The sequence below is a fragment of the Podarcis pityusensis genome (assembly GCF_964106645.2).
Source record: "Podarcis pityusensis genome assembly, chromosome: 8".
NCBI lineage: Eukaryota > Metazoa > Chordata > Lepidosauria > Squamata > Lacertidae > Podarcis > Podarcis pityusensis.
In genome coordinates, this window is record NC_138033.1 from 23,401,323 (window position 1) to 23,687,314 (window position 285,992).

General features: G+C 46.8%; 5 protein-coding genes and 1 long non-coding RNA gene across 11 annotated transcripts in view; 5 read left to right on the forward strand and 1 right to left on the reverse strand.

Moving 5' to 3' along the window:
• Window positions 1-60,886: 60,886 nt before the first annotated feature.
• Window positions 60,887-63,960, forward strand: ID3 (inhibitor of DNA binding 3). The gene is made up of 3 exons (XM_081015583.1): window positions 60,887-61,378; window positions 62,301-62,370; window positions 63,117-63,960. The coding sequence occupies exons 1-2, from the start codon at window positions 61,052-61,054 to the stop codon at window positions 62,355-62,357; spliced, it is 384 nt and encodes a 127-aa protein (XP_080871709.1). The 5' UTR covers window positions 60,887-61,051; the 3' UTR covers window positions 62,358-62,370; window positions 63,117-63,960.
• A 1,651-nt stretch (window positions 63,961-65,611) lies between these two features.
• Window positions 65,612-104,399, reverse strand: LOC308482583. 3 transcript variants are annotated; one of them, XR_013989337.1, is made up of 5 exons: window positions 104,125-104,399; window positions 88,916-88,987; window positions 79,389-79,486; window positions 71,371-71,406; window positions 65,612-66,006 (listed from the first exon to the last, which is right to left on the reverse strand). It is a non-coding gene; the product is annotated as an uncharacterized lncRNA (long non-coding RNA). The 3 variants fall into 3 exon arrangements; XR_013989338.1 differs by lacking the exon at window positions 65,612-66,006 and adding an exon at window positions 67,885-68,783 and having other exon boundaries at window positions 71,228-71,406; XR_013989339.1 differs by lacking the exons at window positions 65,612-66,006; window positions 71,371-71,406 and adding an exon at window positions 76,157-79,272.
• A 46-nt stretch (window positions 104,400-104,445) lies between these two features.
• On the forward strand, window positions 104,446-139,134 carry CATSPER4 (cation channel sperm associated 4). 3 transcript variants are annotated; one of them, XM_081015757.1, is made up of 17 exons: window positions 104,446-104,592; window positions 106,677-106,757; window positions 110,933-111,076; window positions 113,493-113,594; window positions 114,944-115,041; window positions 117,130-117,250; window positions 117,630-117,763; window positions 120,422-120,614; window positions 122,135-122,349; window positions 122,904-123,066; window positions 124,476-124,553; window positions 126,238-126,288; window positions 128,245-128,289; window positions 130,044-130,088; window positions 132,085-132,195; window positions 136,232-136,276; window positions 138,232-139,134. In XM_081015757.1, the coding sequence occupies exons 1-17, from the start codon at window positions 104,566-104,568 to the stop codon at window positions 138,256-138,258; spliced, it is 1,680 nt and encodes a 559-aa protein (XP_080871883.1). In that variant the 5' UTR covers window positions 104,446-104,565; the 3' UTR covers window positions 138,259-139,134. The 3 variants fall into 3 exon arrangements, with proteins under 3 accessions (XP_080871883.1, XP_080871884.1, XP_080871885.1); XM_081015758.1 differs by lacking the exon at window positions 128,245-128,289 and having other exon boundaries at window positions 104,447-104,592; XM_081015759.1 differs by lacking the exons at window positions 104,446-104,592; window positions 106,677-106,757; window positions 110,933-111,076 and adding an exon at window positions 111,976-112,087.
• Window positions 139,135-141,176: 2,042 nt separating this feature from the next.
• On the forward strand, window positions 141,177-177,290 carry E2F2 (E2F transcription factor 2). Its single transcript, XM_081015777.1, has 7 exons — window positions 141,177-142,479; window positions 165,049-165,154; window positions 166,584-166,803; window positions 167,744-167,902; window positions 168,657-168,771; window positions 170,720-170,867; window positions 172,387-177,290. The coding sequence occupies exons 1-7, from the start codon at window positions 142,195-142,197 to the stop codon at window positions 172,632-172,634; spliced, it is 1,281 nt and encodes a 426-aa protein (XP_080871903.1). The 5' UTR covers window positions 141,177-142,194; the 3' UTR covers window positions 172,635-177,290.
• A 19,438-nt stretch (window positions 177,291-196,728) lies between these two features.
• Window positions 196,729-267,219, forward strand: ASAP3 (ArfGAP with SH3 domain, ankyrin repeat and PH domain 3). 2 transcript variants are annotated; one of them, XM_081015731.1, is made up of 26 exons: window positions 196,729-197,228; window positions 216,310-216,382; window positions 219,089-219,234; window positions 228,870-228,944; window positions 235,122-235,171; window positions 236,513-236,639; window positions 241,622-241,707; window positions 241,910-241,985; window positions 242,782-242,868; window positions 243,968-244,077; window positions 244,944-245,013; window positions 246,900-246,987; window positions 249,018-249,066; window positions 250,044-250,231; window positions 251,070-251,203; window positions 252,630-252,724; window positions 252,843-253,023; window positions 253,774-253,859; window positions 255,285-255,400; window positions 256,135-256,202; window positions 257,268-257,375; window positions 258,555-258,798; window positions 259,697-259,970; window positions 260,742-260,913; window positions 262,053-262,175; window positions 262,909-267,219. In XM_081015731.1, exons 1-26 carry the CDS (start codon window positions 197,103-197,105, stop codon window positions 262,981-262,983), a joined length of 3,027 nt encoding a protein of 1,008 aa, XP_080871857.1. In that variant the 5' UTR covers window positions 196,729-197,102; the 3' UTR covers window positions 262,984-267,219. The 2 variants fall into 2 exon arrangements, with proteins under 2 accessions (XP_080871857.1, XP_080871858.1); XM_081015732.1 differs by lacking the exon at window positions 196,729-197,228 and adding an exon at window positions 211,965-212,015.
• A 2,370-nt stretch (window positions 267,220-269,589) lies between these two features.
• Window positions 269,590-285,992, forward strand: part of TCEA3 (transcription elongation factor A3) — a 23,476-nt gene continuing 7,073 nt past the window's right edge. The window contains exons 1-7 of the mRNA XM_081015779.1: window positions 269,590-269,916; window positions 275,828-275,890; window positions 277,494-277,599; window positions 281,115-281,247; window positions 283,736-283,795; window positions 284,820-284,897; window positions 285,465-285,542. Coding sequence (XP_080871905.1) covers window positions 269,848-269,916; window positions 275,828-275,890; window positions 277,494-277,599; window positions 281,115-281,247; window positions 283,736-283,795; window positions 284,820-284,897; window positions 285,465-285,542 — 587 coding nt within the window. The 5' untranslated portion in view covers window positions 269,590-269,847. The remainder of the gene's footprint in view (window positions 269,917-275,827; window positions 275,891-277,493; window positions 277,600-281,114; window positions 281,248-283,735; window positions 283,796-284,819; window positions 284,898-285,464; window positions 285,543-285,992) is intronic.

Sequence of the window (285,992 nt, forward strand, 5' to 3'; positions counted from 1 at the left end):
AGGAAGGGAGATAGTAGTAATGGGGGACTTCAATTACCCGGATATTTGTTGGATGTCAAACTCAGCCAAGAGCATAAGGTCAAACAGATTCCTCACTGGCCTTGCAGACAACTTCATTGTCCAGAAAGTGGGAGAAGCAACAAGAGGAACAGCCATTTTAGATCTGGTCCTAACCAATGTTGATGACCTGGTTAGTGGGGTAGAAGTGGAAGGATCATTAGGCGCGAGTGATCATGCTCTTCTGAAGTTTACTATACAGCGGAAAGGAGCAGCCAAGCATACTAGGACTCAATTTCTTGACTTTAAGAAAGCCGACTTCATAAAACTTAGGGAAGTGCTGGGTGAGATCCCATGGACAGTAATACTAAAAGGAAAGGGAGTTCATGATGGCTGGGAGTTTGTTAAGAGGGAGATAGTAAAAGCACAACTTCAGGCAATACCAATGAGACGGAAACATGGAAGGTGCCTAAAGAAGCCAGGGTGGCTATCTAAGGAACTTTTAACTGACTTAAGATTAAAAAAGGATGTGTACAAAAAATGGAAAAGGGGGGAAACCACCAAAGAGGAATTCAAACAAATAGCCAGCATGTGTAGACACAAAGTCAGAAAAGCTAAAGCACAGAATGAACTCAGGCTTGCTAGAGAGGTTAAAAGCAACAAAAAAGGCTTTTATGGGTATGTTCGTAGCAAAAGGAAGAACAAAGAAACAGTGGGGTCACTCAGAGAAGAAGATGGTGAAATGCAAACAGGGGACACAGAAAGGGCTGAACTCCTCAATGCCTTCTTTGCCTCAGTCTTCTCCGATAAAGAAAACAATGCCCGACCTGAAGAATTTGGAGCAAATGATTCAGCAGAGGAAACACAGCCCAGAATAACTAAGGAGATAGTACAAGAATACTTGGCTAGTTTAGATGTATTCAAGTCTCCAGGGCCAGATGAACTGTATCCAAGACACAGATAGGTAGCCGTGTTGGTCTGCCATAGTCAAAATAAAAAAAATCCTTCCAGTAGCACCTTAAAGACCAACTAAGTTAGTTCTTGGTATGAGCTTTCGTGTGCAAGCACACTTCTTCAGATACACTGAAACAGAAGTTGCCAGATCCTTCTATATAGTGAGAAGGTGGGGAGGGGTATTACTCAGAAGGGTGGTGGGAATGGGAGATTGGCAGATAGCTGAGATGAGCCTGCTGACGACTCTTAACGACTGTAATAGGTCTTACAGGAAAAGGCAAGGGGTGAGAAGGTGAGAAATGGCTTAGTCATGTATAATGGGATAAGAATCCAATGTCTTTGTTCAAACCAGGTCTCTCCATGGTTTTAAGTTTGGTAATGAGTTGCAATTCAGCAGCTTCTCTTTCCAGTCTATTTCTGAAATTCCTTTGTAGTAAAACAGCTACTTTGAGATCTTTTATAGAATGTCCTGGGAGATTGAAGTGTTCTCCTACTGGTTTCTCTGTTTTGTGATTCTTGATGTCAGATTTATGTCCATTTATTCTTTGGCGTAAGGTTTGGCCTGTTTGTCCAATATAGAGAGCTGAAGGACACTGTTGGCATTTGATGCCATACACAATGTTAGATGATGAGCAATTGAATAGTCCCGAGATGGTATGTGTGATGTTGTTGGGGCCAGTAATGGTGTTGTCCGGGTGTATGTGGCAGCAAAGTTGGCATCTGGGTTTATTGCAGGCTCTGGTGCCAGTGTCCGTGTTAAGTCTGGTTGTAGTATTATTGTGGGTTAGGAGTTGTTTAAGATTGGGTGGCTGTCTGTAGGCAATGAAAGGTCTTCCTCCCAGAGCTTGAGAAAGAGAACTGTCATTGTCCAGGAGAGGTTGTAGATCTCTGATGATGCGTTGTACTGTTTTAACTTGGGAGCTGTATGTGATGACTAGAGGTGTTCTGTTATTTTCTTTTTTGGGTCTGTCTTGCAGCAAGTTCTCTCTGGGTATAAGTCTGGCTCTGTTGATCTGTTGTCTAACTTCATCTGCTGGGTATTTTAGTTCTGAAAAGGTTTGCTGTAGATCTCTTAGGTGAGAGTCTCTGTCTGTAGAATTGGAACAGATGCGGCTGTAACGTAGTGCCTGGCTATATACAATGGACTGTTTGGTATGTTTGGGATGGTAGCTGGAGGCATGTAGATATGTTTGTCGGTCAGTTGGTTTACGGTATAAGGTGGTGTCTATGCGCCCATCCTGTATTTTTATAGTAGTGTCCAAAAAATGTGTTTCTTGCATAGATTGATTCATTGTAAGGTTGATTGTGGGGTGAAAATCATTAAATTTCTGGTGAAAGGTGTCCAGGGTCTGTTGACCATGTGTCCAGATGATAAAAATATCGTCAATGTATCGCAGGTACAAGAGAGGTTTGAGTGGGTAGGAGTTTAGGAAACGTTGTTCTAAATCTGCCATGAAGATGTTGGCATACTGTGGGGCCATGCGGGTGCCCATTGCTGTGCCGCTGATCTGAAGGAACAGGTCATCACCGAATTTGAAGTTGTTGTGGGTAAGGACAAATTGGCAGAGTTTGGTGGCAAGGTCCGCTGTGGTTTTATCTGAAATGGTGTTCCTTATAGCTTGTAAACCATCGTTGTGTGGGATGTTGGTATACAGAGATTCCACATCCATAGTAGCTAGTATAGTATTGTTGGGAAGATTATTTAAAGATTGTATTTTCCTCAGAAAATCTGTGGTGTCACGTACATAGCTGGGAGCACTGATGGCATATGGTTTCAGAACAGAGTCCATATAACCGGAGACACCCACTGTAATAGTGCCAATACCTGAAATGATGGGGCGTCCTGGATTTCCTGGTTTGTGTATTTTAGGTAGAAGATAGAAAGTTCCTGGTCGAGGTTCTGTTGGTGTGTTGGTGAGGATCTGTTCTTGGATGTGTGGGGGTAGCTCCTTAACAATCTTGTTCAGTTCTTTCTTGTATTCTTGTGTGGGGTCTGAGTCCAATTTTGTGTAAAAGGCGGTATTGGAAAGTTGTCTGTGAGCCTCCTGAATGTAGTCAGTTTTGTTCATGATGACGACAGCTCCACCTTTGTCTGCTTCTTTAATTATAATGTCTGGGTTGTTTCTGAGATTATCTATGGCTCTCCTTTCAGCATGGTTTAGATTTTGTTGTAAGCGATGGTGTTTTCTGGTCACATCTGTTTGGATTCTGTGGCGGAAGCAGTCAATGTACAAGTCCAGTGTGGTATTGCGTCCATCAGGAGGGGTCCATGTGGAGTCCCTTTTTGTGTAACACTTTTTTGGAGGTAGTTGGTGGTCAGTGTTCTGTTGGGAGGGTGGTTGTTGTTCTCCAGTGGGTTGAGAGGTGTTGTGTTGTGAAGTTGTTGTTTGTTCTGATTTGTCTTGTTGTTGTGTGTGTTGAAAATACTCCTTCAGGCGTAAACGGCGGAAAAATGCTTCTAAGTCCCCGTAGAACTGAATCATGTGTGGGGATTTGGCAGGGCAGAATGACAGTCCACGTGAAAGGACTGATTCCTTGGCTGGGCTGAGTGCTTGCTGTGAGAGATTGACAATATTGTTGTCATCCAAGAGTATTAAAAGAACTGGCAGATGTGATCTCAGAACCACTGGCAGTCATCTTTGAGAATTCCTGGAGAACAGGCGAAGTCCCGGCAGACTGGAGGAGGGCAAATGTTGTCCCTATTTTCAAAAAGGGGAAAAGAGAGGACCCAAATAATTACCGCCCAGTCAGTCTGACATCAATACCAGGGAAGATTCTGGAGCAGATCATTAAGCAAACAGTCTGTGAGCACCTAGAAAGGAACCAATAGTCAGCATGGATTTCTGAAAAATAAGTCATGTCAGACTAACCTGATCTCGTTTTTTGACAGAATTACAAGCCTGGTAGATGAAGGGAACGCAGTGGATGTAGCCTACCTTGATTTCAGCAAGGCATTTGACAAGGTGCCCCATGATATTCTTGTAAAGAAGCTGGTAAAATGCGGTCTTGACTATGCTACCACTCAGTGGATTTGTAACTGGCTGACTGACCGAACCCAAATGGTGCTCATCAATGGTTCCTCTTCATCCTGGAGAAGAGTGACTAGTGGGGTGCCACAGGGTTCTGTCTTGGGCCCGGTCTTATTCAACATCTTTATCAACGACTTGGATGATGGACTCAAGGGCATCCTGATCAAATTTGCAGATGACACCAAACTGGGAGGGGTGGCTAACACCCCAGAGGACAGGATCACACTTCAAAACGACCTTGACAGATTAGAAAACTGGGCCAAAACAAACAAGATGAATTTTAACAGGGAGAAATGTAAAGTATTGCACTTGGGCAAAAAAAATGAGAGGCACAAATACAAGATGGGTGACACCTGGCTTGAGAGCAGTACATGTGAAAAGGATCTAGGAGTCTTGGCTGACCACAAACTTGACATGAGCCAACAGTGTGACGCGGCAGCTAAAAAAGCCAATGCAATTCTGGGCTGCATCAATAGGAGTATAGCATCTAGATCAAGGGAAGTAATAGTGCCACTGTATTCTGCTCTGGTCAGACCTCACCTGGAGTACTGTGTCCAGTTCTGGGCACCACAGTTCAAGAAGGACACTGACAAACTGGAACGTGTCCAGAGGAGGGCAACCAAAATGGTCAAAGGCCTGGAAACGATGCCTTATGAGGAACGGCTAAGGGAGCTGGCCATGTTTAGCCTGGAGAAGAGGAGGTTAAGGCCATGATAGCCATGTTCAAATATATAAAAGGATGTCACATAGAGGAGGGAGAAAGGTTGTTTTCTGCTGCTCCAGAGAAGCGGACACGGAGCAATGGATCCAAACTACAAGAAAGAAGATTCCACCTAAACATTAGGAAGAACTTCCTGACAGTAAGAGCTGTTCGACAGTGGAATTTGCTGCCAAGGAGTGTGGTGGAGTCTCCTTCTTTTGAGTTCTTTAAGCAGAGGCTTGACAACCATATGTCAGGAGTGCTCTGATGGTGTTTCCTGCTTGGCAGGGGGTTGGACTCGATGGCCCTTGTGGTCTCTTCCAACTCTATGATTCTATGATTCAATCTGTGGCAGGCAGCCCTCATTGGAACTACTAGAGTAAAAGCCAGGTGGCCAATAGGAGGTGGAACCAGAGCCTATGACAGGTAAAGTGACCCCCCCAACTAGTTGTGTGCGCTAGATATTTAGAACACTATTAGACACAAAGTGTGAAGTTGGAAGAAAATTGTGCTATTGGAAAGCTGATAATGTGCAGTTTGAAAAATGAGGTGGGGGAATTAGACATGTTAAGTTATGTGCTTATTAAGCACTTAAATGACAGGTGGTGTCTGGGACAGGATGTACACAAATTAATATGCGACCCCCAAGCTCAGGAAGTTTTAAATGTTTGATGTTTTACTATGTTTTTATATATGCTGTAAGCTGCCCAGAGTGGCTGGGGAAACCCAATCAGATAGGTGGGGTATAAATAATAAAATTGTTGTTGTTGTTGTTGGGCAAAACACACTCAGTTCTCATATTTAAAACATACCACTGAAATCATATTAAAACACTTTTTTTCTTTTTGGTGAGAACTTCCTCTTCTTCATCTTCACCCCCAGGCAGGTAACACTTCATCACATCCCAATAAAAGCCCTTAAACTATTTCTTTTCTCTATGTGTGTTTCTGTTAGTTACTGAACTAAGGCAGGTGCAGAAACGAATCATTGCTGTATAGTAGGTTTCCTGTGGAGAAACCTCCATTGATGCAGGGGGTAGACCAACTACATAGATTGAAAAGACACAAGACACACATTTTAAATATATGATCCCCGCCCAAAAAAAAATCCTGGGAATTGTAGTTTCCCCATAACAGTGCAACAGTTCTCAGTACCTTTTACAAACTACAGTTCACAGGATTATCGGGGGGGGGGGGATAGGAATCATGTGCTTTAACTGTATGGTGTGGATCTGCCCATACAGTCAAAATGGTGGGTCCCAATTGAGAATCAGCGTTGTAAACGATTGCTTTATTTCTCTTCAAGGCATGCTGCCCATCGTAGGAGACAGACAGGTCCTTCCAGGCCACTTCTAGTTATCCAGTTTGTCCAAATGTCTGATTGCACTGGACTGTATCGTCGACTTTCCACTAGAGGCCTCCCTAATAACAGCATTTGGAATTTGGGAACCTTTGCTGCACAGGGAGCAGGAAAGAACACAGTGTGGGTAATCAGCTTCCACTGACATGCAGAGGATCTGGGGCAGCACAGTGAAATCTAAAGAAGATCCAAGGGGAGGTTATCCAGACCACCTGCCAGATTTCAAACGATCTGGAGAAGTTTTACCTTGCTTACACATGCAATTGAGGCATTTTGTACAAGGTTTCCTAGGACTGCTGTCAGTGAAATGTTATGTTTACAAATGTGCTTCAGAGGTCACATTCATACCCTACATTTAAAGCACTGTGATGCTACTTTAAATAGTCATGGCTTCCCCCAAAGAATTCTGGGAGCTGTAGTTTGTTCAGGGGGATGTGAGTTGTTATGATGCCCCTATTTCCCTCACAGAGCTACAATTCTCAAGAGTGGTTTAACCATCAATCCTTCTGAGAAGGGAACAGAGACCTCCTCACAACGCTCAGCCCCACTAACAAACTGTTGCTGCCGGCATCCGTCTGTCTTGGGAGATAATGGAAGAATGGGAGCAAAGTCAGACCGTTGGAGAGTTACAGCGCCTGCTGTGGCTGTAGAGACCAATCTAGGAAAGACATGTTTTGTTGCAGCTGGGGCAGATGAAGGTGTCTGGTTGTGCTGCTGTAGATGCACCACGGCATTACTTCTCTCTGCGCTCCTCCCAAATGTCATTCCTCCTCTGGCCACTGCTGTGTTTATACAACCTGACTGATTGTCTTCAGGCACTGTAGTCATCTGCAAAGGATTCCCACATGGTGTGGTTGAGGTAGCCAGCCTTCATGAAACATTTGCAGACATCTCTGTAATGCAGAGTTGGTCTACCAATGGGCCTGGTGATGCCTGAAGCCAGCTCCCTTGGGGATCCTGCCATCTACCATTCTGTGGACATGGCCAAATCAGCATAGATGTCTCTGAGACAGCATTGCGAACATGCTGGGAATGTGAAATTGGGAGAGCACATCTTTGTTTGAGACTCTGTCCTGCCATGCGATGCCCAATATCTTCCTGACGCGGCAGATGTGGAAGGTGTTGAGGGGTCAGTCCTGGCTTGCCTCTCCGAAAGGAGAGCATGGTGCTAACAACCAATAACAAGATGAAGGTCTAACAGGAATGCATGTTGAACACACTGCTTTGTGGTAGTGAATTGTGGGCAATTTATACCCTAACAAACAACAACTCCTAGGATTTTCGCAGGGAAGGCAAACAGCAGTTGCTGTGTCATTGGATTTCCTGAGATTTAAAAAATTGTTATTATTGTTACATATATTCAGTGCTTTTTGGGGGGGTATCCAGGGCTTTTGGGGGGGGCATACCCCTAAACATTTTGTGAATCTTTGTACTTTCGTCCATTTACTGTATTTATTTTTCCTGATTTGAACTATAACATGGTGATTTTCTTGAGTCAAAATGGGAGTACCTCTAAACATTTTTTTAGGGGGGAAAAGCACTGCATATACAGTTGTACCTTGGATCCTGAACACCTTGCGAGTCGAAAGTTTTGGCTCCTGAACGCCGCAAACCCGGAAGTGGGTGTTCCAGTTTGCAAACGTTCTTTGGAGCCCGAACGCCTGATGCGACTTCTGTGGTTTCTCATTAGCTGCAGGAACTTCCTGCAGCCAATCGGAAGCCATGCCTTGGTTTCCAAATGTTTTGGAAGTCGAACAGACTTCCGGAATGGATTCCGTTCAACTTCCGTGGTACTGCTGTACTGCCTTGTGAACCTACAGATAATATAAATCAGAAATATAATTTCATAGCTAAGCTGTAAGACAGGCAACTGTATAATGATGATCCATGACTGCTCACTTATACCACTGATTTCCGTGTGGATGCCTGACTTGCCCAGTGACCTATGTCTAGGCAAGCTCAAACAGCTGCGTGATTCAGTATGACATTGGCTTTCATTCCGGTTCCAGCTTTAATGCCAAACAGTTATATGTATATTCTTGTGACGGACATCCCCTTCTTTGCTCTGAAATACCTTGTCTTGGGTGGGGGGAAGTGTCTTTAAAAAGCCTCTAGTTGAGGCTTGCTCTTTCTCCATCCATCCGCCCAGTGCTTTGGATTGGGGCAGGAGATTGTTTGCAGACTGAGCAGGGCACAGCCCCCTTTCGAAGGGTGACATTCCAGCGGGAGCCTTTGGCTGTCTTTGATATGGGTTCCAGATGGCAGAACAGACTTGCTGGAGTCAGGCGGATGCCAAAGTGTTACAGTCAGTTGAGCTGCTCTCTTCCAGGTGGAAGTTCTCAAACTCCCCTTGCCCTTAAATAAACCTTTCCTAAGCTGCTTTGCAAAATTGCAAGCTATCAGTTTGGATTGTTGTCAAACAAAAGACTTTATCACCCACTCCCCAGTGTGTCGATGTGGGCTATTTGTAGGAAGATGTGGGTCCCAGCAGCAACTAGAATAAAGGGTTTGCAACACCTGATCTTCCTTTTTCCATTTGGCTGCAGGGAGAATGCAAGAATTCATTCTCTCTCTCTCTCTCTCTCTCTCTCTCTCTCTCTCTCTCTCTCTCATATTCTCTCTTCTACAAGGAACTCTGCATGTGCTCTGAAACCCAAGGCACTGTTGAAGCTGGCTCTAACAGAGGAACAGATGGGACTGCAGGGCCTCTCCATCAGCTGCACAGAGAAACCAGAAACTTTTGGCTCTCCTTCTCCTTGAAGCATTTCCAATCCAGCTGCTCATGATAAGAACTTTGTACCAAAAACTGATGTCTGAATTTGCTTCCCCCACCAAAACCCCCCCACAACCCTCCATACACATTGCCTTTTTATTTATTTTATTTAGAAAAGAAGTAGAAATGATTCAATAAAATAAATAAAATATCCAAGCAGTGTAATGAAATGATACAAAAGAATGATCTGTAATATGCAGATAAAATCAGCAAATGTTAAACAAATACCGAATAGGCTTGCTGAAATAAAGCAATTGTTAAAGGCAGGTTTCTACAATGGCAAAGAGAAGGCGAAAGGAAAACTTGTTTCTTTCCGTGGTGTGTGTCTTCATCTGAGTCTACAGCCCATGCACACTGAGGTCTTGGTTTGTTTGTCTTCTACCCAGTCCACACACAAACTGGACCTATTGCCAATTTTATCACCTCAAAAAGTGCTTTTCCCTCCCCTGCAAACTTTGTTCTGTTCTGAAAAAAATGAAAAGCCCGTGCAGGTTCGTTCTGCATCCTTTGCACCACTGGAATTGTCCTAAATTGTCCTAAATGGGCTACTAATGGCCCATTGCTCCCTGGGGCCATGGGTTCAATGACCCCATTGGCTGAGAGAAACCCAAAACTTATTCCTGTTGTCCCATGGCAAATGATCAGGGTGATCTCCTTGTCGCATCATAAAAAGCCCCATTTCTCTTTAGGCTTATCAGCATAAGAATGCGTGAAGAGGGGATGGGCTGTGTGATGCCAGCTGGTCCATTGAGGCAAATGAGACACTATCCCACTGCCAACCTCCAAGCCCACCTCCCTTCTTACTTGCACCCAGTCCAGCGGGTGACACTGCTTGCCATCTCCCACCTTCATAGGCCAGATACTCGCTTGGCTAGTTTGGAAAGCAGCATGGCCACAATCTCTACCTAGCCTGGTCATTTCCCGGGAAATGCTGAATTTTCAAAAGAGCATCTCTATTGAATTCTTAAATAAAATATACAAACATAATAAAATAATAAAGCAGACAAGGACAAACATAGACTGGGTATGCACCCACAAACTATGACATGACCACGAAAGTGAGAGAGTTGGAAATCGTTTTACATAGTCAAGTATAAAAATTAGCAGCACTGTATACCGGTAAGCCTCGTGAGCTGATTTCATCTCAGCACCTGTAGTTTTAAGCAAGCAACCAATAATGCATGGGAATTGCATTCAGCCACATAGAATTTTTTGGTGGCAGGTGGAAGAATCTGAACTAGTGGTTGGGTCAACTAAGTTGGGCAGTATCCATGGACTATTGGTGTGACTTCCCTTAAGCAGCTGGTGTGTAGGGCCGTAGCTAGGGGGTGGCAAGGTGGGCCCCCACCAGGGGCGCAGGCAATGGGGGGGCGCAAAATCAGCTAAAAATATGTCCATAATATAAATATCAATCAATCATAAGAAAGGTTTTTAATAGAGGGTGAATTGAATGGGTGGAGGGGGATTGGAGGAGAGGTGGAAAGAAGAGCTAATTTGTCCGTGGCTAGGGGGCGCAATCTGGATGGTTCTGCCAGGGGCGCAAGATCACCTAGCTACGGCTCTGTCCATCCATCGCCCCGCAACATTGACTTTTCCACTACAGCCCACCCCCAAAACTTTGTTCCACCAACCTATGAAAGAAAATCGCATATGGTATCTCCAATGATGCACATTTTGCAAATGGGCTGCTCCTAGCTGGAAAAGAAGAAGAATTAATTGCTTGTCAGTTATATTCTGCAAAAGGAAGTTCTGCATTTTGAAATGTCGGGGTTGCCCTTGTAGAGCTCAACAGGGAGAAGGGAGGAGGGCAAGCAACAGAAGTGTACTCTGCCTGTCATTGGCTCTGGCTCCACCTACTGCTGGTCTCCCTGCTTTTGCCCCACTGGGCCCAACAAGCACCAACCACCACTCTCTCTCTCTCTCTCTCTCTCTCTCTCTCTCTCTCTGTGTGTGTGTGTGTGTGTGTGTAAATCATCATCATAATCAAACCTTTTATTGGCATCACATGCAAACATCCAAGTGTGTGGAAATCATCATCATCATCAAACCCTTTATTGGCATCACATACAAACATCCAAAACAAATCAATACAGAATTACCACTTCCCCAGTGGCACAAAACATTTGCTAAAAGAAAGGAGGCAAAGCAGTCTATCGTCACATCTCTAGGTCTCCAGGGAGATCAGACGTCTGCAGTGTATTCCGACAACAAAAAACCAAATAGAGATATTTAGCCACTAACTTGGCGAGCTCCTGATCATTCCCCAGTAATAGAAAATGTATGACCTCCGACTCTGGTTTCCATTTGGGGATACAGAGTTGATCTAGAAATTGCTGACGGAGATCAGCATATAGTTTACAATTGAGAACCATATGTGTAAGGCTTTCCACCAGGTGGTCTTCACATGGGCAAGTTCTTTCTCCTTCCACCCTGCCTGAGAACCTTCCCCAAAGGAGGTTTGATGGATTTGAATTAAACCTAGCCAGCAAAAACGCCCTTCTTTCTTGAGGGTTAAACAGAAATTCAAGGTAATTGTGGTTAGTTTCATGTGCCCAAGAAAGTTGAAAATAAAGAGGGGAACATGTTTTCTCCGCTGCTACTGTTAGTTCTTGGCGTTCGATATATCCCATGTGTGGAAATGGCTAATAATGGACGCTGCCTGTCCTGTATGACCATTTGATCTGAAATGTCACCTAAGCTGCTGACCTCACACAAGAAGATCCCATCCAGACGTAGGGTCAACCCAAGAAATTTGACTGCCTGAGCATGGAGCAACAAAACAACAGCCCCTCAATGGTACAGAGTACCCAGGGATGATCAAGTTATTCTGACAGCTGAGGCAGAAAACCCCCCAAATGCCTCTTCCCCTTCCTGGCAGTAAATAGATGATGACAACAACAAATTAAAATAGCCAATAGTTCCCTACCCTTTTGTGACACCAGGCAGCTGCCTCGCCTTGTCTAATGATAGGACCGGCACTGCACAGGCCCTCAGGTTCCTGCCATTGCATTCTGATTCAAACATCACCTCTGCACGGGTGGAGGATTGTGGCATACTCCTGATATTCTGCTTTCCACCTGAGTATCCAATTCAGGGTTGTTCATAGAGCAGGAGAGGAGACCCTCAGGCCTGGTAGTCAAATGTGGTTTCCGAGCCTCTCTGTACACCCCTCTGAATGTTCCATAGGCAACATATGCTTCCCAGGCCACCCTCCACACTGGACTGACTCCATGTCCTCCTCAGGTGCTTTTGCCTGGCTGGAACATGTCCTTGTATAGAACAGGAGTGAGGAAAGCTTTTCCACTTGGCCACATTCTCTCCTGTGCAACCTTCCAAGGTCCACATGGACATTGGCAAAAGCAAGTGGAGTGATGAATGCAAATTTAATCTTTGTATGTAGGCTAGTTTCTATGCATGCACATGCCCTCCCTAGCTTCCAGCCAGAGAAGCATTATCAAAGTTTAAGGACACATTCCAGCCAGGTACAACCGCTCAGTACTGGCCAGTAGGGGTACTGGCTCAGATGGGCCAGTAGGGTTGTGTGGCCAGAGGTGTGGCCTAAGGAGAGTCTCAAGGGAGACTTGGAAGTAGATGGCTGAGAAATTTGATTTGGGTTTCACTGAAAGCCAAATCTATCAAATCTGCACTTGCAGAAATAATGTAGGAACTGGGACACAGCTATCTGTCAAAATTTGCACTTGCCTGAATTTTGTGGTGCAGTTCTCCAACCAAATATAGTTTACCAAACTGCATCTATTGGGGAAACGTCTGCATAAAAATTAATGTTTTCATAAAAACAATATTACACAAATGCTTTCTTTTAGGGGAGATTCCTTGAAAAAAAAAAAAAGGGTACATGTGTCAAGACTGCATACAAAAGTGTGTTTATTAGAAGAGATTGCATTTAAAAAATTGTGAATTGCTGCTGAAATGTAGAGAAATGCATTTAATTTTGGAAAACTATGACACTAAGAGGACCAAAATTGAAAGGTATTTCCATCGCTACTTGCAGGGAGGCAGGTGCAGTGTGAGATAATTGTGTGTGCATTCACTCCTGTTTAAAGTGGTACCGTCCGCTCAACCACTTCATGATTCTACCACTGCACAGACTTGGGTCCAGCTCTATGGGCAGATCAACACTATCATTTTCCCTCTCACAGAGCTACAATTCCCAGCATCCTTAGCAAACTACCATCTCCAGGATTGGGGGGGGGGGGAGTCATGTGCTTGAAATGCATGGTGTGACTCTGCCCTGCCTGCTACTGCAAAGAACTACTTCTCAGGGTCTCAGCCACCAGTTTGCATCTGCCAGAAGGCTTCTGCAGCTAGTACAGGGTGCCTCCAGTGAAGCCACAGCTGCACTGTCTCAGGTCTAGATTAAACTCTGATGGCACTTCTGCATTTTTTTTCCATCTTCCTCTTCCTCTGTTGTAGAGCATCACAGGTGCAACGCAGTGAAGGGTAGCGACGGAGATGCAGGTTGTAGCTGTTAAAAGGCACATGCTGCTGAATTCTTTTGCAGGGCCACAGATAGTGGCCTCAGCAGCAATCTGTAGAGCAAGACTGATTTGCATTGGCCGAGGCTCTTCCCCATGGCTGTTACAGCTGCAAGGCAGTCGCACCTCTAGCAATGAGCCACAGATGTTCTATGCCAAGGGCCTAACATGGATCATATCCCCCATGCCTGTGGCACCATGCGCCATTGCTTTAATTTGTGCATGCTGTGTGTGGTTGCACAGTCGCATCTCAGCTCTGCCTCATGCTACTGTTCAAGCTCCTCTTCACATGGTATAGGGCGGTGGCAGGTGTTGCAGCCCATGCAGATGAGCCAGGCACCCCATGCTGTCACCCACTGTACAGAGGCAAGGCTATAAATAGGTCCATAGGTCAGGTCAGGAGCATCCCAGACCCTGAGGCCACTGTAGAGGCAGCCTTGGGAGGGCAGATCCAGCCTCCAAGGAGCTCAAACCTCCAATAGCCCACACCTGAGACCTAAGGGAGGCCCCATGTGATGTCATGGAGATGGGCCCTGGAGATGGAGGCTAATTGGGAGAAGGGAGGAGGGCAGACAGCCTCAGAGTGTCTATGCTATTATTTTCAGCCGGCTTCTGCTGGGCTAAAGCTTGCAAGCTGCGTGCACAGTCTTCTTCCTCTTCCTCTTCTTCTTCTTCTTCTTGCCCACCTGGAGATTCAAGCCACCTGGAGAGGACCAGGCAAACCGGGAGACTTCAGGTCAGACCTGGAGGTCTGGCAAACCTAACAGCTATCAATGACTATATAAAGGCTATATGCTATCTCCAGACAGGGCCGGTCCACTCATGAGGCAAGTTGAGGCAACTGCCTTGGTTAGCAGGATCCACAGGGTCAGCACATCTGGCCTCCAATGAATGAATGACCTGTTGCTGCTGCCATGATGGCAGTGAGAGCTGCTGTGAGTTCCTTGTAGGCTGGATCTGCCCTCCCAAGGCTGCCTCTACAATGGCCTCTTGGAGAATAAGAGGCACTGCTGGTCTCCTCCCAACCTGGTTCTCCATGTAGATATTTATTCCCCTCTGGTTTCTAATGTAAACAGGGTGCCAACTAGAATAAAATGTTGAGAGAGGCACTGTCACAGTTCAAGGAGACATTCCCAGCCAGGAAAAAACTCTTGAGGAGAGTGCAGAATTCCAACGGGGAAAGAGAGAGGTCTGGGGGGGGGGTCACTGTCTGTCTGTCTGTCTGTCTGTCTGTCTGTCTGTCTGTCTCTTTCTCTCTCTCCCCATTACTGTATATGATTGCAATAAATGAATGATAGTATCTGCCACCTGCCCTCCACAAAAGTACCAAATGGTATAGATCACATGAAAATAGTTCACATATACATAAAGCTCTAGGGGTTTGGACCTGCACTGCAAGAGGATGGAGGCAATAGCAAAACCCCCACGCACATGCAGACGCAGATTACCTTCACCTGCCACCTGTTCTTGGGTGGATGGAAAACTATATTTCAGGAAGGAAATTGTGTCACAGAGGCCAGCATCATCTGCACCTCTCTCAGAGCATGCGCCGGAGGTCTCCTTACAGCCTTGGAGAGGCTGTCAAGAATCAAGAGAGGATGGGGTTTCAGCACCTTGAATGGTGGTTCGGAAGAGGAAGCCTGGGCAGGTGTCAGTGCTTGCAAAAGGGGCTTCCTGCTCTCTTGCGTTTGGCCCTTTGACAGATCACTGGAAGGAAAGGAAGCAGTTCCTGAGGAATCGTTATCAAAGCAGCACATATGCTGGATGGGAGAGAGGTTGCTTGCCCCCCACTCTGTGCCGCTGCCTCAGAGCTTGCAAATCCCATGCCCTGCCAAGCGAGCTATGGGGAGCAGATGGCTGTGGCCTGTGCATGGGGTGGCAATGCAGCCCACAGGGGTCTGATGCAAGTTGTTTCCAGGAAGGGGGCAGAGGTGAGAAAAGTGTCAACTGACAACACTTCCTTTTCTAAACTGCAATTTTAAAAACTCAGAATGTGGTGGTCTCATAGAGAGCATAAGACCCAAGAGCAGCTCTGCTGGATCAGGCCAAAGGCCCATTTAGTCCAGTATCCTGGTATTGCAGTGGTGGGCCAGAAGCCTATGGGATGCCTAGAAGCAGGACCTCAAATACCTGGATATCAGCTTATCTTGGTGACTTCTCATCTTTTAAGTTGTTTCCTTCCTCCAAATGAAATGGTCTCAAAATAGATCACAACACAGAAAGGGAACACAGCAGTGGTGAGCAAACAGTAATCAATAAAAAAGTGTTGTTGGGTTCTGAGATGGATGGGGAAGCAATGGACCCACAAATGTTGTTGGACTGCAACTCCCATCATCTCAGACAATTGGCCATAATGGCTGGGTCTGATGGGAAATGGTGCACAACAGCATCTGAAGACACCAAATTGGCTGCTCCTACTTTAAACCTTCAGGTCTGGGCATTTGAATCTTGAACATGTGGAAGTAGGCCTTCATCTGTCAGAGACAAGGAACTTGTGGCCTTCTAGATGTTGTTGGACTATGACTCTCATCATCCCTGACCACTGGCTATGTTAGCTGTGGCTGATGGGTATTGGGGTCCAACATCATCTAGAGGACCGAAGGTTGAGGAAGGTTGCTTTATGGTATGGGGAGAGGGTTAGCTGTGGTCCTCTGGAAGTTGCTCATCATCCCCAACCATTGGCCATGCTGGTTGGGGCAGCTGGGAGTGGAAGTTCAACAATATCTTGTTCCTCATCCTAAAAGATAGAAGAGTTGGTGCAAACGACTATTCTTGGGCAGAATATTCAACAAACGACACATCACACCCAAAGAAAGGTCCTATCTCTGGTCATCACCAAGAGCCCCAGAATCAGCCCTCTCCTCAGCATCTCCAGACAAGGGTGGGGAAGACTTCTGTCTCAAAAACCTGGAGAGCTGGCCAGTAGACAATACTGAGCTGGTCAGTTCAATTGCCTGAGTTGAATTTCACTGGAGGTTCTGAGAAAGGAGTAGCCCACAATGTGTTTAGAGACTCCCATTCTCTGAGGGCTAGTTTTACATTAATACAGTAGGCCTGCTTTTAGATTTATCCAGAACAAGGCAGGCCTTTATTTGAACAATCAGGTTTCACTTGTTGAGTCCGGAGTGTTGGGATTGGATCATCATCCTTTGATGTAGACCAGAGGTTCTAAAAGTATGTTTTCTGGGCCACTGGTGGTCTACAAGTTCCATTCACATGGTTTAGGGAAAGTTTGAGGAACTGCCGTGAAGATCTGTACTTGGTCCTGCACTTGATTTGTTTTGTTTGATGATGGAGAATGAGGTTGTTTGGACCAGGGCAGAATGATCAAACAGCTTAACAAAACCCTGGTATAGGGCCAATTATTGCCCTACCATGACATTGGGGCGGTCTCCTCATCCCCTCCACAAATATACCAGTCAAAATGGCTATACTCAGCTGCTTGGCTTACAGTTCATGAATTTCATAACACAGTGCTTGATACCAGTCATTGTAGCAACAGGTGCTATTTCATCATTATTCATCAATCACATTTGAAGGACAAGACTGTGCTTAAACATTATGTATATTATTTAATTATATATAGATGGGACACAGGTGGTGCTGTGGTCTAAACCACAGAGCCTAAGGCTTGCTGATCAGTAGGTCGGCAGTTCAAATCCCCGCAACGGGGTGAACTCCCGTTGTTTGGTCCCTGCTCCTGCCAACCTAGCAGTTCGAAAGCACATCAAGTGCAAGTAGATAAATAGGTACCACTCCAGTGGGAAGGTAAACGGCATTTCCATGCACTGCTCTGGCTCACCAGAAGTGGCTTAGTCATGCTGGCCACATGACCCGGAAGCTGTACGCCGGCTCCCTCGGCCAGTAAAGCGAGATGAGCGCCGCAACCCCAGAGTTGTCCACGACTGGAACTTAGATATATAGTGATTTGTGAAACATTTTTTAATTACCAAGTGGTCAGTTGAGACCCCAAGAATTATTATTATTTTCTTAAGGTTTGAGAACCAGTGAGTGTATGATAGAATTTGGTTAGTCTCTCCTGGTAGACTTGATATGGCATGGTAGACTTAACACCTGAATTGGTGAATTAGAAGGTAAAAGTTGGACCTTATACCTCAATTTTGTTCAAGAGCAACAATCTGCATGGACACTCACATTTTAATATATTTTTCAGTGAACTGTGACACTCACTTTTTCTGGTTCTGTACTTTCTTATAGTTGCTTATATTTGTGAACTGCTTTGAGCACATATGAATTTCTGGGAAGTGCAGTATACCAGCAAACTGGTTACCTGTCTGCAATTGCCAGCCCCTTTTTATTCCTTTGGGGCTCAAGCAGAAGAACATCCTGTTTGGCTTTTGCACTTTGGATGAGTAAAACTGTGGCTTCTGCACTTTCTCAAAATGTGCGAAGCTTCCGCTCCGATCACTTCTGGACACTGCTTTGGTGCAAGCCATGGGCAGGAAACCAGGAGGCAACTACGTGCAGATGAGAGTGGAAACAAAAATAGTTCTTTTGAGATGGCTTGTGCCTCCTATCTAAAAATAAAAGTAGGTTATTAGAAGCTGATAAAGACTGAGATAAAGCTGGCACATTCTACAACCAGGGCTGCAAGATATGCAAAGCTAGCATTTGAGTGATGCTTGTGCCGTATCCTGAGTGCTAGAGGTGGGCAGAGCAGAGAGGCAAAGGGGAGAGTCCCCTGACATATTGATTCATATTGCCGAAAACTAATGTGTGGGATGTGGGGAAGTTGTGCCTGCCCAAACATTCCACCTTTGATCTTCAGGGCAATGGCTTACAGCACAATCCCAACCATGTCTCCTCAGAAGTAAGTCCCCTTTAACAGGGAGCTTACTCCCAGGTAGCGGGGTAAGGATAGGGTTGCAAGGCCTCCAGGGCTGAGCTAAAGTCTCCAGGTTTGCCTTGCCCACAGGGAGAGGGGCTGAATCTCCTGGTGAGCTAGAATACCTTTTATAAAAACACTTAAAAAATAATAATAGGAGGCCATACATGCAGCTTGCAGCTTTCAAGCTTCAGCCCAGCACAGCCAGCTGCAAATTATTGCATAGATTCTCTGAGGGAGTCTGCCCGCCTCCTCTCTCCCAATTAACCTCCGTCTCCAGGGCTCAGTAGTGAGCCCTAGGGAGTCACGTAGGAAGTCATCTATTTGTATGTTAAAAGAAAATTTTAAAAAACCCCTTTTTAAGAAAGCACCTTAGCTCTGCCCCCCTGAATTGTTTGGGGGATAGATTTGTGGTGCAATGGGTGACCTCTAGAGCATCACAAGGCAAATAGGCCTGATCCGAGGGATGCAGATTGGGACCACAGGGCAGATCGGAGCAGCAGGAGACAATGATGGAGCAACAGCTACCACAGGAGATACAGAAGCTGGAGGTAAGATCTCGTGATCCAGCAGCTACTTGGAATAATCTCCACAGGCTGTTAAGGGATGCTGATAGGCTGAAGGGGCCACCTCTAAAGACAGTGGTTATGCCTTACATCCCGTGATTGCTCTGGCTTGACCGTTTCCAACACAATTGCATGTTTCTTTCAAGGGGCCACAGGACAGAGAGCATTGTGTGCCCTGTGTGTGCTGCCTTGCTCAAGCTGGAAACAGAGCAATTGGGATAGGATTTAATCCCTTTCTTTAAAAATTAACATTCTCCTTATTTATCTGGGTCAAATACCTCAACTACTTGAAAGCTGCCTGATCTCTTTAATTCTCCCTGGAATGTAATACTTCCCCCTTCCTCTCTCTCTTAAAAAAAAACACCCCACTATGTATTAGCTACGCTTTTGTTTCTTTTTAAATTGGTTGAACTAAGTCTGATGTTGGTACCCAGTACCTGCAGCTGCCAGGCTCCAAGTGCCCCGGGAAGGTTCAGTGGTGGCAATACCTGCCTTGAGCTTTCCCAGCAGAAGTCAAAGGTCTCCACAAGGCTTCAGCTTGCCTGGCCTGCTCTGAATGCCACATTAAACTATGGTTTGAAGAAACCCTAGTGGGTAAACCATGGCTTAGCATGACATCTGAATCCAGCACAGTGCCTTAGCTATGGTTTGTGAAAACAAACCATGGTTTGTTGTTGGTTTCCTGGCCTTAACTGCAGCTTAGCAATACGTGCAAATGCAGGCACCGTCTTAACTATGGTTTAAATGTGGCTTGTTTCATCACCGTGCCCAAATCAGCAGCTGGGGGGAAACGAAGCCACTATGGTTTAATGTGACGTGCAAACTGGTGCATTTGAAGAGGTGCCCATTCTTCAAAGCAATAATCACCCATTGGAATGAGTGCAATTGACAAGCGCTTCACTTTGGCTGCATTGTTCCTTAAGAGACCAGCTGCCAGAGAAAGAGAACACTTTTTCCACCACGGTGTGCCTGTAGAAAGCACAGGTATGCCCTACAGCCAGCTGCCCATTGTTCTAATCTCTGTTAAAATCGAAAGACATTCTCCCCTGAGTGCTCACTGCCCACACAGGTGTGTGTTTGTGGTCTGGAGTAGCAAAGCATGAAGAGGGAGCAGTCAGCTAGATCTAGTCAAGAGGTTCCCTGTTGCCACGGACACCAGCTCTCCTCTTTTGAGAGATCCTCGTCCTTCAAAGCTCTGCCATAACTTTAAAAAGGAGAAAAGTAGCGACGGCAGTCAGTTACAGTATCAATGGTGCTTATATGTTTGTGCTTGATTGCGGCTGATATTCTCAGAAGCTGCAGAAACCAAACACATAAGCAGCCCTCCAAGCCAGTGTTATGAGGTTGGCCTGGGATGTGAGTCTGGATGATACCCTGGCTCACCTTCCAAACCTGGAATCCGGTAAGTGGGATAGAATCTATAGGAGTTCCTTTGTTAAGGTGATGGTTTTGGCTGGCTAAAGAACCACATTTTCCAAATCCAACGAAGTTGCTCTGTGCCATGGAACAAATACACCCTCCCCAGAGAGCGGCTGGGGAAACCCAACCTGATGGGTGTGGTATTATTATTATTATTATTATTATTATTATTATTATTAAAGAGGCAGTTGTGCATGAGTGAGCTGGAAGCGGGATGGAAGCTGGAGACACAGAGACATGTTTGCTCTGTGCTGGACATTGAGGACTCCTCTGGAAACGTAAGGGGAAGTAAGATCTACGGGGGCGTTAATGCTGTGAGCCCCTCCATCCAATGCTCTGGTTGTATATATGTGCAAATAAAGCCATATGTGCTCAAGTCACCAGAGCCTCCACTGACCTTCATCCCAAGGAAACCAAACTCTGGCTAACGTGCTTGGAACCCCCAAAGTCTCTCACTACTGAGAGATTGGGGCGGCATGTAGCAATAGAACAGCATCACTGCATTCATATACAGTGGTACCTCGGGTTAAGTACTTAATTTGTTCCGGAGGTCCGTTCTTAACCTGAGACTGTTCTTAACCTTAAGCACCACTTTAGCTAATGGGGCCTCCTGCTGCCGCTGCTGCACGATTTCTGTTCTCATCCTGAAGCAAAGTTCTTAACCCGAGGTACTATTTCTGGGTTAGCGGAGTCTGTAACCTGAAGCGTATGTAACCCGAGGTACCACTATACAGCAAAAAGGCTTCTGTCTCATTGAGGTAGTCATGCAGGGATAGGGAGCCTGTTGCCTTCCAGGTGTAGCTGGGCTACAGCTCACATCACTCCTGGCCCTTGGTCCTGATGGCTGGTTCTGATGCCAGCTGGAGTCCAACAACACGGTTTTATTTATTACATTTTAATACCCCCCCTTTATCTTCTAAGGATCTCAAGGTGGTGTGCATGGTTTTCCTCCTCCTCCTCCCCTATTTCATCCTCACAACAACCCTGTGAGGTAGGTTAGGCCAAGACAGGGTTTCCCAAACTTGGGTCTCCAGCTGTTTCTGGACTACAATACCCATCATCCCTGACCACTGGTCCTGCTATGTTGAATGCACTCTAAATGTATGTGGATCAAGCTGAAGATGGGCTCCCATCAACAATGCACCCAGATGCTCTTATAGGCATTACAACAACAACAACAATAACAACAACAACATTAGTAGTGGGGGGAGGGCAGGAGACTGAGTGCCTGCAAAACACTGGGGGCTTGATTCCCCCTGCCCTCTGCACTGACCACCCCCTAACAATGCCCCTGATCTCTTTGCCTGCAGCCTCTGTGTGAGGTCGCTGTTGCTGCTGCTGTCGCTGGCTTTTGAATCGGTGGTTGCTGGTCCCTGAGAGAGGATATCGTAGGAGGGAGGGAGGGGACGGCGCATTCTGCTGCGCCTGCTGCCACTCAGTCGGTTACTTTCTTCTGAGTCACCCATGGGCCAGCACCTGTGCGTGACCTCAGGCGAAGATCTGGAAATAGACTCGCTGAGGCTAACAGGCAAACACCTGCAGGGCGCTTGGTATTTTCTCACTCTGCTGACACCAAAACCAATTAAAGAAAAATAGAAAAATAGAGGGCTCTTTTTCCCTCTGCTCCCCCTCTCCCTTTGCAGCAAAATCCATCTCCTGTCTTTGACCTTATTCACCCAACTGCATTCTCAGGTACAGTCGGGGAGATCTGGGCCTGTAGAGCCACAGGCATGGGCGCAGTCTCTTTGCATTCCCTTTGTATTCTGCCCTTCTCCCGCAGCTATCAGGGCACCACACAGAGGACTAGCCTCTTCTCACAACAGTCCTGTGAGGTAGCACAGCCTGAATGACAGCAAGCTTCATGGTGGAGCAGCGATTTCGACCTCAGTCTCCCCAGTCCAAGTCTAACACACCGTTCCCTAACAACTAGATTTACTAGTAAGGCCATTTTGAAGAAGGATGGCAGGCTGCGTAACCCCCACTTGGTAAGTTCCCTTGGCTAGAACTACTGTGTTCCCTACATGCACACAAGCACACACACTTTTCCTCTGAGTTGGCTGCTGGATCGACCAATTGGCATAATTCAAGGGCAATATTTGGCCTTGGGCCTGCCATTTGCTAAACCTGACACTATGACACACTGAGTGTCTTATTTTCAGGCGTCAGCACTTTTGCTCATTTGTCTCACCTGCTTGGGTAGGTGTGGTACATGCCTTTGGCACAATCAAATGCACCTTCACAACCCACTTCTAAGAAAGAGGATAAGTTGCAATGTTGCACTATAGTGCTTTTGTGCAACAAATCTTCTCTTCCCACCCCCAAGCAAATTGACTTTTTTGCGGTAAGAAAAGTGATGGAGGAAAATGTCAAATAGCTACCACCAGAGCACAACATTGCATAACCTCTGTGCAAATTTTGTGCAAAGAAATCAGGATTGGGGCTGAATAGGTCATCTGGGAGGGACTAAATGCAATGTTATTGCATTATTTGAATGGGGGGGGGGTACTTATATGCTTCTTGTGACATTCTGCATAAAGGCAGGGTAGAAATTAAATGAACAGACAGTTCTTTACCTGTGTTCCAAGCTCTCTCTCTTTCTAATTATCTGTTTCTGCACAGCTGGTACTTCATCTACAGCTCTATTTATTATCTTTATATTTTGAAGTTTTGGAACAGGCTTTATCCAAAGTACATTAGGGTGTGGGAAGAATCTTCAAGGTCTGCACTTACACAAAGCACACACACACCCCACCCCTGCTGCTTTACACACACACACACACACACACACACACACACGGTCTAGAACTGTACTGGCAAAGAAATCTGAATTCCTGATAGCGAAGGCAATATTTTCATATCTCTATTTATTTACAGTATTTTTATATAGCTTTTCAGGCAGATTTCACCAAGCGGTTTATGTAAGATTACTGCATCAGGATTTTTAACAGTAAAATGGAAAAGAAAACTTGCTTCTTTAGAAGAGGCTGTTGCAGCTGCTGCTTCTCACTCGCCTGCACGACAAGATAGTTCTGCAGAAGCCCCTGTACTGACAGCTGAGGGAGGAAGCAGTCCACTGTGGTAGATGGATGATGGCAATCACCTCCCAAGTTTCTTTCCACTCTCCTCTAGGCAAGATGGTCCTTCAGGCATCCCTGTGGTAGCAGCGGAAGAGTGGCCATTCGATGAAGGACAGTCCACCTCCTTCTGAGATGGTCCATTCCACTATTAACAGCTCTTACAGTCACAAACGTCTTCCTAATGTTTAGTCTAAATCTCCTTTATAATGTGAATCAATTGGTTCAGGTCCTACTCTCTGCAGAAGTAGAAACCAAGCTTGCTCCATCTTCCATGGGACAGCCCTTCAGATATTTGAAGATGGCTATTGTTTCACCATGGGACACGGGTGGCGCTGTGGGTAAAACCTCAGCGCCTAGGACTTGCCGATCGTCAGGTTGGCGGTTCGAATCCCCGCGGCGGGGTGCGCTCCCGTTGCTCGGTCCCAGCGCCTGCCAACCTAGCAGTTCGAAAGCACCCCCGGGTGCAAGTAGATAAATAGGGACCGCTTACTAGTGGGAAGGTAAACGGCGTTTCCGTGTGCTACGCTGGCTCGCCAGATGCAGCTTGTCACGCTGGCCACGTGAACCGGAAGTGTCTGCGGACAGCGCTGGCTCCCGGCCTGTAGAGTGAGATGAGCGCACAACCCTAGAGTCTGTCAAGACTGGCCCGTATGGGCAGGGGTACCTTTACCTTTACCTTTATTGTATCACCTCCCACTCTTCTCTTCTCTAGGATGAACATACCCAAGTCCCTCAACTGTGCTTCATAAGGCTTAGTTTCCAGACCCTTAATCATCTTGGTTGCCCTCCTCTGCACACACTCCAGCTTGTCAACATACTTCTTTAATTGTGGTGCCCAGAACTGGACACAGTATTCCAAATGTGGTCTGACTAAGGCAGAATAGAGTGGTACTATTACTTCCCTTGATCTGGACACTACACTTCTGTTGATGCAGCCTAGAATAGCGTTAGCTTTTTTTGCTGCTGCACAACACTGTTCTCATGTTAAGCGCTGCTTCACACCCTCCTTGAGTGCTTTTGCCTGGCTGGAATGTGCCCTTGAACTGTTGCAACATCTCTTGATTGGATGGAGCAGGGAGAAAGAGAGAGAGGTGTGTGGTCATAAGTGCAGAAAGAAAGTCGCCTGCTATACAGAGGGACGAGTCACATCTGTCACTCTGCCTGCTTATCACTCCGGCCCTTCCCACCACTGCCATGCGGCCCCCGGAAGATTTCCCATGAGGGACTGCATCCCTTGGGCTGACAAGAGATTCCCTCTGCCCTGCCCTGCTAAGGCGCCTTAACAAACAGCACAAGATCCCCTGAGATGTTCACATGTGAACATAGCCAAGATTTACAGCAGCAACATTCCGTCATGTGCTAAACGGCATCGCCCATTCAGGGGGATATAAATATATGTGCCCATGCTGCGTTGGGACGGCGGGTCAGGAAGATGGCAGAGACGGAGAGAGAGAGCAAAGAGTCATGGGGAAAAAAGAGGGCTGTTTTGCTTTGCGGTTTTCTGGGCTGCTCCAAATGCAGTTCGTTTTGAGGAGTCCAGCTGTCCCTCCGGCGGGTCGTGAGAAAGAAGGCGCAGGCCAGAGTCCCGGTGCAGGAAACAGACTGCTCAGGAGGCAGAGGGGCTGTGGAGCAGGGGGGGCGGTGCGCTGGTACCACATCCTTCAAGATGAGCACATGAGATAGCAGGGCTGCAGGAAGCAGCTGTTAGGGTGTCCCAACAACGGACGCTGGGAAAATTGGCCACCAGCTGCTAACATTTGCTTAGCCCTCTCTCCTCCTCCCCACCCACTCCCCAACCTCTCCCTCCTATTCTTTTTTTTTTTTAACCAGGAAGAAAAAAAAATGTGTCTGTGTGCGCAGAAAATAAATAAATAACATTTGTATCTGCTTCTGCATTCCCTGATGGGCCCATCTGTTTATTAGTTGCATGTGATATATATATATAAAATCATCCCTCTTTTGAGTCCTAGGCCAACAGATCTCGGCCTTGAGATGCAGGCCTGCGCATTAAGATGCTGTGAATCACCTCCCTGGCGCCAGCGATCTGCAGGGCTGAGCGTTTCACATCCTGCCCGTTCTGACACCTTGCTGGCCTTCCCGGATTTAAAAATGGTAACACTCCGTCTCAGGCCAGTCCAGAGTTTGGTTATGACGATTGTCCCACAAGCTGCCTTCAGGCCTTCTTCTTCCCATCCTTTATCCATTGTCAGGCCTAGAAAAGAGCTGCCTAGAAAAGCCAGTTTGGGTGCCCAGCTCTCTCGGAGGGCTGGTTGTCTAACTCCAGAAGCCCTTCCATTGGGCGAGCCTCCCGGAATAATGTCTTGAGTGGGCCTTCCTCCAAGGAGGTGGCTGCTTCTTCACACTGAAAGCTGTTCTATACATGGTGCAGAACAAGGTTTCTGGACTATTCCACTTCAGACCGCTGGTGGAGGGGAGCTGGGTTGTCGTATTTCTCTGGATATTCCCCCCCTCCTCCCACCACCTTGTAAAAAATTTGCCATGCATGTAGAAAATCAGCACATCAAGGAGATGACCATATGAAGAGCCTGCTGGATCAGGCCACTGGCCCATTGAGTCCAGCATCTTGTTTTCACAGAGGCCAGACAGACGCCAGTTGGAAATCCACAAGCAGAACCCAGGCACCAGAGCAGGCTCCCCTCGTGTTGTTTCCAGCAACTGGTATTCAGAAGCATTGCTGCCTACAACTGTGGAGGCAGAGCAGAACCATCATGGCTCCTCCATAGGTTAATAATAATAATAATAATAATAATAATAATAATAATAATAATTTATTTGTATCCTGTCCATCTGGCTGGGTTTCCCTAGCCACTCTGGGAGGCTACTAATAATAATAATAATAATAATAATAATAATAATAAACAATAAAACATCAAACATTAAAAACTTCCCTAAACAGGGCTGCCTTCAGATGTCTTCTAAACATCAGATAGTTGTTTATTTATTTGACATCTGATGGAAGGGTGTTCCACAGGGTGGGTGCTGCTACCAAGAAGGCCCTCTGCCTGGTTCCCTGTAACTTCGCTTCTTGCAGTGAAGGAACCGCCAGAAGGCCCTTGGAGCTGGACGTCAGTGTCCAGGCAGAACAATGGGGGTGGAGACATTCCTTCAGGTATACTGGGACGAGGCTGTTTGTCCAGTCCTTTTTTGAAGTCATCCAAGTTGGTGGCCATCTTCATTGACACTTCATCCCCTTCATCATATCGATGGCCCTTTTCTGAACTTTTCCAACTCTACAATGTCCTTTTTGAGAGGAGGCAACCAGAACTACACACAGTACAGTCGTACACTGGAAGTCAAACAGAATCTGTTCTGGAAGTCCGTTCGACTTCCAAAACATTTGGAAACCAAAGCACGGCTTCTGATTGGCTACAGGAAGTTCCTGCAGCCAATTGGAAGCTGCGGAAGCCCCGTCGGATGTTCAGCTTCCAAAAATAGTTCACAAACTGGAATAGTCAGCAGCGTTCGGGAGCCAGAATGTTCAAGAACTAAGCTGTTCGAAAACCAAGGTATGACTGTACAGTGGTACCTCTGGCTAAGTACTTAATTTGTTCCGGAGGTCCGTTCTTAACCTGAAACTGTTCTTAACCTGAAGCACCACTTTAGCTAATGGGGCCTCCTGCTGCCGCTGCGCCGCCGGAGCACGATTTCTGTTCTTATCCTGAAGCAAAGTTCTTAACCTGAGGTACTATTTCTGGGTTAGCGGAGTCTGTAACCTGAAGCGTATGGAACCTGAGGTACCACTGTACTCAAACACAGTTGCAGCATGGATTTTGTATAAAGGCATTAAGATATTGGCAGTTTTATTTTCAGCTCCTTTCCTGCTGCTGCGCTCTCAGTCGACATTTTCATCAAGCTATCTACTAATGTGAAACTTTTCTACCTGATATAAGTTTGCTACATACAAGCACCTCTGAATGGGGGAAATACCTGATTTCTCCCTACCTGCAGTCTGTAGTGGAGCAGTCCTTTCCAGCTGCTTAGGACTCTACCACTTCTCCCCATCTTATTCTGCTGCAAGAGTAGCTCCAGCCTCAGAGCTGCCTCATGCCATGCAAGCCACAGGTGACTGCAAATAATGAAAAGGGGGGGAAGCACCCTATGGCAAGTCCTCCCTCTCCCGAGCATATTTATCATATGACTCAGTGTTATCAAACTGTGAATTTCCCTATCCACCCCTTGCAGTGTCAAGTGTGGGTGGTGTGGGTGGAGCATGTTACAATGAGCTGTCTCTATGTTACATGGTCTTCTTCTTCTTTGGTGATCACTCGTAGCCAAGTAAGATTGTCTTCCATAAACACCATTTTAACAATGAATCCGTAAGTGACTGTGGGGGCCAATTCTGGATCCACATGTCCTTCCACAGTGGGGACATTGGTTTCCGGGCGGGAGTTGATCATGGTGTGGATTTGCCAAGCGTGCCTTCCTCTTAGCACGTTTCTCCCTTGCATCCTGAGTCCGAGTGTCTTCAAAGTCCATGATGGAAAGCTCTTCAATCTGAGCAGGCTGAAAGCAGAGTAAGGTTACTGTAACTTCCATCATAGAACTTCAGTATGCTGATGACAACGTAGTGTGCGCACGCTCAGAGGATGACCTCCAAACCATCCTAAATATCTTCGCAGAAGCTTACGAAAAGCTTGGCCTGTCGCTCAACATCCAAAAAACCAAAGTGCTGCACCTACAAATACAAAATAACCCCTCTGCAGCAGCACAAATCCAACTCAATGGTGTAACATTGGAAAATGTCAATCACTTCTCCTACCTAGGCAGTTATCTTTCCACAAGGGTCAACAATGATGCCGAAATCCAGCATCACCTGAGCTCTGCGAGTGCAGCTTTCTTCCAACTGAAGTGCAGAGTGTTTGAGGACCGGGACATTTGCAGGGAAACCAAAATGCTTGTTTACAGCACTATTGTACTACCAACCTTACTGTTACATGGTAAGTATTCCTAGGTCATACGCATACCATACCTTGAAAGCACTCTAATACCACTTTAACCAGATGTGGGGGAACCTGTGGCCATCCAGATGTTGCCAAACTACAACCCTCACCAGCCCCAGCGAACATGGCCAATGGCAGGAGGGCCAACGCTTTTTCACACCTGACTTTTTAAGTGGAAAGGCAAAACCTGGGAACTGCAGTTTGCTAAGGGTGCTTGGAATTGCAGGTCTGTGAAGTCAGCACCTTGAACAGCACCTAGGAGGTTTTTTTTTGGGGGGGGGAGCCATGACTGTGGCATAAGAATGTTTCAAACATATATATTTATTTATTTCATAAAAATTATACATCGCTTGTTTAAAAAAGACTCTCCTTTACAAAAGGATAAAACCAGGCAAAATTTACAATACATTACAACACGCAAGAAGTTCAAATACTAAAACAGATTAAAATTACTTCAGGTTTTTAAGCTTCTGGGTAGTCTTGCCTAAACAAGAACATTTTTAGCAGAGGCCAGGAAGAATACAGCGAAGGCGCCTGCTTGATCTCAATAGGCAGGGAGTTCCAAAGTGTAGATAAACGATTGAGTTCTGTGGGCACCTGTGGTGTGTGACCAGGTAAGCTGGTCACAAGTTATTAAGGGCTTTGTGTACTAATAGCAACACTTTGAACCTGGCCTGGCAGCAGATCAGCAACCAGTGCAGATCTCTGAGCATGGGTGTTATATGCTGGCAGTGCCTTGCTCCTGTCAGCAATTGTGCTGCAGCATTCTGCACTAATTGTAACTTCCGGATCAAGCATAAGGGAAGCCACACATAGAGCCAGTGTGGTGTAGTGGTTAAGAGCGGCAGTCTTGTAATCTGGTGAACCGGGTTCGCGTCTCCGCTCCTCCACATGCAGCTGCTGGGTGACCTTGGGCCAGTCACACTTCTTTGAAGTCTCTCAGCCCCACTCACCTCACAGAGTGTTTATTGTGGGGGAGGAAGGGAAAGGAGAATGTTAGCCGCTTTGAGACTCCTTAAAGGGAGTGAAAGGTGGGATATCAAATCCAAACTCTTCTTCTTCTTCTTCTTCTTCTTCTACCCAATGCATGAACTACTGTGGCAATAACTTTCTGGTCCTGGAATGGCTGTAGCTGTTGAACCAACCACAATTGGTAAGAAGCACATGTAGCCACTGAGGATGCCTCGACCTCCAGGGTCAGAGATGGATGCAGAAGCACCCCGCAAACTGCAAACCTGCTCCTTCAGGGAGAGCGCAACTCCATCCAGAGTAGGCAACTGGCCATTTTCTCAGACACGGGTGCTACTCACCCACAGTGCCCCTGTCTTGCCAGAATTCAAACTCAGCTCAGCTTGAATCCTCATCCATGTCATCACTGTGTCCAGACAGTGACCCAGGGACTGTGTGGCCTCTCCTGATTCAGATGGTATGCAGAAAAACAGCTGAGCATCATCAACATACCAATGGCACCTTGCCCTGAAGCCCCTAATGATTGCTTCCAATGGCTTCATGGTGATATTAAATAGCGCTGGAGATAAGACAGTCCCCTGCAGCACCAAAAAGCACTCTCCCCATGCTACTCCCTGGACTTGTTTCGGAAGGTAGGATTGGAACCACTGTAATACACTGCCCCCAATTCCCATTCCCTTGAGCCGGTCCAGGAAGATACCATGGTCAATGCTATCAAAAGCCGACGAGAGATCAAGAAGCAGGAGCAAGGACACACTCTGTCTCCGGCTGTCTGCAGATGTCATCCATCAGGGCGGCCAAGGCCAGCTCAGTTCTGTGCCCAGGCCTGAACCTAGATTGGAAGGGATCTAGATAATTTGTGTCCTCCGAAAATGCTTGCAGCTGCCCCACCATGGGGCCCTCTCCACCACCTTCCCCCAAAAGGGGGCATTGGCAACTGGTCGATGGTTGTTCCAGTCCAAAGGGGCCAGAGTTGGTTTCTTTGGGAGTGGTTTCTTCAGGTGCTGATGCGACCCTAGATCAAGTGTGGGGAACCTTTGTTCCTGTAGATCAGGTTTTCCCAAACTTGGGTCTCCAGCTGTTGTTGGACTACAACTCCCATCATTCTGAGCTAGCAGGAACAGTGGTCAGGGATGATAGGAATTGCAGTCCAAAAGCACCTGGAGACCCAAGTTTGGAAAACCCTGCTCTAGATGTTACTGAACAACAACTCCCATCATCCCTACCCATTGGCCATTCTTACTGGCGCCCATGGAAGTTGTAGTTTGGCAACATCCAGAGGGACACCTTTGCCTCCACATTTATTTTAATGCTACCCATGGTTTTTTTGCATGGTAACCAATGCTGAGACTATGAATTGATGAAGGGCAGGGCAGGAATGGACATAATAAATAGATAAACCACTGTCGACCTGCACGAAGCCTGCAGAGTAAGAACAATTGCATATATGTATAAATAAGAAACTGTCAGGGTTGGCCCATGGAGGTGAGCTAGGAACCAGACGCCATGAGCCTGAACCTGCAGTCAAGACTGAAGGGCAAATTAGGAGTCAGGGGCAAGGGGCAAGGGGCAAGGGGCAAGGGGCAAGGGGCAAGGGGCAAAGGGCAAAGGCAGCAGAGATGAACAAGGAGCAAGTAAAGTCAGAAGTCAGAACCCAAGGGTCCACTGGGGACGGGCTGTAGCTAAAGAGCAGAGATCTCCTGTGCAAAGGCCCAGGAGAGGCCCCTTGTCTGGAAACCCTGGAGAGCTGCTGCCAGTCAGTGCAGGCAATACTGAACTAGGTGGACCAACGCTATAAGACACTATGAGCTCATTCAAACTTCCTCTTTTCCTGTGGCTTTCTCCCAGGGAAACCCACTCTTTAACACTCAGTTGGAGCAAACAGCCATTTGGGTTTTCTCTGGATAGATGTTTGCTCCAACTTAGCACCAAAGAATGGGTTTTCCCTGGTAAAGGAGATGGGTGAGGGGGAAACTGCTCAGACTCATGCTTTATAGACATGGGACAAGCGATAGTGTGACTGAGCCCCATGTTCTTAAGAAGTCAGAACCAAAGGACAAGGCAGTGGACCAGAACAAGCATATTGTAGTGAACAGACTAGGATCTCCAGGTTTTTGAGCCACAGTGCTCTGGTTCATTTTGTATTCTGTTTTGACCTTCTGCCTGCTTCCCCCTCTACCTTTTATTCCTAATAAAGTTTCTTAATTTGACTGCTGAGCGTGTGCCAACCTCAGGACTCCAGAATCCCCTCGTGTCTAGACGCTTGAAGTTCATGCTACTAAAAGTTTCGGAGCAGAGTTGTAAGAGACCAGCACATTCTTCTGAGTATCGGTAAAGATGTGGGGATTGTGGGCTACGATTCTCAACATGGCTTAACAATCAATCTCCCCTCCAAAGGAACTTTGGAAACTGGGATGGGGACAGGGGTCTTCTAAGAACTCCCACCACCCTTAACAAAACTACTGCTCTCAGAATTCTTTGGGGAAGCCATGACTGTTTAACATGGTATCACAGTGCTTTAAAAGTATAGTGTGAATGTGATCTGAATACATGACTATCCATTTAAACACAGTGAGATGAAAATTGATTTTCTACATAGAATAAGAAACCGAAGGGTGAGAGATTTTGGAGCATTATAAAAATGTCTCAGTAAGTTACAATTTATTTTTATTTACCATCCAGGGCTTTCTGTTGGACCCTGGATGGGTGTGATACAACTTCACAGGTCCTAGGCTCCAGGAGCCCCCTGTCTCAAATCCTGTATCTCACCAAGGTCATATCTCAATGGTAGAGCAGAGGACATGCTGGTGACCAGGAGGTCCCAGAATCCTTCCAGGCTGCTGCTATTTTCAGGTGGGATTCAAGCAGAGTCTGGGAAAATCAAGTTGTGCAATTAAAGTCGATTATTTGATGTTCCTGCACAACAAGCTGGCTTCCCCCTCAAAACCAAACTTTTTGCAGGTTATGGGGCAACGCACTGGAAAGTGTGGCATTGATGCAGCAGCATCCGACCTCTCTGCAACCAAATCAGAATGGATCCTCATTAAACACCCAAGCATCGTCAATTATCCCTGAGTAATTGGTACTCAGACCCAGGGTCATAGCCATCACCCCCAAACTCAAAGTTGTCCAGTTTGCTCCAGACCAGTGCAGTTTGACAACAGTTTTGAAGGGAAGTTATAGATGTTGGCTTTGGCTGCTGGGAGGTTAGGCAGCCTTAAGTCAAAGCAAGCCTTGTCCCACACTTCCCCGTGTGTTTCCCCATCACTTTCCTTACTGCAAAAGGTTTAGGGTAGGGAACCGGTTTGCTGCGTAACAGCACAAAACCAACTTCTATTGTGCGATCTGAATTTGTCGGCATGTGATGGAATCGCCCGACAACAGCGACAGCCCAGAAGCACCCTTAGAGGGGAGAAATCCTCTGAAAAGTTTGCCCCAACCACTCCCTCTGACGTGATGTCACAAACTGGGCTGGGACGAAGGGCCATGTCCTGTCCCTGGAAGGAGCCTGGGGCTCCTGGGCTGGACCGCCATGCCTGAGAAAGAGCTGGCCCCTTTCCATCGACATTCTATTTTCAGAGTTCCACGGCTAACGGATTTCCCTCCGGCATGCCTGGGCTCTGGGCGGCCTCCGTCAGACACTGATGCATTCCTGGAATGGGATTTGGGGAGGCGGGGGTGGTGGGACTAGGCCCCCTCCCTAAGCACATCAAGGTAGGACAAACACACACAGCACACATCTGTTCATGTGAGGTTGGCTAAGCCCCAAAGCATCAATGGAGCAGTTTTACACCCCTCACCCTTAACACACACATACACACACACACACACACACACACACACACACTTCCTAAGCTTCTACATCTCTGGCAATATGGCTATTAAAACGACATTCCTTCTATTCCGCCCCCCACCCCAAATACATAGGGCAGTCTCAAAGGCTCCCCAGACACTCGTGACGCTGCCTCTGAACCCCGCTCCTTCTACTCTTGGCCAGAGTGCCTCCCCCTCCCCAAAATCGCCAGCCCCTCCTTAATGCCTGAAAAGAGATGCTATTTTTTCACTCTCCTCTTTAATCTGTTGTTACCAAATAATGCTTCTTTTGTTTGGGGGGGGGGGGAGAAAGAGAGAGAGAGGGTTGGAGGGGAAGGATGGGGAGAGCAAAAAGCTTCTGTGAAAGCAGCCGAGGGGTCCTGATTGCTAATTATGCATGGTGAATGTTGATAGCTTGATTGTGTGTCCTGCAGCTGCATAGACGGCGAAAGGGCGGGGAGGGAGGGAGGCAGACTAGCTGACGCCAGCCTTAAAACTCTCCCACCCATTCGCCAGAGCTTCTGGTATTGTTTTCAATGGCCTTGCCCCAGCACCTGGGTTCAGCTTGCAAGCCCAGCAGGGACGGTGCTGGAATCTAAGTTGGGGGGGAACAAACAGAATTTCTGTGCAGGGCGGGGGGGGGTGGAGAGAGAAGCAAACCTCTCTGGATTAAAGCTGTTAACCTTTTGCTTTGGAAAGAGAGCCGGGGAAGAGGGGCAGGGGCTCCTCCGGGCAACAGAGGCTGTTGCTGCCGCCGCTGCACCCTGGGCCCGGCATACCTTGAGAGGCGTTGGGACAATGGACAATAGCTGCGATTGTGCCAAGAAAGAGATCCACAAAAGTCTTAAGCACCTAGGTCGCTGTTTAAAGATGCTGGACCTAATGGTCTCATGCCCCCGCTTGTTTAAAGAGCGAGCAACATCATTTCACTTAGGGACCCTCTAGAATGGTGGGCTCCCCTTGGAGGTGTATTCTGCAAAGTTTTCCCCCAGCATAATACTAGGACATCCGAGGAAGCTGGAAGATTCAGGGCAGATAAAAGAAACCTATTCACACAATGCATGATTAAGCTATGGGACTCGCTCAAACAAGAAGCAGTGATGGGCACCCACCTACATAGGCTTTCAAAGAGGATTAGACAAATTCCTGGAGGAGAGGGCTATTGATGAGCCAGTGTGGCCTAGTGGTTGGAGTGTTGGACTAGGACTTGGGAGACCAGGGTTCATAATCCCCACTCAGCCATGATGCTCACTGGGTGACCTTGGGCCCAACCTCACAGGGTTGTTGTGGGGGTTAAATGAGGAGGAGAACCACGGAAGCCACCATGAGCTCTTGCTAAATTCTGCAACTTTCCGTACCAGGATTTGGTGGGGATTTTTTTTGTTCTGCTATAGTGCAAGGGTATCCCTCCAGACAGCAACAGTGCGGTAAGGTTTGGGCAGCATTGCAGGACAAGTAATACAGTGGTACCTTGGTTCTCAAATGCCTTGGTACTCAAAAACTTGGAACCCAAACACTGCAAACCCAGAAGTAAGTGTTCCGGTTTGTGAACTTTTTTTGAAAGCCAAACATGCTCTGTTTTGAGTGCCACGCTTCTGATTTGAGTGCCACACTTCCGTTTTGAGTGTTACGCTGAAGTCTGTGTTTTTGCAATTTATTTTGCGTTTTTGTTTTTGCGGGGTTTTTTTAGTTTTTGTGACAGTGTGGAACCCAGTTCAGCTATTGATTGATTGATTGTGCGACTGCAGTACATTGTTTATTGCTTTCATTTTATGGATCTCGTTAGATAGTAAAATTCATTGTTAAATTGCTGTTTTAGGGGTTGTTTTTAAAAGTCTGGATCAGATTAATCCAATTTTAATTACTTTCGATGGGAAAGCGTGCCTTGGGTTTGGAACGCTTTGGTTTTGGAACAGAGTTCCGGAACGGATTAAGTTTGAGAACCAAGGTACCACTGTATAGGGCAATGATGTGTGGACAGTCAAGTACAAATCACTAGTGCAGAGGTGTCCCTACCTGGAGATCCCATGGATTGAACCTGCGGCCGTCTTCATGCAAGAGATGCCCTGCCTCTGAGTTATGGCCCTTCACTGAAACACAGAAAGCTTCCTCATACCAAGTCAGTTCATGGGTCTGTCTAGTTTAGTATTGTCTACCTGACTGGCAATGGCTCTCCAGAATTTCAGGCAGAAGTCTTTCCCATCCCTACCTGGAGGTGCTTGGGATGGAACTCTACCACTGAGCTACAGTCCTTTGAAGCTCATGAGGACATTGATCTTGGGACATCAGTCCCAGGTTCAATCTCTGGTATTTCCAGTTATTTAGCTAGTAGTTAAAATGTATATCCCATTCTCTCCAGATGCAATGCAGCTAGCAGCTAAATGCATAGCAGCTAATTCAAAACAAGCAATGCAAGAACAAACCCAAGAATTGCAATCTAAGAAAGATCAGGAAGTGGTCAGTGGGAAAGACCTCTTCCTTAGACTCTGGAGCGCTGTTGCTAATTAGAGTAGGGCATGGACAAGGAACATCTTCCACCCCATTCCCTTCTGAGGGCTACATGTGAATGGTGGCCAGGGCCAGAGGCAAAAGGGGGCAGTGCAACAAAATGAATTTTGCCACTGTACAGTTGGCTACATTTGACACCCACAGCCCTCTGTCCTCCATCCAAGCAAGTGAGAAACATTATTCATAGGTTAAGGACATAGTCCAGCCAAGCAAGAACCACCAAGGAAGGTGGAAAGTAGAGCTAGGGTGGGATGTGGCCTGGGGAAAACCCCAAGGGCCAGATTGGGAGGCTTGCAGGGCCGCATGTGGTGCCCAGGACTGAGGTTCCTCTTCCCTGGAGTAGACGGACAAAATTGGCAAGGTGGCCATAAAAAAAGGAGGCAAGGCATCACCAAAAATGAGGACATACACATGCATAAATAAAGTGCCTATCCTAATTTATGCATTCTGATGCAATACATCTCACTGTAGTGGAGAAGACTCTGACCAGGTGATGTGCATGTCTGCTCAGCCTGTTGTCAAGAGGCTATCTGTAGATGGGCAGTGTCAAGGCCCCTTGTTGCTCTCCCTTCATAGGGGTCTTGATCTTTAAACCTGACCGGGACCAGAGAGCCCTGGCAGTGGAGGGTGGCTGTGCTAGCCAACACCGTCCAGCTCTAAGGAAATGAGAAACTGAGTGCAGTTGTACCTCGGGTTACATACGCTTCAGGTTACATACACCTCAGGTTACAGACTCCACTAACCCAGAAATAGTACCTCGGGTTAAGAACTTTGCTTCAGGATGAGAACAGAAATCATGCTCCAGCAGTGTAGCAGCAGCAGGAGGCCCCATTAGCTAAAGTGGTGCTTCAGGTTAAGAACAGTTTCAGGTTAAGAACAGACCTCCGGAACTAAAGTACTTAACCCAAGGTACCACTGTACTAGGCTCTGTTGGCCAAAATAGCGGTAACAATCTCAAATTGGGTACAGCTTGTGGAAAGAGTGTGCACACTTGCCATCATGGACCCAGATGATTCTGGCGTCGTTAGAAGCATGCCGGAGCAAACCGGTGAGAAGCAGACATTGCTGAACTTTAAATTTTGTGTAATAAAACTGGTTACAAATCTGAAAGAAAAAAAAGAAACAGAGGGCAAACCTTCAAAGAGAGGACTGTCCTCTGTAAAGTAAGGCACATGACCACAAATACTGAATATATTAGAGCTGCTAGGTCAGGAGCATCCCAGAGCCTGAGACGATGGTAGTCAGACTTGGAGAAGACCAAAAATGAACCCAGAAAGCTGCTCATATCTGGCTAGAGCACTGGTCCATGGGGTTGCCAGACCTCCAAGTCTGACCTGAAGTCTCCAGGTTTGCCTAGTCCCCTCCAGGTTGCAGGCTGGGGGCTTGAATCTCCAAGTGGGAAGAATTCTAGGGCTAATAATAATAATAATAATAATAATAATAACGGAGACTGTGCATGCAGTTTGCAAGCAGGTCTGGCAACCTTAGACTAGATGGGCTAATACTCTACCCGGGTGTACACAGCTTTCTGTGTTCATATTTGGTCTTCGCCAGGCCTGACTACTGTCATCTCTGCCTTGGTGACCTTGAGATTAGACGACTGCGATGTGCTGTACAAGAGGCAGTCTCCAACACAAACCAGGTTCTCTGATACAGAGAGTGACACTTCGCCCACCAGAAACAAGGTCACGAGAACATTATCAGTAGCAGAAGACAGTGTGATTGTTTTAAATTGTTCAGTTCCAGCTCCACGCTGCAGCCTGACGGATTCCTGACCAGCGCAAGGAGATAGGGCAGACAGTATCTTTGAGAAGATACGGGACAATCGAATTCAGCAAAAGGTTTTAATGCCAAAACACTTGAATGCTGGGGAAAGAGGGAGATAGAGATAGAAATGATGCAAACGTAAACAGTGATCCTTCATTGTACTCAGGGAGAAACAAGGTCAAGCCCAGGCAACCCCAACTACTTTTCCCCTCTCTACCCACCTCAGCTTCAAGTCACTAGTAAGAGGTGTACCTTTGTCTGGCATGAGCTGGGTGTCAGGAGGAACCTGAGGATGTGGGCAGCTGTGCCCCTCTCTAAGTCTAGGGGATATGGAGAAGCTCCAAGTACTGTAATGTAGAATCTGAAGCACAGACAGCACTGCATTGCTGGAAGCAGTAGTTGGCCACTAGGCTCTAGGTCTAGCCAATCCGAAGGCTTCATACTGCGGTGGCTCCCAGTTGTATCCTCCTTCTCATCCATCCTGCTCCAATGTTTTGAGACAGGGGTTGGGAACTTCTGGCTCACAAGCCAAATTAGACTCAGCACAGGTCCCAGTTTTGGCCCACGAGGCAGAGGGAGTTTGTAGAAGCGGTTTGGCTCCCAATGGTGCCTGCAAACAGACTTCAAGAGGATCGCTGTGGACTCAAATAGGCTCCTTTGATGTTGTTCCTGATGTCATGATGATGTCAGCTGATTGACAAGTAGGTGGCCCACTCATCAGCCAGGGTTGCCTCACAGTGAGGTGTAGTTGGAGTGGGTAATGAAAGAACCTGGCCCACTTACTGGATCCACTCCCCCAGACTTGCTTTAAGAGTAGGACCCATTCTGGGATTTGTGTGTGAGGGGTCTTCTTTGGATCCCTGTAACATGGAATAAGTGAGGCATGCAGTCCTTTTAACACCAGCCTTCCATGAGGGCCTCCTTGACTGGTCTTAGCAAGTGACCGAGAGTGACCAAGTGACCGAGAGTCTGCTTCCAATGTTGCCACAGCTTTTCCACTCCCCCAGCCCAACCTGCAATATATTGACCAACCTTGCAGGGTTCTTGTAAGAATGGCAAATGCTACTCTGCATCTGGGCTGGAGAACATCTGGCCTGCCAGATGTTGGTAGATGACAACTCCTATCAACCCCAAACATTGCCCATGCCGACCAAAGCTGTTGGGTGTTGAGGGCTCCCCAATATATGGAGGGACACAAGGTCTATGAGAAATGCATCAAGCACTTGAAAATTCCATTTATAGTGGTACCTTGGGTTACATACACTTCAGGTTACATACACTTCAGGTTACAGACTCCGCTAACCCAGAAATAGTGCTTCAGGTTAAGAACTTTGTTTCAGGATAAGAACAGAAATCGTGCTCCAGGAGGCCCCATTAGCTAAAGTGGTGCTTCAGGTTAAGAACAGTTTCAGGTTAAAAACGGACCTCCGGAACGGATTAAGTACTTAACCCGAGGTACCACTGTACTTCTTTACTCAGGCTGCGCACACTATACCTTTAAAACACATTCCAAGTACACACACCCAAAGAATTCTGGGAACTGTAGTTTGTTAAGGGTTACTGGGAATTGTAACTCTGGGAGGGGTAAACTCAGAATTCTTCAAAGGGCAAAATGTGCTTTAAAGGCATAGCACGTACACCCCCAGTGTCTCCTTTGACCCACATTTTTTGAGCTGTTGTCTAAGTTGCTGATATGTATCATCACACAATGTATTAGATAAGCTTTTGGTGGGTTTTTTCTCCCAAGGTCTGCAGCACTTCTGAGTCATGCAACCTAGCTGAGGACCTCAAATGCTGAAGGTTCAATTCCTGCCCTTTATCTGCCCAGCTCTGCTGCCAGGATGCAGGACAGCCTCTCAGGTTGCGCCAAAGCCTTGACCTTCTAAAGGGGTTTGGACTAGAACCCTTGAAAACTTGTCATACATACAGACAGTCAATAACAGTGACATCTTATTTCTAACTGGCAGCCATGGGGAATCTCCAGCCCATGGGGCAAGGCTGTTTTCCCCTCCCCCAGCCAGCCCTGCCTTCCCCCACATCGGACATTGGTTTGGAGGGCTACTGCCCATCAGGCCAGAGAGTGTTAGATCATATTAACTAATATTCTGACCTAGTGTAAGGCAACTTTATACTGAGGCTGTGCTACTGTATTGCTCTCTGTGTGGGGCTGCCCTTGGAAGCGCCAGCTGGTGCAGAATGCAGCAGCAGCCAGACTGCTGATGGAAGCTTCTGGTCAAGAACATGCAACACCATTGCTAAAACAGCTGCACTAGCTGCCCATCTGCTAGGTTCCAAGTCCTTGTATTAATTGGAGGCCCTGAACAACTTTGGTCCAGGGTTCCCCGGGGATCACCTTAACTCTTCTACCCCAGCTCAGTCTCTGAGATCATCTGCAGGAGCATCGTCGGCCATCCCTGAGTTGGCGAGCTTCCTTCGACAACAACAAGAAACCGAGACTTGAGTGTCCTTGGCCAAGTCCTCTGGAACACTCTGCCAATAGAGATTCAGCAGGCAGCTTCTGTGCCAACTTTTAAACACCCGGTGAAAACTTTCCTATTCCGCCCGGCCTACACAGGCAATTAAGGACACATCCTACCGCAATTTGTTTATTTATTCATTACATCTATAAAACACCTTTTTCTCCCAAGGATCTCAAGGTTGTGTACATTGTTCCCCTCCTCCTCCTCCCCAGTTCATCCTCACAACACCCCTGTGAGGTAGGTGACTGGCCCAAGGTCACCCCATGAGCTTCATGGATGAGTGAGGGATACAAACCCTGGTTTCCCTAGTCACAGTCCAACACAGTTTTTTTAAAAAAATATTTTATTGCTGTTGGGGTTTTTTGTTTGTTTGTTTTAAGGACATAGCAGTTTATAAAATATTTTTGTAAATAAATAAGGAAAGTTTACCCATTCACTGCGTCCACCTAATTCACCAGGTTGAAGATCCCACATTCAATCATCTCTAGGTAGGGCTGGGACAGTCTGAAACCATGAGAAGCCACTGCCCATCAGTGGAGACAAGGCTGAGCTAAATGGACCAATGGCTCTGCCTCAGTGTAAGGCAGCTTCCTATGTTCCTGGGTTTAGGGTCAAGGACAGTAGCTCAGTGGTAGGGAATCTAAACCACTGAGCCTCTTGGGCTTGCTGACCAGAAGGTCAGTGGTTCGAATCCCACAACGGGGTGATCTCCCGTTGCTCGGTCCCAGCTCCTGCCAACCTAGCAGCTTGAAAGCACGCCAGTGCAAGTAGATAAATAGGTACCGCTGTGGCGGGAAAGTAAACAGCGTTTCCATGCGCTCTGGCTTCTGTCGTGGTGTTCCGTTGCACCAGAAGCGGTTTAGTCATGCTGGCCACATGATCCTGAAAGCTGTCTGTGGACAAACGCCAGCTTCCTTGGCCTGAAAGCGAGATGAACGCCATAACCTCATAGTCGCCTTTGACTGGACTTTACCGTCCAGGGGTCCTTTACCTTTTACCTGCATGCCAAAGTTCCTGGGAACTTTTTTCATGCAAAGCAAAATACTCCAGTACTTTTTTCATGCAAAGCAAAATGCTCCCGGTTCCTCAGCTTCTACCACTTCTCAGTACAACAGGATGGATGGGAGAGGGAGGAGGAGAAAAATAGCTCACTCAAGAGAACACGAGACTCAGGGTTATGGGTTTCTGCCCCACATTGGGCAAAGGTTTCTTGCATTATAGGGGGTTGGCATAGATGACCCTTGTGGTCCCTTCCACTTACTATTTCTATAAGTGTAAACCACAGGCCAAAGAACTAGCTGGGTGCAGCAATGAGCATGAGAACAGACTGGGCACACGTGAGCCTTGCATTTAAAGGAGCGTACAGACTCCGAGAGGAGATGGCCTTCAGAACATGTCTCCCCAGATCCGAGGCCAGCACTGCCTTTCTTGTCCAGATCACACCGGCCAGAGGAACTGCCCTCGACTCTGCTTCAATCAAAGCGACCCACTGATCCCGGGGGGCAGTGGCAGTGGTGGTGGGGAGAAGCAAGGAGAGCCAGAGTGCTGCCGCATTTGTGCCTCCCCGCCCGCCCTCGCGCTGCCCCGACATTTCCACAAGTGTTTTGTGAAGGGTTAATCCCCTCTTCAAACAAGCTGCCTCAAAACTCTCCCTGGGAAAAGATTTGACATTCCCCAAGGCTGGCTCCGGGTTTCCCAGAGACGGGCAGCCTTGGCCATCTTCTGGGCCCAGGGGAGATAATAACAAGAGTGGATGCAGCTGTGTGACATGGATGGGAATCGGTGGAGCCCATCACAAAGAGTGCTGGACCTAATGAGAGAGAGAGAGAGAGAGAGAGAGAGAGAGAGAGAGAGAGAGCTCTGGATCACTGCCGGGGCGGTCTTTGGATTCAGCAACATTTGCCAGCTAGGAGCAGCTCTTGATGGGAATCCGACTCCCAGATCTCCCTTCTCATCATTTACAGGAAGAGAAGGGAAGTTGCTCAAACCGACCAAAGCAGGCCAGAGGAAGATAAGAGCTGCAGCCAGGGCTGGCGTCGACGGTAGGAATGGTTGGGCACCTGCCAAGGGTCCACCTCCCAGATGGGGTCCCACAGAGAAAGGCCACCTGAACTGGCTGCTCCTCTCTGCCACTGCAGCCTCTGCGGTCACTTGCCTCTCCTTCTGGCCCAGAGGGGATGGAGGAGCCAACACAGTGGGGGTGAGAAGCAGCGGCTCTGGCTCAGGGCCAGGTAGAGATCTTTCGAGGCCCTCGGCACTGCAAAGGTTATGGTGCCCCGCTCCCCGATGTGTAATTAAATAAACCCACAAAAACACAATACTAAACCATAAAATGCAAAAATTATCTTTCGAAATGACACAAAGCAGACATGTATGGTGGAATCAAAATAGCTTCTTTGCAGATTGCAAAATTCTGGGTAAGTTTTAGCTGACTCAACAAAGCTGCCATACACAGTAGGGAAAGTGAGCCAAGTCTGTCCCCACAGAGGTCATATATATATATATTCAACATACATTGGTACCTCGGTTCTCGAACGTAATCTATTCCGGAAGACCGTTCAAGTTCCAAAACGTTTGAAAACCAAGGCGGAAAGCGCTGTCTGCAAATTCAATTGAAAAAATTGAAAAACACGCAGCGGAAGCCGTTCAACTTCCGAGGCACGTTCAAAAATGGAAGGATTTACTTCCAGGTTTTCAGTGTTTGGGTTCTGCAACGGAGATGTTCAAGAACCGAGGAACCACTGTATCAATAACAAAACATGAATTTATTGCCATACATGCCATACATGATTTCCTCACATTATTTCAATCTATGTTAGTAGCACTTCCTCTGGTTTCAGTGGGATAAGTAATGAGAAGAGAACTGAGAAAATGAGGGTGGAATGTGGAGTGCAAGGAAATCAAACAAAGTTCTGACTTTTCCTACGATTACTTCACTGTTTTTTTCTGAAATATAAAATTCTTTCTGGTGAAAATTCTCTTTTTTTTTTTCTTTTGGTGTGTTTGCACCACTGTGACATTCCCCCCCCCCCATTTCCCATAGATAGCTTGAAGATCACTGAGAGTCTTGTAAAATGATTAGATCTGCTGTGCTAGATGCTGTAATGATTTTAAATTGCATTTTTATTGTTCCTTTTCATCCTTATATATTGTATTTTATTGAATTATGGTCTGAATTCTATAGAACAATCTGAAAAACAAAAGAAACTTTAAAACATGCAGTTCAAAATCAACGTGAATATTGAATGCAATTGATGTGCCATCTCCCATCTTCAACCATATTCCAGTCATACAGTAGAGTACCTCACCGAAGCCCATGGACCAGAGTTTGATCCTTTCCCAATGGTTGGTTGGTTTGTTAGTTTATACCCTGCCTTTTCGCCCTGATTGGACTCAAGGCAGCTTACAGATGAGAAAGAACTGCTAAAAACATAAGGAAAAAACATTATTAAAAAGCAATTAAGCATTGATAAACTTAAAACTCTCTCTCTCTCTCCCCTCTGTGTTTAATCTATTAAAAACATACAAATAATTACAATAAAACAGCATGGCAACAGTCCTTTCATTAAAAGCAGTCAGTTCCCCAAAGTCTGTTGAAGCCTGAGAAGAAAGTCTTCACCTGCTGCTAGAAGGACAACAAACACAGAACCACATGCATGGAGCATGAGACTCTTAATCTCAGGGTTGTGAGTTTGAGTCCCACATTGGGCAAAAGATTCCTGCAGTGCAGGGGGGTTGGACTTGATGACCCCCATGGTCCCAACTCTACGGTTCTATGATACAGAAGCAAGGACCAGTCTTGTATCTCTAGGGAGTTCCAAAGTCTGGGAGCAGCCACTGAGAAGGCCCTCTCCTGCATCACTACCACGTATGCCTGTGAGGGTAGTGGAACCAAGAGAAGGGCTTTCCCTGAGGATCTCAGAGCCTGGGTAGAAGGAATACAGCTTTTCAGATAGCCTGGACCTAAGCCATGTAGGGCTTTGTAGGTCATAGCCAGCCCAGAAACAGACTAGAAGCCAGTGGAGCTGTTATAACTGTCAGCATCGCCCTAGAGCCAGTGCGCCAACTGGACTCATGCACCTCAACCCCGACTGGGCTAGGCGAGCTGGGTAGCACCGCCAGAGACCTCCTTTTCCCACAGGAACAGGTCACAGTGCTGTGGACTCACAGCTTAGAGCTGAGAGCACCGGATTCACTGTCTCAATAATACAGTCGTTGCGCAGCAGAGTTTTGCAGAGTCTTGCAGAGTATAAACCACTCGGAGAGCAGCTCTGTAGAATATCTTCCTTTTATTCTATAACTACAACTATGATACAAAACTATATACAGAGCTGAATATTCTAAGCATAAATCAATGCTACACTGAGAGTCTGCAGCTGCTCTTAGCAGCAACCTTATCTTTAGGATCTCTAACACTCTCACTCTCTCCGATACACTGACTGACTGACTCTCTCTCACACACACAGAGATGTTGCTGGGCAGAATAAGTAGATAGGCAGGACACGCCTCCTCTTCTCTCTGGAGAGTCAGCAGAGACCATCAGGAGATGATCAGGAGATTCTTGGGTATGGGAGGGGTGAAATCTCCTCAATAACCAAGGAGTACTATAACCAGCCTTGGTCAACAATCTGGCTTCAGCCCTTTGAGCCAGCCAAAGTTCCTGAGCCCTTTTCAAAGGCAGCTCCACTCGGAGAGCATTACAGTAATCCAAACTGGATGCAACTTAAGGCATGTGTCAATGAGGTTAAGTGATGTCTGTTTTAACTTTTTATGGCTTTATTGAATGGTTTTATGGTTTCATAGAATCATAGAATCATAGAGTTGGAAGAGACCACAAGGGCCATCGAGTCCAACACCCTGCCAAGCAGGAAACACCATCAGAGCATTCCTGACATTTCATTGCTGTAAAGTGCTTTGATATACATTTTTATGGCACAGCGGCATACAACTATTTTTATAAATAAAATACAGTCTAACGGGGGAACCTGCAAGAAATGACCGAAGGCCAGGCCTTACGCTGTTGACGGTGGAACCCAGGACCATGGAACGACGCAACAGAAGTCAATAACGTGACTGTTGTTTCCTGGTTCTGTTTGAATGAAGCTGTCAAATATTATCCTACTGGCACACCCATTATTTTCTGTCTTTGAAATCATCCGGACTCTTTGGGTCTGCTTCTTCTCGGGCCTCCGCTGGCAGATATCCACCCATGTTTGCCTTGCCTTTCCTGCTTTGTACCAGCCTGACCAGAAAGGGGACTGGGGCCCTTTTGTTCCTCCTCGAGATTTATGATCCTTCACTAAGCCCTTCCCGTCTTCTCCTCTGTCACCACTCTTGATGACTGAACCACCTGCCTATCTCAGCTTCCTTGTCCTCAATGCCTTGACTTCAGGAGGAAGCCCATTAGCAAACAAGAGAGATACCTGAGACAATGGGACTGGGATAAAAATAAAAAGCTTGATAAAACCTGGTGGCAAACTGTTTCCCTGAGCCTCTACCTGTTGTAATGCAAACACTCCCTGGCACCAGGAATGTTTGCCTGTCTGAGTGACTGGTAACAGGATGAGCCTGAAGTGGAACAGCTTTTGAGCTAGTTTGCACTTGGCTTAAAGGTATTATTGGTCACCAAAGGAGACTGTTGTGGTGGTACTGCACCCCTGAGAGGCAGTAGGATTACCTAGAGGGGTGCTAAGACTTAAGGGGGTGGCAGTGGGGGAGAGCGCTGGAGGTGTAGATGACCATCAGGCTTTGAAAAGCTGGTACCACTGGAACAAGTTCACCAGCATTTTTGAATTAAATGAAATAGTTTGAAATGGATTTTGAATAAATTGCTACTGTTTTGAATTCTATTGTGTTATTATGTTCCTTAGTGGGCCGTGCAAACCACTATTCTGAATATATATATATATATTTTAATAGGGTAGAGTAGAGGGTGCTAGGAATAAGTTCATGGAACCAAGAAGGCAGTGGTCCAAAAAAGTTTGGGAATCACTGCTCTACAATTCTTAGAGAAGAAAGGCACACTTTAAATCCTCTGGATGACCTGCTTATTTAGCATTCATCCCCATTTCCTTGCACAGTGCTCACACTGACGTTTGCTTATAAATAGTCTTTACCAAGCATTTGTTCTGACTTGTTCGTGAGGAGGTTATACGACAGCGAGCTTTTGGCGTGATTTCCTTGCAGAGTGTTTATAGGTCATCCCGTGAATCATTTGTTCATTGTTCACTTTTCAGTGCATTCCCTGGTCCCTTTCCAGACTGCAAAAAGTCCGTTTTTTAGAGTGGGTATGTTGTCCTACTAGCGGTGATGACTATGTTCTACCTACGTTGTCAGAGGCAGTGGTGCTTCTGGAAACCAGTTTCTAGAAACCAAAGGGTGGGGAGAGTGTTCTTGTGCTCAGGTCCTGCTTCTGGGCTTCCCATGGGCATCTGGTTGGCCTCTGAGAACAGGATGCGGAACTCGTTGGGCCATGGGCCTGGTTCAGCAGCGTTCTTCTAGTCTTAAGGCAATGGCCCAGTCCTCAACAAGGTGCAAAACCTTGGTCTGTACTATGCAAAATTGTAGCTGGGAACTCCCATGGTGGAATGCTGTCTCTCTCTCTCTCTCTCTCTCTCTCTCTCTCTCTCACACACACACACACACACTTCCTTATTATTTTCATTATCTATTCATCATCATATACAGTGGTACCTCAGGTTAAGAACTTAATTCGTTCTGGAGGTCTGTTCTTAACCTGAAACTGTTCTTAACCTGAGGTACCACTTTAGCTAATGGGGCTAAATGCGCGATTTCTGTTCTCATCCTGAAGCAAAGTTCTTAACCTGAAGCGTCTGTAACCCGAGGTACTGCTGTAACAAGGTTGCTCTCTGGGCAGCTCACAGAATAAAAAAAAATTGAAAAATACAACCATACAATACAATACAATACAATACAATACAATACAATACAGTAAATACAATACTTTTTTTTTTCTTCCAAAAAAACTAGTAGCAGCCATTAGCTCTGGGATAGCTCAGATGGTAGAGCACAAGACTCTTAATCTCACGGTTGTTGTGGGTTCAAGCCCCACGTTGGGCAAAAGATTCCTGCATTGCAGAAGGTTCTCAACTTGTGAGTCCACAGATGTTGTTGGACTACAACTCCCATCATCCCTGAGCTCTGGCCTTGCTAGTTACGGGTGATGGGAGTTTTAGATCAACAACATCTGGGGACCCACAGGTTAAGAAAGGCTGGGTCACTAGATGATCCTAGTGGTCCTTCCAACTCTATGTTTATGTGATCATTTTGTTTCCCACAGTGCCCCAGAGCGATGCTATGTTAGCAATGCCCCATTATCAAAGTTCAGTGAGAGATTATGGCCAGGCAAAAACATTGGGGGTGCAAAACAGGGCCGGGGAGGGGTGCTGTGACCAGGGGAGAGTTCTGAGGGCTATATAGGGAGGCCTGAAGAGCCACATATGACCCTCTGGGCATGACATCCCCCCCCCCAACTCTAGATCAGTGTTTCCCAAACTTGGGTCGCCAAATGTTTCTGGACTACAGTTCCCATCATCCCTGACCACTGGTCCTGCTAGTTTGGGATGATGGGATTTGTAGTCCAACAACAGCTGGAGACCCTGATCTAGATTATGGGAACTGCCTTTTCCCTTGGAATTATGGGAGAGGAAGCAGAACACCACAGTCGTATCTCCCCATTTTCTTGGGGGGGGGGTGAGGAGATCAGTGTCCTAAATAATGTATAAAATAATATAAAGGCGTCCCTGCATTTTCCAGGGATGTCCCTGATTTGCGCCTTTCTATTTTTATTTTATTTTAATTTTTTTGTTAAAAAAGCTTCTCTCTGTGTCCCTTATTCTCCTTCCTAAGTCCATGGCTCAGCAGCTGCCCTTCAAATCAGTTTGAATTCTTTGGAATTTGCTCACAGCTGTGTCTAGATAGAGACCATTGTAATGACCATGGAGGTCACAGTGAAGAGGGTCTTCTTCACTCAGCTGCCTTGCCTGCTCAGATGCAAGCCAAGGAGCAGGACTGGGAGAAATAGCATGACTAGTCCAAAAGCACAATGGTTGCATTAGCCTGGTCTGGACAGTGCAAGACTCTGTATCACTCAGCCATCATTTTATTTAGTGTGAAGCAACCAGCCATCTCCTTCGCTAATACTGCACCATTGTGTCCCTTGATTCAAGGTCAGTCTTCTCTGATCCCAGCCCCTTTTGACAGCTTTTGTTCCTCATTTGTAGAGTCAAAGTTTGAGAGTCATGAAGCACAGGCAAGGGAGTGCACTGTGTTGTTGCTTGCAGGGAGGTTACTTGTTGCTTGCAGGGAGACTACTCCAAAAACAAACTAGGCAATGCAAAAACTGCAAGCAGATTCTCAGGGCTTTCTCAGAACATTGTTGTTGTTGTTGTTGTTGTTGTTGTTGTTGTTGTTGTTGTTGTTATATTTGTACCCTGCCCATCTGACTGGGTTGCCCCAGCCACTCCGGGTGCCTTCCAACATGTTTTTTTGTTTGACTTATTAGTTACTTAAAGTAAAGGGACCCCTGACCATTAGGTCCAGTCGTGGCTGACTCTGGGGTTGCAGCGCTCATCTCGCTTTACTGGCCGAGAGAGCTTTCGCGTCATGTGGCCAGCATGACTAAGCCACTTCTGGCGAACCAGAGCAGCGCACGGAAATGCCGTTTACCTTCCCACCAGAGTGGTACCTATCTATCTACTTGCACTTTGTGCTTTCGAACTGCTAGGTTGGCAGGATCAGGGACCGAGCAACAGGAGCTCACCCTATTGCGGGGATTCGAACTGCCGACCTTCTGATCAGCAAGTCCTAGGCTCTGTGGTTTAACCCACAGCACCACCCGCGTCCCAGTTACTTACTACAGTACTGCCAAAAAATATGTCTAGGAGGAGGAGGAGGAGGAGGAGGAGGAGGAGAAGAAGAAGAAGAAGAAGAAGAAGAAGAAGAAGAAGAAGAAGAAGAGTTTGGATTTGATATCCCGCCTTTCACTCCCCTTCAAGAGTCTCAAAGCGGCTAACATTCTCCTTTCCCTTCCTCCCCCACAACAAACACTCTGTGAGGTGAGTGGGGCTGAGAGACTTCAAAGAAGTGTGACTGGCCCAAGGTCACCCAGCAGCTGCATGTGGAGGAGCGGAGACGTGAACCCGGTTCCCCAGATTACGAGACTACCACTCTTAACCACTACACCACACTGGCTCTCCAATCCAAAGAGCAATCCAAACCACCCTGGAGTATGTGTGTGCTTTGTGCAGAGGTGTTCTTCCTGCCGGCTGCCTCTTAACAGGCCATCCATAACTCCTCAGACTACTGAATGTAGCTCTACAATGTGAATTTTCAAAGCCCAGGAAATCTCTGAATTTAAGGAAGAGAAAGGGTAGGACGGCAGTAGTTCGAGGAGGAGAAGCCTTCATGGATGAGGGGGTTAACAGTCTGCATTAAGCTGAGATCTGAACAGGCCCAGAATGACACAAATGACTGCCCACCAAACATGCAGGCGTGGGCAGTGGTACTGGTGCCCGCTGGGGCAGGTAAAGCAGAAAGCAGGGAGCTGGACAGGAGTCAATGACAGGCAGGGCCCATCCTCCTCCCTGCTGAGTTCTGCCAGGGCAAACCTGAGGGGGAACTCAATTGTTGTTAAGCCACCCATTGTTACCGTAAGTAAGAAGGCAGGCATGCAGGGTTGGTTGAGGGCAGATTGAGGTTGATGGGGCAATGCACTGTTCACCCTAGCAGACCAGCGTCCTCTGGGCATGTGGAAATGCTGCTGGTGGGTTTCCTATGCCCACTGATCAGCAAAAAGCCCCAGAATAGGGCATTCAAGAGGAGAAGGTGGGAAAAGAGGCCGAGCCAGGCCAGGGTCCACTGGATCCCAAACCTCTTGCACTGCTCTCATGGGACAGCCTCACCCTGTCCTAGCTGGGACCTTGATTGCAGGGGACAGGAACACTCCAGATAACTAAGACTACCATGGGCACAGACAGCAGCAAAGTCAAAGGCCAGCCAAGGGTCGCACAAGAAAGTCCCTATTTTCATCTGAGAGAGGTTGGGATGGATGAAATTGGGAGCAAATAATGCACTCTCTTTATTTAGTAACTACAGGGCATCCAGGCAGCGCTCTGCTCCCAGCACACTCCTTGCGGGGAAGAGTTTCTTCTAACACAAAGCGGTGATATTGTTGTAAAATTTGAAGTTTTGGGCCAGGAGAAAGCTTAGTCATTTATTTGCAGAAGTATTTGCCTAACATCAGGGTGATGTACCAACAACAGAAAAACAATTAAAGCAATACCAAGCAATCATGATAATGACTGGCTACTCGAGAGAGATTTTAACCAATTGCATAGGCCTTAATTGGTACCCAGCACCTCCTGGAACAGGGAGTGGGATAGACACTTCCTGCCACCCCAGCTAATCTAGGTATCTGTGTGTGAAGCAAAAACTGTAGTTAGACACTGGAACTTTAAGAGCATCTTAGGAAACTGCCTGCAGAGCTCAGACACAGGATCAATGGGTCTTGGCTATGTGTTGGGTTCAGCCGGGCATATTTATAAATTTTGCAAAGAATTTATTTATTGAGTTACTCTTTGCATTTGCTACCTCCCAACAGAAGTCGGCCAGGTGGTGAACCATAATTAAACCTAGAACAAAATGAAAACATAGCATAGGTAACAATAAACATATTTGACACTGAAATCCCAGAACCAGCACAGAAACTTAAAATAGAATAACACCAATGCATGCCAATAAGGCTGCAGTCCTAGCCATGTCTACTCAGGGGTAAGTCAACAGGATTTACTCCCAAGTGAGTGGAGTCAAGATTGCAGTCTTAGCCCAGGCTTCCTCAACCTCAGCCCTCCAGATGTTTTAAGACTACAATTCCCATCATCCCTGACCACTGGTCCTGCTAGCTAGGGACCATGGGAATTGTAGGCCAAAAACATCTGGAGGGCCGAGGTTGAGGAAGCCTGTCTTAGCCTCTAGCAACCTCCTTCCAAAGGAAATCAAACCTGGACAAGAATTTCTCACTGCCCAGAGAAGTGGGATAAGGTAATATCTTGTTCTGGGGAAATTATCTATTCTTTCCTCTCCACACAGTGTTACAAAAATAAAAGCTACTGTACTGTCATATTTAGATTATCACCACTATTAGACCACAGTGGTCTCCTGAAGTTTGTTTTTAATTATTTTGGTTTTAACTTGCTTTTAACTTGTTACGACTTTTACTGTTTGGTTTTATATTGCTGTAAACCACCGTGATATATATTTTATGGCACAGCGGTAGAGAAATATTTTCATAAATAAATAAAATAAATTGGTTAGCACCACTGGCTGCCAATTAGCTAGCGGGCTCAGTTCAAGGTTCTGATTCTGGTGTATGAAGCCCTATACAGCTTGAGACCAAGGTACGTAAAGAATCGTCTGACCACTTGCATACCTCGTCGGTCGCTGTACCTTGAGGGAGAGAGCCCTCAGATCAGGAGGTCCACTCAGCACCATACAGGAATTGGGCCTTTAGTGCTGTCCTTTGGAACTCCACCCCCCCCCCCTTGAATCTCTGCATTGTGGGGGGTTGGGTTGTGGGGTCCCTTCCACAGAACTCTACAGTTCTGTGTTTCTATGCAGTGCTTTTTTTCTGGGGGGATGCAGGGGCCCGCATACCCCTAAACATTTTGTGAATCTAAGTTTGGCCTCCTTGAGGGACCGTATATCAATATGAGTAGGAAAATGAGAGTACCCCTTAACATTTTTTAAAGGCAAAAAGCACTGATTCTAGGTACACTTGGGTTGCAAACACACTGCAAACACTTACTGGATGGTGCTAGCTGGATAGTGAGCACAATTGACAGTTTTCTGCAGGACCGTGCCGGACGTTTATCCAGTGTTTCCCCACCACCACCATTCTCAATAAATTAGTGAGAAAATAATTTACATACGAAAAAATCAAAAGTGTTGTTACCATTTTGTTGTTGTTGTCCTCATGGTTGTTATCTGGGCTTTCATCATGGTAGCCTTGCTTTTGAGGTGGCCAAGGGCTGTCTGCAAATATTCCTTTCATTCCAGGTCCAGTGCAAGAAGACATTTTGGCACCTGAGGCAAACTGCAAAATGGCGTCCCCCTGCCACTGCCAGGGAAGAAGGGGTGAGTGAACTTCCCTTTCGGTCGATTTCACCCCAATCAACTGCAATTTATACTTCCCAAGCCCAATTCCTGAAATGCCAGGGGAATCTCTGCAGTACAAGTCTATTTGTAAACACTCAAAAGTTCAACGGCGCCTACTCTCTGGTGGAGAGGTTGTGGGTATGAGAGTGAGAGGGTAAAGTTAGCCAGGTTTTTAAAAAAAGTTTGTGTGGTTTCTCTTTTTATAAAAGCAAATGATACAATACATTGGGCAAAACGACCTTTCCTTGAAGCAAAGCTGTTTGCACCATACCCATTAATTACACGGGGATTGGATAGTCCACGATAACGGATTTGCGGAAGGACCACACAAAGAAAAGTACTATTGGGGTATATTTTATGCTAGGACTGTTGCAAAGTCCTGTGCTGCCTTTTAGGATGTATTAAAAATAGCCAAATTCTTCTGATATTGCTAAAATGTTCATCCTTAAGCTCAGACAACCAAACATCAACTGTATTTAATTTATGCAAATCAAGGGAATCCGTGTTTTGGGCAATTTTTCAATGCAGCGCTGTCAACAACAATAAATATAATAAGGGACTTGATGGGAAAACACCATCGTGTGAGGTTCATAGTGTTCCATTTTAACTGTGATGGTTACAGCCGAACGTGGTTTAGGTGCAGCCCAGCATTGAATGGGAATTCTCTGAAAAGAAAATGACATGAGATAAATTGGCCAAAGAGGTTTTATGTGTCCCCCCCCCAACCATTCTTTCCCTCTGGGTTTGGAAAAATAAGTAAAATTTGGCCTGCCAGAAGTCGACAGATCCTCTGAAAGCCAGGCACTTTTTTTTTTCCAAGAGAGAAAGTTAATCCAGATGACTATGGAGGAAGAAGTTCCCTATTTAGAGTTTGCCAGGGCTGGAACCATTTCTCACTTGTATTTAGCATCATTTCCTTGGTTGCAAAACTGCCAGGAATCTTCAGTTTCTTGGAGCACTGCGAACAAGAACTCCCCCCCCCCCCCGCAACCGCCAGAGCAGGCATCCCTTTCCAAGAAGTTGAGGTTAGACTGGTATGATCAGCATCTGCTGAAGATATGTACTCCCACTTTGCTGCCCTCTCTTATTGTCTTCTGCTTTCCACTCCAAACCTGCCAGTCAAAACCTTCTGAAAGAGGGGGGCGGGAGGGATTGTTGGAAGGGGGTGAAAAATCCATGATTGCATTTGGAATCCAACTGTCTCAAATGTGTTCATATCCTGCCCCCTCCATACTTTTTGCTTTTAAACATTTTAGGAGGCTCTTAAAAGTCCGCTTGTAATACAAGGCCCAGCTGGTCACTTTCTAGTAACATTTGAAAAGGGGGGGGGAGGATTCCTATTGAGAGGCAATTTTCAGAGACATAGGTGACTCGGTGAGGGTAAAGAATGGGCGGCAAATGGACTAGGGCAGTTAGTTTTAAGGTTTGGAAAGGGGACGGGGTCAGCGTTAAAATATATATAGGGTGGAGAAAGGGCTGGACAACAAGACAGTCAGCTGCAGGCTAGAAAGCTCTTCAGAGAATGGAGCTGGGCAAGAGGGGAAGGAGTAGATGCAGATTGTGCTAAAGAAGGCTGCACTTATGTATACAGTATATGTATTTTAGCTAGTGGAGGGTCTTGATCAAAATTGCTTTCAGGACAAATCGCAGTTCTGCAAGCAATAAAGACTCGTCTCCTTGCGAGCCAGCCTCGCTGTTCAGTCATTGCACCCTAGAGCCTTGGAGGCAAAAGCGGGGCTATCAGCATCACTCCGGAAGCCAAGAAAGCGAAGTTCACGCTTTGCCAAACTGACCTAAATTTGCGTGTGGTAAATGATTAAAACTCATAATTCTGGAATACTGTATATACAAATAGATGCCTATGCTATCTGCCGGGTGAAAGAGATGCTCTCAAGGAGAAGGGAAAATAAAGCCTCAAAAAATGAAATGGTTTTTACGGCCCCAACAGACTGTCTAGCTTTTTTCCTTTATAAAAAAGAAAAGAATTAAAAGCTTTTAAGAAGAAAGGCGCAAGCCATCTGCGAGAAAACCTCCCTCGATTTATTCCCGGCCACGCCTCTCCCGTTCTGCTGCTCCAATTTCCTCCCCCCGCCCCCGGGAAGCCCCGCCCCCTCTAGCCCCGCCCCGGCCTCTCCTCATTGGCCCTCGCGGCGAGGTTCCAGTTCGGTGCCTATGGCGGCGGCGAGGTTGCCTTGGCCACGCATCCCTGTGTGAACGCATGACGTTCGCAAGGCTGGCGCCAGGCTGTCTGGAGCTGCGAGTTAGATCAACACAGCTGGAGGGACAGGGACACAGCTGGGCAAAGGGAGCGGATTCCTCAACAAAAAATAGGATTGTGAGAAAAGTACTTAAACAAAAACAGTTCAAACAAAAGCCTTAATGACATCCTTTCATAAAAAAAGAGAAAGAAAGAAAGAGAGGGAGGGAGGGAGGGAAGGGGGAAACGCTTGCAGGACTGGGGGAAAAGGGAGCTGGCAGTGGGAACAGGGAGTTCAGATGCACTGGGAAGCAGCCTTGCTAAACAGCCAAACAAGTGCGCTCACACACACACTCTTCGGAGCGAAAACTTGGGTTTGGTGCCATCAGCCCTGGGGAGATATTTCAATCTGATCACCCACAAAATTAGAAACGAGTTTTATAAAATATTTAAGGCCTCGATCCTATGCACACAGTGCAAGCCCCCTTGCACATAGTGGAATCTTGCCTCCCAGTAAACATACACGGGGTGGGCTGTGATAAAAATAATAATAATAGGAGCATTGTGTGAAACCCCATGGGATTCCTGTCAAGCTGCATTTGTAGGGCTGTTCAAGGCTTATGGATGAATTGCATTTGTATGCCACCTTTTTCTCCCGAGGAGCTCAAGGTAAAGCACATGGTTCACCCTCTCCTCATTTAATCCACATGACAACCCTGTTAGGTAGGTTAGGCCCGAGGTTACCCTGCGAGCTTAATGGCCAAGCGGGGATTCGAACCCTGGTCTCCCAAGGTCCAAGTCCGACACTATTAACCGCTACACCAAAGCAGCTGTGTGGAATGGGGTGGGTAGTCTTAAGGGTTTCAAGGAACAATGGACAGTAATGTGGGTGGGATAAACCCACATATAAAAATATGTAAATATGTAGCAAGTAATTGTATGCCTGGGTTTAGGAACTGACTTGATTCGAAAAGCTGCAGGGCTGTAATCCTACGTCTGAGGAGCAATTTCCACTGAAATCGACAGGACTTCCAAGTAATCATGAACAGGGTTGTTATAAAATCCTTGTCCTCACAAGCGGAAGAAAGCGCTAGATTATAGTTTCGAAAGGTAACAAACAATGCAAGAGCATACAGAACTGGAAGTTGTGATTTCCACTTGGAGACAATGAAGGACCTCTAGAAATCAAAACTAAAATAAAATTGCCTCTTTGGTTAGGAGTTAAACAAAAAACAAAAACTGGCAGGATCTAAGGAAAAGAATGGAAGAAAGAGGGATCTGTTGGGTTCCCCCAAACCCATTCATTGCTTTGGACAGCAAGTTTGCATGCTAAACATTCTTTTTAAAGTTTTTCAGCAACACAGACTCAGTCATTTAGGAGGAAGAGTTTCTCTCTCCCCCTCCCCACTGCACCAAAGCACCCACCAAGCAAAACATGATTTTTTTAAATTGCAAAATGTAAACAAGGTAAAAAATATAGAAATTGACCACGATTAATTGTATACACAATGTGGTCTGTGTGTGAGTGTGAGAGAGAGAGAAAGAGTGCAAGCCTGGCTAAAAGAGGAATTGAATCCAAAAAAGAAAAAAAGGGGGAAACTTTGGTTTGTTCCTTTTTTTAAAAAAGCCAGCTGTGGGATGGGATAGGAGAGCATTTGGGAAATTAAATTTGAGTTTAGGTATTCTGGTGAATGCTCTACTAGTGGGCAGGCATAATTTATTCCAGGTGCCTTTTCCTTCTTGACTCTAAAACAACATTTTCAAAAGTTGTCTTCAGCCAGAGGTGACTACCCTGTGTCTCTAATCCTGGACTACAACTCCCATCAGCCCCCGGCCAGCATGACCAGCGGTCAGGAATGAGGGGAACTCTAGTGCAACATCTGGAGGGTCTCTGGTTTAAGCTTCTTAAATTTCCAGATGCCTGATTTGTATTTATAGCCAGTCATGGTGGTACGGCACAGATGCATATTAATTATACCCAAGAGGCAAATGGCCTTTGGACACTATCCCTTAGTCTGTGATCTAGGATCGGTTCCTATATGCACTCTGGAGACCAGAGGCCTCCCTTAATTACATCCACATGTTCTGGAAGTCTCTACCTACCAGCAGCACTGGCTGTCACTGCCCTTGAGACATTGACACCCCCCTCCCACGGCTTATTATAATATCTACCCACCTCCTCCAGCTGTCATTTGGATGCCCAGAACCTGCAGGCTTCTCCTGCCAATGCACAGGAAAAACCAGCAGGAACTAAGGAACCCATGGACTTGTAGTTTGTGGGAAAGGACAGAGCTAGGGAACCTGAGATCTGGGGGCCAAATGTGATCCTTCGGGCCTCTCTGCCCGGTCCTTATTTTATTTATTTAGAGCTCTTTGACCAATATGGTGGCACCTCAGTTTTCGAATGTAATCCATTCAGGAAGACCATTCGAGTTCCGAAACGTACAAAAACTGAAAACTCAGTACAGAAGCCTCAAAACGGAAGGAAAACTTAATACGGAAGCCATGTTTCCGGTTCAACTTCCGAGGTGCATTTGAAAACCGAAGCATTTATTTCCAGGTTGACGGCGTTCGAAAACTGAAATGTTCGTCAACGGAGATCTTTGAAAACCGAGGTACCACTGGAAAGTTTTCCAAAGTGCCTTACATGAAATCAAAACAAGACGCTCCCTACCCACAAGTTTGCATTCTAATTAACTAACTATGGTAACTAACTAGCAAGCAAGCAAGCAAGCAAGGGACAAGGGACAAGGGGGAAGAGGAAAAATAAAACTCAAAATGCAGGCACTGATTTCTATACAGTTGTTCCATATAAACCAGCTGGCAAAGTTCAGAGGCAGGAGGTTCCTGATGGGCTGCGGCAAAGCGGATGCAATGAACCCTGCTTCCTATCTCTCACACTGAGGCAGCCTGATGAAAATGGCTGCCCCAGGTGACAGTTGAGGGGAGAGGAGGCCTGGTGGAGCCTAGCCTGGCTCTGCTCTCCAGCTTCTCAGTGCTTACACTTCAGTACCAAGGATGCTGCTGCTCTGTTCAGTTAGGATTAAGCAGTGTCAGCCACAAAGAGGCAAACACAAAATCCAAACCCATGACTCCAGGCCGCCCCTCTCTTCTGCTACATCCACTTCCCCCAGACCAAACCCCATCACCAGCCTTGCTTCACTTCCCCTGGAGTGTTTTTGCCTGGCTGGAACGTGTCCTTGACTCAGATGATGACTGTTTCTTGCCTGGATAAAACATTTGGGGAAACTAGCCTACTGTATAAAGTTAAAATTTGCTATCGTGGCTCCCTGGACTTTTGCCTCCCCTGCCATGTGGCCTTCCCAAAAGCGGATGTGCCCCTCAGGCTGTAAAAATGTTCCTGATTCCTAATGTAGGGAGTTTCTCTTCTCACTATCTCCCAAGTGACAAATCTTGGCATTTACGGCATCTATTGTTTAGGCCACTTTTCTGGGCGAATGCCCATCCTTGATGTGGGATCTGCTCATTGTTCAAAATGTGTATCTGAGTCCACCTACCATTAGGTATGGTGAGGTGGTGGCCTCAGGTAGCTGCTCTTGGGTGTCAAGACAGGTAAACTATTGTTGTTGTACAGGCAACTCCCCATTTGTGTGAGGGTTGCATCGTCCGGGTCATTTGTGTGCATCAGCAGTCACACGTAAGCTCGTTCCACCCCACCTGGTTCTGCCCCCTTCTGGGGCCAAAAGCAACATGTGCATCAGCAGTTGCACGTTAATTGGACATGTGCAAAATGGTTGCCGCCTGTATTTTTATCCCATGGAAGGTGTTTTGAGGGGTTTAGGAACATGAGAAGAGCCCGACGGATCAGCACCTGGTTCTCACAGTGGCCAACCAGATGCCTATGGAAAGCCTAAAAGCAGGATCTGAGCACAGCAGCCCACATTCCGGGGAAGACCATCTCTGATAGTGAAAGAATAATGTAGTTGTCATGGCTAGTAGCATCCTCCTCCATGAATTTATCTAATTCTCTTTGATGGCTATCCAAGTTGGTGGCCATCACTGCTTCCTGCGGAAGTGAGTTCCATAGTTTAGCAATGCACTGTGAGAATTGCTTTCTTCTTGTCTCTGCTGGATCCTCCCAATTTTCAGCTTTAAGTTTTTCTCCCTCAACCTGGCTAGCCTTGTACCCTTATGAGAGTGGAGAGATGCAAACAGAACAGGGATATTGCATCTTTTAACCATTGCGATTTCAGCAGGTCACGCTTGTAAATGAACAACACCTACTAAAATTCCCCATTGCAAGTACAGTCATACCTCGGGTTACAGGCGCTTCAGGTTGTGAGTTTTCGGGTTGCGTGCTGCACCAAACCCAGAAGTACCGGAATGGGTTACTTCCAGGTTTCGGCGCTCACGCATGTGCGGAAACACTAAATTGTGCTTTGCACATGCGCAGAAGTGCCAAATTGTGACCCGCATGTGCGCAGACGTGGCGCTGCAGGTTGCAAATGCTGCGGGTTGTGAACGTGCCTCCTGCACGGATCACATTTGCAACCTCAGCGTCCACTGTAAATGTTAGAAGGTGCCTGGTCTGCCCTAGCTGCTGTGTATCTCAGCTTCGGGGGTGGCATCATTTGCTGATCTGCCCTACATGGCCCGCACTGTCTGTCCCAATGCTGCTTCTGAAGAAAGGGCAATACGTTTGTATCAACATCCTCAAGCAGGATCTTCAAGATAGTTGGGGGGGGGCGGGACTTGTGGCCCTCCAATTGTTATTGGACTCCAACACTCATCAGACCCAGTCACCATGGCCAATGGTCAGGGCTAATGGTCTGAGAGTCGGTAAGGGTTCCCCATCCTTAATTCCTTGCAATAGTGGGCTTTCAAGTGAAGCTGCATTGACCCCATGCATTTAAAGCAGTGTGGAACCACTTAGAATCATAGAATTGTAAAAGTGGATGGTAAAGGTGGATGGGGCCTCCAAGGGTCTTCTAGTCTAGCCCCCTGCAATGCGGGAATCTCAGCAAAAGCATCTAAAGCATGTTAATGCTTTAATCTCAGCAAAAGCATCTAAAGCATGTTAAGTCATGGCTTCCCCCTAAGAATTTTGGGAGCTGTACTTTGTTAAGGGCACCGAATGTTGCTAAGAGCCCCTTATTCTCTTCCCAGAGCCACAGTTCCCTGAGTGGTTTAACAATGAATTCCTCTTCTCAGGGAATCGTAGGTCTGTGAGGGGAATAGGGTGCTGGAGTTGTAGCTCCATGCGGTATAAACTACAATTCCCAGTATAAAAAAAATGGGGGGGGGGAAGCTTTCAATGTATGGTGTGTACATCTTAATTTGACTCACTTGGGTACCTGGTGAAAAGATTTGCATGAGCTTGTGCAAGGTGGAACAGCTATTGCTGCAGATTCCCACATAATGGCCAGTTGGACCTGCTTGTTCTGTTGGAAACTCATGATGGCCATCTGTTATGGATGCTTTAGCTGAGATTCCTGCATTACAGGGGGGTTGGACTAGATCACCCTTGGGACCCCCTTTCAACCCTACAATTCTATGATTATGTGAGTCTCAAATTCATTGTGACCTAAGTCCCACTGACTGGATACAACCCAATATATTTATTTTATTTAACAGAAGCTATATACCACTTGATTGTACACAGAAGCTCTACGCGGTCAACAAGAGAGTTAAAATAGTCAATAAAGAAAAAGTTTAAAACATGTATTTAAAAATATGATTAAAATCAACAGTTAAAATGAAGAGCAGATTTAAAAGCACCTCTATATATATATACCTGTCTACTTGGAAATAAGCCCCTATGAGATTTACTTCCATGCAAATGTGCACAGGATTACAGCCTATTTAATGGGTTCCCAAACACATTTACTGTTCAGGTATGTAGGACAGGGAATTCAGATGAGCCAAAGTTCCTCTTTCCAGCCCACTTTTTCTTTTCAGTCAGAAAAATAATCCTGTTGTCCTAAAATATCTTAGCAATGTCTTGCCTGGATTTTTGTGTGCCTGTTTATTTGTTTACCAAGTAAATTATGACTTGTAAGTAATTTCCCCATAATCTCCTCCGCCACCCCCCCTTCCCTCACACACGTTTCACTACCATTATTGCTGGCTCAAATCTGCTTTCTCCATCGTAGCCTCAGCTTTCCCGCAATTAATTTTTTTTTTTAACTTGGTCACAAGATAATTCCTGACGCCAGAAAGTCTGGAGGTCATATGAGTAGCAAATTGAGGAACAAGGCGGCACTAAGTCCTTACAAGATTCCCTCCCCCAAACCCTGAAGAGGAGGAGGAGGAGGAGGAGGGGAAAAAATCTAAAACCTTGGGAAATTTCTCTGCCGTGATGGGATTTATGGCTCCTGAACGTTTTAAGGGCTGGGTGAAGGCAGAAAAGCAGTAATAGAAAAATGTGCCCTTTTCTTCTCAGCACAATAGCTCTCCCTCCCTCCCCCTTTATAAGACTAATAATCATACCCAAATATAAGAATTAAATCGGACAAGGCGAATGGCACACATTTCGAATTTAACTCTGTTTAATTGAATGGAATAGAGAGAGCGAAAGGGGGAGGGAAGGAAGGAAGCGCTTTTGATAGCTGGCCCCTCCTTCTTTGTAATCAGAGCTTCCTCATTCCTTTGATGTCCTCTGCTATTCGGTGTCAGCCGAAGCCAATAGAAACCTGTTTTGCAGTTTAACCATCTTGTAAACGTTCCATTCCAACATTTTCGCTGTCATCAGAGCGAAGGGGAGTGGGAGGGGGAACGCGGTGGCTCATTTGCATCAGCGGGCGGGCTTGAGCGCTCAAGCTCAGCTATAAAAGCAGAGTGGGGTGACAGCCCTTGCTTTTTTGCAAAGAAGCATCTTCTGTGTGCGCACAATAGAGAATTAACCAGGCCGGCAAGCAAGCGGCAGTATCGATCGATCGATCGCTTCTCCGCCTTAAGGAAGGAAACCTTGCTCTTCTGCAAATCCCTCTCTCCTCCTTTGCTGCCATGAAAGCCATCAGCCCCGTCAGATCGGTCAGGAGCTGCTACGAAGCCGTGTGCTGCCTCTCGGATCAGAGCCTCGCCATCACCCGGGGAACGAACAACAAGAGCCCGGCTCTGGAGGAGCCCATGAACCTCCTTTACGACATGAACGACTGCTATTCCAAGCTGCGGGAGCTGGTGCCGGGGATCCCGCAAGGCACCAAAGTCAGCCAAGTGGAAATCTTGCAGCACGTCATCGACTACATCTTTGACCTGCAGATCGTGCTGGAGGAGCAGGCGAAGAAGGGGCAAGATCCGTCCGCAGCCGAGACTTCCCTACTCTCTTTAAAAGTAAGGAGATTTCCCTTAGAAGGAAGAGGTGGCGAAAACCCAGGGAGCCTTCGTGGGCGCACACAAGGTTGAGGGGCGGGGGGGGGGGGAGCCAGGGAAAATGCTGTTGCTATAGACGCGCCATGTAGGCTAATTTGGGTTATGAGTTAAAGTAATGATCTAACGGGCGCCAGCGGGAGCCGCGTCCTGCCTGCGCTCCGCAGAGCGCTGTAAGGCAAATTGCAGTGGGTCGCGAGATAATCCGTCCTTTGCGCTATCCAGCCTTGAGCAAACTGTGTGCGCCTCTAAGGCTGTGGAGTCCTATCGCAAACGGGCTGCGGGAGTACTTTGCTTGCTCGGGAATAGGCGCACAGTTTGCACTCTTCTCTGCCATATGCGTTGGGAGGGAGGGATTTATGGGCACTTTTGGTTCCACTGACAGCTGCGCCTTCAGCAGGGTCTAAACTGCGGTCCTAAACGTTTTACCTCCAAAAGAAGATCTGCTGTATTTATTTGTTGGGGGGGGGGGTGTTTTTTAATCTTAATAATCTTTTTAATCTTAATAAAGTGCTTGGGATCCCAGGTTCAGTGGGACTACTTGAGCAGGATCTAAGATAACAATCTTGGGTTCTGATCCTAAGGACCCCATGCTAAACACATTTGATGTAAATTGAATTGGCACTGCTGTCCATTCAGGCTGCAATCCGTGGCATTTTCCTGGGAGTAAACCCTGTTGAATGTAGTGGGACTTCTGGCTAGGCTTGCATTGTCAGTCAATAGGTGTTGCTCAGCAGAAATCCCACTGAAAAGTCAATAGGATCATGGTCCTGTGTGCAGCAAACCCATTCTCACTGTTCCCGATCTTTATTTTTTTGTATCATGTGGCGTATATTAAACTGTGAACTCAGTATCTCCTTAACGCTTCTCTCCCCTTCTCCCATAGGCTGCAGAGCTGGCATCAGAACTTTGCTCAAAAGAGGAGAGGAATCTCTGCCACTAACCTCTTAAAACAGGTAACAGTCAAGAAATACCCAAATTATTTTTTGCCCCATCCCCGATCTCAACCAGCAAGACACCTCAAGCAGGTTTTTTATTAAAAAACAACCACCAAAATATTTTTAAAAAACCCTACAGTCAGTCTAGAAATCTAGATTTGCACCCCAATGTTTACTCCAGAGTAGTCCTACTTGACTGCCCTCCCTGGAACAGATTGTGGTCTTTAGAGCCCCTTGTCACTGCTTGGCAATAAGGCAGCAGCCTCAGATGCCTCCATGCTTTTGCCTGTAAATGGAGTCATTATTTTTACAATGTCATTCTTTTTATAGCTTTAAGTCTCTGCAGCTGCTTAAACAGCCCTGTTGAAATCAGTGAATCAAGAGGCACTCTTCTTCTTTCTCTCTCCCTCTCTTCTCTTCTCCCCCCTCTTCTTTCTTTTCTTTTCTTTTTTTAAAGTCGAGAAGACACCACTGAAGAGTTTGTCCCCTCCCTCAGAATCTGTAATTTTAGATACATCTGCAGAAAGTTAGAAAACAGAAGGGTCCATTTCATTCCACCCTCTGCTGCCCCGCCTGCTTTAGATTTTTGGTGCCAATTAGCAAACCTCCAGCTTTGAGTGTTGGCTCCTGATTCCTTATCAGCTGGAGGTAAATAGAAGCTTCCTCCCTGGCGCCAGGATGTCTGCAGACCTGCCTCTGATCTGTTGCTGAAACTGACATGTCTTTCTCTCCCGCCTCCTCCCCCTTCCTCCCCCTTTTTTCAGACTGCAGGTGTGGGATCCTGACACTTGGTTCTCTCCAGTGAGACAGAAGATAGAAGAAGAGGAGAGAGAAAAAAGATCTTGAGTGGGGAAAGGATCTGACATTTTAACCCCGTGCATCCAGTAATGGAGAGACCTCCATCATTATCTTCCAGATAAACTGTGGAACATGGGTCTTGCCTGGCAGTTTCAGATGCCTTGACTGGTCTTCCAGAAACAACTTTCTGCCCTCAATCTGTTGTTCTCTTCCAACTGCCTGAAAACAAAATTTGCAGGCCAGAGGAGGGGGGCGGGCGGGTTGAAAGCAAGCCCACCTTTTAATCCACTCTCAGATTTAACTATCGGATTGCTGTATTGCACAAGAAGAAACTTTGTGGGGTTTGAGTGTGTGTGTCGGGACGGTTTTTTTTTAAAAAAAGCTCTGAGCCATCAGATTTTTCGCGTTGATCCTGGTCGGGAGATTTCTTAGTGAAATCGCACACTTCCAACATTGCAACAACTTGTGACAAATGTGGACCGATCTATTGTTTGCTCAGAAAAAAGGGCAACAACAAAAAAAAAACTTTGCAGATATGCAGCTTGTATGTATATTTTGGATTATAGTTTTTTAACATCATTTTTTGGGGGGGTGGAAGGGGACTTTCAAGAACATGAAAACTGAGGTGTCTTGGGGCTGTTTCGCCTCATGGTTTTTATTGTTGAACTCTATAATAGAGAGAACACATGTACCTTTTTTTCGCAGGAAGGTTAATTTCTGCATCCATGAATTGTACTTCCTTTGGTTAAAAAAAAACTTTTTATAAAAGTTTCTTACATAATAAATTTTAAGCTGTTTTTTTAAAAAAAACATATCTGAAAACTTTTTGGGAGGGGGAAAAAACTTCTTAGACCAGACCACCACATCGCCTTTCACACCCCTTATAAACACTTGAGGTATTCTGAGCCAGTCCTGGCCCAACCTGGTGGCCTCCAGATTTTTTGGACTACAATTCCCATCAGCTCTGGCCAGTATGGTTGTGTTGGCTGGGGCTGATGGGATCTGTAGTCCCCAAAATGGGACTCCCACCAGGTTGGTGATGGCTGATCTGAAGAGCCTACAGATTATAATCCCCTTAAAACTTGGAAACTCTTGTCTTGCAGCAACTGCAGTTTCCTAAAATAGGTGCAATGGCTGCTGCCTCGTTTTGACAACGCCAGTAGCCTTTAACCACCACCAACAAAAAAAGAAGGCAAATGTTGATGAGTGTTGAAGCCTTGGAGGAAAGCATCCAGTTATCTCCTAGGTGGCACCAGCTATAAACAATATTGCAAATGTTATTGGTGGTGTTAAAACAACTTGTGTGCACTGTAGGCAGCAACTGAAGGTGTTCTCCACTGAAACTGTTTAGGAAGCTGCTGAGGCAGCTGGTGCTCAACAGAGATGCCATTCTAATGGAGTTGTGTGGAAATGGGACGAACACAGGGCTGTACCAGCTGCACGAACCACCCACATAGTTGCTTACGGCACCAATATTTTTGGGGTGCAGTTGGGAAGCACAATTAACACAGCTCTCCAAGGGATCCTGGGATGGGTATTATAGAGTCGTGGCTTGTGGAAGCAACATATAAACAACTCTACAATTAATTCATATTTAATCCAGAACTCTTGATGGGTGAGTTAAACAGTGAGAAGTGTTAACAAGCAAGCATAAAAAGAAGGCACTCTTTGAGCTGGTGTTGGGTGATGAAAAAAGAAGCTGTTAAGTCCCTGGTTTGAATCTCTGAACTCACTAGGTAATCTTAAGACAACAATTGGGTCTCTGCCTCAGTCCTTGCATCTGCAGCATGGACATAATACTAAGTGGTTGCATTTGATCACTTGCACATGCACTCCAGACGTCAACATTGTATTTCTTTGCTTCTGTCCTCTGCCTATGCACGGGTAAAACTTGATAATACAGCCTCTGTAAAGGAAAGTAATTTCTCTTGGGGGTGTAAGGGTGAATTTCACTGTGCCCCCCCCCCACAAAAAAACCTAGTTTGAACTAGTAAATTATTCTCCCATGCTCAAATGGCAAAGCTGAGCAAGATCCCAAGGTAGCTGCCAGTTGCAGGCTGGGAATTTACGCCTAGTTGAAAGTTGGCAAAGCAACCGGCAGTTACTGATCTATTGCAGCTCTTCAACTGCGCATCTGCCAGTCTTAGCCTGATTGTCTTGCTGGCACAGGCCAATGCAAAGCATACCTCTCTGCCTTTGCAACACTTTAGGTCATTGGAAGTCAAAGCGCTTTTTCACTGCTCTATGTGGTACACGATTGCTTAAGGTGGGGTGGTTGTTGTTTTTTTTAATTAAAAAAATACAGTGTCATCCAACCAGTACTTGTACTTGATATGCTTGTGATTCTCTGGAATCACAGTATATTCTGAAGGCACGATGGTCAGTTGTGCAAATAGATCTTTGTTCCAACCTCTGCTTAGCTAACATTCAGTGATTAGTGCTGAGCAGGTCACTCCAGTTTCAGTAAGGATTGTATATATCAGGGACGTTCAACCTGTTGATCGCAATCTACCGGTTGATCTCTGGGTGATCCTGTTCGATCACGTGCTCCTGATTGATCCCCTCCGCCCAAAAAGCTCAACAACTTTGGTCAATCCAATGGGTAGATCACTGCCAGTTTTTTTTATAGTGAGAGTAGATGGCAGTCTCTTGGGAGTTGGACATGCCTGGTATATATCAAGTGGGTAGACTGGGATCTACTGGTAGACTTCTCTGATTTACAGGGAATCTGCTTAAATTTATTACTCTTGACAGGTTGAACAATAGGGCCTTGTTTTGTTTTGTTTTGTTTTGTTTTAAATTAAATTTCTGGGATGGCTGACGTTCTGCTAATCACTTAGCCTTGGTGTTGCTCACCTGTAAAATGGGAGATATTGCAGCGCATTAGGATTACTCAGAAGTCCTATTGAATTTACTTCCAGGTAAGTGCATTAACTAAATAACATTAAGTGCAGTGAGGTAAGTGTTGCAGCCTTAACCAGTGGCCTTTCAGTTAGGCCTTGCACAGTTTTAAAGAGTTTTGAGGTGGAATACCTGATCCGCAGTAACTTAAGATGTAGATACACACTTAATGTGTGCAGCTTATGCGATGTGGAAGGAAAGTAGCTCTGCCCTATTTGCATTTGGTTCCACCTTCATAGCCACTGTTTTCACACCTGGATGTAGTTGGTGGACCTTGGTGTTGCTAGTGAAAACAGCAAAGCAGATTCTGTAGGCTGGTAAAGGAGACTCTCTGGGCCAATACAAAGGTGGTCACCAGCTAGACAACAAGTTAGTGCTTATTGACATGATATGGCCCCTGGGTTTAAAGCAGACTGCCCAGGTGGCCTTTTCAGTAGAGAGGGATACATGGTTAATGATGTGTTGGAATGCTGTTTCTCTGCGGCATAAAAGCTGCAGGACTTCAGAGAGTGAATAATAATAATAAATAGGACCCTGTTCACATTTGTCTAGAGCAGGAGTCAGCTCTAGACAGTCAGGGTCTACTGTCCCTCAGACCTTGTGGGGGGCCGGACTATATTTTGGGGGAAAAAATGAACAAATTCCTATGCCCCACAAATAAACCAGAGATGCATTTTACATAAAAGAGCACATTCTACTCATGTAAAAACGTGCTGATTCCTGGACCGTCTGTGGGCTGGATTTAGAAGGTGTTTGGGCTGGATCTGGCCCCTGGGCCTTAGTTTGCCTACCCCTGATCTAGAGCCTCTCCCACCCACTTCTATTCTTTACCAACTGAAGAACATAAGAAGAGTCTGCTGAATCAGGCCAGTGGCCCATCTAGTTCCGCATCCTGTTCTCACAGTGATCAACTGGATCCCTATGGGAAGCCCATAAGTGGAACCCAAGCACAACAGCTCTCTCCGCGCATGGGATTGCCAACAGCTGGTATTCCAAGGCAGACTGCCTTCCAACAGTAGAGGAAAAACAGAGCCATCAGCATTAGTAGCCATTGATAGTCTTTGTCTGAAGCCAGCGACATGCCTGCTATGTTATTTATACTCCAATGCAATTGGATTTAGATGGCATTCATGATAATTTTGCAACAGCCCTCATGCCACTCAGCTGGGGGCAAGAGCAATGGGTAGAAACAGACATAGCTCATCCCCCTTTATCTTATGTGTTCAGTGAGGGTTGATGAGATTTTGGCCGGTTCCTTCTATCTTTTGGTATAAGGTTTGCAGTTCAATCCTACACATGCCCATAATCGGAAATAAGTCACACTGCATTCTTGGATAATTAATCCCAGATAAAACAGGATTGCAGCACCCTTTCTCTCCCTCTTTTTGATGTGCCCTCATCTCTTCTGACACCCCTGAACATAAGCAGAGTGTCCCCCCCTCCCTCTTTCCATTGCTTTATCCATTTCACCTTATTTCTCCTCTCCCTTTCTGGGCTTCCCCATCCCACATAAAATTAGTTCGAGGTCTCCAGTTGCCCCACCCAAAGTGTTGCTTTATTTTGTGTAAGCTATTTGTCTGCCATCCTTCATAAAATCTTATCCCAGGGTAGTACATTTTTTTTATTTTTATTTTTAAAAAATCAAAATAAAATATACAATAAACTTCAGGAAATGGTAAAATGCTTTTTCTGAAAAACTAGTTATGTGCAGAGACACAACCTCCCTGCTTCTTTTATTTTTTGGGAGGGGGATTAGACAGCAATGTTGGGAGGGGAAAAAAATGGAACAGAAATACAACACGGAGACTAGTTGCTTAATCCTTTACCCTCCACTCCAAACCCTCCCGCTAGCTGCTTTTCCCTTACAGCAGTGGTGTCCAAACTTTTTTTCAAAGAGGGCCAAATTTGATGAAGCTTTTCTTATGATTTTACCCCACAGTTGTTGAACTTACATAAAATTAGTTCGAGGTCTCCAGTTGCCCTTCTTTCTGGGAAGAAAAGTAACCCACAAGTGGGTAATTTTGAACAGAGAAGTTGTGAGTGGAGAAGTTAAGCTCCTTCTTGCTGTTGCTTCTCTACTGCAAACTTCCTCCCCAGGCTGCTTTTCTTCAACATTTTGTAGATAATGAGCACAACTGATACGGCTGCATCTCTGCTTTGCACCCCGTTTTGCATGAACAGTTACCTGCAGCTCCACTCCTTGTTGGCAAAGGCCTCTTGAGAAAACCACCTTCACTGCGTTTCAGGAGCTCGTTGTTTTTCAAACCTGGAGCTATTAAAAAAATGATCAGCCAATGGAGGGACAAACCGTAATCCTGATACCTCTTTTCTACCTGGCTTTCAGGATTCTTTTTCTCTCTCTCGCTGTCATAATGTCCCAATCCATGACAAGTGGGGAAGTTCTTGCCAGCTGTTTATTCTATAGTTAAGCACATGGAATTCGCCCGCGCAAGAAACAGGCACCAACCTGGACGGCTTCAAAAGAGGATTAGGCAAATTCATGGGAGAGAAGTCTATCATGGAATCAGTGTGTGCCTCTGAATACAGTTCTCTTGGAAAAGCTGCTGTTGTGCTGAGGTTCTGCTTCTGGGCTTCCCATGTGCATCTGGTTGGCCACTGTGATAACAGGATGTTGGCTTGTGACAGGCATTTGGTGAAGGGTCCTTCTCCTGTTCTGACAATCCAGCACCAAACAGGATAGGAATATCACCTGCTTCCTTTCCCAACTCTTCCTAATGACGAAGAAAGTTTAGGCGAACAGTGTACAAAATGGTACTGAAATCCAAGCAGCAACTTCTGCTTTGACACTCGTCACTTTGTTCTGTGGTCACATTCACACCAGGGATTTAAAGCACTTGGCTTCTTCCACTGAACTGTAATCTTACCCCTCACAGAATTGCAGATCCGGAAGGGACCATGAGGGTCATCTAGTCCAACCCCCTGCAGTGCAGGAATTTTTCACCCAACATGAGACTCGAACCCACAAACCTGCGGTTAAGGGTCTCATGCTCTACGAACTGAGCTATCCCTCCCTTAACACACTACAGAGCCAGTGTGGTGAAGTGGTTAAGAGCGGTAGACTCGTAATCTGGGGAACCGGGTTCGCGTCTCTGCTCCTCCACATGCAGCTGCTGGGTGACCTTGGGCTAGTCACACTTCTCTGAAGTCTCTCAGCCTCACTCACCTCACAGAGTGTTTGTTGTGGGGGAGGAAGGGAAAGGAGAATGTTAGCCTCTTTGAGACTCCTTCGGGTAGTGATAAAGAAGGATATCAAATCCAAACTCTTCTACAGTTCCCAGGATTCTTGGGCAGAGGCCATTTTGTGCTTTAAATGGACATTCAAGATATAGTATGCATGTGGTCTATAAATGGGCAGGACAGAGAGCATGCAGAGAACTAGCAGAGGAACCACAACAGAGCTCACCTCAGTATGAGCAAATGCACCTATTTTCCCCCATCCATATTTATCTATTTTAAAGTATTATTACCTTAAACATTATCCCGCCTTTCCCCGCTTAGCTGTCCAAGACAGCTAACGACAATAAAGCACACACAGTTACAATAAAAATGAAACCTATTAAAAACCAGCAGAAGGAAACAGTAGCCAACATACAAATCACACGTGACAAACAATAGATTCGTGCAACGTATCACAAACTGATGAAATTTGCTATTGCAAGAAGTGGTGACGCCTGCTGGCTTAAATGGTTTAAAAAAGAGATTAGCGTAATTCGTGGGGGAGGAGATGTCTATAATTCACGCTGTTTCCAATGTTCAGGTGTGAGTGCCAGTGCCAATGGAGCCAAAATGGAACCACACACACACACACAGAGGAGATTTTGGCATGTTTGGGGAAACCCTGAGGTTTGCAGAATACTGGAGGCGGGCAGGGAAGTTAGGAAAAAAGTCTTAAAATGAGGATTACAATAAAAACAACAACGGACCAGCAAGGACTGTCAGTGCTCAGTGGCAACAAGATCATGACTTGAGTCTTGGAGGGGAAATGGAAAACTGGAAGCGGGTGGTGGAATGGAGTATCACAGGAGGGGATGGCTGGCTGGAACTCTGGGCAAGAGCATTTCACACTTGAACATTCTGCTGCCAGTCCCCCTAGGAGGTAGGTTAGGCTGACAGATGGTGACTGGCCAAGGATCACCCAGTGAACTTCATGGTTAAGCAGGACTCGAACCCAGGCCGCTCAGACCTGGGTTCGAGTCCTGACTCAACCATGAAGTTCACTGGGTGATCCTGGGCAAGTCACCGTCTCTCAGCCTAACCTACCTCACAGGGTCATTGGTGAGGATCACATGGAGAGGGAAGGGAGAACCTGAAGGTATGACACCTTCAGTTCCCTGGAGGGAAGGTGGGATAGAAATACAATAAAATAATAAGCTCCCAAAATATTAATGCTCTGGTTATCTCCCGCTTGGACTACTGCAATGCGCTCTACGTGGGGCTACCTTTGAAGGTGACTCGGAAACTACAACTAATCCAGAATGCGGCAGCTAGACTGGTGACTGGGAGCAGCCGCCGAGACCATATAACACCGGTCTTGAAAGACCTACACTGGCTCTCAGTACGTTTCTGAGCACAATTAAAAGTGTTGGTGCTGACCTTTAAAGCCCTAAACGGCCTCGGCCCAGTATACCTGAAGGAGCGTCTCCACCCCCATCGTTCTGCCCGGAAACTGAGGTCCAGCACCGAGGGCCTTCTGGCGGTTCCCTCATTGCGAGAAGCAAAGCTACAGGGAACCAGGCAGAGGGCCTTCTCGGTAGTGGCGCCCGCCCTGTGAAACGCCCTCCCATCAGATGTCAAAGCAGTAAATAACTACCTGACATTTAGAAGACATCTTAAGGCAGCCCTGTTCAGGGAAGTTTTTAATCTGTGATATTTTACTGTATTTTTGGTTTCTATGGAAGCCGCCCAGAGTGGCTGGGGAAACCCAGCCAGATGGGCAGGGTACAAATAATAAATTATTATTATTATTATTATTATTATTATTATTATTATTATTAGAAGGCAACAGTGCGGGGAGAGGGCTACTTTTGTGCCACACTGGGTGGGCTTCCCAGAGGCACCTGATTGTCCATTGTAAGAGACAAGATGTTGGAGTGGATGGACCACTGCCCAGATCCAGCAAAGCCCTCCTGATGTTTGTCTCTGTCGAGGGACCCACCTGGCAACAGAGCCTGCAGGGAAAGAAAACTGGTTCAAATTAAAGCAGCTCTCTCACTTTGGAGCGGAGAGACTGTCTGTTCCACCCACACTTTCCCCCAAACGTAGGCATGAAAGCTTCTTCCCGGGCGCAGATGTTGGTACCTTTGAACTCTTGTCTTCCTGTCATCAGCTGGATGCCTGGCGGGGTGGAAAAAAGGAACATTAGCCTTAAATCTCTCCTCAAACAGGTGAATGGAGAAAACCTCTGTCTCTATAGACCTCTCCACAACAGGGGTCCTTCCTAGCAGATGAAGGACCTGCCACTGCCAGGATTTTGCCTTCTTCCGCTCCATCTTGGCAGTGAGGGTGGGGGGGTGGGGGGTGGGGGGGTGTAACTCCCCCTGTGAATTTTCTGCAACTTACATAGATCCTACATTTATATGTATTGTCACCAGATAAAAGGGGGGCGGGTGGTATATGGAACCAGAAGTGATGTGCCTATTTTGCCTCTTCCTCACCCTGACCTAAGAGCTATATTTCACAAGGGGTTTGCTTCAGAGCAGGCCAGTGTGTTACAGATGAGCAAGCAAAGGAGACACGTCATTGCCACATATTCACATGTAAGAATAAGCCAGGGTCATGATTATGCCATTTCACTAAACGTTTAATTGCCTGATGATATCAATTGTTCAATCACTAGTGGTTAAATGTTTGTTTATTTTGAGTATTTCTACCCTGCGGTTCATATTTAAAAGGCTCCTTCAGTGGCTGACATACAATCAGTTGAAACAAGGCAGCCCGTGCTCACAGGTTTACAGTCTAAGGATATGTAGACATTAGTGGCTGGCTTACGACACAGCAAGGTCGTTGTTCCCTCCTGCTGCATTTCAAGTCTTGTTGCACACATCAGAGACTGGGGTGGGGTGTCTACACTCGATTCACATTACCCAATTTGTTTCTGCAAGCCTGCAACTGCCCTGAGCTCCAATTCAAGGGAGTCGAAATCTGAGCATACACTTTCATCTGCACATGTGCAATGGCTGTCTGAACTGTATACACCTTGGCTTAACCTGGACCTGGTGTTTTCAAATCAAATGGAAGCTGGTTTAATAGGAAACACATCAAACAGCAGTATTTCTCAGGAAACGACAGGATGCATTATGGATTGTGGCTGGCATCATGTATAAAGGTAAAGGGACCCCTGGCCATTAGGTCCAGTCGCGGATTACTCTGGGGTTGCAGCGCTCATCTCGCTTTATTGGCCAAGGGAGCCAGCATACAGCTTCCAGGTCATGTGGCCAGCATGACTAAGCCGCTTCTGGCGAACCAGAGCAGCGGACGGAAACACCGCTTACATTCCCGCCAGAGCGGTACCTATTTATCTACTTGCACTTTGACGTGCTTTCAAACTGCTAGGTTGGCAGGAGCAGGGACCAAGCAATGGGAGCTCACCCCGTCACGGGGATTCGAACTGCCGACCTTCAGATCGGCAAGCCCTAGGCTCTGTGGTTTAACCCACAGCGCCACCCGCGTCCCGGCATCATGTATACTTGACTGCAAATGCCAGCGGTTGGGAGTGCACTGGAGCTGAAGGAAACGGGAATGTGTACATAGCTGAACAGACATGAAAGGAAAAGGTGACAGGGAGGGAGGAGGAGAAGCGGTTTTCATTATTTACCGTTCTGTTACTGGTTTATCAAAACTGTGCTTTCTTTTTTATTGCTACTTTCTGTTTAAACTTTATATAAAATTAAATAATAATAATAATAGGCGAAGGCATTCTCCCAAAGCAAAATAGGAACAATGATTAATCAGGGACAGATAGAAGAAAATAGGGGCTTTCCCTGTTTAGTAAGGTAAATTGGGAGGGATGAAGATAACAACCCTTGTGGGTGAGATTCACAAATCAAATGTTGCACTTTACAGGAAGGAGCATGACTCAACTTTGCTTCTGCTTTGTACACAGCAGTTCCCAGAAACCCAGGTCCAGAGATACACAGCTGAACAGAGCAAACGCCTCAGAAATCAGCAGGGGAGGACTGCCACAATCCTGAGGGTCAGAGTTTAGTGGCTTAATTGTCAGTGGCTGCTGCTTCAGGGATCGTGTGTCCAGAGGAAGATGGCATAAGGGCATTTCCAGACTCTTGTTATTTTCCAGTGGGATTAAATAACATCCTGGCAAATCCAGGTTGCACCATCAGAGATGGAGTGTTTTGTGCACACACACAACCCCCCCCCAAAAAAACCCATACCTTTGCACATTATTAATAATGATCCCTCTCCATTCTGTCCTCACTGCAAACCTGTGAGGTAGATTAAGCTGAGAGACTGTGACCAGTCCAAAGTCACCCAATGAGTTTCATGGTGGACTAGTAGGGACTTGAACCCTGGTCTGCCAGCTCTTGGTCTACACTCCAGTTGCTGCACCACACTGGTTTATGATCTCTTCTATCTATTATCACACCTTTTAATGTTTGTCCAGGTCTTTTCTGAGCTGGATCCCACCCTGCCACTTGATTGACTAATTGATGGGACATTGCAAGTTTAATAAGGAGAGAGTCAACCATGAAAAATTGACAATTGAGAACTGATTAACATGTTCATCTGGAAATGTGGTGCAGACCTCCACTGGACTGTACCCCCTTTGCAATACAGAGGAACTGTGAGTGTGTGGGTGTGGGTGGATGTTAAGTACCATTGCCACCTTTCCCAAACTCAGTCAAACCTTTCCTGCAAACTTATAAGGAACACTAGTGCTATAACTCTTCCCTGGAGCAGGGAGGTCAACAGTACGTAGAGCCAGAGCCAATGTCAAGTCAAACTGACTAATTCTAGGTTTGTCCCATTCTACTCCTTGCTGAGTTCTACAAGGGCAAACTGGGAAGGAAGCTAAAAGGCAGGGCCACCCGCTGGACAGGTGATATCATAAGTTTATAAAAACTATGCATGGCATGGAGAAAGCAGATAGAGAAGTTTTCTTTTCTTTTCTTTTTCTTATAACACTAGAACTCACGAGCAACCAGTGAAGCTGAATGTTGAAAGGATAATCAGGAAATTAAGGATTTATACAATTTTGCAACATGCAGAGAATAGCATTCATAGAGAAATCAAAGATTGGAACTGAGGGAAGTCGGGGGGGGTATGGGAGGGTGGGGGGAGGGAGGAAAATGGGGGGAAATTAAGGATATTATGTTTTCAGATATAATGTTATGTTTAAGTTTCTAATAAAATTTATAAAAAAGAAAAAAAGAAAGAAGAAGAGGAGGAGGAGGAGGAGGATAATCAGGACAGATAACAAAAGAAAGAATTATCTTCCTGCGGTGCATTGTTAAACTATGGAACTCTCTCCCACTAGAGGCAGTGACGGCCACCCATTTAGTTGATTGGACAAATTCATGGAGGGCCCAGGGGTATCAATAGCTACTGGCCATGAGAGCTATGCTCTGCCTCCACAGCTGGAAACACCTTCTGAAGACCACTTGCTTGAAGCCACGGGAGGGGAGAGCATAGCTGTCAACATACAGATTTGAAAATAAGGGACCAGCAGCCTCTAAAATAAGGGATCGACAGCCAAAATAAGGGATTTTAGTCAATCAGCAGCCAAATGAAGCCTCAAGTGGTGGTTCCCATAGCGCTGCAACCCAGCAAAGGGGATGCAGCAAGGAAAACCACTGTCACCTCTCCGCTGGGAAGCGCTGAGCAAAGGCAAGTCCCCAGGCAACGCGGCAGATTTGATCGGCACAAGGCATGCAAGCTCCACCCCCCAGTCATCCTTAGACTCCTTATTGGGTGAGCAACGCAGCCAAACAACACAGCTGGAGCCTCCCTCCTCCCTGACCGGCAGGGAAGGAGGGAGAGGAGCTGCTTCCTTTGAAACCCGGGAAATTTAAGGGACATCAATAAGGGACAGCAGCGGGACATGGCGCTGGGATAAGGGACTGTCCCACCAAATAAGGTTGACAGCTATGGGGGAGAGTGCTCTGGTGCTGAAATCCTGCTCATGGATTCCCCTGGTCGGTCCCTGTGAGGATAGGATGCTGGACTAAATGTGCCACTGGCTAATCCAGCAGGCCCTCCTGCTGCTTTTATGTTGTAAGAAGGGAGGCAAGTAGGAGCTGACTGAGGCAGGCTTGAGGCTTATGGGGCAGTGCCCTGCAATGGACTTGTCCCATGTCCCCCTTTGTGTCCAAGCAATTGCTTCACAAAATAAAAAATCCTGCTGTCGTTTGACTCTTGCAGTGTCCCTGATGCTCCTAGTATCAGATAAGGCTAGAAAGGAAGTCACCCCAACTGCTCCTTTTGCCTGCTCCCTCCTCGCAGCCTTATGGTTTGGTCCTCACAGAAGGGGGGAAGCAGTGAGAAGGACCTCTGTTGTAACTCGAAAGCTGACTCCTCCTGGAGAATGTGGTTCAGGAGGCAGGACGTCACGACAGTGCTTGCTTTGTGTAACTTTAGCTTCTGGGCTTAAGTGACTTAGTCAAAGTGAGTCAGGTGCCCAGCTGGGACTAGAACCTCGAAGTCTTGGCTGGTCTCCTGCAAGAACCTGAATGGCTGGTCCCGAAACTGCCCCTCCTCCCACATAATAACCTGCCATGAGCCAAGCGACTGAATCCACCCACTGTGGCTTTGAGAAGCACCTGCCTCTCTCTGTTTCTGCATGGCGGGGGGGGGGTGAAGGGGAAGCTAGGTGCACACAGCCATCTCTTCAGCCTCACTGGGATCTCTCTCTCTCTCCCCCCCCCCCTTTCTTACAGCAGAGGGAAACTGTGCCCAGAGAGGAAGCAAGGTGACGAGGTGCGTGGGATGGCACACGCATCAGGCACAAGCGCCGCTGACGCAAGAAAGGTATCCACGTTCCCCTCGTTGTGCTTGTGGTGGGGGGCGTGGGATGAGACAGGAACAGGGGTCCCCTTGATCTCAGTGCTCTGAGGCAGCCTGGAAACCAGAGTTAAACAGTAAATTGTTTGCGCTGAAAGCTGGGCAGGATGCGGCGATGTGAGAAGGGGGTCTGTGTGAAGTACATTGTTCTGATTTCTTATGTGTTTATCCCACCCTGCCTCTAACGTCACTTCCATAGGATCATAGAATTGTGCTGATATAAGTAAAGTCCAACCCCCTGCAATCTGGGAATTACAGATAAAGAATCCCTGCCATCCAATTTCTGTCTAAAAACATCCATTGAAAGAGAGTCCACCACTTTCCAAATCCATTTGATAATAGAGAGAAGAATCTGTCCATTTCATTTCTCTCATTTTTTCCAGTTTCCAGTTACTCAGATTTCTGCAGTTAATTCGGAATCTTTAAAAAACAGCAACCAACCACACAACCCCACCATGAAAATTCTTTAGCATTCTAGTGTGGATTTCAACTAATTAAACACATTTTTGTATGCAGTTTTGACTAATGCACACATTTTGCCTAGCCGTTTCTCCTACTATAATTCCTTTTTGTGTGTTATTTGCAAAGGCAGGTCTCTCTGCACAGCCAATGGACAAGCCCAGCTTCCTGGGCCATGGCTCAGTGTTGGGGCCTGCAGAAGGTCCCTAGGTCAGTCCCCCAACAACTGTATTCACAGCTGGGAAAAACATCTGCCTGAGACCCTGAAGAGCCACTCAGCATAGGTGATACTGAGCAAGATGGACCAATGGTCTGACCTGGTATCCTATGTTCCTGGTGATGGGACTGGAGAAGGTTGTGTCTGGCTGTTTGGATGGTGGGTTTATGGCAGTGATGGGGAAGCTCAGAGCAGTGGACCATCAGGCATCTCTACTGGGCCCAAGAGGCCACCTTGGGCAAATTTCCAAGCCAAAAGGCATTCCATCCTACTCAGTCTTGGTCCTTTTTGCTTTGGTGCATTGATCAGCTGAGTCCCTGAATAAGTTAGCTGGCCTGCATTCCCATTGGAATGAATGGGACTTAAGCTGTGATTAAGTAGATTCAGTGATTTCTGTGGGACCTAAGCTGTTCAGCTAAGTCTGGAGCCAACTAAAGGACATTTATGGGTACATTCCTCAACACTGGCACACATCTCTCTGTGTTTTAAGGTATCTCCTCTCTGTGCTACCCCAGGAGAGGTTAAAAGGCATTTTGTCTGCATATCAGACAACAGGAGCACCTCCTAGTATCCTGAGTATTTAAATCAGGGGCTGCTAACCTGTTGTTGACCAACAACTCCCATCATCCCTGACCGTTGGCCATGCTGGCTGGGGATGTTGGGGCTTGGAGTCCAGCAAACATCCAGAGAGCTGCAAGTTAAGGCCACCCTTGTTTGAAACGAAGCACTCGTGTGACGATCTGCCCTTGTACTTTAGAAGGCCTGAGTTCAAATTTCAGTCCAACAGCAAACACTCCAGGCAGCCTTGTGTGCAAACTGCTGCCTCTTAATCTCTCCTGTCTGTCTGTCGCATGGAACTCTCTTTTTTTGGGGGGGGGGGGAAAGTTTTATTAAAAGGTTTTCTTGGGTAACAATAGAACATTCAGAGTCTCTGTTTTCAAGTCACAGAATCATTCAAACAAATCAGTCATATTCAGAGTGAGACATTACTGTTACAGGGGTTGAGGGAAAAGAAAAATAGGAAGGGAGAAGGAAGCAAAGGGCAAGACAGTAAAAAATCATTCTTCTACATAGTATATGAGCAAAGCTTTTGTGTCAGTGTCATATAAACAGTTACCTTCTTCTTGGTGGTGGTGCAAGAGACCAGAGGGCCCAGGGCATGTTTGGTTGAGAGTTGGTTGCAGCATGTTTTGTCTGTGTGTGAGAGGGGTGTGTGTTGTTGGGTGGGTCAAGTTAACCATATTGATTTGTATGCTGTCTAGGGGTGGGGTTGGTTTATTGTCTTTCTGGCTTGCATATGTAATAAAGGGGTGCCACATCGGGGTAAAAGTATCCTCCTGTGTTTGTCCCCATGTAAATAAAAAGATCAGTAAATAAAAAGATTAAACGAACAGAATGTCTTACCAGTTGGATTCTTTAATAATCACAGTGAAAGATAAAAGAACACGTCTACCTAGAAATGGTGGTGCTCCCAATTAAGGCGCACCCCCCGTCCCTATTAATCTACATCACTCCTATGTCTTGTAATCTGAGCTTGTTCCCTCTGCGCTTTCTGTTCTAACACTTTCTGAGCTCTCCGTGTCTTTGGAGAAGGGGGATGAATGCTGTCCAGAGACTGTGAGTCTGTTTACTCTCTCTCTTCTAGTATTTCTTCTGCCAGCTATTTCCTATCCAGTATTTCCCAGCTTCTGCCTTCTGAACCATGCCCCTCTGCAAACCACTGTTCCAAATGTATACTGTCCTCCTGCTCCTGGGAAGATTCAGGATCAGGATCAGGGCAAGGGGGTGGCTCCCACCATTCTTCCTCAGTGCAGCCCTCCTCAGCATGGTCTCTGACAGTTTGGTACCAGTGGTCCATGTTCACTCCCAACAGATCCCTCCCGTGTCTAGTTATGACACTCCTAGCAGCTGAGAGTAAGTGGTTTGTGACTTCTTTGTCATGTGAGTGCACATAATTGTCTTGGAAGATATTGAGTAGGACTAGTTCTGGAATTGTTTCTATTACCTGTTTTGTTATTTTGCAAATTTATTGTAAGACTAATATCCGAAAGGATCAGATTTGGGGGCATTCCCACCACACAGGGAGGAATGTGCCCATGGAGGAACAACCTCTCCAGTACCTAGGTGAAGTTCCTGGATGTATCAGTACTAGCTTTCATTATGTTAGGTACCATCTATAAATAAGTTTCAAAGCGAGTTCCCTTCTTTTGGCTGAGATATATTTAAAGTGTGACTTAGGCCAAAGTTCTGACCATCGGGTTGAGTTTTTTTGTGTCCTGTGTCACGTTCCCATTGGTCTTTGATTGTGGTGAAGGGGCTTGTAGTGGCGTGGATCAGTATTTTTGTGTATTGCAGATACCATTCCTCTGTTGCCAGAAGGGGTTTACCAAAGTTAGCCAGTGGCCTGGTAGCTGCCGCCTTGGCTACTCGGTTGTTTAAAAGGCCATGTAGTTGGTGATGGGTCAGCCAGGGTATTTGGGTGTCTCCTAGTTTCACATGGAACTCTTGACCTACCTCGGAGGACAGAAAGAAAAAGATAAGGGAGCCCTATGTAATTAACGTAAGCCTTATTCCCAGAAGGGAGCAGGGAGCAGGAGGGAAATGAGCCACCTACGCACACACGCACCCAGCTGCACAGCTGTCTTGCTCTTGTTGTGAAACAACTCTTGATCGATGTCACAAGTCAGCCTGGAGCATCTTGAGACCGGGCAGTCATTTGCAATGCTTTAAAAAAAAAAAAAAAAAAGAGGGATAGGAACATCAGAGCAATTTCTCCATAGAAAGGATTGCCGGTCTAATCAGCAGCAAATGGAATTCATGTTAGCATATATATGAAAGTGCTGTTCCTTCTGCCTTTGCAGTAGTAGCATATCTATCTATATATGTATATTATGCACACATGCACATGCACACAATCTAGGCAGGTGACAGATTGCTGTTCTTAAAATCACAGATCTTCTGAATCTATAGTTATACTAGAGCTGCAACAGTTTAATCCCGTGGTTCCCAAACTACCCCCCCCACCGCCACAGACCACTTGAAGATCGCTGAGGATCTTGGTGGACCACTTAATGGCTTTTCTGCTTGCTGTAGCAATTGCAATTGCAATGTGCTGTGTGCTAAATGCCATATGATCTTTAATTGCATTTTTTATTCTTTCTTTCTTATATATTATATTCTACTGTATTAGGAGTTAAACCACATGGAATTTAAATGACAACACAACGGAACACAGTATAAGAAATAGAAGAAGCAATAAAAATACAACTGAAAACCAGTTACGGATATTTAACATCGGTGCATTTTTCTCTGGGGGGGGGGGGACACAGGTGTATGCATACCCCTAAATATTTTGTGAATCTAAGTTTGGCCTCATTGAGGGGCAGTATTTCAATATGAGTAGGAAAATGAGAGTACCCCTAAACATTTTTTTTTAGAAAAAAAGCACTGTTTAACATGATGGGCGTCATGTCTTGTGTCTTCAACCACAAATCCACAGACCCACTGCTGCGGACCACTTCAGTGAAGCTCACAGACTACAGTTTGGTTTAACTGATTAACAAATTGTAGCTTGACTCTCTCCATTCTCCTCTCTGTTGAGTCTTACAAGGGGAGAACTGAGAGGAAGAAGCTGGCAGGCATTGCCACCTCCTTGTCTGGATGGACATAGAAGGAAGGAAGATGGGGATTGGCTGAAGGCTGGCTGAGATTCTTGGGGCAGTGCCTCACTTGCCCTAGAGAACGAACTTCAGCTGGGGAAGGCACCTTCTGAGTCTAAAGATGACATGGCCACATGGTCATAAAAAACCCCACGTTCAGAAGGTGTTCTATGATTCATCCTCATCCCCTTTCAGTTCTACAAGGCCAACCCTGAGACTAAGGAGGAAGTAGGCAACCCCTGCACCCCTTAGACTGGTCACAAGGAGGAGGCAAGCAGGCAGGGGCTGGCTAAGGACAAGCTGAGCTTGGTGGGGCAGGGCACCATTTGCCCTCCTGGACCAGCCCTTCTCAGCTCTCTTGGAGAGAGCTACAGTTTGCTATCACCTTCCGCCGAACCTGTGTGGAGGTTAGGGTGGTTTGATGGAAAGGATGCCAGAGTTCCCGAGCCGTGTTATGAATAATAATTTTATTACTTATATGCGCCCATCCGACTCCTTTCCCTCTCTCCCTTCAGGCCATCTCCAGCTTCAAAGCAGCTCCCTGTGTAAATACAACAGGAAGTGCCCACGGGGATTCTCGTAGATCATCACCCTCTCTTAGCTCATGGCAGTGATGTATGTGTACAGGTGTCTCTTTCTAAACCCCTATATAGCCAGTGGAAGAAGAGTCTGGCTCAGCATAACATGTGGGAGATATTAAGTGGGGATGAGGGGGGAAGAGGGCTCGATGGGGGGTGCCTGACGTACTGGCTGGGAAAACTCAAGGAAAGCAAGAGCCCCCACCCCACCCTGATTTCTCCCAGGCAGGCAGGCAGGCAGGAGCTGCTCCTGCTCCTGTGTACATAATCACTGGCTATGAAAGGCTCGTGATTGATGGCAAACAGCGTGGAAACACTCCCTCAAGAGCACCTGGCTTGAGGCAGACAGCTTCCAAGCATGTTTGGTAAAAGCTGTGAGGCAGTCGGATGCAGGCCGGCATAACTTCCGGGAGAGGAAGAAGAAGCAGGGGTCTCCCAGGAGGAATGTTGGGTCCCTGGGCTTTCTGAACTTGAGTCGCCATCAGGGATAAAAGGATCCTGCTGAAGATGAACAGACGACGTTCCTGAAAATGGGCCTCATCACTGCTCCTTGCTACAGTGGTACCTCGGGTTACAAACACTTCAGGTTACAGACTCCACTAACCTGGAAGTAGTACCTCAGGTTAAGAAATTTACCTCAGGATGAGAACAGAAATCGTGTGGTGGCAGCGGGAGGCCCCATTAGCCAAAGTGGTACCTCAGGTTAAGAACGGTTTCAGGTTAAGAACGGACCTCCAGAACAAATTAAGTTCGTAACCAGAGGTACCACTGTAATTGAATTTAACACAAGGGTGGTCACTTATGCATGGTGGAAAACAAGGACACAGACTTTCCTGATCCGTGTGGCAAGGTTGGGGTGGAGCAGGCATGCACCCCACACAATCTCTTCAGAACATCTACTGTGTGAGGTGGAATTGGTGGGCCTTTAACAACATACCTTCCAACATTTCTCCGATGAAAATAGGGATGTTGTTGTTGTTGTTGTTGTTGTTGTTCCACCCATTTGACTGGGTTGCCCCAGCCACTCTGGGCAGCTTCCAGCATATATAAAAACCATAATAAAACATTTAGAAAACTTCCCTATACAGGGCTGCCTTCAGATGTCTTCTAAAGATTGTATAGTTACTTATCTCCATGGCTTGTGGGTCATGTAACTCCATACCATGCAACATTTCTCCAATGGAAATAGGGGCGCCCTAAGTAAAAACCAGACATTTTGGGATCAAATCAGAAACTGGGACGCCTTTTGTAAATCTGGGACTCTCCTTGGAAAACAGGGACACTTGGAGGGTCTGTAAAAAGCCATGGCTGGTGCCCATTGAGACTTGTGGGGCATATGAGAAGTAGCCCAACAGTAGGTGGAGCCAGATCCAGACAGAGGCAACTAATTCTGGTTGTCCCTATCCTTCTCTCTGCTGAGTTGAGCATTATTTAATATTTATATGTTGCTTTTCAGCCCTCAGTGAGACTCCCAATGCTGTACATGAGCATGATCAAACCAGAACAACCCTTGTGCATTCATGATCGGGGCAGTTATATGCAATCCCACTTTCAATACCGTATCATCTACAAAAGTTTTGGGACGGACATGATGCTCTGTTTCCATTGGGACTTGTCCCATAGCATCCTAGTGAGATTCTATACCTTTTCAGGCCACAAATCTTCCTGTGTGTGTGTGTGTGTTGTCCTGCTTTTGCTGCATTACAGTGCCCAAGTGCCCTTGTGGACAGCAATAATGCAGTAGCACTGAGAAAGCAATGCAAAACAACTAATAAAGTGGGACGATGTGTGGGTAGTCCAATATTAATCCACTGCTAAAGCATTATTATTGCATCAATGACATGTTGCAGAAGATGCCTGCAAACAACAACAACAACCTATCAATCTGGATTGCTCCGAAAGCTCAACTATACTCTACTTGCCATCTTTCCTGGGTTGTATTCAACTAACTTTTACTCACGAGTAAGTCTACTGAAATCAATGGCCATGATGACTAACTTTGGCCCATCATTAATGTCAGTATATCTGCTCTGAGTAAAGTTAGTTGAAAGCATCCCCAGTGTGTCAATATTGTTGTTGCTGTCTCCCTGGATTGGGGCCACTGCAAAGATATATTGAGTCACAGGGAACTAGTTTTCATTTTGGGTTTCTGTCTTTTAAGCTGTCTCTTGAGGATGGCAAGAGAGGATTTGGTTTTGGGTGACTCACATATTGTGACCAGCATATCCTGTTGGCGTTCTAAAGTATGGAATGAGGCTACAAGACGCATGCAAACCAAGCACAATAATCTTCCCACCCCCCACCCCAGTTGTAGTAAATGGGATGCCACAACTTGTGACTCTTCTCTAACACGCTTGCACAATGGGGCAGGGTTCCAAATGGCAGCGCTGTTTATCATCCATTGAAGGCATCCAGCTCACCAAAAAAAAACAAAAAACAAAAAACCCCAACAAACCTCTGAATGCAGATCGTTATTTCCTGCATTATTGAGCTGGGAAACTGGATCCAGGCCCCAGCCAAGAATGGTTCACTAACCCGTAACATTATGCAGGGAGACAATGATCCTCCGGGAATGACGCATGAGGCTTTAGTAGTTCCCTGTCCTCTACTGTTACAGTGGAGACATCCATAAGGGCACTCACTGGCTCCTCTTCATGAGAACCAATTTCAGTCGATTGGCAGAAATTCAATTTTGTTTGCTTTTCCATGAGAAACTTGAATCAGAACGTGAACCCAAACACCTCCAAGTTCACACGTCCCTGAATTTGGCAACATGGTTCTCCAACCTGGCTACGTGTACCAAAAATGAGTGTATTAGGGGGAAGTGTGTTTTAAATGCATGTTAGTGAAAATATCATACAAAGATTCATAATACATGGGGAAATAGTAAGTACATTGGTCAATACTGCATATAAAAATCTGCTCATTAGAAGAAATTTGTAGTGAAATACTAACAGCTGTTTTGAAGGGGGGAGGAATCTGTAGTAAGGTGCAAAACTGAGATTAAGATTGGAAAACTGAGAAACTGGGTCAACAAAAGCTGACAGATTTGCCGATCCCTAACCATGGTATAGGGACGCGGGTGGCACTGTGGGTTAAACCACAGAGCCTAGGATCTGCCAATCAGAAGGTTGGCGGTTCGAATCCCCGCAACGGGGTGAGCTCCCATTGCTCGGTCTCTGCTCCTGCCAACCTAGCAGTTCAAAAGCACGTCAAAGTACAAGTAGATAAATAGGTACCGCTCCGGCGGGAAGGTAAATGGTGTTCCTGTGCACTCCTCTGGTTCACCAGAAGCGGCTTAGTCATGCTGACCACATGACCTGGAAGCTGTACGCCAGCTCCCTCGGCCAATAAAGCGAGATGAGCGCTGCAATCCCAGAGTCGGTCACAACTGGACCTCATGGTCAGGGGTCCCTTTACCTTTACCTTTAACCATGGTATAACCTTATATTTTGAGGGCTGAAACAAGTGTAGGGACAGCAGAGGTGGCCAAGGTTCGTCAACCATGCATGGCATTTTGAAATCACAAGACGTACAGTCAACATGTGGATATACATCAATCTGCAGTGCAATTTTAAGATTTGGGTTGGGAAGGCTGGATTCCAATTTCTGGTCAACCTTGAATCTCACTGGGTGGCCTTAGGTCAAGTACTTTCTCTGTGCCTAACCTACCACACAGGGTTGTGGTGACCACAATCCCCATGTAAACTTCCCTTGGGGAAAAGGCAGGATACGACCGCGAGAAACAAATCAAGAAAAGAACCATACATTTAATGTTCAGGAATGATTCTGCTAAGTGGCTAGAGGGACATTGGTTTGAAGATGTGGTAAGCCCTGCAGCCACATCCTATGGGTGCCTTCTAAGATTTGCCACATCAGCAATGGCAGGAGTCAGCATTGCATTCCTGGTCAGCATCCTGTGCTTAATTTTGGGCTGTGAGCTTTTATGTTTGGTTCTATGAGACTCAATATGCACTTTTTTTCGCTCACAACATTGAATGGGCTTAAAGGCACAGCTCAGCTTGATATATTGCCATACTGCAAAGGATTCTGGGGCATGTGCTAGAATGCACCCTGGATGGAAGGCATTGCTGTTCCCAGTTGCTCTCACCCTGGCTCCAATGTCAACCAAGACTGCACTCTGTACTGTGCCTGATATTTTTGTACAGCTTCCTAAAATCCTAGAATTGTAGAGTTGGAAGGGAGCATAAGGGTCCAACCCCCTGCAATGGAGGAATTTTTTGCCCAATGTGGGGTTCAAACCCCCAACCCTGAGATTAAGGAGTTTTGCACTCTACTGACTGAATTTCAAATGCAGAGGAAGATTGGGAGCGGTGGCCAATGCTCCCACACCACTTCAGATTGCAGAGCAGGATCAGAATGGCAGTGCAACCATTCTCAAAGGGCAAGCATTCTCTGCGACTCTGCAAGGCATGGACGCTAGCCCTGGTTGCAATCCCATCAGTTGCAAGCAACATTCCCATGCAAATCTGAATTGTGGGGCAAGAGCAGTCACAGGGAGTGCTGTGGAACACTCCCAAGGACTCTTGAGAACTATATCAGAAGGCAGCCCTAAAACTCTTTTGTAGGGCAAGAGTGATAGGGATGCACAAGAGAAGGCCAGGAATTTTGGGCAACACTCCCTTAACCCCTTCAGATTCCCAAGGATTAGGGAAGATTTGCACACCCATGTCTGAACCTCAGAACACGAAAGAACGCCTGATAAACACTCAGTAACGGACCCCTGCTCCCCTCCCCAAAACACAGCTTGGAAACCACCACACAACATCTAAAGAAGAAAGATAGTCAAAAGTCCGATTTTATTATTACACAATTGGTAGCAGCAGTCTCTGCTTTCATATTCAGAGGCGGGAGTGACTTCAGGTTCAAGGGCACCTGGGCAAAGCAAATATTTGTAAGCCTCTCTGGATTCACCTGGGAGAAGCAGCCACAGCATTGCAAACAAGCCACACTGGGTGGCTGCGCCAGGCAGCCATTTTAATTGCCCATAATGCCCTGGAACAATGCTGTCCTAGAGCACTGTGGGAAATCTGACATGGCCGCTCCACCCAGCCAACCAGTGTTGTTCAGAAGGCTATGGTGAAGAGGTGTGTGTGTGTGTGTGTGTGTGTGTGTGTGAGAGAGAGAGAGAGAGAGAGAGAGAGAGAGAGAGAAATTAAAAGGGGTGGGCAGGGCTGGTATCAGCAGTGGGCCCTGCTACAGTGCTGGCAGCCCAAGGCTGCTGGGCACCAACCCCAGCCCTGCTCTTCGGCAAACCTAACCCTGCTCTGATCCACTGCACTGCAAGGGCACAAGAAAGGGCAGGAACCTACTGGTTGGAGTGGGGGGGGGCGCTCAGATCGATAACCCCCAAGCTGATCCGGCTTGGCTTTTATTCGTTCAGCCAGTGAGACTCTTACTCTGAAGCCTCCCCCCACCTGTTTCCCTCCCCCTCCCTTTTTGTGCTGAAAGGGGGGGGGGGAATTAATGCAAAGTTGCTTTAAATTAGAAAAGAAAAAAAATCCTGACACAGAGAACAACTCTGGCCGGCTGCTGGCTGGTGGGTCTTGGCAGGCTTTGGAAACTGATGCAATCAGCCGTGATTAACAGTGGGGAGAGGCCTGGCTTGACAGCACTCCCCCACCTGCGTTTGCCATTGTGTTCCTGTTAGCTGCTCGCAGGTGTTTGCTGGCGCCAGGCTGTCTGAGCTCCCAGCCTCGGCTCCTTCCCCCGCCCCTCCCTGCCGGCTGATCTCTGCCTCTCCGCTTCCAAGTCCATTCAATGCGCCTCTCTCTCTCTCTCTCTCTCTCTCTCTCTCTCTCTCTCGCTCATTCACACGTCTGCAAACAAGGCCCCACATAGAAAAGGCCCAGCCGCTTGCTCTCGCGCTTAATAGCCTCTTTCCAAAAAAGAAAAAAAGCACCATCCATTGCTTTCGAAACGCCAAAAATCCTGCACAAATTCCTGCCTTAATTTCTCTGCGAGTCTCTTCCCCCCCCCCCCCGCGGCCTTCCTCGCGCGTGGTGGTACGGGGAATACTCAGAAGTCTTCTCTTTGGTCCTCCATTCCCCCCCCCCCTCCCAGCCCTTTCCCCCTGTTTATTACTCGCTCTCGATCGGGCCAAAGGGGGCTTTTGACCGCGAAATAATTGAAAGAATTTCATTCCTCTCATCTCTCTCTCCTCCCCCCCCCCCGCCCGTCTTTCCTTTCTCTTCCCACCCGACCTTTATAAGAGAGGAAGAGAAACCTAGAGGCCGCTTCCAGTTTTCCTCGTGCATTGAGATCTGTTTAATCGCTCCTGGAAACCGGGTAGTTGGGGGCGGGGGGGGAGAGAAATGTGCCGAGCCTTGCCCTTAAGTGATTTAAAATCATTTCCAAGAGGGGGGGGCGGTATGTAAAACAGGGTTGCTAATAATATTGCTGTTGTTCCCTTGGCAGGGCTCCTGTGCCTTTTAACAGCTGCTCAAGCTGAACTCCCCACAGGTAGCATTTTCCCCTAGGTTTGCATGTGCTGGGCAGGGAGCGAGGTTAGGGGTTCACTTGTTGAGCTTGTGCTGGGAGTTGGGGTGGCACCGGCCACCCTCCGTCAACACGAGTGTGCAGTGGCATTTGGGTGTAGAGGAATGTAAGCTGCGGCTCAGGCATCTGATCCTTCTCCCCTCCAGCTCAGCATTTTCCACACTGAATGGCAGTGGCTTTGCAGGGCTTTTAGACCTGGGACACCCCCAGTCCTATCCAGAGATGCCAGGGGTGAAACCAGGGGCCCTTCCACCGACCTATAGCTTTTCCCCTCGGAGGAGGCCTGCCTGTGAATCACCTGTGAACCTGTGGCTCTCTAGATGTCTTTGGACTCCAACTCCCATCAGCCCCAGCCAGTCTGGCCAAAGCTCAGGTATGATGGGAGTTGGAGTCCAGCCACATCTGGAGGCCCACAGGTCCCCCAGCCCTGGTCTGTTCTGACCGGTAGCAGCTTTCCAGGCTGAGGTTGTTCCCAGTCTCTGCTCCCTGGCTGTTTTAATTTTCTATGCCAAGGATTGAACTTGGGACCTTCATGTTCTCTGCCACTGAGCTGTGGTTCCTGCCCTTGAAAGCCCTGCTAAAGAGAGAAAACATGGGATATCAACCCATCAGTCAAGCTCTCCTCTTCCTCCTCCTCCTCCTCCAAAATGCTGTGGAGTGAAGAATCTATGGATCTCCAGATGTTGCTGGACTCCAACTCCCATTATTCATGACTATTGACCACGCGGGCCAATGGGAGCTGCAGTCCAACCACATCTGGATGGCACCAGGGTCCCCACCCTAGCTGCAGCAGTTACCAGCATGCTGCCATTACATGCTGTAGCTTACTCTATACTTCAGACTTCTCTGTCATTGCAGAAGGATCAACACAAAACAAGAGGATATGGTGTTTGTGTGTGTTGTGTGTATGAACACACTTAAGAACTTTGTAAAATTTCCCAAACATAAAACAGATCTGAAGGAGGTCTTCAAAACAGAAGAGTAGACGCCCAAACAAATCATTCACATCTTTTACTTACACTCACTGCCAGCTTTTGGAATCAGGCATGGCCAATGGTGAGGGGAGGATGGGAGTTGGAAGTCCAAGAACCCCTGGAGAACACCGTATTGGTTCCCCTCGATTTGGAACATCTTCTCCAGGATCACTGATTTGGCTTGCACCACAGCTTGAGCCTTCTGGTGTGGCTGGTGTGCACCATCCCAATCAGGTTAAGGCCAGATCTGGGGGTTGGGGTGGTTGAACAGCCTAAGAAAACTGCATGCATACATAGCACTGAAAGTGAAAGATGTCTAGAAGAGGCCCAGATCTTTTATAAGGCACTCACCACTTTTCTCCACTTCTACAATCTCATCCACCACTCCGCCTACCTCCACCCCCGGCATTCCCTCCTTCTCACCGAACTGCAGAGTCTTAGATAACTTCTGCTCTCCAGGCCTTTTCCCCCTTCTTAAAGGTTGCCAGATGTTCACTGTCAATAGGAAATGGACATGATTTCAAAAACACCTATGAAACAGCCAGCTCTATCCTTATCTCAGTAGAGACCTGTAACAGACAGACACGCACATGCCTCCACAACGGACAGGCCTCCGTAAAAGGGAGACACCCTCCCCCCACCTTCGATTCTTCCAAAGCATGGATGGGCAATTTGTTTGATGCTGGAAAAGCAACCATGACCACAAGGACTCCAAGCAATTTGATGCCTGTATGATTGACATAGTTTTCACAAAGCTGGCGTGTTCAAGCCGAAAGCTGATGAACACATAGCATTTCCTCTGTGCACTTACTTGTGCCATTTTTAAACTAGCCTGCACATACGCACTCTCACAAAAAGACCTGAATTTGTTCTTTGGAAAAATCATCAGCTCAGATCCTGATTTATACTTAAGACGCAGTAACGGGAATCCTTCCTGGCAAATAAAAGATAGCTTTGGTTTTGGGAAACTGCAAGCCTGAATAGCTTTAGGAAACGGGTTTTGTTTACATTAGGAAACGTGATGACTCTCACCAGCTTCAATCTCCCAGCCAGCTGAGATAAGCAGGAGTTGCGGAATTGCTTAACCCTGAACCTCAAAGAACCTCCTGGGTCAAAACAAATATGTAAGGTTGGGGTCTGTATGCCAGTGGTGGGTGGGGCCATGGCTACATCATCATAATTATCATCATCATTTGTTAAATTTACATTTGGTCCATGCAAAACCCAGAGGTTTCTGCACACGCAGTAGACACAAATGCCTCTCCATCAAAAATCACCTCTCCAAGAAGCATTCTGGTTACATCAACACCTTCCAACTAAAGCACATTTATGCCACTTTTACTGTTATGGCTTCCCCTTAAGAATATTGGGTACTGTAGTTTATCTCCTCATTGAGCTACAATTCCCAGCGCCCTTGACAAACCAGGGTTCTTTGAGGGAAGCCATGTGGTTCAATGCACAGGGAGGACGCGACCTATGACAATTAAAAGGCGCATACCAGCCAGGCAAAAAGCACTGAAGAAGGGAATATAACAGGGCCAGTGAGGATATGTGGTTGAAGAAGAGCCCCAAAGGTCAGCGAGATAGGCTTGGTGGGCGGCTCATATACACCCTTAGCATATGTCATGAACTGGCAGGATGACAGGGAAGAGGAAGAGGATCCTGCCGAGAGGTGTAGCTGGGACCGGGAAAACACCGGGGCAAGCAGGGGATGGGGAAGGAAGTACTCACAGGGTGATGAAGCATGACAAGGGGATGCGGGTCAGTGCACAGGAACCAGAGAATTAGGACCCATCACCAGAAACAGAGGGGCCCCTGTTTCCACAGACACACAAGGGGCACTCTAGAAGGCTGAGGCAGGCAAGGGCCCACAACCCAGCACACTAGCTGGCTAGGTGGGGCTTGCTAGCTCTGGGAAGAGGTGTGATTCCTCAGCTGCTGTAGGCTTGGAACAGGTGAAAGGCACCTGCCTCCTCAAGCCCAGATGCTGCAATCAGCATGCAAAGTACCAAAGGGAAGCAGAGCCGAGGTGCTGTGTTTGCTCAACTGCCCATGTTGATGGACCTTGTTTTGGATGCTCCTGGACTTTCATAGGACTGTACTTTGGGTTTGACTCTGGACTGTATCCTGACTGCTGGACTTCAGCCTTGGCTACTTGGATTGACCCTGGCCATTTCCTGACCTTTGGACTTGGGGTTTTGGACTTTGCTTGTGTGGGTTGATCCTTGCACTTTGAACTTTTGACTTGGCATGCTGCCTTGCTGCCAGTTAGGCCAGGGGTTCAGAACAGCTTAGTGTGTGAGAGATCCCAGACATCTCCAGTGCTCTCTCTTCTAAAGGAAACCTGCCCTGTAAAACTGGGGTCCAGGAACCTTTAGCCTTTGCAATGTGCTAGACTATATCTCTCTGCATCCATGATTGCTGGTTTGCCTGCTGGGTCTGCTGGGAGTTAGAATCCACAAACTAAGCAACTCTGTATGTAGTTTATAATATATACAGTGCCAAAATAATAATGGCTTGTGCAATTCAGTATCTCAAAATTGCGCATGCCATTATTATTTTGGCATTATATATATTATTTGAGATTTAATGTAACAGAAGATGGTGAAATTCTCTATATTATTGTTAATGGGTTTTTGTAAACTACATACAGAGTTTGTGATTTATCTCTCTGTGTTCCTTGGGTGTGGTATGGGAGTTATACAGGAATTCATTGATGTGTGATGGTATCTTAACAGCTTTGGCAATTCAGCTGTAAGGTCTTTGAACTGATCTCCAAGCTGAAGTTTGACACGCAGAGGAGTGTGATGGGCATGTTAGGCTTGCCATACGCCAGGAGAATGTCCTGGTTTTCGGGCATAAAAATGGCGTCAGGGGGGAATTTTGCTGAATTGGCAAATTGTCAGGGAAAATCTGGATGTAGGGCAATGTGATGGAAAAAGCAACGAAAACAGCTCCAAAATCTTAAAATCATTATTGTTGGGGGAAGTCCCCCCCCCAAAAAAGCTCAACAATTTAGGTGGGTTCCTGGTGTCAGGAATGATGCTTTTTGAAACATGGCAAAGCTAAGGCATGTTGCCTGATTTGTAGCTTGCTCATGACTGCCAGTGCAGGATCTACTCCTGGCTGAGAAATCTCACCACCCCATAGGCAAAGCAAGCCTCTGAAATGCAACGTACGGATGCAACGTCCATCTTTTGCCAAGCTGAAACATCAGCATAATATGACATTAATAACATTTATTATTTTTATTTCATTTATGTCCCACCTTTTCCTCAAAGAGCTCAAGGTAGAGCACGTGGTTCTCCCCGTCCTCATTTAATCCCCACTACAACCCTGTGAGGGAGGCTAGGCTGAGAGGCAGCGAATGGCCCAAGGTCAGCCAGCGAGCTTCATGGCCCAGTGTGGGTTTCAGCCCTGGCCTGCTGGGTCCTAGTCTGACACTCAAACCACTATACCACGCTGGCTCTCAAATTCAGCCGTCGGAGAGTGGGGGTGGTGAAGGAATTTTAAAATGTGTGTCTTGCAACTTGACGTTCAAACCATGAAATGCAAATTTAATGTCAAACTTGTATCTCCGTGTCATCTTGAATGACGGCACCCACATTACGTGGCTAACCCTAGATTTGGTGATGGATTTCACTCTCGCCTGAGACAAAGAGGCTCATTCAGGAGATGAAAAGGAAGAAGTGCTTTCTGCCTCTGATGCAGAAGAGTTGTTATGGTCACAAGAAAAGCCCTGCTGCATCAGAGCAGAGGCCCATCTTAGTCTGGCATCCTGCTGACCACAGCAGCCAACCACAAACAGGACATGAGTGCAGCAGCTGATTGTGTTTCCCAGGAACTAGTATTTATAGGAACATAGAATCATAGAATTGTAGAGTTGGATGGGACCCCAAGGGTCATCTAGTCCCATCCCCTGCAATGCAGGAATCCCAACTAAGAGCATCCATGGCAAATGACCATCCAACCTCTGCTTTAAAAAACCCAAGAAAGGAGAGTCCACAACCTCTCTTACTGCAAGATTATTCTTCCTGGTGTTTGGTGGGAATCTCCTTGGTTTGGGGGGTGTTGTTGATGTAAAAAAGGTAAAGGTACCCGTGACCATCAGGTCCAGGTGTGACCGACTCTAGGGTTGCGTGCTCATCTCGCTCAAGAGGCCGGGAGCCGGCGCTTGTCCGAAGACAGCTTCCGGGTCACGTGGCCAGCGTGACTAAGCCGCGTCTGGCGAACCAGTACAGCACACGGAAACGCCGTTTACCTTCCCGCTGGAGAGCGGTACCTATTTATCTACTTGCACTTTGACGTGCGTTCGAACTGCTAGGTTGGCAGGAGCAGGGACCGAGCAACGGAAGCTCACCCTGTCGCGGGGATTCGAACCGCCGACCTTGCGATCGGCAAGTCCTAGGCACTGTGGTTTAACTCACAGTGCCACCCACGTCCCGTTGTTGTTGTTAAGTTAATTAAATTTGTATACCTTCTATAACCATAGATCTCAGGGCAGTTCACAACATAAAATTGAGATATTAAATACATAGTAAAAATAAAAGCAAAGACAACCCAATACAGTGGTACCTCGGGTTACATACGCTTCAGGTTACAGACTCTGCTAACCCAGAAATAGTACTTCAGGTTAAGAACTTTGCTTCAGGATGAGAACAGAAATCGTGCTCCGGTGGCGCGGCAGCAGCGGGAGGCCCCATTAGCTAAAGTGGTGCTTCAGGTTAAGAACAGTTTCAGGTTAAGTACGGACCTCCGGAACGAATTAAGTAATTAACCCAAGGTACCACTGTAACCCCCAATTTCCACAACACATTTTAAAAGGGCATCAGATGTCATTCAGACAAAGGCCTGGTTAAAAAGGAATATTTTTGCCTGGTGCCTAAAGGTGTATAATGAAGGTGTCAGCCAAACCTCCCTGGGGAGAGTGCTCCATAAACGGAGCCAATGCAGAAAAGGCCCGTTCTCATGTTGCCACCCTCCAGACAAAGGAGGAAACAAGCTTGCTCCATCTTCCATGTGAGATATTTGAAGATGGCTATCATATCTCATCACAGTCTGCTCTTTCCCAGGCTGAACATACCCAGCTCACTCAACTGTTCTTCAGAAGGCTTGGTTTCCAGACCCTTAATCATCTTGGTTGCCCCTCTCTGCACACGTTCCAGCTTGTCAACATCCTTCTTAAATTGTGGTTCCCGGAACTGGACACAATATTCTAGGTGTGGTCTGATCAAGGCAGACTAGAGCGGGACTATTACTTCCCTTTATCTGGACACTCTACTTCTGTTGATGCAATGTAGAATAGCATTAGCTTTTTCTGCTGCTGCATCACACTGTTGGCTCATGTTAAGCCTGTGGTCTACTAAGACCCCAAGATCCTATTCAGATGTACTACTGGCAATCCAGTACTGGTAGAGTGAGAGATTATTTATCTCCTTAGAATCATAGAATTGGAAGGGGCCCAAGGGTGATTTAGTCCAACCCCATGCAACACAGGAATCACAGCTAGCACAATGTGTTCAGATTAATGTAACATTCTGTCTTTATATTTCTCTCTCCAACCTTCTTCTTTCTAAAATGTCACTTTTTGATTTATTTGACCTATATTATTGAAATGTAAAGTGTGACGATTATAAAATAAAAATTAAAAAAGAAAGGAAATGGAAATATGTCTTAACACTGACTCTAACCATTGACCAGCTGGCTAAGTGCTGTCTACACTGGCTGCCAGCAACTGTCCTGGGGTGTCAGACAAGGAGTCTTTTTCAGACCTACCAAGAGATGGCAGGGATTGAACCTGTGTTCTTTGGCATGCAAAACAGGTGCTCTGCGCCTGAGCTGGCCCTTGCCTGCCCCATGCTGCCTCTTATTCTGAATGGAATGGGAAGATGATGACTAAGAGCCATTGATAGCCTTGTCCTCCTTGAATTTGGCTTAAAAGTCATTAGGCATCACAACAGAAAACTGGAGAGCCTTTTGTAAACAAATTATACTGTTTCCTCCAGTACTTTGTTCGCTGTGCCTCTTTGTCTCCCACAATTGCCCTGTTGGATTTTCACCAAACTGCTCCCCCCACCCTTATAAATGCTCAAAATGGTTGTCTATGCACCATGCATTCAAAGCATGTTTAATGCACCCCACACAAAGAACATTGGGAACTATAATTCTCACAGAACTATGATTCCCAACACCCAGTGTGAGCTGTAAATGCATGGTGCAACACAGCCAATGTGCAGCCAAGAATTTGTGAGCGTGACTTTCTCAGGTACAGGTGGCCTTTTGAGTTGGGATTTGAAACCTCTATATTCCAAACTTAACTTGGTGGTGGTTCTTCATTCAGGCCAATGGCCACGTTTTGGCTGGGTGGAGTCGTGGCGCTACTTGCTTACCACCCTCTCCTATGTTGATCCATTGGCTTTCCCCTGGGCTCAGATGTGCTGACCCACTCCAAGCAACCCTATAAGCAGGGAGGCTGTCAGCTATTTAAAAAACTGGAGGGCACAGGTTCCTGACACAAATTTGCACCAAGTGGCACACATTGGCATAAAATATGCATATGCTAGTTTCAGCAGGAGCGTGTAACCTCAGGCCTTGGGAGCCAAATGTGGCCCTCCAGACCTTTCTATTTGACCCTTAGAACTTTCCCTAGACTAGGGTTCAGCAACCTTTTTCAGCCGTGGGCCGGTCCACTGTCCCTCAGACCATGTGGTGGGCCAGACTATATTTTTTTGGGGGAAATGAACGAATTCCTATGCCCCACAAATAACCCAGAGATGCATTTTAAATAAAAGAAGACATTCTACTCATGTAAAAACACACTGATTCCAGGACTGTCTGCGGGCCGGATTTAGAAGGCGACTGGGCCGCATCCAGCCCCCGGGCCTTAGTTTGCCTACCCCTTGCCCTAGACCCCATCCCTCAACTGGCACAGCCTCCCACCCTGAGTGTTATGCTTGGCTGGAATGTGTCCTTGGACTCTGATAATGCCTCTTGCTTGCCTTGTTGTTGGCGCCCATCTATCTCGAGAGAGTGCGCCTTCAGAGACAAAGTCAAACTGCATAGTAACCTCTCTGGGGGTGCAAGCCTGGGCAGTGTGTGTGGAGGTCCTGGGCTGCCCAGATGGCAAGACCCCTCCCCTCTCAGCCTCGCTGATGTGGTCCAAAGCAAAGCAGAGCAATACATTTGGCACCAGCTTGGCTGCAGGAGTTGCCAGAAGGAGGTGTACAAAGCACCATCCAACCGCCTTAGGGACCACACTCTGGATTTGTGTAGGGTTTCCTCCTTAAGCCTTTTCTTCTCCTGAAGATGTCTTGCTTTCCTGGATGGAAGATAGGGAGTGGGGTTTGTGAGTGTGTGAAGAAGCCAGCCTACTGTACAAAGGTAACATGTATAATAATTGCACCACCCACCTTTGTCTCTGGCCCCGCCCAGCACTGACATGTGGTTCTCAGAAGGTTGAAGAGAAGGGAATGTGGCAGATAAAAGTTCCCCACCTTTGGGATAGGAGATCTGGGGGCTTGGCCAGAAAGACCTGGATGGTGTTTGCGCCCCTTGGACTACCCCATAGCAACACCCTAGCCTACAAGCTTTTTTCTGCTTGGGGGCAAAAGATGATTCATGCTGCCGACTCATTCATTTCCAGGCCCTTTCTGGCTATTTTCCCACCTCTCGATCCCATCTGGTTTCCAGCGCTTCTTCCTAATGCTGACATCCACCCCACTCTCTGTCCCAGCAAGAGTTCCTCAGGTCGAGGAGAAATGCTTGGGGGATGAGTCGGAGAAGGCGATAAAACTGTTCAGACAAACCTTTTCTCTGTCTTTCCATTTTTGGCATTGATGCTCACCAGAAGAAAAAGGACCTGCTTCTTCTCAACAGTTCAGCCAGACTAGAATATAGGGTGTTTTTTTAAAAAATAATTTTTTTAAGGCGGCTGTGCTTATTCCCTTTCTAATATGGTCAGCCAAGCAGGAATTTCATTTCAAAATGGGTCATAGCTCCATAGTGGAGGGAATGTCCAAGATGCTCGAGATCTGAAGTCCATCTTCGGGTTTTGTTTTTCTGAAAGATCAGGTAGTGCAGGGGTGGGGAACCTGTGGACCCCAGAAGCTGCTGGACTCCAGTTCCCGCAAGCCCCAGATGGCATGGCCAATAGTCAGGGATGACGGAAGATGTAGGCTTTGTACCCAGCATCGTTGATGCACTCTCACTGCCAATGTCAGAAGCAAAAGTACACATGGCATCGCCCACAATCCTTATATACATCTTATAGTTTCATCCCATGTCACACGTCCAGCTTCCCAAATAACTAGTGTGCACAGTTGCTCCTTCTGATGCCCTTGTCTCCATCAGGCAACATTGCTGCGATTCCTTGGAAGGGCGCTTTTTTTCCTTTTCTATTTTTGATACTTTCCTGATTCCAGAAGCTATCGAACTCCTGTAGAACCACTTTCCCATTGACAGGGCTTTCTAGCCAATTCTGTACAAGTTCGCTTACTATCCTCTCATCTAGGCTGCTCTCTATTTTGATGAATCAGCGGTGAAATGGAAACAGGAGGCCCATTTCCCAAAGCTGTGGACTTCATGAGAGTCAACCAAGTTTGGGCCCCTTGGAGCTTTTTGGTGGGCCAGAGCGTAACTCTTTGTCACCATCTAGTGGGCGAAGCAAACAGTTGTCTCCAGGCCAGGGCAGCATCTCATGTGAGGAGGCTGCATTAGAAAGCAGTCCCAGCGCATCTTCAAACAGGACGTCAGCTTGCCACAGACCCAGTTCCTCCCTAAATGGCCTCGGCCCAGTATCCCTGAAGGAGTGTCTCCACCTGCATCATTCTACCCGGACACTGAGGTCCAGCGCTGAGGGCCTTCTGGCGGTTCCCTCACTGCGAGAAGCCAAGTTACAGGGAACCAGGCAGAGGGCCTTCTCGGTAGTGGCACCCGCCCTGTGGAACGCCCTCCCACCAGATGTCAAAGAGAAAAACAACTACCAGACTTTTAGAAGACATCTGAAGGCAGCCCTGTTTAGGGAAGCTTTTAATGTTTGATGCATTACTGTATTTTAATATTTTGTTGGAAGCCGCTCAGAGTGGCTGGGGAAGCCCAGCCAGATGGGCGGGGTTTATTTATTTATTTATTTATTTATTTATCAATCATTATATCCCATCTTTCCTCCAAGGAGCTCAAGGTGACATGAACGGTTCTTCCCCACCCCAATTTTATCCTGACAACAGCCCTGAAAGGTAGGTTGGGTAGATTAGTTGAGAGGTGGTGAATGACCAAAAGTCACCCCATTGGAAGACCAGGGTTCAAATCCATACTCAACAGCAGGACATGATGTGTGCCGGGATGAGTGTGACCTAACCACCTGTGGGGTTGGTCCGGCCTATGATACTTTTTCAAGGGTCTTAGTGAACCACAAGTTTAACATGAGTCAACAAGTGTGATGCAGCAGTAAAAGATGCTAATGCTATTCTAGGCTGCACCAACAGGAGTATGGGGTCCAGACCAAGTGTTCAATTTTGAGCACCACAATTTAGAAGAATATTGACAAGCTGGAATGTGTGCAGAGAGGAGTGACCAAGATCATCAAGGGTCTGGAAACCAAGCCTTATGAGGAATGGTTGAAGGAGTTGGGTATGTTTAGTCTGGGAAAAGAGCAGACTGAGAGGAGATAGGATAGCCATCTTTAAATATCTCAAGGGCTGTCACATGGAAGATGGAGCAAGCTTGTTTTCTCCTGCTCTGGAGGGTAGGACCCAAACCAAATGGATTCAGGTTACTACAACAGGAGATTCCGACTAAACATCAGGAGGAACTTTCTGAAAGAGCTGTTTGACAGTGGAACAGATTCCCTCAGGGGGTTGTGGATGTTATATTCTTATTTCATGGAAGTTTTAAAGCAGAGGTTGGATGGTCACCTGTCATGGATGCTTTAGCTGAGATTCCAGCATTGCAGGGGGTCAGACTAGGTTGCCGTTGGGATTTCTTCCAACTCTACAGTCCTATGATTTTATGATACTCCTGTTATGATTATTACTATTAGTTTATTAATTGCCATCTACACAATAGTCTCAAGGTGATGTTCAATACAACCAAGAAAAAACACTTGAAACCACACAAAAAACCACAGATACCTTTAAAAGAAAACAAAAACAGTACAAAACCGACACTCATGGCATAGACCCATTTATCCAGCTGGAACTGCCTGTCGGAACAAGAATGTCTTCAATTGTTTCCGGAAAGTGCAAAGAGTGGGAGCTTGCCGTATGTTGAGAGGAATGCTATTCCACAGAACGAGGGCAGCCTGGAAGTCCCTGTTTGACAAGCTTCTGAAATCTTTGGAACTTGCGGGATATGTTCCTGCAGACCATAGTGATCTACTGACTATTTAAGGGGTAAAGGGGTTTATTAAGTAATGGGCCAGCCACCACTGTGACACCACACAAAATGCCTCTGCTAAAGGACTCTGTACATAACATCCTTCTTGGGTCATTGTTGGGGAAAACAATGGCTTAGGGCAGCCATTTTGCCACCGCCCATGTCCCTGGCAGGTCCTGACTTTCGTTATAATCATGAAAGGTTATTATGTTTGAACGTTCCATTGCACTTTATCAATAACGGGTTTGGGGGAAGCAAGTAACACATCTGCCTCAAACGATCAATGACTCAAAAGCTGTGTCTGTTTTCGAAGCCCATAGAATATTCCAACAATCCCTCTTGCATCAGCATGCTTAAGACTTTGCCATTTACCTGTGGCATTTTTAATTATTGCCTTCTTGTTTGTCTGTTGGTGTCCTGCTGTAATTTTAATAAAGGTAAACGTAAAGGGACCCCTGACCATTAGGTCCAGTCGTGGCCGACTCTGGGGTTGTGGCCAGCATGACTAAGCTGCTTCTGGTGAACTGGAGCAGAGCATGGAAACGCCGTTTACCTTCCCGCCGGAGCGGTACCTATTTATCTACTTGCACTTTGACGTGCTTTCAAACTGCTAGGTTGGCAGGAGCAGGGACCGAGCAACGGGAGCTCACCCCGTCACGGGGATTCGAACCGCCGACCTTCTGATTGGCAAGTCCTAGGCTCTGTGGTTTAACCCACAGCACCAATAAATTATAGTAATAATAAATTTTTATTTATACCCCGGCCTCCCTGGCCAGGGCTGGGCTCAGGGCGGCTAACACCAAATGTGAATTACAATAAAACGTAATAGAAAACAACAAACAAACAAACAGTTAATTAAAATACGGCTTAAAATACAGCTGAACTGTGCGATTCTCGGCATCTGCTTCAGACTGACGTGGAGCATTTGCTTGCACCATTCTGCTGTTTTATAATGGGAGCAGCTAATAAATCGTTTAAAGGAAATAAATAAAAATAGATGCCATGGACTTTTAACATGCCCCTTGAAAAGAACTGGGCCCCAAATGGCATTCGCCACATGCAAAATGTGGAATAAACTGTTTGCATTCCACTTTGCCATCAAGAAGACTCCTGAGAAGTGGCTCTTCTGTTGGGTGGAGGGCTCTGGTTTGCTTTTTGCTGTTTTAGGGAATTGGGGGGAGGGAGGGGGATGGTGTTCAAAGGCGCTGTTGAAGCCCCATGAGCTGGAAGATGCAGTCAGACCGTAAACTTGGGTGGTGCAGCTCCCTGCAGCTGGGACACCACCCAGGCTTATAATTATCTCTAATTCCTCCCCTGCTGCTGCCACTGTGTTAACGATGCCCGCAGCTGCATGCTGAAGGGGCAATTAATTGCCTAGCCCACGTAACCGTGGTTACGGGAGGGATATACAGCCGGTGGGTAAAGATGGAAATCGGTTGATCTGAAGCAGCAACAGAAAAGACCGACTGACTCCGGGACAGAGCTGGCAAGAGCTGTTTATTACCAACGGGAATCCTTGCACAGGGTTCTCAGCCTCCCTTTGAGGGAAATCGAGGTGGCAATCAGGTGAGGCTGCGTCGTGTCCAGCCACCGAAATCCACCAATGGCAAAATAGTGGCTTGGGGCAGAGCCATGTGCAAGGTGGTGGCTCAGGGGGAGAGCCAGTGTGGTGTAGTGGTTAAGAGCGGTGGACTCGTAATCTGGTGAACCGGGTTCGCATCTCCGTTCCTCCACATGCAGCTGCTGGGTGACCTTGGGCCAGTCACACTTCTTTGAAGTCTCTCAGCCCCACTCACCTCACAGAGTGTTTGTTGTGGGGGAGGAAGGGAAAGGAGAATGTTAGCCGCTTTGGGACTCCTTAAAGGGAGTGAAAGGCGGGATATCAAATCCAAACTCTTCTTCTTCTTCTTCTTCTTCTTCTTCTTCTTCTTCTTCTTCTTCTTCTTCTTCTGCAGTGTGCCTTACAAACCATGGCGCTGGGATGCTTTGCAGATACAGGATGCTTAAAACATTGCCTCGCTCCCTGCATACCCTAAACAGTTCCTACGTTCTGCAGGAGAGGGCCTTCGCAGATACCATCAGGAGGCCCATTGCAAAATGTTGAAACCAGTCCTTCGGTGTGCTACAATGGCAGATATTGGCGCTTCAAATTTCAGCAGTGCCTGCCCTGTGCGATGCCTAAATCCGGTGTCCCCAGCCTCTCGCCTTCCATTGGAGAGCCCATCAGACAAATGTTCCTCCTTCAATGCACCATCTAAAATCTTTCTCCCAGTTGGTATCTGTCTTTAGTCTGAATCGATTTTATGTATGCGCTGTTGTTGTTTTAAACCACAATTCTCTTTTTTTTAGAAAAGAAAAAGTTTTCCTTATGCAGTTGTTTTACGTGTGCTATTGCACATCGCTTCGGGATGCCTCACGGGAAGTGATTCATAAATGAAATCATCTCCATCTATTACAGATCAGGAATTGCAATCGCCTCTTTTTGCCCTGGGGGAGGGAGGGGGCTATTGGTAAACAACTGGAAGTCAGAACTCCTGGCAGAAAATCCCCCTGCCCTGTACCAGAAGACAACAATGATCTGTCTCCTGTACAGAGCGTTGTGCCATTCTCTTTTTTATATATAATGTGCTTTTTTCACATGTGCTTCAGGTGTGGTGGTCAACACTCAGCAAGTTGATGTGTGCAGACCCAGCAATCAACACACAGACAGATAGGGGACATCTTGGTCTAAGGGAGAATTTCTTCAGAAAAAGAGCTGATCCCAAATCAGAGGGCTAAGAGGGGCTGCTGGAAGCCCCCTAGCCCCTTGTGCCACCTTACAACTGTTAATCTAATAGCGCAGCAAGCAAGCTGCCTAGGTATGGTTGCCAGGGCAGAGTCTACTATCCAAGCCAGGATCTGATTTCCTTACATTATTTCAGCCTTAGTACAGCACCCCTTAGGGGACGCGGGTGGTGCTGTGGGTTAAACCACAGAGCCTAGGACTTGCCAATCAGAAGGTCAGCGGTTCGAATCACCGCGATGGGGTGAGCGCCCGTTGCTCAGTCCCTGCTCCTGCCAACATAGCAGTTTGAAAGCACATCGAAGTGCAAGTAGATAAATAGGTACTGCTCCGGCGGGAAGGCAAACGGCGTTTCTGTGCGCTGCTCTGGTTAGAAGTGTGGCCTGGCGAGAGGGGGTGTGGCTGAGGAGGGGTGTGGCTTAGGGGGAGAGAGAGGTCAAGAGGCCAAATTTCGTCCCTGGGGCTGAAGGTCCCCAAACCTTATTTAAATAAGTATGCTGCTATGCCCCCTTTCTGGGCAGCATTAGAGCAATTGTATTCCAAAGCTGTTTCTGCAGAAAAGCTTTAGATTCAGCACTAAATTAGAGGCAGTTGTTTGTTGTTTTGTTTATTTAACAAATGTATATCTCAAGTTTAAAAAAGAAAAAAATTGAATTATTCATATTTTGCAAAGCGCATACAGTGGTACCTCAGGTTAAGTACTTAGTTCGTTTTGGAGGTCCGTTCTTAACCTGAAACTGTTCTTAACCTGAAGCACCACTTTAGCTAATGGGGCCTCCTGCTGCTGCCGCACCGCCGGAGCACAATTTCTGTTCTCATCCTGAAGCAAAGTTCTTAACCCGAGGTACTATTTCTGGGTTAGCAGAGTCTGTAACCTGAAGCGTATGTAACTCGAGGTACCACTGTAATTCCTTAGCATCTGTTGTTTTGACTGTTGTTATGCCTTCCAGCCATACTGCCACAGGCTGTGGGTCATGAGACTCTTAATCTCAGGGTCCTAGGTTTGAGCCCCACATTGGGCAAATGATTGCTAGATCATGGTCCCTTCCAACTTTACAATTCTATCATTCTGTCATGTGCATGCTGACAGTCATATGATACACTCCACAACTGAGTTGTTTCTGGTTAAAGAAATGTGAGCGACGAAGAGTGGTGGCTGCTGCCCAGTGGGGCTAGTGGGGTGGAACATAGAGAGGCTAAGAGAAGGTGGAGCCAGCTAATAGGTGGAGCCTGCTGAGAGCAAGGAAGAGGAAACCAATTGGCAGTGGTACCTCCCTGGGGAGGCAGGTGGAGGCTGGCTGAGGGCAGATTGAGTTTCGTGGGCCCAAATCAACTTGCCTCCACTACTGGTACCTGACTGCAGCCCCTGGATCTACTTTGGTGTTTCTGCCAGCAAAGCTAGCTTAGCCTATGGCAGCACTGACAAAACCACCGGGGCCTGGTTGAAGAGGAACGTTTTCTCCCTGTTTTGCAGTCATCACTTTTATGTTGTGAACTGCCTTGAGATCCAGAGATGAAGGGCAGTATACAAATTTAATAAATAATAAAATTAAAAATATCCATACACGCACTCCCCCAGCCAATTACCTGTTTCTTCCATACTTCCTAGTCTTTTCTATTCACTACTTTCTTTTTATCTCATCCCCTTCCTTTCTATTTACAGCTTCTTCGCTTGTTCATCACCACCACTGTCATCAGCAGCAGCAACAAATCTTTGTCTCTTTCCCAGATGGCCTTTAACCCCTCCTCTGGCTTTCCCCCCTCGGAGTAGGGAGACCTTGCTCTCCTTGTCCACGAACTCCTCTGTCTCCTGGCTACCTTTACTCAGCACAAAAGGGGCTGTTGGTGCTGACATTAGTCCAGCCAAAAGGCTGTGGCAAAGCCCCAGGGTGTCAGGCAGGCAACGGAGGAGGCCCTGGGCAGGCTGTGGCACTGCGAGGCCCTTGCCCCCTGAAAGTGGGAAGGGTGGGGTCAATGAAGTATTTAATTCACTCTTCATGGGATCAGACGCATTTGCCTAACAAGGCTCAGACAGCTTTGGAAAAGCGGCTTCCATATTATTTCTTGGTCTCTTGCCTCCCCTTTGTGGTCAAAAGGTGCAAGTGCAGAGCCATCAAATCGGGGAGAAGGCATGCATGATGATGAAATGTTAGACTGAAGATGTGCTATTTTAAATCACATTGGAAGCACCATCATTCCCTCGAAGAATTCTGGGCAAGGGAAGTTTACCCGTTCACTGAGTTACAACTCCCAGAGCTGGTCCACCTCCTTACCATGGCGTTGCCTTTGTGGAAATCATTGGGGAAGAGGATGGGGTCAAAACTAGAATTAGTTGCCTCTTCCTGTTATTGGCCTCCTCCCTTTCCATCCACCCTACCAGCCCCGTAGTGGTAGCTGCTCTGTTTGCGTAAATGGGGCTCTACCCCACTAACCTCAGTTGGCCTTCTGCCAGCAGCCACCTGCCTGACTTCCTACTTACCTCCAGTCCAGGGGGGTGGGGTGGAGCTGGTTGCAATCTTCCTCCTCCTAAGTCTCAGCATTGCCCCTTGTGGACTTCAGCAGGGAGAAAGGGGACAGAGACAAAACTAGAATGAACTAGCTCTGCCCGCTATTGGCTGGGGCTCCACCTGCTGTTAGCTCTGGCGCCCCCTACAGTTGGGCTCCCTGTCTTCTGCCCTATCAATCTCAGTGGGCACCAGCCACTGTTGATGTTCCTCCCACCTGCCGTTTTCTCTCTTATCCCCCGCTCTCTCCTCCCCCCTCCCCCTATAATTTCCTGTTTATTCCACATAGCAGGAGAGAATGGAGACTTTTGTGATGTCATGCTTACAGCCAGGATTTCATGATATTAGAATGCTGATGTCACAATGCAAGAGGGAGGAATAGTTTCGTAGGTGGTGGACTTGACGCTGCACGCACAATGGTTGAACGTCGTAAGAGCTCTCTGGTGAGATCCTGGGGGTTGATTTCTCGCAACTTCAGGAAGCCGCAGAGTTTGCCCTCCTTCTCTTTGTGGAGCAGCAGAAACCTTTCTTCCCGCTGACCTTTCTTCTCCCCAGAGAAGCAGTGGCAAATTTTGACTTGCAGGACCTCATCTCGAAAGCTGCTATGGCTCCAAGGATTGCATGTTCCCTTAGGTTCGAAGCTAGACTAAAGTTGAAATTAAAAGTTTTTCTCATGCTTGTGGCATGACTGCAATCCTGCGCTTAGTTACTAGGGAGAAAACAGGCCAAGCTTTCTGTTAGAAATGCTAAAAAAACCTCAAAACCCTGTTGCAAGGAGGTGTCACCACTTACACTGCTAGCATGAAGCAGGAACCCCATCAAATAAAAGGAAAGCAGTATCCGGCTTCTACTGGATTGCTTGCTTATTCTGTGACTTTGAGTACTTTCAGACTGCAGTAAATTTGCAGGTGGGATTCAATGGCATGCCAGCACATTTGGGTTCCACAGTTAAGGTGAATTTGCAGGTCTTGTGCAACCAATTCACTTCCCTAAAAATAAAATAAAACCCAGATCTTTTTGCAATAAGGAAAGTGGCAGGGAAGTGCAACGGGAAAATGCTCAATAAAGAGGTGCTCTGGAAGTGACCTTTCTCTGTGCTAATCTGTCACAAGCCATAGCAAAACTTGAAGGCCTCATTAGCACCTTATTCATTTGCTAGATAAAGGAGGGCCTGGCAGTTGGCCTGGAGATCCTGTGGATGATGCCTTCACTCTTGCTCTGGAAACAAGTCCTGGAACTGCAGTTCCAACACATTTCCCTTCCATTACACCAGTTCTCGGCTCCCATCCCAGCACAATACACATTTGATATAGCTGAAATCCTTGTATCTCACTCACCTTCCAGTCCTTCCATCTTTCTGATGCTCCCCATGAGGCTAAATGATTTTTGTGGGGCTGGAGCAATTTGGAGAGAGGGATGTGAAGATGAAGCATATCCTCCAATGGATGGAAATAGGGGCACATCCTTGTAACATCCCAGTTCTCATCTTACCAAGGATCATTTCCTCAATCCCCAGCATATTAGGTAAAGGTAAAGGGACCCCTGACCATTAGGTCCAGTCATGGCCGACTCTGGGGTTGCGGCGCTCATCTCGCTTTATTGGCCGAGGGAGCCAGCGTAGAGCTTCCGGGTCATGTGGCCAGCATGACTAAGCCTCTTCTGGCGAACCAGAGCAGCGCATGGAAACGCCGTTTACCTTCCCGCTGGAGCGGTACCTATTTATCTACTTGCACTTTGGCGTGCTTTCGAACTGCTAGGTTGGCAGGAGCAGGGACTGAGCAATGGGAGCTCACCCCGTCGTGGGGATTCGAACCACCGACCTTCTGATCGGCAAGTCCTAGGCTCTGTGGTTTAACCCACAGCGCCACCTGCGTCCCTCCCCAGCATATTACACATCACAAAAAACCAGGTCCTGTCTGTTGTATGCTGCATATATTGACCCTATACTTGCCTGTTCTCCACTGACATAAAAAACCAACCCCCTCTGTGCTTTGCATTAGAGATAGGTCAGAAAAACAAAGTCTTAGTAGATTGATTAGAAGGTTGTTGTTCTCCTAGTAGGGATGGGGACCCCCAGGCCCAGAATGTGGCCCTCAGGACCTCTCTGTCTGGCCCTTGGGACTCTTCTCTGCCTCCCTGCTGCCCCCCCTCACTGGTCCTGCTTTGCAGTCTCCTTGAGTGTTTTCGCCTGGATGGATTGCAACCTTGAACTCTGGCAGTGCCTCTTGCTTGCCGGGATGGAGGGTAGAGGGTGTGTGTGTGTGTGTGTGTGTGTAAAACTCACATTCCTTCCCCTGCCTGGAAGGAGGACGTGTGTCAGTGTGTGTAAAACTAGGCCACTGTTCAAAGGTAGAAATGGCATTTATTGCTCCCACACACTTTTGCCTCTGGCCCTGCCCTCTACTGGCATTCACCCCCCATCAGGAATGTGACCCTCGATATGAAAAAATGTTCTCCCCTTATGATATGCACGTTCAATATGTTTAGCCTGCTCCCACAAGAGTCTTTGTGTTTTCCTGTCTCCCAGGTGGTTGACGTAGGCGGTCAGGGACTTATTACTGAAGCAGAAGTCCCCGAGATCAACTGCAGATATGTCACTCGTAGTCAGGTATTCTCCTCCCCCCCTCCCCTGCCTCTCCTCTCCAAGGCTCAATCTCTTTGCTTGTTGTTTGACTTTATTCCAGAGCTCCCTGAACTTTCTCCCCCCCCCCCCAGGTTTTGTTTCTTTAAGTTTTTATTGTTAAAATAATTCAGCATTAATACACACATATTGCGAATATACAAGCATACATTTCATACAGTCCTTTAAAATGTTCAAACATACCTACACTCAATCCCACAGATAATTCCTTTTCCCATCACCATCCACCACCCCTCACCCCACCTTTGTGTTAGACTTCCAATCTACTCAATTGCAATTTCTTTCCACTTCTATCGCTTTCTTTCACAAAGCTTTAACCTAATTTCATGCTTCTTTTTCTATTACACATTGTTATCCATCTTATTTAGTATTTCAGTATTTAAAACAGAACTTGTTTATTCTAATAGGAGTTCTGATTTTTCGATATGGTTTTGCATGTATCCTTTAAACACCTTCCAGTCCCTGTCTATCTTCTCTTTTGAGATCCTTCCAATTTCTCCCATTGTTTTGGATATATTGTAGTACTGCAGTAATTTGGCAAGCCACTCTATTTTTGTCGGTATAATACCACTTTTCCAATTTTTCTCAATCGATAGCCTTGTTGCTACTGTTGCGTATAAATATAATGTCTTGTCTTCTTCCTTTAGACTTCCTGGTACTATTCCCAATAGAAAACCTTCTGGTGTTTTCCTAAATGAATATCTGAACATTTTTTTTCATTTCGTTATATATTGTTTCCCAAAATTGTTTGATGTTTAAACAGTTCCACCATATATGTATCATAGTACCTTTTCCAGTGTTGCATCCCTGAATTCTCATAAGAGCCCTGGTCCATCTGGTCCAGAATCCTGTTTTCCACAATGGCCAAGCTGTTGGCTATTTTTTTCTGAGTCCTGCAGAGTGATTCAGCAGTTTTACCCTCAAAGCCCTAGGGATGAAGTAGACACCACACACAAGACTTTGAAGACGACTCTTTACTTGCAGGATGGCATCTATTTACAAGCAGTGTCATACATATATACTAAGTCCGATGCAATGCCTTTTGCTCTCTTGAGCCCAAGAGAGTGTCTTCTTGCTACTTACTGTAAACGCCTGTGAAGCAGTCCAAGCTATAAATTATAGCTCTTCTGTCCTCACCAACTCCTCCAGACACAACGACTTCACACTCAGAAAAACATTGGCAAAACAGGGGAACAACCAGCCTTCCTCCAATTCCCACCCCTACCTAAGACACACACATGCTCACTTTTAAAGGGAGTTAACAAACTGACAAGGCAATGATTCAGTGTTTATGTGACCTTAGTTGGAGTCACAAGATTTTGCAGCTGTTGCATTGCATTGCATTGTATTGCATTGCATTGCATTGCATTGCATTGCATTGCATTGCATTGCATTGCATTGGTTTCCTTTCCCCGGTACAATTTATTCTTTGTAAAATACATTTTCTAATGAATACAGTACAAATACTAACAGTGGCCAAGCCAGAGTCGGCTCAAGATGTTTTGCTGCTTGAGGTGAAATAAAAGGTGGTTCCCTTCCCCAAGGCACAGACAGAAGCCAACTGGGTTGGTAAAAGGTAAAGGGACCCCTGACAATTAAGTCCAGTCACAAACAACTCTTGGGTTGCCGCGCTCATCTCGCTTTACAGGCCGAGGGAGCCGGCGTTTGTCCGCTTCTGCAGACAGTTTTTCCGGGTCATGTATCCAGCATGACTAAGTCGCTTCTGGTGAAACAGAGCAGCGCACAGAAACACCATTTGCCTTCCCGCCGCAGTGGTACCTATTTATCTACTTGCACTGTGTGCTTTTGAACTGCTAGGTTGGCAGGAGCTGGGACCGAACAACAGGAGCTCACCCCGTCACGGGGATTTGAACCGCCAAGCTTTCGATCGGCAAGCCCAAGAGGCTCAGGGGTTTAACCCACAGCGCCACCCACATCCCTCAACTGGGTTGGTAGCTGACTATTACTCCAATAGTGGGGAAGGGCAATGCCTTCTACTGCAGTTGAGGGCAGCAGTCTAGCCTAGGGAGTACATAGCACTACAGCTCTGGACACTGCACAGACATCAGAATCTGCCACCTGAGGCTGCTGCCTCACTCTGCCTCATTGCAGGGCTGGCCGTGGGCCAAGCAGATGTCCATGGGAAGCTTACAAGCAGGACATGAGCTGGTGTTCCCCAGCATTCATAGACATGCTGACTCAGATACTGGAAGTATTGCACAGCCATTGTGGGATTTTAATGGGCTTCGTAAAACCAGAAACTCAGCGCAGGAGCCCCCGATCATCTTCAAATGCAGTGTCGGTTGAGTCATGCATGTTTCCTCCAGTGTAAAAAAAAGAAAATAAAGGATATAAACAAACATTTTCAAGGACCACTTGGTTTGATCTCTGGGTTTGCTTTACAGTAAAATCTCCTTTATTACTAGACCAGCTGGAATCATTTAACTCTTTTGCTAATACCAAGGTGGTTCTGTTGCCTTCCCTTGCCGTGTTAAGAGCTAAACTCTTGTCAACATGCCTATTATTCTGCGAGACATATTATGCAGCAGATTATATTGATGATAGGAGCAAATATTAGACTTTTCCCAATGTTGATAATATTTAATTGGATTGAGGACGATGTGTCTGCAGAACAGATATCTTAAAAAAAAAAAGTCTTATTGAAGCCAGAGTAGTATGGGTGAGAAAATGGAAATGCCCTTGTGTTGCATCTATATGGGATGGCTACTGAATAACCTAGAATCAACGGAAATGAAGAGGCTGAGGCAGTCCATCAGAGGAATGACACCGCCTATACAGTGGTACCTTGGTTCCTGAACTCCTGAAATCGTTCGAAAACCAAGGCACAGCTTTCTATTGGCTGCAGGAGCTTCCTGCACTCAAGCAGAAGCCACGTCGGATGTTCGGCTTCCGAAAAACGTTCACAAACCAGGACACTTACTTCCGGGTTTGCGGCGTTCAGGAGCCAATTTGTTCAACAACTAAGCCATTCAAGAACCAAGGTACCACTGTAATACGAACTTGGTTGATTGGTGGTCATACTTTATAAATTATTGTAACACAAATCTGAGAAATATTAGGCTTGAAATATGTTCATTTATGTACATAAAATTTGTGGAACTCTCTAAATAAATAAATAAATAAAATAAAGAAGAGATCTTCTTTATGCAGCTCTTAAGTGCATTGCACTATTTTGTTTTATTTTATTTTTTAAAAAAAGGTTTGCTCAGCTTCTAGCTGTTGTTGGGCCCAATACGTCAAGTTAAAAACAAAACAAGCTAAAAACAAACAAACCTTGGACTGAGAGGGTGAGGCAAATAAAACTGTTTTCAAAAATGCTTTAGAACCACTCTTGAACACACCAACTTTTGAGCAAAATCTAAGCAGACCACCTTTCTCATTTGTTTATTTATTTATTACACTTATAAACCTCCTTTTCCTCCAAGGAGCTCAAAGTAGCACCCATGGTTCTCCTTTCCCATTTTATCCTCACACAAACCCTGTGAAGTAAGTTAGGCTGTGAGGCAGTGGCTGGCCCAAGGTCAACCCAGTGAGCGTCGTGGCAGAGCAGGGATTTGAACCCTGGGCTTCCAGGTCAGAGCCCAGCACTCTAACCTTTACACCACACTGGTTAGCGACAAAGGCTACATAGGCAAAGAAGATCCATGTAGGTAACTAAACAAGATTCACTGACGCTCCAAGGTTTCTGTTTTGTTTGTAAATGTAGCCATTAGGACAAATCTTGATTCAGGGAGAAGTTCTACTTGGTGCGAGCTCAGTTGTCATAATCGGCTCTTGAAGAGTCTCCTAAGGTCTTGCCTTCCCAGGAACCGCTGCAGCCTCCACCTGCGCTGTAGTATCGCCCACCTTCTGTCTCCACCATCTCAGGAATAGCCACAGCTCCACCCGCTGCCTCCAAAATAGCCACCTTTGTATCCACAGGAAGGTCTCCCTGCATGATCACCTCTGATCTGAGGCCCATCACCAGACTCTCCATCAGTAGTGTAGTGATAAATTCAGAAGGGATCATGCTACAGAGAAAGACAGAATCAGGCAGAGACGGGAAGGTGCAGTTCCTACATTTTGAGTTCCTATGCCCAGCCTGACTGACACCCCCACAATTCTGCTCTTCCCCACAACAGGATGACTGGGACGTGGAAGAGTTTATCTCGAAAACATGCATGGGGACATTCCTCCGTCATCCAGCCTTCAGGCTGCTACTGGCCAGCTTCATCATCCTCAACGCCATCACTATTGCTGTGCGAACAGAGCCAACATTAGAAGAGGTGAGTTTTGACACACCAATCCAGTGCAGGGCCAAAGGACCACCAAGTGTTAAATGGGCACAGCACACCATTGACTCAGCCTTATTCCCTCTTTGTTATCCCTTTGACTCTCTATTTCAGTGGTAGGGAACCTGTTGCCCTCCAGATACTGCTGGACTACAACTCCCATCATCCCTCACCATGGGCTAAGCTGGTTGCGACCGATGGGAGCGGGAATCAAATAATGTCTGCAAGGCCACAGGTTCCTGAACCCTCCTCTGTTGACCGGGTACCAGTGGACTGTATGAGTTGCATCCAACTATGGCTTCCTCAGAGTAGACCCATTGCAATTAACAGAGCCCCCTATTGGCACTCTACATTTAATGCAGTCTCATGCCACTTTAAACATGTATAAAGATAAAGGTAAAGGGACCCCTGACTATTAGGCCCAGTCATGGCCGACTCTGGGGTTGCGACGCTCATCTCGCTTTATTGGCCAAGGGAGCCAGCATACAGCTTCCAGGTCATGTGGCCAGCATGACTAAGCCGCTTCTGGCGAACCAGAGCAGCGCACGGAAATGCCGTTTACCTTCCCACTGGAGCGGTACCTATTTATCTACTTGCACTTTGATGTGCTTTCGAACTGCTAGGTTGGCAGGAGCAGGGACCGAGCAATGGGAGCTCACCCCGTTGTGGGGATTCAAACTGGCACGTCCTAGGCTCTGTGGTTTAACCCACAGCGCCACCCGCATCCCTTTAAACATGTATGGCTTCCCCGGTATGGCTTCCCCCAAAGCATCCTGGGGAAAGTAGATTGTCATGGGGGCTTCTGAGAATTGTCAGGAGATGCCTATTCACCTCCCTGAGCTACAATTCCCAGAGTTCTTTAACAGTCACACCCTCTTCCCAGGGAACTGAGATTTTAAGGGCCAGATAGAGAGGTCTGGAGAGCCACAAATCCTGGGCCTGAGGTTCACCACCCCTGAGCTACACCTTCTGTTTCAACGTTGTATCTGAGGCTTTAGGGCACAAGTGGGGAACCCTGCTCAATTTGGAGGCCATGTTCCCATTTTGGGCAACCTTCCAGGGAGCACACAGCAGTGGTAGGTGGGGCCAGAGTCAAAAGTGGGTGGAGCAACAAATGCAAATCTTCTAGACAAGGTCACACCCCCTCCATCTAGTTCAGGGGTCAGCAACCTTTTTCAGCCATGGGCCGGTACACCATACCTCAGACCATGCGGGGGGCCTGACTATATTTTTTTTTGGGGGGGGGGGATGAACGAATTCCTATGCCCCACAAATAACCCAGAGATGCATTTTTAATAAAAGGACACATTTTACTCATGTAAAAACATGCTGATTCCCAGACCGTCTGTGGGCCGGATTGAGAAGGCAATTGGGCCGGATCCAGCCCCCGGGCCTTAGTTTGCCTACCCCTGATCTAGACAGGCAAGAAAGCTCAGGGTTCAAGGACACATTCCAGCTAGGCGAAAACACCCAAGGAGGATGTGAAGGAGGGCTGGCAAGGGGTGTCATCTGGAGAGAGGGGTTGTGGCTGAGTTGTGGCCTGGGCTGAGTCCAGAGGGCCAGACTGTGAAGCTCGGAGGGCCGCACCATACCGTACAGGATCCTGCACCATACACCTCACAGTGAGAATGAGAAACATGACATGGAAAATGCATATCTGCTGCTGCCTTTGTGTTGGAAGAAAGACCTGCTTCCTGCTGCAAGGCCCATTTTCACCTGGCCTAGGGGCCCAGACTCACTCTGAATAGCTAAAAGAGGCTCATGGGAGGCCACTGGGACATTGCTGGAACAAACCTTGGGTTGGGGCAAGTGGCTAAAATGTTTTCAAATGTTTTAAACGGTTATAATTTTGGTTCCTCTGTTCCATTTTTGTCAGGTTGGTGTTGGTTAAATGTTTAGTTGGGATTGGTGGTTACTTTATTTTGAATATACAGTGGAACTTCGGAAGCCAAACACCTTTGAACTTGAATGTTTCGGCTCCCAAATGATCAAAACCCAGAAGTGATTGTCCCGGTTTTCGAACAATTTTCGGAAGCCGAACGTCCAGTGCAGCTTCCGATTGGCTGCAGGATGCTCCTGCAGCCAATCAGAAGCCACACCTTGGTTTTCGAACTGTTCTGGAAGTAGAACGGACTCCTGGAATGGATTCAATTCAAAAACCAAGGTACAACTGTAACTGTAAACTGGTTGTTGTTGGTGGTGGTGGTGGCTTTTATTGATTTGTTTGTTGCTTGTATAGGATATCTTGTTTTTTAATGTTTGATGTTTTGTTGTGTTTTATATGTTGCAAGCCACCCAGAGCCAGATGGGCACGATATAAATTATTTTATTATTATTATTATTATTATTATTATTATTATTATTAATCTAGGGAGACTGCCAACTTTGTTCTTTCCTTCCTCTACTGTAGAAATATTTTGGGTTCTTCTCAGCCATAGATATGATTGTCATGTCTCTCCTTTTCTGCGAAGTAATCCTCAACTGGTACTATGGCTTCTCCTTATACTGGAAGGTGAGAACAGGGCACCTGCCTCAGTGCATAGATCAGCTTTGTCTGCGGGTGCTTAGTTACTCTCAAGAGAAAATAGGGTGTGGTGGCTGCTTGAAAAGGCAAATTCCATGCTAGGGATCCTTAGGAAAGGAAAACAAAACGGCTGACACCTTAATGCCATTGTACAGATCTATGGTGCAACCATGTTTGGGGTACTGTTCTGGTCGCCTCACCTGAAAAAGGATATTGTGAGTTTGGGAAAAAGTTTCAGGAAAGGGCAACGAAAGTGATCAAGGGGACTCCCCTACAAAGAATGGTCTCAATGTTTAGAACTTTTCAGTTTAGAAAAAGGGCACGTAAGAGGTGATATGAACCCTGGTCTCCCAGGTCCTAGTCCAGCACTCTAACCACTAGACCACACTATGGCTTTACGCTATGCTAAGGCGTGCAGAAAAATGCATACTGTATATTAAAGGGAAAATGCATTTAAAATGCATTATAATAGGGGAAATTGCAAAACTACATATAAGATGTGTGTATTAAGAGAAATTTGTACTAAAATGCTGGCGAATTTCACACTGACTTAAAAAATAATAATCACAAACTGATGCGAAATGTGGAGAGCTGAAATTAAGATGGGGAAAATGACAACTTGAGATAAACTGACATATTATCCCACCCCTATGCCCAACATCATCCTGAGGTTCTTCAAGGAAGACAGGTATCACAGGAGTGTGCCGGTCAGTAATAAAACAGTTCAAAGATAGAGTAAATTCTTTATTAACAGATTTGATTGAGTGTCAGGCCTAATGAGCAGAGCAGCTCATTCCCGATGGCCTTCCTCCATGAAAATCAGTTGCCAAGACTTTTTCCAAGCAATCAGAGACAGCAGCTTCATGCAGCCAATATCGCCTCCACCCTTTCCATGCCCCTTCCGGTTCTGGGAGACATGGGGGGGGGTCGCCTTATAGTAGGAGAGGGAGACACCCCTGACTCTTTGCCAGCCTGACTCATCTCTGCCTATTGGCCTCCCACATCCTACTCTCCTGCTTCAGCTTCTGCCTCTGTTTCTTGACTGCTCTCTGCCACAGACTCTCCCAGCTCACTAAGCCCTGTCACTTCTCCAGCTTCCAACACCTCTTCTTCCCAATCTTCTCCCTCTTCTCCCTCTGACCACTCATTGTTGTCCCGCCGCCACTCGCCGGGCTCTGAAACTTCTTCCCTAAGGGGTTCCCCAGCTGGTTCCCTCCACCATTCCACTGCATCCAACCAGTCCATGACAGATGGGATATAAATGTGGGAATTAAAATAAATACATTCCTTTGAGATATTCCATATGACAATTCATTGTTCCCTGTTTCTTAACTCAGGATGGCTGGAACATAATAAATTTTTTCATTATGCTGCTTCTGTTCCTTGGCCTGATCTTTACCGCACTGAATGACAGAACAATTGTCCACATGCTCAGGTAGGAATGGAGGGCTGCCTTTGTTCCCAAAATTCTTAGGAGGTGTTGTTGTTGTTGCTGCTGCTGCTGTTGTTGTTATACTCCTAAAGGAGCCCAGAGCACCAAAAAAGGGGGAGAGCAGCAAAACAATATTATTAGAAATAAAAATAAACATCTAAACGTGTTTAAAATCAATGATACATCCTTGTAGCTTGAGATGTAAGAAGGAACCGTCATTTTCTGTTCTGCTCTGTTGTCATTGCAAACAGCTCCGTTTCCTTTCTGCTGCAGTTCATATTGTGCTAAAAATGACGTTATGCATCTTGCTGCCCACTGTGCTGAGCTTCTGTAACTTACATTGTCATTATATTACAGTGGTACCTCAGGTTACATACGCTTCAGTGTCGGAGCCAGCCGTTACAAATGGCGCAGTTTAGCATAAAATAAAGACACAGAGAGCCAGCAATATTTTCAGGATGGTATGAGCAGCTCCTTTCGAACTTCTCTCTCCTCCCGTAGCTTTTTTATTATCCTTTGTCTCTCTCCAGCCGCATGGCCGTTTGCCAATGTCTCCCGTTACCTCATCCGGTCAAGGCTTTTATTACACCCATCACCATATAGGGTCATCACTGCCCAGAGGAAACACAACTCCATTTAAGGTCAATACATTCCAATACATTGTAAAGCTCAGAGTGCTGGTCAGCCGAGGTCAGCGAGGCACCAGGTGGCGCTACAAGCCTTTTTCCATGACTTCCTGGCTCCCACACTTCAGGTTACATACGCTTCAGGTTACAGACTCCGCTAACCCAGAAATAATGCTTCAGGTTAAGAACTTTGCTTCAGGATGAGAACAGAAATCGTGCTCCGGCGGCGTGGCAGCAGCGGGAAGCCCCATTAGCTAAAGTGGTGCTTCAGGTTAAGAACAGTTTCAGGTTAAGAACGGACCTCCGGAACAAATTAAGTACTTAACCCGAGATACCACTGTATTCTGCCTCAGACATTTTCAGTGCCAGATAAATGCAGCAGAAATGGCAGGGAGGGTAACGTAATCCATGATGCATTGCTTTGCGGATTGAAAGCCACAGCAGCAAATGCCAAAATTTGGTGAAATGCATTCACCAAATTGAGTTCTGTTCTGGACAATGGGATGAATAAGCGAACACCAGCAGTTTCTGCTCCTGTTTCCGTTTTGGGCAGAGTTCTTCCACATGCCTACTCATGTCCCATGATTTCAAGGTTACAGGGAATAGTTTTTTGCTCAGCCGTCAAGCACCTGGGTGAACAGGGGAGCTTTTCAATTTCTACTGAATGTTAATCATGAGGGAGACAGATGCGCCTTACCAGGCAGGGCATTCCACAAACGGGCAACTGCCACTGAGAAAATGTGGGCTGCATGCTCCATTCATCCTCTCTCATGAGGTCTGCACTCTGCACATGGTAGAGAGAGGTTGGTCAGATGATTTGGCCTAACACTTAATTTAGCTCTTCATCTAGGGGTTGCCCATAGTGAGAAGGGGATGTTGGACTCAATGGGTCATTGGCCTGATCCAGCAGGCTCTGCTTCTGTTCTTACATCACTTCTGAGCAAGTGAGTAGTGAGATGTACGTTTCCGAGCACAATTCAAAGTGCTGGGGCTGACATTTAAAGCCCTGAACGGTCTTGGCCCAGTATACCTGAAGGAGTGTCTCCACCCCCGTCGTTCAGCCTGGACATCCATCTCTGAGGGCCTTCTGGCACTTCTCTCACTGCGAGAAGTGAGGTTACAGGAAACCAGGCAGAGGGCCTTCTCGGTAGTGGCACCCGCCCTGTGGAACGCCCTCCCATCAGATGTCACAGAAATAAACAACTATCTGACATCTAAAGGTAGCCCTGTTTAGGGAAGTTTTTAATATTTGATGTTTTATTGTGTTTTTACTATTCTGTTGGGAGCCGCCCAGAGTGGCTGAGGAAACCCAGCTGGATGGGTGGGGTATAAATAATAAATTCTTCTTCTTCTTCTTCTTCTTCTTCTTCTTCTTCTTCTTCTTCTTCTGTCCTACATGCAATCTGTGTGCCCTGCCCCTGAGCTTTAAATGCACACACATTATTATTATTCCTCTGCTTTCCAGAGTCATGAGACTGATGCATGTTTGCACCATGGTGACTGGTCTGGCACGGATGATCCAGGTGATCCTGCAGTCCATTCCTGACATGGCTAACATCATGATCCTGCTTTTTGCCATCATGCTGGTGAGATGCTGTCAAATTCCTCTTAAGTCAGGGAGCGGTGCATGGGAATGAACTGAGATCCCTTCTGTCTCCTACATGTTCCTGCACCCACTCAGTGCTCCTTCATTTTGTTCTTTCACCGCTGTCTTTTCTTTTTCATTTTGGCAATCCAGGCATATGTATGATGTAGGAATGAGGGATAAAACCAGTTCTGTTTGCTTTGAAGTTGACCCGAACCAATTCACACTTCGCAAAACAATACGTAAACTGAAACAAAGGCAACTTCGAAAGTTGCGTTTTTCTGAGTTTTTCAGTGCGGCTCACCAGCAGAGGAATGTGTAGAAAAATGCCAGTGCTAGGGTAAAGTGTGCCTAAAAACCGTTGCTTTGTCCTTTTGCAGGTCTTCTCTGTGTTTGGTGTTACCCTCTTTGGAAGCACGGTCCCAACGCATTTTGGGAATATGGGGACTGCTTTGTACTCCCTGTTCATCTGCATAACGCAGGATGGGTGGATTAACATATATGACGACTTTGAGTGAGTAGCTTGCAAACCATGCTCAGCCACAATGAACAAGGGTCACTGGTCTTCTCGGTAGTGGCACCCACCCTGTGGAACACCCTCTCATCAGATGTCAAGGAAATAAGCAGCTATCTTATTTTTAAAAGGCATCTGCAGGTAGCCCTGTTTAGGGAAGTTTTTAATATTTAGTGCTGTATTGTTTTTAACACTCGATTGGGAGCTGCCCAGAGTGGCTGGGGAAATTCAGCCAGAAGGGAGGGGTATTATTATTATTATTATTATTATTATTATTATTATTTCAAACAAGAGGAAGTAGTGAAACCAGATGCCTGCAACTTCTCCAGCTGCAGTGAAACATGCATCTCCCATTTTGGTCTCTACAGCCACAGCAGGTGCTGTGAATCTCCAACAGTTTAACTCTACTTCTGATGGTGCACACTTCTGCTGTCTCTCGAGACAGGCGGATGCCAACAACTGGTTCTTCATTCCAAACGAGAGGAAGGGCATCATGCCAATAAATGATGTTCTGAGTTGCAGCCATGTTAGGCTCAGCATAGTCTATGCTGACTGGTAGCAGTTCTTCAGGGATTCAGGCAGGGAGCATTTACAGCTTTACCTGGTAATGTCAGGAATTGAACCCAAGACCTTCTGTGTACAGAGCAGGTGCTCTTCTACCAAGCCCTTCCTCAAGCTTACTGTCCCCTATGGTCCAGTAAAATCAGAAGAAATCCTGGAAGAAGCCAGCAGGTGGGACCCAGACTAGGTTAGTCCAACCAGGACTGGCCCTATCATTAGATAGAGTGGGGCAGTGGCCTCACATGGCAAATAATGGTGATCATGGATTGTGAGATTTCTGCCAAAGAAGCCAGGTTTTTGCCCCCATCATAGGAGTCAATTCCTAGGGGCCGTGGGGTCTTACGATAAAATATTATAATACATTATATTATAATATTATATAATATATAAATATATAAATACATTCGTACCTTCGTTCTCAAATGGAATCTGTTCCGGAAGTCCGTTCGACTTCCAAAAATGTTCAACAACCAAGGCGCAGCTTCCAATTGGCTGCAGGAGCTTCCTGCACTCAATCGGAAGCCGTGGAAGCCCTGTTGGACTTCCAACAGGTTCCAAATAACTTTTGCAAACCGGAACACTCACTTCCAGGTTTGCAGCGTTCAGGAGCCAAAACGTTTGAGTTGCAAGGCGTTCGGGATCCAAGGTACAACTGTGTATTATATTTGAGGTGGTCCCCTCACATATTTTATTGTATTCTAATATAATATATTATAATACAATGAAATATATACCTTCCCCCAAGTTGATGAGTATTGCTGTTCAAATGGTATGTGTGCACTGTGTCATGTGATCAGTTATGTGGGGCAGGGCTTACCTGCCTCCCCCCATATTTTGTTCAAGCTGGTACCCCTGACCCCCATTGACGGTGGCTAGTTGCAAAAGAGGGACAGGGCTTCTGCACATTTAATAATAAGCTATATCTGCTGAAATTCTCTCTTCTCAGCAACTTAAAGGGGCAGGAGACCTGTCTTCTTTTTTTCACCGGGCCATTCTAAATGCATCCCAGATGACATTTAGGCTGGCAGTGAAAACATTCTCCTCCTGGGTGGCTTTGATGTTCATAAAGAGACGACTGAAGGCCTTAACTCTGCTTCTTTTGATTTTAAAGTTTTTAAAACTTTTAAAGTATTTGCTTTTGTTACTTGACGGCCATTTGACTTGATTTCGTTCTTTTATGTAAATTGCTGCATTTTTTGGAGGGAGTTTCCTTTTTTAGTGTTAGAAAAAGAAGTATAAAATTGATTTGATGAATAGTAGAGGGCTGGTCCCAGGCTCATCCACACTGACCTTTTGCCCCATGCTTTCTAGGCACAAGTCTGTGCTTTCCTGGTCCATGCCGAAGTGCTCTTCTCTCCTTTTGTCCCACTGCTTTCCCCAGGAAAAGCTGCTCTTTAATGCTGAATCAGAACAAACAGCAGTTGGGGTTCCCCATGGATTGCTGAGAATGTTGAAGAGCTAGTCTTCACTGGGAAGTAGGGGAGGTGGGTGAAGCTCTTGGATGCAGATCGGAAAAGTACAGAGCTGCGCCTAGGAATCGCAGAGGAAAATTAGTCTGGATGAACCTTCAGACTGACATCAGAGCCCTAGATCAGGAATGAGGAGCCTGGTGCCCCCCAGACACTACTGGACTCCAAATCTCATCAGCCCCAGCCAGCATGGCCACTAGTCATGGGATGATAGTCTAACAATATCTGGAGGGCCTGCAAGGTCCCCATCCCTGGCCTAGAGAGAAAAGGATATGGGAGCCATGGCCCCATCCTCAGAGTAGCGGCAAAGGGTTCCCGCCCACCCGCTTTGGTGATGAATGTTATGTACTGAAGTTCTCACCCTGGGCCAGCAGGGGAATACTGTAGATAGTTTTCACTCAGGTCCACATATGCAAATAAGGGATTGAAAGTGACGTTCAGTGATTGGATGGTTACAGAAAATGGTTACTGTTGCGTTCTAGTGGAGCTCTATATAAGCAGGCTGGCTGAACCCTTCAGTTCAGTTCTGTTCTGGCCTGTGAATAAACAAGAGCTGTTTGAAGAATCGCTGTGTCGTCTGATATGTTCACCCACAACTTAACAATGGCATTCCTTCTTTCCTTTACAGAAAGGAAGGTCTTGCTTTGGAGATAGGCGGGGCTCTCTATTTTTTCATCTTCATCACATTTGGGGCCTTCATCTTTGCAAATCTGCTTGTGGCTGTGGTGACGACAAACCTAGAACGGTCTGTAAGTGAATACAAAGAGAAGAAGCAGTTGGAAGCTCATATCCCTGTCAATATGACCGACGCTGGAATGGATGTGAGTATTAATTCAAGGGCTGGAGAGGGAAGCCAGGTGGGAAATTGGCACAGAAAGATGCCATTTAGGAGCCTAAAAAAGTAAAAAGGCCTCATTCGCCAGCATTTTACTAATACAGTATACCCATTTTGGCATGGATTTTTGTTTAATATTGATTTTTTTTGTATGCTTTTTTTGCATGTATACACATTTTGCTTTTTTTTTGCAATATAGAAATTTTGGTATGCAATTTTGTTTAACATAGACTTTTTTTTGTCTGCCTACTATACTTTTTTGTATGCAATTTTGCCCAACGTGCACAGTTTTGCCTAGCCACTTCCCCCAATGTAAAACATGTTATTTTCACTAATATATCCATTTGTAGGCACACTGTCCCCTCAAAGATGCGTTTTTGTACACATTACTCAAGCAGAAAAGTACATTGAAAAATTCAGAGAAGTGTGAGTTTTGAAGAGTTGGCTATGTTTTGGATTGCATATTATTTTGGAAAGTGCAAACTACTTAGTTTCAACTTTCATGTGAACTGAATTTCAGCCCTATCCCAACTCTCAACTTTATTCAGTTTGCCCTTCAACATCAATAAAACAGACACAGTTATATTGTCTGAACCATTAAAAAAAATATTTGCAATCAGTCCTGTGGAATTCTTTGATGAAAACCCTAGGAAGGAAAACTTTACCACTATATGGTTGTTCCCTCCTCAGGGTTCCAAGTTTCTGGTGTGTGATTCTCATGGCTGCCAGCCAATGTGGTGTAGAGGTTAAAGTGTCAGATTAAGACCTGGGAGATCATTGGCTCCCAGTACGTTTCTGAGCACAATTCAAAGTGTTGGTGCTGACCTTTAAAGCCCTAAATGGCCTCGGCCCAGTATACCTGAAGGAGCGTCTCCACCCCCATCGTTCAGCCCAGACACTGAGATCCAACACCCAGGGCCTTCTGGCAGTTCCCTCACTGTGAGAAGCCAAGTTACAGGGAACCAGGCAGAGGGCCTTCTCGGTAGTGGCACCTGCCCTGTGGAACGCCCTCCCACCAGATGTCAAAGAGAACAACAACTACCAGACTTTTAGAAGACATCTGAAGGCAGCCCTGTTTAGGGAAGCTTTTAATGTTTGATGCATTACTGTATTTTAATATGTTGTTGGAAGCCGCCCAGAGTGGCTGGGGAAGCCCCACCAAATGGGCGGGGTGTAAATAATAAATTAATAAAAATTAATTAATAATCAAGGTTCACAGCCTCACTCAGCCAGGAAACTCCCTGAGTGACCTTGGACCATCCAGTGCCTCTTAGTCTGACTCTACTTCATAGGGTTGTTGTGAAGATAAAAATGGGGAAACAGAGACCCACATATGCCACTTTGAGCTCCTTGGAGGAAAGATGGAATATTGAATGGAGTTTTGAAAATTTTTATTTCAATCCAGGGAGACACCAGGGGAAAAAAGCTCAGTGGATTGGGATGGCCCCTGTCATTTTATGACACTGGAACAAATACAGGGACCTAACTATATTCCTCCTTGAGCAGGAAGGCAGTGATGATGATGTTGAACCAAGTCACCAAGAACCTCTGCATGTAAGAGAGGTCATGCGTGCTACACCCATGGTGCACCACCAGAATTTGCTTAGCCTTGGAAACTTGGGCAACCTGAATGAAGGCACCTGCGAAGAACTCTGCGTTGTCCTGGAAGCAATCCACGAGAACCTGAAGGCGTACAGGGTGATCCGGGATGAGATTGACCAGTAAGTCTTGCCTGTTCTCCTGAAGGTTGAGAAGCACCTCAAATGTCACTTCCTAACTGGAAGAGCTGACTTGACCCCATCCCCAAAGCCAGAGTAAGGCAACCTGGTGGCCTCCAGGTGTTTGGTGGACTCTAACTCCTAGCAAACCCAGCAAGCAGGGTCAGTGGTCCAGGATGGTTGGAGTTGTAGTTCAGCAGCATCTGGAGGACACCCCACTGACCCTTCCTCTTGAGCTCTGGCCCATCCCGGGGAAATCTGTGATCCTGTTACTTTTTTCTTTTTCTTTAAAGCAGCTAAAGTGGGTGGAGCAAACTGGACCAGGAGTGCAGCAGAGGGAGGGAGGCTTTTAAATTCCTCCCTAACTGCTTCCCTGGCCTCCCCTTCCCTGGCTCCCAGGAGCTGCTATTAGTCACACATATCTCACGTGTCAAAGGCCAAGGTAAAGAGATATGTCTTCAGCATAGAATTGAAACTATAGTGAAGGTGCCAGGTGCACATCTTCGATGGATGAAGCAACTCTCCAGCATTCTTTCTTCTGTGGTTACTCTCCACAGAATAGTCGATGAAGTGAGGTCCATCAAATTCAATGTAGATCAGGAGCAAGAGGTGGTTCTGCGAAACATCCGTGGATCTAACATCTCGGAGAGTATGCTTAATGCGGATCCCATGCAACCAAAGGGTGGCGATGTTCTCAGTGCAATGTTTAGCCTGGAAAAGGTATGGTTGCTTTTTCATGCCTTTGAAGGCAATGCGGGGAGCAGGTCATTCCACATGAATCAACATTACTTCTATCACAAATCATTCTCCTCGCTCAAGGGCAGCCAAGGTGCTGCCTTCCATTTGTCATTGGGCTCCAACTCCCATCAGGCCCTGTCAGGGCCAGCCCACCCATAAGGCAAGGTGAGGTGACTGCCTCAGGTGTCAGGATCCACAGGAGCAGCAGATCTCAATGTAGATACTCATGCCCTCCCTCCTTGCTCCTGATGTAGATATTCACTCACCCCTTCTTCCCTGGGGGGAGAGGACACCATTTTGTGGTCCACCTCAGGTGCCAAAATGTCTTGGGCCAGCCTTGGGCTCTGTGGTGGGTCTCGGGAAACTGATAAAAAAAACCAGAGCTTGCAAGACCAAAGTCCTAGAGGAGTAGAAAGGAACAGGTTGTATGTCTTGCACTGTTGGAAAGGGACTGGGAAGCACTTTTGTCTGGCGAGCCATTATGCCAACAGGCCCATCTCTTGGCATCACACAGCACAGGTAGGTTCAAGCCTATCAGAAAGCAGTAGGACTTGAATGCGCTCTGAACAGAAACAGCGTGGAAGGCAAGAGCTGCTACCAAGGAGCTATCAGGAGTGCATGGCTTAGAACACATTCCCAATTGTCGCTTTGCACAATTGGGGCTGTTTAAATTTGGCGCCCTGTTGTTTTGGCCAGCCTTTCAGGCCAAATTTGGCCCATGGGCTGAAGGTCCCCCTCCCCTGCGGTAGAAATCCTGTCCTCAAACCCAGTGGGCTTCAGACAGCCTGCCCAACCACATGCCACACTCTTTGAACCCATTTGCACTCTTCATCTAGAGCAGTATCATACTGCTTTAAAGAGCCATGGCTTCCCCCAAATAATGCTGGGAACTGTAGATTGTCACGGATGCGGAGAGACACTTATTCCTCTCATGGAATTACAATCCCCTGAGTGATTTAACAACTAGTCCCTCTTCCCAGGGAACCCTGGGAATTGTAGCTCTGTGGGGATTTATTGGGGGAATCTATGGATGTTTAAAGTGGTATGAAGCCAAATGCATCTAAATCTAAATCTCAGGTTCATGGGTTTGAGCCCCACGTTGGGCAAAAAAGATTCCTGCATCGCAGGGGGTTGGACTAGATTTTATTTTGGGGAGCCAAAGACCCCCCAGGAGTCGGCTCCTATGCACAGACCTCTCATTTGCTCCTGCTCTGGCTCACCAAAAACCTCCATCTCTTTTACACATCGAAATGGACACAGGTACATGTTCTGGGTCCCCAGTCTAGACATGGCCACTGTACCTCTGTGGCCCAAGCCAGCAACACACACACACACACCCAAAAAATTCTCTCTTAAGATTGCCCTCATTCTTTGCCTTCTTTCTCTGGCAGATGAGCCCGGACGTGGAATTCCAAAAGGGAGGGGTGAAATCAGCTGCCATGAGAGTACGGCGGCAGTCTGTGACTCCGGTAGGTAGATCAGCAGCTTGTGGTCCTTCTCACGTACCGCAGAAGAAACAGGTCCAAGGGGAATTTCTGCACACAGTGCAAAGTTAGACTGTGGAATTCCTACCTCCTCCTCGCAAGAGGCCGTGACGGCCACCAGATTACATGGCGTTAAAAGAGGATTTGATAGTTCCAGGCTATCAATGGAGACGAACTTTGATGGCTATGGTCTGCTTCCTCTGTCTGAGCCAGTAATATTCTGAATGCCAGTCGCTGGACGCCACAGCGGGGGGAAAGGGCACTTGAGCTCAGGTCCTGCTTGCAGGTTTTACACTGGCATCTAGGGCTGGGCAGTTTTCAACATCGTGATGTATCGCAAGCTAACCATTGTGATATACCGATATAACATGACCTCAAGGTCTGGGGCTGTGGAGGGAGGGAGGGAGGAAGGAAGGAGGAAGAGCAATCTCCTGGTTGGGCTGTCTGCCCTGGCGTACCCAGCAATTGCCTCTTGCAGTGGCTGGGCATGAATGCTTTGTTTTAAAGCTCTGTCTGGCGATATATTGTCATTCTGAAACAGTCGTCGCAATCTGAACTTAAAATCAGTTTCAGACGATTTATTGATATACCACCCACTCTGGTCGGTCACTGTGAGAAGAGGATCTTGAGTTAGGTGGCCCATTGGCCTGATCCAGCAGGCTCATCTTAATTTCCTTTTTCGTGTTATGCTCTAAGTGGTTTTCATACTGTGAAATCACAACATATATATATATTATTATTTATATACCACTTAATTCTCGAAACCTCTAAGCTACATACATAAAATACTCATTACAATACTGATATAATCAGATGTGTTGCTCTGTCCCAGTTCCTGCCACTTGATCCAGAAGCTGCAGTTAGTGCAGCTCTTTTTTGGTGCTTGCTAAAAACATTCCTTTTGTGACAAGCCTGCCAATCAGAAGGCCAGCGGTTTGAATCCCCGCAACGGGGGGGGGGGGTCCCTGCTCCTGCCAACCTAGCAGTTCAAAAGCACATCAAAGTGAAAGTACATAAATAGGTACCACTCCGGCGGGAAGGTAAATGGCATTTTCGTGCGCTGCTCTGATTCGCCAGAAGTGGCTTAGTCATGCTGGCCACATGACCCAGAAGCTGTACGCTGGCTCCCTCGGCCAATAAAGCGAGATGAGCGCCGCAACCCCAGAGTCGTCTGCAACTGGACCTAATGGTCAGGCGTCCCTTTACCCTTTACCTTTACCCAGATGCTTAGAAAGCTTAAGCAATTTTAATCTGCTTTAGTATTTTAACTTTTGTATGTTTTAAAGGAGAGTTGTAAATTTTTATTGATTTTACTGTTTTGTTTTTTGTAAAACACTTTGAGGGGTTTGGGTTGTTTGTTCGTTTTTTACAACTGAGTGGTGTACACATTTTATGAAATAAATAATAAAACAGCAGGTGGAAAATGTATGCAGATTTATCTTCTTTTTCTAAAGGCATTTCTTCTTTTCTGGCAAGGCACAAACAGTGACCCTGGAAGAGGAGAACACCAAGCTGGGATTAATTGGTCATCTCCGGATACCATTTAAAACTCTCCCCCCACCATCACCCACAAAAAAGCTAGTCAGGGTGCATAAAGCTTAAATAATATTCCACCAGCTGCACTCTTTTCCCTACTCATGTTTTGTATTTTTCTTGTTTCTCCAACAAGGTGGAGAAGGCAACAAGACCTCCAAAGCCTGAAGCTCATCGGTTGAGTTTGGTAAGACTTAAGAAACCTATACTGTGGATGCTATAACATTCATTATTCATATCAACATACAGCTTTCCCATGTGTTCCTGTGAGTGACAGAGAGGGTTTTCAAGCTGCTCGCTGAGGGCCCCTCTAGGCTGGAGTGAGGGTGTTTGTGGGTGTCTTCTGCAACATTTCATTGCTGCAATAACACCGCATTGTTGTCGTTTAGTCGTTTAGTCATGGCCGACTCTTCGTGACCCCATGGACCAGAGCACGCCAGGCACTCCTGTCTTCCACTGCCTCCCGCAGTTTGGTCAAACTCATGTTGGTAGCTTTGAGAACACTATCCAACCATCTCGTCCTCTGTGGTTCCCTTCTCCTTGTGCCCTCAATCTTTCCCAGCATCAGGGTCTTTTCCAGGGAATTTTCTCTTCTCATGATGTGGCCAAAGTATTGGAGCCTCAGCTTCAGGATCTGTCCTTCCAGTGAGCACTCAGGGCTGACTTCCTTCAGAATGGATAGGTTTGATCTTCTTGCAGTCCATGGGACTCTCAAGAGTCTCCTCCAGCACCATAATTCAAAAGCATCAATTCTTCGGCGATCAGCCTTCTTTATGGTCCAGCTCTCACTTCCATACATCACTACTAGGAAAACCATAGCTTTAACTATATGGACCTTTTATATGGCACCATCGGCACATCATTCCACTTTATCTTAAATGCTTCTCTGATGATACTCCTTTATTGCCACCTGGAGGGGCACTGTGGGTATAAGTGATCACACATTGCAAGATCTCCCACGATGGGAGAGCAGCTGCCCATCCTTCGCCATGGGTTCTGACAAGATTCACAAATTGTGCAGAGTGATCAGAACGGTGACAGAAGCTGGCGGTTGTGCCCTAGTCCCCCCCCCCCCTTGGAGGTTACATTCACATGGAGCTTTGAGGACCAAAGAGGGCTTGCCCTCCAACATGCTCTGTAGGAAAATAGAGTAAGACAGTCCCTGTTTAAAAGACAGCCTCCAATGACCTCAGAGCACAGGAACCAGACTGAGGCATGCAAATGTCAAGAAATGGATAAATGAAATAGAACAGAAAACCTCCGCTCCTTCAACCACATCCCTGGCCTTGGTTCTTACTTCCCACATACAGTAACCCTCTTGGAGGGTGTTCCCAGTCTACGTGTCTGGAAAATGTGTGACTGGAAAATTGGGACATTCATGCCAGCCTCATACCCCAATGTCCACATGTCTACACAATGTCTAAAGGGGAGCACGTTCAGCTATAAATGCATAGGCTCCTCTTTTAGTCATTCATTCATTTAATATCCCACCTTTCTCCCAGTGCAGGATCCAAGGTGGCTCACAGCATAAATCAAAACAGATAACTAAATACAAACAATTTGAATATATATATATAGAGAGAGAGAGAGAGAGAGAGAGAGTAACCCTATTAAAAATTGAACAGAAAAACCTTCCTCCTCCAAACATAAAATTAAGAACATCATCCATCTGCACAAGACACTGCCACAACAGCCAGTTGGTGGTCAAAGACCTTCCAGTGAAAGGAAAGCAGAGAGGGCCTAGCTTACCATGGAAGGGAGCTCCACATTCTGGGAGCCACCACCAAGAAGGCCCTTGCATTGTTGCCAAATTTTCCTGTGAAGATGGCGGGGCTGAGAGAAAAGCCTCCCTGCAAGGTCTCAAAACCCAGGTGGGCTCCTATAGAGAGGTATAGTCCTTCAGGTAGCTTTGACCCAAGCCATGTAGGGCTTTGTAGGTCATCCCCAGCACTTTTCAGATGGGGGGTGTGCCGGGGTGGAGCCAGCTGGTGTGGTCCAGGCTTTTCCCTCCACACACTCCTTGATTGTAATGGGTTGGGGGTGGCTTTAAAAGGTGGTTGTGGCAGAGCCAAAACAAGTTTTCTTTGGCGGCACACTTTCCATTATACCTTGTGTTTCTCTTCTTTGCTCCACCACACTGTAGCCATCAGAGGCTCCACCGAAATCTTCGATCCATCGGTTGAGTTTGGTAAGGCTGTAGAAACGTATCAGTTAGACGATGTACAGCTGACACCTTTTTGGTGCATGCCTGTGAATGGCATAGCAGGATATTAAGCTGTTTGGCTTAGGGCCGGGAAGGGACCAAGTCAAGCTCAGCGCCATCATGTGGTGGCATTTTGGTCATCTTGAGATCCAGTGGATCCAAGCCCACCATAGTCACTCCCTATTCCTGGAGTGTCCAGCTATGGGGTGATGTCTCCCAGCAGTACTTCACACACACCCCTTGCCCTGGTAGTACTTCCAGGTGACTGGGGGCGGCCGCCGAGACCACATAACACCGGTCTTGAAAGACCTACATTGGCTCCCATTAGGTTTCCCAGCACAATTCAAAATGTTGGTGTTGACCTTTAAAGCCCTAAACGGCCTCGGCCCAGGATACCTGAAGGAGCGTCTCCACCCCCATCGTTCTGCCCAGACGTTGAGGTCCCGCGCCGAGCGCCTTCTGGCGGTTCCCTCATTGCGAGAAGCAAAGTTACAGGGAACCAGGCAGAGGGCCTTCTTGGTAGTGGCACCTGCCCTGTGGAACGCCCTCCCACCAGATGTCAAAGAGAAAAACAACTACCTGACATTCAGAAGACACTTTAAGGCAGCCCTATTCAGGGAAGTGTGTGACATCTTAGTGTATTTTTGGTCTTTGTGGAAGCCGCCCAGAGTGGCTGGGGAAACCCAGCTAGATGGGCAGGGTACAAATAATAAATTATTATTATTATTATTCCACCCAGTACTTCTGCTCCCTTTCAGCAGGCAGAACCAGAAACTCCACACCAGTGGGAAAACACCAACACCAGTCCACGGGGCTGTGGAGGCTAGTGGAGCTCCCTTCACTGGGTGAAGGGAAACCTCTACCTCAATCAGAGCAGTGAATTGAGGGTGTTGGATCGCACCCTTACTATATGATTTCCCTCAGTATCAGGGGTGGAGAACCTCTGGCCTGCCACCAGTCCATCTTGGGCAAGCTTTGCCCAAGAGGTACAGACTAGGAGCCTTTCCTCAGCTTTTGGATGCGACTCCCCCATTTTACAGATGATGAAGATCTGGGGAAAGTGGAGGCTGCTCCATTAGGGAAAGAGGGGCACTGCCCCACGAAGCTGCCTGCCTTCTTACTTACAGCTGGTCAGAGGGTAGCTCTGCCTGTGATTGGCTCCACTGGCCAATGGTTTCTCTGCCTTCTGCCCTACCAGTCCCAATGGGCACCAGCCAGTACTGACTGGGAAACGGAGCAATAAACGGACAGGTTGGGGGGAGCAGAATTGTGTCGTGCAGACAATACTGAGCAAGATGCAGAGGGTCTGATTCTGCATACAGCAGCACCCTATGTCGCCATGGTTTTGGATATTCACGACATGTTGGATTGTCATATCAGAGAGCTGTCACATGTGAATGTCAACATCTAACTTTGGGCATTATAATCCCCCATGCATGTACCGTCATATCAGAGATGGTGTGCTAAGACAAGGGTGTGAAATGTTTTGCAAAACCTTTTACTGGATTCTTTTTTTTACTACATTTTTATATTGTGCATTTACGTTTTGCTTGTGGTTTTCCTATTGTAATTTAATGGTGTTGTTACATCAAAAGCATATAACTTAAAGCCATAATAATAAAAGAGGGGTGTGTGTTTTTGTCTTCACACGAGAAGCAAAAATGAGCTTCCTTTGCCTACGCGCTTTTCCTTATTTAGGTTTTCCATTTTTCTCTTCTTCTTTTTCTCCACACCCCCAGCCGGGACCATCTGTATCTAAAGTTCCAAGTACTCAGATGACTTTGGTAAGTCTGTAGAAACATATATTGCGGAAGATACCACTTTCATTATTTACCCCCTTGGCAGCCTTTTAGTGCATGTGGATGAGTTGATGAAGAGGAGTTTAAAACTGTTTGGCTTAGTTAATTAAACCCAGGGCGCAACGTCCTGCTTGAAATGTCCTTTGTCACCTCAGACTGTAGATGAGGAAGGGAGGCGGGGAATCACAATTTTGTATACTGCCCTAGGTAAAATAAATAAAAGCCTTCAGCAAAAAACAAAGGCACCCCGTTTGTCACATTTCCATCCCCTCACATGAATTTCAAATTCTCACCATTTAGATAACACGACGTTCGGGTGTGGGAAAGCTTTGGCCCTCTAGACATTGCTGAACATATCTGAACTCTCTGCATCTCTAGCTGTTGTCCATGCTTGCTTGGGCTGGTGGGACTTGGAGTTCAGCAACATCTAGGGGGCTAAAGCTTCCTGACACCTGCACTAAGGGCCCACCCACACCCCCATCTTAATGTGGGTTGTGAAGCCCTTGCACCTCTTTTAGTTCCCTCTCTGCCGTGTGGCATTCTCCTCCAACGACCGCTGTCCTCCATTTTCATTCTGGGGGTGTGGCAGGGGTGGGACCAGAGAGGTGAGGGGACTGGATCCTAAGCCTGTTCCACTCAGGCACATGATCGAGCAACCTGGCCTAGACCACTATTTTCAAGGCTTAGTTTTCCCTTTGCCCAGCTTTAGGGAACAGGGTTTGGATCTGGTGTAACATTACACTGGATTAAGTTTCACCAGCTTGGCTTATGCCAGCTTCTTGTGCGTAGGATTGCTCCCTTAGTCAGTGTAAATTCTGTTCTATGCCACAGGCACTGGGTTGAGGGGGTAGAATGGACTGTCTCGCTTCAGACACAGGCGGGCAGCCACTTATCCCACAATGTAGCAAACAAGAAAAAAACAACCACCCTGCAAGTAGAAAGCTGCTTTATTGGGAGCAGCTTGGCTGCACTTTTTCTCCCTGCTATGGTTGTTCTTTACTTGCATGGAGACACAATGCTCCCCATGTCTTGTTTTGTTTTCAAAGGCATACTGAGAGATGGGGAAGCAACCAGGTGCTATTGGACTGCAAATCCCATGCCACCCCTAACCACTGGGCACACCAGCAGGGGCTGATGGAAGTGGCATAGTGGTTCAGGTGTTGGCCTGGGACAGGTGTGGGGAACCTTGGCCCTCCAGATGTTGTTGAACTACAATTCCCATCAGCCCTGGCAAGCCTGGCCTGGCCTAGTTTCAGACTATTGTAAGATCAAACAGGTTTTAGGTGGGAAACAGCTGCTTTTAGAGATTTTTCAAAACATGTGTTTCCCCTAGCTCCGGAAACACAATGGAGGCTGGTTCCTTTGGGTCAAAGGAGCACTGCTCCAACTTCAGTATGCCCCCTTCTGCCTGCCTTCTTATTTACAACCAGCCTAGGGTGGGGTGGCAGCACGGCCTGTTAGCTTCCTCCTCAGCCTAAGTGTCACCCTTGGAGAAATCAGCATGGAGGGGCGGGGGCGGGGACTAGAATCAGTTGGCTCTGCCTATCATTGGCTCTGGCCCTACCTACCACCCTGTCAGTTCCAAAGGGCACCAGCCAATACCGCAACAATGTGAGTTGTAGTGCAAGGGATGGTCTCTGCATGAAAAGAGCATTTGGAAGCCTCTGATCTTTGACAGCCCTGCGTCTTTGATGGCCTCTGGTGGCCACAGGAACTAGATTTTATTGGGTGTGGGAGGTAAGAAAGTGCAGGGAGGGGTGCAAATGCAATCAGATGTATTTAACAGAATCCAGGGAGCCTCTGGAGCTTCAGCCCCATTCCAGCCCAACCCTCAGTGCCGCACATTAGGAGCCAGGAAGAACCATTGTTGGAGGGGATCCCAAAGGTCATCCAACCCCCTGTGATGCAAAGAGTTTTATTGCTGCCTGTGCACATTCTTACTGGTGTTTTGCATTTTCTTCCTTGTTTCTCCATCCCCCAGCCACCAAGGTCTAAGGACAGCAGCCGCAAGCTGCCACCAAGCTCTGAGGACAGCAGCCGCCAGCCGCCACAAAGCTCTGAGGACAGCAGCAGCAAGCCTCAGGATAGCTTGGTAAGAATGTAAAGCCAAACACTGCAAGATGAAACAACATTGGTCAGCAATCCCCTATGCAGCCTTTCACAGTGGATGCACATCTCTCTTGTCAAATTTAGCAAAGGAGAAAGATAGGAGATAGAATATTTTTTTTTTAAAAAAAAAAAAAGTACAGGGAAAAGTATAACAACACCCACAGTCAGCTCGCATTGAGAATGCAGTAGCGACCAGTACTTCCAGCTAAAATTGGACATAAAAATTGTTATAAGCCTTCCAGATGTCCAGAGAGGAACCCACGTGAAATTGGTGCTTAAAAATATATATTCAAATGTAGCAAGGGCAGTGAGGTCCTCAGACCATTGCCTAATGGATGGTGGGCATTTATCCTTCCAGGCTCAAAATTTAAGTCTCCTGGCAACCACAAGACCTCACCACATTCACTTTTGCTGTCTTGCTGTTTATCCTCACACAACAGGAATATAGTTAAAAAGAACACGGTCATCCTCCAAATGTCAAAGGTTTGGCCAGTGTAAGATTTATATGGACAATAGCTTCAGACCAAAAATAATATATCACTCGCCATGCCTTGATGAGGCCTTGTCAGCGCTGAACTTCCATCACCTCTCTGCACAAGAAAGTGATACGATACGATACAATACGATACGATATCTTTATTGTCATTGTCCCTTGCGGAACAATGAAATTGAAAACTACATAAAAACTACATAAAACTACCACAAAACTACATAAAAACTACATAAAACATTCAAAAACCCCTAAAAACTCTAAAACCCCATTTTAAAACACACTATACTACAGAAACCCCTTATGCTGCGTTTAGAACCAGAATTGCATTAGCGTAGAAACTGTTTTTCAGGTGGCTAGTCCTGGCCTTTATAACCCTATACCTTCTTCCAGAAGGCAGAAGCTGAAAGAGATCATTTCCGGGGTGTGTACTATCATGTGCTATCTCTGCCGCTTTCTTATGGCACCTGGCAGCATAGATTTGATCTAAGGTGGGAAGAGTGCACCCAATAATTGTTTTGTTGTATAGGAAGTGCCTTCCTATACAAATGTTGTGAAGTCCAAGCAACCAGAAAGAACCATTTTTGCCTGTTCAGTCTCTGTTTCATATCTAGAGAAGCCACGAAGCTCACCAGGTGACTTCCAGCCCATTGCTGTATCTCAGCCTAAGCTGCCTCACAGGGGTCTTGTGGGGATAACCTGAAAATTCAGAGAGCCACGAACACCACCTATAGCTTCTTGGATGAAAAGTGGGATATCAACGTAACAAATGTAAAACATAAATAAATATAATTATAATCAATCAACCCATGCCACTCGTCCCCAATTCAGAATGGGACCACAGCAGAACGCAAAGGGTTAAAAATGTCCAGAAATATAATTTTAGTTTTTATACTGGCAGCATCTCAGAATTCTGTTTTTTGTTGTTTTTTTTAATTATGGGATTATTGTTGCCATTTGTAGGTGTTTGTTTTTCATGCTGATACTGTATTATTTAATTTTGTGCTCTATTTTATTTTTTAAACTGAATTGGACATAGAATCATAGAATTCTAGAGTTGGAAGGGATAATGAGGGTCATCTAGTCCAACCCTCTGCAATGCAGGAATCTTTTGCTCAACGAGGGGCTCGAACCTGCCTCTCTCAGATTAAGAGGACTAAGTTAGTACGTGACTAATGAATGTAAAGAATAGATCCATTTTTAAAATGAAAGCCCCACCACCACATGGCCTGGGGTCCAGCTGGTGGGGAGGAGGAACATCTACAATTCTACATTGTTTGTGACTAGTGTTAAGCTTTCTACTCAACTGGCAAGGTCGGGGAGCTGTCCAGTGAGCCACTGATCAATAGGTTTCAGATAGCAATGGAGCTGTCCAGCACAGCAAGATAAGAAGCTGCATCGGCACTGGTTAGACCCCCAACTAAGCAGCCCTACAGCTAGCTCTGCTGTTCCATCCCTAGTCTTGTGGCCAGAATGAGAAAAGGCTGCCTAAATCCATCTGACATCAGGACCCATTAAAAGCAGAGGAGAGCAGGAATATCTGAGATAAACTAAGGTTACCAGATTTCATCCCCCCGCCCCAATGAATCTAGGGACACTTTTCAACTTCAATAAGAATGATAGGATTTTGTCAGGAGACTGATTTGTAAATCCAGGTACTGTCCCCGGGAAACGGGGATGTCTGGTCACCTTAAGATAAATGCTTTGACCCATGGACACTTTCCCAGTCGTATAGGGAAGTCCAAAGGGTGCCTCCTTGCTTTGGAGAGGCATTCACTGGCTTAAAGGAGGACTGGGGGACCTGTGCTTCTCCAGATGTTGTTGGACTCCAACTCCCATCAGCCCCAGCAAGCATGGGCAGTGGTGAGGCATGATGGGAGTTATAGTTCAGCATCTGGATGGCCGCATCCCTGGCTTAAGTATGGAGGTGTAGATTGGAGGCAGGGCAGTGGGTTCCTGATAAAGCTATCCTAGGCATGTCTCCTCAGAAATCAGTCCTATTGAGTTCAGTGGGGTTGGAAACCTGTGGCCTTCCATTGGAAAACAGGAAGAACAGTGGTAACTGCCTTATACTGTCAGGCCAATGGTTCATCTAGCTAGCTCATTATAGCTGACACTGACTGGCAGTCGCTCTTCAGGGTTTCACATGGGGAACTGTCCCAAGTCTACCTCGAGATGATGAGGATCGAACCCAGAACTTTCTGCATGCAAGGCAGATGTTCTACCACAGAGCCACAACCCTTCCTCTATTATCCCCCAGATGCTCTTGGACTCCCGTTCCATCAGCCTCAGCCAAAACATCCAATGGTCAAGGATGATAGGCGCTGTAGTCCATCAACATCTGGAAGGCCACACTTTCCTGTCCCTGCAGCAGAGGAATACAACCAGAAGAAGCTGTTTCTCATACTTTTAGGGGAAGGCAGGTTCTAGGATCCAACAAGAGCTGTGCGGGGGAGGGGGGATGTCCCTGGATAAAACAAGGACACAAATACCAATTGCTATATTTGACAGAACACAAGAAGCCTCTGTAGCTTCAGCTGAGCATGAAGAGATGGAAATGGTTTCATTCATTCATATAGCTCAATAACACACTGAATTAAAGCTAGAGAGAAAAGCGATGCAATTACCGTACATGAAAACACACACACACACACAAAGACACAAATTTGGGTTGTTGCATTCACTATTCCTGGGAATGATACTAAGTGTTGATATTGGATATTTTTGTGTTGTGAATGGCCCTGGGATCTACAGATGAAGGGTGGTATACAAATTTAAGAAATAATAATACGAAATAATGTTGGAGGGTAGCAAGGTGTCCTTCGGAAAATAAAGATTTGCTTTGGTTATAGATATCAGGAAGTCGCTGTCAAGCTCTTAGGATATTCTGACTTAAAACTGAAAAGTTACTAAGAATTGCAAATAGTAGAGCACCTCACAGCAGGCATTTGAACATTGTTAGCACCATTTATATTATGCATAACTTATATGCATTCAACTTGTGCACATTCAGCTTTATGCACCTGGGGAGGGGGAAGGGGGGCAGAACAGGGATGGGCATCCAGGAAATTTGTTTTTTCAATCCCACCTGCTGTTGAACCCAGTGGAGTTTTGACTATACACAGTTTCACATATACCTGAGAACATAGCCCCTGCAAAAGTGGGGAGATTGTATTATGATAATTTTTACAGTGCAATTGAAAATGAATCTCTTGCTGTTTTTTCAGCAATAGCTACAGACCAGAATTGACAAAGCCACACAAATCCTTATTTATCCCTTTAAAATATTTCTGTTTTCTTACCGTAACCATCCTGACAGAGTTAATAATGAATATAAAACCAATGCTTTATCCAAACTGTGTTCATTTGGCTCATCCTATATCCCCAGTAATGCTAACAATGGGTTTGGTATCAATTCTTGTTTGTTGTTAATTTCCATGAACACCACCTCCTAAAAAGAAAGGGTTTCACGTATTCTGCCTCCCCCCCCCCCATTTAACCTTTTCTTCTTTACTTCTTCACACCATAGGCTGTCAGGCCAGGATACAGGGCTCGCAGGCGTCGGGAAAGCATAGTAAGACTTGATAGACATATGTATTTCAGATGTATATTTTTATATTTACAGAATTATTTTTATGTTATTTATATTGCTGCACACCATGATGTTATATTGTATGAATTGGCAGTATATAAATTATTTTATAAATAAATTCCCTGCAGGGTTGCTGTGCGAATTGTCTGTTAAAGAAAGAATGAAACAAACAAAAACAGAGTCCTGTGCCACTTTAAAGATTAATGAATTAGGCATAAGCTTTCATGGACTAAAGTCCACTTCATCAGATGTTCTCTGCTGGCAGCAATGTATATATGTTGGGAGGATGGGGTATAGAGAAAGAAAAAGGTTAACAGTGGATTCAAACGGCAGTAGAATGTAGAAAGTACAGATTGTGACAATTGAAAGCTCAATCGTCTGCAAAATAAGCACTATGATCAATTGGTGATACAGTTATCCTGGCGTTGGAAGGACAATAAAAATAGTACTGGGAGTGGAAACCATGGTCTATATTGATGCCCAGATGAATATAATCAAACTGTATTTGCAACTCATGCTGGAGTCCGCCCTTTGAAATAGCTCTGTAGGTGAATGGCAGCAGTTTTATTCTTAGTCATATTTTGCTTCTTCTTCTTCGTTTCTTCACCACCACCATCCCCAGCTGGGAGTAATGACAACAGGATAGACTTTCTGGTGCACCTGGGGGCAAGATGATGGTTTGGGGGGTGGCATGTCAGGCCTGTAGCGCACCTGGGGTTGTGTCCAATGTTAGTCCTACTCAGAGCAGAGCCACTACTAACACAAAGAACATGAAAGAACACGGCTAACTTTGGTCCGATAGATAAATAGATAGGTAGGTAGGTCTATTCTGTATGGAACTTCACTGGATACAACTCTCAGGCCTGATCTCCAATAGCTGGGGAAGCAGCTACTGCTGCTGTCCCCAGCTTCTGCACCCTGTATTGGTTGCCTCAGTCACTTTGCCTAACAGTAGGGCTGGCCCCAGTTGTAACCCTGCTGTGAAAAAGGCAAATTCCATACTGGGGATCTTTAGCAGAGGAACTGAGAATAGAACTGCTGGCATCATAATGCCGTTGTACAAATCTGTGGTGCAAACATATTTGGAATACTGTGTACAGTTCCGGTCGCCTTATCTCAAAAAGGATATTGTAGAGTTACAGAGATGGAAAAGCTTCAGAAAAAGGAAGCCCAAAGGATCAACTCCCCGATGGAGAAAGGTTGCCATGTTTGGGACTTTTGCTTTAGAGAAAAGGCCAATAATAATAATATACTTTTTGTACCCTACAAACATCTGACTGGGTTTCCCCAGCCACTCTGGGTGGCTTTCTAACAGAGCATAACAAAAGCACAACAAAGCAAAACACTACACCTTAATAGAGGTGACATGATAGAAGTTTTTTTAATAATTAGGCACGGCATAGAGAAGGTAGATAGAGAAAAGTTGTTCTCCCTCTCTCATGACGCTAGAACTCACTGACACCCAGGGAGGCTGAATGTAGGAAGATTCAGCACTTTCATGCAGTGCATAGTTCAATTATGGAACATGCTCCTGCAAGAGGCAGTGATGGCAACCCGCCTGGGTGGCTTCAAAAGAGGGATAGGCAAATTCATGAAGGCTGTTGATGGCTACAAGCCATGTTGGCTCTGCTTCTGAATACCAGTTGCTGGAGACAGTGGCCTTGTGCTTGTGGGTTTCCCATGGGCACCTGGGCAGCTGCTAGGAAATGAGGAGGCTGGAATAAATGGGCCAATGGCCTGATCCAGCAGGCTCTTCTTACTTTCTTGCTTTTTCCTTCAGGGGACTTTCTGAAGCCTCTTGATCATTTTGGTTGCCCTTTTCTGCATCCTTTACAGTATCCTTTTTGAGGCCTTTTTAAGAGATCTATGAGCCTGGGCATGCACCCCAGGTTATTAAAAGTTTCCAAACTAACCACACATTTTTATTTTAATACCAGAAACCCCCTGAAAAACCAGGAGAGTGAGGAGAGACAAATGCACAATCAGGACTACAGAGACTTGCATATCATGGGAAAACAGCATCCAAGCAGAGAATGCAAAAAGCAGGAGTCAAGTGGAGGGAGAGGCTTCTGAGTGGAGGCTGCATCTGAAGAAGTGTCAAAAGGGGAAGGGAAGAACAGCTTCAGCACTCATCACCCGGAGAAGGAGCTATCAGCATACGTACCAACCTCCAGTGATATCCCTACTGCTAGAGCATCATTCCTTGGACGTGGGCCACTAAGGAACTTCTCTTTGTATATATATGATCCTCAGTGTGTTCACACTTTGCTTCAAATTTCTGGCCCTTTCCATGTTGGCACTGAGTAGGAATTATGCCCAGGTAGTGCCAATTTGGAGGACATGCCCCTGGCAGCAGACCAGATCATGGCATAGCATTGGGTTGCTTGAATTGTGGACAAGTCCAAGAACAACATACACAGCTTGGCTCTGGCCCATCAAGAAAGAACCCAGGACACGTTCCTTAGCCAGGTTCTGGGTCATCTTTTCTGCTACATACAGAGATGCTAGCGGGTCTTTTCAGTAAGACCTTTTGATTCCAAGCTCTTCTCTTCCAAAGCCTCAAGATGTTTGTTATGCTCTCGGCCCTGCATTTTCCAATGCCACCTAGGATCGCGTCACACGCAGAGGAATAAGGAAAGCTCACTTGCTGCTTTGCATTCTCTGGATTTGGGGATGCCGCCTAGTTCAGTTGCCCTTTAAAATGAACTTTGCCCCAAAGAACTTTGTGAACGTCACAAAATAGATGGGGGGGGTATAGATGCAGTATGTTAATCAACTTTCAGAATTGTGCTGGCTTCAGAGTCGCAATAGAACAATAAAATACTGAATTGAGTGTTAGAGCCTTTATGTTTATGAAAAATTGCTGCTTATGCACCAGTGTGTGTGACTGGATCCTGGCCTGTATATTTCGAATGGAGGTATTATAATAAGTTTTTTAATTGTACAGTAAACTATCACAGGATAACATGTTATGCAGAGTGGTATACAAATACTTCGAATACGATTTCTACTACTACTACTACTGCTACTACTAATTAAAACAGAGTTTCCCAAACTTTGGCTCTTCTGGATCCTCCAGAAAACCTATTTATTGAGCATTCATGGCAGAACATTTCCCCCCTACTTACTGTAAAAGGGAACTAGCAGAACTTCAGCCAGGCAACATTACAGTAGCAAAAATAAGCAGAAACTAGAATGAGAGCAAAGGTTAATTTCTTGCCTGCTGGTCTGCAGAGCAATTAAAGAGCTACAGTTTTAAAGACATGCATAGACATGAAAAGAGGAAAACGACACCTTTGAAGTCCACAGTGCAAAGAGCAACTTTGAGGGAGGGCTTTTTGGCAGGAGGAGCAGGGGGGAAAGTTAAGTTCCCTCTCCCTGCCTGCTGTGATCCCAATATTGCTCAGCACCTCCCCTTTCCAACAGCTGCTATTTGCATTTTTCAAAGAAAAAAAAAAGACCTTGCACATTACATGCAAAAAGAGATATTCACCTCCTGTCTAGTATGGCCCTCAGTGTCCCTTGTGGAAAGTCCTTATTCAGAGCAGCACAAAGAACAGGGAACATGATTGTTGCAACCAGCAGAGGGCAGTGATGCCATTTGTCTTGCTCACAAGCAGTCCAGGGTGTGGCAGTGCCTGTCAGCATCCTCAGTCTCCAGTGTTTGGTTGGCGGAAGAGTGTTGTCCTGGTATATCTTAGCAGGGAGGAGGATGGGGACCAAACTGGACTTTGATTGCTCTGCCCATCAGGGGCTCTGCATCCAGCTATGGTGGTCTTCCTACCAGCCAGCCACCACCACCACCACTTGGCATTCAGGAGTGCAGCTGCAGAGATGGATAACCTGTGGCCCTCCAGATGTTGGTGGACTCCAACTCCCATCATCCCTGGACCTTGACTGATGGCCACACTGGCTGGCACCGATGGGAGTTGGAGTCCACCAACATCTGGAGGGCTGCACGTTCCCCACCCTGCTTTGAGAGCCCACCCACTCAACTTTCCTCAAAATGAGACCTATTGTGGCGTAAATGTATCAGGATAGATAGATCAACCACAAAGTCAAACCCCACTTCCCCATATTGACAAATGGAAGATGGAGCCCTTATACATGAGCTTCAAGAGGTGCAAGGGCTCACATCAGAAGTGGGATTGGGGGGCAACATAGGCAGCTGTCAGATAATGAGACAGACCACTGGGCCCTGGCTTAGTAGTCTATACACGGGCTGGCAGCAGCTCTCCGGTATTTCAGACAGGGAGTCCCTGGAGACGGGAGGGATTGTTCTTGGGACCTTCTGGACGCAAAGCAGATGAGCTACGGGAGGAACATCGATAACCCTGCTTTCCAAGCCCATTTATGAGCGTGCACCCCCTCGCCATGGGCCTCTCCTTTGTTCAGAGTCCACCGGGCGGTCCAGCGCGCCTCTCTTCCCCGGTCACCTTGCGGGTTTCGAGGGGCTCGCGGGGGAAGCGGACAGACGGAAGGCCTGCCCCCCAAATTCGCAACAGGTAAGATGCGCCTGCCTCCCAGGGAACCCGGCACTGGGGATCGCCACTGCCAAAGCCTCCGCCGGCCGCTTTAAGCGAGAGCAAGCAAGGCGTGCAAAGGGAGACCATCCCAGGGTCAATATTTGCATAGCCACGCCCACGCGCCGTGAAGGGCGGGGGGAGCCGGAGCCGGCGGCTGGCTGGAGGCTCTCGGGGAGCGCGGGCCGCCACGCGCTTCCCCTTTAAGAGCAGAACCTCCGGTCTCGCCCCTCGCCTGGCAAAATGTATCAAATCCGGTGGGCGGGGACGGGCTGGCGCGGCGCGGGCCAATGGGAGCGCGGGGTTTTCCGCGGGAGATCCGAATTTCGCGGCACGTAGTTTGGCGCTTAAAAAAAAAAAAGCGAGAGAAGGAGGAACGGAAAGAGAAAGGGCTGGGCAGCCATCGGGTGCGCTCTTGCCCCAATCCAGATCCATCCTTGCCCCAGGCGGCCCTGGCAGCGGCCCGGAACCTGGCAGCGGCCCAGCCGGGAGCCCCAAGGAACCGAGGGGGCCAGCATTGCAAGTCGGCGGCAGCTCCATGAAAGGCGCCGGGGCCGCGAAAGGATCCAGGGCCCGGACTGGCTGCTTGAGCCCGGCCAGGATGCTTCTGCCGAGCCCCTCCGCCGGCCCTGGGATCTAGGCACGGGGAGCCGGAGCGGGGGGCAGCCGGGGAGAGAAATCTTCCGGGTGGTGTTTTGCAGAAAGAAAGAAAGAGCAGAAAGAAAAAGCACCCGAGCTTTTGTTCCCCCGATTCTCCGGCTGCGATTTTTTTTCCCCAGCCACAAAAGCTGCTTTCTTTGCTGGGGGAGGGGATGTGCAAAGCTGATCTGTAACCTTGCAAAGTCTCTCCAAAAATCCTTTATTTTATGTTTCTGGAAAGAGGGCTAGTGCAAAGTTGGTGTGTCTTTTTTTTTTTATTCTCCGCGCTAAGCGTGCATCATTTATTTATTTATTTTTGAAGCCGAGAGCTGGGGTCATTCATCGGTTTGGAGGAGGAGGAAGTGGGGGGGGGGGGAAGCCTGCTTGGCCGCCCTATGGCTCGCTCCCCTAGCAAAGAAAGGCTCTGGAAACAGACTTTGATGAAAAGAGAGAAATTGGGGTCTGCATGAGCCATTCCTCCAATACCAAAAGTCAACATTGCAAGCTGTTTCTTCCAGGTTTCTTTTTCTTTGAAGGATGAATTTGTGATTATTATTTTTTATGTTGCATTGGGGCTTGACCCCTGCGGAGCAAGCCAATGGCAGTTTTTTAAATGGCTAAGAGTACATTTTCCAAGCTACCTCTCAGGATCTCTCAAAATAAGAACAGTTATTGCCACCATCACTTGTTTTTGAAGCTCTGCTTGTTCCTTTGTGGCCTTTTGGAGAGGGCTCAGCCATGTTGAGAATCCCCAAAGTTGGGCCTCCTGCCCCTGGACGGGCCCCCTCTGCTCTTGGCCCCCCCCAGCAGCAAAAGAAAGTCATGCCTGTGATCACCTCTGCAGAACTGGTGGTCTCCAACCTCAGCAGCCCCCAGATGCGAGCTCTCCCAACTACCTATTTCACTCAGGTGTACCCTCAGACTGCTGTGGTTGCCCCATTGCCTAGGGGCAGCTGCCTTTATGCCACCCCCCATGGACCCGAGATCAAAACCATGCGATCCGCTTCCACTGGAAAACTGCCGGTAATACCGCTTTCCTTTTTCTCTTACTTTTCCTTTCTGTTTCTTTACCAGCGCATTGGCTTCTGACACCACTGTTGCACCTTTATATGGATGCAACAATGTGGGTAGGGTTGGGGGGGGCTGGTGGTTGGCACTGGGTTGCACCTGGCTGTGCAGACCCAAGGAACAAGGTGTACTTCTGCCAATAGCTCCAAAGCCAAGGCTACTTTATGAAAACCTTAATTGCTGGGTGGGCTTTGTGGGGTTATGTTGTATGGGGGCGTGCAGGTGGAGGTGTCTTTTGGGCTAAAGCCCAAAGATTCGTGAATCTCAATACAGTACATTGTGGCTCATGCCATTTCTTAACTTCCCTGTACTTTGCCCTACAACACTTCTCCTTTTTGTTATTGCAGAAATCCTAACGCTGCTACGTCATGCAGAATGCCATCTGTGACACTAAAAGGATAGGGGAAGCATCTTTAAAAACAAGATGCTAAGGAGAAGAATTTCATGTTGCAAAATTCCTCTCCTGCCTTGACATGGCAGTTTGATACATTTCATCAACTATTTCAGCCGAGTTGAGCCCGGCCTCAGTGAATCAGTTCCAGCAGCCTTAATCTTTCCCCCCTTTTCCTTTGATCAAAGCCTTGTCTCTTCCGCCACTCACTCTCTGGAAGAGTTCTGATTTTGACAGAGCTTTTACCTGATTCGATAGCCTCCGGTGCATGAATCTAAAGAACCATGCCTAAGTTTGATGCTTCCTCTGGCAAAGGAATCATAGTAAACTGGACCATTGGCCCATCTAGCTTAGGATCGACTGGCAGGGGCATTTCCCAGCCCTACCTAGATATGCCAGGGATTGAATGTGGGACCTTCTCCATAAAAGCCAGATGTTCTTCACCAAGCTGCTCCCCAAAGGGGAAAAACAGAAGGAGTTAAGGAAAAGCCCAAAGGCCCACCTAGTCCAGCATCTTCTTTTCAGTGGTCAACCAGGTGTCTTTGGGAAGCACACAAGCAGGAACTGAGCGCCACATCTCTACTTTCTTCACTTCTGATTCTCAGCAGCTGATATTAAGAGGTGTGCTACCTCTGGCATTGGAGGTAGTGCACAATCATTGTCACCATTTAAATAGGGGATGTTCAACGGTGCAGGAGTCTTGCGCTTGGCGCAGTGAACGATGAGGATGTTCTTTAAGAAAAAAATAGTTGTTGTGTCAGTGCGTTTTTGTGAGCTGGGGATTGTGCCCTCTGGCCAAGTTTTTTTGCACTTCTGGTGTGCGCTGCTTTTGTGTGGGTGTGAATTGAAATCGGAAGCACTCTGGTCCCAAGACAGGGCTGGACGGAAGCACCCAGCATTGCCAGATGGACCCTGAGGACCTACAGGTGCTTAAGCCGGGCCTGTTTCCCTTTTCTTTGCTTTTCCAAGGGATCTGGGAGTTGGGTCTAGCAGAATTAATCTGAACCTTGAGAAGCTCGTAGAGCAGAAAGAGGAAGTGGGGGAAAGTTTTGCACTTCCAGCTTCCTCCTTCAGCTCTACTTTCTGGTCAAGAGAGAAAAAGGTAAGCAGCCTCTGCCCGATGACTGAGAGGGCAGTGGGGTGAGGGCCTCATGGGCAGCATGGAAAAAACTCAAGGGGGCCATTGCACCCATGAACCCTGCATTGAGAACCCCTGCCGTAAGAGCAGGTGGGTTAATCCAGGTGAGCAAAGCATTCCTCTTAGAACACCCACCCAGATCAACCTCTTAGCCTTTGCATGGTAGATCTACTTGCAATCATCCTGAAAGCGGTTGCTGTGAGAGCTGATGTAGTGTGGCTTTGACTTGGGTTCATGGGCCCTAGTTTCAGTCTTGTCTCTGCCATGAGTTCAGTAGGTGAACATGTGAGCCTTGCTGTGTTGGGTTAAAGCAGCTTTGGCCAGCCTGATGCCCTCCAGATGTTTTGGACCAACTGCCATCAGCTCTGACCGTTGGCTGTGAGACTGATGGGAATTGCAATAGAAAAAGACTGGAGGACACCAGGTTGGTGAAGGCTGGACTAAGAGATGGCTTCATGGGTCATGGTGTTCCCTAACACCTTCAGTTCATCACTAGCCATTTCCCACAACACACAATGAAAAAAATAAGACTAGCTCTGCTAGCTCAAACCAAAGGCCCATTCAGTCCACCATCTTGTTCCTCACAGCAGCCAACCAGATGCCTATGAGAAGCCTACATGCAAGGCATGAGGCCATGAGTGCCACTGTTGTTCTCCAACTGGTATTCAGAAGCAACATTATTCCAATTCTTGAAGCAACATAGAGCCATTGGGACTAGTATCCACTGATGGCCTCATCCATGAAATTGTCTGGCTTTCTTTTCTAAATGGGAATCCATCACACATCTTGTGATAGCAAATTGTGTTGCATAACTTCAAAGAAGTACGTCCCACCGGCGAGCTTCATTGGATGAGCCCAAGTTCTAGCCAGTATTCTTCCCATTTGGAATATGGAAGATAATAGTAGCGGCTTGCTTAAAAGCAGCAGTGGAGGCACTGTGCCCCTCCAGATTTTGCTGAACTACAGCTCCCATCATCCCTGGCCATGCTTGGTGGGGATGATGGGAATTGTAGTTCAGTAACATCTCGAGGGCCAAAGGTTCCCCACACCTGTTTTAAAGGGCCACTGTAAGGATTTACAACCACATGGTGCATGTGAAGTTCTTCTGCCCTGATTAAATATTGTTATTAATCCCTGCATGGCAGTGCTGTCTGGGCCTGTACATTATGTGGAATGGATGAGCCACAGGGTGGGGCATAGCGTGGAGTGATACCCTACGTGATGGTTGATAAGGCAAAGGTGTAGAAATGCTCTTTGTTCTGATTTAACCAGTGCTGCTGTTAGTAATTGTATTACCTGTGTTTTCAGGTAGAACTATAACCCCCTGCTTTGCTGCTAGGGACTTGGGGGCGGAAGGGAGCACCAAAGCTACTCCTGTACCATTAGTGGTACTTGGCTGGGTCATATACTAGAAGCGAACTGGACATGTCCATTGGTGGCACTTTCACACACCTTTCTGTACCTGCCAATTTACAACCTCACGCATGTTTACTCAGAAGTGCATCCTGCTGTGTCTGAGGAGACATATTCCCTAGTAAGTGTGTTTTAGGAGTGCATTCCAGTGCCCTCTGAACCTCAGGCTGCCACTCTAAAGCATATTATCTTGTAACACCCCCAATAATAATATAAGAAGGACCTTTTTGGTTCAGACCAAAGGCCCATCTATCCCAGCATCCTGTTCTCGCAGTGACCAACCAGATGCCTGTGGGAAGTCCAAAAGTAGATTTACCTTAGTGGCATGTGTGGCACTTGATCATCCAGTCCCATGGTGAGCTTGCAGCCAGCTATTGAAAACCTGTCTTTCTAGGAACCTCTTGGTCCCAGGTTGGACTTAGTTGTCTGGTAAGATTCTGATGCTATAAATCATGCCTCTGAGCACCTGTTGTTTGGGAGCACAAATGGGAGAGTGTTGCTGTGCTGGCCTCTACTCAATAATGCACAGCGAATGGCAGTGGCTCTCTGGGGTCTCTTGGACTGAACTGGAGATATTTTGTATGCAGTGCAGGGTATGAGTTCTACCACAAAGCTATAGCCTCTGGCCCAAAGGGAAGCTGAGTTGCAACCAAGGTGAGTGGCAAGGCAGAGGCACCTTAAGGGCTTCTGTACCTCTAAGCATCGCATGGAAAAGGGCATTTTGTCAGACATGGCAGCTTTCCTCATTGAATTGCTGTGATGCTTATCCCTGGAACATAGGAAGTTGCTTCATATTGAGTCAGATCGCTGACCCATCAGTATTGTCCAACAGAAACTTCTCTGGGGTTCTTCCATGGATTTAACCAAGTTTTTCCCATCACCTGCTGCCTGTTCATTAGAACTGAAGATGCCTTGGAGTGAACCTGTGGCCTTCTGCATCCAAGGCATTGCTCTAACACTAAGCTATGCCTTCTCTCATTCCTTCCACGGAGCTGTGGCTCTTGTCCCTGCTCTGACATCCCTTGTGCTGCTGTTTCTAGAAAGACCAGAAAACTCAACTGGGCTTGTCTGATAGTTTTCTGCCTCTGGGGTAGAGGTGATGTTGATGTTTCTGCTTGGGGCCATGTCTTCCCCCAGGGAATTTGCAAATTGCACTCCTTCCCTATAGTGCCATGGGGAGGACAGGAGGGCCATAGCTCATTGGTAGAGCCCATGACTTGCTTACAGAAGGTCCTGGGTTCAGTTCCAGGCATGTCCAAGAAAGGCTGGGAAAGAGTCCCATCTGAAACTCTGGAGAGCTTCTGTCAGTTAGTGGCTGGGTATGCACATCATGCTAAGCCAAACTATGGCTTACTGGGACCCTGCTAACATGTGGAGTGGAGATCACAGCTGCTTTGCTCCTCTCCAGTACTTTTAGCTCAACATGCGGCACTTAAGCCACTGTTTGGCTCAGCGTGTCATCTCAACATGGAGTTGTGGTTAAGCTCCCTCCTCCTTAGCCATGACCTGTAACCAAGAACAAACCTTGGCTATAGATTGTGGTTAATCTCCCATTCAGAGGACACAATGAGCCACAATGGTTTAGCTGCCATGCTGAGCTGAAAGGATCTGGAAATGACCAAAGTGGGTGAAATCTCCCCCTTGGGAGCCAGCATGTTCACACTAAACCATGGTTCATCTTAGCATAATGTGTGAGTGCGGCTGGTGTGTAGACAGTGCAGAGTGTGGCAGACTGATGGGTTCAGGAATACCTTCCTCAATACAATCCTGCTCCGCTGTTTTGCAACTTTTGGTGCTAGGCCTCCATGGCATGCTTGCTGAAAGCTTTGACCAATGCTCCTAATTGGCAGAGAAGCCTGGAGTCATCAACCCCCCCCCCCTTTCTCCAAGTCCTGGGAACCATTCCAGCTTCTGCTGTAACCCTCTGTCCTCCCAAGGGCTGAATCGAATTTCAGATTTCTCTATCTCCCCTGCTGAGTGTTTGACGCCTCCTGACAGGTGTGGGCTTTGGGATGAACATCCCCTTGTGGGTCTGTAGCTCTCCCTCTCCCCTCCATACTTTCTAGTTCTTGGAATTCCTAATCTGTCTGAGCAACTAGGACCTTTGTGCTTAACAGGGGCCGAATGCCAGTTTCTCTAAACAGCCCCCGCCTTATGCTATAATAATATCACCTGCTTTCTCTTTCCTGCTGCGCATCTGTGCCTTGCATTGCTCTCGGAGATGCTTTCCCTCCCCACCCCCAAAAGAGGGAAGGCACCATCTAAACCCCTCCCCTCTTTTGTTGCCCAGACTCCTTCTGAAGGCATGTCTCTGTCAGGGGCACCATGTCCCCCGTGTTATCTGTGCAGAACAGGAGCTCTGGTGAAATAGACCTCATAGCTCCTCTTGCATTCGAGGAACAAGATCTTTCCAAACTTAAGTCCCGTATGATTCTATCCTGACTTGCATAGGCATGTCGCTGCACCAATATAGCCTTGTCTTTTACAGCTTGTCTGGTACTTGTTTATATGTGACCATAGGAATTCCATGCAGGTGAGTGAGTGGATGATGGATAATGGACACAATGTGCCATCCCTCCTCTGCCAGGCTCCTTGGTTTCTAGGTTAGCTGTAGAAGATGAAAAATCACCAGGACCAGCACAGATATGCAGTGGGTTGGTGAGGAAGAATGGATCATCCCATCCCTTTTCTATTAGTCCACTTGGTAAAAGGCCTTCCCCCCCCCCCCCAGCCTCTAAGTCAGGCATCCCCAAACTCGGCCCTCCAGCTGTTTTGGGACTACAACTTCCAATCATCCCTAGCTAACAGGACCAGCGGTCAGGGATGATGGGAATTGTAGTCCCAAAACAGCTGGAGGGCCGAGTTTGGGGATGCCTGCTCTAAGTGGCTAGTGGACAACCTTTGGCCCTCCAGATGTTGCTGAACTACAGCCCCCATCATGCTAATGTTAATTTCTAATGCTTGCTCTTAGCCTGGGCGTATGCCCCATTAAGTTTGTATGTAGACATGTATTGGATTGCACTGTAAATATGCTTGGTAGTTGCATCTGAGAAACTTGTTTCGGAAAGCCACTTCTAATATAAGCTGGTGCGTAATTTTTAAAGTGCAGGTTGGCATAAACTTGCAATTTAGGTCAATGTTGTCTTGGCCGCTCGGTTGATTATGGCACAGCAGTTTTCTTCTGGCCTTCACAAGCAGACTGTGGCTATGATTCAACTTCTAAATAAGCTACTCCATTTGTTTTGTTAAGACCAGTTAAGGCTGCTTCGTAAGCCCCACCCAGGTACCTGAGCTCACAAAACAGGCGCACTGCACCAGTCAAGTCAGATATGCTTGTGCAGGGGTTGGCAAACTAAGGTTCGCGGGCTGGATTTGGCCCGCCAGGCTCATTAATCCGGCCTGCAAACCTTGCGGACCATGCCGCCCGCTCGGTCAGTCCCCGCGCTAAACCGGTATGGCGCAGAGGCCTCACTGCACAGGGATTGACTTACGCGAAGCGGCTTCTGATTGGCTACAAGAAGCTCCTGGCAGCCAATTAGAAGCCGCTGACACCTGGGTGAGCAGCGATGCTGGCACGGCCTCTGCGCCACCGCTGCTTCCTCCTGCTCAGCCGCCTCAGCAGGAAGGAAGGGGTGGCGCCCAGAGGCCGCCAAGTGGGAGGGAGCGGGAAGAGCTGAGCGGGAGGGAGCAGTGGTGGGGCAGAGGCTGCCTCCTCTGCCCAGGCCAGCGGAGACGAGGCGGGGGGGGGGAGGTCCTTTCAGGAGAGGGGGTGCTTTTCGGAGGGGGGGGTCCGGCCCTTCACAAGTTTGAAATTTGCTCCGACTGAAAGCCCACTCAAACTTTCACTGCATTGCTTGATGATGCAATCAAACGCAGATGCCTAAACACCAGGTGCCAAAAAGGTGGCAGCAGGGCCCAGCTTCCTTCCAGTGGCAAGCAAGAGGTTGTTGAAAAGCCTGGTGTAGTAGTGTAAGCCGTGCACTTCTTTTTGAAAGCATAGCTGTGGTGCAGAGCTCCCAGTAGGTTTCCAGGCACAATTTAAAGAGTTGGTAAAGCCCTAAACGGCCTCAGCCCTGTATACCTGAAGGAGCATCTTCAGCCCAGACACTGAGATCCAGCTCAGAGGGCCTGCTTAGTAAGTGGAGCAGTGGAACACCCTCCCATGAGATGTCAAGGAAATAAACAACTATTTGACTTTCAGAAGACATCTGAAAGTTTTTTAATGTTTGATGTTTTATTGCGTTTTTAATATTTTGTTGGGAGCCGCCTAGAGTGGCTTGGGTGACCCACTCAGTTTGCCAGCATATAAATAATAAAATTATTATTAGTATTATTGCATGTTTTGGCTCTGCTTACTAGCCAGACAGCCCTACCTCTGAGACACATCTTACAAAAGTTAAGTGCAAAAGTCGAGGTCTAGTCCCACCCCAAGCCCCTTTCCCAGCTCACAGAGAACACGTGGAAGGGATGATTGCCACCAGCATCCTGGCTAGTGGATTTGAGGAGCTTAGCTCTGGAGAACAGGGAGAACACTGAGCTGCTGCTTCCAAGCATTTTAAAGGGATATGTGCCTAATCATACATGATCATGGGTTTGAGCTCCATGTGGGGCAAAAAAAAAAAAAAAGATTCCTGCATTGCAGCTGGTTGGACTAGATGACTCTCATGGTTCCTTCCAACTCTGCAATTCTATGAATGTGGCTCCTTCACAACATCTGGGCATCTTATAAATCTACCTCTTTAGTTTCTGAGGTTCAGCAGGTATTACCCACACATTCAAGCATGTTTTTGTAGCCATAAGGGCTAAATACTTGTCTTGGGGGGTGGGGTGTTTTTATTTCTTAGGAATCTTTCGCCGGATCAAGGATTGTGCCAAAGTTTGAAAAAAAGTTCTTTTAAAAAAATATCAAGTAGGGCACACCCACACTCAACATTTGAATGGCTGTTGCATAGATCACAGAGCATATTCACTCTCTTGTTGCCCCAGAGCAGGCATAGGCAAACTCAGGCCGCCAGACGTTTTGGGACTACAGTTCCCATCATCCCTGACCACTGGTCCTGTAAGGATGATGGGAGTTGTGGTCCCAAAACATCTGGAGGGCCGAGTTTGCCTATGCCTGCCCCAGAGGGTAAGACCTGAACCAGCCGCTTCAAATTATAAGAAACTAGATTTCATCTAAACTTTGCAAAGAACATACTGATGGGCCGAACTGTTTGACAGTGGACCAGACTGTTTGGGATAAGCCACCTATCAATGATGCCCTAGGCTGGATTTTCCAACTCTGATTTCCAACTCTGATTCATAGGCCTTAATCTCATTCTCTCTGTTTGCATGCATGTACCCAGGCATGATTTCTGGGACCCTTGACAGGTAGAACCAGGTAGCAGAGACCTTTAATCTTATTGCCTGGGTTCTCCCCACCCCACCCCCATTTCACTTTTGTTCCAGGCTGCCCTTTGAGATGATGATTCAGAGGACTTAGCAACACAGAGTTCTTACAGGAAACTGTTTGGTCAGCATTTGAAGTGCAAGTCACTTCGCTTTAATTGCACAAAATGCAGCTGCCAGGATGGGCGTGGTTTGAGGACAGCAAGTTCAGCCTTTTGGGCTTCTTCCTGAAGGTGGCTGCAGTCTCTTCTTCCCTGGGGCCATATTTCCGCACATCTGTGGAAAGGGCGGGCCATGCACAACTCAAGTGGACGGCACAGAACATTGGCATCCCTAGAGCCTTGGCTTAGAGAGAGGGAGAGAGTCAGAACTCTGCCTTTCAGCAGTCAAGATTTGGTGGTCTAGCGCTGCAAAGTTGGTGTTCACACACTTCACTCATCATAGCTTTCATTCTTTCTGCTCTTTCCAAAAATCTAAGTTTTATTTAATAACCTGAAGAGGTATAAATGCACTGCGTCTGCATTAACACATTGGTACTGGGAGCCTAAATTCATGCAGAGCCCTTTAAACGTCCCAACTCCTGAAGTGTTGGTATCCATTATTAGTATTATTACAAAAATTGGTCCTGTAGTGCGGACTGTTTCGATTCAGGGTTCCAGCCAGCCATGCCCTGTGCTAGGAGACTCCATTCCATTTCCCCCTCCCCTTTTGAAAATGAGTATAATAGGACTATAATAGTTCTGCTGTATAGGGCTTTATGCAGCTCATTGCAGAGCTGCCCTCTCAGAACTGGAACATAATGTCCTGATCCTTTATCCACTCCTTGTGGGCTGTTGTCTTTCCCCCCCATGCACTGTTATCAATGGATATTTGGTCCATTTGGATTGGCAGTTAGATGCAGCTGGGTGTGATGCTCTGCTCTGTTACTCTTTAGGGTGTACTATATCATAGCTCAGTGGTAGAACACGTGCTCTGAGTGCAGAAGGTCCCAGATTAAATCCCGGCATTCCCACATAGGGTTGGAAGCAGTGTTAGAAATCAGCCAGGCGCCAGGCACATTGCAACTAGCACAGGTCCAAGTGTGACCACATGGAGATCTCTTGGCACCAAGCTGGGGACTGATGTCTCCATCTAGCTGTCCCCTCCAGCTTGCTTAAGCAGAATAACTTACTTATTGCATTTACGGTATATCCCACCTTTTTCTCCAAGGAGTACATGGTTCACCCTCCTCCTCAGTTAATCCCTACAATGACCTTGTGAGGTAGGTTAAGTGACTGTGACTAGCCCCAGGTCAATAGTTTCATGGCCGAGTGAGGAATTGAACCCTGATCTCCTAGGTTCTGTTCCGACACTCTAACCACTACGCCACACTGGCTTCTTAGAGTACTTCTGCTGTGGGGCAGCTATATAAATTAAGCAGATAAATGAATATGGGAGAAGCAAAATGTCACTTAGCAAAGGATCTGAAATATTTTCCTTTGTTTTGTTCTGGATTGTTTGGTTGGATGTTTTAACTTGTTGTAAATTGCCTTGAGATTTGTTTTCTTTAGAATATAAAGTGGCATAGGCATGAAATAAAGAGTAATGATAACAATAAATGTCATTGCAAAAAAAAGGGGGCTCCTGGGCATTCCATTGTGGCGACTGTAACCTAGGCTTAAGGCGCCATTGGGCAATTGGCTTATATTTTTGAGTTTCTAACACTGGTTGGAAGAGATCTCCCGAAACCCTGGAGAGCTGCTGCCAATCACTGTAGACATTATTGAACTAGATGGAACCAAGGGCCTGAACTGGCGCAATGCAGTTTCCTATGTCACTTAAGAGGCTGTGGACTGCATCGGAATACAAGCCACATTGTTTGGGGCAGGCAGGCTTTGATTTGAAGGCTGCTGTGCAGATGGGCTTCAGAACGTGAAAAACACTTCCTGCCTTTTCTTTAGGTTGCTGATGTGTGCGCTGCCTAGTGGGACCTGGCTTTCATTGAGAGGCCCTGACCAATGTGACTCTGCAAATTTTCCTATCTATAGCAGGAGAGGAAACTGAGGGCTGGGCAGGCAACTCCCAGAAGAGAGTGATAAAGTGTGAGGAAAAGCCATCTAAGGACATTCGAAGCTGCATGTTTCCCCATCTTTGCAGGATGTCTGTGCTGTGACCAGTCGCTAGTTTTGATACTGTCCTATGGTTCCTGCCCATTGAGTTTCGTTTACAGCATGTAGCTTTTGTGGGTTTCCTCTGCAATTTCGTCACAGAGCATCTTTCCCAAGTAAAGGTCTTTGCAAGTAAACTCAGCAATGGAGAGAAGGTCCCTCTGCCATCACCAGTCCTCCTGGCACCTACAGCTGGCTGTTCTATAGAAAGTAGCACACCGTATTTCAAAAAGTAGGAAACCACCAAAATTGTTGCTAGGTCAGTGGAAGAATGAAGATCTGGTGTGACTGTTCAAGAAAAAAAATAGATGATATTTTGGGTTGTTTTTTTCAAAATGCAAACTAACATGTTATAAGCCTTACTGTTTTTCTAAAAAAACAACACCACTATATCCATGACCTGTCAAACACATTTGGTTAAACTAGCGGGCATAGGGGAATCACTAGGCTACCCAAGCTATGAAGGGAGTTTTTATGGTGTGATGTTTGTAGTGTCTATTTGTTCTGCTCCATGTTGCCAGATGGCGATCCTGCAAGGAGCCATGACCATTTGGCTCGGAGTCACAGCTATGGCTGCAGTGGAATGCCAGGTTTTCACTGCTGGAGAGAACTGTGCTCCCTCGTGCCCCTGCCAGTGCATGATGGGAGCTCTCCAATGTCTGGCTATTTCTTGGTCACAAGGATTCCTCCATTCTGCACAATGTACACTTATTACATGTGTTCTGCAAGAGGGACACTGCTACCCACTTGGCAAAAAGGTCTAATTCTCAGTGTGGGATATAGGAGGCATCTGCAGCAATTATATTTTGAGGATATGGTAGAACACAACCTCATCTTATGGTAGAACATAAGAAGAGCCTGCTGGATTAGGCCAATTGCGGAGGCAGAGCATAGCCATCATGGCTAGTAGCCACTGATTGCCTTAGCATTAATGTCTAATTCTCTTTTAAAGCTATTCAGGTTGGTGGCTCCCACTGCCCCCAGTGGGAGCAAGTCCCATAGTTTAATTAATTGCTGTGTACCTTTAATTAAGTGCTGAAGTACTTTTATCTGGCTCAAATCTTCCAATATTGCTCCATCCCCTTGATCACCAGTTTCCCTTTTCTGAACATTTTCCAACTCAACAATATCTTTTTCGAGGTGAGGTGATCAGAGCTGTGTTCTAGATGTGGTTGCACCATAGATTTGTATGATGGCATTATGCTATCTGCAGTTTTATCTCTAATTCCCTTCTTGCATGGGATTTGCCTTTTTCACATCTGCTGCACAGTGGATTGACGTCTTAATCAAGCTATGCACTATGACCCCAAAGTTTCATTCCTGGTCAGTTACTGCTATTTCAGATACTATGGACTTATATGTGAAGCTGAGGGTCTTTTCTTGCCCTGGCATGCATTACTTTACCCTTGCTTACAATGAATTGTGTTTGCCATTTTACAACTCATTCATTCATTTTGGAGAGGTTCCTTTTGGAACTTTTTGCCATCGCAAATTAGATGTCAGCCCTAGAAAGAATAGTTGGAAAAGAGCGGGGGAAGGAATCTGACTACCTGTTCAATGTGCAAATTATGAATATTTATAACTGTGAAGCAGACTGCTCATTTAGGGTAAGAGGGACGGAGTTAAGTCCTAGCCTTACTCTCTTGTAGAAATCAAAGGGCCTGTTCAAAGGTAACATTAAACTATGGACTTGGGCAAAGTCCTCTTTACCATGTCCACAAGCAGGAGATTGGCAACATCTAGTTTCACTTTTAAATTATCCATAGTTCCCAGCTGCATCCAAACTCTGGGAACTGGCTAGTTTAATTTATGGTTAGTGAGCAAGCTAGAATTGTAAGCCATAGTTTGACCCTGACGACTTCTTTTTTGAACTCAACATAGTTTAAACCAGCGATGAAGAACCTGTGGCCCTTCAGATATTGTAGGCTTACATATCCCATTTACCTGACTATTGGGTCTGATGGGAGTTGGAGTCCAACAACCATGGTAGAGCCAATGTTGGTTTAAACGAAGTTTATTTACTTTTATTTATTTATATAAGCATTTATATACTGCCCTCGCAGAACATCAGGGTGGTATACAACAGCACAAAAACATCTAAAAGCAACACAAAGCAATAATTAAAACCAGTTCCTTATGATACCCTGGCCCCCAAGTTGTGTAGGGCAGGTAGTGGCTGGGGCCCATTGGAACTGCTAGGCTGGAAGGCAGAGTGATAAGCAATAGATGGAGCCTATTCTAGCCCTGTCTCCCGCCACAAATCCTCCTCCTTGCTGAGTTATTAGGTGCAGCGCCCATCAGGCTGGCCAGCATTGCCAGTGGCCAGGGATAACTGGAGTTGTAGTTCAGCAACACCTGGAGGTTCCACAGGTTAATCACCGCTGAATGGGCCCCGTGCATAGTTTTCAGGGGGTATAAAGATTTCTGTAGAGGGTTGGATAGCCTTGGGAGGTGCTGTTCTTGTTTTTTCATGGTGGAAATCCTGTTCTGTCTGTGCATGAAAGAGAGAGAAGGAGAGAGTGGGTGTGTACCATAAATGCTGTGGTATTCTGTGATAATGTAGCAGAAGGGTTCCCACGCCCTGGAGAGGGTGTGTGCATGTTTTGGGGAAAGGAGGGAGGGGGGTTGAGTTCAGGGCATGACATATCTGCCTGGGCAAGGCTAGAGCGTGGCGGGGCTCTGTTCACAGTTCTGCCACCAGAATCCTCTCTCCTCTTTTTAAAGAAATGTAGGCCCCCTCGGGGCTGGGTTTGGCCTTCGTTTTTGGCTGTAAATGAAGGGAATGTTTGCCTTCCGACCAGGGTCTTTTCACCTGTTTGAGGCTCCCGCTTGTCTTGCCATCCCTCCCGTCCCCTTGCCCCAAGGGATTGTGGGAAATTTGCCAAGGAATGCCTGGCTAGGTTGAGGCCTAGTAGTCAAATGAAACGTTTGTTGATAATGCCATTTGCTGGGAATGAAAAGGTGGGGTGCAGGATCCTGTTCTCCACCTCTTCATTTAAAAAAAAGAGTCCCTGAAAAAGGAACTTTCATCTTCTTACATACCTATAAATCAATCAATAAATGCAAATGTTTAATAAGAACTGTCTCATGTACAAACAGGGCAGGGCATTGAGGCCTCCTTGGCTTCCCACTCCGACCCACCAGCAACTTTCTTTGCTTAGCACCAGCCGTGGCTGCCACAGAGGCAGGGCATTTCTCTCTCCCCAACTCTGCTGGCGTCTCTCCCTCTCTCTCCCTCTCCCTTCCTCCAGCCCCCAACACCCCCAATTCCTTTTGGCTATGGGCCTGTCAAAGCTGAGGAGATGGGGAAAGGAGGAGGGCTCTTCTGTTCCATTATCAACGTGGCAGCTTGGGCGGCCAGCTGTCGTGCGGCTAATCCTGCTGGTGGTGGGGGAATGACAGGATCGCGCTAGGTTGGGCCAGGCAAAGCAGCTGCTCCCTGGCCTGCTCTGCTACTTCCTTTTGTCCTTTCCCCACCAAACGCCCTCCTCCCCTCCTTGGGGACTTGTGAATGCATCCTTCTCCCTGTTTCGGAGGCGGCGGAGGGGAGCGGACAGGCGGGCGCTGGGGACTCTTGCCTTGCATACATGGTGTGTGGATGGCTTGTGTAGTCTTGACCCCTCCACCCCTTGCAGACGTGGGGAACTTTTCCTATAGGGCTGCCATACGTCGGGGGGTTGGTTCCAGAAGGAGCCGGGTTGCCTTGGATCTTCAGCAAGTAAACCAAGAATTCACGGGTTTTTTTTGGGGGGGGGGGTTGTCTACTTCTTGAAATATGGCAACCCTATTTTCCTGTCTCCCATTCTTTCCATAAGGCTGCTGTGGGGACAGGCCATAGCTCAATGGTGGAACTGCTGCTTTCCATGCAGAAGGTCCAAGGTTCAGTCCCTGGTCGGGTTGGGAATGTCCCCAACCTGAGACACCAGAGAGCAGCTGCCACAGCATAGAGAATTACAAAACGAGGTTGGCCAATGGTCTGACTCTTTATAAGGCGACTTCCTATGAGGGCCTTTCAGCTCTCCACTAGGACCACATCTGCAACATTCTTTGAAAGCGCTATTGTGCTGCTTCAACAACCATGCCTTCCCCAAAGAAACCTGCCTGGTGTAGAGAGTGCCCAGGCAGAAGGCAGAACCCCTTCCCAGGCTCTCATTTGCTCTTGTTGGAACTGGTGAGGAAAGACAATCAGAGGCCTTCTCTTGCCACCAGCAGTTGAAAATGCTCTAGCTTACACTTACTCTCGTCAAACTCGGGTGCAAAAATGGCCCTGCCCCTCTCTTCCTCTTGTGTTTATTTTCTGGAACCCATCACCTCTGACCACTGGTCCTGCTAGCTAGGGATGATGGGAATTGTAGTCCAGCAATAGCTGGAGACCCAAGTTTGAGAAACACTGCATTAAGGGATGCCAACTAGGGCTTTAAAAGTATGCAGTACCCACACCAGACATTTAAAGCACTATTAAACTATTTTAATAGTCATGGCATCCCCCAAAAGAAACCTAGGAGATACAGTTTGGTAAGGGTGCTGAGAGTCAAAGAAGATGCCTATCTGCTTCAGAGAGCTACAATTCCCAAAGTTCTCTGGGAAGAGGGATTGACTGTTAAACCTTTCTGGGAATTGCAGCTCTGTCAGGGGGATAGGGGTCTCCTAACAACTCTCAGCATCCATAATAAACTACAGGTAGACATGCAGCATTTCAGCTACATGGCTGAAACTACATAACAACCACCACTTCACAGTTTTGGATGCCACACATTCATTCAGCTTTTTAAGCAACTAAGCTACTGGTTCCAACTATGGGAAAATGCCAGCATACAGTTATCATGTGGCAGTCTGCATTGCTCAAGACGTCTTAGTTTGGAGGAGGGGGGAGATGGCTAAACTGGGGGTTTCCAACATGGGGACAGAAATCCTGATTGACCAAGGTTCCATTCTCTGTGTTGGAAACTCTTCCTGAGTAGAAACACTATTTCAGATTAATCCTGATCGCATGTTGGCTAAGGGTGTGCCCATCATGCTTTGCTGTTGAGCGGGCGGAGCTTGCCTTGCACATTCTCACTTTCCCCATAATGTGCTTGCCCTTGAATTCCTTTATAGGGCTAGATGATGGTCTCCCAGTGTAGCTTTGAGTGCCAAGCAATACAGTGTCCGCTGCAGGGCTTTTGTCTTTCTGGATCTGCCTTTGATGGGTGTTGCGTTTGGGGCCAGGTCAAGGGCCATGCTAAGCTGATGATCTCTTCCATTTCTCATGACCTTATGGCAGGAAACGAAAGTGCGAGCAGCGGCAATAGCGCTGCTCTGCGCGTGCCCCACCGCCTTTTTTGTTGTTGCATCTGAGCCTTCTGCTCTTGGCTGTTACCGTTTTGCAGCTGGGATGTGCAGAACTTTGACCACAGCTGGTGTGGTGTGCAGCTCCTCTCCAAGCAAATTAAATGTAGGGCAGTGCTATGGGAGCAGGCAAATGGCTTCATGGCAAATGCTCTTTGCCTCTCAACTGCTCACCTGGGAGCCGTTGCTGCCGTTGCAGCTGCCAGTCCGCTGGTGAGTGTTTTGCAATGTTTACTACGATCTTAGATGCCTGTTATATTCATCGCATGAAGGGTTGCCATGTGTAAACAAGCAGTAACTGAATGTTGCAGATGATTCTGAAGGAGGCGAGCAGAAAAAGGCGAAAGAAGTCACATCACTTGTCTCTGCTTATGTTATCTGTACTTTGGGCAGCTAACTCTTTAGCTGCTTAAGAAGCAGTGGCTGGTGCCCATTGGCATGGGGGGGGGGGGACGCAGAATGCAGGGAGCCCAAACAGTAGATGGAGCCAGAGTCAATAACAGGCAGAGCCAAACAAGTGTTTTGTCCCCATCCTCCTCCCTGCTGAGTTCTTCAGGGGCAACACGGAAGCTAAGCGGACAGACAGAACCACCTCTTGACCTGCTGTAAGAAGGCAGGTAGGGGTTGACTGAGGACAGTGCCCCATTCACTCGATAAGGGAGCAGGCTCTGATCCTACTGGAAAAAAGACAAGCATTGATAGATCAAGGAAGACAAGTGATAGTTCTGTGGTCCCCTTTGGATTTCTTTGCCTATGACTGGGTGGGGGACCCTTTAGAAGTCACAACAGCCTGACTTACACATGGCTAGTTCTCTCTGGGGTGTGTAATGTTTAGCCAGGGTCTGGCCACCTTCCCTCTTTTTCAACTTCTATAAAAATCATACTGGCGGGAGCAACCTAGAGTCCAGAGGAGGCTGCCGTGGGGGTCATCAAACTTCAGAATTGGAAACAGTGTTAGAAACTCAGATACAGAAGCTGGGAGCCCACTAGAGCAGCCCTTGACGTTCCTGCTGAGATTCAAGCACTTTCAGGTGTCTTAAAAAAAGAAAAAGAAAAGCTGACCAGCCAACACAGTTGTCAAATTTTGTTTTTGGGTACGAAGCCTTGATGTTTTGTGAGAGGGAGGGTATATCAATACTTTTATTAATTGATTGTTTTTTTTTTAAAATGCAGCCGTTTGCAGCAGGGCCTCGCTTGTTCGCAGATAATATGCATTTCTCTCGCCTGGCTATCAGAGAGTAGCGGGTGGCAGGAGGCGGGGAGGGGAGCAGAATAACTTTGCAAAAGCATCTTTCTATCTCTCTCTGAGTGTGAGACAGAACAAGAGAAGCACAGAGCCCATTTGTCTCGCCTTGCACTGTGGGAGGAGGGTTGGCATCTTGACTTGGCGGGCTACTGGACCCCTCCCCGGATTGTCTGCCCTGTCAAAGCCACCTGTTGCTCTGCGGCCTGCAAGTTTGTGGCTGACAGATGTACCGCATGGGGAGCAGAGGGAGCAGAAAGCGTTGAGACCCCAGAGAACCCTCCTTGGCTCCGATCTGCCCGGCCTGGTTTTTTTTAAAAGGCAGGCAGGAGAAGGTGGTACAGTGGATTCTGCTGCTTGGGGTGATGCTGTTTGCTTTGGCAGGTGTTTCCCGTACAGCTGGGTTTAACCATATGGGTGCCCACAGAGACTTGCTGAATGAAAAAGAGGAGGATATCCGTATCTCGGTTCGCTGTGTTCAAACCAAAGTGATATAAAGAAATCTTCAAGCCCGCTTGTGCGGAAACCTCTGTGCATGCTTTATTTTAAATATTAGGATTTCTTTTCAAAACATAGAGAAAAGAGCCAAATATCCATCCTGGCGGCAGGAGGAATTATTATATTTAGTTTTGTGTGTTTTTTTGTCTAGCCCTCTCTCTGTATGTACATCGAAGACAATGTTAACTGAAAACTGCACCGTGTATCCATGTAGAACACACAAGCCTGACCTGTAGACACCGGACACTATTGTGTGTGTACATGCTTCACGACAACCATGCTAGAGTCTTGACCCTTTTTTAAAAGAAAAGGAAACGAATTTTGCAGGAATCAAATGCTGCCCTATACCTAATTTCTCTCTGAAACTGTAAGACATGGGTAGGCAAACTAAGGCCCGGGGGCCGGATCCAGCCCAATCGCCTTCTAAATCCGGTCCACGGACGGTCTTGGAATCAGTGTGTTTTTACATGAGTAGAACGTGTGCTTTTATTTAAAATGCATCTCTGGGTTATTTGTGGGGCATAGGAATTCGTTCTCCCCCCTGCCCCAAATATAGTCCGGCCCCCCACAAGGTCTGAGGGACACTGGACCGTCCCCTGCTGAAAAAGTTTGCTGACCCCTGCTGTAAGACAAAACAGTGGCAAACGTGGGTCCCCAGAACACAATAAGCCGAACACATTGCAGAGCCAAGTCAGAATTCCTGTGTCTTTTAAAGGCTTCTACGAAGAGGGAACTTTAGCCAGTGGCACTAGTTGTACTGGATTGAGAAAAGCAAATCTGGTGTTGTGTAGTGGTTAAAGTATTGCGCCTTGACCTAGGAGACCAGGGTTCAAATCTCAACTTGGCCAAGAAACTCACCAGGTGATCTTGGACCAGTCACCATCTCTCAGCCTAACCTGTATCACAGGGTTGGTTATATCCATTTATTTGCGTATATATATAAATTATATACCACTGTGTCATAAATATATACTGTATTTTTTGCACCATAACACTCACTTTTTTCCTCCTAAAAAGTAACGGGAAATGTCTGTGCGTGTTATGGAGGGAATGCCTACGGGTGGCATGCCTACGGATTTCCCTCCTATAAAAACTATGTGCGTGTTATGGTCGGGTGCGTGTTATAGAGCGAAAAATACGGTATATATTACAGTGGTTTACAGCAGTGAACCTGAACGCTGGAAGATTCAGGACAGAGAAAAGGGGTTATCTTTTTCACACAGTGCATAGTTTAACTATGGAACTCGCTGCCTCAAAGATGTGGGCATGGCTGCTCCCTTGAATGGCTTTAGAAGGGTCTATACGTCATAGAGAACAAGACGCTCAGTAGCCGCTTTGCTCCATCTTCCTCCCAGGGACTGGCTTGCCCTGTTCTCTGCTCCTGTGGCTCCCATTGGGCCGAGTGATCCAGTAGCAGGGAGGAAGCACTTGAGGAGAAGGGCAGGCAGCATGGGAGCAGTCTGGCTGCTAGGCAGGAAGTGATAGGGGAGTTGGCTGACTTGAGCCGCTGCTGCCTGCCCTTATTTTTCCTGTCGGCCGTCTTTGCATATAGCTCCTGCTTGCATTTTGAATGTGGTTAAGGATAGGTGTCCTCCTGTAAGTTGGTGCTCATGCCCTCGGACCCTTTCTTCATCTTTTCAGCGGCCAGCCCTTAGCTGAGCAGCTGTGGGATTTCAGAACCTGCCTTTATAATGGCTGTAAATTCTATGTCTTTATTCATTCTCTCTCTGGTACTAGAGAAAATGCTTTGTTTGCTTGCTTCAGTCACATTTCCATCTCTGCAGAGCTCTAGGTAGCAAACATGGTTCTCCCCCATCTCCTTTAAGCCCCCCACAGCAGCCCTGTGAGGTAGATTAGGCCGAGAGGCAGTGAGCGGCTCAAGCTCACCCAGTGAGCTTCATGGCTGAGTGGGGATTTGAAGGCCGACGCTGTAACCACTACACCACACTGGCTGTCTCACACGGTCTTTGTTGGTAGACCTGGACCTGCCGTGTTAGCATCACAAAGGTCTTTTAACCAGTGTTAGAAATTAGCCTGGTGCCAGGCGTGTTTTGCAACATGCTAGCTGTTGGAACTGCCCTTCTGCCCATGGTAACTTCCTTTGCCAAAATAGCAAAAAGTCATATTTGTGTGCTCTCTGCACCTTCTGAGCATCACAGACTCATTGCACACATTCAGCCTTGTTGCATTTCCTCTCTCCTCTGTCTGTCCTCCCCCTCCTTTTTTTCCTTTTTTCTTTTTTTTTTTTTGGCAATTCCCCCATTGGGATTCCCCCACTGGAAAACCAAACCCCACCCTCACCCCAATACTAACAGCAGCAGCCTGGCGTCTGCTTGCTTTCTATTGAAATTGGTCCCTCTCCAATGTGGTATAATAATTAGGTTGCCTCAGACCAGTAGAATCAGCTAGTTGCTGCAAGCTGGGAGTTAGTGCTCATCTTTCTTTGTAGGAACGCTAAAGGAAAAATCTCCCTTCGTTTTGCTCAACAAGGTGCGTTGTGTTCTCTTTGAACTTAAAACTCGCTACTAGCAACCTGCTTCAGCATTTAAGATCTGCTGCTAGCAACTTCAGCTGGCGCTTACTTGGTGTCTTTTGCCGTATTTCCATAGGTGTCTCTCAGCCTTGAACTGCTTGACCACCACCTTGTTACCTGTGTTCACTGGCAGAAACTTGCAGCAAAGCTGCTCTTACCTCCCACTCTCCAAACCCCCCCCCCAAAAAGCTGCTGCTTCAGCAGACATGTTTCTCTGCAGGGTTGGGCTGAAAGTCATATAGAAACATGTAGCAATCCATCAAGCAGTCCTAAAGCCTGCCCTGATAAGATCAGGCCTTTTCCCTTTGCTTTGGCTGCGAGCCAGGTTGGTAGCAAACATCTCTCCTCAAGAGAAACACTGTATTCTTGAACCACTTGTGTTCTTTGATAATAAGAACGTACAGCCCGTGGCATGTATGTCTCAAGACAACTTTTCCAACGGGTTGTCGACAAGCAGTGGAGCCAGTGTTTGAAACTCAGGTATATAACCTAGGTGCTAAATGGCACCTTAAACCTAGGTTACGGTTGCGACAGCAAGACCCTCTTGGTCCCTTCCAGTGCTACAGGTCTATGATCTCGTGTACATTGCTTGCCACTTGCTCTTTCAATAATTCGCTTGTCCCAGTATGCAAGGAGGAGAAACACACACAGTGGAAATGGTATTAAAGCAGAGGTTTTAAAACTGTGGTTGCGAACCTGGCAACCAGAAATCTCCACATGGTCCCGTACCAGTCGCAAAAAACTCCTGGCACCTGGCTATTATCTAACACGAGTGAGAAGGGCAGCAGGAGCGAATTTCTTCTTCCCCTTTTCTGTCCTCGGCCTGATTAACAAAATTAACTAGGCCCGTCCATGCACTGAGATCAACAAAGGAAGCCCTGTTTTGGTTTAAACCATGAATCATGGGTTAATAAACTAGAATATGCACAATCAACAGGTACCTGCAAGCAGCTGCCTTGTTCTACACAAGCGAGCAAACAAGCCAAGCAGTTGCTCTTAACCATAGTTTGGTGTTACATCCAAATTAGGAAACTATGCTTAACAGCTTCAAAACGTGTGAGGATTTGCATGCCAGCTTTAAACCACGATAGAAGTTTGAAGAAAGTGGATAGAATCCCCCCCCCACGCCCTCTGTCACTGGAACTTGCAGTCATCCAATGAGGCTGGAAGTTAGAAGAGCCAGGGCAGATTTTTTTAAAAAAGTACTTTTTCTTGCAGCGCAGTTAACTGTGGAACTCACTTCCACAGGAGGCAGCGATGGCCATCAACTTGGATGGCTTTAAAACAATATTAGACAAATACATGGAGGAAAAGGCTTTCGGTGGCTACTGGCCATTAGGGCTATGTTCTTCCTCCACTCTCAGAGGCATTACATTGCTGGAAATTGCAGGTAGAGGTTGATGTTGCGCTCATGCCCAGCTTGCAGGCTTCCCACTGGCATCCAGTTGGCCGCTGTGAGGACAGGAAGCTGACCTGCATAAGCAGGCCTGGCTCATGTTCTTATGACACACGTGTCTTTTGTTGAATTATTCTATTATCTCGCTGTATTTCTGCCCCACTTTTCTATGAACTATTTTCACAGCAGCTAACAGTCTGAAAGGTGGTCATACTTGAACAGAGGAAAACCAGAGAGAAGCTCCCGTGGGCTGCTCTTAAATTAGGAATCTGCCATATACCAGGTCAGACCACTTGGCCAGTATTGTCTTGGTCAGTATAGTTCACACTGGCAGGCAGTGGCTCTCCAGGCAGAGGAAACTCCCAGCCCTACCTGGAGATGCCAGGGATTGAACCTGGAACTTTTTGCAGGCATTGTAATTTCTCTGCCATTGAGCTGTAGTGAGGCTCAGTGCCCCAAGGCTCAAAGCATCAAGAAGTTCAACTCTACTCATTTGGGTCCAAATAGAGACAATGGTATGATTTCCCACTACAGGTGTTCTTTAACTCAGCAACGCCAAGCTGATTGTTTTGCCACCTATGTATGTTAGTGGCCACCTGTTTGCTTGTGCCCTGTTTTGTTCTTTGAGTCCAAGGGACACTGGTGGCACTGTGGTCCAAGCCACTAAGCCTCTTGGGCTTGCCGATCGGAAGGTCGGCGGTTCAAATCCGCACGATGGTGGTGAGCTCCCGTTGCTCTGTCCCAGCTCCTGCCAACCTAGCAGTTCAAAAGCACACCAGTGCAAGTAGATAAATAGGTACCACTGTGGTGGGAAGGTAAACGGCATTTCTGTGTGCTCTGGTTTCTGTCATGGTGTCCTATTGCACCAGAAGCAGCTCAGTCATGCTGGTCGCATGACCCAGAAAGCTGTCTGTGGACAAACGCTGGCTCCCTCGGCCTGAAGTGAGATGAGCGCCGCACCCCATAGTCAGTTAACTGTCCAGGGGTCTTTTTCTTTGAGCTCCTGTTGGTAACTTAACCATGGCAACCTTTCTCTCCCTTCTTTCTAGGCCAAAAGGAAGCTGGATCTGGAAGGAACAGGCCAGCAGTGCATCCCAGAGTTCCGAACCCCAAAGGGCAAAGGAAGGACGCTCCCGCATATCCCCAGTCCCAAAAGTAAGTGGAAGCAGAAGTCCTGGGTGGAGAAAAGGTTGCATTCTTTTATTTTTAGTTGCCATTTTTTAAAATCTAAAAATCAAGTTTCTAGCCCTTATGACTGATTAGCTTGGAAGTCATGTGGGTAGCGTCCCGGAAAGCTGAGAAGCTAAATGTGTATGTACTGATGAAATAGAAAAAGGTAACTCAGTGTACAAAGTCACTTTTTAACACACATGTGGCTGTACTGTATTGCAAATCATAGAATTGTAGAGTTGGAAGGGACCCTGAGGGTCATCTAGTTCAACCCTCTACAGTGCAGGACTCTTTTGCCCAATGTGAGGCTCGAACCCACGACCCTGAGATGAAGAACGCTAGTATATGTCACCGCAGGGTGTGGAAGAAGAGAGATCAAAACCTACAGGTGGATTGGTGGGTGGTTTGTGGGTGTTTAATAACAGGGATAACAAAAAGCTGGTTTCCCCCACCCCTTGTCTAAATTAGGCTGTTAGAATCTCTGGTCTGTAGTAACTCAGATGCAGATTTATGCCTGCAGGTGCAAGTCACTCCAGTGTATGGCAGCAAGTAGATGTTTGGCTCCTCCCTGCAAGCTACCATTTCCCACCTAGCCCCGTCCCTGCTGTGATTTTGCACCTGGCAGGGAAATTGCAGGGCTCCTGCCTTGGTGTGTCTCGGTTGAAAGGCACTTCCCTTCCCATCCGTAGCAAAAGGAAGAGGAGGCAGCGATGGCAAAGGAGCAAGCAAACGGGGAAAGCAAGCACTTTCCAACAAAAGTGAGGGGAAAGGTGGCCACAATCCTGCAGCCAGCTAGTAGGAGATGCCATCTGCCAGCGTTGAGTCAGGGAAGGCTTGCGTTACTTTCTTGTAGCACGCAAGCGGCTTAGATCTTGGCAGATCTTAGGAAGTTGCTTTTTGCAGAGTAGGGTTATTAGGCAGTGAATGAGGGACAGCCGCCTTTCCCCCTCCACATACAACTGTCCTTCCCATAGGGGCATTTTCTGGGACTCAGAAGGGTCGAGCAAGAGGCTCATTGTAGCTTGAAGCAGCCGCAGAGCTTGTCCCATTTTAAAAGGAAAGGGTTTATGTTCTCTCCTGCCACGTCTCAGTGGGAAGCTACCAGGGCCCCGACAAAATTTACAAGAATTCAGTTACAGTGGTACCTCGGGTTAAGTACTTAATTTGTTCTGGAGGTCCATTCTTAACCTGAAACTGTTCTTAACCTGAAGCAGCACTTTAGCTAATGGGGCCTCCTGCTGCTGCTGCGCCGCCGGAGCCCGATTTCTGTTCTCATCCTGAAGCAAAGTTCTTAACCCGAGGTAATATTTCTGGGTTGGCGGAGTCTGTAACCTGAAGCGTATGTAACCTGAGGTACCACTGTACAAGAATTCTGTGTGCAGGCTATGGCAACTCTTCTCTTTTGCATTTTTAGCCCCTAAGTCACCTGGGGAGAAGACCCGCTATGACACGTCGCTTGGCCTGCTAACTAAGAAGTTCATCCACTTGCTCAGCGAGTCGGAGGATGGTGTGTTGGACCTGAACCGGGCCGCCGAGGTGCTAGATGTCCAGAAGCGGCGCATCTATGATATCACCAATGTCCTGGAGGGGATTCAGCTCATTCGGAAGAAATCCAAAAACAACATTCAATGGATGTAAGTGCGTTGGGGAGCTGGGAGCAGACCCACGCCACCCAGTGCCTTAGCTGCTGGACCCCTGGTGAAAAATGACAGCTAAGGGAATTGCAGCCTTGCCCAGTGAGGTTGGCAGGATACGACAGGGACAAGAATAATAACCCTCCCCTTTCTCCCCAAAAGGGCTAGAAACATTATTAGGGGAATACATTACGCCATAATTGTTTTGTGGGTATGTGCTGTTACTGTCGTTTGAGAAAGTTATCAGTGGGTGCCATATTTCAATAGTCATCTAAGTCTCACCCAATATGGCAATCTTGGTTTGGACATAATCTACTTTTAGGTGTTCTTTTTTTCTTTTTCTTTTTTTTACACAGTTGACCAAATTTAACCAACATCCTTCTAAGTCCAGTTTTGTTCAAAGAGAGCACACAACTAGGTCATTGGCGTAAAGCAGAATGGACACTTGCCAAGAGTGTTTGGTCAATTTCTCTACCAACGGCACTGTCCATACCATTTGTCTCTTTAGTGAAAGTTGCAGAAGATCCAAGTTTTAACTTCTTTTTAATTACAATCGTACCTTGGAAGTTGAACAGAATCCATTCCGGAAATCCGTTCAACTTCCAAAACGTTTGAAAATCAAAGTGCTGCCAATCGGAAGCTGCGGAGGCCCAATAGGACATTCGGCTTCCAAAAATAGTTCGCCGACCGGAACTGTCATTTCCGGGTTTGCAGCGTTTGGGAGCCAAAATGTTCAAGAACTAAGCTGTTTGAAAACCAAGGTACGACTGTACTGGTTCTAACGTACATTCTATGTAAACTGCTTAGAGCTTTTGATGATGAAGTGGTATACATTAAATCCTGTTGAAGAAATCAACATAATGATAAAGTTGGTTCTCGTTTGAATGCAGCAAAATGCAGTTCTGCGCTCATTCAGTGTCTCTTTTGATTTGCTACCCAGGGGGACAGGGATTTTTGAGGACTCCTCTGTGGCAACGAAGCAGCAGGTGTTGCGGCAGGAGCTGACGGAGCTGTCCAAGACCGAGAGGATGCTGGACAAGCTCATCCACGAGTGCACACTTCAGTTGAAGCACCTGACAGATGAAGAAACAAATCAGAGATATCCTTTAGAGGGCCAGGAGGTTCTGGAGAAGTTGGGTGGGAGTCTGGAGAGCTGGCTTCTATCCCCAGTGAACAATGTAGCTCAATGTGACTCTCATGAGAAGCTTCCATCAGCCCCAGATAGCGTGGCGTCAAGGGTGCTTCCCAGCTGAAGGAATACTCATGGCAGATGGTTAAGCCTTTATTGTCAAAGATAACACAGTCACTTCTGCAGCTCTGGATACCTATGCACCCCAATCCAGTTATTCCTGAGCCCTCACTCTATAGAGCAGTAGCATCAACATGGGTCCACTCCCCTCCACCAGTTTATATATCTTTCCTTGATGGGCTGCATTCATGCAGCCAGAGACTGTGCCTGTGGGGCAACTTCCTCTGCTCAACCCTTTTCAGTTCCCTCCTGGTTCTAGGGGACAGTGGTGCAGGAGAGGGTGGGGAAGCACCTGGCCCTTCACTTGCCTGATCTGCCTCTTCCTCGTCTTCCGACCCATCTTGTGCAGCCCTGAAGTTTCCCCTGCCTCTTGATTCTTGCCTCCTGGCTGGTACAGGTGCCCACAGATCACTGTGTCACTCTCCTGAGTCAGACACCAGCCCTCTTTCCTCCAGGGCAGACTCATAGTCCCCAACGCATTTGCCAGGCATGATGGGAGTTGGAGTCACGCTACATCTAGAGAACACCATGTTGGCTTACCTCTGCCTGAGCTGATTCTGGGTAAGGGTGCCTGGTGTTTTCTTTAACTTCTGCCCTGCCCTACGCTAGCATATGTCACGTATCAGGATATCCGGGCCATCAGCAACTTCAATGAGCAGACGGTGATTGTGGTCAGAGCCCCACCAGAAACCCGGCTGGAGGTGCCAGACGTTTGCGAGGTGAGATTGCAAGATTGGGTTGCGGGGCAAGAGTATAAATAATGTAAGAAGAGCCTACTGGATCAGGCCAATGTCCCATCTAGTCCAGCATCTTATTTTCAGTGGTTCCACCAATTGCCAATGGAAAAGCCCTCCGGCAGACCTGAGCAGTTTCCAGCAACTGATATTCAGAAGCATCCTGCCTCCAGCTGTGGGGCTAGAGATATCCCTCAGGGCCAGTAGCCATCAATTGCCTTATCCTTTAGGAATTTGTTAAGCCCCATTTTCTTTCTTTCTTTTATTAATGTTCTTATGTCATGTATGTATACATTATCATATTACATTACAGGGCATATTATAATATAATTTCCAACATGTATACAAAGTTTATACAGTGGTACCTTGGGTTACATACGCTTCAGGTTACATGTGCTTCAGGTTACAGACTCCGCTAACCCAGAAATAGTGCTTCGGGTTAAGAACTTTGCTTCAGAATGAGAAGAGAAATTGTGCTCTGGAGGCGCAGCAGCAGCAGCAGGAGGCCCCATTAGCTAAAGTGGTGCTTCAGGTTAAGAACAGTTTCAGGTTAAGAACGGACCTCCGGGACGAATTAAGTACTTAACCCGAGGTACCACTGTATACCAAATGTATGTACCTAAAGATAGAAAAAAGAAAAGAAAAAAGACATAAAGCCATTTCAAAATAATATTTGTACCAACACTACGGACTTCCTGTCAATCTCGTATATTCTTTTTTTTACAAATGAATGTACTCTTATTATTGTATATTTCTTTACATTTTATCTAATATATTCCTATATCAATATGTACCCTTAATCTTGTTTCTCAACTCAATTTCTCTCCAACGTCAATCGAATGCTAGCATAGATAGCGAACCTTTACTATATTTTTGAACATATATCTTATATCTATCCCATTTTCCCGTAAATTTTTGTTTTGAATTTCCTCTCAGCCTATTTGTCAACTGCGCCATTTCAGCAAATTCTTGTAGTTTATTATGCCAGTCCGTTATTGTTGGGGCTTCTTCTTCCTTCCACCCCTTTGCTACCAAAGTCTGGGCTGCAGCCGTTGCATATAAAAATACCTCTCTAAAGGCCTTCAGGATGTCCCTGCTAACAATACTCGTTAAGCCCGATTTTCAAGCCATCCAAGTTGATGGCCACCACTGTCTCCTGTTTTTTTGCCTGCCTCTTGGTAGCATTAGAATACTAGAATTGTTGAGTTGGAAGGGACCCTGTGGGTCATCTAGCCCAACCCCCTGTAATGCAGGAATCTCAACTAAAGCATCTGTGACAGGTGGCCAGCCAACCTCTGCTCAGAAACCTCCAATGAGGGAAGAGTCCACCACCTCCCTAGGAAGTCCATTCCACTGTCAAACAGCTCTTACTGTCAGAAAGTTCTTCCTGATGTTTAGTTGGAATCTCCTTTCCTGTAACTCAAAGAGTGGCTTCACAAGATGAGAGCTAGCATAGCATTAGTGGGTAAGAGACTCCTCTGCATCGGGGAGTCCTGGGTTCAAATCCCACATCTGTCATGAACTTACAAGGTGACCCATAGGCATGTCACTTTTATTTCGGCCTCAGTTTCTCCTCCTGCCCTCTGTAAATGCAGAATAATAACGCTCGCCTACATTGCGGCATGGACCCTATTACCATGTTATTGACAGCTTGATAGGGCCCTGTTTCCTAAGTAAAACGTAGCCTGGTAGAACATAGGAAACTGTCTTGAACTGCCTATTTGTCCAACTACCCTAATACTGTCCACTCTGACTAGCAGCTTCTTCCTGGGTATTTAAGCCTTCCGCATGTAATGTGGCCTCCTGGGGGAGGGGAGGGGGGGGTGATAGCGTACCTTCCTAGCCTCTGGCCCAGATCTCAGTGAGTTGTGTTTGGCTTGGTAGGTTGCAGGTTGTTCTCTAGTCTCACACCGCTTTCCTCTTTTCTGGCCAGGAGAACGTCCAGCTGCATCTGAAAAGCAACAACGGCCCCATCGAGGTATACCTCTGTCCTGAGGAAATCCTGGAGGAGAGCCCAGCCAAGGAAGGCAGCTTCCCTGCTCCAGCACCCCAGGAGAGCAGCAACCCCCCGACAGTGAAAGGTAAAATCTTAGGGGTCTGGATAACCAATGCCTTGGCACTTTTGCACTAGTGGATTGTATTTTGGTTTCTGCAAGGTGTCTCTGCAGACACCCCCCCCCCACACCTTTCCAGCAATGCCCCCCCCCCCAAACTGGCTTGTTTGCTTGTCTCAGGGCAGAGCACCCTGGGCCAAAGCATCCTTCCTTGGGTCCCTTCCTGCTTAACCCAGCAGCAGTACCCAGCAGTTGGGTCTTGTGGCCACCTTTTTCATTTCCTACAATGCCCTGCACTGTAGCTCCCGAATCTGCTGTGATGCTAAACAAGGCAAGACAAGCAGACGGGTTACGAGTCTCCAAGGAACTCTTGCCTGATAGCAGAATCCGCATACAAAGTCAGACAGTCTAGAGATCAGGGAATCCAGATGGTCGCAGAGCAAAGGGTCCAGATGGAGAGCAGGAAGCAGCAAGGTAGGGCCAGGAACTACAAGCATTGTTTCTAGCACCTGACTGTTGCTGGAAGCTCTGCTTCAGAAGGCTGAAGCCAGCTGGTTCTCAGCAGTGCCTTCTCTGAGTCCTTGAAGGCTGATCAGCTGCTGGTGTAGTCACTCTGCCTTCTCCCCCTTCAGGCTGCTGTTCAGCAGGCAAGGGGGACTACTGGCCCATGACAATTACTGCCTTCGATCGTGGAGACAGAACGTAGCCATCAAAGTCAGTAGCCATGAACTTGTCCTATGTATTAGTCTGATCCTCTTTTAAAGCCATCCAAGTTGGTGGCCATCCTTGTCTCCTGTGGGAAGCAGTGCCATCATTTATGTGCTGCAGAAAGAAGGACTTTTATCTGTCCTGAAATCTTCAGCTTCACTGGATGTCCACCAGTGTCTTGAGAAAGGGAGAAAGCCTTTTCGCTCTCCATTTTCTCCATGCAATGCGTAATTGTATAAACTTTTCTCATGTCACCTCTTGCCTAAAAAAGCCCCCAGTGCTGCGACCCTTCCTCATAGGGGCATTGTTCCAACCCCTTGAAACTGTTGGGGCTCCCTGCCTTCTGCTTCTCCCAATAATAATAATTTTTTATTTATACCCCGCCCTTCCCGGTTCAAAAACCGGACTCAGGGCAGCTAACAACAAATTTAAAACACTTAATTGTAAAAGCAGTATAAAAACATAAGTAACAATAAAATAAAAAATTCAATTTAGGGGAATAAGCATTAGATAATCCCCAGGGCTATCTGGCTGAATTGGTCCTACTTGGGCCAGCGAGGAGGCCAGGGGAGAATTAGCTGTGGGGTCTCAGAGCGGGTAATCTTCATAAAAGGGGAGGGGGAGGGAAGAGAAGGGAAATAAAAGATCAGGCTGAGTTCAAATTAAAGGCCAGGCAGAATAGCTCTGTCTTACAGGCCCGGCGAAAGGAGGTTAAATCCTGTAGGGCCCTAGTCTCATGGGACAGGGCATTCCACCAGGTCGGAGCCATCACTGAAAAGGCCCTTCTCCCAGTGGGTACCAGCCACCACTGCTCCCTTCTCTTTCTGTCTTTCCCCAGTCGAGACCGTGAAGACTGAACTGCCCAGCTGCCTGATGGAAGGGGAAGACGGCTTCCTCGAGCTGCCCCACCACCTCCTGCAACAGACCGAGGACCAACTCCCTTCCGCTTCCTATGGTGACGCGGGGCCCTTTGTCACCTTCTCCCCTCCCCTCGACCAGGAGGACTACCTGTGGGGGCTGGAGGAGGGCGAGGGCGTCAGCGACTTATTTGAGGCCTACGACTTGGGCGACCTGCTAAAGAACTGAGCCCCCAGGATCCCCAGGCCCTTCTCATGGTGCTAATTCCCTCCACTCCAGAGCCTCGGGGCTTTTCTGCCTTGGGGCACCTGCTTGCATTTGGGCCCAGTGGAACCTGGCTGCCAAGACCTCCACAAGCAGCTCTCTGATTGATCCTTATTCATCTCAGGCTTTTCTGAAACCGCCGTGGACGTTGTGCGTGACACTCCCCCCCCCCCTTGATGCAATGAGAAGTGCCAACAGCTGCCATGGGGGGGACCCCCCTCCCACCCCTTTTCCTTCTGCAGAGGTTGCAAGCGGGATAATTATCCCTCCACTCCACTCGTGGTGCCAGCAGCTAGAATAGCCCATGCCTGTGACTTTTCTAGGGACCCTTGAAACCTTAACCCCACGATGCGTCCTTGTTTTGATCCAATTTCTCACCGAGGCAGAAATGGTCTATTTAGGGCAGTGTCGGTAGCACCAGGTGTGATTCTGGCTGGCAAAGCAACTGCGCTAATCCCAGCAGCAGGAGATTTGCAAGTGAGCCCTTTTCCTTGGCTTTGGCACCCTGAAATTATGGGCCAATCTGCCCAGTAATATTTTTAGCAAGTGCTTGGCACAGGGAACTCTCCTGCTACTGCTGCGATTCCTCTCCGAGTATCAGTCCTGTGGCACGATGTGTCTGAGCTAAAAGCCCATCCTGGTGAAGCCGATTAAACTTGAAACTTCCTTTCCAGTGCGCTCTGGTATGAAGCTGCAAGGTTGCATGCTTCCTCCTGCGAATGCACCATGTGATGTTCTAAATCTGAAATGAACGGCTGGGGAACCTGTTGGACTGCAGCTCCCATCATTCCAGGCTGGCTGGGGCTGATGGGACTTGTTGTTGAATACTGGGAGGACCACAGGTTCTCTCCTGTATCAGGAGGGTAGGGGAAGGTTTCCTTTGTCTCCTACGGTAGCTAGAACAAGGTGAGGTTGGCTTATTTTTTGCAGGCTGAGTTCTAAGCAAGCCTTGCACATCCCTTGCTAAGACGTCTATGGAGAGGTTAAGCTGCACTTTTTGGACTTAAGCCATGCAAAGGGATCTGTCCTCTTCATTTCCAAGGGTAGCTTCATCCTTAGAAATGGAGCCATTTCTGGTTGGCGGAACCCTGCTCCTTGCTTCAGACGGTTCTGCCTTGGGCAAAGCATTCTTTCTTCCGCTAGAGTTGTCTGACCCCTCCAGACGTTGTCAGACTCCAACTCCCACCAGCCCCGGTCAGCCGTGTTATTGATGAGGGATGATGGGAGTTGGAGTCCCAGCAACATCCAGAAGGCCAGAGGGTTCCGCATCCCTGCACTGTAGCCCCCGTCCCAAATTTAGGTACTCCAGAGGGTGTAATCTCTTGTCATTAATAATTGCCAGATGTAGTAGCTCACCTTGAGGTGTTGGAGGAGCTCAGCTGGAAAGATTGGAACCCTTAAAGCAGGGATTGGGGTACCTTTGGCCCTCCAGATGTTGTTGGACTCCCAACATCTGGAGAGGACTGCAGATTTCCCAACTCTGCCTTATTGGTTCACTTCAATTTTAATCTTCAACCTCACCATTGTCACCAAATCCTCCTGCCTAACAGAGCCTTATTTCTTTGTATTGGGGCTCGCCATCTTTGGGTATCAAAGGTGGCTGTCCAGTTCCTTAATTTGGCTTAGTAAGTGAGCGAGCAAGGCCTTTTCCTAAGCTTTTCCCATCCATGACCAAGAAATATAAAACGGGGAAGCTCTTTTGGCTGGACCCACTGCTGTAGGAGCCTAGGGAAGCTTTGGAGTTGCACAGAGTTTGCCTGGCAAGCACAAAACCTTGCTGGTTCTTCTAACTGTGTTTGTTGCCCTCTAAAAGTTGATGTCCTGCCAGTTCTAGTTTTTTTAATATGTCATTGCAGAGCTAGACAAGACACAGGCCAGTCCCTGAAAAGACCATCTTTCTCTTCTCCCCAGAAACGTTTAGTGAAAGACTCTGAACATCACATTATGTGGGGAGTTTTCCCACCTTTGCTTCATGCATTGTCAGCTGCGAGTGTGAAATAGCAGCATGATGAACCATCAAGCCCAAGCATCCAGTTTCTCTAGATGATCTATGAGAGAAAGTTGGGGTGCAATTTAGATGCATCATTCTTGATGACTGACCTTGCTGTCTGGGTCTGGTGGGAGCGGTGGTCCCAAAACATCTGGAATGGCCACAGGTTCCCCATCTCTGCTATAGGGGATGCATACTGTCTCAGGGAGCAATGGTTTCATTTGTTCTGATGCTCCTGACCAAATAACATGCTGCCTTTGGAGGTGCTGCTGCTCTGAACTGTTCCTTATGTCTCTCTCTGTCTCTCTCTCTCTCTTTGTCTATAACACACACACACACACAGAGAGAGAGAGAGAGAGAGAGAGAGAACTTCTTTGTGGAATGAATCGAGAGTCTTGGAACCAAACGTTTTGCTTGGGTATTTATGGTACGTGACAGTGCCTGACCGTGGAGATTTGGAAACACTTCTCCTTGCAGCCTCATTTACTCTGAATCCAGGATTGCAGGTGTAGTCCTTTGCTTGGAGGTCTGTCACCATGAGTGCCATTCATTCTAGAGAGCTGTTCAGGGAGAACTGGGCAGTTGAACTTACAATGGAGAGTACATAGCCATCCGCCAACATGTCTGGTGCCTGCCTGATCTTCAGAGCACAAATTGCATCCCAATTTGAACAGATCCTCAATCTCACATACTCCTTGTCCTCATGGTGCATAACACCAAATTCCACGAATAAGTTAAGCTGGTCTTTAAATCATAGGATTTGAGCCATGAGTTTGCCTCCTGATGATCACTTCTTCCATGGCTGAATTAGGCTTAGTTTTTACTGGGGCAGCAAACCTGCATCAGGTCTATAGCACTTCAGGCTGCAGGAGGAATTTGCATAATACATATTGTTCTCCTGTGTTTATTTTTAAATGTTCCTGCATGTGGAAATGGGGTGTTAAGGGTGTGGGCCTGCCCTTCTGGCATGCTAGTTTTCTGCTTGCAAATACTTGTTTTGTTGTTGGAGCATCAGTTCATGGCAGTTGCCACCAGCAGTTTGCCATGTAGGCGGATGGAAGTGCAATACCTCAGTAAGGACTAGGATTTTGTTGTAGCACTAAATAATCAAGCAATAGCGTGAAGGTGTGGATTGCAAGAAAGTGAGACTGACTAGTTGCTGCCTTGGGAGTGTGTGGCCTGCTGCTGATATCTGATGTTTCCACTAGCAGGGATCAGCTTGACACAGTCCTTGAACGAACAAGTGTGTTGAGTGAATGCAACCCTCCTTTGCAAAACATCTTTTCCTGATACAGCACATTAAAATATCTGGAAAGTGCTCCATTCCCTAATTCATTAGGGAAACATAAAAAGGTGAAAATTGTGCTTTGAGGAGAAGATTTCATGTACATTATTTATCTTTTTCAGTGAGTTGTTTGTTCCCTGCAACTCCTGTAAAGAAAGAAAGAAAGAAAGAAAGAAAGAAAGAAAGAAAGAAAGAAAGAAAGAAAGATGGGCTTCATCCTAAGGTGGCCCAGCCAATCAGGGCTTACTTTGCATTTTGAAATCACACCATCATGTGACCAAATACACCAGTTGCGTGGAACACCATTCAGTTCTTAGTACCCTCCCAAATTAACAGGACACAGAGCATGAATTCATCCTGGATTCAACCACTGGGTTGCCAGTTGCCAACCTCACTTTAAACTCTGATAGCTCATTAATTTGGTATAGATTATTTTGAGGCTTGTCTGGAAAGCTGGCGGGGGGGGGGGGGGAAATGGGCATGAAAGTCTTAGGTAAGAAATGCCACAGTGCTGTTTTTTGGGGGGGAGGTATTCATTCCTTTTCTGCGACAGAAGGACACTTAAGGGCTATGTGTTATATACCTGTTTGAAAATAAGCTTTTGGAACTGAATTGTCTTAATTGATTTATTTGCATAGACGAGGTTCTTTACTTTGTACATAGCAAAATGAGTTGTGAGTTTGGGGCTTCATCAACCCTTCTGGGATACCAAATTTCTGCAGCATTCAGTTGCCTGCAATTGTTTCAAAACGTGGTTTGGTGTAGACCTGGCACCTTCCAGGTGTTTTGAACTACCAGCACAGTTGTTGTCCAAAACATCTGGAGTGCACCAGGTTGGGGGAGGCTGTTTTCTAGAATACTTATTTCTCCATGTTCCTGTTTCACTGGATGGTGTTGGGGTTTTTTAACCAGTTTCTGAATCTAGATTGTAATACGGGTTGAGCATGCGCCAACAATGAAATCGCAGCTCAACTTTAGTCTTAATTCACCATATGTTCAGAGAAGAGGGAGGCCTGTTTTGATTCTTCAGTGCTTCCCCCTGTGTACAAGGCCTTTAACATGTTATTTGGGCCCAACGTTGTCCCCGGTCCTGTCTTAAATATTGTAAAAAGTTGTATATAATCATTGCACTGTATTTATAATGGAATCCCTCTTTGACACTGTTCTGCTGTGTGGCTTTTGTTTGGGACTGAGTATTTAAAGACTTCTAGGTTTTCTGTAACTTTTGGCCTGGTGGGTGGAGATGTATGTGAGGGTTTTGTTTTGTTTTGTTCTAAACTTGAGGCACTTGGTGATGTGTGTTTTGTGAACAACAGCAAAAAATGAAATAAAATGTTTGAACCAAGCAGGGACCTATTTTGAGTTCTATTTCCATGGTCATTAGGTTTTTTTGTATTTTGTTGTGGGGGAGAGGATAGATATTTCTAAGCATGCCAGACCAGGACCTGGGAGACCAGGGTTCAAATCCCCACTCAGCCATGAAGCTTGTTGGGTGACTTTAGGCCAATCGCAGCCTCTCGGCCTAACGCACCTCACAGGGTTGCTGTGGGAATTAAATGAGGAGGGAGAGAACCATGTGGGCCACCTTGAGCTCCATGGAAATAAAGGTGGGAGACAACTGCAACAAATAAAGAAATGCATTAGTATGTCCCAAACTTTTAACTCAGGGTTCACTAACATGATGCCTTCAGGCACCAGTGTAACTCCTGTAATGGTAAAGGTAAAGGGACCCCTGACCATTAGGTCCAGTTGTGACCGACTCTGGGGTTGCGGCGCTCATTTCGCTTTATTGGCCAAGGGAGTCAGTGTACAGCTTCCGGGTCATGTGGCCAGCATGACTAAGCCGCTTCTGGCGAACCAGAGCAGCGCACGGAAACGCCGTTTACTTTCCCGCCGGAGCGGTACCTATTTATCTACTTGCACTTTGACGTGCTTTCGAACTGCTAGGTTGGCAGGAGCAGGGACCCCCCCAAAAATTGCAATACATGAAAGACTGTTGGCTCCTCCTGTTCAGTTCCTGGTTGCAGTGGCTCAGCCTCTCCTACACTGAACCAACCCCATTAAACATGCCCACACATTGTGGGACGCTGACATTTGATGACCACCCTCCCACTGCAAACAGAGGATAGGTGCAAATAATTTCTTTCCATGAACTGATGTGATAGTAATTGATATAGGTGCCTTTCCCACCCCCCATTTATTTGGGGTGGGGCAGCATGCTGGCACCATTTTGCAGTCCTGCCTCCTCTTCTGCTCTTAAATGTGGCAACCATTATGCCACACTTCCCCACAGGCAGCCATGTTGTGATCTGGGACGCTCCCTGTGGCAGCCATTTTGTGATTGCCACCCATAGCGCTGACTCGCTCGCTGCTTTTGCAGGAGCTGCTGGGCCGAGAACAGAAATCCTCAGTGTGTGTCCCTTGCCCATACGGCAAGCCACCAGGACCGCTGTTTCCTGGTTAGCCGACTGTTTTCAAGTGCCATTTCCAGGCGCCTGCCTTGCTAGAGTAGCCATTAGGTCTTCCTGGTCAGGAAAAGTTTAACCAGGCTTCCTGTTTGGCTGGGACTAGTAGTGGCTGGTTCCATTGGGGCAGAAGGCAGGGAACCCAAATAGTAGACAGTAAACAGCTAGAGGCAATGACCAAGAAAGCCAATTCATCCCCTCTGCTGATTTTCCTACAGGGCAACACTGACAGTGCATTCAGACACAGGGATTGTTCCGTTAGCATTCCTGATCAGAAACGCAAGAATTAATGATCCTTTTAGACTGCTGATCAGAAGGTTGGCAGTTCGAATCCCCGCAATGGGGTGAGCTCCCGTTGCTCGGTCCCTGCTCTGCCAACCTAGCAGTTCGAAAGCACGTCCAAGTGCAAGTAGATAAATAGGTACCGCTCTGGCGGGAAGGTAAATGGCGTTTCTGTGCGCTGCTCTGGTTCGCCAGAAGCGGCTTAGTCATGCTGGCCACATGACCCAGAAGCTGTATGCTGGCTCCCTCAGCCAGTAAAGCGAGATGAGCGCGGCAACCCCTGAGTCATCCTTGACTGGACCTAATGGTCAGGGGTCCCTTTAATTTCTCACCTGTTGCCTTATGGGACTATGGCTTTTGAATCAATATACCACCATGTTGCCACCCACCTTTCATGCACATGTGCGCTTTCGTTCCCTCAATTCACTTGTGGAAATGCCAGGAAAAGAGCTGTAGGCCGGAATACCGCTCTGAATTTAGTTCCACAATTTTCTCTCCCACCTTAAGCAATTATCACAAACAAGTGGGGAACTTCCATGCTGGATGTTGCTGGGTTCCCCGAAGCGACTTTTTTACGTTTTGTGAAAGATCACAAAAGGTGAAAATTTATCAGGTAAATCAGGAAAATGGAATAAAGTGCTGTCTGAATGCAGCCTGAGATAAAGCTGGCAGTCAAAGACACTTTCAAGTCCACAGAATCCTGAACAAGACAAACAAATCCCCCCAAATTACTGAGGCTTTTTGAAGAAGTATTTGGGATGTATGGACATAGGCTGCCCCCATGTGGCTGTCTGCTGAACAAGGAAGAACAGAAAATACTTTAAGGGCAGAGAAATGGCTGGATTTAAAGCTACTCCAAGGAATCTGCTTTTTAAGTTACTCCCGGGGTGGGAGGATTTCTTGCTGCTACTTGCTATGTTATTTGTAGGTGTTTTGTATGGTTGGTGTTTTTTTTTAAAAAAATGATATATTGTATTAATGTTTATATTTTTCAAACATGTTGTAAGTCACTTGGAGGCCTTTGGGCAGTAAGTGGTTAACCAGGCTGCCTCTGCTTCATCTATAGATTATTATGTAGATCAGGGATGGTTGGCTAAATATAGGACTCCCAAGTCCCGTCAACCCCCTGCCAACCTGGCCAACAGTCAGGAATGATGGGAGTTGTAGTCCAGTGTCCTCTGGAGGCCAAAAGAACATTAATGCAGACCTGCTGATCTTTCTTACTGTCATTCTCTTTTTCTTTTTTCTCTTTCTCCAAGCCATGTCAGGCAATGATGAAAATGCTGGACTTGCCAATGGCCTCTCCCTCAACGGAGGCCAGCCATGGGTCAGGGTTGCTCTCTCTTTGGGTTTCCTGCATTCAACAAAAGGTTGGACTGGATGGTCAGCAGGGGTCACCAGTGTGGTGCCCATGAGGGCCAGTATGCCCACCAGTACCTTCTAAGGTGCCCGGGTAAAGGGACCCCTGACCATTAGGTCCAGTCGCGGCTGACTGGGGTTGCGGCGCTCATCCCGCTTTATTGGCCAAGGGTGCCGGCGTACAGCTTCCGGGTCATGTGGCCAGCATGACTAAGCCGCTTCTGGCGAACCAGAGCAGCGCATGGAAACGCTGTTTACCTTCCTGCTGGAGTGGTACCTATTTATCTACTTGCACTTTGACGTGCTTTTGAACTGCTGGCAGGAGCAGGGACCAAGCAATGGGAGCTCACCCCGTTGCGGGGCTTCGAATTGCCGACCTTCTGATCGGCAAGTTCTAGGCTCTGTGGTTTAACCCACAGCACCACCCGCGTCCCTTCAAGGTGCCCATGAAATGTCTCAGTAAATACCTTCTCAAAAACCCATGATGCCTGGGAGACTTTTTGCTTTTCTTTATCAGCTCCTAATTGCAGTGGCTTGGCCTCTCCTGCATTACACACACACACACACCCTTAATCCCACCCACATTTTTGGAGGGACGGCAGGATCGAAAATCCACCTTTCCTGAACAGAAGGGAGGTATAAACTGTTGGGATACTGCCAGGGAGATAGCGTCCATCTGAGCCCCAAGCCGGCTGCCGGACGTCCATCGATCTCTGTAGCCACGCAGATCCAGCAATTAGCGACACGAAGCCTTAGAAATAGACTGCCACATTCCAGGCTCGTGCACATCCTTTATCAGCAGAAACACAGCCAGAAAGCTTGCACCGCAGAAGAGCAGAAGAGCATATTTACAGACTTTATTTAGCGTTGAACAGAACAAAGAAAAACATGACCGTTCTTGAGTCAGCGTCTCTGACGGACTAAAATCGAAAGGAAACAGCAAGCATAAACATCCTGTGAACAGGACATGCGCAGACTCTGTTACTCACAAAGCCTGCTCCCTTTTAAGGTGGAACGGAAATATCCTAACATCCTCCCCCTTTCCGTGTAACCTGTAGTACCTGTGGTTCAACCCAATTGCAACCTTTGTACATAAACCTTAAGTTGTTCTCTGTTAACAACCTTAGACAACAGATCAGCAGGGATTTCATTTCCTGGCATGTAGGACACCTGAATCAGTCCTTTCTGAATACACTCCCTTGCACGATGTAGCTTAATCTGCAAGTACTTGGTTCTTTGCTTGCAACTCTCGGAGTTCAGCAAAGCCAAACAAGATCTATTGTCTTGATACACTTGTATAGGACATTTCACAGACACTCTGATGTCCTTAAACAGTTGCATCAACCATTCACAATCCATGAGTGAAAATGACAGAGCATTGAGTTCTGCTTCACAGGAACTTAGGCTCACTGTTGTCTGCTTTTTGCACAGCCAGTCAAACAGGCAGTGGTTGTACATGTAGCATACTCCAGAAGTGCTTGTACCATCCGTGGTGTCACTTCCAAAACTTGCATCAGCAAAGATTTCAAGACCTCCAGTCTTCTGACTGGTGAACCTCAGCCTGTAGTGCATAGTCCCTTTCAAATAGCGGGCTATGCGCTTCAGAGCTTTCCAATCCTGAACCGTAGGATTGTTGGCATGTCTGCTAAGCAGATTACAGTTTACAGCTATGTCAGGTCTTGAACATCTGGCAATGAAATTCAGCTTGCCTAGAATGCATCTGTACAGCGTTGTGTCAGAAAACGCTTCAGCAGTACTGTCTACCTGGTAACCTGTCACCATCGGTGTGTCTGCTGGGTTTGCATCAACCAAATTCAACCTGGTTAACACATCAGCAATTTTCTGTGTTTGGTGTACCAGAAAATTACCTGCTTGGTCCTTCTCCACCTGCAGAGAAAGATAGTTGGATACCTCACCAAGATCCTTCATGTCAAAGTGCTCCTTCAGCTGAGCTAGGGTGCTTTGGTAAAAAGCCTGATTCTTCCAAAACATCAGAAGATCATCAACAAAACATAAACAATGCAGTTTGTTTTGCCCCTCCTCCTTGACAAACACACATGGATCAGCTTTGCCCTGGTGAAAACCTAGAGAAAGCAACGTCTCAGTGAGTTTTGTGTTCCAACACCTGGCACTCTGCTTAAGACCATATAAGGATTTCCGCAGTTTACAGACCATTCCCTTCTGTATCTCCATCCCATCAGGTGGAAGCATGAACAGCTCTTCATTCAAAATCCCGTACAAAAAAGCTGTATTAATGTCATGATGGGAAACATGCAGTTTCTCCTCCGCAGCGACCTTGAGCATCAGCCGAATGCTCTCATATTTGACTGTGGGTGAGTAGGTCTCGTGGTAATCCTGTCCTGGTACCTGTGAAAAACCTCTGGCAACCAATCTGGCTTTGTGTCTGACAACCTTGCCATTCTGGTCTGTCTTGGCCTTGAAGACCCATTTGCTGCCAACCAGTCTCATTCCTGGGACTACCGGTACCAGTTCCCAAGTTTGGTTCCTGTTCAAGGAATCAACTTCAGCCTTCATGGCATTAAGCCAAGGCTCAGCATCTTTAGAGGTTAACTCCTGAACCTCTTTGAAGCTTGAAGGTTCCCACACCTTCTCTGAGCTACTAAGAACAGCAGTTGCTGTCTTAGCAAACTCATCAGCATACCTCTTTGGAGGTCTGCCTTTGGTCGCCCTTTCAGACCTACGTACTAGACGCAAGTCTTCTGGACTCATCTCCTCCTTCTTAGGAGAAAATTGACCAATGGTGAACAGTGGTTCTTCCAGTTCATTGTCAGACGCATCAGATGGTCTGACTGAGGCCTTTGCGCTCTGGTAGTCTGCTGTGTCATCACTGTCACTGACACCAGCAGCAGCACCGCCCACTGAACTGGAATCCGAACTCTGATCATCATCATCATCCTCATCATCATCATCCTCATCCTCAGCAGCTTCCTCAGCTTTAGCTGCTTGCTTGACATCACCTTCATCCTCCTCTGGGTAACTCTGGAAAATTCCCACATTTTCCCCCCACTTTGGATTGTACTCAACACTCCTTGTGAACTTAATGGACTTAGAGTTAGTCATCCATACCCTGTATGCACCTTTTTCGTACCCCATGAACAAACCATGTGCCCCACGCTTCCCAAGCTTGTTGGTTTGTGGGGAGTGTACCCACATGTCAGAACCGAAGATTTTCATGTGTTTGATGTTGGGCTTTTTGCCAAACATCTTCTCATAGGGGGTACAGCCAATGGGTGATGACAATCTGTGATTAAAGGAGTAAACCAAATTCCCCAAAGCTTCCCCCCAAAACTTATCAGGGAGATTGGCATCATGCAACAAGGTTTTCATTCCTTGCAGCAATGTCTGATTTGCTCGCTCCGCAAGCCCATTCATCCATGGCGATCTGGGCGTTGACATGTCATGCTGGATTCCCTTCTCAGTCAGGAAAGCTTCAAACTGCTGAGAAGTGAACTCCCCGCCTCGATCGGTAAACAAACAGGCAATACGTTTACCGTGCACATTCTCCAACCAAGCACAGAATGCCTTAAACTTCGGAAACGCTTGCGATTTCTGTTCGAGCAAAAACACATGAATGTACCTGGAAAAAGAATCAATTAGAACCATGAAGTACCTTGCTCCCCCTAAAGAGGGCGTAAGTGGACCAACCAGGTCCGCATGCACTAGCTGGTAGGGCTTGGAAGCCTGCCTGCTAGATTCCTTGCCTTTTGGAGCAACCTTCACCTTGTTCTCTGCACAAGATACACATTTCATGTGAAATTTACAGGGTTTGATGTTCAAACCCTCAACCACCTCTGGCATCTTGGCCAGTGCCTTCCAAGAGAGATGACCAAACTTTCGATGCGCATCGTGAATGCAACCTGCATGAAGAACTTTGTTAGTTTGTGCAACACAACAAGAATCAGCATTAGATACAACAGCAGTGTCCTCATAAGTTATATGGAACAAACCATCCATAAACTTTGCATGCAAATAGTCCTCTTTGCCTTTACTGATGACACAGACGCTCCTCTTGAAGGAAATCTGAAAACCACACCCAGTAAGCTGTGGGACACTTAGCAAATTGCTTGCAGCGCCTGGAACATAAAGTACACCGCTGATGGTTGTGTGCAAACTTGCAAGTTTCACAGTCCCTTCTCCTGCGATTTGCAACGTCCTTCCGTCAGCCAGGTGGATCTCACCTTCTTGAGGCTTGAAGGAGATAAACAGGTGGCGATCCTTCGTGATGTGGCGGGTCGCACCTGAATCGACAATAAATCTGCCTATGGCTGTTGGAGCAGTCTTTTCAGCAAGCAAACCCTTGTTCTCCACCGGCGGGGGCATTTGCAGCTTGCCCCCCTGCTGCTCCTGGCCACCAGACGTGCCTTTAGCCTTTGGTGAAGCTGTGCCAGCAAACATAACCTTGTTTTCCACTGGCGTGGGCTTTTGCAGCTTGCCCCCCTGCTTCTGGTCAGCAGACGTGCCTTTAGCCTTTGGTGAAGCTGTGCCAGCAAACAACGCTTTGTTTTTCCCTGGCGCGGGCTCTTCACCCTCCCTCTGCTTCTGGCAATCTGCAGGCATCTGTCTTTGTTTACCTTTGCCTTTCCGGCCTCTGCAAAGACGATGACCTTGGTTCCCACGAGAAACAGAGCTCTCAGCTGCCGACTCCTTGGCTCCCCCTGGAGGCTGGAATGCTGCCTGGGATGACGTGACGGTCAGCTCCCCCTGCAGCTTGCAACCGGTGCCCTCAGCATCCCTGCATTCACTCGCATTCTGGGAAACAGCTAGGACCTCCGATGCAGTCAAACTCTGGGCTGGGATGACTGGCTTGTGAGCTTTCATCAAAGCATTCCACATGCCACGTGCAGTCAGATTGCCAGCTAGCGTCTTTATTTCCTCCAGAGAGACGGACAAGACGATTACGTCAATCGCCTTCGAATCATCGGCTTTCCATTTCTCTGTCAGAGGAACTGGGGGGGGGGGCTCAGATACGGTATGCCACACCCGAAACTGACGCAGCAAAGATTCACACCATTTTGCCCAGGTTTCATAATTCTGCCCATGTAACTTAGGGCAGTGAATGGCCTCTGAAGCTTGGAAAAACTCCATTTCAGCTTTTCCTTTGAGCCGGGAGTCTCTTATGCCTTCAAAGACTCCTTATCTTGGCAGCGCATTAATCACGAACTCTCTGGCTTGGCTCCCAGAGCCATTAATCTGCCGGAGTTCCAAAGGCTCCTTCCGAGGTAAACAGAGAAAAACCTCTCTTTCGCTTTTGACATACCTCTCAAACACAGTCTGTTGCAGCTTTACTCTCCTGTAGGTGCTGTGAATCTGGGCCCGAAACCTTGTTGTTGGGATACTGCCAGGGAGATAGCGTCCATCTGAGCCCCAAGCCGGCTGCCGGACGTCCATCGACCTCTGTAGCCACGCAGATCCAGCAATTAGCGACACGAAGCCTTAGAAATAGACTGCCACATTCCAGGCTCGTGCACATCCTTTATCAGCAGAAACACAGCCAGAAAGCTTGCACCGCAGAAGAGCAGAAGAGCATATTTACAGACTTTATTTAGCGTTGAACAGAACAAAGAAAAACATGACCGTTCTTGAGTCAGCGTCTCTGACGGACTAAAATCGAAAGGAAACAGCAAGCATAAACATCCTGTGAACAGGACATGCGCAGACTCTGTTACTCACAAAGCCTGCTCCCTTTTAAGGTGGAACGGAAATATCCTAACATAAACAGCATCATTCTTGGAATGTGGTGGTAGTTAATGCAGGTGCCTTCTCTCTCTCCCCCCCCCCCCAATGTGTGTGGGGTTGATTGAAAGCAGGGGCATACCTACAGCAGGTCCTGTCTCTTTTTCTGCTCTTTTATCCATCTTGCGTTATGTCACACCCCACAGCAGCCATTTTGTGACTTGCACCCATGGCACTATTCCAAAATACCGTATGTGCCCACTGGCATTAAAAAGGTTGGCGATTCCTCACCTACAGGGCTCCCTCCAACTCTGCTATGCTTATATTTCTGTTCTTGCCGTTTTGAAGAGATTTATATCTGCAACTTGCTAGGAATCTTCCAATTGTGCTTGAAGATATATTAGCAGAGTCCCTTTTGAGCGGCTTCCTCAAGGGCAGGAGCTGCCCTTTGCTACAGAGTCTGGGCCAAGTGCCACAACCAAGGGAAATTCCCCAAGAAACCCCACAGATAAGGCAGGGTCCATGCCTGTTAAGTGTTACGGCATTTTTCAGCAGCAGTGCTTCCGAGGGAATGCTTCGTGCTAGCACTTTTTGAGTTTACAATGCTTAGATAGCATCAGCGTACGTGCTGCATTCAGGCAGTCCTGGCTTGCTGTACTATCAATTTAAGGATTCAAGAATGAACTAAGCAACAAACTTGAGTCATACTCAAACGTAATCTGCTGTGGAGAAAGTAGATAGTGATAGGTTTTTCTCCCGCTCTTGCAATGCTAGAACTCAGGGCCATCCAATGAAGCTGAATGTTGGAAGATTCAGGACAGATTAAAGGACTTCTTCACATGGAACTTGCGCTCACAAGAGGCAGTGATGACCACCTTCTTGGATGCCTTTAAAAGACATGACTGGTAAGGCTATAGTTGATAGCCAAAATATTTTGTCATTGGCACGGCCAAAGGCAGCATCTCTCTGAATTCCAGTTGCTGGGAATTACAAGTGCGGAGAATGCTGTTGCACTCAGGTCATGCTTTTCGGCTTCCCATTGGCACCTGGTGAGGATGCTGCACATAACCGATGAAGTTACAGATAGGTAGCCGTGTTGGTCTGCCATAGTCAAAATAAAAAAAATCCTTCCAGTAGCACCTTTAAGACCAACTAAGTTAGTTCTTGGTATGAGCTTTCGTGTGCAAGCACACTTCTTCAGATACCCTACACTTCTTCAGTTATCTGAAGAAGTGTGCTTGCACACGAAAGCTCATACCAAGAACTAACTTAGTTGGTCTTAAAGGTGCTACTGGAAGGATTTTTTTTATTATAACCGATGAAAACAGGGATATCCTATTCCATCATATCATTGTTGTTGTTGTTGTTGTTATACCCCACCCATCTAACTAGGTTGCTCTAAGGCAGCCTTTCTCAACCTGTGGGTCCCCAGATGTTGTTGAACTACAACTCCCATCGCCCCTAGCTAGCAAGGACAGAGCTGAGGGATGATGGGACTTGTAGTCTAGCAACATCTGGGGACCCACAGGTTGGGTGGGAAGTGGGACATTCCAGGATCAAATCAGAACTGGGACTGTCCTTGGAAAATAGGGGCACTTGGAGGGCCTGCCAGCAGGCTTTGTCTTATGTCTGGGGTCAGCAAACTTTTTCAGCAGGGGGCCGGTCCACTTTCCCTCAGACCTTGTGGGGGCCAGACTATATTTTGGAAAAAAATAATGAACGAATTCCTATGCCCCACAAATAACCGAGAGATGCATTTTAAATAAAAGGACACATTCTACTCATGTAAAAACACGCTGATTCCCGGACCATCCGCAGGCCGGATTTAGAAGGCGATTGGGCCAGATCTGGCCCCCAGGCCTTAATTTGCCTACCCATGTCTTTTGGTCTTATGAGGTCAGATAGAGTTTGATCATATAGCATTTCCGGTGAACCAGAGGTGCTATGCAATGTGTGCCAGCACCATACTAGCATTGGACAGGATGAGCCATTGGCCTGATCCAGCAGGTTCATATGTCTTTATGTGTTTGTGGCACATAGCCCTCACATCTTTGTTAATAATAATGGTTTTATTTGACCCTGCCCATCTGACTGGGTTGCCCCAGCTACTCTGGACGGCTTTCACAGTAAGGCTTTCGATTGCAGAAATAATTCACTTCCCAAGCATCATACCTGCTTCCTGTGGGAAAAGGAGACCGCTCCAGATGTTGTTGAACTCCAACTCCCATCATCTGTATCCAGCATACCCAATGGCAGGGGACTGTGGGAGGCAGGGATGGTGGAGAAAATTGATTCAGTTTGCATGTTGCCTAATTTGTACCTCCTGAAGCAATAAGTGACCTGAAAGACAACCATCCTTTGAAATTCAGAGTTCTCCTAGTTTTGTAGTGCAGTTCTCCAACCAAGGAATGTGTATAAAAATGAATGTAGAAGGGTAAAGTATGCATTAAAATGCATACATTAGTGAAAACAGCATACAAAAAATGTACTGCATTAGGGGAAATATGTGTATATTAGGAATATGCGCTTACATATGACCAGATTTTCATGGATATATTTAATAATAATAATAATAATAATTGCAAACTGATGTAGAAATGTGGATTACTGAAGAGAAACTGAAAGAACTTGAAACTGACCACTTCGCCCATCCCTAATGGGAGTCAAACTCCAACAACATCTGGAATTCCCCATTCCTGTAATAGGCTGAGGAGTTTAAAGTCTCCCTAACCAGAGAGATGCAAATGACAGTGGCAGGCTGGGAGGTCTCCCTGCTCTTTCCCCAGCTCCCTCTTTTCATTTGGAGGTTGTTGGGGTTCCCTCATCCACCCACCCAGGTGGTCTCGTTTTTTCCCCTCTTGCCAGAAGAATGTGATGAATCTAGGGGTTTTGTGCAGCATTTTCTGTAAATCCAGACGGCTGCCCCGTCGCCTTCCCAGAACTCAGGTTTCCCCTCATCTCTCCAAACAGGAATTTCCATCTGTAATAAATTAGCAGTGGAGGGTTTTTAGACCAAGGACTTTTGCTGGAAAGCAGCAGCAGTAACCAAGGGGAGGAACTTGCAAGCAGCATTCCCAGCAGCTGGGAGCAAGGGCACTGAGTAGAAAACTGCCTCTTTCCCCCATAATGCCCCCAGTTGTTGAGCTACGGAAAATACTGCCATCTCCTCCAAGTCTGGACCTCTCCTCTCAACCGTGCCCTGGTGATTCTCAGATGGATGCAAAAGCAAATGTTAGGATCCACCGGCCTCCTTTGCATAATTTTAGCAAACTGACCACAAAATGGGACAGTGCTGTATATACATCCAGCTACACAAGCCAGAGCATCACAGTGATGGGATGAGCCCTGACAGCTAGGGCTGGCACCTCATCAACCCACCCCTGTAGTGCTTGAATGCCACCTTGTCTTTTGTGTTTTTTTTAAATTTTGTTTTTACTCAAAATTAAAACAAAACATATCCAAAAACATATCATCCTTGTCCCCCCCCATTTTTCCTCCCTCCCTCCCCCCACCCTCCCACACAACACCCCCCCACTCCCACCCCCCGACTTCCCTCAGTTCCAGTCTTTGGTTTCTCTGAGACAGCTGTTTTCAGCATGTTACAAAGTTGTATAGATCCTCAAACTATTTAGTTGATTATTATCAATAACAAGTTTGTGAATGTTTATTCAAAACCTGCCAAGGAGTCCAGTTTGCTTTGTTGCATCTTCAAATACTTTGTAAAGGGTTACCATTCATCTTTAAAGTCACAGTTATCCTTGTCCCGTAGCTTATATGTCAGTTTCGCCGTTCTGCATAGTCCGTCAATTTTTCTTGCCATGATTCTTTAGCTGGGGTTTCTTCAGTCTTCCATCTTTGTGCTATTAGAACTCTCACAGCCGTTGTCGCATAAATGAAGATGTTTTTCAGCTTTTTTGGCAGGTCTTTCCCTACAATCCCTAACAAAAATGCTTCAGGTTTTTTAACAAATGTTAGATGGAACATTTTCTTCAATTCGTTGTGTATCATTTCCCAAAGCTGAATGCCACCTTGTCAACTGACCTCTAAGTATACTTAAATGCACCCTCATCAACTGTCCTCAAAGGTTACTTCCACACGACCTGTTCAATGAGCATCCGGTCTGATTTGTTTGCAGAGATATCAGATGACCTTCGCCATTTAACGAGCGTTCACCCTGATTTGTTGATGGGGAGGATGTTAGATGACCTTGCGTTATTTCACTCTTCCCAGTGCATTTTTCTCATGCTTTCCTTTTCGCAAAATGTCCAGTCTTCTGGGGAAGAGGGATTGTTTAGCGAGAACTCCCAACTCAGCTTTAATTGTGCAGCCTAGATTTGCCAGGATGCGACTGAATCCCACCCGACAACAGTGACCATCAGGAAGTGCCCCAAGTACACTTGAATGGAGAGTATAGAGGGAGAAGGTCCCTGCCCCGAGGAGCCTACAGTCTAAAACTTGAGGATACAGGAAAAGTGAGGGGTAGGGAGGCAGGGTTAAAAAGAAAAGCCGTAAATTGCTGTTTCACCTGTTCAAGCTTAGCTACCTCATCCAGACTCGGCTTCCTGATACTGTTGTAACAGTGTGGCGTCACGCGTTGCAAAACCAGGAGAGCACAAGAAAGAACAGGGGGGGAAGAGTGATAGGAAAGTTGGCAGGAAATCTGGGTTTAAGAGGGAATGTAAGAGGAGAGAGATAGAAAGTTATCTTTCAAAACAGAAACCACAAGTAATGGCTATTAATCTTTCTGTATAAACATTAACATTTCCTCCTTCCCGTGCTGGCTTCAGCCTGCAAAGCATTTCTGGGAGCTGGAAGTGAGGCCCATGCAGAAGCACAAACGGAGAGGAATGTAGGCTCCGTTCTGCATTTGTGCTTTCACAAAGTCTACCTTCCCTCAGTTACTGTGGAGCGTCAGACTCCTGTGTTCTTGCACAACTCTCTATCCTGCAATCATTTCCCCGAAAGGCCTGTGGGAGAGGGGGAGGGGGGAGAGGAACGGCGAATGCAGCAGCCAGCAGGTCCCAAAGTGATCTCGTCAGTGGGATCTCAACTCACATACAGTGGGATCACGTTCCCTTCCCTTCCCAGCCCGAACCTCATACGATAGCGAAAGCCACTCTGTCAGTGGCAGTCAGCCCAGAATTCCTTGGAACTGCTGTGGAAGAAAAGCCCAGTCATCCTTGCTCAGGTTTTGTTGTGTTTTGTTTAATCTTTAAAATCTGCATGATAGGCTCACTTGCACAGTGGTGGCAACAGGACAGGACTCTGGGACAGAGGTTGAGGGCTCCACTCGGCAGAATGAGCAGGAGGAACTCAGAAAAGAGCAGGAGCCAGATGTTTTGGACTACAACTCCAGCAGCTCGGCTAAAGATGGGAGTTTTTACCTCAAACATCTGGAGGGCAGCAGATTGGACAAGGCTGAAAGTGCCATTGCAGTCAGGTTGGCAAGTACCAGGTTAGAGAGATGGATAATTAGTTTGACCTGGTATAAGGTAGCTTTCAGCATTCCTATATTGGATTGTTCAGCCCTCTTAAAGCTGATTGAATCCAATAGGATTGTTAAGCGCGTGCCCTTAATCCTTCTGGAATAATATTTAAGGCCACATTCCAAAGCAAGACTCATTTGGAAGTAATCCAAGGGGAAGGGCTTCTGAGGAAACGTTATTACCCACTGTGAGGAACATGGTCAGTCCAAGTATGTGGCATACAAAGGAAGAAATAAATAACTAAAATGATGAGGAACAGATTAAAACTCCTTTTCTGTTGCACCCTCTTAGCAAAGTCACTTCAATAACACAGACACAAGCCCAGTGAGAAAAGTCTTTAAAACACTTTACTAAGCAAACGGAACAAAAGCAATGTATAATATGCAAAGAAATAGGTAGAGAGGTTTTGTCTTTCTTAGTTCAGGTCTTGAACATAGCAAGGTGATACTCAACCAAACATACAGAAAAAAGTTCCCTCAGAACTATGCAGCCAATCAGAACACATGTCATCTAAGTTAAGATTGTGCAGCTCCCTTGGTTGCTAAGCAAACCTAACCTGTCCCCCTCTTCTTAGTTGACTTTAACACTAACATGATTAACCCTTAAGTTGCATGCTGAATGACCTCTCTGCTGCTGTACTTCCATTATCCCCGCTGTGTGTGTGTGTGTGTGTGTGTGTGTGAGAGAGAGAGAGAGAGAGAGAGAGAGAGAGAGAGAGGGAGGTTATAGAGTGGGTAAATATGAATTGGGCAAGATGTTCCTTCAAGTAAATCAGTCCCAAGCTATTAAGGGCTTTATATACCAATAGTAACACCTCGTTTTCTGGTCCATAAACAGCTGCATAACAGGCAGAAACTGAACAGCTGGAGATTTTCCTGGTGGAAGATAACATGGTTGGGAGAGCTTTCCCTGGTGAACTTCTGCCTCTTACCCAGCTGTCAGAGGCATAAAGAGCAGGGGCAGTGAATCCCTGGCAGACTTAAGGCGACTATATTTCTGTCTCTCCTTGAGAGTCATTTATTTGGGTCCATGCCAGAGTCATCCTGTCTTATTGATTGGCTGGGCAGGGAGACCTTGAGAAGGCACTCTGTCATCCACATAGTACTTTTGGCAAAAAGAAAACAAAAACCCAGGGCATGTCTGGGGATTCGCCCTTGTAGAAAAAGCTCTTGGGTGCATGGTGCAAATGTGGGGAGAGAAGGCCCTCTTGGGTTAGTGTGAGAAAGGAACAGGGGAGAAAGAGATCCTGGTCGCAGCCTCCTGACCTTTTGCTCTCTTGCACAAGCTGCAATGGCTAAAGAGGCCAAACTGCCTTTTCCACTTTAGAAGAGCCTTTTAAAGGAGGGAGGACAACAAAGCCAGGTTAATGACTGAGAGACCACGCCCAGGCTTGTTTTGCCCACAGGAAACAATGTCCTGTACAGAGTGATTACACACCCTTTGGTTCAAGGAGACAAAACAGTCCCAGATAATCTGGAGGCTTGCAGGAATCGACTGTGAGTGGCATGCCATCAGCACTGGCACTGATACATGTCTGGCAGCATCATGTTCCTAGTTGGCATCCTGTGGTCCTTTTAGACGTAGCCAGAAGCAGAGGCTGGCTGATACTGAGTCCACAGATGCAATGTGTGGAGTGGGGTGGGGTGGGGGCACCAAATCAACTTCACCACAGCGTTGTGCTCAGAGTATCTGCACCTAGTAGATTTAGCTGCACCTCTGTACAGCTAAATCCTCTTATGCATGCTTACTCAAAAGTAAGTCCCCTGGAACTTTATTGTCTGGAGCATAGGATGGGAGATTGGCTAGACTACAGGTCCCATCATTCCTGAGCATTGGCCATGATGGCTGGGGCTGATGGGAGTTGTAGTTCAAAACATCTGGAAGGCACCAAGCTGAGGGATTCTGGGCTACAAATACGTGATTGCATTGTTTTCAATTGTTGCAGTTTGTATTGTTACTGTTTTGCTCTAGGTTTTTATTTATCTGAGGTGTTTCTGAACTGCCCTTCACTAAAAGATTCCAGGACAGCCAGTGTGCAGATGGTGGCAGCTGTAAGCTGGGAATGTTTTTGACACTGAAAGGCAGTGTTCTAAAGGGATTGCATGAGTTCCAGTCTGTTTCTAGGCTCAAGTCAAGGAGCTCACACTAGTTTAAACCACAAACTTCTCAGGCCCCCAACACCTGAAAGATTGCCTCCTTCCCTACAGACCCTCTCAGGAGTTAAGAATGGCAGAAGAGGACATATTGTTTGTTCTACCACTCTCAGAAGCTGTTGGCCTGGGAGAAGGCCTTCTCAGTGGCAGCCCCAGAGTTGTGGAACTCCCTCCCCACTGAGGTGTGTTAGGGATCTTCATTATACAGCTTTGGGCAAAGGCTAAAGAAACACCTCTTTCGGCACTTGAGATGTATATTTTTAAGGACCCACCCATGATTGTAAGTTGTTTTCAAGTGTTTTCAGCATAGTGTTTTAGCTGCTGTAACCTGCTCTAGTTAATTAGTGTGGGCACTTAATTAATTAATTAATTAATTAGTAAAAATAATAACAGAATGAATGGACAACTTGTTCTTTTGTATTTGCTACTGTGGTAATGGAGGCTGCAAATGCTATGTTCACTGTCCTGAAACAGGGTCCCTTTGAACTGAGAGGGGAGGGCTTTACTCTCATGTTTGTTCAGGCTCTTAACCTACAGGCAGGCAGGTACAGTTATCCATGAAGGTTGACAACTATGTATGTTTTCTCCAACTGCCAACTGCCTGCGCTCAGTTGAGCTTCTTCCCAGTTAAGCATGCACAGGGTTGCTATGGCCTGCACCTATATATATATTGTACCACTGGTCAACAACAAATTTGTTGTCTGCGTTTTTTCAGCTGATTTAGGACGAATCTGATGCACTGAATCCAAAAATCACATTGGTTTTGCTCAATCAGGTCAAGTTTTTGAGCTATGGCCACATGTCTTTTTTTACGTTTTTGTTCACATGTACGCTTGTGTGGAGCATTTTAGAAGTTGGTGGGGGTAAAATGTCATGTCGAATAAAGTTGGGGGATCAAAACTAAGATAATCCTGATCTTCAATCAGCACGTCATCCTGTAGCTCATTGTGATGAAATTCCAGTGCCTATCTTCGGAGAACTTCCGGACATTAGTGACGAAAATGCCTCCAGTGTTGAAGGACATGAAGAAGAAGAAGTGGTTCTTGAAGATGATGCTCCACATCCATTTTCCCAAAAGGAGTTGAATGATCTAATTCGCAACCTCAGCTTGTCAAAGGACTCTGCCGAACTGTTGGCATCCAGATTAAAGGAAAAAAACCTCCTCTCTGACAGTGCTCGCATCAGCTTCTTCCGCAACAGGCATCAAGAGTACCTCCGTTTTTTCTTGGAAGAGAAGGACTTGGTGTACTGTGCAGATTTTGCGCAGCTTCTGCTCAAGCTTGGAGTGCCAAAGATTGGAGACTGTTCAATGACAGCAGCAAGCAATCACTGAAATGTGTTCTGCTACACAACGGCAACCAGTTTGCCTCAATACCCCTGGCTCACTCGAGTACACTGAAGGAGAACTATGAAGCAGTGAAGTATGTGCTGGAGAAAATTGGTTATGATCAGCATAAGTGGTTTATTTGTGTTGACCTGAAGATGGTGAACTTTTTGTTGGGACAACAGTCTGGCTTCACCAAGTACCCATGTTTTCTGTGCATGTGGCATAGTAGGGACCGTGCTCAGCATTACATGAAGAAGGACTGACCTGTGTGGGAGGAATTGGTGCCTTACAAAGAAAGGAACCTCATCAACGACCCTCTGGTGGACAGAGACAGAATACTCTTCCCACCGCTGCACATCAAACTCGGCTTAATCAAGCAGTTCACCAAGGCTCTGGACAAGGATGGTGACTGCTTCACTTACTTGTGCCAGGCTTTTCCAGGATTGACCATGGAGAAGTTGAAAGCTGGCTTCTTTGATGGTCCTCAGATCCATCAGCTCACCAGAGATCCAGAGTTCGGAAACTCAATGAACGAAGTGGAACTGGAAGCGTGGAGGGCATTTGTTCTGGTAGTGAAGAACTTTCTTGGCAACAATAAGGCCAGAAACTACGCAGAACTTGTCAACAACATACTGACTGCTTTCAGAAACCTGGGCTGCAACATGAGCGTCAAGATGCACTACCTATTTTCACATATGGACCGGTTTCCTGAGAACCTGGGTTCAATGAGTGACGAGCAGGGAGAGAGATTCCATCAGGACATGAAAGAGATGGAGACCAGGTAATCAGGGTCGCTGGGACGCAGTCATGATGGCTGACTACTGTTGGACTCTGTTGGACTCTGAAGAGAGACCTCCCTGCTGCTGAGCATTCCTGGAGTTCCAAGAAACGGAAGTTCAGGCCCTGAAGTTTGAAAAATAGTGACGCAACATGCAATTTACATGTACTTATCTTTATCAATGCCCACCATTCAGTTTACAGTAAACCTGACCTGATGGAGAGAAACGGATGCCATTTCCTGATTCAGCAGTGCAAAAATACCCTAAATCAGTTGTAGAAATCTAGACAACATTCAAAAAGTAAAAAATTGTTGCCCAGTGGTGCCCTCCAACTGCTTTGGACTACAACTCCCATCAGCACATGCTGGCTAAGGCTGTAGTCCAAAGCAGCTGGAGGGCACCAGGTGGCCAAAGTCTGGCCTGGAGTGTTCAGCAACGGGCAGTGAGATAACTAAAAGTTTAAAAGAAGACAAAAGCTTTGCAGTGCTGGAATATGCCACACCTCTTAAGTGTGTGTGTTTCTCCTTCCCTATGAAGTTCTTAAATGAGCAGCAGGGGCTCCAGATTTCAAAAGCTGTAAATATTCTGTGCGGGAGACCTGGCTTTACGTACCTGGGTGCGCACTATCCCTTTTAAAGCACATTCAAAGCGCATGCCGCGCCTTCAAAGAATTCTGGGCACTGTAGTTTGTTAAGGGTTGCGGGGGAATTGGAACTCTGCGAGGGGTAAACTGTGCATAAAATGAGGCGCCTTCTCCTGAGCAGAATCGCGCGAAAAAACTTCAACATGTTCCTTCTGGCTCTTTGAAATGCTGAGCAGCTCTGAGAGCGTATGTAAAACCGGCAGTTAAAAAACCAAAACAAAACTGGATAACCACCAAAACAACAGCAAAAACGCTCCAGCCCTGAGCTCTCTTGGAGAGTAAAGCCCGGATTGCTAGGGCTGCAACTGCAAGAAGGCTGCGCCTTTGCAAACTGACTCGGGAGTAAGCCCCATTAAACTCGACGGGGGCTTACGTGCGCGTAAAAAACGTGCTGGATCAGGCGCACCGCCTTAGCTCTGCGTTGATAGGCTGCTCGTTTTTCCAGAGAGGAGGATCTCCGCGGCTTGGGGAGAAAGGGAACAAGGGCAACTGGGTGCACTTTGTCTTTAACAGGCTCCGGGCCAAAAATCCGCGCTTGCAGGCTCGCAGGCAGCGGCGGCGTAACAATATCCCCACGTGACTGCCATGAAAGCCTCTGTTCCAACCAGCCAGCCACCGAGGGAGGAAAAGAAACTTACAAGAGGTCGGAGAAGAGGCGCCGCTCGTCATTTACGCACTAGAGAGAGAAGCCAAACCTCGGGGATGTGATACGAAATTGACCAGAAAGGGCTGGAAAAGACGGATTTGGCCACGTTTCTGCCCTCCCCTGTTTTCTCTCCACTTCTCCGCGGTTTTGCTTCGCTCTCCTGTCACTCTTAACTTCTTCCTCCTTCCTTCGAAGGCTCCCTTTCCCTCGCCGCCTCTTCCTTACTTTTGGATGACTTTCTCCCCCACAACCCCATCTCCCTCCCTTCTTCTCCCCGGCTGCAACTGCGCCCCGATCTCCAAGGTAACGCCTCTCGCAGCAACATGCCGGAGCAGATCAGCGTCTCCGAGTTCGTGGCCGTGACTTCGGAGGATCTCAGCTCGCCGGCGGCTTCCAGCTTCGCCTCCAAATTGCAGAAGTGCCGGGGGGCCGTGGTGGCGCTGGAAGAGGTGAGAGGGGCGGCGAGGAAGTGGGGTTTGTATGGGGAGGGGGACGAGAAAAGGCTCTTTCGTTGGGGGAAAAGGCTGGGGAACCGAAATGGTTTCCCTACACCCCGCCATCTAATCGCGCCTTTCTTGCGCGTAAAAGTGGGCGCGGTTGTCTCCTCGGCGCGGCGCGCACCTGAGCCTTAACCTATTTACTAAGAAACAAGCCGCCCCAGTGCTCAGTGGGGCTTGCTTGCAGGTGATGATGCAGAAGTCAGCAGCAGGTTTAGTTCCGCGTTCCTAGCTCTCGCCACTTTCTCTAAATTTTACGGCTTCCTTCAGTTGGGGAAGGGCCCAAACTCGGCAGGGGAGCGCCAGTCTTTGTGCGCAGAGGGTCCCAGGGTCCTTCAGGCTCCAGGTCGGATCAGAAATGGCCTTCGCCAGAAACTAAGAGTGCTGCTACTTGGCATTGTAGACCACATCCAGCTAAGTGGCTCCAACGTCTGCTCAGCTCTGTCCTCCAAGAGAAGGGGGGTGGCTATGGGGGACTGCTGCCGCCTGCCCCTCGGCAACTGTCATCTGAGGCAACTATCCACCTTTGTCTTATGGTAGGGGGCCAGTCCTGAAATCAATAGTACTGTAAATTTTCTGCCTGAAAGTTCTTGAGTTCTGAGGCAGGTGCTCACGAAGTGTGGCAAAGGGAACATCTGTAGAGCCAAGGTTGCCCCTGATCTGTGCCAACCTGGGGGACACCTGATGCAGCCCAAATACAGCCCCAGATAAATGTGGGTGCAAGGCTAACGTTCCATTAGGGGTTTTTAAAACCCCAAATAAGCATATGGTTAGGAGGGGTGCAGGAGCAGATTCTGTGCCAACCCCCTCCCTCCAGGAACAAGAGGGGGTCAACTCTGCAGGCTGCTTCTTCTCAAGCGCCGTTCCTGTTGATAGAGCATAAGACTCTTAATCTCATGGTCATGAGTTTGAGCCCCATCTTGGGCAAAAGATTCCTGCATTGCAGGGGGTTGGGCTCGATGAGCCTTGTGGTCCCTTTTTAAAGCACTTGCAGAAGAGCACCCTGCAGCCTGCAGGATTGAATCTGCCACTCACCAAGCAGGTGAGTGGAGGAGGATTAAATTCTGAATCCCCGTGGAGAGCGTTCAGGGAAGCAGATGCCTTGCAGCCTTCTCACCTCATGCCCTGCCCCCTGACTGTCCCAGTTCACTCTGGACGACTCAGTCTGGCCACGGCTGTCTTGATTTGGCCCAAGCTGAGATCCCCACAAGTAGGTTTGGTTTTGATTGGGCTTTGTCCAAATCAGGCCCACTTGCCCTACTTTGTACTTGACAGATTCAGAATCCATATTTATCCTCCTTGTAATTATCACTCCCAGCCATGCAAGTTCTTCTTCTGTTCAGAATGTAAGACGAGATTCTGTGAGTGCACGGTCAGCATTCAGGAGGCCACTCTTCCCAAGCCAACCTGCTTTGGAGGTGCTCAGGCTACGTAGCCCTGTACTTTTTCTTGTTTGCTGTGACCCCACTAAACAAACTTTTGTTTGTTGAGCCTTTACTCCACTTGGATCAATACTCCGTCTGCATTTGACATGATATCATAGTTGTTCTTCATCCAGATGTCTCTGTGTGTTTGTTCTGGGAGAGGGGCTGTGAGATTTCCAAGTGACTCTTTACCAGGATGCTAAGATGCATGCATTTGGAATGGTTACTTCACCCGCTTCTATGTTATGAACCAGGAGAGAATTCCTGGGAATGGGGACAAGAGATGAGTACCATTTTCTGAAGGCTTATCATTAAGGCAACTACATATCCTGTTTTATAGAATACAGTTTTTTGTTTGACAGCACCCTCCGTTGGAAGGGCTGTCAAGCCCCAGTCTAGCTAAAACATAGGAGCATAAGAGGAGCCTAGCTGCTGGATCAGGCTGGTGAAGCATCTAGTTCAGCATCCTCACTATGGCCAACCAGACTCCCTAGATTAGGGGTCAGCAAACTTTTTCGGCAGGGGGTTGGTTCACTGTCCCTCAGACCTTGTGGGGGGCCGGACTATATATTTTTTTGGGAAATGAACGAATTCCTATGCCCCACAAATAACCCAGAGATGCATTTTAAATAAAAGCACACATTCTACCCATGTAAAAACACCAGGCAGGCCCCACAAATAACCCAGAGATGCATTTTAAATAAAAGGAAACCTTCTACTCATGTAAAAACACGCTGATTCCTGGACCGTCCGTGGGCTGGATTTAGAAGGTGATTGGGCCAAATCTGGCCCCTGGGCCTTAGTTTGCCTACCCATGCCCTAGATTTTCCAGCAAATGGTATCCAGAGGCATACCATCTTTGATGGTGGTCAAACATAGCCATTGTGGCTACTATCTGATAGCTATGGAAATGCCCTGTTATCAGTGTGAGATAAGTGGATTTCTGATGGTTGTTATTGTTTAGTCGTTTAGTTGTGTCTGACTCTTCGTGACCCCATGGACCAGAGCACACCAGGCACTCCTGTCTTTTTCTGTTGGTAGCCTAAGGTTATTTCTGCAGCCCTCAAACTCTGAGTGTTTGACACATGCCAGTAAAAAGTTCCTCCGATCCATGCTTATTCCAGGTTGTTTGCAGAGATGAATGTTGAGGTAGGCCAGAAATAAGAAGAATCAGTTTTGGAATAGGCTAGCAACCCCAACATATGTTTTATATTTGCAGTCTAAAAGCAGGAAATTCAAAAAGTGGGTTGTCATATTCAGACTATATCTATTTAAAATTGAAGGGCAAGTTAGTGGCTAACCTAAATCCATTAAATTCAGTGGGACTCCTCTGAATTTGACTTATCTGGATACAGCCCAGTATGCTTTAGTCTTGTTTTTTTTAAACACAAACTCATACACAGAAGTCTTTCTAAAGAAAATGGTTAGAGGCCGTTTCCACAAACGATGCTTTTATTACAATGTTGGAAGTGAAACATCCTTCAGCCAGAATTGATGCCTTCCACACTGAGTCACACACTCTTTATTAAAAATGATATTTCTTAATCTCACTTGTTAAAGAATGCTTTGATTTCTGTCCCCACACCCCTTCCAAGAAACCACAAGGAGTGTAATCTTGGATGATAATGTGAATTATCTTTTTGACAAAATTGCTGCCTTCCACACTGAGTAATGGACTCTGGATTAAAAGGCAGATTTGTTAATTTGTCTTGTATAAGTGCTTTGATTTCCAAACCTTGAGAACTGCAGTCTTGGGTAACGATGAGCATTCCATTGCAATTCCTCAATCTGACATTACAGATACCTGCTCACTTTCTGAATTCTTTACAATCCCCGAGGCAGCTCTGAGAACTCTACATAATGGAGATATTGCAGTGCTGAACTTGGGCTGGAGACCTCTTCTGTTCCAAAAGTCGCTTCCATTATGCTGCTGTGCTATACAGTGCCTTCTCTAGTGCAGCACCATGAAACGTATCTGATGAGTTCTGGGAAATGGGAAAGCTTGCATATATACACTTTGGTCCAAAAAACAAAAAAACGCTTAGACTTTCTTGGTCTCTTTGGCTGTGTGCTTAATTTTCTTTCAAAACTGCTTCTTCATGTGGCCAATCTTGCATCTGCATAGTTCTCCCTGAGTGTCCCCCAGAGATGGAGTCAAGCTGACTCATGTATGTGATGACTCCCCACCCCTAACCATAGGGGTGGTTCTCAGGAATCATCTATATTTGGGGGCTGGGAAGCCGTGGTCTTCCAGATGTTGTTGAACTCCAACTCCCATCAGCCCCAGCCAGCATTGGCAATGTCAGTGATGGGAGCTGTAGTCCAGCCACATCTAGGGAAGGTCTCACTTTACCCACCCTGTATATAATTTTATAAATGTAGATCCTGCCTTGTTGCTAAGTCAGAGGCAGTAATGCTTCTGAATTCCAGCTTCTGAATTGCAGGGGAAAGTGCTCTTGTGTTTGGGTCTTTGCACAGACATCTGCTTGGCTGCTTTGAGAACAGGATACTGGACTAGATGGATCATTAGCCTGATCCAACAGGCTCCTCTTACATTCAAGGAGTGTGCTTGAAATGGATCTTGGATCCCTCTCCAGTTTGAAATAGTTGTTGCTTTATGATTGGAAATAGCTCCATGGGCTAATTTTTGAGGTCGCCGGGAAGCAGAATATAAAGGATATTAGTAATATAAACAATGTTAACAATGCAAAATAATAATCATCATGCCGTTGGGTTGTGTGCCTTTGAGGATCATTTGCTACCTGGCTGCCTTGCATATCTGATCCATACACCTCACCCGTGATCTGCTGCTTTGTTGCCTCTTATCAAATGCCAAGCTACACAGCTGGTGGTCAAAGGGCACCTGCATGTTGTCCTGGCTTATGTGTATGTTTCCACACTCCAGTAACTGTCAGACTCATATATATGCCTATAAGGCTCTCGAAGCATTTTTCAAAATGAGCAGAAATCTATTTGTATTTATTTTTAATAAGACATTTCTTTACTGCCCTACATCCAATTGGTCATGGGCAGTTTACAAAGAAATAAGGTAATATAGAAACTGATTAGACTACATAATGAACAAAAACCATTCTCCTAAATTCTGTAAATAGCATAGTTTAAAAACACCTTAAAAATGGCACAATGCCATCATCTGATAAAAGCTCAGTGAAATAGGTGGGCTTTTAATTTGGTGCCTAAAATAATACAAAGTTGCTGTATGGCACACATCATTGGGGAAGCCATTTCAACACCAAAAAGGGGCTCCCATGGATCCTTGCAATATGCACCTCAGTCAACACAGAAATCACCAGGAGAGTCTCTTCCACTGATCTTACACCAGGGTCAGGTTGATAGGAGAGAAGGCCTTATCTAAGATACTTGGGCCCTCAGCCAATTCAGGGCTTTAAATGGCAACATAAGAGACTGCATGAGATGGACGACTGGCTGCCTGGGACTGGCGTGAGGTAGAGTCCATCATCATCAGGATAGCTTGACCACAGCTGCTTATGCACCAACCTCATGGCTGGATTACTGCAATGCCCTCTGTGTGTATGTACCTTGGGGGTTGGCCTGGAAGCTGAAGCTGGTGCAGAACATGGCGGCTAGGTTGCTTGTGGGGGCAAACTATGGGCAGCATATACACATTGTTTTCAGGATTTGCACTGGCTGCCGATCTGCTATGGGGCAAATTCAAGGTGTTGTCACTAACATATAAGGTCCTGTTCAGCTCAGGACCAGGTTACAGGCCACCTTATCCCTTATACACCCAGTAAAACCTTGTGGTTTCTCCTGCAAGTTCCACAGATATCAAAAGCTTGTTCTGCAGTAACTCAAAGTGAGGCTTTTTGTGTGGCTGCTCCTGTTCTGTGGAATTGCAATCCAGCTGAGATATGACAGCTGCCCACTATCTGCATTTTGTTGGGCAAAAAATGAGGACATTTTTGGTCCAACAGGCTTTTCCAGCTGTTTTAGTTTTTTTTTTTTTAAATGTATCAGTTGCTTGGGGTGTTTCTCACTGGGGTTTTTTGCTGCTTTTATTGTATATCACATTGAAGCAATTGTGTAGAAGGTGATTAATCATGATGGCAATAATAATGTCTAGGGCCACAGACTTTCCATCCTTGTTCGAAAGCATTCTATGGATGACTTCTGCATGCTTCAATTTCTCCTACTTGGATTGTGCGGTTGGATGAATTTTAGTTGGTTTGGATTTTGTTACTTTTCCCTGTGTCTTTTTGGTAAGCTGTATTGTATATTGGTGGGAAATAGTTGGGCGTGTGGTCTAAACCACTGAGCCTCTTGGGCTTGCCGATAAGAAGGTCGGCAGTTCGAATCCCCACGATGGGGTGAGCTCCCATTGCTCGGTCCCAGCTCCTGCCAACCTAGCAGTTTGAAAGCACTCCAAAAAGTGCAAGTAGATAAATAGGTACTGCTCCAGTGGGAAGGTAAACGGCGTATCCATGCGCTGCTCTGGTTTGTGTTCCATTGCGCCAGAAGTGGCTTGGTCATGCTGGCCACATGACCTGGAAAAACTGTCTGCGGACAAATGCCAGCTCCCTCGGCCTGCAAAGCGAGATGAGCGCTGCAACCCCAAAGTCGTTTGCGACTGGACTTAACTGTCAGGGGTCCTTTGCCTTTACCTTTATACTTGTTTTAAAGAGAAGGGACTTTGTGGGGCAGACCATCTTGATCAATAAACCCTTCAAATACATTTGTGGCCTGAACTCTGTGAGGTTCAGAAAAATCTGGATGTGAAACTTTAAAAGTGCTTCTCTCTTCACTACATTTTTATTTTGCCTGTTGAGGTATTTTGAATGCTACATGGGGCTGATCCTCTTCCTCATTTTATCCTTGCAGCAATCTTGCAAGATAGGCTGTGCCCGTGAGGTAGGAGAGTGATGACTCAAGGTCCTAGAATTACAGGGTTCCTTCCAACTCTACAATTCTGAGGGTCATCTGGTCCAACCCCCTGCAATGCAGGAATATGCAGTTGTCCCATACGGGGATCAAACCTGCAACCTTGGCATTATCAGCACCATGCTCTAACCAACTGAGCCAGGTTAACTTCATAGTGGCTAAGTGGGGATTTGAACCCTCCCTTCCCTGTCTGCTGCCTTCTGACCAGGATGCCACTGGGCACAACCTTTCCTGTTGACTAGATGGAAACTTGCTATGTTACACTGCTGTCTGTCAAGTCATTTGTGCAGAATAGCAGGAGGCTGCTGTCCGTTGTATCGCTGGTCGTTCCTGTGACACTTTTGCTAATGCAGCCAAAGTATCGGTTGAACTCCTTCCAACATTAGCATCGTCCGTAAAAATAGAAGCCATGTCCAAATGGCCTTCCGTAATATAGAGCCCTTGATATTTTGTTGCAGCTTTTTTCTTCGAGTGGGCCGTTGCCTTAAAAACGACAACAACAACAACAACAACTGCTTGCTACTGTGATCTGGCACTATTCAGGGTGGAAATGAAGCAATAGGATGTTCCTGAATAGACAAATTGCGGAAGATGAGGAGCTTAATTGCCCAACAGACATGTTGTGGCCCAAGAACTCTGCAAGATGCACATTGTGGTGGCAGCCTCCCCAAGGCGGTTCTAACACTATTAGAGTACAGTGCCTCTCTCCGGTATGGTGCTGGCACACATTTGGAGAGGCTATTGCATTGCACCTGTGGTTCACCAGAAATGCTCTGTAATTAAACTGTCTGACCTCATGAGAGCCGAAGAAAAGCCCTGCTGGATCAGCCTCATCTAGTCCAGCATCCTCTTCTCCCTGTGGTCAACTAGATGCCTATGGCAAGGCTCCAAGGAAGACCTGGACACAATAGCAGTCTTTCCTCTTGGGATTCCCAGCAACCATCATTCAGAGGCATGCTGCCTCCAACGGTGGGCGTAAGGCCCTAGCCACTGAGTCTGGTAGCCATTGGTAGCTTCATTCTCCAAGAATTTGCCTAATCCTCATTTAAAGCCATCCAAGTTAGTGGCTTTTGCTGCCTCCTGTGCGAGTGAGTAAAGGTAAAGGGACCCCTGACCATTAGGTCAAGTCATGACCGACTCTGGGGTTGCAGTGCTCATCTCGCTTTATTGGCCGAGGGAGCTGGCCTACAGCTTCCGGGTCATGACTAAGCTGCTTCTGGCAAACCAGAGCAGCGCACGGAAACGCCATTTACCTTTTTGCCGGAGCGGTACCTATTTATCTACTTGCACTTTGACGTGCTTTTGAACTGCTAGGTTGGCAGGAGCAGGGACAGAGCAACGGGAGCTCACCCCATCGCGGGGATTCGAACTGCCGACCTTCTGTGCCACCTGCGTCCCTCACATGGGAGTGAGTACTGTAGCTTAAGTATGGGGGGGGGGAGCTTGCTTTTCTGTCCTGAATCTTCCAACATTCAGCTTCATAGGATGGCTCCTGGTTCTAGTATTATGGAGGCGGGGGGGGGGGGAGAAAGAAACCTTTTTCACTTTCTCCACACTTCACAACAGTCCCCTCAAGAGTAGGCTTCTTCTTCTTCATTTGCACAGAGCTAGAAACAGGTTAAGAAGTCACAGCCATCCTGCAGTTTCAGTTCCAGACAAAGCTTTGCAATTATTCCAGATCCACTCTTCCCATGAGCTCATGCTGACCTACTTCTAGATCATGCTTGGAATTCTGTCTTGGCCTCATGACCTCGTATAGTTTCCAGGTCAGGTGCTGGAAACAAAAGAACTACACCTTCCATTGGTTGTACAGTGCTGTATTTTTTAAGTTTAGATTTGCTGGGAGCCTAGTGATGCTACTCTGGCACCCCATCTGGGAGAATCCATTTGACTTGGGGGAACTGTTTTGCTCCTGAAAGTTTCAGGGTATATACTGAATTGTGCTTGCTTTTATATTCCTTGGCTCTTTTGGCCTGTGGTTGGCTTGTGTGCATGTGCCCCGCATTAAGCAAATGAGCTCCGCTTCTGCATAGTTATGTCAGAGCTATACATGACCTGTGGGTTGCTCTAAATCTCCATTTTAACCGGTTAGACAAGAATCCTAGAAGCCACAGCTTGCAGATATTTCCTGTAGTTAAGCAAAGTGCCATTGGCCTACATGCATGTGTTTGGGAGACGTCATTTCCTCTGGATAGCAAACTCAGGCGCTGGGTGCCAATTGGATTGTAGCCAAATTTGGGACACTGAGGAACAAGAGAGGATATAACATTATGCAGGGTTTGCAGAGGGATGAAAATGTATGTCAATCATCTGAAGTCATAACGACACTCACTTGTAAAGTTGGCCCACAGGGATGGGGATTTGGCCCGTTGGTCTAAAAAGGTTCCCCACCCTCCACCCAAAGTGAGTGAAGTGGTTGAGGATGCTAGGACTGAATTCAGTGAAGGTTGAGCTCATGGGCTGCAGCCAGCAGGTCAAAGCGAAGAACTGCAAATGCACCTGATCAGAGTTTCTCTCTTCGTCCCTCCCTGCTATGATGCTGTCTTACGATTCTGAATGGCCAGGGCTGTGTCTTATTTATAGTAAATTATATCTGCCCTGCTCATCCCACCCACCCCAGATAGATACCAGGCTGCCTTTCAGCATAGGTTCTCATCAAATTATAGCAGGTAGAATCAAGCTGGAGCTAATAATAATAAAAAACCCCAGCATTTATAATTGCCGTATAACAAAAGAAATGCACCAGCGAAAAAGCAACCCTGATTCAAAACTGGAGTCGGAGGTGGTTAAAAGAACAGAATCTGCATCAGGCTTGTTCTAAAGATGCCTGGACAACATTTCAGAACACCGGAGGCAGGAGAGGAAGTTGGCATTCCTGTCAGAATGGCAAGCCAGGGAGCACCCCAAGGTTGAGGGTCTGACGCAATTTCAAGCTGATGGCCAGAGCTGTGACAAGATGGTTTCTCTCTCCCACTCCCTGGTTCAGAGCTGTGACAAGATGGTTTCTCTCTCCCACTCCCTGGTTCAACCCCACTTCCTAAGGGGTTGATCACCTTTGGAGATTCGCAATACTTGCCGCGGCAACCTTTACAAACTGAAATGTGGAAGGAACAAACCTCACGTGACACCCGGCACTACTCTTGTTACAGTGGACCTCAAAAAAATCTGTTCTCCAGATTCCCTGTAGCATTCCCTATGTATGCACTTGCTCAGGGAGTTTTTCAGTTCATGTTATTGCTACTGGAACACCTCCAAAATGTTTCCGGACATACTGATGCAGATTTCAAAGAACAAGGGGTGATAAGGCATCAAGCGGTAGTCATGGCCACCAACTTGGATGGCTTTAATGGAGGGGAAGAATATCAGTAGCTACCAGCCAGGATGGCCATACTCTCCCTTCCCTGTTGGAGGCAGCTTGCCTCTGAATACCAGTAGCTGGCTGGAGATGCTGTGGTGCTCAGATTCTGCTTGCGGGATTCTCATGGGCATCAGGTTGGTCACTGCAAGAACAGGATGCTGTGCTAGATGGGTCTTTGACCTCTCATCCGGGAGGGCTCCTTTTATGAGTAAAACAAGGGAAACCTTCACTGAACAGGGGATAAAACAGCATACCTCAGAGCAGTTGCCAACATGCTGTCCTTCAGATGTTGTTGGACTACAACTCCCATCAGCCCCAGGCAGCAAGGCCAATGGTCAAGGACTATGGGTATTGTAGTCCAACAACATTTGGAGTGTACTACTTCTAGAGAAATTGCCTTGGAGTGACATTTCCTCAATATTGGCTAACAGTTAAAAAAAAAGACAAAGGAAAAATAAGCTAGTGGATATTGCCCCATGCTACAAGAATGGATTTCAAAAGTTGGTTTCCTTCCTGGGCCAAGGCCAGAAACTCTCCTTCACCTCCATCCACCCCAGTCTGGGTCTGCATAGGCTGGATTGAAATGTTGTTTTCAGGAGAGAGAGAAAGTCTCATCATGGAGGAAGGGGTGAAGTGGAGGAGGGACACTGTACAGACATGTCTGGGCAAACTTCAGACACTGAAATGGAGAGCTAATTGAGCCTTGTGACAAAATTCTTCAAAACGCTTGCAAAAACAAACAAACTGTGTGTGTGTGTGTGTGTGTGTGTGTGTGTGTAGGACATCAACCTTGGCCTCCAGTCTATGAAAATAATTGAGAAATCCAGGATTTTACTGTAACTCTATCCTGGGCAGTAGTGAGTCCATCCTAAAGCAAAGGTAGAGAGTGAAAGATAGTTTTAGGCTGTTAAGTAGATTGCAGCAGTAACTGGGGAGGGGGTGATTAATTGCTCCCCCCCCCCCATGGTGGATACTTCAGGGAGGGTTGTTCCTGCTAGTATGAACATTTAAATGTGTATATTTTATGCAAAGGATTGAAATCCTTGTTATTGAGAGAGAGAGATGGGTGGCTGTTCTTAGCTGTTGATAACATTGCTGTACTTGTTACGATGGATAAATAATGGCTGCAGTCCTTAGAATACACTGTTCACTTTTAATCTGGAATCAGTCCAAGCACAGGGATCTGAACCTTAGTCGTCGTAAATCTGAAAATCTTTTGCCCCCCTACCTACCATCTGAAATAACTGTGCCTGGTCTTTCACTGAATGTAGTACAGTATTGCCAGCTTAAGAGGAATTGATGAAAGATCTACAGCAGGGGTAGCTGACGTAGTGCCCTCCAGCAGGATTTGACTACAATTCTCATTAGCCGCAGCCAGGATAGCCATGAGCGACCATGTTGGCTACCCAGGATCAACACTTTACGACTCATGAAACTAGAGTTATTTTCACAGTTTAAGGTCAGCAATGAGGAAAAGTGGGGCTCTTGTGCCTTGAATCGGGCAGAAATTAAACTGATTAAGCCTTTTCTAGTATGGAAATAAAATTGCAGGGAAAACCTTGCCTGTTGACACTCTGCCTGCCAAGCATCTTAGTACTTGACATGTGACCTCCCGATTTAATTCTGAGCCTTCCACCCCACCTGCAAGGAATATGCAAATTTGCATTATGCAAAGTACATGCATTATTTATGCAAATGCATGCCCTCTTTTGCAGGTAGGGCAGAGGGCCCAAATCCACAGACGGTGTACAGTATTGGCCTCAGAAAATCTTCTTGGCACCCCTGACTCTGAATATCTTTTTTTATACTCTGCTGCTCCTAATTTTAGATTTCATAGCTGCCCTTTTCAGGCTGGGCTTCCTTAACAGTTGGCTGTGTTTTATTGCTGTACCAACCAGTTCCCACTTCATTGAGCAGCTCTGCAAAGTGAAGAATGGCTCTCATTGATCTTACTTAACAACCAACGTGCAAAAGAAAGGGCGATTTCCAAAGAGGCACTCTCTTTCTGACAGCCAGCAAAAGATTCTGTCTGGCTAGCAGGGCACATTTGGAAGGAATTCAAGGCTGATTTTAGAATGCAGAGTGTAAATTAGACAATTGCACAGAGAGGCTCCGTGGGGTCAGTGATGGGGTCTAATGCAGTCACAGATGGAGGCTGTGTGAGGTCACCACCAGCTACAGGTGCAGAGCTGTCTCCTCTCTCTCACTCTGGAGACATTTTCCCCTTGCATCTCTGCATCTGTGGCTGAGCTGATTATCCTCAAGGAGGGGTGTATATCTCTGAGATTTTGGACTGCAGCTGCAGAAGTCCAGTGGGGCGTGCACAGCTGCCTGGCTTGGCTTCTGCTGGCATGAGCTTGGGGATCTTAGAAAGTAAAATAAAAAGCAGCGTCTTTGGGCGATTGTGGAATATGGTCTGTAAGATGCTACAGTATTTTGCACACCAGGACGCCTCTTTTTGAACTGTTGATAGACCTAGGGACATAGCTAGTTACCTTGGATGGAGTCAGACCCCTGGCACATCTAGTTCCGTACTGTCATCACTGATTGATGGAGATGCTCCATGGCTTCAGAGGGGGACATTCCTAGTCCGTCTTGGAGATGCTGAGGATTGAACCTGGAACCTTTTGCTGGCAAAGCAGATGCTGTGTTACTGAGCTGCGGTTGGATTGTCGACAGTGGGTTGTGGGACGGTGATGTCTTCCTAGCACTTAGTCAACCCATGGTTGGGGAACCTAGGACCCTCCGAATGTTGTTGGACTCCCCTCAGTCCCAGCCAGTATGCTGAATAACCAACAGTAATGGGAATTATAGTCTAGTGCACTGTTTCTCAAACTTGGGTCCTTAGCTGTTGTTGGACTACAACTCTCATCACCCCTGACCATTGATCCTGCTAGCTAGGGATGATGGTATTTGCAGTCCAACAATAGCTGGGGATCCACAAAAGGTTTCCCCACACTCTAATCTAACTTCCTTGCCTTAAAAAGCAAAGGTACAGGAGAAGTTGCTAGAGAGCAGCTGTAGCGGTAGCGACGTCCTCTAGATGTTGTTAGACTGCAGCACCCATCATCCCCTGACCATTGGGCATGCTGGCTGTGGCTGATAGGGGTCGTCCAACAACATATGGAGAGCACCACATTGTGACTCCTGCTGTAGAACAAGAGAGAGAATGGAATACAGGTGACTCTCAACTTATGCTTGGGTTATGTTCCGGACAGTGTTCAAAATTCAGCAGGAGCCAGGCACATTTTGCACCTGGCTATTAACCACTTAGGGATGCAGGTGGCGCTGTGGGTTAAACCACAGAGCCTAGGGCTTGCCGATCAGAAGGTCGGCGGTTCGAATCCCTGCGACGGGGTGAGCTCCCGTTGCTCGGTCCCTGCTCCTGCCAACCTAGCAGTTCCAAAGCACCTCAAAGTGCAAGTAGATAAATAGGTACCGCTCCGGCGGGAAGGTAAACGGTGTTTCCGTGCGTTGCTCTGGTTCACCAGAAGCGGCTTTGTCATGCTGGCCACATGACCCGGAAGCTGTACACCGGCTCCCTCGGCCAATAAAGCGAGATGAGTGCTGCAACCCCAGAGTCGGTCACGACTGGACCTAATGGTCAGGGGTCCCTTTACCCTTTACCTTTATCAACCACTTGCAACCAAGTGAAGATGCCTGGGCACCAGGATGGCACCTGACATCTCCACCATCTGGAGGTGCATGCCTGGGGATCACTGGATCTTGACTGTTTTCACACGCTAACACCACAGCCTGCAGAATTCTATCTGTTATATTTTATCTGCACAATCAGAATGAATTTCAGGAACCAAGAAGTCACAATGAAAAATACAACTTTCAGGCTGTCAGGCCCAACAATAACAACTAGGCATTCCATTTTGGGGACTGGTTTAAGGAGCCATATGCCACCTAGCTTATATATCTGAGTTTGTGAATATGCACAAGCTGCAAGTTACCTGTACACTGTACAGCAGACAGGTGAGCTTTCATTGTTGATTGGAGGAGTGGGGCATAGGTCTTGGCTTGAGAATAGGCATGTTTACAAATGTTTCGACTGAACAATGCTAGATTGCTTGCAAGAACTTCCAGATCTTTGAAAATAGGAAAGTGAAGTCTTTCTTCTGAGATGGCAACAAAATGCAAGGGTGTGGCCTCATTCTTAGCTTTATGAAAAACATTCTCAGTTGCAGCAAATCTGTGTGCTGCAACTGAGAATCTCGTGCTACTGTGTATAATTAGCAACAAGCATTTTGCCTCTCACCTGCGTCTGGTCTTCCAGGAACAACGTCGGTGTTTGTCCCTCCTGCAGCTCCTGAGACAGGCTCAGGCCTGCCAAGGACACTGTGGATGCCGGTGGAGCCCTGTTTCCTTGCCTAGGTGGATTCCTGACAGTGAGGTTCATGCTGTTTTCAGGGAGCAATCAGAGGCTGACTCAGGGGCAAATCCAAGCACTGATGGTTGCAGGTTCAAATTCGTTTATTTGCAAATGTATAACCCACACGTTCACAAAAATATAGCAAGGTGGAGTACAACATCTGAAGATAGTATCAATGAAAAGATCCATAAAAACAGAAATAGATATCAGTACATACTGATTGGTTAAAAGGAAACCACCCAGAGATTAAGAGCTCTACTGACTGAGCTATCCCAGCTGTTAACATCAGGTTCTAAAGAAAGATCTACGGGTGTCTTCCATGCATGCTGAGGGTTGTGTTGGGATCCTCTGGGTTGTGTGTGCTCTAATGCAAGTGCTGATGATGTCCCTTCCCTTAAGAAGACGCCTTTCCCCCAGCCAAGCTCCCCTCCCCTCCACAGTTTTCCTCTGACTTCATCCCATTTTAACAAATGTTATCCCTTGCTTGACCCTAAACAATTGCTTTCTCCCCATCCAGATGATTACATCCTCCAAGTATTTTTCCAGCACTGTTATCATGACTGAACCTCAGCCAGGCTTCAGGTTAACTCTTTGCTGCTCCGTCCATCTCTGCAACCTGTTTGATGGTTTGTGGCAGTGCTGCTCTCTTAGATAAGCAGGTAAACAAAGACCCCTGTAACTTGGGATGCAGGAGAAATAAATTCAGTTTGCCGTGAAAATCTGGCAAATAGCGCTGACAGAAAAATTAACCTTAATCCCTGTCCACCGACTTGCACTGAAAGGCTAAGCCCAGGCTTTCTGATATTTTCCTTCCAACCCCATGCTAAATATACCCATCTCATGACAATGGCTTGGAGTGGTAATATCTAGGGGGGGGATACATGTTTATTGCTACATCCCAAGCTTTGATTTATACAGCCAGGGTATCACATCCCATTTGCTGCTTGAGGTGGAACAGGAAGTGCCTCCCTGCCCTGCTGCTGCTGCCGCCAACACCATCCGCTCTGCTACCACTGCCAGGAGGTGCTAATTTCAGGGAAGATCACACCAGTTTTGGGTGAGATGGTGCCACTGCTTCTCTTGCCTCTGGAGGAGGCAGTGGGGTAGGTGAGGTGCCTGCAGGAGTGCTGCCTGGGGGACTTCTGGCACCTGAGGCAGCCTCCTCCCCCTGCCTAATGGCTCTGCCAGCTGCATACAGCTAAGGTGAAAAGCTACAGTGTGCCGCATTGCTGATTTAGGGTCAATAGCCAATTGAGGTTGCTTGTGGTGAGGGCCGGATTTAGGTTTGATGAGGCCCTAAGCTACTGAAGGTAATGGGGCCCTTGATATGTGCAGCTGTCCTTTGTCAACAACAAATTGTCTGTTGAATATGCTATATGGTAATTTATGGATCTAATAGGTATCTAAAGCCATTTGCACATACACAATACAAAACACTGTTGCTGTATGTAGGTTTTGTTTTATTTGTTTTTTATCTTATATTTTTGAAATGTACACCCAGTTGTTGTTTTTCCTTTACATTTTTTAGGGGCCCCCAAGAGAGTGGGACCTTAAGCTAGAGCTTCCTTAGCTTAGACGTAAATCCAGCACTGCTTGTGGTTGTTCCTTCTTAGGGAAGAGCTGTGCGGTAGGGGCTGCCCTGATCTCAGAGGTGGAAGGGAAAGAATGCTTCAGGACAGCAAGACAGATGGAACCACTGCTAGCTTTATCTGTAACTTGAAGAACTTGCTTTTCCTTCCTCCCTCTCATTACCTTTCCCCTGTGTGTCATATCTCTCTTGAATTGTGAGCCTGAGGGCAGGGGCTGTCTTAGTATTGATATTATTTTTTTGGTCTTGAGAGACTTTTTGGCTACAGGGGTGGTGTGCAATTGCTCATTAATAAGAATAAAAACGCAAAACTTTTGCAAAATTGCAAAGCAGCCAATATCTGGTGACCCTTTGTGTGTGGATGAGCACTTAACAGTAATGGAGATTTTGCCTCAAACGGCCAAATAGAGAGATGTTGAGGCTGGTGTCTCTCCTTTTTACTGTGGCAGAAAGGCATCTTTAAGATCCTGCTTTGTATTGTGATTCTTTGTTTGAATCCCTCCCAGCGAGGGCAGAAGGAAAGTGGGATTGGAAGTTGCTTTGGATGGAAAGGAGGGCTCAGGAGATGGACCTGTTTCCACATTCACAGAGGCTCCTCTTTGGCTGTTGGGGGGGTTTTACGCTTTTGGTGCCTTGGCCCCAGCTGCCTTCTTTCTGTTCTCCATGCATGCAAATAGCTTGGTCGGTAGAGCATGGGTTTACATCAGTCAGGGTCATAGGTTTGAGCCCCACATTGTGCAAAGTATTTCTGTATTGCAGGGTGTTGGACTAGATAACCCTCATGGTCCCTTCCAACTCTACATTTCTATGATTCTACGATTCAGATAACTTTTGTGCGCATTTGTAAGGACACAATTCAGCAGAGATCTCTACCAACCTTTTTAGCCTCAGTGGCTAGCTGCTTGACTTCTCCTTTTGCATGAGTGAGGTGAAACAAACCAAGCAGTCTTCAGTTTCCCATTTTCTCCAAACCAGGAAATATTGTGACATCTGAATTGCACCACTGACGGTTGGTTTCTAAACAGTGAAATACTTATGCACTAGGAAGTAATAGCATGCACAAGAAAAGGACAAAACGCTTTGCTTTCTTTAAAAATACAATTGACCTTCTTTGGATGACCTTGGCTATCATTTTATTGGGCAGTATAAAATGTCACTGGAATGGATGCTCTTAAATCCCACTGTAGTTTCTCTGGTGTTGCAATTTACGTCTTGAATATCTCCTCGAACAGGCCTTTTAAACTTTACTGCGAACCTTTTCTCCCCCTCACTCCCCAATACCTGAAATTATACCCCTGGATGGAGAGGCACCTTCAGGGATACTGTAACCATGGACAAATGACTGAAGGGGGAGTATCTGGCCTCCAGAAAGGAAATCCCTTCCTGCTATTAAAGGTTCCTAGTCTTGATGGCTATTTGCTGCCAGCCAGGATTAGAGGCAGGCAGCATGCCTGTGAATTCCAGAGAGGGTTATGATTCTCCTGCCTCCTGCTAGGCAAAAAGGATATTGTAGATATTCTGATAGGGCAACTAAAATGATTAAGGGGGTGGAGTGCAGGGCTTTGAACTTTTTAGCTGAGAGGAAAAAGTGAGCAAGAGGTGACATGACAGAAGTTTCTAAAATTATGTATGACATGGAGAAAGTGGAGAGAAAAGTTGTTCTCCCTCTAGAGACCCTGGGGAACATGCAATGAAGCTGAATGTTGGAAGATTCGGGGCAGATAAAAGAAGGCACTTCTTCACGTAGTGCATAGTTAAACTATGGAACTTGCTCTCATGGGAGGGGAGGCAGTGATGGGCACCACCCTTCCTCACCATGTCTTTGATTCAAACAGGTGTCTGTCTGCGCTCTCCCTGAACACAGGCTCCTTTTTTGTAATTGGCTATGTCTTTTGAAACATAGTAGTGTTTTGACTTGGGTACATCAGAGCCAACTGCTAGGGGCCGAGGTCCCTTCACACCCCCAATAAAATAATTGAGGAGTCCCTCCAAATTTGATGGGCATTGCCATTCAAATGGTGAGTGTGTGCCACATCTTGTGATCAGTTACACAGGATGGTGCTTACCTGCCCCTCCTCCCCATGTTTTGTTCAAGTTGGCACCCTTGCTTGCGTAGTTTTGCTGCTGCCTTTGCTGTGAGCCAGTGCAAGACTGTTAAATAAGTGGATGCTATACTTAATGGGTTGTTGCCTGGTTCTTTTATTAAGAGGCAAACCAAGAGGAAGCCAGCTAACCTTCATTAGGTGGAATTGCTCAAAAAAGGAAAGGCTTTGCAACCTTGTTCCAAAGCTTCAATTTTCGTTGCCAAGGATGGGGTTTTAATACAGTGGACGCTTGGACTGCGAACATGATCCGTGCGGGATGCACGTTCACAACCCACGTCTGTGCACATGTGGGTTGTGATTCAGCGCTTCTGTGCATGCGCAAAGCGCAATTTAGCACTTCTGCGCATGCACGGCTGCTGAAACCCGGAAGTAACCCGTTCCGGTACTTCCGGGTTTCGGCGGTCCGCAACCCAAAAAAAGCAACCTGAAGTGGCTGTAACCCGAGGTATGACTGTACTCTGCCCTAACTCACCCGTGTAGCAGACTGGAGAGATAAATTGTATTTCGTATGTCCTCTCCTAGCCATCAATAACCCACAGACACATCAGAAGCTCCTGTATACCAAGTCAGACCATTGGCCCATCTAGCTTGTCTGCAGTGTAGACACTTGACTGGTGCTCTCTATACTGGCTGGCAGTGTCTCTCTAGACTTTCAGACCCTACCTGGAGATGCCGGGATTGAACCTGGGACCTTTTGCAAGCAAAACCGTTGCTCTACTTCTGAGCTGAGCTCCTCGACAGGCCACATTCCAGTCTCAAGACAGAATGCAAGAGAAGGCAGCAGACATTCAAATGAGGCCCTGCTAGGTGCTTAGGCAGGTTTCAGGTTGCGCCAGGGGCTGCCTGACTGTCTTGTGCTGAGGTCTTCCCCATCATTTGATACCTTTGATCCTTTCAGACTAGAAGCGCCTGTGATCTTCTGCATGCAGAACGTGTTCTCTGCCACAGAGCTATGCCCTTGTTGCAGCCAGGGAGGAACTGGCTGGAAGCCACACCTCCTTTTCTGCGCTGTTCAGTCAATGCATTTTCTCTCTTTCACTCTCAATCTCTGCACAGCCCACCCACCCCCTCCCCATGCTTGGGATCTCTCCACTCCAGATTCGGGTAGCCTGGCAGCTGCCTTGCACATCTGCCACAGGCCGGAGCTTCAAAGAGACTTTGTGTGGCCTGGCAATTCCCTCTTCCCGCCTCCCAGCTTGGCACTGCCCAGCAACTCTGACAAACCTTTGTGTCTTTCTCTCTCTCTTTTTTGCCTCGCAGAGCCTGGATGGAGACCAAGCCATTCTCCAGCGGATCAGGAAATATGTGAAAGCTATTCATGCTTCTGGGCTCAGTAAGTTAATGCTCTTTGTGTGCTGGTGTGGCCGCCAAGGGGTGGGGAAGAGTGGGGGGACACCTTGGGGGTAATGGGTAGGTGCTGCCAGGTGTGTGCAAAGTGCAATCTGACCCCCCTGTACAGTGTGAGCAGTGTCATTTGAACAACCCAGAGTCGAGAGAGAAAAGGAACTTTACTGGGCAAACTGAACAAAGGCAGTGCATACCTTGAGGAGAAATAATCAGGGTTGCTGTTTTTTGTCTTTTAGAACAGGCCTCTTTCAAAGCAGAAAGATATTCAGCAGTGCATACTGAGGAAAGGCTCCCTCAGAACTCCCGCAGCCAATCAGGGCACAAGGATTACGCCATTCTGATTGGGTGCTAGGCAAACACTTCCACTACCACTCCCCTCTTGATTGGCTGTCTTAACTGTCATTAGAATGAACCCTTAGGCTACTAACCGAATGATCCCTGCTGTTGTACTTCAAACAATCAGGGAACTTGGGAAGCTGCCCTACACAGTTAGACCATTGGTCCATCTATCTCGGTATTGTTCATGCTAATAGACAGTGGCTTTCTACAGAGTTTTAATGTTGGACTATTTCCCAGACCCTGCTTCTCCATCTTCTTGTTTTTCTGATTTAAGCTCTGCCACCAAGTTGTTGCAGCCCTTCTCTTCTTCTGGATTTTGGAGAAACCCCCTTTAACCTCTTTCTTAGCATTTCACCCTGGTCTAGTTCGCAGTCTGTCACCCGCAAAGTCTGGTGACCCTACAAGATGACTCTCTTTGGTGGGATATATGAATTGGGATCTGGATTTGCCCTCTCCCAGCTGCCCCATCACCAGACTGACCTTTTGCTTTCGCCACAGAAGCTGTGCTGTTTGTAAACATTCTGTGACAGCCTCCTTCGCAGCTAAACATATTTGGTGATTTTATGAGGTTGCGCTGGCAGCAGGAACACAGTTTGCCTCAGTGCAAGGTTTAGCTGATGTCAGCCTTGTGCAATCCGCTTTCAAAATATATAAATTGCAACACAAGACTTCTGGATTAGGATCTCTTTGAATGCGAAGGCATAACAAAATCTGCACTGAGCATTCTTGCCCTAGAACAGCACACACACACATATATATATGTATATGTATGTATATATGTATGTATATGTATGCACCGCCTGTCTGACTGGGTTGCCCCAGCCACTCTGAGGGGCTCCCAACAAAATGTTTAAAACACACCAAAACCTCAAACATTAAAAACTTCCATGTACAAGGCTGCCTTCAGATGTCTTCTAAAGGTCAGATAGTTGTTTATTTCCTTGACATCTGATGGGAAGGCGTTCCACAGGACAGGCGTTACTACTGAGAAGGCCCTCTGCCTGGTTCCCTGTAACTTTACTTCTTGCAGTGAGGGAACCACCAGAAGACCGTTAGAGCCATAGCTGTCAACTTTCAGATTTGAAAATAAGGGATCAGCAGCATAGCTGTCAACTTTCGGATTTGAAAATAAGGGATCAGCAGCCTCACCTGTCCCGGGGACAGTCTATGGGATATCTAACAATCTGGAATAGCAGCGGGAAGCAGCAGGAAATGGCGCTGGAATAAGGGAATTTCCTGCAAAAAAAGGGAAGGTTGACAGCTATGGTTAGAGCTAGATCTTAGTGTCCAGGCTGAAGGATGTGGGTGGAGAAGCTCCTTCAGGAATACTGGCCCAAAGCTATTTAGGGCTTTAAAGATCAGTACCAACACTTTGAATTGTGCTCGGAAACGTAGTGGGAGCCAATGTAGATCCTTTAGGACTAGTATTATATGGTCTTGGCAGCCACACCCAGTCACCAGTCTAGCTGCCGCATTCTGGATTAGTTGTAGTTTCCGAGCCACCTTCAAAGGTAGCCCCCAGTCCCTGTATATGCCTCTGTAAATGCAATGAAAGGAAGGAAGGAAGGAAGTAAATAAATAAATAAAGAATCTGCAGTGTGGGTGTCGGATGTTGCTGGAGATGCAATGGAAGAGGCTCAAGTATGCACCACACAGACCTCTCCTCACAGCTGCTGGAGCACACCCAGCACCACTGCCACAAAATTTCTTTGCACAATTCACCACATGCCTACATAATGCCTGCCAGTTGGTGTTCCTGCTGGGCTATTAATGGGTGCTGGTCATGATGGATATATATTACCTCCAGGATCAGAGGCAGCATGCCTCCAACTATTCGTTGTTGGGGAACATGAGCTCTCTTGCCCTCACGCCCTGCTTGTTGGCTTCCCAGAGGTGTCTGCTTTGCCACGGTGAGAAACAAGACAACGAGCTAGGACAAATTCATACCATACAACTAAAACACACTGGCAGCTCCCCCCCCCCCCCCGGTGAATTCTGGGAACTGTGGTTTGTTTAAGGGTGCTGAGACTTATTTTCCTAACTGAATTACATTTCCCAGAGTTGCCTAGCAAAAGAGATTGATGGTTAAACTACTCTGGGACTAGCAGCTCTGTGATGGCAGCTCTCAGTTCCCTTAACAAACAACAGCAGAAGCAACGACTGCTTAAAGCGGTATCATAGCGCTTTAAATGTATGGTGTGAATGTGGTTCAGTATAAAGCTCTTGTCTGATCCTGCAGGGCTGTCTCCATGTTCAAATTCTACACACTGCTTTGCTTCTTCCCTGACTTCTGTGGGTATCTGGATCCGCCAGAAACCTTCCTTTCTCCTGATTCTTGTGTCTTCTTCCTTAGCGCATGTGGAGAACGAGGAGCAGTACAGCGAAACTCTGGAGAACTTTGGCAACAACCACCTTTCTCAGAACAATCATGAGCTTTCCACGGGATTCTTGAATCTGGCTGTCTTCACCAGGGAGGTGACGGCACTTTTCAAAAACCTGGTAAGGGGCGGCATTAGGTCTGCTTTTCTTTTCCATCAAAGATCTCCACTGCATTCTTCTTCTCAATCCAAATATGTACACCACCTATTTAGAGAGAGGGGATATTCAACCAGACTCGGCACTTTTAATATGGGACCCGCTTCTTTAAAAGAAATGAACATGCCAAAATTCCTTAACCCCTACAACTCCCATAAGCCCCAGTCCAGTGGTTACTGTTGCTCACTAGGGCTACATTTGCAGCCTACATTTAAAACACCATGGTGGGAGAAAACCATGACTTTTTAAAGTGGTACCACACTGCTTTAAATGTACAGTTTGGATGTGGCTAGAGTCTTTTATGCAGCCCCTTTAAAAAGATCTTTATTATTCTGACATTAATGTTGGAGGCTTACAGTCCTCTTTGTCATGCATATCTGATGAGGTGGATTCAGGCCTGCAAAAGCTTACGCCGTAATTAATGCAACTACGTTCTTCAAGACTTTAAGGGAATCTGTTTTAGCCGAAGCAACAGAGATAACTCCCTCTCTGGAAGATGATGCAATTGTGAATGTGGCCATCTTGTTTGGGGCAATAGGTTCCTATATTTCAACCACTGCATGTCCGTAAGGCGTGTTTTCCTTATTGTTGTGTTTCCAGCTATGTGTCCTCTGTTGATGCTGGGGCCCATTATCACAAAGCAGGCTGCTGCTACAAGGTGGTCTGTTTGAGGGAAGGATTTTTATGAATATGGTGGGAACTCTTGAAAGAACTAGGAGTGAGTGAATCTGTCAATTTCTGTTTCAGTTGTTTATTTTTACAATCTACAGTTCAGTTCTCCATTTCCACATCAGTTTGCATATGTGTGTGTGTGTGTGTGTGTGTGTCTGTCTGTCTGTCTCCTCATGAAGATTCATCATCATCTTAGTGAGAATTCATTGTACAAAATACACATTTTTATACAGTGGTATCTCGGGTTACATACGCATCAGGTTACAGACTCCGCTAACCCAGAAATAGTATCTTGGGTTAAGAACTTTGCTTCAGGATGAGAACAGAAATCGTGCTCTGGCGGAGCGGCGGCAACAGGAGGCCCCATTAGCTAAAGTGGTACCTCAGGTTAAGAACATTTTCAGGTTAAGAACGGACCTCCGGAACGAATTAAGTTCTTAATCAGAGGTACCACTGTATGCAGTTTTGCCCAACAGACACAGTTTCGCAAAGCTATTTCCCCTAAGGGAAGCATTTTATTCCATTATTTTCACTAACTTAGGCATTTATATGTGTGCTTACCCTAGTATAATAGGGACGTGGGTGGCGCTGTGGGTAAAACCTCAGTGCCTAGGACTTGCCGATCGCATGGTCGGCGGTTCGAATCCCCGTGGCGGGGTGAGCTCCCGTCTCAGCTCCTGCCCACCTAGCAGTTCGAAAGCACCCCTAAGTGCAAGTAGATAAATAGGTACCACTTTCTAGCGGGAAGATAAACAGCGTTTCCGTGTGCTGCGCTGGTGCTGGCTCACCAGAGCAGCTTCGTCACGCTGGCCACGTGACCCGGAAGTGTCTTCGGACAGCGCTGGCCCCCGGCCTCTTAAGTGAGATGGGCGCACAACCCTAGAGTCGGACACGACTGGCCCGTACGGGCAGGGGTACCTTTACCTTTACCCTAGTATATGCATTTTTGTACATTTCACCGGGTTGGTGATACTTGAAGTACTACGACCTTTGGAGGGTGGCTGTGTTCTGGTGTGCAAATTGTTCTAAAAGTTTGCCTTCAAATGCAAACTCAACTCTTTTCTCACCTGTCCCTAAAAAGGACCATTAGTGTTAGTATTTGTACTGGTTGGGCAGAGGGAGAAGGAACGTGGGCTGCATCTGTGTGACTTTGCTGCTTGTTGCCACTAATGGTGTCTCTTCCTGGCCCCTCCCTCAGCTTCCCCCTTTAACGTAAATCGGAAACCTCTGGGCAGTGGCTATGTTGTTTATGGCTGGGAACTGAAGGAACTGTGCTGTGGGTTCTGTGTGCTAGAGCAGGCTCTGGCTGGGTATGTTTGGTTTAAACAGAAGCCCCGTGTCTCGTATTACAGCCCCCTTGCAAATGTGGAAGGAAAGAAAGAAAAAATAAAGACGTGGAAGGGAAAATGTGGAAGGAAAGAAAAGGGAAAAAAAACCTGTTTGATATGGCCCTAGCACATGAAAACAATGCTTGGGTATGTGCCACTTTAGATTGGGGTAGCTAATATGATGCCGTCCAGATGTTGCTGGAAAACAGCTCCCTGACCTTCCAGCTACTAACCCTAATGGTTGTGGTCTGCATCCATTGTTGGAGACAGTAATGCTTCTGAATGCCCGTTGTTGGAAACCACAGGAGGGGGAAAGTGCTGTTGTGCTCAAGTCCTGCTTGCAGGCTTCCCATAGGCAATTTGGTTGACCGCCTTGAGAGCAAGTGGCTTGATCCAGCAGTCTCTTAGGATATGTTGTTATTTTTCACCATTCTGGCCAGAGTTGATGGTGAACCTGTGTCCTGCTTTAGAGAGGACAGCCCTGTAGGTTTGAAGAAGTGTCCAGTCCCAAGCTTGTGTCACAGTGTTGACTGGCACGGAATGTCAAGAACTAACTCATTATTGTCAAAAGGACACTTAGAAGTTAGGAAAAGGCATGTCTATCAATCCTACACCTCTCAGCTGCCACTAGGTGTGCACCTGATGACCTCAACTTATGTATCTCCTCCACCCAAGCTGCGTGCAAGCAGGCGAAGACTCCATCAGCATGTGACCTTTTGCTCCTCCTGTTTCAGTCTTCTTCTGGTCCTGGGAAACAGTGAAGCAGGAGAGGGTGGGATCAGGAGGAGGAGGAGGAGAAGAAGGTGTGGAAGCCCTTGAGTCTACACCAGCTTGACCGATCTCTCCTTCCTCCTGCTCTTGTTCTTCATTCTCCAATCCTGCCCTTCTGACTCTTGTCTCCCAGCTGTTAGATCCCCCCTGGACAGCAGACTTGAGCTGCTGTGCTGGACAGCACACGGGCCATATGCTCAAAGTCTTATGGTGTGATGGATTATAGTAGTTATTTCTAAATTGGCACACCTAGGCCTGTAACTCAATGACAGAGCATCTCCTTTACATGCAGAAGGTCCCAGGTTCAATCCCCGGCCTCTCCAGCTCAGGACATCTGGCCTGGTGTCCCGTTATAACCATGACCAACCAGATATCTATGAAACACGCAAGCAGGACCTGAGTGCAGCAGAACCTCTCCACTCTTGCAGTTTCCTGCAGTGGTATTCAGAAGCATTTCTGCCTCTGACCGTGGAGGTAGGACTGGGAATGTCCCCTGTCTGAAACCCTGAAGAGGTGCTACCATCCACTGTAGGCTTTGTATTGAGTCAGTGTTTCCTCAAACGTGGGTCCCCAGCTGTTGTTGGACTACAACTCCCATCATCCCTAGCTAGCAGGACCAGTGGTCAGGGATGATGGGAGTTGTAGCCCAACAACAGCTGGGACCCAAGTTTGAGAAACACTGATAGAAGGACCCAATAGTCTGTCGAAGTATAAGGCAACTTCCTGTATTCCCATCCCTATTCATATTCAAACTTTGTTGTTGCATATGTGGCCATCCTATGACTACTCCTGCCTTAGGCAGACCCAGCATGCTGATGCAAAACGGTGATGTCACAGGAGTGGCTGTTGCCTTCTGTAAAGTTCTTTGAACAAGACTGGTCCTACCATGAAGCAGAATTGAGGCAGCCAGAAATGCTGGTTGTCAGGGAGTGGCAGCAAGGTCCTGGAGGTTACAGAGCCTGCCCTGCACTCCCTAACCTAGCTGCCCACCCTTGGGGGCAGCGGAGGAGGATGCCTCACTAGGAATACTGTTCTGCAAGGTTCACCGAAACAAGCTGAGCACCCGATAGTCCAGGAAGGGCCATAGCTCAGTGGTGGAGCATCTGCATTTGCAGGCAGTATAAGGCCGATTCCTATGCTCTTCTTCTTCTTTTTTTTATAAGATATTTATTAAGGTTTTTTAAAAATATTACAGTAGAAATGAAAAGGAAAAGAGAAAAATACAAAATAAAAACAGTTAAAAACACACATATTTTCAGTTACTTATTTTCCTTTAGCTTGTTTCCCGGACCTCCTCATACCTCCCTTTTTTGTATTCCACTTCAATTTATTGGTTCAGCAAATCCTTACCATTAGATTTTAACCCATTTTATAACCCTTTTTTAAATATTCTCTTAAAGCATTACAGCTAGAAACCGCTTAATTACTATCCAACATCATTCTATCATTCATTAATTTTACAATATTTCTGTAAATAGTCTTTAAATTTCTTCCAATCTTCTTCCACCGACTCTTCCCCCTGGTCTCGGATTCTGCCAGTCATTTCTGCCAATTCCATATAGTCCATCACCTTCATCTGCCATTCTTCCAAAGTGGGTAGATCTTGTGTCTTCCAATACTTTGCAATAAGTATTCTTGCTGCTGTTGTAGCATACATAAAAAAAGTTCTGTCCTTCTTTGGCACCAATTGGCCGACAATGCCCAGAAGAAAGGCCTCTGGTTTCTTCAGGAAGGTATATTTAAATACCTTTTTCAGTTCATTATATATCATTTCCCAGAAAGCCTTAATCCTTGGGCACGTCCACCAAAGGTGAAAGAATGTACCTTCAGTTTCTTTACATTTCCAGCATTTATTATTGGGCAAGTGATAGATTTTTGCAAGCTTGACTGGGGTCATGTACCACCTGTATATCATTTTCATAATATTCTCTCTTAGGGCATTACATGCCGTAAACTTCATACCTGTGGTCCATAACTGTTCCCAGTCAGCAAACATAATATTATGTCCTACGTCTTGTGCCCATTTAATCATAGCAGATTTCACCGTTTCATCCTGAGTATTCCATTTCAACAGCAAGTTATATATTCTTGACAAATTCTTAGTTTTGGGTTCTAACAGTTCTGTTTCTAGTTTTGATTTTTCCACCTGGAAGCCAATTTTCTTATCCAAATTATATGCCTCCATTATCTGATAATAATGAAGCCAATCTCTCACTTTGTTTTTTAGTTTCTCGAAACTCTGTAATTTCAATTTGTCTCCTTCTTGTTCCAAAATTTCCCAATATTTCGGCCATTTGGCCTCCATATTGAGCCTTTTCAGAGCTTTCACTTCCATCGGTGTGAACTTAAAATCAGTTTCAGACGATTTATTGATATACCACCCACTCTGGTCGGTCACTGTGAGAAGAGGATCTTGAGTTAGGTGGCCCATTAAAAAAGAGGGAAAGAAATTGCTGGATTAACAAACTGAATTGGAATACAAAAGAGGGAGGTATGAGGAGGTCCGGGAAACAAGTAAATGTAAAAGAAGTCATGAAAAGACTGAGTTTTTTTTAACTGTTTTTTCTTTTTACTTTGTTTTATCTTTTTTCCTTTTGTATTTTGTATTTTTCTTTTTATTCTTAAATTTTTCTTTTTTATTAATGTGATTCTTTCTTTGTGAAACTACAATAAATATTATTTAAAAAAAAAAAAGAGTTAGGTGGCCCATTGGCCTGATCCAGCAGGCTCATCTTAATTTCCTTTTTTGTGTTATGCTCTAAGTGGTTTTCATACTGTGAAATCACAACATATATATATTATTATTTATATACCACTTAATTCTCGAAACCTCTAAGCTACATACATAAAATACTCATTACAATAGTGATATAATCAGATGTGTTGCTCTGTCCCAGTTCCTGCCACTTGATCCAGAAGCTGCAGTTAGTGCAGCTCTTTTTTGGTGCTTGCTAAAAACATTCCTTTTGTGACAAGCCTGCCGATCAGAAGGCCTATGCTCTTCGGAGCTGTGCTGTGGTTTCTTCAGCTGTGCCTGTAGCACATCTGTACTTGATCACAATCTACAGCCGTGGTTCCATTTTGCTTATTCTGAGTCAGCATGTCAGTGGGTGGCACTGACTTGGTTTCATGTGTAGGTTCTTCAGCACAGCCACATAAAACTTGCAGGGTGGGTTTTCTTTATTTTCTTCTCTCCTTGTTTTCCCTCCCAAGAGAGGTTGGTCTGAGACTTAGAATCATAGAAACTTAGAGTTGGAAAGGGACCCCAAGGGTCATCTATTCCAACTCCCTGCAATGCAGGAACCTCAGGTGAAGCATCCATGACAGAGGGCCATCCAACCTCGGCTTAAAAATCTCCAAGGAAGGACCTCTCGTGGGAGTCTGTTCCACTGCTGAACAGCTCTTACTGTCAGAAATGTTTTCTGAATATTTAGTCGGAATCTCCTTTCGTGCAACTTGAAGCCATTGGTTCAAGTCCTATTCTCCAGAGCAGGTGAAAACAAGCATGCTCCCTCCTCCATGTGACAGCCCTTAAGATATCTGAAGATGGCTGTCATATCTCTTCTCAGTCTCCTCTTTTCCAGGCTAAACATATCCAGCTCCTTCAAGCACTCCTCATAAGGCTTAGTTTCCAGACCCTTCACCATCTTGGTTAACCTCCTCTGCACACGTTCCAGCTTATCAACATTCTACTTAAATTGTGGTGCCCAGAATTGGACATAGTATTCCAAATGTGGTTTGGTTAAGGAAGAATAGAGTAGTACTATTACTTCCCTTGATCTGGACACTATACTTCTGTTGATGCAGCCTAGAATAGCATTAGCTTTTCTTTCTTTCTTTTTGCTGCTGCATCCCACTGTTGACTCATGTTAACCAAGACCCCTAGATCCTTTTCACATGTACTGCTAGTAAGCCAGGTGTCCCCCATCCTATATCTGTGCATCTGGTTCCTTCCTGCCTAAGTGCAAAACCTTATGTTTGTCCCCATTGAAATTCATTTTGTTAGCTTGCACCCAGTTCTCCAATCTGTTAAGGTCATTTTGAATTCTGATTCTGTCTTCTGCGGCCTTTGTAATTTTGTAATTTCATCAAAAATGTAAGTTTGTAATTTCATCAAAAATGGAAATCAGATTGGTCTGGCATGAATATTTTGGAGAAACCCATGCTGGGTCTTAGTAATCATAGCATCCTTTTCTAAATACTCTCAGACTGACTTTTTGGATGCTTGGGAGGTAGTCCTGTAGGCTGTCAGGTCCCCAACTGAACCAGGCTTGTTTCTTTTGCCTCTGGTCATGTTACGGTTTTGGCCATGTGAGTCTCTCACCTGACTCCCCCCATCCGCTTTCCTGCTGTGGGTTGTGGCTTTTGCAAGGCGGGGAGAAAGGGCTGACTTGCCTGTGGGTTTTGTGGCAGTGGAGGAGTAGATGTGGCTTGTGGGCAGACCAGACATTTTTGTGCCTTGCAGCCAACTGAGGCTGCCCTGGAGTATCCTGCACAGGGAGAGGCTTCTCTTGCCATAGGACAAATGGAGGAGGTTTAGCATCTCCAGTCTCTCCCCCCCCCCCACCTTTGCCACTGTTTCCATTTCTGCATGCCATCCCAAATATGTTCTGCTTGAGGGGTGGGGGAAGAAGAGCAGGAAACAATATTTATCTTAGTTGGAGTGAGGCTTGCATGGTCCAATAAATAAGATTCCCTTTCTGGACCTGCCTCTGCAGATAGCAGGGTTGGGGAACCCCAGACACAAACCCCACCAGGCAGTGAGAAAAAATCAGGGGGGTGGCACAGAAGGGCAAAGCATATTTCTAGTTATGCATGCTGTGTCTCACATGCTAAGATCTCTGAAAAGAACAAGTGTTAATGACAGGATTCCAGCAATACAGGCGGGAAATAGGGGTGTAAGCTCTTTGGTTTTTGGGGGGCCCTCACCCCCTGCCCCATCTTGTGCCACACATGTTCCCCAGCCACACCCCATCTGCCCAAGCTGTGCCCCCACCAGCCCTGATTCACACCTGGTTGAGTGCATTTGCTTGACTGGAATAACAGAAGCATAGAATTTTAGGCTTGGAAGGGGGACCCCAAAGGTCATTTAGTCCAACCCCCTGCAATGCAGGAATCTTTTGCCCCACATGGGAATGTGCCCTTGGACTCCGATAATGCCTTTTGCTTGCCTGGATGGAGGACAGAGAGGTGTGCAACGGTGTGAAAGAACTAGCCTAGCGTACAAAAGTAATTTTTAAAAATTCGTTGCTCTGCCTGCTTTTGTTTCTGGCCCCAGCCACCGCTATCATGTGGCTTCTGGGTGTTAAGTTGTGGGTGAACATATCAGACGACACAGCGATTCTTCAAACAGCTCTTGTTTATTCACAGGCCAGAACAGAACTGAACTGAGGGGTTCAGTCAGCCTGCTTATATAGAGCTCCAATACAACGTTACTGTAACAACTTTCTAAAACTATCCAATCACTGAACGTCACTTTTGATCCCTTATTTGCATAACTATCTACAGTATCCCCCTGCTGGCCCAGGGTGAGAACTTCAGTACATAACACTGGGAGACTGCCCAGAAGGTCATGTGACCCAGGCTGTAAAATGTTCCCACCTCTGGCACATTTGCTGCATGCTTTGGAGGGAATAATGGGACCGTGCATCTTCTCTGATGTCCCTGTGCCCTGCAGGCCCCAACTCCTGTTAGCTGTGAGGGCTAAAAGGGATGCCTAGATATGCACGTCGGACCACACTCTGTGACAGAGATGGGGAGCCATGGCCTTCTGGATATTGTTGGACTCCCATCATGCTTTGCCAGTCGCCATGCTGGCTGGGGCTGATGGGGATTGGAGTCCCAATGACACCTGGAGGGCTGCAGGTTATCCAGCCCTGCTGTACAATAGTTGGAACTTCAGAGCCAGTGTGGCATACCAGTTAGAGTGTTGGACTAGGACCTGGGAGGCCAGGATTTGAATCCCCGCTCAGCCATGAGGCTCTCTGGGTGACCTTGGGCCAGTCACTATCCCTCAGCCTAACCTCAGCCTAACCTCCCTCACAGGGTTGTTGTGGGGAGAAGAGTTATGTACACCACCTTGAGGAAAAAGTGGTATGTAAGTGTAACAAATCAATAAAGGGCGCATACGTTCCACATCAGATGATAAGCCTGCATGTGTGTAGCTCTGCATATAGGGCATTCACTGAGGGAATGTGTCGGGCGCAGGGAGTTATTTATCTCTCCCAGCAATGTTTGGCGTTGGCGTGAAGGGGCCTCCTGCACATACTGATGTACGCTTGTAGAACTTCTGCACATGAAGGGAGTGGCATGGAGCCATTTGACACACATGCACATTGAAGTGCACAGGGCCCCTGCGCATGACTGCCAGCTGTGGGTGGGTGAGGCCAGTGTGCAGAGATGGTGCTGTACACAGCATGACACCCACCCACCCCCTCACCCATTCCTTTTAAGACCTGAAGGACTTTGTGAACTTAAACTGCGAACATTCATTCACTGAGCGCAGCTTCAGAATCCAACAAAGGAGTCTGGGTTTTTCTTCCAAATACAGTTCTTGGAATTCCTTGGGGGAAGCTGGGAGGTTTTCTTACCAAAACTGATCTAAAAACCCATATATAGCAAAAAGAAAAGAAAAGAAAAAAAGGCCCTGTGTGTGGGGGGGGTGTTTAAAAATAATGGCACGAGCTTGATTAAACTTTTGCTTCAGCTTTTGACCGAGATTTGGTTCCCACGTCTGTGTTAGAAGCTGAAATAAAAATGCATTGGGTAAAAAGCCCTGCCTAGCTGAACACTAATGGCTGCCTATGTTTTTATTTGTGGCTCTTCCAGGTGCAGAATCTCAACAATATTGTCTCCTTTCCTCTGGACAGCTTGCTGAAAGGGCAACTTAAAGATAGCCGGCTGGTAGGTGTCCTTTAAAAAGTGCGTATGCATGGTGTGTGCTCAAGGGTGTAGTTGGGGAAGATGTTGTTCAGTTTCTGTTAATTGATTCTCATGGGAAACTTGCAGATTCTGGCTTCAGACAATTAACTCAAGGCAGTGTCAATTTACTCTTGGCAGAAAGCCCAGGTCTGCTTGACCTAGAAACTACTTACTCTGATTGGTTAACGACCAGCACTCAACTCTGTTATCTAGGGATGGCTAGCACAGTTTGATGTGAGGTGTGTTAGGAGTAGAAGTGCTGTGTATGGTTATGAGAGAGAGAGAGAAAGAAAGGATTTATTTTGCTTTTATTTGTATGCAGAAACTCTGCTGGTTTTATTTTTCCTTTTAATAAATCCTGTAAATAGTTATGCTGAGTCTAGCTGACTAGTCATTACTGCCGCAACTAGCTTCTTTGCTGTGCAGGAAAACTCTGCTACGTTTGGGCTAAAGCCAATAGGGCTATGCCTGACACTCCAAAGTTCCATGAGATGTGTCCAGACAGAGGTGCCTGGGCCCATGGTTTGATGTCCCAACACATTGCTTGTTCTGTTGTGCCAGTGTCTTGACAAACGCACTGAAGAATGGAAATATCACATAAAAAGCACCTGCAAAATGTGTGCAGTTTAAATGTGGTCTTTTCTTTCATCCTTAAGAAAAAGGAAATGCTCAAAACAGACTTATGATGTAGCGTCTGTGTAATTAAACGAATCGGGATGCAATTTACTGATTTAGTATATTGCATTTATACCCCTCTCTTATTTACAAAAGATCCTAGGGTGGCTAACGCTTCTGTGATTAAAAAAGAAAAATACAAAAATGAAATAGACTTATTTAAAACATCTTAAAAACTGTTTAAAAATTCCTAAAACCAAGAAACCACAAACATCTAAAACAAATTTAAGGGCAGATGTAACCAAAGTTTTCAGCAGGTGTCTAAAACTGTACAGTGATCGTCCTTGCCCAATATTAGCAGGCGGGGAGTTCCAAAGTATAGGCTGTTGCCACGCTAAAGGAACGGCTCCTTTCAAACACAGAATGAACATGGCAAGACACTTGCAGAAGTGCAAGATTGCAAGAAGTGCAATCTGCAGAAAATTCTGCAAACTGGAGGAATTGAGTCAGCACGTATGGGATAAGGCGATCCCTTAAGTAATCTGGTCCCAAGCCGTTAAGTGCTTGATACCTTGAACTCAGCCCAATAGCAAATAGGCAGCCAGTGCAGATTTTTGAGCATGGATGTGCAATATGCTTGAGTCCTTGAGAGTCCCATGGACTGCAAGAAGATCAAACATATTCATTCTTAAGGAAATCGGCCTTGAGTGCTCACTAGAAGGACAGATTGTGAAGCTGAGGCTCCAATACTTTGGCCACCTCATGAGAAGAGAAGACTCCCTGGAAAAGACCCTGATGTTGGGAAAGATGGAGGGCACAAGGAGAAGCGGACGACAGAGGACGAGATGGTTGGACAGTGTTCTCGAAGCTACCAGCATGAGTTTGGCCAAACTGCGGGAGGCCGTGGAAGACAGGAGTGCCTGGCATGCTCCGGTCCATGGGGTCACGAAGAGTCGGACACGACTAAACGACTAAACAACAACAACAACAACAACAACGTGCAATATGATGACTCTCGCTCATGCCAGCAATCATGGTGCAGCATTTTGTACAAGGGAAGCCGCACTTGGGGTGCACTGCAGTAGCCCTGCCTTGAATTGGACCGCTTAGCCCACCCTGCTAGCAAGTAGACATTATATTATGCAGAAAACCCAGGGCATGCTGCTTTTTTATTTTTATTTTTTTTAGGGGAAGACTGTATCAGAAAATGTTTCTGTGATGTAATGAAAGATTGGTAATAAATTTAGCATATTCAGCTAAACCTCATAATAGTATATCATTAGGGTACAGTGGAATTGCACACGTATGCATATTTTATTGGGAGCATTCGCCAACTGAGCTGGACGGGACTTTCTTCTGCATAACTGTGCAGAGGAGCCAGCTGCCGGTGTCCACAGTAGCTGTGGAGAGCCTAGATCTCCTGAATTCATATTTAAATTCCATTTACGTGGCTCCATACCTATACAATATATTTCTTAGGATATTAGCACAGTATTTTGTAATCTGGATCGGTGCCAGGAAAGTGTCACTTTCTCGCTTTCCATCTCTCAGTAGGGACAGGCGGGAGGAGGAGGAGGAAGTGAAATGTCCCAGTGATACCCACAGCACCCCCTCAAAAAATGTGGACATCAGTAATTGCAAGGAAGTGAGCAGGCAGGCAGAGGAGGGATGGCTCCATCTCCCTCTCTTCCTTTCCTCAACCCCATTCTGGGATTTTACCAGCCTTTGGGCATAGACTCATGAGCACCAGAAACTTGCTGCTTTTCGTTTTCTTTTGATGAAAGCTCATTTTAGCAGTTTGCTGATTGCACCCTTGCAAGGCACCCTTGCCCAGGTCACAGAACAATAGTTCTCTGTGGCTTGGGCCATGGAACACAGGAAGCTGCCTTGTTGTTTAGTCATTTAATCGTGTCTGACTCTTCGTGACCCCATGGACCAGAGCACGCCAGGCACTCCTGTCTTCCACTGCCTCCTGCAGTTTGGTCAAACTCATGCTGGTAGCTTTGAGAACACTGTCCAACCATCTCGTCCTCTGTCGTCCCCTTCTCCTTGTGCCCTCCATCTTTCCCAACATCAGGGTCTTTTCCAGGGAGTCTTCTCTTCTCATGAGGTGGCCAAAGTATTGGAGCCTCAGCTTCACAATCTGTCCTTCTAGTGAGCACTCTGGGCTGATTTCCTTTAGAATGGATAGGTTTGATCTTCTTGCAGTCCATGGGACTCTCAAGAGTCTCCTCCAGCACCATAATTCAAAAGCATCAATTCTTCGACGATCAGCCTTCTTTATGGTCCAGCTTTCACTTCCACACATCACTACTGGGAAAACCATAGCTTTTACTATACGGACCTTTGTTGGCAAGGTGATGCCTCTGCTTTTTAAGATGCTGTTAGGTTTGCCATCGCCTTTCTCCCAAGGAGCAGGCGTCTTTTAATTTCTTGACTGCTGTCACCATCTGCTGTGATCATGGAGCCCAAGAAAGTAAAATCTCTCACTGCCTCCATTTCTTCCCCTTCTATTTGCCAGGAGGTGATGGGACCAGTGGCCATGATCTTAGTTTTTTTGATGTTGAGCTTCAGACCATATTTTGTGCTCTCCTCTTTCACCCTCATTAAGAGGTTCTTTAATTCCTCCTCACTCATGAAGCTGCCTTATGCCTGGTCAAACCATCTGCCTTGGCATTGTCTACAATGGCTGGCAGTGGCTCTCCAGGGTCTTAGATGGGGGCACTCCTGGCCCTACCAGGAGATTCCAGGAGCTGAACATGGGACCTTCTGCATGTAAAGTAGGTGCTCCAGCAAGCACCGTATATCGGCCGCATGCTAGAACTTTTGAGTGGGGAATCCTGCTATGTTTGTCCTTCCCTTCCTAAGCCTTGTTTCCTGGTGTATTCTCCCCAGATGCCTGGTCCAGGGGAAACTGGCAAGACTGGAAAGTCAGCTTTATGCTATACATTTCTGTGTAGTAGACTGTGCCACGTTTTTTATTGGGGAAGAAATGGTGTGTTTGGCTTTTACAACCCCTCCCTCTTAACAGCTCAGCGCAGTTGGTTGCTACTGACTAAATAATCGCATGAGCACTGTTCCAGAGTATTTTTCATTCTCATGTATATTATATCTATTCAAAAAAAGATTGGTTAATGAAGAAATTACATATCTTTCTACTCACGAGTGTTGAACTCATTGGCTGATGAAGAATTCAACGAAACAGTAGTTGTTATCTGGAAACACTGTTCAGCAGAGTTCAGAGTTGGACATCGGAATTGGACATTTGCTGATTATACAAAACTTCACAGCTTGCTCTCCGCTGGGTAAAGTCTGCCACCATGATTCATTTAAGGACTTTCAGAGACTTCAGTTTGTTAGTTTTGATGTTTTGAATTAGTCCATAAAGTTTTTCACATTGTAATTGTTTCTGGCCATCGTGTTGCTTTTGATATTGTTTGTAGCATAGTGGTCCTTCTGTGGGTCTGCCTACCAATGCAGCTCATAGGGTGGTAGTGATGCTCTGTGCATGTCAGGGGTGAGATCCTGCCCCCCTCTGAAATACAATTTGCTCATGCATGCAAGGGGAAGCTCCTCCCACCAGAATCTAGTTTTCTTTTCCTCTCCCTCCCCACTGCCCCAAATCTATACCACTGCGGTGGTGTGTTAGACTCTGACATGAAAGACCTGGGTGCAAATCTCCACTCAGCCATAAAGCTCACCGGGTGGCCAGTCACTGCCTCTAAGTCTAACCTACCCCACAGGGTTGCTGTGGAGATTATATGAGGGGAAGAACCACGCATGCCACCTTGAGCTCCTTTTCCCTTCACATCACACCCTGGGATCCAGTTCAGCAGCCTTTTCCTTTGACACCTGGGCTCAGAGCAGAGTGACGTCATCAAGTCCTGGTCTGTGGTGCAACCCTGAAGGCGTGGGGTGTTTGTTGAAATAGCAAGCCAGAGGCTGCAACTGCAGATACGCCGTAAATCTCCTTGACTCCTGCCTTTTCCCTTCTCCTGCACAGGGAACCCTTGAGCTTTCCCCTCTTGTCCTTCCCTATTGAGGTAGGCTAGCTACTTCCAGTGGCGTAGCGTGGGGGGTGCAGGGGGGGCCGGCCGCACCGGGCGCAACATCTGGGGGGGCGCGCTCGCACTCGCAGCTCTCTGCCCCTACCTGGCTCACTCACTCTCTCTCACTGCAGTGCTGGCTGTGCGAATCCGATCCGAGCCGCTGGGTCGCCGCCCACTGTGGAGGGGGTGGGTGCCAGGCGTGCGGTGCGGAGAGAGAGCGAGGGACTATCTGGGGGAGGGACAGTGCAGCGGCCGCCCAGCGCAGCGCTGAGCGCGGGAGAGAACCACACCAGACCAGACCAGGCAGCAGCAAGATGAAGCTGGCAGCGGCGGCAGGTTAGGGGTTAGGGGGCGCAAATTACTTGCCTTGCCCCGGGTGCTGACAACCCACGCTACGCCGCTGGCTACTTCACACCTCTTTCACACCATACATTTGAAGCACTTTGATACCACTTTATAAATGGTCACGGCTTGCCCCCCAAAGAATTCTGAGAGCTGTAGTTTCTCAAGGGTGCAGGGAGTTGTTAGGGAAAACCCCTTTCCTCCTTCTAGAGTTGCAATTCCCAGAGTGGTTTAACAACCAATCCCTCTTCACGGGGAACTCTGGGAACTGGAGCGACCCTCTGGATTGGTTGTGAGGAAGAAAGCAGGAAGTTGGGTGCTGACTGAAGGTGGACTGAAGTTGGGGGGCGGTTCTCCACTTGCCCTAATGGTCCAGCCTCAAACTTGCTTTTACTTTCCTCTTTTGCATGACTGGTGCTATGTTGACAAAGAAGCCTGGATAGCTCAGCTGGTTTGAGCGTGGTGAGCAAAGGTTGCAGGTTCGATCCCTGTATGGGGCAGCTGCCTATTCCTGCACTGCAGGGGGTTGGACTAGATGATCCTCAGGGTCCCTTCCAACTCTACAGTTCTATGATTCTGTGATTCTATCTCCACTTGAAAAATTGAGCTTGACTATGTATGTATGAACAAACAAACACCCAGGCTGTTTTCTGCACAGTTGCCAAGTAAGAAACCAGCTTGGTTCCGAGCAATGAATGCAAAAGGCACTGGCGTTAGGGAATGATGCTTAGGCGCTTGAGGCATTAAAAAAATAAACAAACCCAGACTTTTGTTTTACTAAGCTCTTACAAGAATCCCTTAGCACTCTCCCCACATCCACTCCCCATAGCAGAATTCTGGCTCCAGGCCTGCTGAACAGATGCCCTTTCTGTCCCATGGCCAAATGGCCCTACGGTCCAGAAATCAATTGAAGTGCAGAGAAGCGAAGACTTGGATTTTTCAGCCTCTGGCCTGGGGAATGCTTCTGTTGAGACGGCTTAACAGCTAGCAACTTCTCCTTGCTGTAATCAATATGTTCTGCTTTCCTGGCATTGGCAGGAGGAAAGGTTTTGGTGGCTCGGTAGGGGGTGGCTGCCCCCTCGTCCCATCTCTCTCTCCCCCCACTCCACCTTGGGGACTCCCCTTCTAACTCTGCCCCCCTCTTGCTTGGCAGGATTCCAAGAAGCAGATTGAAAAGGCCTGGAAGGATTATGAGACCAAAGTGTAAGTAACCCCTGCTGCCTCTGGCTCATTTCCCCATCTCCTCTCAAACAAAGGTGTTTTGTTGTGGGTTCAGCGGCATGGGAGGTGATGGAGCTGGCGTCAGCCAATGAGATGACTATTTATTTATTTTTGCTGCTGTGCTGTCCAGTACCATTCTGGTGGCTGTGCTAGAACCTGTAGCTTGCCAGCAGAAGGTCCTCAGGTTCAATTCATGGTGTTCTCCAGGAGGGACTGGAAAACACTGTTTTCTGATATCTTGAATAGCTGCTATTTGTCAGCATAAATCAGAGGTGGACCTGTGGACCCTTCACATGCTATTAAACCACAACACCCATCCCCATTAACCATCGTCCTTGCTGGCTAGGGCTGGTGAGACTGTTTGGGGACACCAGGTTGGGCAAGACAGTTCTAGGTCCTCTGAAGCCTCCAGATTCGACTTGGAGAGGAGGATGAGATCTGCAAGGGGCTGTTGGGAGTTGTAGTCTAGCAACATCTGGAAAGCTGGTTTCTCCATGGGTAATACTGAGCTAAATGGACCAGTAGTTTGACTCTTATGTTTCTTGCTCTGATCTCCATTATATTTCTGCAGGGTCTCCCCCCCCCCCCAATAAAATAAACAGAAAAGTGTTTAGTTGTTGCATTGGTCCCAGAGGTAACTAAATGGGCCACAGCAGTTGCATACCATGGGTGAATTTTAAAAAACACCCCTACTTAACACGTGACAATTTTCTGCTGCCATGTAGCTGCTTGCTTGCAGCCTGTATGAATACAACTGCAGTAGGATCACCACTTATGCACCACCAAGGTAAAAAGGATAGAAGACACATGCCTGCATAGAATTGCATGCTCTAATTTGTATGTATGGGTGCCAATTTAGAAATAATTACTATTATGTAATTAGACATATAATATATAGTGCAGCCTGCCTTAACAGGAAAGGCTGTGAGTTGTGTTAGAACATAAGAAGAGGCCTGCTGGATCAGGCCAAAGACCCATCTAGTTCAGCATCTTGCTCTCATAGTGGCCAAACTGGATGCGCCAATGGGAAGCCCACAAGCAGGGCATTGGGTGCAACGGTGCTCTCCCCAGTTGCATTCTCCCCAGCATCTGGCATTCAGAGGCACACTGGCTCCTAGTACATCTAGGCTGGTGGCTGTCGCAGGCTCATACACAGTCGCCATCGTCTCTAAACCATGGGTGTGGTTGGGGATAGGGAACCTGTGTCCCTCCAGATGTTGTTGGACTCCAACTCCCATCAGCACCCCAGTCAGCACAGCCAGTGATCAAGGCTGATGGGAGTTGTAGCTGTTGCATTATCTTTGGCATTCCTCATTCCCCTAGAGCAAAGATGGAAAAGGAGAAGGAGCGAGCCAAGATATCTGGAGTCATTCAGGCCGAACCATCGGCTGCAGAAATCGCCGAGGACCTGCAGAAGGAGCGCCGCACTTTCCAGCTTCAGATGTGTGAGGTAGGAACTCCCTGAAAATGATGGTGTTTATTCCTCCGAGGACTGGATGCCTGACCCTGACAGCAAAGCCTTGGCTGGGCCCTGTGTGGGCATAGCTGCATAGGTGCTTGGGGTTAACTGGCCCTCAGCAGCTACTTAGGCCCTTTGGCTCAAACCTAAAAACTCTGGGAAACTTATTTGATACTTTCTGGGCTGTTCGTTTGACCCAGGAGTAGAAAACCTTTTTTCCCCCAGAGGACACCTTCATTTGAGGGTAATCTGTTGGAGCCTGGATGTTATTGGTGTATTGTTATCATTATATTGCTATTTGTTGCACTTACTAGTCCCTTTCTAAAATGAAAAAAAAACCTCAAAGCCACAACAAAAAAGTAGCACATAGATTAAAACCGATATAAAATTGAAACAAAGTAAAAGCTAAAAACACATTCATATTTATAGAAAAGGCACTGGAGGAGGCCACAGATATCAAAACCCCTGCAAATTAAAGGCCAAACGCCTGGCAGGGGAGAACACAAAGCTTTTGCCTGGCTCCTAAAAATAGATAGTGATGGCACCAGTTATGCCTTCCAGGGGGAGAGTGTTCCATAAGCAGGGAGCCACCACTGAGAAGGCCTGTTCTTGTGTTGGTTCACATGGGGAGAGGTAGTCCTTGAGTATACAGAATGCGCAGAGAGACCAATATAGCTACTGTTCTGGAAAGCAAATGAGAGCAACTCCTTTCTGACTTTAGTGTGCCTCCTAAACACACAATGCACGCATGTACACATGCCTACAAGTTTGTTCCTGGGAGCCTGAGGAAATACCTTCTTTTTCACAAATCACGCATCCAGGAAAAAGGAAAGAAAGTTATTTAATGGGGGGGGGAGAGAGAGATGTTAAAACTGGTGGGAAATCCATTTGGCCTGGTGGGACACATCCTTATCTCCCATCCCCTTCCACAGGGCCAACTCTGAGAGGTGGGCATGGCCATCTCAGACATCATGATGGTGTCAGGTGAGTGATAGGTGGGTGGTCCCTCCCACTTCTCAAAATTGACACACAGCGGGGGGGGGGGGCAAGGTCTGCTTTGCCACCACATTCCCTGGAGGGTGGGGGACATGCTGGCGTAGTAGCCCCAAGCACAATTGAAACCAACCCCCCTTCCCTTCAGCTGACGTGACCCAGTGATGCAAGCTGTGGTTTGGAGAAAATGGCCTCATGGGCCAAGATGGATGCCCTGGTGGGCCAGGATTGGTCCACAGGCTGGACACTCTCTGCCTCTGCTTTGAAAAGCCAGGACAAATAAGGAGGAAATTAACAGGATGGAAGGAACTCTGAGAGGATAGAATGGGAATACTCAACGTGATGCCCTCCAGATGTTGTTGAAGAGCATATTCCCCCATCCCTCAGCATTGGCCATGTTGGCTGAGGCTGTTGGGAGTTGGAGTCCAACAACATCTGGAGAGAACCACAATGGCTATGCCTGGGATGGAAAAATGGGGCAACTTCAGGAGGCATCAGGGCTTAGGACGTCTCCCCGGCTGGAGGCCCAAACCTTTCCCTGTTGCATTTTTCTGGAAAGGATGCTTGGAAGAGGCCTGACTTTCACCAAAGGCCAGGGTAGGACTGGGGGAGACACAATATAGCTAATGATAACAACCCCTCCCATGTAGGAAGGAATCCAAGCAGCTGGAAATGTTTTCTCGTCGCTACACATCTCCCCTCCCCACCCCCCGCCTGTTGCAACTCTGCTGTTCTCCCAACCAGTCATACAGCACTGGATTGTCCCAAAGGTGTATTAAACACTTGGTGATTGGACGGTGGAATCCACAAATTTATGGAAACCACATACCTCTGGCAGCCTCTCCGCAGCATTGCTCGGCTGTCTCCGGAGAACATTTTTTCCATTGCATTCTGAGAGATTCTCTCTGGCTCCGTGGAACTTGTTGCATATGCTTAAAGCTGGCCACCTGAGCCCTGGACCTGCCAAAGAATGACTTGGACTTGGCAAAAGGAGCTTGTCTTTCTTGCATGTTGCAATACGCAAGGGAGCCTTGCCTAGCAATACGGTGCTAGTTAGTTCTGTACATTTCCTGGTTGTTTGCGAGGCCTGCAGCTGTGGACGCGTCAAGACTTGTTTGTGTCTGTTACCAACAGCTGTCGTGTGTGTGACTTGCATTTGTCAGAGCAATATCTGCAGATATCGTGCAAAGGTGCGTTCATAGGGCCATCCAGACTTACCGGTAGTTGTGCTTCTAGCAGATCCACTGAAATCGGTGGGGCAGAATGGATACAACCAGGTAGATGTGGAGGCAGATCATAGCCTTTGTGACTAGTAGCCATCGGCAACCCTCTCCTCCATGCATTTGTCTAAACCTCTTTAAAGCCATCTTGGTTGATGGCTTGGTCATTGCCTCCTGCAGGAGCAAGTTCCATAACTATGCGCTGCAGCCTTAGTCCCTGGCACCATGAGAGACCAGGCACAACCCCCTTCTGTCTACTACAGCAGGAGGTAAGAACACATCTGCTTTTCTGTGTTGCAAGGGACACATTTCCCTTACTTCTGAAACAGCCCTCTCCAGCTTTTCAGAGCTGGAGGAGAAATCAGGGGCTCCGACTGCCAACCCCAACTTTCTGCTTGGAATTGAGGATAATTCCCTGTCACTCGTTCTAAGCCAGGATGTGACACCCCTGGCTCTGGGCCCACATGTGGCTGGGATTCCCCCAGCTGCGCTCTGTACTCTCACCTAGTGCTTTTGCTGAATATTTATCCTTGGTGAGGCTTCTTGCTTCCTTCCTTGCTTAGATGGAGGCTGAGTTAAGTGTGTGTGTGTGAGAGTGTAAAGCCCTGCCATTTGCACGGCCTACTGTACAAAGGTGAGAGTCCGATCTGTTGCTTTACCCACTGTTCCCCTCTGGTGCATGGTGGCAAGTGACCACTGAGTTTGGTGGGGCAGATGGTAGGGCGGCCAACAGGAAGTGGAAATGGAGCCAATGACGAGCAGGGCCAACTAATTCTAGTGACGTTCCCATCCTGCCTGCTGAATTCTACAAGGGCAGCACCGTGGGAAGCTGACAGCTAATGCAACCCTCTGGACTGTAGGCTCACAATCACACCATCCATTTAAAGTACATAGTCTCTCCCCCTGCCCCAAATCACAGGAACACGGGTGGCGCTGTGGTTTAAACCACAGAGCCTAGGACTTGCTTATCAGAAGGTCGGCGGTTCAAATCCCCATGACGGGGTGAGCTCCCATTGCTCAGTCCCAGCTCCTGCCAACCTAGCAGCTCGAAAGCACATCCAAGTGCAAGTAGATAAATAGGTACCGCTCCGTCGGGAACGTAAACGGCGTTTCCGTGTGCTGCTCTGGTTCGCCAGAAGCGGCTTAGTCATGCTGGCCACATGACCCGGAAGCTGTACGCCGGCTCCCTCGGCCAGTAAAGCGAGATGAGCGCCACAACCCCAGAGTCGTCCTTGACTGGACCTAATGGTCAGGGGTCCCTTTACCTTTACCTAGTCTCTCCCCCTCCCCAAATCACAGGAACTGTAGTTTAAGGGTGCTGGAAATTGTAGCTCTGCGGTGGGAAAACTATAGTTCCCAGGATTCCTTGGGGGAAGCCATATGCTTTAAACACATGATGTGGATGTGATCTAAGAAAATAGGCAGGTGATGGCTGATTGAGAGCAGACTGAGGTTGGTGGGGCAGTGCCCTAATCACCCAGGTGAACCAGCCTCCAACAGTCTCTGGCTAGTGCCGGTTGCTTCTGGAGTTGCCGATCATTGGCATGCGAGGTTGCCCGTGGAAAGATGCAGCCCTCCATCTGAAACCAGGTGCCTCTTGTTACTCTTGCCCAAAGAGCAATAGACACTTGCCGTGGTGAGGATGGTGAGCGCTGCAGAATGGCGGACTCCTGCTTGTGAGTGCAAGACTTGCCTTCCTGTTATGCTCAGGTCCTGCTTGGCAGCTTCCTTTAACAACATCTGGTTGGCTGCCCTAAGAACCAGGATGGGGCTGCAGGGTTCTTATTTTCTTGCAGTAGTTTCCAGCCGTTCTGTCCTTGGGGCCCCTTGGTATAATGTTAAGTACAGCTATTGGGGAAAAGAAATACCTTCCTCACCCCCAGCTGCTTAAGGCAACAGTCTTTGCAGGTCGGTGAAACAGGTTAATGTGAGTTTTGGCTCCTGAGGGGCATTCAGCCATCTTGATATGTGGGGTTTTCAGCTGTGCGAGAAATCGGGAGAGGAGGCTGACTGTTGGCTCCTTGTGAGCTGCGAAGGGTTGGGTTTTCCAGAAGGGTTAAAAGAGCTCCCCAGTGTTGGGCGGGTGGCAGCTTCCCTCTTCCTTTGTGTGGTTTTTTCCCCTTTTCTTTCTTCCTTGATTTGGGTGGAAGGGTTGGGGCTCCGCCAGCGAGTGAGTCATCCCTTTGAATAGCTTCACTGTTAAATAAATAACAGCACATGGAAGCACTCCTTCTTCGCTCGCAGCTCTGTGCCAGAGGAGCAATAGCAGGAGGGGAAAGATATGAGGCGTGTCTAGTATATCTAGAGAAGCAGGCGCCTGTTTTACTTTTCTTTTTAAAAAAATTTTACTTATGCAACGTGTATGCTGCTCTCCCCCAAAGCTGCTGATGACACAACAGGAATGCAAACTGGCACCTCAGCGTTCAAAACACAGTATGCCAGTCCAAATAGATTCATTTTGATACTGTAAGCACTATGAAATTTTAAATTCTAACATAAAATATTAAGGTGCATCAGTCAAAATTGAATTACAGAATTGTAGGGTTGCAAGGGACCCCAAAGGTCATTTAATCCTAGAATTGTAGCGTTGAAAGGGACCTCAGGGGTCATCTAGTCCAACCCTCTGCGGTGCAGGAATCTCAACTAAAGGGAGAGAGCAAAGTAGTCACGCAGTGACAACTTTACCAACACCATTTTGAAAAATCTGTTATCATTAGATGCTGACCGGGCATTTTCCTCTTTTCTTCCCCTGTCATCTAGTATCTTCTGAAAGCCAACGAAAGCCAAATGAAGCAAGGACCAGACTTTCTGCAGAGCCTTATCAAGTTCTATCATGCACAGCACAAGTAAGCGCCTCAGGAAGTCCAGCTTCTGGCCAGTTGCCCGCATCACTTCCTGTGAAGGGGCTTCTTAAGTGACAGCTGATCACTTCATGTTTTGCTGTGGCTCTCTGACAATGCAAGCTAACTTCACAATGTTCTCTCTCGCCCTCCCTTTTTGAAACATTACTTTTGCTGATTGAAAACGACAACACCGAAATATTTCCAGTTTCTTCCAAGATGGCTGGAAGGCGTCTCAGAACCTGTACCCATTCATTGAGAAGCTAGCAATGTCCTTACATGCAGTAAGTCATTAAGGGATCTGTCTCATCTAAAGCATTTGCAAGGGACTCTTAACTGCACCTGCAGCTCTGGACTAAAACACTGGTTTACTGCAGGGTGGGGAATCTCAGGCCCAGGGACCAAATTTGGCCCCCCAAGCCTCTCTATCTGCCCCCCGAGACTCTACCCAAGACACACACCCCTCACTGGCCCTAGTTTGCGCCCTCCTTGAGTGTTTTGCCTGACTAGAAAATGTCCTTGAATTCTGACAAGGCCTCTGGCTGGCCTGGGTGGAGATTAAAGAGGGGCTTGGATGAGTGTGTGTATAAGGAATTATTTAAGTATGTGTAACTGTACTGACCCATATTCCTCTCTTCTGTTGTTCTTTCCATTGTGAAGAGACCCGTGTGGTTTTTCACCTGTGAAGCTCCATAAATAGTTACGTTTGAGGGTAGAGCTGAATTCTTTTTAAAAAATGAAGCCCAGATTTGTAGCTTGTGGTTTGAGGGAGTCCATTATAACAGAAGGGGTAAAACCGTCTGTCCTCCTTTTTGGAGAATGATCTGTCAAATAGAAATGTTCTGCATTAACCCCTCAAAGTTTGTAGAACCCTACAGTGAGACAGGTTTGTTCTGTGGGAGACTTCGCTCTTGATTTTGCCCCCCCTTAACTCCCTGGGATTAATAGAACAAGTCTCAACAGCAGAACAACGCCTAAGAATGTTGTTCAGAGGTGGCTGCTGCAATGTTAGTGATGGGCTGGACCGGGTTTGTGCAGCCTGCACATGATTTGCCTCTCAGCATCTTCCTCCCTTTCTAGCTTCATCAGGTGAAGGAAGAGGAGGTCAAGCAGCTCACTCGCATCCGCGACTCCCTCCGAGGCATCCTGCAGCTAGAGAACAAAGGGGTGAGTTTCCTGTGAGCACTTTTTGTGTGTGTGTATGTGAAAGAGGTTGCGCACACCTTCGAGATCCCATTCTGTTTTAGTTTGAGGCTGGATGGCTTTAAAAGAAGATGAGACTATAGGTTAAGGCTATCAGTAGCTACTATTGTTGATCATTACATTTATTTTCCACCTTTCCTCCAAAAAGGACCTCAAGGGTGGCAAACATAATTCTCCTCCTCCTCCAATGTTGTCAAGATTAAGCTGAGATGTTGTGGCTTCCCTAAGGTAACCTCGCGAAGTGGGGATTTGAACCCTGGTTTCCTGTGTCCTAGTCCAACACTCTCAGCCACTATACCACACTGACTTGCCCCATGATAGCTGTGTTCCACCTCCACTATTATTGGAGGCAGCGTGCCTCTGAATACCAGTAGCTGGGAATCGTCAATGGGAAGGCTGCCATTGCACTCAAATCCTGCTTTCAGGAGCTGCTTCTTACAGGCTGCTGTGAGAACAGGATGCTGGACTAGATAAGTCACAGGCCTGATCCAGCAAGGGCTCTTCTTATGCTCTTATATCACTTGATTCATGAAATCATAGTTAATCATTTATGTTTTGATTCATTTAAATCTAGCTAGGTGTTTTGTATTGAAACAAGATTTTTGCATCACGCTTTGGTCATGCAGCTGATCTTGCTTATACAGTGGATGCTCGGGTTGCGAATGTGATCCGTGCGGGATGCACGTTTGCAACCCGCAGCGTTTGCAACCCATGTCTGCGCACGCACAGGTTGCAATTTGGCACTTCTGCACATGTGCAACACCCGGAAGTAAGCTGTTCCAGTACTTCCGGGTTTCAGCGGTCTGCAACCCGAAAAACCGCAACCTGAAGTGTCTGTAACCCGAGGTATGACTGTACATACCTTTCACCTTTAGTAGAATTGGCAGCGTCTATACTGCTCCACCCAGGTCCTTGAGCTAGCCTTGCTTGTGAGAATAGATTGCCTCCCAAAGGGATTTTGAGCCAGCGGCTATGTATCTGTGTGGGGAAGGAGGAGGTTCACAGTGGGGCATCCCATGTGTAGAATCGCTATATATGTTTCACATGTCCTTGCAACTCTCAGGAAAACCTCAGCAGGAAGAACTCCGGCAGTGGCTACAGCATCCACCAGCACCAAGGGAACAAGCAATATGGGACTGAGAAATCGGGTTTTCTGCACAAGAAAAGCGATGGGTGAGAACGTGCAATTGTCTTTGTGTTGGATCTCCAGAAGGTGGTGGCCCAAAGCGATGCAAATGTCTCTTTGGGAGGGTTCTTGCATCTCACTTGAGATCCAACAGGTACTGTGTGCACTTAGAGAGGTCTCTCCCCACCACCCCTTGGAATTAGGCTTTAAAGAAGTATTCTGTTGTGGTGCATCTGTGTGTTTGGTGACCCCAGCAGTTTCTCCAGTTTGCACATGAGGCCATGGACCCCAAAAGGTCAACACCACCTGCTATACAGGATGGTTTGTCTGAACCATATTAGTGTTAGGATTGAGCTGGTGCGAAGCCAGGAAGCTTCCCGGCTGAGTGGGGATCTGATCCCTGATATCCTCATTCCTAGTCCCAACACTCTGACCACGATGCTATGCTGGCTTGTCACTGCTTCTTGATGAAAGCTTTCTATGTGACGCTAGTGACCCTCAGACCTGCAGTTTTTTGCCTTGAACTTGACACGGCACAGTCTAGGAGCAGCTGTTCCTGCGTTTGATAGCTCTGTAGTCTTTCCCGGGATCCACCTTTAACCAAACGTGCATCCGCATGGATGGACACATACCCATGTTTCATCCAGCTGACTTTTTCTGCCACCTGTTGAAGAATGGCCTTTAAAAGCGTTTGCCTGCAATGATTCCACTGCAATAAAATTATTTAGCGTTTAGGGTGCAAAAGTGCTTCCCCACACACAACCATTAACTTGGCGGGATCCTTTGCCAAAAGAAAATGCATGCCAAGCCTCTAAAGAGAGGAAGTCCAGCATTTTGCCATTTGTGACTTCCAGGGGAGATAATCTGGGATATAAAACTGCATTTGCGCTGCCTTTCTTTCTTGGTGTCCCAGGATTCGGAAAGTTTGGCAGAAGAGGAAGTGTGGCGTGAAGTACGGATGCCTCACTATTTCGCACAGCACGGTACGTAGGGCTTATGGGAGGTGGGTGTGGAAATTCTTGCCCAAAGAGTTGCCTGCTTGCCTGAAAGCTACAGGTGTGTCCGCACTGATGAGCATTAAGGTTTTTTAAAGGAATTCCTTCAAGGCTTTAGCGAATGTGCGATGTCTGGGATGGGGCAGGAGTGCGTGGTTGGGGAAAACCAACGGGCAGCCCAAATGTGGAGGCTTGCAGGATAGACTTGACCTGTAGCTGGAGGTTCCCCACACAAGAGCCATTGTGTGGTGAAGAGGTCAGAGTGGTAACCCTAGAATCTGGGAGAGCCTGGGTTCAAATTCACACTCAGTCATATGAAACCCACTGGGTGTCTTTGGGTCCGTCCCTATCTCTGTCTCTCCTCCCTCAGAAGGCTGAAAGGGAGAGGGCGGGAAAGTGTCTACGCCACCTCCAGCTCTTTGGAGAAATGGAGGGAAGTAAGTGTAATACCATGGTACCTCGCGTTAAGAACTTAATTCGTTCCGGAGCTCCATTCTTAACCTCGAACTGCCCACTTTAGCTAATGGAGCCTCCCGTTGCTGCCGGAGCACGATTTCTGTTCTCATCCTGAAGCAAAGTTCTTAACCCGAGGTACTATTTCTAGGTTAGCAGAGACTGTAACCTGAAGCGTATGTAACCTGAAGCGTATGTAACCCGAGGTACCACTGTAATAACGAAATGAAATAAAATCATTTTGCCTCTCTCGGCTTGCCCTGCTAATATCTTGCCACTCTGTTGAAGGTGGCTTCGGATGGGGCCTGTGGTTAGCAGGGAGGCTGGGCCCCCAGGTCCCTTTCCTGTCTTTGCTTCACCTCTCAGAATTCATTTTCTGTGTTCCTCAGCCCGCTCCTCTTTCTCCATTCTCTTTTATCCAGTTGTCTTGTAGGTATTTGTTTCCAAACACAATGCTTTTCTTTCCTTTGGACCACATCAGCGAGGCCGAGAGGGGGTTCTTGCTGTCTGGGCAGCCCAGGGTCTCCATATATACGGCCTAGGCTTCCACCTCGGGGACATCACTTCAGTGCTGCTGATCCAGCAGTTTGACTTCACCCCCAGAGGTGCACTCCACTGTCTCTCAAGACAGATGCGAAGCCAAAAGCAACGTGTTTCATTTCTTTCCGCATCCTAACTCGTACTGTTTTCTTTTTGTTGCCTGTGTGGTCTTCAGACCTTCCTATGGTGGTCATAACCACTTTCCCCCCTAGTGGTTATGGATTGCTGCTTGTGTCAGGTCTGGTTTTGTAAATTGCACTTTGATGTGGTAAAATAAAAGCAGAAAACCCTAAACCCACAAGGTGATTTGACCAGGTTTCATATGTGTCTAATATGTGGTTTGAATATGCCCTCTTGTGGTTAGAATTGGTATTTTCTGTGCCAGAGAAAATCCTATAGCAGGGATCATCAACCTTTTTCAGCCGTGGGCCGGTCCACCGTCCCTCAGACCATGTGGTGGGCCGGACTATATTTTGGAACGAATTCCTATGTCCCACAAATAACCCAGATATGCATTTTAAATAAAAGGACACATTCTACTCATGTAAAAACACCAGGCTGGCCCCACAAATAACCCAGATATGCATTTTAAATAAAAGGACACATTCTACTCATGTAAAAACACACTGATTCCCAGACTGTCCACAGGCCGGATTGAGAAGGCGATTAGGCCACATCTGGCCCCGGGGACTTAGGTTGCCTACCCCTGTCCTATAGCCTCCATTCTACTCCTATGTGGTACATTGTAGGTACAGAAGAATCTTGCCCATTCCACTTACATAGTTTGCCAGTCTGAAGCTCAGGGAGCTTGGGGCGAATAGAGGCCATAGGGAAGAGTCTGTTTGCTTACTCTGCTACCATTTCTCTTGCCTTTTATGCAGATAAATCGGCCTCCCGTCAAGTTAAATCTGTTGACCTGCCAAGTGAGGCCTCATCCGGAGGATAAAAAGTCCTTTGACCTTGTGACACGTAAGTGAATTTAAACCGCTGTACTTCATGTACCCTGCAGGCGGGATTGAGTGGGCGAGACCAGTGGCGGGTCTGACAGTCAAGAAGGCAGTTTCTGCACAATGCTGTAGAGGAAAGCGAGGATCAAAGGGGGGTTGTCAACGTTGGAAGATAGCTCATCTAAGGGAAGGGAAGCTCTGATCCTAAACCTCCACTGGCTTGCAGGATCTCTTTGGGATAAGAAATCCGGAGTGGAGTCCCTAGGATGGTTGGGTGGCACCTTGTAGGCCTCCTTCCAGCAGCTCCTGCAGCCAAGCTGGTACCGAACTTATTGCTCTGCTTTCCTTTGGGCCACGTGAGCGAGTCTGAGAGGAGGATCTTGTCATCTGGGCAGCCCAGGAACTCCATACACACTGCCCAGGTTTGTGCCCTGGGGAGGTCACTGGTGCTGCTAACATAGTGGTTTCAATTCACCCCTGAAGGTGCACTCCATTGTCTCTCAAGGCAGACAGATGCCCCAAACGAACAACAATGGGTGGGATTCAACTATGTTGTTGCATGCATGGAATGACGGCATGGTAGCATGGTTAACATCAGTTTATTGGCATTTACCTAACTCTTACAGCTCATTTAGCTACGGGTTGTTGGTTGTTGTTTTTTTTAAAAAAACCAATATTTTCCTAAACGTTATCAAGAGTATTGATAACATCAAGCAGTTTTTATGAAGCAAAACACTTACTGCTCTGCAGGTTGAGATGAACTTTGCCCCAGAGGTCAGCTGCAAATCAGTTTCATCTGAAACTCTGAAAAACAAACATTTAAATATGTTCATTTTTAAAATAGTGACTTGGGGGGTTGTAATTTTTTTTAAAAATACACAGTTTATACTAAACCTACAAACATTTTCCTTTCTTATAATTCATACAAATATCATTGCCCACTCCACAATATACAATGATGCATAATAAATAAGAAAATGCAAACACTTGAACTGTATCTTGGAAATCTGTTGTTTCAAAACATCACAAACAATATCATTTCTTCATGAATCCTTCAGAATTTGCCTTCCTGAAATTGTTGTAATATATTTTTTAACCTATCCTTGAGAACTGTGAACTGATGTGAAAGCTACAAATATATTTGCCTGACTTGGTATGTATTAGTCACATGTAAAGGGTTTGTTCTTAACTATTGGTTGGTCTTTGGGTGATTTGCAGTAGATCACCAAGGACGCATCACTCCCAGTTGACAGCAACAACTCTCCTACCCATAAACAAAAAATAGAATTCTGAAGTGAACAAAACTTGGGTGGAAGAAACCAGGACTGTATTTTTGTGTGAAAGGATTGTGAGCACATTTCTGCTACCAAATACAAATTCCTGGGCTGAGACAACACTCACAGGTGCCCTGATCTTTAGTTCTGTGTATGCCCACCCACTTTGTAAGTCTTTTTCTTTTTTTGCATGAAGTTGCACATATATGCTTAACATGTCTGCTCCTTGCTCTTTATGCGTAGAGGCTGGGGGCTATGCAGGGGTTGTCCCAGCCCTAGATTGAGAGACTGTTCAGAATTTGGCTTAATGCAGATGACAAACCCCTTTAATTTCCCCTGATCCAAGCGGCATTGTCATCCAGCTACTGCTGTCCCACAACTTCTCCTACATTAATCCAGAGATTCCTTATGCAATTGATATAGATCTCCTATTCGGATTGTTGAAGTGTAGGGAATCTCCATATTAGGGAGGAGAAATTAGGGGCTGCAGTAGTTAGAGGAGGGTTTGCAGTCTGCATTAAGCCGCAGTATGAACTGGCCCTGATATTCAGGCAGCTGCCAAAGAGTCTAACACTATCTACCATTTGGGAACATGCATTGGGGGGAAGTTCTTTGCAGCTGAGATTGCAAGATTCTTGGACTGAGCAGTTGGATGGCCACTGAGCTCCCTTCCCATTTTAAAATGCCATGAACTCTGGTTGTTGTTGTTATGCTACAAATTGAGAGAAGTTTCATGCTTCTTTACTCTTTCACCCATCCAAGTTTCCTCTCCTTACAGATAACAGGACTTACCACTTCCAAGCAGAGGATGAGCACGAATGTATTGTGTAAGTCCCTTGCTGCTTGTTCTCTCTGCCTTAGGCCTCCTGCCCCTCGGATTGGGGAAAACTGCTTGTAGCATTAGTGAGGGGAACAAGCATTTGCTAAGGGGGGAATAAACATGTTCTTACTTCTCTTCCTGCTGTTACATCCCTGGTTTGTTTTGGGTTTTTCTCTCCCAAAGGGCCCATTGCTCAGTGGTAGAGAATCTGCCTTGCATGCAAAAAGATACCAGGTTCAACCCCTGTCATTTCCAGATCCTGGTCTAAAACCTTCGAGAGCCGCTGTCTGCCAGTTTCCCCCAAAGTATCCTGGGAATGATAGTTCGTTGAGGGTACCGAGAGCTGTTAGGAGACCCCTGTTCCCCGTATGGAGCTAAGGTTTCAAGAGTGGTTTAACAGTCCGTCCCTCTACCCAAGAAACACTGGGAACTGTAGCTCTCTGATGGAAACAGTGGTCTCCTAACAACTCCCAGCACCCTTAACACACTACGGTTCTTGGGAATCATTTTGGGAAGGCTGTGAAAGTGGTAGGATCACTGCTTCAGATGTATAGTGTGGGTGGAATGTCAGTGTGGACAGTATTGAGATAGGTGACCCCAGTGGTCTGCTATTTCGAATGCCTAGTAACTTTTCATCTTTAGGTAATAGTATCATAAGATCTGGAGGGCAATATCCTGATATTTATAAATAAAGCAAATCTGTTTTGAAACGTTACTACCTCCCAACACTGACAATTATTTTTTCCATGAATGAAACAACCCAAATTTTATGTTTTGTGTGTCCATGTTAAATTCGTATTTACCTGTATTGTTGTTGTTTTTAATTCTTGAATGTTACTGAAGTATGTGCTCTTGTTTAAAGAAATGGAAATATTTCTTTAAATGTAAAAAAGGTCTTTCTTTAGTGACTGCAGTCATGAAAGGCATTTGTCCTGGCCTGCAAATCAAATGGGTTCCTGATGGGTGTTCTTTCCCACGAACCAGGTGGGTGTCGGTGCTCCAGAACAGCAAGGACGAAGCACTCAGCAACGCTTTCAAGGGGGACCCAGGAGGGTGCATGTCTTCGGCCGGCAGCAGGGCAGATGGGGGGCTGCAAGAGCTCACCAAACTCATCATTGGCGAGGTGAAGAACATGCCAGGCAACAGGCAATGCTGTGACTGCGGAGCCCCAGGTAGGTGCAGCAGGGATGGGTGCTGCAACACAGCATGAAAGGATGTGGATGCCATTGCCTTGTCCAGAGTTTCCCAGTACTTTCCCCGCCTTAAAATCGCAGCAGGGAGAAGAGGAATGCTTAACTGAGCAAAATCCACCTTTGCTCAGCAAAGCACACCTGCATTTTCAGACCATGAAGTCGTAATTTTCTGAAAGGAAAATGGTTGCCACTTGTATGCTTTTATTTACCGTGTGGGTCAAGCTTTTATTTTTGTTAAGAAGTTTAGTTCTTAAGTTGTTTGGCTACAACTGTATTTGGTTGCCTTAATAAAGGATTTGATTTGATGCGACCTCTTACAAAATCCAAGGCCCAAGTCTCAATAAGCTTTCTGATCCAATGGGAATATTTCCTTTTTTATTATTATTAGTTTTTCCTTTATTACTCACAAGTATATCTTTACATCTTACTTTATCTTACAATTATACATACTGTTTTTAGAGTATGTTCGTACTTATTATTATCATAGATCGACAAGTATTACTGTACACAAAAAAAGATGCAATTTTATAATCATAATATTCCTCATAAATGAATGACTTCTCTTCCATTTTGTACTAATAAACGTATTGCCTATATTTGTCCAATGGGAATATTTCCATGTCACCCCAATTGAAATGGATGAGGGCTGTGCCAAAGAGTCTCTCAGCCATTGCCTTCACTTCCATGGGGCTTCCAACAGCTTGTACCCACTGTCCTTTTGTAACCTGCTTACATGTCAAGGTGGGAAAGGAATGAGTCTTGGCGGGGAGAAAACATCTTTTTCATGTAGCATCTCTGTACTTGGCTTCTCTCTCAGATCCCACGTGGCTCTCCACCAACCTTGGCATTCTGACATGCATCGAGTGCTCAGGGATCCACCGTGAGTTGGGGGTGCACTACTCCCGAATCCAGTCTTTGACCCTGGATGTGCTCAGCACTTCTGAACTGCTGGTAAGCACAAAGGCTGTGCGTTGGAAACAGAGTGAGCCTTCCCCCACTTCTGTTTTGCCTCCTTCTCTCTTTTGTAGCGACACTGCCAAAGTTGCTTCCTCCATGGTGGCATCAAATTCTTTGGCATCCTGAACTCACCGGCACAACAGTGGGAAGCTAAATCTGGTGTAAAACCAGGTATTTTTGTGCCTACAAACAGATTTTAAATCTAGCAGGAACCGGCTAAGTGCCCTTGGGGTTGGTTTAGATGAGGGGTAGAGGATCTCTGACCCTCCAGGTGTTGCTGGACTCCCAACTCCCATCATCCCTAGCCAGCATGGCCCAGTGGTCAAGGATGATGGGAGTTATAGTCCCAACAATATCTGGAGGGCCATAGTTTCCCCAGTCCTGCTGCTTTAGATCTCTTCTTGCATGACAGTAGCTGCTGTGTCCCTAAGAGCAACACATTGTAAAGTGATGCCGCCGGGAAAGGCAGAAGCTTGATAGCCCAAAATAGGAATAGGGAACCTGTGCCCCCCCCCTAAAGCTGCTGGACTCCAGCTCCCATCAGCCCCAGCCAGAATCGTCAATACTCAGGGGTTATGGAAACTGTAGTCCAGCGTATGTTCCCCACCCTGGCCCTAAAATAAAGAAGGAAAGGCTCCTTGCGGAGAATTAATCAGGGACCCCTTTTCCTCTTTATACTCTGCCTTTTCATACCTTCAGGGTGGTTGTGGGGACTTAAAATATATATTGGGTTAGAATGCCATCATTTTCTTTTAGCGTAGTTTAGATTTTCAAGGATAAGAGAAAGTAATCAAAATGCATAAACATATTATAGAAATGTATCCAGAGCAAATCATCCCATCACGGCAACAAATACAAAAAGTTAAGCAGCAAAGAGTTTCCTAAATCCTCTTATCCCTGTCCTTCTCAAACGGCTCCCTAAACAAAAGAGATTTCACTTGCTGTCCGGAGTAGAGAAAGGTGAGGGGAGGCCTTTTGCCTTGGATTGCCTTACCAACTAGGCAAATGGACACCTATGGGAAGCTCTTCTACCTACAGTATTATTATTGTCACATGGCATCCTTAGGCAACACCCACTGCTGATGCCTGCCCTGGGCCTCCTTTTCATTTTCTACCCCCCTGGTCAGACAGTTGGGTCTAGCCTACGTTCCCATTTCCCACAATGCCCTGTTTCCCTGGGGCATTGTGGGGAGTGTTTTTAATGGTGCGCTCTCATTGCTGCTCAGAGCACCACTGATCCTCCCAAACCATTGTCAGGAAGCCTGGGAATGCCTCTTAAAACAGAAGAGGGGGCCCGGCAGGGAGAGATTTTTGCCCAGGACCTCTCCTCACCCACCCACCCAAAGCCTGTATGTCCTCAATGCTTCATGGAGATACGTCTCCCCTCCAGTAACACCGGTTCCTTTCCTTGTTCTTACAGCTGGCAGTCAGCATTGGCAATGCCAAGTTTAATGAAGTCATGGAGGCCACTTTGCCAGTCCCTGTGAGCCCGAAACCCTCCTCAAGCAGCGATATGTGAGTAGAAACTGAAGCGGGGGACCACCTTGGGACAGCTGTGGGAGGGTTTCCTGCATTGCAGTGGGTTAGACGACAGGTGCCGTGTTTGAGACCTCTCCGTCTTCCCTCCACACAGGAATGCCCGGAAGGAATTCATCATGGCCAAGTACATGGAGCGCAAGTACGTTCACAAAGCAGCCAGGGATGAGCCTTGCCGCCTCTGGGAAGCAATCCGGAGCAGGGATCTCCTGGCTCTGCTTCAGGCCTTTGCAGAGGGCCACGACCTGTCCAAACCTCTAGCCAGCCCCGAAGGCCAGGTGAGCAGAATAAAACTGAGTGTGTGCACAGGGGAAACACTGGAACGAGGTGTGAGCCATCACTTAGCTAGCTGGAAGCATTTCGGCATCACAAGACCCCATAAATAATGGCCTGCCACATTGTGGTGGCTGGTTTCCCCAGCCACTCCGGCTGGCTTACAGCATATATAAGGTAAAGGTAACGGGACCCCTGACCATTAGGTCCAGTCATGGTCGACTCTGGGGTTGCGGCACTCATCTCGCTTTGTTGGCTGAGGGAGCTGGCATACAGCTTCTGGGTCATGTGGCCAGCATGATTAAGCCGCTTCTGGCAAACCACCGTTTACCTTCCCGCCGGAGCGGTACCTATTTATCTACTTGCACTTTGACATGCTTTCGAACTGCTAGGTTGGCAGGAGCAGGGACAGAGCAACGGGAGTTCACCCCATCACGGGGATTTGAACCGCTGACCTTCTGATCAGCAAGTCCTAGGCTCTGTGGTTTAATCCACAGCGCCACCCGTGTCCCGGCCACAGCATATATAAAACATAGTAAAGCATCAAACATTAAAAACTTCCTGATATAGGAGTGGTTGGTAGAGGCAGGGAGCCCAAACAGTAGAGCCAACACCCAGGCAGCTTACACAGGATTTCCTTTGACTTGTGGTTGATTGGTTTTTGTCCTTCCCCCACCTCATCTGACTTGATCTATCAGAGCAGAGCTCTAGCACAGAAAGGCTTGCAAAGTATTGCCTCTTTGCCCTTCTCATAGGAACCAGGTGAGCGGGCTTTGCATCTGGCTGTGCGCTATGCCAACAAGACTTCCCTCCCCCTGGTTGACTTCATTATTCAGAACGGGTAAGGCTCAGCGTTGAGAACTCTCCACTACCTATAGACAAGGAGGTATGCAGGAAGGCAGAATTCTGCACATAGAGTTGTGCAATCAGGTTCAGTTGGATGTGATATCAGTCTGCCTAATAGTGGGCACAGCTGGTGGGTGCGGGTAGAAATGGAGCCACTGAGAAATCAGGGTCACCCCCAAAGAATCCTGGGAAGTGTAGTTCATAAAGGGTGCCAGGAATTGTACCCTTGTGCCAGGGAACTGCAGTTCCCAGGAGCCATGTTCTTTTAATGTATGGCGCAAACGTGACCAAGGAAGAGTTATCAAGCTTGCTTAAGGGAATCTTGAGTTTTGCAAAGGTACAAAATCTTTAGACACAAAAACTTGAGGAGAGCCCTGCCCTCCCAAATAGCCTGATAAGAACTGAGCATGCTCAGTGGGCACAGAATGTGAGAAATGTTAGAAAGAAATGTAAAACTAGAGGCGTGGGGATAGAGAAATGGAGTGTCCTGTTTGGAAGGAATGGCTGACAAGAACCCTGAACTCAGAGGAACATAGAAAGCGGCTTTACCCGAGTCAAATCATTAGCTCTTCTAGCTCAGTATTGTCCACATTGACTGGCTCTTCAGGGTTTAAGGCTAAGGTCTTGCCCAGTTTTACATGGAGATGAGGCAGACTGAACCGGCGTCCTTCTGCATCCAGCCTCTGAGCTGTGGTCTCTCTACTCTCATTAACAGATGGGTAGCCGTGTTGGTCTGCCATAGTCGAAATAAAAAAATTCCTTCCTGTAGCACCTTAAAGACCAACTAAGTTAGTTCTTGGTATAAGCTTTCGTGTGCATGCACGAAATACTTCTTCAGATACTGTGTATCTGAAGAAGTGTGCATGCACACGAAAGCTTATACCAAGAACTAACTTAGTTGGTCTTTAAGGTGCTACAGGAAGGAATTTTTTTACTCTCATTAAGTTTAGTGTATTATTGTTGATGCAGGTCCCATTTGCAAAACGTATAGGTGGAATTCAACTAAAATTTTGCGTTAGTGCAAGGGGATTTCCCCTCCTCTCTTCCTCACCCTCCCCATCCCGTGCACACACTATGCCACCCCAAAATCTGCTCTGGAGGGTTGAGGGAACCCCCAGAACAGATTTAGGGAGAGACTGTTCTGTTGCACAAGGAGAAATCCTGGTGCTGACGAAATTATCTGCTTAGTGTTGCGTTGCACACAACCCCAAGACTCTGAATTTCTGGCTAATTCAGAGTTCTTTTCTAAAGTAAGGACAGGAAGGGGTGACTGAGAAGCCTGGCGAGAGGAGATGGGCATGGGGAAGATTAAGGAGATCTCCCCTGCAGCCATGAGAACTGACAAACTAGGCTTTGTGTTTTCAGTTTCTTTTTTTAAAAAACCTGGATTTTGCCCTTCGTTTGTCTTGTCTGTGTTCAGGGGAAATCTGGACCGGCCCACTCCAGATGGGAGCACAGCCCTGCATTATGGGGCCCAGTATAATCAGCCCAACTGCATCAAGCTCCTGCTGAAGGGGAAAGCCTCTACAAATGCAGGTAGGATATGGCCCCCAGGTGACTTCCTCTAAGATGTGCAAATACATAAGCACGCTTCTCTTCAGGCATGCACAAAATGAGCCTTGGTTTGGTTCTTTCATAAAATGTATACACTGCTCGATTGCAAAAAAACTTCAAAGCAGTTTGCAAAATAATAGTAATAATTAGACCATAAAATTCTTGGTAAAAGCAGTTAAAAACAACAATTTAAAGTGTTCCGGGAAAAATTGACGATAAACTAAAAGCAGGTTAAAACACACATCGGCATTCTGGATAAGCTCACCTAAACAAAAACGTTTTTAGCAGGCGCCGAAAAGAGTACTTGGTAAGTGAAGGCGCCCGGCTGATGTCACTAGGCAGAGAGTTCCAAAGTTTAGGTGCCACCACACTGAAATATATTATGTGGCACCTGTAACAGGAGCAGTTCTGCAGATTGAAGCGGATATATATGGGGCAAGGAACTCTCGGAGGCAAAGTTATTAAGGGCTTTCTATACTGATAGCAGCAACACCTTGAACTCAGCCCCATAGCAAGTCAGCAGCCAGTGCAGATCTGTGAGCGAGGTGTTATATGCTGAAGCATTCTGCACTAACTGCAGCTTCTGGCTCAATTCAAGGGAAGCCCACATATGTCAACAGCTCTATGCCCTCTTTCAAGTGGGGGTAATATATTAAAATGCCCCTTCCCTCCCCACACCTCCTACAGCCTTGCTTTGTTTTTCTCTCTCTGTTCAGTAAATGCAGCTGGCGAAACACCTCTGGATGTGGCGAGGAGGTACAAGCATGCCGAGTGTGAAGACTTGGTAGGTTGGGGGTGAAGCTAGGGGTCATCTGTGAAACATTGAGAGCCAACATGGTGTGATGGTTAGAGTGATGGACCTGAGACGCCAGAGCTCAATTTTTCATTCAGCCATGAAGCTAGCTGGGTGATTTTTGCAGCAGGCACTATTTGCTGCCCTATCCTACCCCGTGGGGTTGCTGTGGGGGTTAAATAGGAAGGAGAGAATCTGGTATGTCATCTTGAGCTTCAGGAAGGAAAGGTGGGCATTATCACTGTCCACGGCCACATTCCAGACAGGCAAAGGCATTTGAGGAGGGTGTGGCTAAGGACTGGTGAGGGGTGTGGCTTGCGGAGGGGCCTTGAGGTCCAGGCAGAGGGACCCTGCAAACAGTGCTTGTTAGTGAGCTGGAATTGACTGGCTATGGCTACAGTCCTAAGAACATTTACATGCATGCCTACTTAATTTAATCTGTATGCCACCTTTTCCTAGTTCAAACAATGCTCCAGGTAGCATGCAACATGGAAAAAAAATACATAATCACAACGTAACAAGAATGGTCATAAACAATAAATAAAACACCAAAAAATATGCAACCAAATTGAGCATTTCCCATGTAAATTATAAGATCTAAAATTAAGATATAAAAAAAATCAGTAATAGCAACAACGCCCCCCCCCAACAACACCCCTGCCCAAGAGTCCGTTCAGCAGCCTCAGCTTTTGTAGCTGGAGTCAGTCAAGGTTCCATCTTCCCAGGCCAGATGGAAAAGGTCTGCAGGGAGCATGTCTTCTGGGACTCACAGCCAAGACGGTTTCTGGCCTTCACATTTCCTTGGTTGTTGAATCCATTGAGCTTGGTGGGACTTACTTCTGGGTAGATATGGTTTGCACTGTTAGTAGCAGACCCATCGTTGCCTCCTGTAGCATTTGGAAGGCTTCCAGTGCATGATTCCTTGGGGGGGGGGGTAAGCCCCATTGTGTCCCCAAGCACGTTAGGTTTTGCAGCACTACATCACTTGCAGGAACCAGAAGGGTCTTTCTCATTGGTAAACTGACTATGGAGTCTCTGTGTCCTCTTTGTTTACAGCTGGAGCAAGCCCAGGCGGGGAAATTGGCTTCCCAGATACACTTGGACTACGACTGGGAAACCCCTCAGGAGTTTTCTTATGACAGTGAAGATGAGCTGGATGAGAAGGTGCTGTGTGTTAGGAGCTCTGACTGTGTTTGTCCTTATTCAGAAGTGGGGAGCCCAGCTCCCATCAGCCCCAGTCAACATGGCCAGTGGTTAGGGATCATGGAACTTGTAGTCTGTCCTATGCAGTGTAAATCCTCTGAAGGTATTTCTCTGCAAACCAAAGAACTGAAGCTGCTGTAAGGATGTCTTGCCCTCTGGTTGCCCTGGTAAATGATGTCCTGTGGTTGGGAAACCATAGGGCACGTGGTTATGAAAGTTGTTCTCACAAGATGCTGTGAGGGTTTTAAAAGATGGTCAGGCATTCATGGAGGGCAGGCTATGTTCTACCTCCATTGTCTAAGACGGAATGTTTCTGAATACCAGTTGTTGGGAATCACAAGTGTGGAGAGTCGCTGTTGCACACATGTCCGACTTTTGGGCTTCCCATAGACATCTGGTTGGCCACTGTGAGAACAGGATGCTGGACCTGATGGGCCTCTGGTCTGATCCAAGAGGACAGTTCTTGGGTTCTGAGGGCTGGACCTACATGGCCAGCCTGGGGTTGTACAAGGAAGGGGCTGGTAGAAGCCTTCAACAGGTTCATAAACATTGCATCCACAGTCACAGCTTGACTGTAACTTCATTGCAAAGTCCTCCACCTGCCTAGACTGGCCCATTTCTCTCACCCCATTGCTTTCTCTCCAACCACGCAATCTCATGGTTTGAGGTAGTCTTTCTCCGATACCAGCTGGGAAGCCTCAATGGCCATCATGTTGGCCACTGTGAAAAGTGGAGTGTTGAAGTAGACGGGTCTTTAGCCAGGGCTCTTCTGGTTCACTCCTATGGCCTTCACTCTTGCTCGTGTCTCACAAATCTCTTCAGATGTGCACCAATTTCGACACCATTTGCTGCCTCAAATTGGAATGTGCTTTTGCGCCATGGAGAGGCCCTTAAGACTCAGAGGAAGGGTTAGTTTCAGGAACTGGTCCTGAGTGCAGTGAAAGAAGGTAATGAGCATCTAGTACAGTCTTCTTCTGATGTCATGCGCTCCAGATGTTTTGAGACAACAACTAGTATGACTCAGTGGTGAGAGATGAGGGAAGTTGTAATCCAGTGAAGTCTGGGAGGCACTAGGCTGGGGAACAGTGAGCTAAGAGGTATAGGGATATTGAAACAGAGCTTTGCTGCTTTCTCCGATAGGTGAGCCCACTGCAGCGGTCTTTTGGGTCTTCATCGTCTCCGACCACAGGCCAGCCTGCCCTCTTCCCTCCAAACAGGTGGAGTTGCACAGGTATAGACATCAGCAACAAGACCTACGAGACCATCCTGGTCCCCTCACGGCCTGGCCTGCGAAGCTCAAAAAGTGAGGAGACCCCACCACCGCTGCCAGTCAAAAATCCCACCAGAGGGAATTCCAAGACAAAACCAGGGCAGAGTGCTTTGGGTAAGTAGAGCCAAGCAGTGACAAGGCTGACCACATGCTTTGCGCAAAGGTGTGCATCAGAGCCCCAGTAGAAAAAGAGCAAGTCTGCTGCAATTGGAAAATGAAGTGTGTATACACACAGAGAGACACATATTATACAATATCTAAATTCACAATGTGGGTAAAACCCATGTATTATATTTATCTTATACATACTGTATGTGTGTGTCTATGCATTATATCTTAGATTATAGCCAAGACCTCTACATGGACATTTTCTTGGGGCACATTGGCTGGAGAGTTGAATAAAATGGAACCCATCTTGTGATCAAATAATTTCCCCTCACATTAATATTTATTATGTTAAGTTTATGTGTACAGACATACTTTCTGATTCTTACATTCTGATGTTTGCATATCCAGCAGATGTTCTTGCCTTCAGTTTTGCAGTCAGTAATGCCCTCCCTGTAATCGCCAAACTCCTAAGCAGCTGCCTATGTGCTCCAAGTAGAAAGATCTTAGCATCCATTGGGAGCTTGTATCCAGTATCTCCATTAAGCACTAAAATCATTGCCTGATACCTTCTATTTACTGCTCACTCCTTCCAGGTATGAAAAAAAGTGTCCAGGATATACCCAACTAGGTTTTACTCCTAATAGACCCATTAAAACTAAAGGGCCTAAGTTAGTCATGTCCATTAGCATTAGCTACATCTATACATTTAAAACACATGGCTTTCCCCAAAGGGTCTTGAGAACTGCAGTTACGGGTGCTAGGTATCATAGTTCTGTGGATATAGATGACTCTGAGTATGGCTAACATTGACTACAACCCTCCATCCTTCTGTTTACTTAGCCAATGTAATTCTGAGATCTCAGTTTCTGCTTCAGTAAGTAATTCATTTCCCATTTCTTTCTAGACCCATCAGAGTCCTTGCCTCAGTCACCAGATGTCCCTGAGGGGCGGCACTTGTCCACTTCCAGCGTTCCTGGAATGCCAGATGGTGGCACGTCCCGGCAGCCATCAAGCTTTCGCAATTCTGTGGAAGTCAAAGGCACAGCCTACTGGGAAACCTGCTCCGAAAAGGAAAGTGGCTCCCTGCGCAGAAGATCGGACCCCAGTCAGGCAACAGTGCTACAGCCTTCTCCTGGGACCTCTCCAGAACAAGGACAAGCCAACCCAGTCAAGTTCAGGTGAGACCAGGAGGTGTCAGTTGTGGAAAGGCCTGAAAGCCAAGCACCTTGTATGTTAGCAGCAGCTTCAAGGGCCTAGTCTAAGATATGGTTACCATAAATGGCCTGGGGAAAACTGATTTTGGCACCACTTGCACTATACTTTTAAAATGGTATCGTACCACTTTAAGCAGTCATGGCTTCCTCCCAAAGAATCCTGGGAAATGTAGTTTGTTAAGGTTTCTGAGAGTTGTTAGGAGACCCCCTGTTCCCCTCCCAGAGCTGCATTTCCCGGAGTTCTGCAGAGAGAGGGATCAATTGTTAAAGCACTCTGGCTTCCCAGCATTCTTTGGAGGAAACCATAGCTGTTCAAAGTGGTAGGATGATGCTTTAAACGCATAGTGCAGGTGGAGCCTTTGCTCCCTTCTGTCCCGCCTCAACCAAACTAATGTTATTTTTAGGTCTGAACTGAGTGCAGACCACCAGGCATGTGTTGCTACCCTTGCTCTAGGGCTAGGCTGGAAAACCTCGGGCCTGGGGTTCAGGACTCGCACTGGGCCACAGCCCTTACCAGCCTTGATCTGCACCTCCCTTGAGTGCTTTTGCCTGGCTGGAATGTGCCCTTGAAGCCTCTTGCTTGCCTGGGGGGAAAGCGTTTCTGGCTGGAATGTACAAAGGTTAGAGTCACATCTGTGGCTCCACCCACTTTTGCCTGTGGCGCTGCCCTTTCCTGGCATGCAGGGGGTTCCTTGGCTACCCTTTGTTTACATGCACTTTCTCTTCCCTCTACAGCTCTGAGAGCACCCGATCCTATCGACGGATCAGTAGTGGCTCCGTGGGCAAGCTGCCTGGCACCCCACTTTCCCCTCAGAGCTCTGGTTGCCCAGAAGAACTGCCTTCCTGCAAGTCTCCGATACTGGCCCAGACACCTCCCCCCGTGCCAATGCCAAGAAGGTTTGCCCCGGTGAGTTCTGTGAGATGGTGATGCTGTCAGCATTCGGTATCTGGGGCCAATAGTCAGTGTGCATCCATTTCAGTAATCGAGCCATTGAGATGTAAGTTCAGATGATAAAGGCTGTTGTGGAAAGAGGTTGTGGTTGCCCCTAGAAGCTTCAGGCGAAGAGCATGTATGGCTGGTAGGATAGAATGATGGACCTCTGGTGAGGCAGGATGAGGTGTAGAACTTTCCTATGGTGATATGTGCAGGCTATAGCACAGGGAGAGGCAGGACTGTATCAGCTGAGAGCCCAGAAACTTTTGGCTTCTCTTCCTCCTTGATCTGTTTCCATTCCAGCTGCTTGTTAGAAGAAATCTGTAACTAAGGCCTAATACCTGAGTTTGCTTTTTCCCTCTTCCCTCCCAACCCTGTTTCCTTTTGAGTTGTGTCTTAATTGCAAGCCTTTAGGACAAGAACTCTCTTACTACAGATACTGAAAAGCCTCTGCAGGAGGCTTTCCTTTCCTCTTTTTCTTTTTCTTTTTTTTGGCTGAAGAGTGGGCAACACGTGCTTTAGTAAATAAATAATAAATTTATTTACTAAATAAAATAAATAAGTAAATAGACTTGAGTATTTACTCAAGTCTAATGCGTTATTGAATCTAATGCACACCTTAATTTTCAGAACCTTGAAACCAATAAAAGTATTTGCTGGCAAATGTAAATGTGCCATCGAATCTAATGCGCACCTTGATTTTTGCAGTGTAATTTGGCCAAAAAGGTGAGCATTAGATTCGAGTAAATAAGATAAAGGGGTGCCCAGCAGAGATTGCTAAGAACCCTAAGGCTAAGTGTGAAGATTCAAACAGCTTAACCACCCCCCCCCCCAAAAAAATCCACAATAAATATGCATATCAGGGATGATATAGTCTTACAACATCTCGGAGGGGGAGGTGTCACAAGTTCTCCCCTGCTGGCTTGCAGAATGGGTGACAAGGCTTTCGGCAGGGTTGAGTAACCTGTGGCTAGGGGTGGGTAACTCTTCACCCTTTCATCAATGAGGTGCCTGTTTGCAATTCTGTTTAGGCTTCACAGAACCACTGAAGGGCTGTGGAAAGGGAAAGAGGGTTGTGTAGAACTGACGACTACCGTTTTTCACTTTTGCAGGCTAAGGGACGGCCAAAGAGAGTCATGGCCTTGGTTGACTGCAAGGGGGACAAGGCTCGGGAGCTGACTTTCTCCAAGGGTGAAGTGATTGTGGTGACGCGGGAAGAGGATGATCAAAGTTGGGTGAGTGTTGCTGCTTCCTCCATGGGACAAAGTGGGGAAACACTGTTCCTTCTAGCTTGGGAGGGAAGGAAGGAAGGCAGGCAGGAGGACGGTACTATCAAAGGCATGTTTTTTCCAACACGGATGTGTATTTGCAATGGACCTTCTGCACCACCATAATCATTTCCTTGTACAATTGCGCTCTTTCCCTTCTTTACGAGTGATGTATTGAGGCTCCTTACGTCATACCTCTCCCCTTCCCCTTTTCCTCCCACTAGTGAAATCCATCTTTATAAGTGTGCCCGGTATTCCAGGAATGCTGTTCCTGACATTTCCCCACAGCAGACATCAGAAACTTCTTGTGCTCATCATACTCAGCAGTGGATACTCTGGTCGCTCTACTCAAATTTTGTCTGGGAAGTACTGGTGGTCGCTACGGACATGTTGGTTAAGCAGAGATTAGGAGGCTGCCGTGGTCACCACTGCTATTTCTGCCAATTGAAAGAGCGAGCCTCGTTGCAGGCATAGCCCATCAATTATACAGAAGGAAAAGAGCGCAGTCACACTCAAAAACAATGAAATGATTGCGGTCATGTGGAAGGTCCATTGCAGATTTGCACCTAAGAATGTTTTTTGCGGGGAATAATAAGGCAGCTCCTATGAAAGGTACATTTGCAAGAGCCTCTCTTTCGTCTGCCTTCCCCCACCCCTTTTGATCCTGTCTCCCTCTTGTTTCTCCTCCCCCCCCTCACAGATCGGTTTCATTGAAGGCGATGGCACAAGAACGGGAGTTTTCCCCTCCAGCTTTGTCCACCCATTGCAAGACTGATGGGACCATTTTGTTCACGTTCCAGCTGCAGAGAAGAGTCTGCCTGAGCTGCTTTGCAGACCTAAGGCAGACTCACCCCATCTCCTTTGAGCCTGCTCTTCTCCATAGGATGCCATCTGCGTAATCACTTCCTTGATCATATCCTTGGGAAGAAGCCACTGGCTTTGGCTTGGCTACTGTTCTCATTGCTGTTGTTAAGCAGGACCAGGAGAAAGGACAGGAGCTCTGCTTGGTTGACTTTTTCTGGCTTCTTCTTGCGGCCTCACGCAACTGAGGTCTCTTCTCGTTGGCTGTGGAGGCTCCATCTCCAAGTCATCTCTGCCTCCGTTTGATTTTCTCGCTCGAGATCAAATGTACACTTGGGTGGGATTCAGACTCCTAGTGCAGTGTTTGGTTTCGTAGCAATCTTGGCTTCTGTTACGACAGTCACGAGGGAGGAACCCCGCTTCCAAGAGAAATCTGAAAACATGCAGCAAATGCATATATGCTGGAGACTTGGAAAACCAAGCCAGGCCTTTGGCAGGGCTTCAGAGCTGCTGCACATCCTGCCCCAGCCCCATGAGGATTCATTTGACCCTACCCTACCCTCATGGATCTGTTTTTGCATCTCTTCATCCAGTGCAGAGTATCTTCACATCTGCTGCGTGCAGACGATTCTGGGAGCCTTGGTTGGTCCCAGCTGGCCTAGTCAGTTGAGAGTGCCCTTTAGGGGAAGGGCTGCAGCTCAGTGGTAGAGCATCTGCTTTTCATTCATAAAGTCCCAGGTTCGATTCCTGACGGCATCTCCAGGAGGGGATGAAGAAGGCCCCTGCCCAAAGCCCTGGAGCGCTGCTGCCAATCAGTGTCGACTGTGCTGAGCAAGATGGGCCAGTGGTCTGACTTTGCATAAAGCAGGTTCCTGTGTGGCTATATCTGTTAAGCACCAGGTGTGCGCTGCTGGAGAAGTTGGATAATGGTGTGCAAACTCCAGGGCTTGCCTCCGCTATTCGCCTTTCAGGGACTGCGTTGTGCCAGGACAGCCACAGCTTTTCCACATCTCATGGAAGTCACTGCCCTCCAAATGAAGAAGATTGATGAAGGGCAGAACTCATGTCTGACAAAGCAAAGCTTTTCAAAGCGTTGGGCGCTAGTGGGAAGTGAGGGTATCTGTAGCTCTTCAGGCTGCAAAATGTCTTGGGGCCCATATTGACCAGCCTGTCTGTCATTATCACTCACAGAATTACAGAATCATAGACTGTTTTAAGTCAGAAGGGAGCTTAGAGGTCCAACCTCCTGCACAATGCAGGAATATTGCAGCTGCAGCATCCCTGGCAGAAGCTGGTTGCACCGCTGCTCAAATACCTTCAGCAAAGGAAAGACCACCACCTCATGAGGCCGTCTGTTCCTCTGTCAATTAGCAATTAGTACATGTCTCCTATTAGCCAAAATCTGTTTCCTTGTGACTTCCACTCTTTGGCTCTACTCTTGGAGCAACAGAGAACAAATTGATTTTCTACATTATGGAGCTCCTGATAACTTCCTGTGGAATCTGTGAGTTCTGTAGAGTAATGTTTTGAAACCACTGCTCCTCGCACTTTGGAAGCTTTTCAGGCTGAATCCAAACTTCTTGCTGTTTGGATTTGGGCACCAGCCACCACTGGGATGGCAGAGAGGCCAACAGTAGGAGGACCTAGAGCCAAGGGCAGATGCAGAAAAGTAATTCTAGTTTTCTCCCTGTCCTGTTCCCTGCTGAGTGGTACAGGGGCTATGGAGGAGGCTGGGAGCCAGGACTGGTTGTCGTTAAGAAGACAGGCCAGTGTGGGCTGGCTGAGAGCAGACTGAGGTTGGTAGGGCAGTACGCCATAAGATCCAGCCCAATATTTTTAGAACTGCTCAGCCAGTTTGGAAAGTGCCCTTCTCCCGTTTTTGATCCTCTCCTGCCAAGCTATGAGAAAACCAATTCTGCAAGTCTGCAGAATGGTTAAATTTTGAACAAAAAGGAAAGTAGCTGTGGGAGTTGCCAAATTGGCAGTTCTCCCTGACAATAAAATCCCTCCCCAAATCCCACAATTAGGTTTGCAACTGTTTTTAAAATGTTACTTTTAAAAAAATGAATAATTGTGAATGTACCACTTCAAACGTTTTAAGAGGTGGATGGCCCATCAGGAAGATGGGTAGATGTCTGAACCCGTGGGGTTGTCTTGCTGATAGGTATATCTGCTGTGGAAATAGCAAATCCAGTTTGGCTCTCATGGGTGAAGAACTCACTGTGACTGCCCTTTTAAATACCACATCCGTCCTCGCCTTCAAATGCTCCAGTCTGGTTTGACCAGTTTTAAAGAGAAGCAATATCACCATACATGCTCTGTCCCTTTCCCCAGGGTGTGAAAAGTTCAGGGCAATCTTTAAACAGCTGGTTCTTTTCCGCAGTGAGCACCCTGCAGATTTCTTTGCAAAGGATGAATGAATAATGTGGATGCATCGGCCAGCGAAAGCTTTGCTGGTTCCAAAACGGAATCACACCAGGCCCCAGATGTAAGATGATTTAAACAAGCAAAGTTGTTTTAAGCTGCTTTTTCAGCACCAAGAACAACCAGAGCTAAATTTATTATTCTTGCTCAGCTACCAGCTGTAGATGAGTAGCTTGGTGGGGAGAACATCTGCTTTGTATGCAGAAGGATGTCTCAGTCCCTGGCATCTCCAGGTACAGATGAGAAAGATTCCCTACCTTAAACCCTGGAGAGCTGCTACCAGATAATAAACGATCCATCTAGCTTGGTTTTTATCTGGCTCAGTGCAAGGCAGGCTTTTATGTTCCTTTTAAGTAAAGCCTAGTACATTGGGCAGAAAGTCTACTAGCAGAGTCAGTATTGTTCTCTCAGCCAACCCCAGCATACATTCTCCAGGAAGAAGGGATGTGGGGACAAGGGGCATTATGCAGTTTGCTGTGTTCATGTCTTTCTGCTTCGTTGTCTTGTGCCCGACAGTCCTGTGGAACTTACTGACACGGAATATGGTAAGGGCTAATAGGTCAATTAAGGCCTGTTTCAGTTTGTGGGGTTTCTGACCAAATACATGAATGGAATAACCATTGAGGTGATTGGATGGGACAAACAGGAAACTCCCATTTTCATTCTCAAACCTGGATTTATGTGTGTATTCTGTGCACAGAATCTGGCTTCTGGCACAAAGTATGCCTACCTAAGTATCCCAGAACTTCTACTTCTTTAAAAGATAGGATTCTAATTGTCTCAAAGACAAAAAAAGAGGGTGATATAAGGGGGCTGCAACAAAACATTGCAGTACAAAGTGCTTGTTCATGATTCCAGCCACTGGCATAGCAATCTTTGTACTCTATCCCAAGTCATTCCTTGCTGCCCAGCAGCCCTTTAAGATCACTCTGTAAATATGTAATTATTATGTAGTACAGGGGTTGCCAACCTTTTTGGGTCAGTGGGCTACATTTAGAACTTTTTAAAAAAGTGCCTTAGGTCACAAAATGGCTGTCGTGGGGGGCATGGCATAATAACTTTGCTGTACTAGGGAGAGGCTGAGCCAGTGGAAACAGGAAGAGCAAACAGTATCTCTCACATTGTTGTTTTTTTGAGGCAATGTGGCACCCTTTTGTGGGTGCCATGGAAGGTACTAGGGACACTGGCACCTATAAGGTGTCATCTTAGAGGCTCCTGGTATAGAAGTTTACATGTTAGCTAATACTTTGAAGCTATCTCAAATTGATTTCAGCACTCAGAGCAGGGGGGCAGGACTGTGCTTCATTTCCCCCCAATTTCCCAAACTAATGAAAGCAGGGCCAGTCTCATCGTTGGGCAGAGTGGGGTGATGGCCTCTGGCAACAGACACTGGAGGCAGCCCTCTCCAGTCATTCCTCCTGAGAGTGCGCCACAGGCCTGCCATATACCTCTAAACTAGATTGCTTCCCTCAGAGTGTCTTCCCAGGAACCTATCTTGGTTTTGTTGCAGAAATTTTCAACCCGGTTACCCCCTCCAAAATTTGTTTGCACTGAGTTTAAAAGTACCACACCGGTATTTGGATCTGTGATTGTTTTCTTGGACCAACATACCATCAGTCTGGTATGGGGCTGATACCACAAGTCTGCTGCTCTCTGAAATACTGCATTTTTATATATAAAAAAGACAAAAAGTTGTTGGGAGATAAGTTGAATATGCCATCTGAAAATGTACTGTTTTTTGTTCCTATCTTTTTTTTGTTTCTAATAAAAGTTCTGATTGATGATTTATTTATTTTTTACTAGTAGTACTTTGGTGTGATTCATGCCCTGGTTGGCTTCCCCCCACCATAGCTTTATTTCTTTCAAATATTTGCATATCAACTCCTTACACAAGGATCTGGAGTGAAATACAAACAAACCACAGCCATCCTCCTAGTCCTCATGGGCAAGTAGCAAAGGAGCAGTAGGTAAGAGAGGGTGAGGGAAGGAGCTGGATGAGTACCTGGCAGTAAGCCTCCAAGCTGCTTAAGGTTAGAAGTTCCTGGAAAGTGGAGAACTTTTGGCCCTCCAGATGTTGCTGTACTACAGCTCCCATCATCCCTGGCCATTCATTGGGCATGCTTGCTGGAGCTGATGGGAATTGCAATGCAGCAACATATCCCACATCTGATGTAGGGCAATAAAAAAAGATATTCACCTAGTGTCAAAAGGACAATGTAGAAAGTTTTCCTGGGCAGTGTATGTTTCCCCAGATGGGGTTGGGGTTCATTTGATTTACTACTCTCTCCTCACCATAAGGTCCCAAAGCAGCTCCTAGCAATTCAGAAATACAGTATTAAAGATTGTTTAAAACAAACGACAGTCACAGGAATAGGGAAGACGCTGACAAATGGGAGGAATTCAGTGTCACACTATGATAATTGCTCTCTCAGTGCAAAGCATCTTAGCTTGCCAGACGGAACAATCTGCCAACTTGGAAGAACCCCTATACAAATACTGAAATTGTTATGTATGAATGCAATTAATATGCAATTAATATATGTAAAAGGAACCAACTTCCCTAAACATGCAGCTCAGGGAATTCTCACGGGATGATTTTGGGGTGGGGTGGGGGGAAGAATTGAGGGGGAAGTCTCATTGCACTGGCTCCTGCTAGTGCAAGTGTTTAGTTGACTCGGGGCCAATATCTCGGGTGTCAAAGCACACAGCAGGAATAATGCAATGAAGGCCTCAGATGCAGAGGAGGGAGTGCCACAACTTAGGGGCTGCCGCAGAGAAGACCCTCTCCCAGGCTTTCACACACACCAACTTCTGGGGGCAATGAAACGACCAAGAGAGCTCCCTCTGCTGATCTGAACACCCAAAAGGTTCTGTGGGGAAGAAGGCAGCCTTTCAGAGGTTGTTTTTTTTGGGGGGGGGGGGGACAGCTTGAATTGGGTACGGAAACGAACCGGCAACCACTGTTAGTGGTTGCGTGCCCTACTTTTCCCGAAGACAGCCTTGGACTTAATGGGATAGGGTGGGGTGTGTGTGTGTCCAATCCCTCTTTTAGATTCTCCTGGGCATTGTCGGCCAATTGGTGCCAAAGAAGGACAGAACTTTTTTAATGTATGCTACAACAGCAGCAAGAATACTCATTGCAAAGTATTGGAAGACGCAAGATCTACCCACTCTGGAAGAATGGCAGATGAAGGTGATTGACTACATGGAATTGGCAGAAATGACAGGCAGAATCCGAGACCAGGGAGAAGAGTCGGTGAAAGAAGACTGGAAGAAATTTAAAGACTATTTACAGAAATATTGTAAAATTAATGAATCTTAGAAGGATGTTGGATAGAAACTAAGTGGTTTCCAGCTGTAATGCTTTAAGAGATACGAAAAAAGGTTTACAAATGGGTAAAAGCTTAATGGTAAGGATTTGCTGAACTAACAAACTGAACTGGAATACAAAAAAGGGAGGTATGAGGAGGTCCGGGGAAATAAGGGTAAAGAAGATAAGCTATAGAAAGTTAACGTGTTTTTTAACTGTTTTTATCTTGTATGTTTTTCTTGATTTTTCTTTTTTTTGTTATATTTTAAAAACTTTATTCTTTTTTCTGTATTTTGTATTTTCTTGTATTTTTATTTTTTGTTTTTGTATTTTTTGAAACTTTAATAAATATCATTTAAAAAAAAAGATTGCAATAACTTTGCTGATTAAAAAAAACCGCGACAACGCTGCATTCGGGGGGCCGCCTCCCCCCTCTTTCCTTCTGCAGCACCCCGTAACCTTTGCGCCATGGGGGGAAAAGGAGACAGGCTTTTCGGCGGCCAGTTTTACGCACCTCTTTGCGGGCGAAGCCCGTACCTCCGCCCACAAACTTTTGCAGGTGCAAAGGAGACTGAAAGCGGCGCCCATCTCCGGGGACACCCGAGGGAAAGGGCGCCTGGAAGGGCCCCGAGAAAGCCTCTCGCTCCCCGGGCCCTTCCAGCCACCTGCAGACGGCCTCAGTATCCAGCCCACCCCGCACGCACCCGCCTGAAATCTTTCCACCCCTTAATCCTCGGCTCCTATATTTAGCCCAGCCCCCTAGTGCTATTTTGACTCCCTGGCCGTCATTTATAAGTGACCGAGTGGCCCCTCCCCTCTCCAGCACGCCTGCGTTATTTCGCCCTCTTGCCTTCCTTCCGCGTCAAACTTCTCCAGTGAGTGCGAAAACTTTCCCTTTATTCCGCAAGTACGTTCCCGCCTCTTAAAAAACACCAAAAATCACCAAAAAAACAACAACTACAACTGTCATAAAACCAGATCCGGATCCAGCTGGGTCCGTTTCTTGCCCCCACCCCCCGCGACTCCCCGTTAAATATTTTCAGGCGCTCGCCTTAGCGAAGCGTGCCATAGGTTTGTTTGTGTTTTTTGGGGAGAGGAGAAGCCATGGGGCAAGCGGAGGAGCTGATCCGAATAGGCAGAAAGCTGGATAAGATGGTGTCCAGGAAGAACATGGTAAGAGAAACGGTGCGCGTGTTGTGTTTTCGCTTTGCTTGTGTGCTTTCTGTTTTAACTCTGCTTGAATTCGCAGGAGTCTGTCGCTGGCACTGGGAGGTCCCTTTCGGGTTTCAAGAAACAGTTGCTTTTAATGTGGTTTCCTGTGGTTTTCTCATTGATCAGCAAACTTTCTGCAAAACCCTCAGAATCGAAGGAGGTGCAGATGCAGCTCCCAACAGTTGCGGGGCGGGGAAATCAGGTTTTTAAAAAAACACCTCGCAGGGTTTGCGTTACAGCTGAGAATCGTTGTGCTCTTTAGGTGACCCGAGACAAGCAAAAATATATTATTTCTTACGTTTGCTCTGCTTAAAAGCCAGGTTCACACCCCCACCCCACCCCAAAATCTGGGGAGTAGTTTTGTTTTCTCTCTTTCCCCCACCCCCACCTCAACCATATTTGTGAGAGCTTCAGTTTTCTTTCAGGGACAGTGTCTCCCCCCCCCCCCTTGCTCCTGCAGATCTCCAAGTGGCCAGTCCCTAAGAGGATTTGGAGAGAAGGTATGTAGACAACAGGTGTTTGGCAGGAGTCTGGCAATGTAAATTTAATCTTTGCCTGGTGTCTTGCTGAAGGAATGGCAGCAGAGAAGTAAAAATAATGTATGTCCTGCAGGGACTGGGGAGGAAAAGAGGACCCCCAGCATTGCCTTCCTCCATCCAGCTACATGGGAAGATGTATGTGTGTGTGCGCGCAACCACAATTTAAAGGCTGAGAAATAAAGTTACATGCCACTCCAATCTGCAAGCAGTGAGAGACTCCAGGAGTTTCAGGGTTTGGTTTCCTTAGAATCATAGAGTTGGAAGGAAGCAACTTTTATTTTATATACTGTGATCTTTTTATGTGAACTGCTCTGAGACCTCCGGGTATAGGGCGGTATATAAATTCTAATAATAATAATAATAATACAATGCATGAATATACAGCTGTCGTTTATGGGGTGTGGATCAAACCTGTGACCTTGGTGTTATCAGCCCCACACTCTAACCAGCTAAGCTATCTTTGGAATGAAGGTCAGTAGAGATGGTGGTTCCTTTGGGACATATGGTTTTATTTGCACATATATGCAACCTGAGCATAAGATAGAGGGGCTCATGACATTAGCACCCCGGCAAATTTTACTTAAGAATAAGATTGCTTTGAATCCAGGGCATCCTAAACATCCTTCTATGTCTCCAGCTTGCTTCCAGCTCACTCAAACTACACTGGCTGTGGTGGTGGGGAAAGGCCCAATGATTTGTTCTATGGCACAGAGCAACTTCTTTGCTTATGCTAATTGTGGTGCTTAATTCGCCAGCCAAAGCCATTACCAAGAGGAAGGGGCTGCTTTGACAAGCTTGCTCATGGACATTACACAGACACAGAATCCCAAGGATTGGAAGGGATTCCGGGCATCATCAAACTCATAACAATTTATTAGTACAATTGCAAATGCAATTGGGGGGTTTATGTGCTATGTTGTACCGTACCGGGCAGATGCTTCACCTGTGATGGACATAGGGTTATGTCTTTAATAGTAACATTTGATTAGGTTATCTGTATTTTGTAAGTGAGCTCCTGTTGTTCAGTCCCAGCTCCTGCCCACCTAGCAGTTTGAAAGCATGTCAAGTGCAAGTAGATAAATAGGTACCACTCTGGTGGGAAGGTAAACAGCGTTTCCGTGCGCTGCTCTGGTTAGCCAGAAGCGGCTTAGTCATGCTGGCCACAAGACCCGGAAGCTGTCTGCGGACAAACACCAGCTCCCTCAGCCTATAGAGCGAGATGAGTGTGCAACCCCAGAGTCGTCCACGACTGGTTAGGGGTACATTTACCTAATTTTGTAAGTCATTTTGAGACATTCTGGGTCCATTCACATAACCGCTTACTTGAAACCCAGCTGCTGTCTCGCTGCTAGTTTCTGAAGCCGCATTCATAGACACAATCCATATTGACCCTGTTGCTTCTTGACAAATGTTGCTTGATTTGTAAACCCCTCCCCCTTGCCCAAATCAGCTTCAGTGCAACTAGAAAACCTACGCTGAATTCACTTTATTCTTAAGAACAGCGTGTACAGTTAAGATGGCTGTTGCCCATGCGCAGATGAGAGCACATGCAAAAATGAGTGTGCATGCGCAGATGATAGCATCATGAATAGAAGTTCCATGTTGCAGGGGTGGGGAAAGGAAGAAGGTCTTGTGCATTGGGTGAAGACACACACACACCCCGATGTGGGTGGGGAGAGAAACTTTCTGTATGTTAAGCTGCTAATGTAAATGCTATGTACTCAGAAACTTCGAATCTTAGAGTTGGGACCCCGAGAGTCATCTAGTCCAAGCTCTGCTTAAAAACCTCCAAGGAAGGACTTGTTCTGTTTGGTGGGAGATGCAAACTTTCCCATTTCACCTGGCTCTTCAAGGCACAGCTATGGAGTTGAAAAGCTAGACAACCTCACCGTCAATGCTTGTTTACTCTGCCATGTGTGGCAGTCGCGCATTGGCTTCTGGAGCTGGGTGTGTTAGTCAACCTGATTGTTGCATTTTCCTTTTTAATGATTGGGTCGCTCACATGCAAGAAGGGAATCAAACTGAGTGCTAACTTTGTTTTAAAAAGCACCCCTAATGGGTAAAATAGGGATCTAATGTGGGGGGGGGGGCTAGAAAATGGGGGATGTGCTTGGTGGATTAGGGACAACTAGAGGACATGTTCTTGCTGAGGAGTTTAGGACCCCGCCCAGCAAAATGAGCAGGAGGGTCCCTGAATGTGACAGGGCTGGTTTACCACTGTGGGTGGGGAGCCTCAGAGCTGGGGGTGCCCTCTGCCTGGCTCTTGCTGGCTCTCCTCTCCCCAGAGAGGGTCACGTCGCCAGGGTCATGTCCTCTCTCCCCAGACCTCACCCCTCATCAGCCTTGCTTTCACACCCTTCTTGAGCGTTTTTGGCTGACTGGGATGCTGATAGTGCCTGCTCCTTGCCTGGATGGAGGATATTTGGACTCCATGGAATTTGGCCCTTGGAATTTGGACCCCAGGCCACCTCCCTCGCCCATCCTTCTGCACACCTGTGTGTTTGCCCTGTGAGATGTGTCCTTGAACTCCAATCAAGTCTCTTGCTTGTCTGCACGGAGGACAAAGAAGAGTGTGTGTTCAAAGGAAGCTAGCCCCCTTGTATAAAGGCAAAATTTGCATTTGTTACCCCACCCACTTTTGCCACTGGCCCCACCCATCCTTGGCAGGTCCCTTTGGAAGGCTGCCCAGGAGGGAATGCAGCCCTTGGACTCAGCCCTATAACACCATATATGCCCAGAGTGGAGAGAACACAAGTCCACACAGTGCAAAATTCTTGATAAGTGCACAGCTGTCCTTTCATTATCTCCCTGTGGACAGGTTCTGTTTCATTTACTTGAGAATGGACACATTCTTTTTTTAAAAAAATTGTATTTATATCCCACCTTTCCCCCCATGGAGCTCAAGGTAGCATAAGTAATTCTCCCCTTCTTCCATTATTCTCCACAAGAGCCCTGTGAGGTAGGTTAGGCTGAGGTTCCAGGCCACCCACCCAGTGAGCTTTATGACTGAGTGGGGATTTGAACCCTGGTCTCCCAGGTCCTAGTCCAGCACTCGAACCACTACACCACAATAGAGTTGGTGTAGGTCAGTGGATGTTTTGCCATTCTTATTTCACTTGAGCGGTCTGAGGATTTTGTCCTTTGGCTCCCCGGCAATACTCAGCAGAAGGTGAACCACGGAGCAAGATTTGCACCTTGAGTTGAAGTTAATGTTTGACTTCCCTTGCAAACTTTGCTCTGGTATGCAATGACTGTAAATAACTCCTCCCTACCCTCCTCTGCCAGATCGCCTTCAACACCCACCCCTCCAAAGAGTTAAGGCCAATATTTGAAGGTTCTGCTGCAACCACTGTAATTTTGCAGATCATGCTGGCATGGGGGGGGGGGGAGGCTTTCCTGCTTTAGGGAGACTCTGACCTGGGAAGGGAGCATGAAGAAACACAGGAATCTGCCCTATACTGTGTCAGAGGTCCATCTAGCTCAGTATTGTCTACACTGACTGGCAGCAGCTCTCCATCTGGAGCCTTGACATCTGGAGGGAGGGGGTGTGGCTTAGGGAGAGACCAAGGGCCAGTTTGAGAAGCTAGGTGGGCCACATTTGGCCCTCGGGCCTGAGATTCCTCACCCTTGCCTTAGGGACTAGAAACCTGAGCACACAATGGGCAATATGAAAGAAAGCTCACCCCCACAACCAGAAGTATTAAGGGTGCATTCACCCCTGTTCTAACTATGCAGGGATTGAGGAGTTTACGGATGTCTTCTGTTCCCTGTATAGAAGTATCAACAGCAGAGAGAGGCACCTCTTTGTCAATAATAATAATAATAATTTATACCCCGCCCATCTGGTTGGGTTTCCCCAGTTGCTCTGGGCGGCTCCCAACAGAATATCAAAAATACAATAAAACATCAAATATTAAAAACTTACCTAATAGACGGGTGCAGAAATCAGAAGCTCTGCAGTGTAAAATGTTTGCAATGTGTATGTTTGTGACAGCATCTTGGAGAGCAATGGAAATAAATTGGTGACTCCCTCACCCACCATCACCTGCAAGAGAGTTTTTGTTTTCCCAAAGGTGAGAGAGCCCATTGGAAGTCCCATCTGCTGCCTGCTTGGGCTGCTGCGGCCCATTGCAGAAGTTATTTGAGACACAGACAGACGTTCCGTTGACAAGGAAACAACATTTGACTTTTGCAATGTCAGGTTTTCGCAAAGATCCCTGAAACTTTCCCCTGAAATGAATTTCCAGATAAGGGTCTGCCTGCTGGTGGGGGGGATGGGGACATGTTGCCCCATGTTCTTGCAAATGGTACGTGTTGGCCACAGAAACCTCCAGCCCTAATAATTATTTAATAATAATTATTTCTACCCTGCGCATCTGGCTGGGGTTCATTCATTGCAATGTGCCAAATTCAAGCTTGGGCTGTGCCACTGGAAACCTGCCACCTAGAGTTGATTTGTAGTGGCATGCCAAAATATGCATAAGTTGAAAGGTGGGCAGCACTGTCGTGATGCATCCTGGGAGTCATTGCAGTCTGGCTCCGTCGCAAGCACTGGCTGGTTGTCTGTCTGTGACTCCCTTTTTACAACCACAGTCAGACACCAAATTGGTAGGGTCTCAAGCAGCGTCAGGAGTGAGCCAGCAATATCATCAGATCATCATCTGAAGCCCATCTTCATGTCCGGAATGTGGCAACACGAGAACGGGCCTTTTCTGTGGTGGCTCCCCAATTGAAGAATGCTCTCTCCAGGGAAGTTCACCTTCATTCCATATCTTTAGGCACCAGGCAAAAACATTCATTTTCTCCCAGTGGCAAGAAGAGCAAGAGCAGCTCTAAGGGGCTCTGGTGGTTCGTTGTGGGCCTCCTGCTTGCGCCATGAGCCTTAGAGTGTGCCTGCTGACTCCTGGCTCCACCCTTAGTGACCACTGAGGGCATCCTCCCTTGAAGCAGGTATGGGGGGCCTTTTTCAATTCTAGAGCACCACCTCCCCTTCTGGACCGCCATTCTGGCACCAGCAATCAGCAGTGAGCAGGGGTAAAAGTGGGTGGAATGGAACAAACGCTCATTGGCTGACATGCCCTTCTCTGTCCTCCATCCAGGCAAGCCAAAAGCACAATCGGAGTTCAAGGATGTGTCCTAGCGAGGAAACTCCCAAGGGCCAGATACAACGGTCTTGGAGGGCTGCATCTGGCCCCTGGGTCTGAGGTTCCCCACCCGTGCCTCAAGAGATTGCCACTGACCATTCCTACAACAGGCATAATGCAGGAGACAAGGAGAACATATTTTAAGGCTTTTTAATATTCCCTGTGTGTGTTTGTTTTCCCCCTTCTTAGGAAGGAGCTCTCGACCTACTGAAGAAACTGAACAGTTGCACAATGACGATCCAGCTACTGCAGGTATTTGAATTCCGGGGCATAAATACTTTGGGCCAACGAGGTGCTGTCTGGACATTTGCCTCATCTCAAAAAGGGTGTTGGGGGAAGTTCAGAAAAGGGCAGCGAAGATGATCAGGGGGGTGGAGCAGCCCCGCCTCAGGGAAAGGGTCCAGCGTTTGGAACTCTTTAGTTTAGAGAAAAGGTGAGGAAAAAGGTGGCATGGTAGATGTTTCTAACGTAATTCATGGCCTTGAGAAAGTGGATGGGGGAAAGTCATTTCCTCCTCTCTCATAACTTGCATTGACATCCCATGAAGCTTGAATGTTAGAGGATTTGGGACAGATAACAAGAAAGTATTTCTCCGTGTGGTGCATAGTTAAGCTGTGGGCGTCATGCCCAGAAGAGGCAGTGATGGCCGCAAAACTGGATGACTTTGAAAGAGGATTGTGTGGCAAGTTCTCGCCCCCCCCCAGTGGAAATAATGACACATGACACAATTATTAAGGTTAATGGGCTAAATAAGGCCACAACTTTATTGGTTACAGGTGATGAGCAGTATTGGCGTAGGCATTGGTCCTAGCCGACTATATCCGGCTTCAGCCCATCCGCTTGAAGTCTGGGAAGGGTTACCCACCAGTAGGGGGAGTCCTGCGGATGCACATCAACTAGGAACTCCCCTGGGGTCACCGATAGGGGGCGTGCCTTAGGCCCTCACCGCCCCAGGATTTGGACAGGGCCACTCCCCCTGGAATCCTTTATTGAACTACCTTTCAATATGTGGGGCAGGTGATGGCGCTACCTCCCCTCTTCCATCTACAGAACTATACCAATGCCTAACCGCCAATACCAAGAAAGTTATGACGATTTGCTATGAGGTAGGCGAAAACCAAGTGGCTGGTGCCAATTTGCCAAGTGGAAAAATTCCTACCAGGCCTCTCAATGGCGACCAACCAAGGTCCATAGCAAAGTCAAGGAACGAAAACCTTATAGGGCGGGTGGGTGGGAAAAGCAGGAACTGCGTCCTGCTTTAACTAAGGCAGGCCACACCCCCAGAGCCTTCCAATTGGCTGGCCAGGAGGTGACGCGGCCAGGAATCCCCCCAATCACGCGCAGAGTGTGTGTGTGAAGCCCGCAACCCCATCTCCTCCTTAGGTCAGAAGTGGCTTGGGACAAATTTATGGAGGATGAATGAGGCTACTAGCCATGATGCCTATGCTCTGTCTCCATGGTCAGAGGCAGTTATGCTTCTGAATACCAGCTGCTGGAAACCACAGTGGGAGAGAGTGGGTTGGCTGCTGTGAGAACAGGATACTGGACTAGATGCATCATTGGCCTGACCCAACAGGCTTTCCTTATGTTTGCTGGAGCACAACTCCCATCATCCCTGTCACGCTGGCTGCTGCTGATGGGAACTGTAGTCCAACAACATCTGGAGGTCACCGCTTTGGCTTTGCAAGGTCAGCTCTGCCTGACCTGGGCCCCTGAATCCTCCAGCTGTTCCCTGGTCCCTTTTAAGTTGGAGACATGAAGGATTAAACCAGGGACATTCCACATGCAAAGCGTTTGCTCTGTCCCTGAGAGCTCTTGCATAAACGGCTGCTGATCCCTCTTCTCTGTCTCTCAGACCACAAGAATTGGCGTGGCTGTCAACACAATCCGCAAACACTGTGCTGATGAGGAGGTGGTAACTCTGGCGAAAATCCTCATCAAGAACTGGAAGAGGTTGTTGGGTAAGATTGCTTTGTTGTGGGTGGCAAAAAAATGCCAGCAGGTTCTCTGAGTATCACCATTAGAAAGCTGCTTAGACTTCAAGAAAACAGCATTAACTGAGGGTGTTGAGATTTGTGAGGCCTTGTGCCCCAAGGGAGAGGGGCCTGTAGAGCAACGACAGGGGATGTCTGGCCCTCAAGGTGTAGCTGAACTACAACTCCCATCACCCCTGACTCTTGGCCATGCTAGCTTTGGATGATAGGGTGATTCTGGGTCAGAGAGACAAGAAAATGAGAGCCCCGGCACTTCCATATTGAGACATTGGGGACTAGTAGGATGCAGAGCATCCATAGCTGGGGTGACTATCAGCTGGTGTCGTGTACGTGTTGGACATCATACAGGTGATGGAGTGAGAGTGAGGCCCAGGCAGGTAAGTGTGCCTGTTGCCTCTCTCCAACACCGTCTGTACATATGCAGCCGCCCTCAAATAGACAACCAAATAGCACCAGTGGGGCTGTGGTTTGCCCTTTTGACCATGTATGTTTCTTCCAGGGAAGCAAAATTGGAACTAAGAGCTTCTCTCATAATCAGTAACTAACCAGGTGCTGCTTTTACAAACTCTCACAGAGATGGTATGACACACCAGTGGCGTTTGGTTGGTTAAATGTGTACAGGAGTGTTCACTGACGACTCAATAGCATAGCATTTTCTCATGCAACTACAGTAATAACAGCTATTGGAGAGTGTGGAAATATGTGCCATATTCTTGTAGGAGTTAATAGTCCTGACAGTTACCGCTGGAAATACTAGCGGAAGATAGTTGTTCATCCCACACTTTGTTTTGGAGAGAGATCTCCTGGTTTCTTTTTCTTTTATTTGGCCGGTTTATTCCGACCTGAAAAGACTGGTTGCAAAGGAATTCGTTTGTATTTTAAAGTGTGGCTTGCTTTCAGAATCTGAGGGCCCAAAAAGGGATCTAGGTTTTTAAAGAAAACAAACAAACAGAACACCCCATTGTAACAACAGACACACTGATCCCAGCTTCTCACTGTGCAATTAATGTTATTAAGTGTTGTTTCTTTCAAAACAAACAAAGGAAGAGTGCTGCTGGATCAGGCAAAAGGCCCATCTAGTCCAGCATCCTGTTCTTGCCACTTGCGATTCCTGGACACTGGAATAACAACAACAACAACAATTATTATTTATTTATTATACCCTGCCCATCTGGCTGGGTTTCCCCAGCCACTCCAGGCAGCTCCCAACAGAATATTAAAAACACAATAAAACATCAAACATTAAAAACATCCCTAAACAGAGCTGCCTTCAAATGTCTTCTAAAAGGTAGTTGTTTATTTCCTTGACATCTGATGGGAGGGCGTTCCACAGGGCTGGTGCCACTACTGAGAAGGCCCTCTGCCTGGTTCCCTGTAACTTCGCTTCTCACAGTGAGGGAGCCACCAGAAGGCCCTCAGCGCTGGACCTTAGTGTCTGGGCAGACCGATGGGGGTGGAGACGCTCCTTCAGGTATACTGGGCCGAGGCCAGTAGGTATGCATTAAAATTTGAACTGAACTAAATTTTGTTCCCCATCTAGGCTAGGGATGGCTGTGATTCAGTTTGTGCTTTGTTTCAGAAAGTACAAAACCAGTAAGTTTGGCTTTATATGCGTGCTGAATCAACCCCCCCCCCCATCCCTACTCTCTTGTAAACACGCGCCAACACTTTGATTTGTGCTTGGAAACGTACTGGGAGCCAATGTAGGTCTTTCAGGACTGGTGTTATATGGTCCCAGCGGCCGCTCCCAGTTACCAGTTTCGCTGCCGCATTTTGGATTAGTTGTAGTTTACTGGTCACCTTCAAAGGTAGCCCCACGTAGAATGCATTGTAGTAGTCCAAGTGGTATACAGAGGTATACTGCCTCCAATGGTGGAAAGCATCATTGATGATTTACAAGTCCTGTCTTACCAAGCAGAACAACAAGGCAGACTGATATAAGCATGCAAGGAGTTGAACATGATTGTTATTGTTGTTTTAAAGGAAATTATAGCTATGGGGCAGATCTGGATCACAGCAGGGAGCTTGTTGTTGTTGTTGTTTCTTCTTCTTCTTCATCTTCTACTACTACTACTACTACTACTACTATTATAAAAACCATTTGCCCTCGTTGTGGTTCTGATCAAAATCCCCAGCCCCAGCTGTGACTGCTGTTGACTTTTTAAAAATCATGTAATTATTAACTTTAGTTATCAGCATCTCTGCCTTGGTGTGTGCTGTTAGGGTTTGGTGGAGCTTAGTTGCAACTGCTTCAATGTAAAAATCCACAACTCCTCAAGTCCTGTGGAATTATTACCATTTCAAAAACATTGCCACCCTCCAGTTTGCAAGCATACTTCCCCATTCATGGGGACTTGGGACTTCTTCTTTTTTTGTGGTCTTGTAGTAAGGTTAAAGCTTACTGGGAAATGATATATAACAAATTGAAAAAGATGTTTAAAATAACATTTGTAAAAAAAATAACCCCAGAAGCTTTCCTTTTGGGAATTATAGGGGTAAAAGGTAAAGAGTAAAGGGACCCCTGACCATTAGGTCCAGTCGTGGCCAACTCTGGGGTTGCGGTGCTCATCTCGCTTTATTGGCCGAAGGAGCCAGCGTACAGCTTCCGGGTCATGTGGCCAGCATGACTAAGCCGCTTCTGGCGAACCAGAGCAGCGCACGGAAACGCCGTTTACCTTCCCGCCAGCACTTTGATGTGCTTTTGAACTGCTAGGTTGGCAGGAGCTGGGACTGAGCAACGGGAGCTCACCCCGTCACGGGGATTCGAACCGCCGACCTTGTGATCAGCAAGCCCTAGGCCCTGTGGTTTAACCCACAGCGCCACCCGCGTCCCTAATAGTCCCCTAGAGGGGTAGAACTACCTAAACAGTATAGAAATTTATTCATGTATGCGACTACCGCAGCAAGAATATTATTTGCCCAAAAATGGAAAGAAGAAGTCGTCCCGACGAAAGAAGAATGGATACAAAAACTTATGGAATATGTAGAAATGGCAAAACTTACTGGAAAAAATAAAAAAAATCAAGATAACAAACTTTTTATAAAAGAATGAAAATAGTTTATTGAATATTTACAAACACACTGTAAGATAAGAACATTGGCAGGATTATTGTAATAACCTGAAGTTTCATAAGAGTATATATTTAAAGTAGGTGAATAAAAAAATAAGTTAATTTGGAATATGCAGGAAATGTAAGAAATAAATTTAAGGAACCACAGAAAGAGGAGGAAGGAAGTCAATTTTGAAACGTTAGAATGATTGTAAAACTATTGAAATGTATATAACTGAAAATCATATTAAAAAAAAAATATGAAAGTTTTTTAAATTAAAATTTGAGATGCCCACAAAGCAAGTAGAAGTGTGAGGGTGCTAGAAAAATATCATAGGGCTTACTGTATATGAAACTACTAATGAAACTAGAAAATATAGAAGACTTTACAATATTTGATTGTACCTGGATATCCCATTTTCTCTCTTTTAGAGTCGGGGACGGAGAAGAGTAAAAAGGTGAAGGAGAGAGACAAAGGGATTGATAGCCCTGGCTGGAAAACCGAAGACACTATTTCCCACCCTGTGAATCTCTGCAAAAGTTCTGGTGGAAAACAAAAAGACCGGTATTCACATGTTAGGGCCATTCGCAGCTTTTAGTGCAAGGAGGTGCAAATGTTGGTTTGAATCAGGTCCAGTTGTCTTCTCTCGTAAAAGCAATTCTGTTGCAGATATCACATTTTCTGAGTTGACAAATATTGTTAGTGGTAAAATTGCTATTTCCCCCCCCAGTTAGCAGGAAACCAAAGGAAAGGGAGATGAAGGCACTGGATGCAGGAAAAGCAACAGAAAGAACAAATTCTCAAAGTACCAAAAATGTTACATAATTCGCAATGCGTTAACAGAATTAAGAAATTTCTTCACCAGGAGCAACACTTCTTACCACCACATCTAACTACTTGCAAAGATATACCTCTGTAGCCTTCTCCTTTGCTACTAGAATTTAGCCAAATTTTTAACGTATATATGATATAATTTGCTCTACGCTACCCTTAGATTCTTTTGAGATGGAGGGCAGTCTAGAACCATATATATTGATGATGATGAGCAGCAGTAACAACAATAGCACAATATTATTATGCCTAAGAGTGACTTTTTGCATCTGTGGCTGGTTTGTATTAGGGAAAATTGCTTTGCAAAAATGTCTATACAGTCGTACCTTGGTTTTCAAAAAGCTTAGTTCTCAAACATTTTGGCTCCCTAATGCTGCAAACCTGGAAGTGACTGTTCCAGTTTGTGAACTGTTTTTGGAAGCCGAACGTCCAACGGGGCTTCCGATTGGCTGCAGGAGCTTCCTGCAGCCAATTAGAAGCCACGCTTTGGTTTCCGAACGTTTTGGAAGTCGAACGGACTTCCGGAACGGATTCTGTTCGACTTCCAAGGTACGCCTGTATTTGGATGAATCTGTTGATGAAATTTTGGGATGCCACAGGCTGATGTGGAAATGTGGAGAACTGAGTTTAAGACTGGAAAATGAGAAACTGAAATGGACAGGTTTTCCCCATCCCTACTCAAGAAATTTAAGTTTTAGATGAGTCTCCAGGGTGGGATGCTTAACCATAATGAAATCACTTATTTGTCACCCCTAACTATTTTTAAACGGGATACCCTTGAAGGGCGACCGTAGGGACATTTAATTGGGCCTTAGCATATGCAAAAGCTCCTGCCCAATTTCTAGGGTGTTTCTTGTTTTAACCTAAGAGACAGCATCTTGTTAAGCAGGCCCTCCCTTCGCCATGGTGTTCTCTGCTTGTGCTTGGAAAAATGCCCATCTTGGCTGCCAGGCCCTGTTTAGTTTCACTTTCCACTTCAGCGCCTGTAACAGCAACTATATCGCTTATTCTGTGTCATTTGCAAAATGGTGGGGTGAGCCAGGATTGTCCCTGGACCTTGTTAACCACCGTTTGACAGATGGCGGAGCTGCTCTGCGCTGATAGATTTGGGGAATGCTCTGAGCTCCGTTAAACAAAGAGAGCTTCCAGTGTTCTTGCTGCTACCCAGTTTGCTGCATATGATGAGCATCAGATAAGTAAAGCTTTGTTTTACAATTGTCTTATGGCCAGCAACCAGGTGGCATAGAAAAGATTCAGGGCATGGATTCACAGAGCTTTATTTGCAGGGCTGTTGCTGCCATGTTGGGATTCCAGACATGCATGAAGACTAGGGTGCATTCTTATGAGCTGCTCATTTTATCAATTTCCACAGGTGCTGCAATGTAATACGAGAAAGGCATGAGCCGTTTTTAAAATATAAGCTGAAGATTTCTGGCTAGCCACATGCTTGCGCCTTCCTCCTGCCACATTGCAATACTGCTTTTCATTTAGTGGCAATGCCAAGGCAACACTATATTGCTGTGGGGGTTTCCATGTTAGGATGGAATAACGTGCATCATTAGCGCTATTAAATATAAATCAAAGGGGAAAATACGCATGTGGGTCCCATGCCACAGCTTGGGAGTCAGTGGGTCTGGGGTATGGACCAGTTGAAAACCACTGTGCCAGTGTACATTTAATGCACGTTACTGATATAAAGTAGGTGCACATTTAGAATTCATATGTTGCAGAAAGCAAGCCAGCTAATTTCCCCATCCAAATCAACCCAGATAAATTCTTCAATTATTTTGCACCCCGTTCCAGATCACCCCAAATCTGTTCCTCTTCTATTCATTTAGACCCAGTTAATTTCCCCAAAGAGCATCCTCCATATCAGTTCAATTCTCTTTCAGTTATTTCTTTTTAAAAAAAGGCATTTATGTACTGAACACACTCTAAGCAGAGGATAATCATACAAAGGATAAAGCAATTAAAATTCCTCATAAAGCTGATCATAAACCTTAACACCACCTTATGTTGCCTGCTGCACTAAGAAAGTCTTTGGCAGGGCTCAGAGTTATCTACCCTTATATTCTATGATAACTCCAGGAGGTAAATTCTGCCAACTGGAGAAGCCACCTCTACTTCCAGCACAGACACTGAAATGCATGATGCTGGAGATGGCAAACTGAAGAATGCCAAATTCAGGCAATCTAACATCATGCTTTGTCTCTATATGCAGAGATCCCAGAAGTGCTTCAGCTACATCGAAAAAATCCCACTTGGAACCTAAAAAAGAGAGGTACGTGTCCTTATCTTTCTTCAGTGGATCTCATAATATTTCAGTTTCCTGGGAAACATTCTTGCCAGTGGAGGCTGATCCCTTAGGGCAAGGGGCTCACTGCCCCACCTCCCGTCTGCCATCAGCCAGCCCCACCTGCCTGCATTCTTACCTGTGACCAGTCCAGGGGGTGGCACTGCCTATCGGCTTCTTCTTCCTTCTCCTCCTTGGTCCCATTGTTACCCTTGCAGTACTCGGCAAGGAGGAGGATGGGGACAAATCTAGACTTGGCTGGCTCTGCCTATCCTAGGCTCTGGCTCCACCTACTTTTTGAACTTCCTACATCCCACCCTGGGACGCGGGTGGCACTGTGGGTTAAACCACAGAGGCTAGGGCTTGCTGATCGGAAGTTCGGCGGTTCGAATCCCCATGACGGGGTGAGCTCCCGTTGCTCGGTCCCAGCTCCTGCCAACCTAGCAGTTCGAAAGCACGCTGTGCAAGTAGATAAATAGGTACCACTCTGGCGGGAAGGTAAATGATGTTTCCGTGCGCTGCTCTGGTTCGCCAGAAGCAGCTTAGTCACGCTGGCCACATGACCCGGAAGCTGTACGCTGGCTCCCTCGGCCAATAAAGCGAGATGAGCGCCACAACCACAGAGTCGGTCACGACTGGACCTAACGGTCAGGGGTCCCTTTACCTTTACCTTTACATCCTACCCCACCAGTTCCAATGGCCACAAAGTCCAGGCATCCATTTCCCATTTTAATGTTAGGGGGGGTGGAGATTGCATAACTCGGCAATAGGACACGTGCTTTACCTGCAGGAAGCTCCAGGTCCAATCCCTAGCACCTCCAGTTTAACAATCAGGTAGGAGATGATGGGGAATAATCCGTTTGAGACCCTGCCGGTCAGAGTGGACAACAGCAGGCTAGATGGACAACATAGTCCAATCTGGTCTAAGGCAGTTAGCATGTGTTCCAAGCTAACAGTCTGGCAATTCATAGCTCTTTTTTTTGCACTTTGTACCCTTTCTCCCCCCAAAAAGAAGAGACTCTGAAGACTCGAGATCTTCCACCTCCACTGCTGCTTCCTCCTCCTCTCCCAAGAGGCTGTCAGCGGACAGGTAAGCTACTTTGTCAGCTTTGCTGATGCTGCATGGCTGGCCTTTTACCTGGCGCCATTGCTAGCTTGGCAAGCGCAGGAGGGCATTTATCCCTGTTCTAGTCCATAGTGTTCAGAGAAAGTGTTTGACTGGTCCCCTGAGAGGATGGGTGGTTTCCTAGTCTAGTCCTTCCTGGTTCTTTATTTCATACGTTACCCTTCATCTTCCTTGAAACAGTGAGCCAAGAGCTGCGCTAATAAACAGGGTCCCATCCGCAGCTTACGTTTGAAGCACAAGTATACCGCTTTAACAGTCACGGCTTCCTCAAAGCATCCTGGGAGCTGTAGTTTATCCCTCACAGAACTTCAGTTCCAAGCACCTTTAGCAAACTACAGGTCCCAGAATTCCTTGGTGGAAGTTTCATGTGGTGCAGTGCTGCTTAGTGCAGATGGGGCCATTAAAAAGAAATAAACATTATATACTGAGGATAGTTAATAAAATTTAACTATACTTGGGAATTCCCCCACTCCCATTTCAGTGAGTGTGTTTTGGCATCTTATTTGTTGCACCTCTTTGTCTTCCTTACAGGAGGGCCTCCACTGGCTCCAACCCAGCTGCATCTCCTCCCGGGTCTCGGAAGAATTCTACCGATAGCAAAGAGGAGAGGTATGGCTGGGTATTTGTGTGTCCTCCCCAAGTGGGGAGGGGGGAGATGAAACTGGATATAAAGATTCCCCAGTGAGCTTCATGGCTGAGTAGGGATTTCAGCCCTGGCCTCCCAGATTCTAGTCCCACGTTCTAACCACAACACCACACTGCCATGAATTTGAGCCACATACACAAAAAAAAAAAACACATTAAGGAGACGCTGGCTGGATCAGACCAATGGTCCATCTGGTCCATTATCATTTTCCCAACAGCTGTTAATCAGATGCCCCTAGGAAGCCAGTTAGTGCTTCTCCGCAAATGGTATTTTTGTGGAATATTCTGCCCATAGAGATCTTCTGTTTCCACCTTTAAACAGCTGTTGAAAACGTTTCTGTTCTGCCAGGCTTATGTTGGCAATTAAGAATATCTCTCTCCATAGTATTTACTCAATGGTCTCTGATTTTAAAA

What these genes read in the sequence shown, in the direction of transcription:
- CATSPER4 (XM_081015757.1), top strand. Translation starts at nt 104,566, where the DNA reads ATGGTTGAACGTCGTAAGAGCTCTCTG. An exon ending in CAGAGCCAACATTAGAAGAG is followed by an intron (nt 111,077 to 113,492) that starts GTGAGTTTTGAC and finishes CCTCTACTGTAG; the next exon opens with AAATATTTTGGGTTCTTCTC. An exon ending in GCTTCTCCTTATACTGGAAG is followed by an intron (nt 113,595 to 114,943) that starts GTGAGAACAGGG and finishes TTCTTAACTCAG; the next exon opens with GATGGCTGGAACATAATAAA.
- ID3 (XM_081015583.1), top strand. Translation starts at nt 61,052, where the DNA reads ATGAAAGCCATCAGCCCCGTCAGATCGGTCAGGAGCTGCTACGAAGCC. An exon ending in CTTCCCTACTCTCTTTAAAA is followed by an intron (nt 61,379 to 62,300) that starts GTAAGGAGATTT and finishes CTTCTCCCATAG; the next exon opens with GCTGCAGAGCTGGCATCAGA.
- ASAP3 (XM_081015731.1), top strand. Translation starts at nt 197,103, where the DNA reads ATGCCGGAGCAGATCAGCGTCTCCGAGTTCGTGGCCGTGACTTCGGAG. An exon ending in GACTTCATTATTCAGAACGG is followed by an intron (nt 253,860 to 255,284) that starts GTAAGGCTCAGC and finishes GTCTGTGTTCAG; the next exon opens with GGGAAATCTGGACCGGCCCA. An exon ending in ACCAGGGCAGAGTGCTTTGG is followed by an intron (nt 258,799 to 259,696) that starts GTAAGTAGAGCC and finishes ATTTCTTTCTAG; the next exon opens with ACCCATCAGAGTCCTTGCCT.
- E2F2 (XM_081015777.1), top strand. Translation starts at nt 142,195, where the DNA reads ATGTTGAGAATCCCCAAAGTTGGGCCTCCTGCCCCTGGACGGGCCCCC. An exon ending in GCATATCCCCAGTCCCAAAA is followed by an intron (nt 165,155 to 166,583) that starts GTAAGTGGAAGC and finishes TTGCATTTTTAG; the next exon opens with CCCCTAAGTCACCTGGGGAG. An exon ending in AAAAACAACATTCAATGGAT is followed by an intron (nt 166,804 to 167,743) that starts GTAAGTGCGTTG and finishes TTTGCTACCCAG; the next exon opens with GGGGACAGGGATTTTTGAGG.